The 271,678-nt window shown below is 42.0% G+C and overlaps 3 protein-coding genes across 6 annotated transcripts; 2 read left to right on the forward strand and 1 right to left on the reverse strand.

Moving 5' to 3' along the window:
• Positions 1 to 16,633: 16,633 nt before the first annotated feature.
• Positions 16,634 to 46,803, forward strand: CPEB2 (cytoplasmic polyadenylation element binding protein 2). The gene is given in 8 exon segments (XM_087875399.1): positions 16,634 to 16,747; positions 25,685 to 25,766; positions 26,417 to 26,428; positions 29,905 to 29,982; positions 38,173 to 38,291; positions 38,838 to 38,952; positions 45,566 to 45,736; positions 46,565 to 46,803. Coding segments are annotated over 8 exon segments (930 nt in total).
• Positions 46,804 to 113,755: 66,952 nt separating this feature from the next.
• On the forward strand, positions 113,756 to 232,391 carry C1QTNF7 (C1q and TNF related 7). Of its 3 annotated transcripts, none has more exons than XM_034408873.3 (3): positions 113,756 to 113,991; positions 229,596 to 229,841; positions 230,656 to 232,391. In XM_034408873.3, exons 1-3 carry the CDS (start codon positions 113,925 to 113,927, stop codon positions 231,285 to 231,287), a joined length of 945 nt encoding a protein of 314 aa, XP_034264764.1. In that variant the 5' UTR covers positions 113,756 to 113,924; the 3' UTR covers positions 231,288 to 232,391. The 3 variants fall into 3 exon arrangements, with proteins under 3 accessions (XP_034264764.1, XP_034264765.1, XP_034264766.1); XM_034408874.3 differs by having other exon boundaries at positions 113,790 to 113,991; positions 229,596 to 229,823; XM_034408875.3 differs by lacking the exon at positions 113,756 to 113,991 and adding an exon at positions 198,085 to 198,357.
• A 1,064-nt stretch (positions 232,392 to 233,455) lies between these two features.
• LOC148112664 (uncharacterized) lies at positions 233,456 to 243,053 on the reverse strand. 2 transcript variants are annotated; one of them, XM_087875250.1, is made up of 4 exons: positions 242,773 to 243,053; positions 240,038 to 240,204; positions 235,332 to 235,456; positions 233,456 to 233,931 (listed from the first exon to the last, which is right to left on the reverse strand). In XM_087875250.1, exons 2-4 carry the CDS (start codon positions 240,176 to 240,178, stop codon positions 233,868 to 233,870), a joined length of 330 nt encoding a protein of 109 aa, XP_087731376.1. In that variant the 5' UTR covers positions 240,179 to 240,204; positions 242,773 to 243,053; the 3' UTR covers positions 233,456 to 233,867. The 2 variants fall into 2 exon arrangements, 1 of the variants encoding a protein (XP_087731376.1); XR_015729240.1 differs by lacking the exon at positions 240,038 to 240,204 and having other exon boundaries at positions 242,773 to 243,052.
• Positions 243,054 to 271,678: the final 28,625 nt, after the last annotated feature.

The following is a 271,678-nucleotide window of genomic DNA, read 5'->3' on the forward strand; positions in this document are numbered from 1 at the left end:
AAGGTGACCATTAATCCAATGCCTACTGTCATTACTACACAGACCAAGACTGGTAATGATAAAATACATAAGGTTGACAAAGTGTGCATGGGTAAACCTTTACATTTGGATTGTGCACATATATTACACCTCAGGCTCAGCCATGCCAGCTTCCCGGTTATTAGGAAAATGCAAGATTTTTCTGATGGCCTTAAGATAAAGAATTGTAATACCTATTTGGAATGTGCCATCTGTAAGGCAGCAAAATCAAAAACTGCTGCTATACCTAAGGTCTCTTCCCGACATGCAAGGTACCCTTATCAGCTGGTACACATGGATTTGGTTGATCCTTTTAGACCCTCCCTTGGCAAGGAGTGTTATTTTTTAACGGTAGTTGATGATTACTCTTGTTATGGCCATGTATTTATTTTAAAGTACAAAACTGAAGTCTTTACCAACTTCAAATATCTTTACAACCAGATCCAAATGCAACACAAGGTGTGCATCATTCAGGTGCAAAGCGATAGGGGAACTGAGTTTACATCCAGGACTTTTGAAAAGTGGATGAAGGAGAGAGGTATCCTCCATTTTAAATCATCGCCTCAAACTCCTTTGGAGAATGGCATTGTAGAAAGGAGAAATGGCGTGCTGCAGAATGTCATTAACTGCTTACTTGCAGATCCCGACGTGAGCCAAGTTTTTTGGGCAGAAGCAGTCAAAATGGCTAATTATCTAGTCAACAGGACATGGAGCAGTGCCATTAACCAAACCCCATACTTCCTGGTCCACGGAAGGAAACCTAGCCTCTCACACCTGAGAATTTTTGGTTCCTATGCCTGGGTCCATATTCCCAAGCACCTCAGAAGAGAGGGGGGCAAGGCATCGAGGAGGCTCAGATTTATAGGTTATGCAACCGGCAGCAAGGCCTCTAGATTTGTAGACAAAAATAACCTTGTCATTGTCTCAAGATCAGCTTCCTTTGAGGAGGGGTCAAATTGGTCAAGAATTCATTCCAATGAACCCGGTTATTCCCCTATTAGAAATGACACTGAACTACCAGCACCACCTAAAGAGGATGAACCAACATACTCCAAACTACAGACCAGCGAAGATCCGGATGGTGATGAATCCCTACCTGATTCTGATGATTTGGACAAGCAATCCCTGGGTGACTTCACACCTTCTGCCTCACCAAAATGTCCATATCTTCGCAGCGTCTGGGACAGAGGCCCGCCTCATTTCGATTTGAAAGATGCATCCGGCAGCTCCAATTCTGACACCGATGCTCCGGATGACAGTGATGATGGTGAGTGGCAATTCCCCAGACGGTCAAAACGCTCCAATAAAGGGGTGCCACCCAAAAGGTTGGACATTGGCTGTGTGGCCTCGGTCAACAGCGTTACCATGGCCCCTAAAACATACACAGATGTCCTCCAGCTTCCCAAGGAAGAACAGCGCAGGTGGAGGTTGGCAATGGAGCGAGAAATGGACAGTCTCAAAAAATTGAAAGTCTTCATCCCCATGGAAGTCCCCAAACAGAGGAAGGCAATTGGCACCCGTTGGGTCTACAAGGTCAAGCCAATGCCCAACAACAAACTCCTTTATAAGGCCCGGCTAGTAGCACAAGGCTACACACAGCACTACTTACAGGACTTTGATGAAACCTACTCCCCCACTGTGCGAGCAGAAAGTGTGAGGGCTGCTTTGGTCACTGCAGCAGCACATGGGGAACACATTTTTCAATTCGACGTGCAAACTGCTTATTTACATGCACATCTAAAACAAAAAAAATATTTCAGAGGTGCTCCCGGATTCCAGCCTCAAACAATCAGGCAGAATGTGGTACAAATGCCTGACTACAACACTCAAATCACTGGGTTTCCATCCATCTCCAACCGATAAATGTACCTTCACAAGGGATACCAAAGAGGGGCTGGAGAAAGTCCTAGTGTATGTCAATGACCTTTTATATATAGGGCCTGACAAGGAGGGATGTAATATATTTGCCAGGACCCTACAAAAAAGGTTCACTCTAAAGTCTTTAGGATATGTAGACAAATACCTAGGCGTACAAATCATCACTACACCAAAAGGTTTTGCTCTCTCCCAAAAGGAGAAGATAGAGGAACTTTTGGTGAAATGTAAAATGGAAGATAGCAAGCCAACTGCTATCCCAATGCAGATCGACTATTATGGTTTGGCACACAAGAATAGCCCAGAGTTCCAAAATAATACTCTATTTAGGTCAGTGGTCAGCTCATTATTATATATAAGTAATTGGAGCCGTCCAGACATTGCCCTGGCCATGAACCTGCTATCCAGACAAGTGGAACATCCTACCCAGTTCCACTGGTTGGCCATTAAAAAGCTATTAAGGTATCTCAAGACCACAGCAGATTACGTGCTTCGCTTGGAACCTGAGAATAGAGACAAGGCCCAATTAGAATGCTTTGCGGATGCGGACTGGGCCGGAGATACCAAAACCCATAGGAATACTTCAGGCTTCTTGGTACTGTTAAATGGGGCACCCATCCATTGGCATGTGGGGCAACAGAAATTAGTTTTGTGCTCCACTGCTGAGGTCAAATTTGCATGCCTATCAGAGGCAGGGAATGATCTGATATGGTTTGATGCCTTAATCTCTAGCATCTGGACACCACTGACTTTGCCCATCCAAATTATAGAAGACAACACCGGGGCCATAGGCATTGCCAAAGCCTATGCAGTGGGGAAAAGGTCCAGACATATTGATATCCGTTATCAAAATGTTAGACAACTAGTAGAGTTGGGGTTTATTTCTTTAACACACTGTCAGACCAAACATCAAACAGCTGACATTTTGACAAAACCTCTACCAGCGGATAGGCACAAAGATCTGTGTAGGAACTTATGTCTCACAGGGTAAAATCTGTTGTGCATTGCATTAGTGTGTTTGCATGCCATTGGCTCGCAAGGAGGGGAACTGTCAAGTATTTGCAAGCCATTGGCACATGTGTCATATAGACACCAGTGGAGGCAGAGAGTGTCTCCACCCCTATGTGGAAAGGAGGGGCTTACCCTGAGTATAAAACCCCCTCCAACCTTTTCCACCTCTCTCTCTCTCTCCCTCTCCCCCCCTCTCTCTCTCTCTCTCTCTTCGCATTTGTTCCTCATGAGACTTGATCTCTGATCAGGGTAGTCACACACACTGTGTGCCCCCTATCCTATAATGAATACTGAGACAGCCTTTGTACATAGTTAATATGCTTTATTATATGAATAAATACATTTAAGACATTTATTCATGCATCTGCCTCTGGACTCTTCTATGCTCCTGGGTGTTTCTACGATCCCAATTCCACAAAATACCACGAAAGATTAGAAACCAACGCCAACAATACCAATTTTTAACAACCCAACTGATCAGGTACAAAGTAATGTTTAGATGGCTGACACCAGATGAGATTTTAATTTCATGGCAAGATAAAAAATATAAAGTAGACACACTAGAGAAAGCAAGAGAATTCTATAATCTACATTTCACACAGGAAGAGGAACAGGAAAGCAAAGAAGAAACAGAGAGCAAAAGCCAGGAAGAAGAGCAAATAGGAGAAATAGAGCAAGAAAGAGATATAAGAAAGAGCCAGGAAAAGGAAGAAAAAAGAGAAGGGGAAAAACCAAGAATGCGCATGCATAGGGGCATGTCATACGCACATTTTATTATGGGTGTGGGCACACGCTTGCGCTTTTGGCACACAAGGACAAAAAGGTTAGCCATCACTGATCTATGGTTTCCTGCTTGAGCAGGGGGTTAGACTAGAAGACCTCCAAAATCCCTTCCAACTCTGTTATTCTGTTAAGTATAAAATGTCCAAGGAGCAGAAACATTTCTGTTTTATTCATGTTTGCATTACAAGGATCAAAACACTATCTGTTAACATTAAACTGTCCATTTTATTTTGTTTCCATTACATCTGAAAGCCAAAGCTTTGAAGTATTTCTATGTAATATGACTAATACTAATACTAATGTAAAAATGAAACAATTAATGAAATAACTTCCAAGGCATTTCCATTATTAAATAGAATATATCACTCATAGTACCGTGTTTTCCCCAAAATAACCCCTAGCTTGATTTTTTAAGTGTGTGCCTAATATAAGCCTTACTCCAAAAATAAGCCCTAGTGAGCATTGTCATCAGCTGGGGGGTCGGGGGAGGTGTAACCAGCACCGGAGGCAGCGAGGGAGCAGGGGTTGTTGGTGTCCATGAGCAGCCACAGCCTGCACGGCGCAGGTGAGCTGATTACCTGTCCAAACAGCAGGCAGGGGGGTGGGAGGCAGGTGATCCAGATGCACCATACAGGCTGTGGGAAAGCTGAGAGTTGGTGGGCTGGAGCAGGCAGGCGGCCACAGGAGGCTTGTCTTCATGCAGTGGCACTGGCAGCAGGCAAGGGCATCGGGGGGGGGAGGCAGGTGATCCCGATGCTCCACGCGGGCCGCAGCCAAGCCACGAGACGTGAAGATGAGCCTGCTGCAGCTCACTCCCACCCACTTCATCTCTTGGCTTGCATGTGTCCCATGAGGCATATCTGGATTGCTTGTCTCCCCCGTGCCTCTGCCTCCGCCTGCTGTTGGTGCAACGTGAAGATGAGTCTCCCATGACCGGCCGGCCATTACAGCCAACTGACTCTCAGCTTTCCTGCGGCCTGCGCAGAGCACCTGGATTGCTTGTCAACTCAGGTAATCAACTCACCTGCACTGCACAGGCTGCGCAGCCCCAGAGTGTGCCAACCAAGAGGCTGGAGGGCTGCAGCTGCTGCTGGACAAGATCAACCCCCGCATGCTCACTGCCTTTTGTGCGCATGCTGAGGGATTGGGGTGCCCAGCCAGGCTGATTACCCTGAAATCATGTTTCCCCAAAAAATATAAGTCCGGGTCTTATACCAGGAAACATGGTACATGTAGTTTTATAAAATAAAACAACTGTTTCCTTTGTGTAGCAATGTTACAGAGTGAAGTTATTTGATCTAAACTCAAACCTTGTACATAATTTCCATGAAGACATAAACAATTCTTCAACCTCTTACAACCAATTTGTCCTTTGTTTACATGCAGCAAGGAATTATGGACGAAGGCGAGGTAATTTTCTTCTGTTTGCTATAATACAAGTAATGCCATTTGGGGTTGAAGCAAATAAAATTGACTTTTCAATATTCATTAAAGGGAATCACTTATTATTCACTTGCTCCACTTATTTCACCTTACTTCAGCAAACATGTTTACATTTTTTTATTCTTGATTTTTGTGCTTTATTAAAAGTATTACAAGGAATGGTTTCCAAGAAGGATTCTAAAAGAGATTTTCACTGTCCTCTAAACCAGGGTCCTCAAACTTTTTCAACAGGGGGCCAATTCATGGTCCCTCAGACTGTTGGGGGGCCAGACTGTCTGGGGGGGGCGTGGCTAGGTGGTCATGTGACTTGGTGGGCATGGCTAGGTCATGTGACTAGGTGGACATGGCCAGTCCATTAAACAATGCACACAATTTAAACTTTAATTTGTTTTGCTCCTGGAGGTGTTTTATTTGCTTTTGTTTGCATGTTGCTCTTTTGGTTGACTTTTCTTTTTACTAGATCATTTTTTAAGTTGTTTAGGAGTCTAGTGGTCCACTTTAGGAAACTCAGTTTTACAGCAATTCTCAGCCCCCAGGAGCTTACAATCAACAAGTCTCTCTCTGTGTGTGTCTGTGTGTCTGTGTGCGTCTCTTGTCTGTCTCTCTCTTTCCCTCCCTCCCTCCCTGTCTCTCTCTCTGTCCTGGGGTGGGGAGGAAACCCTGAACTGGTGCTGAGTGGGAATCTGACATCCAGAGCAAAGGCCAGCAGGGAGGTGAGGCAATCCCGCAGTCTCCCCAAAAGTAACACATCTCTTGCAGGGGTGAAATGTAAAAATGTTTGTTACCGGTTCTGTGGGTGTGGCTTGATGGGCATGGCTTGGTGGTCATGTGACCGGATGGCCAACTTGACTTCACTCACTGTTAGAGCCAGGAGCTACACATTTTGAAGTACATTCTGCACTTCTGAAGCCCCCAATGCTTTGAGTTTCCCTCTGCCACCCAAGCAAACATCAGAGCCTTCTCTTGTAGAAGCAGAATTCAGGCACAGAAATGGAAAAGGGAGGGGGATGAATGGGGAGGAAAAGGTGTAATTATCAGAATCCAGGTACAGAAATGGAAAAATGGGCGGGGGGATGGGGAGGAGAAGGTGTAATTATCAGAATCCAGGTACAAAAATGGAAAAATGGGGGGGGGATGGGGAGGAGAAGGCGTAAGAAGAATTTTCCTTAGATCACTGACACTCCCAACAATGAGTTTGGCAGCGATTTAAGGAAACGTTTTCCAGCTCTTCAAGATCGACTTGAAGAGCAAAAGTAGTGGGGGGGGGCAATAGGGGCGTGTGTGTGTGTCCCTCCCCCTGCAAGGACTTAGAGGCAGACACTGCCCCTCTGAGGAAAAGAGGAGGCGGGGAAGACCTGGCTGTCACCTGGGACAGGAGGACTGCGGAGGCACACACACACACACCCCGTCACCCCTACTGCCACTACTTTTACTGTCGGCTTCTCGGCACTCTTCAAGTCAATCTTGAAGAGTTGGAAGACATTTCCTTAGATCACTGATGCTCCGAACAATGAGTTTGGCAGCTTGGAAGGCAGGCAAGCATGGCAGGGTTGCTGGGAAGGGAGTAAGCTGCTAGCTCCCTTCCCCGTAGCCCTGCAATGCTTACCTGCCTTCCACGTGGCCTTCCACTTGCCTGCCTTTGCAAGCTGGCCACGGGAAGGCCGTATGGAAGGCAGGGAAGCATGACAGGACTGGGGGCCGCGGTTCAGTTCGGAGGCATGGTCAGCCAGCAATTGCTACCGGTACAGTGAACTAGTCCCAATCTCCGCTACCAGTCCTCCCGAACCGGTCTGAACTGGTAGCATTTCACCCCTGATCTCTTGTCACTTGAAACTTGAAGACTCAAGGCAGCCCTTACCTCCCGCTGCTCAGGCTCGGAGCTGTAAGCTGCATCCAGAAAGTGGTCTGTGGAGGATGCGCTTGAATCAGCGCTGAGATCAGGACCCTGGGAGGCTGCAGCCGAAGACTGTTACAGATTTCCTTCTACATCGCAGAAGCAGAGATGGGTGGGAGACCTGAGAGCACACACAGCCCCAGCGCAGAGCTCTCTTGAGGGCCATCTGCTTGCCCTCCCCTCCACCTCGGGCCCCACATCCAGCCCGTGACCGGGGACGTGCTACTTCCGGGCTAGTCTGGCCGGTGGGTGGGCAAGCTGAAGACCAGCTGGCAGGTCTACAGGCGGCCTACAAGCTCTGCAGGAAAAGCGACTGACATCCAGGAAGTGAGAGTGAGCTGCTGCTGCTGCTGCTGCCGCTGCCATTCCAGAGGCGAGGGGGGCAGGGTCTCTCCCATTGTGAAGTGCGCAAATTGTACTGTGCAAGGTGCTGCAAGAGCAGTGGGCAGGCCATGGAGGCGGCAACAAATGTACCACCATGAAGGTGGACTGCTGTGCCCCACAAAAGCATGTTCAGGAGCGCTTCCCTCCCATGCACATCAATCCACCAGCTGCCGCCCTGGCTGCTTAGGCCATGGTGGCTTAATGGAAGAGCCAGGGATGGCTCTGATGCCACTGTCCCCTCTCCTCCCTCCCTGCCACCCTGGGCTGCGAGAGGAAGAGAGGCTGGGTGAGACTCAGACACTTTCCGGCTCCCTTTATCTGAAGCATCAACCTTGCGCTCTCCCCTCTCTGCTAGCGGCTGCCCCCTTCTCCCTCTTCATCCTCGCTGCGGGGGAATCCCATGTGAAGAAGGGGGTGGCCACTAGCAAGAGAGGGGAGAGTGTGAGATTAATGCTTCCAGGACAAGTGGAGCAGGAAAGCATCTGGGTCTGGCTCACCCAGCCTCTCTTCCTCTCTCAGCCTTTTCTCTTCCTGCGTGGCCCTCCCAATCTTTGAGACTGCGGCCAGGGTGGTGGTGGGAAGGGAGGGGAACGCGCAGAAGGTGGTGATATCAGAGCCCTCCCTGGCTGTTCCCCAAGGCTGCCCTGGCCTAAATGGGCAATCCCATGTGAAGCTGCCTGGCGATCCCATGTGAAGAAGGGGGCAGCTGCTAGCAGAGAGGGGACAGCACAAAGGTGGTGCTTCTGGGACGAGGAGAGCCGGCAGCAGCTGCTTACTCACCCACCCTCCAGCCAGGATTTAACAGATTAACAGAGTTGGAAGGGACTTTATAGGTCATCTAGTCCAAATCCCCCCCCTCAAGCAGGAGACCCTATACCATCTCTGACAAATGGCAGTCCAATCTTTTCTTGAAAGTCTCAAGTGATGAAGCTCCCATCACCCCTCTGTCAGCTGGCCGCTGCTGCTCACCCATCCACCCTCCAGCCCAGGAGCATGTGACTGTACTGGCAGCATCACCCCTCCACCAGCCAATTCTCCCCCTCCCTCCTGCACCCTTCAGCCATACCTTTACAGCAGCAGTGGTGCGGTGAGCGTTGAACTGTTGAAATGAGAAAAACTGGGAAGTGTGGCTGGATGGTAGAAGATAAGGGCGACGGCTAGCAGAGGAGAGGGGAGATGTTTGTGGTGCAGCCTTTCGTTAGGCGAGGCACCTTCTCCCCAGGGCCACCATCAGCCGGGAAAAGCCAGCCATACCGGGAGTGGCTAGGAGGAGATGGGCGAGGGGCGGGGCTGAATCCCACCACTCTGCAGGCCAGATAGATTCAGTTGGCAGGCCGTATCCAGCTGGTGGGCTGTAGTTTGAGGACCCCTGTTGTTAGATCTGAACACAGCACTCGGAGGCCTGCTGCTTCAAACAAGGCTTTATTAACTCTTCACATAACGAGAACTCTCTGGTCAAAAGAACCAGAACTCCTGCTGACAGGGGCTTAAATAGCGGCTGTCAGATACATTCTAACCAATCCACAACAGATAACTTCCCGCTCCCTCTGTTGCTAACTGCTGAGCCAATCAACACCTTCCCGAGGAGGACAGCCCAAGTGAGGACGTAACCCTGAGGATTTAACACCCCTTCCCACCTGGACCGTGCAGGCATAGTCAGCTAAGTATGCCGGACGGCGGCGGCAACGCCCTGATCTTCTTAGCTCGGGATTGGCTGTGGTGGTGGGCAGAGCCGGAGTCTCGGTCTCGGGATGAGTCATGGCACTCGAGCTGTCAGGACCAGGGCCGGCGGAATCGGCAAGCCTCTCAGGAACCAGAGGCAAGGCAGCAGGCGGAACAGGTGTGCACGGGAACATGATGGGATCTGGCTCGGACGAAGACAGAGGACTGGATGTTATAGGACACCGTTGCGGGGTAGCCCCATCCTCACAAATGTGCTGCCTTAGTTGATTAATGTGGCGTTTCCACACTCTCCCATCAGTGAGTTGGACCCTATAGGAGTAGGGGCCCGTTAGTTGCAAAATCCACCCCGGGAACCATTTCTCCCCTTGATTAACGTTTAAGGCATAAACTAGATCACCCACAACAAAAGACCTAGCGGGGATAGGGAACCCTTTCTGCCCCGATACTGCATACCCAGGATGCAGTCGATCCAGAGTGATCCTGAGCCGCCGGCCCATGAGGAGTTCAGCGGGACTATGTTTGGTGGTATGAGTCGGCGTGGAGTGTTGGGCCAGGAGGTACTGATATATTCTAGTGTGCCAATCGGACCCACCCAAACGGCATAAGGCCTCTTTCGCCGATCTCACAGCCCGTTCTGCCAACCCATTCGCCACAGGATGGGAGGGGGCTGTGCACGTGTGGCGGATCCCCAATCTGGCCAGGAATAGTTGGAAGGGTGCGGCCATGAACTGCGGACCATTGTCGGTGACCACTATGTCTGGCAGCCCATGGGTGGCGAAGAGCCTCTCCAAAATCCTAGTCACAGCCTCTGTGGTGGTGCTAGACATGAGCGCTAGCTCCACCCACTTGGAATAAGCGTCCACCAGTATGAGGAACGTACGGCCCAAGAATGGGCCGGCAAGGTCCAGGTGGACCCTCGCCCACGGGGCTCTGGGGGTCTCCCACTCCAAGACTGGGGCAGATGGCGGGGCCGGTCTAGACTGCTGGCATGTAGAGCACCTAGTGACCCAGTCCTCTATATTCTTATCAAGGCTGGGCCACCAGACGTAGGCCCGGCCCAATGCTTTCATCCGAACCACCCCAGGATGTGCGTCGTGAAGACACGTCAGCACCCCTACTCTTAAGGTGGAAGGGACCACAACCCGATGCCCCCAAAGGAGGCAGCCCGCATGCACAGACAACTCGTGTTGTCTGCGGAAAAATGGTACAAAAACGGGATCCGAGGGCGAATGTGGCCAACCGCGGCGCGCCCAGTCCAGGACCTGTGCCAGGACAGGGTCAGCCAAAGACTGGGATCTAACGTCTTCTGCAGTCACTAACGGGGCTAATTCCCCCACCAAGAATACTGAGGAAGAGGGGGATGGATCTATGACAGGTAACGGGAGGGGGCAACGGCTAAGGGCATCTGCGTGTCCAATATCCTTCCCCGGTTTGTACTGCAGGTGGTAAGTATAGGCGGCCAAAAATTCCAACCACCGCGACATTCGCGGAGATAAGACGAGGGGCATTTGGCGATCTGATGCTAGCAAGCCCAATAAGGGTTTATGGTCAGTGACGAGGGAAAATTGGCGGCCATAGACGTAATCATGGAATCTTTTGATTCCTGCTACCGCCGCCAAGGCCTCCCGATCAATTTGACTGTAATTTCTCTCCGCCGCAGAGAGTAATAAGCGATCGGGGCCTCCACCCCGTTTGGCAGAAGGTGACTCAATACGGCGCCCACCCCGTATGGGGAGGCATCACAGGTCAGTGACAAGGGCAAGTCGGTGTCATACTGCACAAGGACGGTGTCTGAAGAGAGCACGTCCTTGATTGCCTGAAAGGAGGCTGCTGCCTCCTTGGTCCATGCCCAGGGTGTCCTCTTTTCTAAAAGCCGGTGAAGAGGCTCAGCGAGGGAAGCCTTGTGCGGGAGGAATACCACATAAAAATTAAGGAGGCCTAGGAAGGCCTGCAGCTCAGCCTTGGACCTGGGTGCTGGAGCTTCCTTGATGGCAGCTACCTTGGAAGGCGCTGGCCAAATTCCGGCTGCGTCCATGAGGAAACCTAAAAACTCTACCTGTGACACCCCAAAATGGCATTTCTCGGGCTTGAGTTTCAGCCCAGCGTCCCTAAAACGGGAGAGGACGGCCCTAACCTTGGAGATGAGTGACGCCTGATCTGCAGCGGCGATCAGGACGTCATCGAAATAGGGCACAACACCCTGTAGCCCCTGGAGCAGGCGCTCCATGAGGCACTGGAATATGCCCGGAGCCACTGACACCCCGAACTGCAACCGAGTGCACTTAAAGGCTCCCCGGTGGGTCGCTATTGTCTGGGCCAGGGCCGTGTCCTCGTCGACTGGAAGCTGCTGATATGCTTGAGCAAGATCCAGCTTTGCGAAGACACGTCCCTGGCCCAGCGAGTGCAGCAAATGTTGCACCACGGGCACAGGATAATGGTTGGCCTGAAGGGCCCTATTCAGGGTCGCCTTATAATCCACGCAGATCCTTACAGATCCGTCGGGCTTCAATGGAATAACAATTGGGGTCTCCCACTTTGCAAACTCCACCGGCTGTAACACCCCTTGAGCTATTAGTTTGTCTAACTCGTGGTCCACCTTGGCCCGCAAAGCAAATGGCACCCTTCTAGGTTTAAGCCGGACTGGGGCTACCTGTGGGTCTAAAGCGAATGAAATTGGCTGCCCTGTGTATTTACCCAAACGCCCATCAAACACTTCCGTGAACTCGTGGATCAGCTCTGCCGAGATGTCCGCACAGGTGGAATGGATGCCAGTCACCCCGAGATGTAGCACCGCAAACCAGTCCATCCCCAACAGGCTGGGGAGACTGTCTCTCACTATAATCAAGGGAAGAAGACCTGAAAAGGAATCATAAACAACATAGAATGAGTCACAGCCAAGAGTAGGGATTGGGCGGCCTTGGTAGTCTCGCAGCTTGACCGGACATGGCTTCAGGCGTCGCCTGGGATAAGCAGGAATCAGTTTTTTGAGCATGGACCAAGCTATCAAGGAACGAGAAGAACCCATGTCCACCTCCATACGGCAGGGAACGGACTCCAGCAAGACTTCCAGGTAGATTTTGGACCCAGGGGAAGGCGTGGAGGCCTGGCTGACGTTCACGGCATCAACTTTGGCATCCAGAGACACCTCGCCAGCTTTCTCGCTGCGGCCGACCCGCTTCGTCTTCCTGCGCTTGGAGCTGGGCTCCCCTGGAACATCCGGAAATGGGAGCGTTGCCCGGCAAACTCTCGACAAATGGCCACGCTTTCCACAGCGCCGGCAGACAGCTGACTTGAACTTGCAGTCAGCGCGGCTATGCAGACCACTGCAACCCAGACAAGTACCCTGGGTCAGCCTGGCCGGAGCAAGCCCTCCTGACTTCCGCGCAGTTTTGAGGCGGCACACATCCCCTTCCGACGCCTCGGAGTCTTCATCTTCAGAATCCTCATGATGGACCGCCAGTGGAGTTGCAGGTGAGTTGACGCCATCACGGGGGGAAGGGCCAGCGGTTTGCGAGTGTTGAATCTCCGCTGATGACTGAGCAGACATTTCAGCCGCCCTGGCCTCATCTAAAGCGCTGGAGAGGGTCAAGTCAGGACGGGCCAGCAGGCGCCGCTTAAGCTTTAAATCCCTCACGTCACAAACAATCTGGTCAAGAAGCATATCATCTAGGTCACGGAAGTCGCAGTGGACAGCAGCCGCACGAAGAGAAGTAACGTAATCACTTATGGACTCGCCAGCTCTCTGGGACCTTTGATGGAATGCATGGCGGCGGGCGATCTTAGATGGCGTGGGGGAATAATGGTTCTTAAGCTTCAGGAGCAGGGTCTCCCATGGAACAGAATACACCGGCTGCGGTGCGGCTAGGGCACGGGCAGTCACAAAAATCTCGCGGCCACAAGAGCTCAGAAAGTAGCCCCGCTTTCTAGAGCTAGGCAAATCAGCAAGATCGTTTGCCTGGAGAAAACATTCAAAACGCTCTAGATACTCGTCCCAGGATTCAGACCCTGGCTCGAAGGGCGAGAACGGTGGAAGAGCGAAAGCCATACCTTCGTCGCCAGTTGTTAGATCCGAACACAGCACTCGGAGGCCTGCTGCTTCAAACAAGGCTTTATTAACTCTTCACATAACGAGAACTCTCTGGTCAAAAGCCGCTTAAATAGAGGCTGTCAGATACATTCTAACCAATCCACAACAGATAACTTCCTGCTCCCTCTGTTGCCAACTGCTGAGCCAATCAACACCGTCCCGAGGAGGACAGCCCGAGTGAGGACGTAACCCCGAGGACTTAACACCTGCTCTAAACTGTTTTCTTTTATTTACCAGGATTCATATAAAGAGTTTATAGACAGCAAAGCGCTAGTCTGATGTAATAAGGCAATGTTTTTCAACCTTGGTAATTTTAAGATGTGTGGATTTCATCTCCTGTCAGCCTCTATGATGCTTGCTTGCTAACAGCTGTCATAGTAATGGGGAGGGGGGAAGATTGGCATTTGGGTGGGGAACTGAGCTGGAGAGAGATGGCCTGTGTCAATGAATAGGGAGGATTGCTCTCATGTTCTACTGCGCAGCTGAATGGACTTGTTTATACCCAGTCAAGGTCAACCATCCCGGAATACCAGATGGGCAAAAACACCTGAAGATGTGCCCCACATGACACCATATTGATTGGGGATTTGACATTCAGCATGGGTCCTTGGGGGGAGGGATTTGGGGATACTTTCAATATGTAACTTTTGCGCCTTTTGCTTCAGATCTTGCTTTTCTTTCATTGCTATCATTTCAAACTCAGTAAAAGTACCTCTTCTCTACAAATATGGAGTTGGGGGTTTTCTTTGTTGGGTTTTGAATGGAGGCACGCCTGACAACTCCCTGAAATCCCCAGCCAGCATATTGGCTGGGGAATTCTGGGATTTGAAGTCCACACATCTTGAAGTTACCAAGATTAAAAAACACTGTGATAGTGTTTGAATTCAAAGATTTAATTTTTTTCTTTAATGGTTGTTTGACAAGACAGAGGTGCTTCTTAGTCAGATGCCTGAATTATAAAGGTAATCCTCGACTTACAACAGTTCATTTAGTGATCATTCAATGTTACAACACCACTGAAAAAAGTGTCTCATGACCATTGTTCACACTTATGACCGCTGCAGTATCCCCATAGTTACATGATCAAAATTCAGACACTTGACAACTGGCTTATATCTCAAAGTCATGTGATCACCTATTGTGACCTTCTTACAAGCAAACTCAATGGGGAAGCCGGATTCATTTAATAATCATGTTACTAACTTAACAACTGCAGTAAATCACTTAACAGCTATGGCACAAATGGTCATAAAATGGGGCAAAGTTCACTTATCAAATGTTTCACTTAGCAACAAAAATTTTGGGCTCAATTGAGCCCAAAAGTTGAGGACTACCTGTATAGAAAAATAGCTTAACAGGAAGTGAATAGAAGGAAAGAAATCCATAATGGTTGGATTTAGATTCCATTTGTTTAATAATCTGAAAATTTCAAACTGGCTCTTGGGAATTTGTAGATTTATAACTATCATTTTGATTTTTTTTCAAGGTTACATAATTGATGGTAAGGTTATCACATTTCATGATAAGGAGGACCTGAAATATTAAAAACAAAATTTCCTGTATCTAAAGGACTAAGCATAGGTGTGCATGTTTTCAACTTGCCATATTGGCAAGTTGCTGGTGGACTACATCAAAAATTCATAGAACTCTGTTCATTTTCATTTGCAAAATATTTTTTCTCAAGTCCTCCTGAAGCTAAGATGGCAGTTAGCAGAAGTATAATTCTATATCTCTACACTCTACATCCATCTACACTGGATGGATTTCACCCAAGCAGGGGTGAAATCCATCCAGTTCTATCCGGCTCGGGTAAATTGGTAGCGGTGGCTGCAGGAGGCTCTGCCTACCCATGTGGACGTCATCACGTCATTTTTTTGCAACATTTTAAGCCTCTGCATGCGCAGAAGGCTTTGTGTATGTGTAGACGATGGCGTGTGCAAGCAGAGCGAGCACGTGTGCAGTGCGCACACATTGGCGAACCAGTAGGGAAGGTAAGTAAATTTCACCCCTGGACCCAAGTGATGCTGTAACTGCCCTCTCTCAGTGTCTGGAGGCTGTGGGGGCCTGGATGGCAGACAACAAACTTTGACTGAACCCTGGCAAAACTGAATGTCTCTGGGTACACAGGGCCCTGGGATGCAGGACTTCATTATCTTTGACTCTGGATGGGGTGACACTGCCCCAGACAGATTTGGTCCTCAACTTGGGGGTTCACTTGGACTCATGACTCCTGCTTGAGGAGCAGTTGGCAGTTGCAGCTAGGAGAGCATTTGGTTAACTTCATGTTATGCACCAGTTGCAACTTTTCCTGGATCAGAACTCCCTGTGCTCAGTTGTTCAGTCCCTAGTCATCTCACAGTTAGACTGTTGTAATGTGTTCTACATAGGACTACCCTTGAACATTCGGAGGCTAAAGCTGGTGCAGAGTGTGGCAGTGTGGGCGGTTGGGGGCACAGGAATGGCCCCTGTAACACCACTGCTCTTTGAGCTGCATTGGTTGCCAGTCTGCTTCCAGGTGCAATTCAAGGTGTTTAAAGCCCTTCATAGCATGAGTCCAGATTACTTGAGGGACCATCTCACCGCACTGAGATTGCCTTGTCCTACTCATGCTAGCAGAGAAGGCATGCTGTGGGTCCTATCAGCCCAATTATTGCAGATTGTGCGGTCCAGGAGGAGGGCCTTCTCTGTTGTTGCTCCTGCCCTCTGAAACATCTTGCCCCCCGATGTGAGGTTGGCACAAGTGTCCTATCTTTTCATAAGGGCCTAAAGACCTGTCTCTGCCAGTTGACTTGGAAAGACAACACAGTGGAGGTGGTTGATTGAGTAACAACAGATCCCACCATCCCTTCTGTCCCTGCCTATAAATCCTTGATTTCAATCTTGGTTTTAATTTACTCTTATTTTAATGTGGATGTATTTTTATGTCTGTAAACTACCCAGAATTACCTTATGGTAAGATGGGTGGCCAATAAATAAATAAAGGAATAGAAGAAAAAGATTAAGTTTGCAATTATGTCCTGCCTATCAGGTTCCAGAATGGCACTGTGAAATAACACTCCAGACAACCAGGATCCTAGGTGTTGAGGTCTTTATCAGGCACTCCGGCACGTTTCAACAATCACCATTTACAAAGTGAGATATTGTTAGCGCTAATGCGCAATGCTCCCCACCATCTTTTTAAGGACTCCTGTGCTCCACCCATGACCCCACCCCTTGGCCCCACCCCATCACATGCTCAGCTTGCAACTCCTTCCTGGCTAACCCTCATCCATCCTAGCATAGCTAACCCACACCAGTGCTTTAGTTTTCAGGCTTTAGCTCCGTCCGGTTACTCAGCTCCTCAAACCAGCCAAGGCTTGGTCCTACATAGGTGGGTTCTGGATGGCTAGGCCGGTTAGCTGGACACACTCCTAGGTGTTGCCGGGTCAGTAAGTGAGCTCCCCGGTCCCGCCTGAATGGCATCCCCAAACCGCAGTGCAGCTGACATGCAGCTCCCCTACCATGAGGATGGCATCTGGAAGACAAAATCCACAGTTAGGTTGGGTGTGGGGCCCATGTCACCTCCCCTGGTATGATCAGGTATTTCCGGTGGAACCTAGTACATAACTGCTCTGCGTTAATGTCCTGGAAGGGTACCCAGGATGCTTCCGCTAGCAGGTACCCCTTCCATAGTACAAGGTATTGCAGACGGTCCCAGTGCAAATGAGCATCCAGGATTTCTTCCACCTCATAATGATGGTTTCCCCCATCAATAGGGGAGGGGGAGGAGGGGGGTTCCCCATTAATGTGGATGTCCTGAGTGGATGTAGCAGGCTACTGTGGAACACTGGATGTGTCCTCCCCAATAAAGGTAAGAGCTTTAGCCTAACAGCAACAAGGTTTATGATTTTTACTATTGGAAATGGTCCAATGTATTTGGGTGCGAGCTTTTTGGAGGGCACATTCAGATTCAGGTACTTCGTGGATAGGTATACTTTTTGGCCGACATGAAAGGGGGTTTGGGGTCGTCTCTTTTTGTCAGCTTGGGATTTGTATTTTTCCCTCACTTTCTGCAGGGCCTCCCTGACTTTCTCCCATGTACGTTGCATACGTGATACCCATTCCTGTAGCCCTAGATGCTCTGGCTTTTCTTGGGGGCACTCAGGTATAGGTATAAACTCAGTCCCAGTAGCTACCTGGAAAGGGGTGAATCCGGTGCTACTATGGATGACGTTGTTATACGCCACCTCAGCGAAGGGGATCAAGTCCACCCAGTCTGTTTGCTGGTGTTTAATGTGGCACCAGATGTATCACTCCACCATGGCATTGGCTCTTTCAGCTGCTCCATTGGTAGCCCCGAGCTAAGACCCTGAGATGACCCTATCATGGCCAGGAATTTACGCCAAAACGTGGTGGTAAATTGAACCCCCCGGTCAGACACAATCGTTTGTGGTACCCCGTGTAACTGTTAAATATGTGCGATGAAAAGCTTAGCCAATTTCCTGGCTGAAGGCAACCCTGAACCTGAACAAGCCACAAAGTTGATGACCATCCAGATCACCGTGTTTCCCTGACTGGCCGGTAAGTCCACAATGAAGTCCATGGCTATCTCCTCCCATGGCCTAAGAGGAGACGCCATGGGTTGTAGGAGGCCAGCAGGTTTGCCTGGCTGCTTCTTCATTGTGGCACAGGTCACGCAACTGCGCACATATTCTTAGATATCCTTCTTGAGTCTGGGCCACCAGAACTGACGGTTAGTCACATGTAATGTTTTGAGAAAACCAAAGTGGGAGGCCGCTCGGACATCATGACACCATTGCAGCACCTCCATCCGGAGACTTTTAGGCACATAGACCTTGGTTCCTTTCCAGGCCAACCCAGTCCTGTGACTGAGGGTGTTTTGATTGGCCTGGAACCACTCATCCATCAGAAGGGCTTTCTGAACGTCTTTGGTTATCTTGGTTGGATGGGGTTTTGACCGAGCGGTGGCCCCCGCCTGTTATGTTCGACTATCCTCAGGCGGCAAAGCTGGAATTATGGCCTGCACTACCTCCTCACGGTCACTGGTATATTGTGGCATATGGGATAAGGCATCCGCCAGGAAGTTTCTCCTACCAGGGATATATTTCAGCTAAAAGTTAAAGCGCCTGAAATATAACGCCCATCTGACCTGCTTAGGTGAGAGCTTACGTAGGGTTTGGAGAGCCTCCAGATTTTTATGGTCCGTGCAGACCTCGAATGGTAAGCCACCCCCCTCCAAAAGGTGTCTCTGCATCAGCAATACCCACCGAACTGCAACAGCCTCCTTCTCTCATACGGCCCATTTGCGTTCAGTCTCATTCAACTTGTGGGAGATATATGCACATGGTTGCAGCTTTCCCTGCTTGTTGCTTGCAAAAGAACTGCCACCACTGCTATGTCGCTGGTGTCTGCCTGCACCACAAATGGCTTGGTGGAATCCAGATGTTTTAGTATCAGCTCCCTTGCAAACAGCGCTTTCAGGTGTTTGAACGCTTATTGACAAGCCAATGTCTACTGTACCAGGTGACCCAGACATGGTTTTTGGACTAATTGTTTGGTTCTCAAAAGATCCGTTAATGGAAAAGCCACACGAGCAAAGGACGGGATGAACTGATGGTAAAAGTTTGCAAACCCCAAGAAGCTTTGCAGTTGTTTTTGTGTCCTTGGGGCTTGCCAGTCCAAAACGGCCTTTACTTTCATGGGGCCCATCTCTACACCCCTTGGAGAAATGCAGAATCCCAAATAGTCTAACTGCGACTTATGGAACCTGCATTTTGACAATTTGATGTACAGTTTAGCAACTAACGGTTTGCTTAGGACCTGGTGTACTAAGATGACGTGTTCTTCCAGGGTTTTGGTGTAAATCAATATGTCATTCAGGTATATGAGCACACCACTATATAGATGGTCCTGTAAAACTTCATTGATAAATTGCATGAATACAGCGGGTGCTCCTTGTAGGCCGAATGGCATCACCCTGAATTGATAACTTCCCAGCGGGCAGTTGAATGCTGTCTTCCACTCATCGCCAGGCCTAATGTTGTGACCCAGGCCCATGTAGTTAATATTAAATACAAAACAGTTCCAAAAACAAACAGATTTTATTAAAACAGCTGAGAATTAACTCATTCTCAACTTATTCCAAATTAAATGAAAGCAAAATCCTCAAAACACCTTCAGTTTATCTCTGACCTTGGAATAATTAGGCAAACTGCCAAAGGCTTTTCATGGCAACAGTTCAGGAACAGAAGACACTGACAAAGAAATACATTCACACACAAAGCAAATCTCTCAATGGTTGTTTTCTGGTAAAGAGGCCAAGAGCCGTTGCTTGTCTTTTAAGCCTTATAGGAGGGGCCAATCATCTCTTGGCCCTACTCCCGAGTCGTCCTCTCTGCTTTAGCTGCTCCTGCCTTCTGGCAGCTCTTCTCATACATGCACTAGGAAGAGGCTCCTGTTCCTCTGCCTCTCTACTGTCACCCTCTGGAGGCTCCAAAGTCTGCACATCACTCCTCGATGGCCCTGGCCCCTTCTCTGTCTTCGACGCAAAGCCCTCATCTGAACCTTCCCCAGTCTCCAGGACTGCCCCATGTTCTTCCTCAGCCTCATCGCTGTCTGACTCCCCTGCCAGCTCCGCAGGCTACTGGCGGACCACATCACCTAATCTGGACCCTGTAATATGTCTTTCGGAGATCCAACTTTGTAAAGACCCTATCCTCCGCCAAGCGGGCCAGCATATCTTTCATTAATGGAAGGGGATACATATGCTCCACACAGACAGTGTTGATTTCCCTAAAATCAACTCATAGACACAGCCCTCCTCTGGCTGTATAAAGCCCCATTTTAAGTTCTTTTCTATGTATGCCCTCATCTCCGTTAGTTCCTGGGGGGGGGGGTCATCGAATACATTTTTGGTTTTGGTAGGGCTGCCCCTAGTAGGATTTCAATAACGCAATCAGTAGCATGGTGGGGTGGTAAATTGTCACACTCTTGTTCACTACAAACCTCGCTTAGGTCATCATACACCTCAGGGAGCCCGACATGCTCATTAGACAATGGGTGCGGCCTGAATCTACTAGGGCTTTGCACTTGCGCTGGCATCCCGCTGCCAAAACCACCAAAATGAGGAATGGTTTGATGGCTTTCCTTACCATGGGGTCGGCTTCCCCCTCATCATCGCTTCCACTGGTGGTCTCCCCTTCGGTTGGGTTCGTGCTGGTTCAATTGGGAATGGGATGGCTTGTTTGTTGTGCCTCCTTCGCCGGCGTTATCCTTATGCTCTTTCTAGCAGTGCTCTATTTTTTTTTTTATTATTGAAAAAGTTTTCAAATACAAATTTTCCCCCCCTTTTTCCCCCCTCTCCCTCCTCCTCCCTAACCCCCCTCCCCACCCATCCCCCCCTGTGACTTCTTCATAACAAAAAAAAACCTAATTCATAACAGATTACTTACTCCCTCCTCTAGATATTGACCTTTACTTACTAAAAATATTATTAATATTATAACATCCCCCTTTATCCATACATTTCAGAAAAGAGAAAAGAAAGGGAAAAAAAAAAGACATTCTACTATGACATTATAGAATAACTTCTCCACTTTAAAACTATACAATAAGTCCTACTTTAACATTTAATCTTCTATATATATTAGTATAACATTTCAAAGCAGCCTTCCCCATAAAATCTAGTTTAACATTTATTCCACTCTATCCATTTCCTCCACTCCCCTAAATATATCACTTAAAAATCCCTTTTCTTAGACTAATCAATCTACTAACTAGCTTATTCACCCACTATCATGCAAAATTACCATACACAACATTTCTTAATATCTTTGAATCACTGCCCACACTACTTAAAAATATATGTCTATATTTTCCATTATATCTAAATAAAAAAAAAGAAAAGACAATGACTTTAAATTTATAATCCATGTAGTATCTTCTTTGAGGTCTTTCCACTGGATTGGTAGAACCAACATCCATAATCGGGTAACATAGCTTGCTGGTGCAACAGTTTATTCAGGATCTTCAATCATATCTGCCCCCATCAGTAGTAAATATCTTCTTATATGTATAAAAGTAAAAACAACCACCCGAGTGACATTATAATTATATTCCATATAGTAATAATTGTGGGTTTCATCAGGATTATTAATTCCCATCATCGTAGTGGGTAACAACCCGATCTTCTGCATGCCCCAGCATAATTCTCTTGCCTTGTAATTCAAGATAATATAATATGTTTATCAACACAAAAAGAAATTCCAAAATGGATAATTCAAATCCATCAGTTTAAGGCTCGTTTCACGTCCCCAAATTACGGCCATGCAGAGATCTACCACAATCCTCAGGATGATATTAACCAATACGTCGCCTCTTCTGTGTTTACACATAATCATTCATATTTTAAAGTCACTGGCTTCACTGTTGCCTAATTTAGAAATTTCTATTTTTATGCCACCTATTTCTTTTTTTCTTTTCTTTTTGTGGGTTTGGTTTCCATCCTGGTTTCCTTTCTACAAATTGTGTATCATCTGGTCGGTTTTTATTCTGCTTTGTAGATTGGTCTTGTTGGTTTTGTTTTTGTATCTCATGTTTCTTTTTTATCCCTTGTATATCCCCTAATTGGTTTCCATGCTTATCCTTGCCTTGATAAGTCATCACATTAATGTTAGATGCCACTTCTCTCAAATTTGTAGATAGTCCAGCTGGGGTATCCAATAAATCCAAAGGCAATTCATCTGGTACAGTCTCTGTAATTCGATATTTTCCCTTTATTTCCAGCTCCTTCTGCTTATCCTGTATTATACCTGAAGATGTTAAGTTCATTTTCAACCTATTTTGATAAAATTCTTCCGCTCTTTCAACAGTATTTAGCTGATATCTTTCTCCTTGGTATCTAAATATAATACCAACTGGGGCGTCCCACCTGAATGAGATATTTCTCTTTTTTAACCCAATCACCAGAAAACCAAATTTCTTCCTTTCCATCAATATCTTAGGTGGGAGTTCCTTGTAAATCCAAATCTTTCTTCCATACAATTGCAAATTAGAATTGAAGGAATTTTGCACGATATTATTCCTAATTTCTTTGTCTGTAAAATAAATCACCACATCTCTAGGCAATTGCCTTTGCTTGGCAATCCAGGAGTTAATTTGATAAACTCTGTCAATCCTACAAAACACTTCGTCAGGTTGAACCTTTAGAATCCCAGCTAGAAATTCAGAAGATATTTTCCTTAAATCCTCTCTATTATTTTCCTGCAAACCTCTTAATCTTATCGCATATTCTGTGAAATTATATTGTACCATTAAAATCTCTTTTTCAATCTTCTGTTGCAGATTTTCTGCATTACCATACTTTTGATCAGCATCCATTTTAGGTTTTTCTTCTAAGCTATTATCCTGAGTGTTTGTCAAATCATTTTCAATTTTTTGAATTCTATTGTCCAATTTATCTTGAATTTCTTCCATTTTAGACTCTAGTACATTAGTATTTGTGTCCAACTGTATCATAAATTCTGTAAAACCATTAGCCACTTTTGAGAGTTTTTTCTCCAAAAAATCAAACTTAGATTTCACCAATTCTTTAATTTCCTGCTTAAATTTTTCAAGTTGCTGATTCACAATCTCCTCCCTTCTTTCAATCTCCTCTATAAAAAATTCTATTATATTAAAATCAGGTTTCTGAGACTGAAGAGTTAAGACTTGTTCCTTTAAGTTGTTGGTGGGGGAATCCCCCCCCTTCTTGTTTATCTGACTTTATGAGTCTCAGTGCCATGTTTCCGCCCAGGCAGGCTTTATTAAAAAAAAAAAAAAAAGCAAGAAAGACTTCTTTCCAATCAACAACAATATCAGGTCTCCAAGGGAAAAAAAAAGGAGAAAAAGACACAGGAGCGAAGTTTTGTCTACAAATGTAGCCAGTGGTATTTATTCCGCTACATTGTAGTAATAAAAAACGGAAGGACTTTCCCTTTCAGCCTCTCCTCCAGCCGACGCCATTTTAAAAGGCTTTTTTCCCTCTTTCTTTTCCTCCTCTCTCTTAAGTAATTTTTAAAAAAAAAATCAGTAAAATACTTGCAGTTCAGTATTACAGGTCCAGCTCACATTTTCTTTGAGTAGTCTGTTAAATTTGCAGGCTTGCTTTTGACGCCTGGCTCTGCATCAGCAGAGGTCTCCCAAAGCCCGGAGCGGCGGCTGGGGATGCGGGGCATCTCATCCGCTCCGTCCCAAAAGTAAAGGAAAAACTTTTGGGACTCCGCAGAGAGTTCTACCCACCCCTGCCGGCTCTATCTCCGTTTCCTCATGGAAACGGAGTTTTTTCGAGCCGCCATTCCGTTGTGAAGGCGGCTCTGACAGGCGATGGAAGCTGACGATCCCAAAGGAACGTCTGGCAGCGACAAACAGCAAACCGGAAGACCTAGCAGTGCTCTATTGAGGCCCTGGTGTTCCAGTTGATGCTTTAGGACCCATCTCGGAGCAGTCCAACACACAATGACCTGGTTTCATGCACTAGAAACAGATCATTGGGGCTTGTGTGGGGCCAGGTTTCCCTGGTGCGGTTGTGGAAGGCGTAGCTAGCATCGGGTCTGATGGTCATGACATTGGGAGGGGGTGGTCTGGTGGTCTCCGACCCCCTGCAGGCCAATTCGCTCTTGTCCGATCATCTTTCCAGAATTCCACATTGATCTTGGTGGCGGCCTGGACCCATGCCGCAAGTCGGGGTGGTAGACCACGTGTTACACAGGCTTGTGTAATTCAAGCCCAGCCTTGAATTGATGTACCATAAACTGCTCCGGCCAACCCCTCACTTTTCCTGACAACCTTCAGAATTCTTTTATGTATTCGGCCAATGGCCTACCTCATTGTTTGGATGCCAACAGTTCACCTTCAGCTGTTATCCTCAAACCGCTCCTGCATGGCTGAGAGGAACAGGCCTATATCTCCTAGTTCCCCTGGTCGCTATATAAGTCAGTGACCCAGTTGGCTGCCACACCCTCCATAATGGCAGCCACCGCCATTACCATGGCCCACTGGGAAGTATATAGATGGCTGTACTTATCGAGATGGTCAATCACTTGTCCCAAAAATAGGGCTACCCTGTCCGGGCCGCTGTCAAATGAGGCCCACATGACTCGTGAGTCCCATCGTCCCATAGGGCCCAGTCCATGGGCCACCAATGGCCAGGCTGGGAGCAGAGTCTGGTTGTCCTGCCTCAGAGCCCTGTCCTGCCCTCCACGGTGCCCAAACTAGGCCCTTGCGGGTGGAGTGGTGGTCTTGGGTGGCATGTGTTCTCCTGGCCTGTGGGGCTCCCCCCGTCATACCATGGGCTTGGTCCTGCCTCCGGGAAATAGGTCAGGCCCTCTGCTGGGAGGTGGGTACCACGTGCTGGGTGAGGGTCCACACTCCTTCTCCATCCCCTCCAGAGCCTGGGCCGGTTCGAGCGAATAGATGTAAAAAAATGCTTTTAAAAAGTTTTTTTAAAAAAGGTTCCGACGATTGTGCGGCACAGCTGTGATCGTCGGAACTTTTTTTTTACTTTTAAAGTATTTTTTACTACCCGTTTGCTTGAACCAGTAGTTTTTATCACTACCGGTTCACCCGAACCAGAGCGAACCGGTAGCATTTCACCCCTGCAGCAGTATCTCAGACAGTTGGTCCATACAGAGAGTGCTAGGGAGAACTGAGAAGACTATAGGAAGCTCACTTCCCATTATTCAGGATATTGCTTATAAGCGCTATGTGTTTAGAGCTTAAAACATTGTTAGAGATCCCACACACCTACTTCACAATCTATTTCTGTTGCTCCTCTCTGGGAGGAAGTTTCAAAATATCTATAGCAGGACTACTAGATTCTGTAACAGCTTTGTTCCTTATGCCATCCATCTTGTAAACTTGTAGGACTCTTCTTTTTTTTTTGCCATATATATGTATACATTCGAACTAGACTGTGATGTTTCTCTGTGTTATGTATGTGTGTGCATGTATGTGTGTGTGTATGCATAATGATTATCTTTTGAGAGCTGAATGCAATTTTATTTTAATGTATGCTGATCAGTGTACATTTAAAGTGACAACTTTTTGTTCTATTCTAATCTCACTACATGATATAAAATGCTTGAATATTATAATTACAGCTTATTTCTATATTAGTTTATTCTACAGTTTATTTACAGGAGACTTACAGCTCTTTTCTTTTAAGCTCTATAGTCACTTTAGTTTTTAGTCACATACTTTTTACGTTATAGTTAATTATATAGTATCTATATTTTCCCTTTATCCTCATAAAAGACCAAAGATATAGTGTATTGTCTTGTGAGTTATCATTAAGCAAAAACAGTAGAAAAAAATTAGATATTCTTTTCCTTGGCTTGAAAGACACTAAGAGTTGGAAGGGATTGTCCAAGAGAATGACATTTGCTCTTCTCCAGTCTTCTGGGATTTCTGCCCTTCTGGATTCTCAAGGATTCTTCACATAGCCCTCTCGTTCTGGAATAATTTTTCAGAAGATCAAGGTCAAGATAGTCTTCTTGCTGCTAATGTCCAGGGACGCTTTTCTACAGAACCCTTCAGAGCAGAAGGTGTCAGGTAATGGGAGACAACTCTCATGAAGATAATCTGAGCGATGCCTGGTTATAGTTGGATGATGTGGAGCTGTTTATAGGTGCAATTTGTATTAGGTTTATTTAAATTACACAATTGACTACAAAATGCAAATGGTGCATGATATTTTTTATACTATATCCTTTAATATTGTTGAAATGAAGGTCAAATATATGTTGAAATATGTTGAAAAAAGGTTTCAATGAGTGTACTTAATGTATGAAACCAAATACATTCTTCCCATAGCAGTCCCAGAGAGGCCAAACCAGAATGAGACCTATGCTTTTGCAGTTAATTTCTCTTGTGCTTTCATATTTGTTTTTCATTTTAGTGGTGACTTCAATTAGTCTTCTTTTGACAATTTGTGGGCTTTTGGCAGATTTGAGTGAAGACTTCTTTACTTCTTTACCCATAGACTTCATGAAGACTTCTTTACCCATAGAATATTTTACATTTTCCTTCCTTTTCTTTCCCAGGTCGTTCTTCCCTCTTTCCTATAGATGATGGTTTACTAAATGATGGTCATAGTGACCAAGTTGGTGTATTGAATTCACCTACCTGTTATCCTGCACATCAAAATGGAGAATGGATAGAACATTTCTCTCGAAAGGTGTTTGTTGGTGGTCTTCCTCCAGACATTGATGAAGGTGAGTTGCCTGACATATTAAAGGTTAGATAGAACCATCTCAATTATCTGTGGAGGCAAAATAAGTCATTGAGGAGTTGAGATTTCAGAAAGTTTCACTGAACCCTGTCAGTTATACTTCTGAATAAATATGCATAGATTTCAACTGAGAGTTGAGAAAAAAAATCACTTAGCTATATGTGATTTAATAAGCTCTAGTAAACTCTATTGAAATAAAGACTGGATTGTGCAAGAATGTATGTGATACAATGTTGAGAAAAGTACTCATGTTTTTTCTGTTATTGGGTGAAATTTCTAGAATAAAGGCACTGTACTCAGTTGTCATAGTCATTTTAGACGTTTTAGATAATTGCTTTTTAGTAGCTCACCCTCAAATCATTTTTGTGATAAATGGAGGAAGATAAAAATGAGAGATAAATTATCTGAAAAACAAGATATGGTGAAACTGCCCTTTAACAAGCAACACTTGTTAAAGAAAGAAAGTGGAAAGGAGAATCTGGAAAGATTGGAGGACCAGTCACTGACAATTAATTTGCCAGAAAACTTGGCCATTCTCAACAAGATATCATACCCTGTCACTATGGGAAAAATTCTGGAAGTTAAGAAGACGTGTCTTAGTAAGTTTTTAAAAAATTGGTTATTGTTTTCCTGTTTCATTACAATTTTAATAGAATTATTTCTTATAATTGTGCTTTCCTCATGTCACAGGGAAATAGCTTAGCCAAAAGCCCACCTAAACCTTAGAAAAATGATAGTAGTTATCAATCATTTAAAGTTTTCAATCCAGGGCCTGTAAAGGGCTCATATTTGGTTTAAAACAGGATCAGTTAAATTTAAATAAATGTTGTTTATAATAGATTAATATTCTGAATAGCTAGTAGTAACCTATATCTTTTAAGTTAGAGAGACCCACAGAATTTAAAAATGGAACCAGACTGAAACAAGATTGGGGCTATTCAAATTGGGCTTTTCTCTCTTCAACTTTCTAGCTTCCTATTCACAAGCCTCAATATTTTAGCAGAGAAGACATACTCAAGCCCTATAATATGATGTTTTATGCAGTAGAGCAGAAACCACAAACTGCTGGATTGCCTGCAGATTCCCAGATAGCTTTGGATGATGCTCAAGCCAAAAAGTTACAGCTTAAAAGATTGAGTGATATTGAATACCAATCTGAAATCAGCTTAGTCTCTCAGAGCTCTGGAATTCTATTAGATCAGCAAATATCTGGTCCATTCTCATTTCCTCTATGTTGAGGAAATGGTTTTTCAGGGCTAGATACAATGTGGTCACATTGGTGCTTCTATATAGCAGGTACACCATTCTTTTTTTTTTATTGAAAAGTTTTTTAAAAAGTTTACACGTATTTTCCCCCCTCTCCTCCCACCCACTGCCCCAACCCTCCCACCCCCCCCTTGACTTCCCAGAGCAAATACAGGGTATAGCATTTAACAAACATAAAAAAAAAACATAAGCTAACTATCTATAGATTTAGCTCCCTCATGCACTTTAACTCCCCTTGTTCATATCTAAATATAACTATTTATGCCAATTATTGCTTGAAAGTAATCAATCCAACTTCGTTCTTGTCCATTCTTCAATAATAAGCAAGTCTTCTTTCTTCTACAGTTAAACATCAGATCTCCAACCCTTACATACATTAATACCTTAACAAAATATTTTAACCAATCTCAAATAAAATATATTGTAAAAACCTTATTTTTACTTTTTACCCCATAAACTTATATTAATTCTTCTTGAAAATATTCCTTGCTTAGTAGTTTTACATAAACTTATTCATTGTATTCTCTACAAATCCTGTACGTATAATCAAATAACATCTTCACTGTTTAATATCCATATAAAATATTGTCAAAAACCTTCCCTCAACCCTTGCACCATTTATATTTTCCTTATACCCCACAAGTTTATATTTATTCTTCAACAAAGCATTCTTTAATATGGTATTAATGTAATTTAAAACAACATATAAAAGTTTAAGTAATATCCTTCTTCTAACCCATAAACTTATATTGAATGATCTACACTGTCCATAATTTTTACATCCACAATATTTTTCTTTTAACCCATAAACTTATATAAATTCTTCACCAATTCATAACAATTCAACCATAACATTATTTAATGTAACTTTTCAAAACAAATCATGTCCTTAAATATAGGTAAATCATTCATTTTCCCTATAATATAACTTATACAGGTATAATCATTCTTTTTCACTATTACTATCCTCCCCAAAAAAGTGGATTGTAATTTTTCCTTCTCCATTTTTTCTTGACTTTTTTGCGAACCTTTTGCTTCAGTCTTTTTCCTCCGCCTTCTTTTATTTTTATAAGTTCTTGGATTTTTAACTGAAGTTGCTGAACCTTACAATCCTGTTCTCTTCGCAAAGTAATTCCTTTCAGTAAAAACACCTCTTTAACTGCGATTGGGAATCCATTTTTGTAAAAAAGTTGTAAAGTTCCACTTCGAATCTTCCTTCTTATATAAGAAATCCCAACGCCTCCTGACAATTTTCCAGTTGTCTGTGTCAAAGCCTCTGAAGAAATGTCTCTCATTGTTTCCTGGTTGCGCTCCTTCAAGCCTCTCTGCCTTTCCTTCTTAATTTGAAAAACCTCCATTTCATTTTCCAAAGGCACATTAAACTGAGTTATTTCGTCCACCTCCTCCTTCAGCAACTCCTTGTTGTTTGGCAACTGGAACAATACAATATCTTCATTTGTATCTTTGTTTCGAATTTGTGTAAAGCCCTTCTTGAAAAGCCCTTCCATTCTTTCCACAAACGCGGAGGTAAATGATTCTAAAATTTCTTCAAAGAGATCCACAGTCAGTATTTGTGTATTTACTGATGTATGTAATGGTGAGCCTTCATCACTTTCAAAAAAGCCAGCCATTTTTTCCCCCCTAATAAGACTTTCACTTTATACTTTTTCAACAACTAAATCAATTATTCCAGTCCTTAAATGGTACCAGTCTTTTTAAATAAAAGTCCTTTTAAAATAAAATCCTCTTCTTTTAAACAGGGGCTTTCAGCACCACATGATACTTTGTAACTAACTTTCACTTCTCCACGCCCTCGTTAGAATCAAACGCCATCTTACTTTCCCTTTCTCCCATAGAAAATCAGAGGGAAGTGATAGATTCTTCAGAGTTAAAGTTCAGTACTTGCCATTTTAGTTTCTCCTGTATTTGCTCTGCCAGCTTTCAAGTCCAAAATTTTTTTCTTTAAAGTTGAATTGCTGGGGTGGTCACACCGCCTAGTTCTGCTTGAAGCAGAAACGTCCCAGGTCCGGAGCAATGACGGGCTTCCCAGGGAGCTCTTACCCTTTAAGCCCCAGATTTAAAAAGAAACCTGGGGCTTTTGGGGAGCTCTACCCGCCCCGTCGGCTCTCTTTCCCCCCTTCTCCCAGGGGGAAAGTTTTCAAGCCGCTGAACAGCTGATTTTCGCTGTTCTAGCGGCTCTAACGGAGTCCTGGGGCTGGCGTTCACAAGGGAGCGTCTTTCGGCGTCGGCGGAGCCACCGGAAGCCTGCAGGTACACCATTCTTGTACCCCAGTTTACATGGCCTTGCCACTCTGAGGCAATCAAGATCATTGAATATGTTTTCCTTTACTGCCTTGTCTGCCAGGATTTTGGAAATAACAATTCCCTTTAGGCTGAGGAGAATGGATTATTTCTATACCTACTACTTTCTTTCAGACTAAAATTGTGACATTAGCCAATATTTGTCACTATAGCAGTTAAAAATAGGTAACAGTGAACTGCAGATTCAACTTGATAATTCAAGGTCATTGAACCATTTTATTTTTTTTTCCCTTTTCTTTCTCTCTCCTCCTTTTGTATAACTCTACATTATTGCGTAGATAATAAGTAAGCACCATCAATTATTTTAACAGTATTCTAGGTAGAATTTTATTATTTTTTTTAATTTTTTTTAATTTTTTTTAAAATTTATTTATTTAATTAATTTGATTTATATGCCGCCCTTCTCCGGAGACTCAGGGCAGCTTACAATGTGTTAAGCAATAGCCTTCATACTTTTGTATATTTATACAAAGTCAGCTTATTGCCCCCACAAACTGGGTCCTCATTTCACCTACCTTAGAAAGGATGGAAGGCTGAGTCAACCTTGAGCCTTGGAGCGATTCGAACCAGCAGTAAATTGCAGGCAGCTGTGTTAATAACAGGGTGCTTAAACCACTGTACTATCAAGGCTCTTTGTTATACTTCTACATTTTATTGAGCTAAATGTTTTAATATAATATTATTTTAATAGTTTCCTAGACTGTCAATAGCATTGTACTTACTAAACAATTAAGCATTTCTTTCTACCACATTACATATTTTAAATAGCATCTAGTACTCCAGCTCTTACTGGAGGGGGGATTTAATAGAGGGGTTGTCTTTAGACATAATAGCATCCTTCCTGTCAGTCAAGGTCAGGCCAATCCTGCATCTGGAGAAGGAGTGGTCAGAGTGATGTCTCAAGATTGGATGGCTGGTGATTGGAGCATGTGATCATCTGAGGAGTGAGGGGATGGTTTTGGGGGTTTTGATCTACTGAGGGAAAACCCGGACCTCTCAGATTCGGGTTTTCCCAGATGTGCCAGTTTACCTATTCTAGTAAATAGATTGTGTTGTTTTTTAATGTGAACTTCTTGCAAGCAGATTATATCTAACTTTAGTTTTTCTAGTTTACTAAAAGTCCTTTTCCTTTTTATTGCCAAATTCAATCCATTTATGTTAATTGACATTAATTTTATTTCTTCTTCCATAGTTTTACTTATAGATTGGTTTTGTTGTTCTAGTCGCTCTTATCTCTCTTAGTTCTTTTGACTTCCCTCCTTCTCTTTTTGCTATTTCCTCCAGATCTCTTTCATCTTCTTTTTGTTGTATATTTCTCTCTCCTGTAGCTTCCTCTTGGCATCTGTCCTCTCTCTCATCTCTTATTCTCTTCCTCTTGTGGCCCAAAGTAGTGCTCATAGAATTGTTCTGCTTTTTCTATGGAATCCAGCCTATGTCTTTGCTCCCTCCGGTATGCCCTCTGGTATCAGCCATATAAAATTCACTCCATTTTTAATTAGTTGTTTTGTCAGGAATTGGTATCCTTGCCTTACTTCTCTAACTCTTCTCAGAATCTGTTTTAAGACTACTATTTCTTTCCCTTTATATTTTAAAGGATCATCTCTCACTCTTTGTAGAATCTCTGCTTTCATTGCTTTTTTAGTGAATCTCACATGTATCTCTCTGGGAAGCCTTTTTCTTGTTGCATATCTGGTATGAACTCTAAATATTTCATCAATCTCAACAAGAATTTTTTCTTTGGTCACCTCTAAAGTATCTGTCAACAGCTCTGCCAATATCTCTGCTAGATTTTCTCCTTTTTCTTCCTCAATATTCTGAAATCGCAAGTAATAATCAGCCCTGTCCATCTCTAATGATATTGTTCTTTCTTTATTTTTATCTGCCAATGTGAGTCTGTAATCAACTTCTTCCACTCTTTTTTCTGTTTGTTCAGCTTTCTCTTCTACTTTCTGCATGCGTTGTTCATTATTTGCCATCATTTGTTGAATATTCTCTACTTTATCCTCTACTTTCCCTATTCTTTCCTTAAAGTCATCATACAGCGCTTGGATCATAACTTTTAATTCTGCCTGCATCACGTTTGTTTTCTCTTGCTGTAACATAACATCCAAGGACTTCTGACCTGATGGGCTAGATGTTGCGGATGCTGCTGCTGAAGATCATGCAGATGGTGCTTTCCTCATTTTGAACTATTTTAATATTTATAATCCACAAAAAGTAAAGGGTAATCCAAGCAGGGGGGGGAATTAAATAAATAAATAAAAAGTTGTAATCCAAAGGTTATCAATCTTTTAACCCCATTATTGTTGTTGCTTTTCTTCAGGTTCCTCAAACCCTAATCCTTTCTTGCCAAAAAAAGAATGATGATGAGTTGGTAAATTGTAATCCACATAGGCCCACCAAGCCCTAAAATTTAACTACCAGTTATTTTATATCCACAAATAGAGAGTTCACAGAGCAGAAGAAAAATAAGAAAAAGGGAAGTGTTTTGCTGTTGTCAGCTTCTATTTTGCTTTGTCTGTTATGTTTCCATTTGAGTTCCAAGAGCTAAACTTTTAAGAATAGAAAGTCTCGAGGCTTCCGGTTTGCTGCTGGCCGCCGCCAGATGTTCCTTCGGGATCGTCAGCTTCCATTGCCTGTTAGAGCCGCCTTCACAGCGGAATGGCGGCTCGAAAAAACTCCGTTTCCATGAGGAAACGGAGATAGAGCCAGCAGGGGTGGGTAGAACTCTCTGCATAGTCCCAAAAGATTTTCTTTTACTTTTGGGACGGAGCGGATGAGATGCCCCATATCCCCAGCCACTGCTCCGGGCTTTGGGAGACCTCTGCTAATGCAGAGCCAGGCGTCAAAAGCAAGCCTGCGAATTTAACAGATTATTCAAAGAAAATGTGAGCTGGACCTGTAATACTGAATCGCAAGTATTTTACTTATTTTTTTAAAAAAAACTACTTAAGAGAGAAGAGGAAAGGAAAGGGGGGAAAAAAAAAGCTTTTTAAAATGGCGTTTGCCGCGGCTGGAGAAGAGGCTGAAAGGGAAAGTCCTTCCGTTTTCTATTATTACAATGTAGCGGAATAAATACCACTGGCTACATTTGCAGACAAAACTTCGCTCCTGTGTTTTTTTCTCTCTTTTTTCTCCCTGGAGACTTGACATTGTTCTTGATTGGAAAGAAGTCTTTTTTCTTGTTTTTTTTTTCTTTTAACAAAGCTTGCCTGGGCGGAAACATGGCACTGAGACTTATAAAGTCAGACAAACAAGTAGTGGGGGGGGGATTCCCCCACTAACAATTTAAAGGAACAAGTTTTAACTCTCCAGTCTCAGAAACCTGATTTCAATATAATAGAATTTCTCTTGGAGGAGATTGAAAGAAGGGATGAGATTGTGAATCAGCATCTTGAAAAATTTAAGCAGGAAATTAAAGAAATGGTGAAATCTAAGTTTGATTTTTTGGAGCGAAAAATTTTAAAAGCGGTTAATGGTTTTTCAGAATTTATGATACAGTTGGATACAAATATTAATTTACTAGAGTCTAAAATGGAAGAAACTCAAGATAAATTGGATAATAGAATCCAAAAAATTGAAAATGATTTGATAAACACTCAGGATAATAGCTCAGAAGAAAAACCTAAAATGGAGGCTGATCAAAAGTCTGGTAACGTAGAAAATCTGCAACAGAGGATTGAAAAAGAGATTCTAATGGTACAATATAATTTTACAGAATATGCGATAAGACTGAGAGGTTTGCAGGAAAATAACAGAGATGATTTAAGGAAAATATTTTCTGAAATTCTAGCTGGGATTTTAAAGGTTCAACCTGAGGACGTGTTTTGTAGGATTGACAGAGTTTACAGAATAAATTCCTGGATTGCCAAGCAAAGGCAACTGCCTAGAGATGTGGTGATTTATTTTACAGATAAAGAAATTAGGAATAATATTGTGCAAAATTCCTTCAATTCTAATTTGCAATTGTATGGAAGAAAGATTTGGATTTACAAAGAACTCCCACCTAAGATATTAACGGAAAGGAAGAAATTTGGTTTTCTGGTGGCTGAGTTAAAAAAGAGAAATATCCCATTTAGGTGGGACACCCCAGTTGGTATCATATTGAGATATCAAGGAGAAAGATACCAGCTAAATACTGTTGAAAGAGCGGAAGAATTTTATCAAAATAGGTTGAAAATGAACTTAACATCTTCAGGTATAATACAGGATAAGCAGAAGGAGCTGGAAATAAAGGGAAAATATCGAATTACAGAGACTGTACCAGATAAATTGCCTTTGGATTTTTCGGATACCCCAGCTGGATTATCTACAAATTTGAGAGAAGTGGCACCTGACTTTAACGCGATGACTTATCAAGTCAAGGACAAGCATGGAAACCAATTAGGGGATATACAAGGGATAAAAAAGAAACATGAGACACAAAAACAAAACCAACAAGACCAATCTACAAAGCAGAATGAAAACTGATTAGTTGATACACAATCTGTAGAAAGGAAACCAGGATCGAAATCAAACCCACAAAAAGAAAAGAAAAAAAGAAATAGGTTGCATCAAAATAGAAATTTCTAAATCAAGCAACAGTGAAGCCAGTGACTTTAAAAAATGAATGAGTATGTGAAAATATAGAGGAGGCGACGTATTGGTCAATATTATCCTGAGGATAGTGACAGATCTCTGCATTGCCGTAATCTTGGGATGTGAAAAGAGCCTTAAACTGATGGATTTGAATTATCCACTTTGGAATTCCTTTTTTGTGCTGATAAATATATTATAATTATCTTGAATCATAAGGCAAGAGAATTATGCGGGGGCAAGCAGAAGATCAGGTTGTTATCCACTACGATGATGGGAATCAATAATCCTGATGAAAGCCACAATTATTACTATATGGAATATAATTATAATGTCACTCGGGTGGTTGTTTTTACTTTTATACATATAAGAGGATATTTACTACTGATGGGGGCGGATATGATTGAAGATTTTGAATAAACTGTTGCATCAGCAAGCTATGTTACCCTATTATGGATGATGGTCCTAACAATCCAGTGGAAAGACTTTCAAGAAGATATTATATGGACTATAAATTTAAAGTCATTGTCTTTTCTTTTTTATTTAGATATAATGGAATATATATACATATATTTTTAAGTAGCGTGGGCAGTGAATCAAAGATATTAAGAATTGTTGTGTATGGTAATTTTGCAGGACAGTGGGTGAATAAGCTAGGTTGCAGATTGATTAGTTTAAGAAAAGGGATTTTTAAGTGATATATTTAGGGGAGTGGAGGAAATGGATAGAGTGGAATAAATGTTAAATTAGATTTTATGGGGAAGGCCGCTTTGAAATGTTATAGTAATACATACAGAAGATTAAATGTTAAAGTAGGATTTATTGTATAGTTTTAAAGCGGAAGGTGGTTTTGATTTGTTGTAATAATATATAGATATAAGTTTGGGAGAAGAAAAAAAAGGGCAGATTATTGTCAAATTGGGAGTTATAATACTATTATGCTAAATTAGAAGTTATTTTACAATGTTATAGTATAATGTCTTTTTTTTTTCTTTCTTTCTTTCTTGAAATGTATGGATAAAGGGGGATGTTATAATATTAATAATATTTTTAGTAAGTAAAGGTCAGTATTTAGAGGAGGGAGTAAGTAATCTGTTATGAATTAGGTTTTTTGTTACGAAGAAGTCATAGGGGAGGATGGGTGGGGAGGGGGGTTAGGGAGGGGGAGGGGGAGGGGAAAAAAGGGGGAAAAATTTATATTTGAAAACTTTTTCAATAAAAAATAAATTAAAAAAAAGAATAGAAAGTCTCAGTGTTTCACTCTCTATCTCAGTTATTCAGTCTAAGCAACATATAGCACAAGAATTATTTATCTAGCAGTCAGTTCTTATCTTCAGTCTCACAATCTCTCAAGGTTATGTATTTTATATGCTTTTTCCTCTTTCTCCCTTGTACCTCTCAGCTTCCACTTCTGCCTGTAGGTGGCTTCTCCCTTTTTCTTTCTCCTTTTGTATAGTCTGCTCCGGTTCACAATTTATAAAAATAGAATAAAAAAAGAAAATTCTGTATATCCAAATTTTGTAGTATCCAAAAGCTTCTAAATTAATCAGTATTGTATTTGAGGTACCCAGTCAGGCTTCCAAGTTGCAAAGTTTTTCACTCTTTTTTTAAAAAAAGTTCTTTTGCTTGACTTCCCTTTTTAAAAATGGCTCTTAAGCTTTCCTCACCACTTTTCTCAGGAGGTGGAAAAAAGTGGGTATCAGCTTTTCGGAAGCCATATTAGGCCAGAAGCTTCCATGCTGCCACCTTCTCATGTGTGGGAAAGCAGGAGGGGGGATTTAGTAGAGGGGTTGTTGGTAGACATAATAGCATTCTTCCTGTTGGCCAAGGTCAGGGCGATCCGGCATCTGGAGAAGGAGAGGTCGGAGTGCTGAGTCGAGATGGGACGGATGTTGATTGGAGCATGTGATCAACAGAGGAGTGACTGAGGAGTGAGGGGATGGTTTAGGGGGTTTTGATTTACTGAGAGAAAACCTGGGCCTTTCAGATTCGGGTTTTCCCAGATGTGCCAATTTACCTATTCTAGTAAAGAGAACTTTGGAAAATGCTTGCTTCCACATCTTTATTTGGAGTTGGGGTCTTCTGGAATGCTGACAGTGGGACCTTTTGGGTCCCACTTTAACCCAGATGTTTCCCAGGGGACTCTTTCTTCAATTAAAGTTAAAAATTAAAAGTCTCTGTTAGGATATGGTTTGAGCCTAACTAAGTTGTCCAGGCAATATACGTGTACTGTAACTTTAATCTGTAAATGTATTATGTTACTTTAAAGGTATTCATTGTAATGCCGAGTCATGCTGTAATTAGGTAATGACTGGTTGTGAGAGTATTTAAGCAAGGTACTGTAACGTATTCAGTTTGATGATGAAGCTGCTATGATAAACTACCATTGAGAGGAGTTGTTATCTGCTAATCATCGTTTGATGGATCTGCTACCATCGTGGTTTGTGAACCAGAGTGAGTTTGTTATTCTAACCAACTACTGTTTGTTGAGTAAGAAGATATCTGTAACTACTGGACTGATTTACTGGCAAAGACTTGGAATTTGTTTAAAGACTATGAGACTGTTTTTCCACTATAAAGTAAGCTTTTGATAAACCAGTTTGCATAATTCTTATTCATCGCTCTCAGCAATGTTTCCTTGTGCATTTACTCTGCTGGTTGGTAACACAACACCAATATCCTTAACAGTCTCTCACCCAGATTGATCACACTGTCATTCAAGCTTCCATGCTTCTTTTCCATTGGCTGTCACAGCAGTCCGGCACGTAATGGCCATCTTTTCCTCCCCATTGAATTTGAGAGCCTTCTCCGGATCAATCAGGGAGATTGCAGGCTCCCTGAGATCAGCAGAGTGTACTCTCTTTATTCATCACCCCTCCAAGGTGATTTAGGTCCCTCCAGATCTCCCAGCAGCTTGGATTTCGGTGCAATCCCACGGAGCCCCATGAAATGCGTCATATCGCCATGATGTCAGCCATACCCCTCCTAAATAAGGAGAAATTTTCTGACAGTGAGAACAATCAACCAATGGAACAGCATGCCTTCAGAAGTTGTAGGAGCTTCATCACTGGAAGAGACTGGACTGCCATCTGTCAGAAATGGTGCAGGGTCTCCTGTTTGGGCAGGGGGTTAGACTAGATGATCTACAAGGTCCTTCCAACTATGTTTGTTTGAATCTGTCTGTTTGAATTTGAGCCAGATCGAACTACTGGCTGTGAGCAGAGTTAGCTTGTAATACTGCATTCTAACCACTGTGCCTTAAGCTCTTAAGTTATTTATTATCAGTGAGATTGACTTGCATAATTTTAAAATAACAAGTTGGGCCTTGGACTTTCACCTCATATATCAGGACTATATACTCTACTTCACAACACGTTAGAGAAATTTTCCTTTTTAAAAAAGATTTTTAGTAATAAAAAATAACACTAGAAATATGCAAAAATGGGAGCACTTGTAGAAAATGTGTATTGTCTTTGGGTCCTGATCATATTGACAACAGGAGGAAAACATTAACTATATCCTAGGCTTTCTCTTTTCCCTTCCTCCTCCTCCCTTGATATCCAGGTTATGCCTTCCTCCTTTTCCAAGAGGAGAGCGCTGTTCAAGCTCTGATTGATGCTTACCTTGAAGAAGATGGAAAGCTTTATTTGTGTGTTTCCAGCCCTACTATCAAGGATAAGCCTGTAAGTTAAAAAAAAAAAGCTATAGCAGGAATGTCAAACTCACGTCATCATGTCGTCACGTGATGTATCACAACTCCCCCCCCTTTGCTAAAACAGGGGTGAGCATAGCCAGCATGTGATGCATCTGGGCTGTGGGCCGTGAATTTGTCACCCCTGGATTATAGGAAGAGAAACCTGAGTACTTTTTAAAAAGCTTCCAGAACAAGTTGTAATATATCTGAAGACTTTTTCTTAGTGGATGGTGATTCAAACAGCTTAAAATGAAATTTAATTTAATTTAATTTTATCATCAAAAATTTAATGTAATTACTAAAATGAGTGAACACATTTCATTTGCCCCAATGAATAAAATGGGGAGAATTTAAGCAACATTGTTGTGCAAAAAAGGGAGCTAATCCACCAACCATCTTGCCCCCCCCCCAAAAAAATAAAGTTTTTTTCCCCTCTTTTCTCTTTCTATTATGGGTTACTGGCATCTTATATGGATTCAAAATGGCAGTGCCTCATAAATGCATTTACAGTCATGCAACTGCTTTGCTTTAATAGGTTCAGATCCGCCCCTGGAACTTAAGTGATAGTGACTTTGTAATGGATGGTTCACAGCCTTTGGATCCTCGAAAAACCATTTTTGTTGTTGGTGTTCCCAGGCCGTTACGAGCTGGTAAGTGTTAAACCAAAGTGCCACAATCTTCCGGTGTGTTTTTTTAAAACTGGGGCTAGGACTGAGAAGAATCACACTTTACAAATTTCCCCAAATTTGATCAGTGCAGCAGAATAATTGATTGGCTTTAAACCAATTTTGTTGTATACATGATGTACAATGACAATAAAGGCTATACTACTATAAACCAGTGTGTGTATTAATGAAGCCAGTATGGCTAGGTATGACTGAGACAATACAAATGCTATTGTTTATTGAGTTATACAAAAACAGGCCTTTTTCTCTAGAGAGGTACTTTTCTATATGTGTCATCTAATGGTCTTGCTTCCTGTTTTCATTATCCCCTTTAGTCAGTATTAATTAACATTCTTTAGTATCTAAATGTTTTATGGTTGAGTCAACAATTTATTACCCTTGGAAATAATTTGGGGGTGGGGTATCTATCCTAATGCAATTTTCCCAATTCAGTGCCATTTATCCTAAATAAATTTCAGTCCATCTACCAAACAAAACAATGAGAGAACCTTGCAATCCAATAAAGACTTTTCATTGGAAACAAATAACAAATCAACCAGATTCAAAACTACAGGTGGCACGCCATTGCCTAGCTCAGCTCCACTACACATTTGCGTGTGCCACCAGCTGATTTTTGGGTCTCTGGTGCAAGGGCAGGGCACATGTGGGAGATGTCCCCGCATGTGCAGCGGTCTCATGTGCATGCGCGGGGCAGGAGGGGGTCTTGTGCGTATGTCCAGGGGTGGGGGGAGTGCGGAGGGTTGTACGTGCATGAGCAGGGAGCGCAGGGGGGTCGCATGCATATGTGTGGGGGTGGGGGGAGTGTGTGGGTTGCTCATGTGGGGGAGCATGGGGTTGTGCGCACATACGCGGGAGCAGGGCATGCAGGGGGTATTGCATTATGGGTGTGGGCACGCATGCGCGAGACCCCCCTGTGCTCTCCCCAGTTTTGGCACGTGACAGCAAAAAGGTTAGCCACCACTGTACTAGTACAACAAATTGGCAAATGTTGTAGTATGCTAGAATCTTCTGCTTATTCTTTAATAGCAATAGCAATAGCACTTAGACTTATATACCACTTTACAGCCCTCTCTAAGATGTTGCCAATAATCTGGGTCCTCATTTTACCAACCTTGGAAGGATAGAAGACTGAGTCAATCTTGAACCTGGTGAGATTTGAACTGCCAAATTACAGGCAGCCGGTAATAAGCAGAAGTAGCCTGCAGTACTGCATTCTAACCACTGTGCCACCATGGCTCAATTTACCTCTAGCTGCTGGCAGGAGTTCCTAAAGATGTTAGGCACCCTTCACCCTCAAACTAATGGAGGCTGTGAGATCTATCGCACCTCTGCAGGCTTCTGTCCTCTTTGGAAAAGGCTTTTCCATGCACACGGAGGCCTCCAGGTACTTGAGATCTATCACGTCCCTGGAGGCCTTTATGCTCCATACAAAAAACCTTTTCCAAAGAGCACAGAAGCCTGCAAGGGCACGATAGATCTCACATCCCTGGAAACCTCCTTGCTCCACTCAAAAAGGCTTTTCCAAAGCACACAGAAGCCTGAAGGGGTGCGATCATCCATGGAGGACTCTGCTCTTCACAAAAAGCCTTTTCCAAAGTGCACAGAAGCATATATGAGTACAAGATCTAACCAAAACAGCTTCACCAGCATCTGAGTAGATGACTACTTTTCTGCCACATGGCCCTGAGTTCTGCAGATCTTCTAAATATAAGTAAGCAATTGGTGACAGGATGGATGGACTGGCAAAACAGGCCCAGTGCCTGTACAGGCTCAGGGGGGGTGGGGCGTGGAATAGACAGGGGGCATGTTGCAGCATCTCTGCAGTTGGTTATAAGGACAAAACTGCTGTGATGCTGCAACATTCGTAACTTATGTACTTATGACCATCATAAGTACTTTGGGGGGGGGGTGCCATGATTTTGAACCATCACTAAGTGAACTGTCGTAACTCAAGGACTACTTGCAAAGGGGGGGTTAGAAATGTGAAAATAAGGAGATATAGCAATTTCACCAAAATTAATTTGGTTTTGTATTCTCAAAATATAACCAGTGCATAAATTTACTATGTCTAATTAGTACTTAGCAATAGCACTTAGACTTATATAATATTTCATGATGCTTTACAATCCTTTCCAAGCAATTTACAGATTCAGCATATTGTCCCCAACAATCTGGGTCCTCATTTTACCAACCTCAGAAGATGGAGGGCTGAGTCAACCTTGAGCCAGTGAGGATCAAACCCCTGGCAGTCGGCAGAAATAGCCTGCAATACTGTATTCTAACCATTGCGCCCCCACGACTAATTAGTGGATGGTCGTACAATTGCACCTCTGCAATAGGTACAGAGGTTTATACTAAGTGGATGATCACAGACTATTTCCTAGCATTACTTCCTAACAGACAGGAAGCAGCAGGTGAAGCTAAGCAAAATCATATCAGATACCTGTACAATTAGCACAGCCCCCCCCCCCCGCAAGTATGTGTGCTTTCTCCACTTCTCTTCTCTCTATATACAATGACTGCATCTCAAACGATCCATTTGTTAAACTACTAAAGTTTGCAGATGATACAACATTTATTGTTCTCATTCGAGACAATGGTGAATCCATATATAGATGGGAGGTTGAACAACTAGCCTCTTGGTGCGACCAGAACAATCTGGAACTGAACACACTCAAAACCATAGAAATGATGCTAGACTTTAGGAGAAACCCTCCCATACTACCACCTCTTACAATACTAGACAACACAGTATCAACAGTATCAACAATACTTCAAATTTCTAGGTTCTATCATATCTCAAGATCTAAAATACACAGCTAACATCAAAATCGTCATCAAAAAAGCACAAAAAATGTTCTTTCTGTGCCAACTGAGGAAGCTCAAACTGCCCAAGGAACTGCTGATACAGTTCTACATAGGAACTATTGAGACTGTCATCTGCACCTCTATAACTGTCTGGTTTGGTTCTGCAACCCAACAAGACAGAAACAGACTTCAGAGGATAATTAAAACTGCAGTAAAACCAATTACTACCAACCTGCCTTCCATTGAGGACCTGTATACTGCACGAATCAAAAGGAAGGCTCTGAAAATATTTACAGACCCCTCCGGGATATAAGTTGTTTCAACTCCTACCCTCAAAACGACGCTATAGAGCACTGCACACCAAGACAACTAGATACAAGAACAGTTTTTTCCTGAATGCCATCACTCTGCTAAATGGATAACTCCCTTAACACTGTCAGGCTATTCACATTAGGCTGCATTTCTGTTGCTATTGGTCTTCTCATTGTTCCTGTCGCCCATCTCCTCCCACTTGTGACTGCATGACTGTAACTTTGTTGCTTTATTTTGATATTGATTTTTTCCTATAATGATTTGATTGCTTATTGTACCATATGACTGTCACTGGGTGATGTGCCTTGGGATTCTTGACAAGTGTATCTTGTCTTTTTATGTACACTGAGAGCATATGCACCAAAGACAAATTCCTTGTGTGTCCAATTACACTTGGCCAATAAAGAATTCTATTCTATTCTATTCTATTCTATTCTATTCTATTCTATTCTATTCTATTCTATTCTATTCTATTCTATTCTATTCTACTTTAAAACAGTGTTTCTCAATCTCAGCAACTTTAAGATATGTGGACTTCAACTCCCAGAAGTAGAAAATAATTTTTCATTGATCTGCAAAAATACAGTGGCAGATATTTTAGATACAAAAGCTACAACTGTCTTGGCTTGGAAGATTATCAACAATAAAATGCCCATTTTTTCAAGATTTAAGTTTTTATTACAAATTATTACAATAAGAATTGAAAAGACATTGAATGGCAAAGACAAATAACTAATTTAATTTGGTCAAATAAAAGACAGAAGATCAAACTTTATATTCTACAAAATGCAAAAGAATGAGATGGATTAGCAGCATCTAATTTTAAATTATACTCTCTTATTACAGATTGGATTACACCACTGTATAGTTGGATAATATAATATAACATTATAATACTATTATATACTACAATAGGAACAGGATTCCTAGAAAACCTGCAGAAATATCTTTGGTCTAGTACAAATACAAAATCATTTAATTGTACATAGCTTTATTAAAAGTACTGAATGGGACAAATATAAAAAAAGAATAACTCCAGGCTTACTGCCTCTGCCCTCAGTATTAAATATTTACTTTTATGAAGGTGTATATTTAAAAAAACCAGATATTTCAAGAATCTTTCCTTGGAATATCTGAAAAAGCATCATTGATTTTAGTACCTTCAAAATTTTGGTCTATCGAAATTACAAAAACAGTATGGAATACTTAGAAATTTGAAATGATCAAATTTGAAAACAATATCTATTAGGGCAATGAGTTGTAACTGAAATGTGAGTCAGAAACTGAACAAGTCAGATTACATGATAGAAACAAAATTTAAGTAGGACAATTAATATTCAATGAAGGGAACATCACTTGAAATCCGATATTAAATTTGCTCAAAGAAAACATATACTAGATGTTTTTTATCCCGGCGTCCCAGTATAGTCAGCTGGTTCCATCGCTGACTATTGGGGGCGAGACCTTGGCCCCCTCAGAGAGGGCTCGCAACTTGGGCATTCTCCTGGATGCATGGCTGTCTTTGGAAGATCACATGACGGCCGTGGCCAGGGGAGCTTTTTATCGGGTTCGCCTGATGCACTAGTTGTGTCCCTTTCTGGACGGGGATGCCCTGCGCACGGTCACTCATGCCCTCGTCCCGTCCCGTCTGGACTACTGCAACGCTCTCTACATGGAGCTCCCCTTGAAGAGCACTCAGAGGCTCCAACTGGTCCAGAATGCGGCCGCGCGGGTGGTTATGGGTGCGACTCGGCGCACCCACGTAACACTCCTCCTGCGCGAGCTGCACTGGCTCCCGGTGATCTTCCGGGTGCGATTCAAGGTGTTGGTTACCACCTTTAAAGCGCTCCATGGTTTAGGACTGGGGTATATACGAGACCGCCTTCTGCCAGCAACAACCTCCCACCGGCCAATACACTCCCACAGAGAGGGACTCCTCAGGGTGCCATCGGCCAAACAATGCTGACTGGCGATACCCAGGGGGAGAGCCTTCTCTGTGGGGGCACCAGCCCTCTGGAATGAGCTGCCCCTAGAGCTTCGTCTTATCCCCGACCTGCATACTTTTCGCTGCGCCCTTAAGACCCTTCTGTTTCAGCAAGCCGGACTGGCCTAGTATGAATTTTTAAAATGTATGTATGTTTTAATTCACGGCCAAATTTTATATTCGATTTTAAATTGGTTTTAAATTTTATAAATCTATGTGTTTTAATATGGCTGTACACCACCCTGAGTCCTTTGGGAGAAGGGCGGTATAAAAATCTAATAAACTCTTAAACTCTTTTCAATGATATACTGCTTTTGATTGATTTTCAAAATAGATTATGCATATTCAAAAACCTAATGGAAATGTAAAATGTAGTATCATTACATCATTCCATACATAATGGCGATGTCACAAAGCCCAGCAATTCTGCAAGATGATTTATTATACTGTATAATGAAACAAATGTTAAATACTTTTCCTTTGCTGCTAGCTATTTTGCTATTGAGCATCACTGATCCTTATAGTTATACAAAGTATACAGAATTAGCTTTGTGCATGGTAACAGTCAGTGGTGGGTTTCAAAATTGTTTACTACCGGTTCTGTGGGTGTGGCTTTATTATCTATTATAGACTGATAATAGATAGTCTATCCGATAGTCTATCCGATCAGCTGGGATTGACAGAAAGATGGGGGCGGGGCCAGTCAGAATTTTTACTACCGGTTCTCCGAACTACTCAAAATTTCCGCTACCAGTTCTCCAGAACTGGTCAGAACCTGCTGAAACCCACTTCTGGTAACAGTTGCTATGATACTGTATGGTTTCCATTAGAAATAGCACTCAGTTCCTACATTAGAGGACCAGCAAACCAAGCTCTGGGAATACAGATCATTATTTAAAAAGCTTCATACAGTAATTAAAAAATAAATTTGGTACAGTGTTAACTTGGAAACATCTTTTGGGACCAAGGAACTGGAACATGTCTGACACAGCTGTGGAATGAGATGCTCCTTGATAATCTATGTTACTCTCCTCCTGATAGCATTCTGAAAAGTGTTGAAGACCTAACCTAATCAGGATTGAGGCCATTTTAGATCTGTTTCAGGGCAGGATGTTAGTCAGTCTTGTGATCTGTTTTTGTTTGTTGTCTCTTTTATTATCACTTTGTTATTACACTGTATCTTTATTTTTTATTTTTGTATTTTGTTTGGTTTTATTTTATGGTGCTAGTTGGGATTTGCTTGGTGCCTAAATTGAACAAATTAGTTTTCCAAATCCCATACTAGGAGATTCCCTTCTCCTAGTCCTTATTTAATGTTCTATTGGATTCTAACATTGATTATGCATCACATTGCAGATGATATTCTACACTGCATACCAATATTATACTTTATAACTTTTCAAGTAGTTTTTGATTTAAAATACATTTATTTATTTAAAGATTCTTTAGCCAATATGTTTTGTTTCTTTGTAGTGGAATTAGCTATGATAATGGACCGTCTCTATGGTGGAGTGTGTTATGCAGAAATTGATACCGACCCTGAACTAAAATACCCCAAAGGTGCTGGATGAGTGGCTTTTTCCAATCAACAGAGCTACATTGCAGCTATCAGTGCTCGGTTTGTTCAGCTTCAACATGGTGATACGAGTAAGTTTGGAGAGAAGGAATAAGCTTGTTTGCTTTTCACAAGTTACACAACATGATCATTGATAAAATTGACTATTTTATCTATTTTATCAAAACTAATTAGTAGCTGGATGTTGATCATAATCTGTTTCCTAGTAGCTGCACCTAAGTAGAATTCTTGGAGCAACTGTTTAGATGGTAGAGGTGTAATATTGCATATAATTTTAAATAATATAAGAAAGATTTTTTTTCTTGTTTGTGCTCATAATACCTAACTTTACATAGTTTTCTTTTCCTACTTAACCTATTTCTGATTATCAATTGTGGCAATATATTTTCTAAAGCTTTTTTTAGGGAGGCAACAGCTGATTTTGTTTTGTTTCAATATCAGTTGTTTCTGAAACATATTATTAAAATAAAGAGCTGTCACCAAATAGGAATCAAGCCTGGTTGACCACAAGGATAAATTTGCAGTGCTGATCATCTCCAGCAGTAATTTGGAGGTCTTCCAAGGATACATTTTTTTTAATTAGAAGTAGGATTACTGGTTAAAATAGTAGTGATATTTGCTGCCTTGATACCTAAATTCTTTATTTGCAGTTTTGTAATAATTGTGAATTATATTTACCAAAAGAGAAATGACAAAGCAAGATGAATAGGAATTTTTTGTTACTTCTGATAAAAGGTTCAAACCTCATAACAGACTTGTCATTCTATTTTATTCCAGCGTTAGTTACTTTATAATATTATTAAGGAGCATAATCCTGTAGCATTACTTAACTGATATTTCAGAGTCCAAATATTCAGTATTAATGTTTCTTTGCTTTCCTCTTCACGTGTCTGTTTTTTTTAAACAGGTGGAGGTAAAGCCATATGTGTTGGATGACCAGATGTGTGATGAATGCCAGGGTGCACGATGTGGTGGAAAGTTTGCTCCCTTTTTTTGTGCCAATGTTACTTGCCTACAGTATTACTGTGAGTTTTGCTGGGCAAACATCCATTCTCGGGCAGGGCGTGAATTCCATAAGCCATTGGTTAAGGAGGGGGCGGACCGGCCACTGCAGATCCACTTCCACTGGAATTGAAAAGGAAGGAAGGAAGGAAGGAAGGAAGGAAGGAAGGAAGGAAGGAAGGAAGGAAGGAAGGAAGGAAGGAAGGATTCCTTGAAGATGTTGACATGCAAAAGAAATAAGTGCATTCTTCTGCTTCTCACTCCAGCTCTCTTAGATATACATCTTTTTTCAGCAGCCAAAATGCTACAAAGCCTCTTGTTTTTCACCAAAACCCTACATCTCAGGCTTACTAATTTTTTCTGATATTTTCATGTTAAAATAATAATAATAAAATAGTTTTCTTTTAATTTTTCCAACTTATTTTTATATGTAGAATTAATATTAGATGAGAGAATGTTTTTTGCATGGGGCACACTGTTTGCTGCTATAGTTAGTGGGTGAAGCATGCACTTATTTCTAAACATGGGTTTTTAAATTCAAGATCTCTCCCGCAAATTTACCAAAGGTAGCAAAAATAGAGAAGAGGGAATACGGCTGCTACAAAAAGCTTATTTTTTATTATCGTTGCTATTTTCAGTGTATACATCATTTTTTAAAAAAATAGGGTTGGGTTTTTTGCTCTCCATTTTGACTTGCAAGAAATAATACTTCAAGATAATCTGATTTATTAGGTATTTTTAAACATTTATAATCACAAGCTGTATTAGCTTTGCTGCTATATAGGTGTTATATGTTGACAGTTCTATGTTGATTCCGTTGACAGTTGCAAAACAAAATGGCAGCTCAGAGCTGAAACTCCGAGGCTAGGAGGGAGATGTTTTGACATTTTCAAGAGTGTGGGGGTCAATTAACCATCCACAGACCCCCCTCCCAGCAAGCTGAGGTATTTTCGGCTCAATAGAGCTGTGGATGAAGCCCAAGGATAAAACCCGAGCCGAGCCCGAAGATCAGCTGTTTGTCAGTAAAAAGACTGAGGGCGGTGGGGAGGATGTCAACATCAAAACCTGGTTGTCATGACCGGGTCATCCACTGAGTCTAATACAGCTGATGAAATGGTTGGCGAGACAGTGGCAACAGCGACTCCGGATAGGGTGTTGATAATGATGCCTGGGCTAATAGGCGCTGCATGTAGCAACACGGCGGCGATGATGTCTATGGCAAGGGGGGTTACCACAATGGTGAGGGGAATGGCGCTAATGGCAGCGATGGCGACAGCAACACCAGAGGCTGCAAGGAAGCCCTCGTTGTTAATAGAAGAGAGGGCAATGCTGCAAAGGCTATAAATGTTAGGATCCCTTCAACCTCTAGGGATCTGTTGCACTCCTCTTTCTTGAAACTCTGAGGACTTATTAAACTAATTGAACTAAGTAGCCTGAGCAAGGTGATGGATAGGGACTGAGGATTACAAGCTGGAGATGATGACTTACTCTCCCCCTCAACTGTCCCTCTCTCCTTTATCAGATCTAGATCTATTACGACCACTCAGTGTTAACTTACAATCTTAGATCGATCTGCAGCTTTATTTACCACCTATTCCCCCAAGATTACCCTGATTATTTAACCCTAAATACTTTGTCCAGTGGCTCTGCCTTACTTTTTTGATCTAATCCTCGGCCATCGCTGGTATCAGGACTGGAGGAGATACAGACATCGAGAGTCTTGGATTATGGGGAGATAGACCACCTTCTCTTTGTTTGTTTCAAATGGTTTGGTCGCTGTAAGAGGACGACCCTTTGAGACCTCTACCCCCACCTCCTTTGGATGGACTTACTACAACCACAAGACTTCCCATCGTCGTGAGAGGGCGATGATGTTCCGATGTATTGACATTTGTAACATACTGGTCTCCCTTTTACATCTATTTCCTCCCTTATTTTAAATTACCTGTCTTAACCATCTCTAACACTCTTAGAAGAAAATGATCCTTCATCTCCTTCAACTCGCTCCTATCTTTGATGTATTCAACTGCGGAGCTCCTTGCACTGTGAGATTCCGCCCTCTCGCATGTCTGGCCCTCTCAGTTATCAAGGGCCGCCCTTGAGGACGGGTTTTGGAACCCTGAGAGGTGGTTTGCAAAAAACCGACGGCTTTGGGGTTTTTTAGATAAATCTTTAAGTTCTATTTTAAGGGGTTCTGGGAGGGATTGTGGGAATGGATCTGGGGGGATCCATAAATCCACTGAAAGGGATAATGGGTCTGATAATCATGGTGGGGAGGATGGGGACAGAAATCTGACAAGGATGCAGGGGGATGAAGCGATGGGCATTAGTATAGTAAGTGAGAGGGGCAGATATGACAGCTGCAGGGGGCCATATTATGTTTCGGGAGTGCACACTCGATGTTTACGAGCGATTGCTCACTCCGACCCCCAAAGCACTGCTCGTTTCCCGGGTTGTTCAGAGTCTCAGACCCTGGGTCTACGGCTGATGTTATGTAATGCCAGGTCAGTGGTAAATAAAGCCCCCCTCATTCATGATCTTATTTCAGAGGGGGGTGCTGACCTGGCAGGGATTACGGAGACCTGGTTAGGCCAGGAGGGAGGAGTTCCCCTTGTGGAAATGTGCCCGCCAGGTTTCCATGCATTCCATCAGCCAAGGGCTCAGGGAAGGGGTGGGGGAGTGGCAGCAATCTTTAGAGAAAGTCTTTGCCCGAGGGAGGCCACTGTTCCTCAGATAGCCGGATGTGAGTCCCTCCTTGTGAAGTAGGGTCAGGGGATTCAGATGGGCCTACTGATTGCGTACCTGGCTCCCTGCCACGTAACAGCGGTCCTCCCTGAGCTGCTCGACATTATAGCCGGGGTGGCGGTGGAAACCCCCAGACTTATTGTTATGGGGGATTTTAACCTGCCATCTGCTGGTGAGATGTCGGAGACGGTTCGGGAGTTCATGGCTTCCATGACGGCCATGGGCCTGACCCAGGTAGTTCAAGGCCTCACCCACTTGGGGAATCACACTCTGGACTTGATTTTTGTCTCTGATCAGTGGCTGAATGATCTAAGAATAGGGGATATAGACATCAAGCCCTTGTCATGGTCTGATCATTCTCTCCTTCACATGGACTTTCAAGTCACTTCCACCCACCGCAGGGAGACGGAACCAACCAAATGGTTCCATCCCAGGCGCCTGATGGACCCTGAAAGGTTCCTGATGGAGCTTGGGCCATTTCCTGAGACTCTGGCTCACGACACGACTGAGGACCTGGTGGTCGCCTGGGACAGGGCGGCTACTGGGGCCTTGGACCGCGTCGTGCCTTTGCGGCCTCTGACCCGATGCCGATCTCATCTAGCTCCTTGGTTTTCCGAGGAGCTGAGAGAGATGAAGCATCGGAAAAGACGCCTGGAGAGTGATTGGAGGACAAGCCGATCTGAATCTGACCGAACACAGATGAGATCTTATATTAAGACCTACCTAGTGGCGATAAGAATGGCGAAGTCTAGCTACTTCTCCGCTCTTATTGCATCTGCAGAGAACCGCCCAGCTGCGCTGTTTAGGGTGACCCGCTCCCTACTTCAGGTGGGGGTACGGGAAGATCCCTTAAAGGGTCGAGCTGAGGATTTTGTACAATTCCTGCATGATAAAGTCGCTCAGATTTGGGAAGGCCTGGACTCCGATTGGGTAGATCCAGGGGAGGAGACGGGGGCAGGTCTTGAGAGCGTTATCTGGGAAGAGTTTGACTCTGTGGCTCCTGAGGACGTGGACAGGATTCTGGGCAAGCTTAATGCTGCCACATGTTTATTGGACCCGTGTCCCTCCTGGTTGGTACTGGCCTCCCGGGAGGTTACACGAGGCTGGCTCCAGGGGATTATAAATGCTTCTCTGAGTGAGGGTGTCTTTCCCGCCGCCTTGAAAGAGGCGGTTGTGAAGCCCCTCCTCAAGAAGCCTTCCCTGGACCCGGCTATATTATCAAATTATCGTCCAGTCTCCAATCTTCGCTTTGTTGTGAAGGTTGTTGAGAGTGTGGTGGCGCGACAACTACCCCGATACCTGGATGAAGTTGTCTATCTGGATCAGTTCCAGTCGGGCTTCAGGTCACGATACAGCACAGAAACGGCATTGGTCGCATTGGTGGATGATCTCTGGAGGGCTCGGGACAGAGGTTGCTCCTCTATCCTGGTCCTATTAGATCTCTCAGCGGCTTTTGATACCATCGACCATGGTATCTTACTGCACCGGCTGGAGGAGTTAGGAATAGGGGGCACCATGCTTCGGTGGTTCTCCTCCTTCCTCTCTGACCATTCGCAGTTTGTGTTGGCAGAGGGGCAGAGGTCGACCTCGAGGCACCTTATTTGTGGGGTGCCGCAAGGGTCAGTCCTCTCACCCCTTCTATTCAACATTTATGTAAAACCGCTAGGTGAGATCATCCGTGGTTTTGGGGTGAGTGTTCATCAGTATGCTGATGACACACAGCTATACATCTCCACCCCAGACCACCCCAATGATGCCCTTGCTGTGATGTCCCGTTGCCTGGAGGCCGTGCGGATCTGGATGGGGAGAAACAAGCTCAGACTCAACCCCTCCAAGACCGAGTGGCTGTGGCTTCCGGCGTCCCGGTATAGTCAGCTGGTACCATCACTGACAATAGGGGATGAGATCTTGCTCCCCACAGAGCGGGCCCGCAACTTGGGTGTCCTCCTGGATTCATGGTTATCTTTAGAAGATCATTTGACGGCCGTGGCCAGGGGTGCCTTTTATCAGGTTCGCCTGATCCGCCAGTTGCGTCCCTTTCTGGATCGGGACGCCTTGCGCACGGTCACTCATGCCCTAGTTACCTCCCGTATGGACTACTGTAATGCTCTCTACATGGGGCTCCCCTTGAAAAGCACCCGGAGGCTCCAACTGGTCCAGAACGTAGCCGCGCGGGTGATTATGGGCGCAGCTCATTACGCCCATGTAACACCTCTCCTATGCGAGCTGCACTGGCTCCCGGTGGTCTTCCGGGTGCGATTCAAGGTGTTAGTTATCACCTTTAAAGTGCTCCATGGTTTAGGACCTGGGTATCTACGAGACCGTCTTTTGCCACCAATAGCCTCCCACCGACCAGTTCGTTCTCACAGGGAGGGACTACTCAGGGTACCGTCAGTCAAATTATGTCGACTGGCGACTCCCAGGGGGAGGGCCTTCTCTGTGGGGGCTCCAACCCTTTGGAATGAACTGCCCCCGGAGATACGGAATATCCCTGATCTCTGTGCTTTCCGCCGTGCCCTCAAGACCCTGATGTTCCAACAGGCAGGGCTAAACATACAAACATGCGAATGATTTTTTAAATGTTATCTAATTCTGGGTTTTATTTAATTGACCAAACTAAGTAACAATTTTAATTAGCAATTTTATGATGTTTGTGTGTCTATATTTTTCTTGACTGTACACCGCCTTGAGTCCTACGGGAGAAAGGCGGTATAGAAATATAATATAATAAATAAATAAATATGTAATGCCACCTATAAAAACAGGATAAAAACATTTTAAGATATTCTGCATTACCGATTAAAATGCAAGTAACACAATATGGCACAAACTGCCATAGTTTTAGAATATGAAAATTGCATGTTTACTTACCTGTATACAACATATGCATGCACTAGATTTAACAGGAGATAAGTTATTGACAATTTTTAAAGTAAGGCTCTGAAATCTAGATAGCATGAGCACACTGCAACATTTATAACAAAGGACTTGCATGCATTATTGTGACTCTCAAGCTTTTCCCCCCTAAAAGTGTCCTACATGTATACAATATGTAAATTAGTTTTAGATTAGAAAGTGCAGCTATTTTGTGACCAGGTTGGTGGAGGAATTCAATTTTTATAGATTGGATATAATGTTGTAGTTGATGTGGTGTGAGGTTATGTGGAGTAATATAGCATAGACACAGATTTGGTTAAAACATTAGAATATTTTATTATTTATTTCAACCCCATTGATTGTTAAAATGTCCTCTCCAAAACAAAGATGGGGAGCCCACTGCTAACCAGTCACCAAATGGGAAACTACTGAAAAATGAACACTGAAATATGCTGATACCAAGAAAATGCTTTACTAATAAAAATCTAAATAAAGTCAAAATGGAGATGGTATAATATTTCTACAGCTAGTTGCAGAAGGTAAATCTTATCTTGAAGACAATAATGAAACCAGGCTTAAATTCTCTTATACAGTATTTGACCTCAGTATATTGACAATATATTTATCCAAATGATATTACTGTTGTGTGAAGTCCAGTTCATTTACTGACAGTCAAGTTTAGATTTTAATACAGGTGAAGCCATTTCAAGTAATGGTATTGCATGCAAGATTCTGGATGATGTAACCAAGTAAACAAAACATTTTCTTAAAGAATGTCACTAGTAGTCTTTGTGTCCATCTTGGAACATGTCAGTGCAACTACACTTTTTTGTTCCAGTGGAAGAGCTACTGTGCAGTTCAAACACCTGATAGAAGCAAGTTCAGAATTGCAGTCCTTTTTACAGAGAGCAATTAACCAGGGTTATGCTCTTGCCATGTCCTCAGGGACAATCCTTTATCACAGTATAGTTTATTCTTAAAATTGGTTAAAATTTTAAAATTGGTGAGCTCCTTGTACTGCTCAGTATATGTTTCATGTCTAGTACTGTTGTGATTGTAGTTCAGGGTTTTAAAGTTTTAAAGTTGATGCTGTTTTTTTAAAAAAAAACCTTTAACTGATTTATTTATCAATGTATTGTATTTGTTACTTAACCATGATCCTCCAGACTTCTTGGAGTATTTTTTTCTAACCTTAAGCCCTGCTAAACTTTGATCCATTTTTGACATTTGTTATGCACTATTTTTATATCTCTATAAGAGATTTTTTCCAACTAGTCAGCTATTTTGAGGCACAGATTTTTTTTGACAAATGACATCTCCTTTGCTATACCTCAATTTTTGGAATAAAAAAAACAGTTTTGAAGTGTTAATTATTTAAGTATAATTAATTCTGCAAATGTTTTTAACTTTATTTTCATATTTCTTGCTTGAAGTTTAAAACTGAAGCACCTTTATATGTTTTAAATAATGAAATTAATATCGACAAATAGTACACAATTAAAATAATGGAGATGTTTTTCCCTTCTCTACAATATAGCTGTCAAATAGGATGGTGTTATCCTTTATTTGACATGGGTAAACTAATCAAATATCAAGCTATGCTTGTTACTTCATTTCTGGGGCTATTGGTGCTAATTTTACATCTCCTTTTTTTGTCCTTAATCCATGAATTTTGGGTGTAATCCAGTAGAATCCAATAGAAATATTCACCCCTTGTATTAACAAAGCAGTTGATCTATTAGCCTCTTTTCATTTGTCAGAGGAGAGGTGGTATCTACGGATTTTATGCATATCTTCTGCTTATTAAAAGATGGTTGACATAAGAGATGTGCTGCTGGATTGCACCCCTGTTTTCTCTAGTATTCAATGCTGTATTGCTTTTGCTTTATAAATCATATTTATTTTACTATTTTTGTAAAAAAAATGATAATTTTATTGTATTTTAAATTTTTTAAGCTTCTTTACTTTTGATATCCCAGATGTGCATATTGCTTTTTCAAATGTATGATGTGGAAGGAAAAATGCTTTAAAAAGTCCACACTTTTTGTTAAGAAGGAAACATTTAGCATTTATATATTTGTGTATGGAAAACACTTGATCCTTAATTCCATGTTTGCATCTGGTTGCCCAAGGCTTCTCCTCAAAGATGCTACAAAACTTGAATATAACACATTTTGGAAGGCTGACTAACCTCGATTCTGTGTTGTGATGTGCAATACTGTTTCTAATGTTTGTATAAAAAGAATACCCATGTAAACCTTTTTAATGCAAATTTTATTTTTTCATTGCATCTTTTGCAAATTTTATCCACAGTATCATTTTTTACTGTCAGAAAAAGAAAACCCCTTTTGTCATTGCAACTATTTTTTAAAATTCAGAAATCTTTGTACTGATGTAAATGATTATATTTATTTTGGATAGTGTTTTGCTAACAAAGGGATAGACTTTTTTCATGCATATTTCTATTTTGTTGTCATTTTGGGTTTTGTTTCTTTGTTTTGTTTAAAATAGCAAAAGTGCTTGGAATGATTTTTCATATTCTTCTCATTAATATTGTTTTGTATTTTTATGTGGAAATGTATAATTTTATGATGCTAATTGCTAAAGGTTAATTTTATGTTGAATTATTTTTGGAGCTGAAATCTTTGTAATATTAAAAGCAATTAGTTTCTAAATTCAAGTTTCTGTAAAGAATCGCACAAGTGGTTTACAGAGTGTTATAATTATAAATTGTTCTTTGATATGCAAATTAATATCTTCTGTTAAGTTTATTTTGTATTTGTAATGGGGTATTAAAGAAGAAGGAGAAGCAAATTTCCCAGTAGTGTAGAGTGTAGTGTAGAGTTGGAGAGGATGCTCCCTTGGCTGCTCACCTTCAGCTTAAGACCTTTCTGTTCATTTTACTATTACTTCAAGGTGTCTAAATCTGCAGTTTGTTTGTTGTACTGGTAATTTAATTCTGTAATGGAATAGCTGCCAACTATTTATATAATAAGTCATTTTTAAATATTTGTAATATTGTTGACAGACTAATAAACTTAGGTTATTGGCATATTTTTCCTCAGATTTCTATCAATTTGTACCTACATCATCAACAATTAAGAAGCCATTCACTGAAGCGGAGTGCCTTCTACAAGTTTCATTGCCTTCACATGTAAAAAGGTCCTCTCTGCCTTCACATGTAAAAAGGTCCTCTCTTATTCCCCTGTATTAGTTGAAGATCTGGGAAATCTACTTAGTTCATTTAAATGCTTTTTCAATCAATTATTTCCAATTCTTTCAAGACTAAATACCTTTTGAATTCACATTCTGTCACATTCTGCTTTTGTGCTATTCTGCATATAACGTTAGTACGTAGCTGAGGGTAAATCTACATAATTAAATTCTAATATTAATCTAAAGCAGTATTTCTCAATATTAGCCACTTTAAGATATGTGGACTTCAACTCTTAGAATTCCCCAGCCAGCATGCTTACTGGAGAATTCTGGACGTTGAGGTGTACGCATCTCCATGTAGCTAAGGTTAAGAAACACTATTCTAAATGAATATTTGTGTGCCTAAAATAATGAGGGAAACCACTTTATCTCAGCCCATCCTTCCATTATTTTCATAGGGCACTTTAGCTCCAAGCTCAAGTCTTATATAGTCCCAAGAATTTCTGAAAGAAAATAGTGAGAAAGAATCCCAGGTATTGCTATGTCCAGGGATCTACAGTGTTATTAGGTTCCAGCACTCCATTATAGGTAATCTTTGACTTGCGACTGATCACTTTGTGTTACAACAGACCCCACAAAAACTTCTTGCAACCCATTTTCAAAGTTACGGCCACTGCAGGACCCCTGTGGTCTTTCATCTTTATGATTGACCGTAGGCATGCTATAGCAGCCTTCCCCCATCATCCTGCCCCACCAGGTCCCTGCAGGCCTTTGGTCTACTTCCCACATGATTGGATTCCACATCCTTCTCCCCAGCCTCCATTACTGATTATGACCACTTCCTGGATCATGGCAAGCAATCTGCCCTCTTTCCCTAATGTGAGCTCCAGAGCTCTTCAAAAGGTAAGTACATGGGCACCATCTAGACTTTTTTTTAACCACACTCTGTGGACACCAGTATCAGTATCAGCCCATCAAAATGCCTAATTCTTTTGCCAGTTTGTTTTGTTTCAGCTGCTGCAAAGTCAGTCTATAGCAGTATTTCTTAACCTTAACAACTTAACATAAAATACAATGTTCAATATCATGGGTGGCTGGGGAATTCTTAGTTGAAATTCACATATCTTAAAGTTGCTATGGTTGAGAAACACTGGTCATAGTCTTTGAATTGCATTTGAATTTCTCCAAAACAATTCAAAGAAGTGTGATTCACTTGGACTTCTTGTATCAGTGTGAAGATACAATTCAAAGAGGTGATTTAAATGAATCTGTGTCATAGTGCTTCTCTGAAGTTTGCAAAATTCTAGGATTTTACATTGAGCTCTGAATGATTAGGGAGGTGCAGTTACAAAAAGGCTGCGAAGCCACTACTGTACTGTCAGTTGCTGAACTCTGCTTTTCATCTTGTCAACTGTCCAGTTAGCAAATCCAGAAAAAGGAACTCCTGTGACATTATTTTACCAAGAGTATAAAACTACTGAATAAACCACATTGGCACAGAAGAAGAAAACCAGCTTTGGGTTTTCCACTCAAAAGCCAGCATAGTTAATTCCTCCTTTTCCCTACGGGCCACCCACAGTCCAAAATATACATCAATCTCTTCTGTTCATTTTGTTATGGAAAACAGCCAGCCATGCCGGGACATCTGTTTGGTGTATCCTTAAGATGATAGCAATGTCTCACGGAAGCTGATGGATGCTTGAATACCATTCTCACATCCATACATTCCATCCACCCTTTCCCTGTTACTGTCAAGCTGCGAGTGAAGGAAAAATGTAGGTGAAAGTGCGAGTCACATCCCAAGCAGTCCAGCTCTTGAATTGATTTTAAATGAATATTTAAAACCTTGATTTTTTGGTACTGAACTACAGTCTTTAAAGTCTGAAAAGCTAATGATATAATGAATTTAAAGCTTTGAGCAGTGCTGTTGGTAAAGCAAAAGGTAATTATTGAACAATGGAACAAAGCTGTTGTCCTGTTTATATAGATGTCACTCTGAAATGCCCCAAGTTGGGATCACTGCAGCTGCGATGCCCTATTTAGAGCAGCCACAGTTTAAAATTCTGTGTTTTTGGATTCTTGGCTGTGATTGCTTCAGAACCCAACCACTCATTTCCTTGTAAGCACACACTTGCTTTTTTTCCTATCCCCTGCCCATCCATGTACCAGAGAAAGTGAGGAGCAACCAGGTTGGCCTCTCCTCCTACAACTGGTTAGGTGAACAAGCGATAGCCAGAGATAAGAATTTGCATGACTGTAGTAGAATTCCAGTCTTTCTCAACCTCAAGAACTTTAAGATGTGTGAACTTTTAATTCCCAGAATTCCCCAGCCAGCCAACAATGTTCCCTCTTTAGCTATACCTGATCAAGCTGAATCAAATGTAGCTGGCCAATTGTTCAGGAATTAAAGGAACTGCATCTGTACTGGAGTTGTAGGGTTTATTTAAGGGCAAACGGGTGTGTTCCCCATCCTATTCTCACAGATTTTATGTGCCTTTTTAAAACCCTCCATAAACAGCTCCAACTTCAGGAGCAACATTAGACATCTGAAAAATCCAAAGTTTTTGGATGCTATAGGGTTTTACACAAAGATGAGAAATGGCTGGTTTACCCTGCAAAATGTTTGGCAGTGCTCACCTACCCCCCCACCCCCATCTGTAAAATGGAGGTCAGATTATCTCTTATTATCAAACAGACTGTCAGATCCCTATCATGATACTGCCATTCCTTTGGGAAGGTGGGCCTGTATCATTTATTCACTTATTACCCTCTTCCTGTTTTCCTACATATCCTGCAACCCCTTAGTTTATAACTGTAGCTCCAACATCTATCTCCCCTGTGCTTTGATTTACCTTTGGGGAATGTGTAAAGGGGGAGGGCTATCTGCTTTTTCTCAATTCTGAAGCCTCTGGAGAGAAGTGCCTGGGAACACTTCCTTATCTCCTTCCCAGGATGATTGTCTTCACACCATCTTCACACCTGTGGATTGGCTCATTCAACAACGGACTGAGGGGAGGGGTTTCTAACTCCTTTCTCCTAACAGAATTGCCTAAGGGGACCTTAGAGCCTGCTTTGCTTTTGTCTGGCAATCACTTCCTTTCAATAAAAGGTTCCTTTTGAAATTCTTGATTTGGGGAATAGAGGCAGGACCTTACATAAAGCAGGCTCTGCAAAAGTGGTCAACCCAGAGAAGCAAACTTGCTCTACCGAGGGAACCCTGCACACAATATCTGAGCAAAGCGGTGAGCAAGGAGAGGGAGTATGCTGGAGTGAAACCTCCAACATCACCCAGCCAGAAGCCAGCTCCTTCTGCCCCATCGAAGACATCAAAGCCGACTTGGAGATCCCCAGGAAGCCCAGATGGTCGATCGGAGTGGGGAAGAAGGACAACTGGGATGGAGGAACCCGAGGAGTCACCTTCACCCGGGGCAGTTAACTGGGCTGGAAACCTTGTCCGACCAGTAAGAGCCCATTGAAAAACCGGGTGGAGATGACTGCCTCAAGAGAAACGTTGTGCAGTTCATGACGGAGGCTCTTGAAAACCTCAGAACCAGGGGGGAATTGGATCGACACCAGAGAGGGGGCAAGGTGGCAGCAGCAGCCAATGAGGCCGGACCACCGCTCCGGATCCAGAAGCAGCAGCCAAGCAGATGCGGCAGGGGGGAGCAGCAGCCATCCAGGTGAATTCACCCATGCAGCACTAGCCCTGGCCAGCCCAGAGTGCCACAACTGGAGAGGGAGACACCCCACCAGGAGTGAAGTACAATGGCAACCCACAGCAACTGGGGTTTTTCCTGGCACATGTCCTCATGTACATGCAGGAGTATGGGAGGGGTTTGCAGACCCAGGGTGCCTGGGTCCAAGCCATCACTTTGGCCCTGGAAGGGGCAGCTGCCCTTTGGATGGTGACCCTCCACAATGCAGGTGCCCCTGAACCACAGAACTTTGACCGATTCATGATGGCTCTCTGCCACCAATTTGAAGACCTCTTGGCAGACTACAAAACTTGTAATCACATCAGAGCTGTGAAACGGGCACAGGCCAGTAGCTGAATACACTGAAGAGTTCCGAGACCTTGCCTGCAGAGTGGACTGGCTGGAAGACATACTAGTGAGCTGGTTCAAAGATGGCCTGAATGACGACCTCTACCATGCCTGCCTGGCTCGAGGGGCCCCAGACTGCCTGTACAACTGGTACTTCCTGGTCGAACCAGTACCGAGGGGGAAGAGCCTGGAAGATATTCCCACCCAAGGGGAAGTGAGGGCCAAACAAGCCGCAACCCCCACTGACACTGAGATCATCTGCTTGCTTCAAATGCGGGAAGGAGGGGCACCGTGCAGCTGAGTGTCATTCAAAAACTCCTGCTCAAAAACCAGAATGCCTATCCAGAGGAAAGACCGTGAAAACAACTCCCTGAGGAAAAGACAGCACACTGAGAAGTGGAGAGGCCGCAGAGTTTCACTCCCTCACAAAATTGGGGAAAGGAACTCCGGCATCACCTGAGGAGGAACTGGACATGTCCAAGAGCGACCCTGAAGATGACCTGCTGGTAAGCGAACCAATTGAGCCATTCACTCTGCCTCTAAGACTATTCATCCCCGGGTGGGGGGGAAGAGTGAAAATCTCAGCTCTCCTGGACTCATGGTGCACCCATTATTTGATTAGCCCAACCCTGGTGGGAAAATTGGGCATATGCTTGCAGAAGCTAAAAAACCCCATCGTGTCTGCCAGTTGAATGAGTCAGTCTAATGGTGGGTTTCAAAATTTTTTACTACCGGTTCTGTGGGTGTGGCTTGGTGGGCATGGCATGGTTTGGTGGGCAGGGCAGGAGAAGAATAGTGTAAAATCTCCATTCTGGGGGAAGGATACTGCAAAATCTCCATTCCCTCCCCAATCCAGGGGAAGGTTACTACAAAATCCCCATTTCCTCCTGATCAGCTAAGGCTTGGGAGGCAGAGAACAGATGGGGGCAGGGCCAGTCAGAATTTTTACTACCAGTTCTCCAAACTACTCAAAATTTCTGCCACCGGTTCTCCAGAACTGGTCAGAACCTGCTGAAACCCACCTCTGGATCAGCCACGGGGGGGGGGGGGAACCGGCCATTTTTGCCACAGAACCCCTGGACATAGCAATGGGGACTCATGATGAGAGACTCACTTTTATTGTGGCACCCAGAATGGAATGGCCACTAGTCCTGGGACTCACCTGGCTAAGGAAATGGAACCCCAGAGTAACCTGGCAGCAGAGAACCCTAAGGTTCCAATGAGGAGTGACCAGACCAGATGGCTGAAGGGAGGAACTGGGAGGAAATCCAAACAAAGAAACAGCTGTGGACGGGGAAGCCTCACCAATGAACGGCATTCCCAGGGAATATAAGGATTTAGCTGAAGTGTTTGGCAAAGAGTGTTCCGATGAGCTCCGCTCCCCCACCATCCCACAGACTGCGCCATTGAGATCCTCCCAGGTACTAAACTACCAAAGCCCAAGATGTATAGCATGTCCCCCATAGAACTCAAGGAATTGAGGATCTTCATAGATCTTTTTGCAGCAGCAAAAAGAAGGCAGGGAAAACCCCCAAGACTCTTACAAACCATAGCCAAGCCTTCAGCACCCTGGAGAGAGATTGCTATGGATTTTATTGTACAGCTGCCCGAAAGTGGGGGGAAACACTGTCATTTGAGTCATAATTTAATTTAATTAATTAATTTAATTAATTCAATTTATATGCCACCCCTCTCCAAAGACTCAGGGCGGCTGAGACCTGTTTTTCAAGCAGGCCCATTTTATCCCCTGCCAAAGAATCCCCACTGCCAAGGCACTTGCCAAAATGTTCCTACAGCACATTTATCGACTGCATGGGGCCCCCCAAAGAATAATATCTGATCAGTGGGTTCAATTCACTTTGAAGTTCTGAAAAGCTTTTCTGGGCCTCCTAGGTACCAGCCAGGGCCTAAGCTCCTCCCACCACCCAGCCACTAAAGGATCAACAGAATGTTTGAACAGTGTTTAGAACAATATTTGAAATGTTTTATTAATTATCAGCAAGATAACGGACCTCCTGCCTTTTGCAGAAGTGGCATACAATAATTCTGTGCATTCTAGCATGGGTTTCATCCCTTTCCAAGTTGCAACAGGCCAGGATTTCACCCCAATGCCAGAACTACCAGTAGAGGAGCCAACCATGCCCTCCCTTAAAGAGTGGATACAAGAACTGCAAAACACCTGGCCAGTAGTTAGATTGGTCTGAGCAAGGCTAAGGCCACTTTTAAAGCTCAGGCTGACAAAGAATGGAGCAAAGACCTTTTAAAATAGGGGATAAGGTCTACTTCTCCATCAAGTATCTACAATACTTGCAACCCTTCAAAAAATTGGGACATAAGTTCATAGGACCTTCCCCCATAACTAGACTCATTAACCCAGTGACAGTGGAATTACTACTCCCCAAAACACTTAGGAAAGTCCACCCAGTGTTTCACTGCAGCCTGCTGAAGCCAGAAATTACCTCACCCCTAAGGCCACCTGCAGACATTCCTCCAGTCCCGGTCATGATTAAAGGAGAATACCACTTTGAGATTAAGGAAATCCTAGACTAATGAACACACTATGGCTCCGCACAATATCTAGTAGCCTGGAAGCGTTTACTACCCTCCCAGAATGAGTGGGTAGCTAAAAAACATGTTAGGGCCCCTGCATTACTGAAAAGGTTCCACTCGCAGTACCCTGATGAACCCAAATAACTCACTATGTTGTTTCTCTTGTGCTTTCTTTATAGATGGACCCCTCATTTTTCTAGGGGATGAGCATGTCAGATCCCTATCATGGTACTGCCATTCCTGTGGGGAGGGGGGCCTGGATCATTTATTCATTTATTACCCTCTTCCTGTTTTCCTACATATCCTGCAACCCCTTAGTTTATAACTGTAGCTCCGACACCTACCTGCCCTGTGCTTTGATTTATCTTTGGGGAATGTGTAAAGGGGGAGGGCCATCTGTTTTTTCTCAGTTCTGAAGCCTCTGGAGAGAAGTGCCTGGGAACACTCCCTTATCTCCTTTCCACGATGAAGGTTTTCACAACATCTTCACACCTGTGGATTGGCTCATTCAACATCAGACTGAGGGGAGGGGTTTCCTACTCCTTTATCCTAATAGAATTGTCTAAGGCAGCGGTTCTCAACCTGGGGGTTGTGACCCCTTTGGGGGTTGAACGGCCATTTCACAGGGGTCGCCAAAGCCCTCTCTCGCCCCCCCCCCATGCCTTCACTCACCCTCACTGTCAGGTATGCTTCCTTCAGTATCCAGGAAAGAAAACCCCAAACTCAAGCATTTTGAAGAATTTGGTACTTTTACTGAATATGAAAAGATTAACACCCCAGTGAAAAGCTGGAAGTGACCAAAACGCGCGAAATGCATCTACTAAGCTTCTTCCCCCCCTCGTATTTATATTTTCTCAGCCAATCTAAAGGTCTTCCAAAGGTCAGGTGGCAACACGTCTGGCAGCGTCATCCATCAGGAATGTCGAGACAGTTGGTCAGCCATCCCCTACTGAAATCCAGTTTCGATTCCCACGAAGTCCCCTCCTACAAAGACAAACCCCCTCCTGCTCTCTTCCCCCCCTTTGCTCCATACCTAATCCCTCCCCGTTTCTTATGGCAGCTAAAGCAGGAAAGCTGAGGCTGACATTCGGCCCCTCTTGCAGAAGAGACGTTAGTCCTAATTAAAAAGAAAAAGAGAAACAGAAACAGAATATATACAATGATCAAGGTTTATCAGGGTATTTGGCATAGAACTGTTGTACTTTCTTGGGAGCTCGGACATCCCGTTTATTTACCCATTCAGCCTGAGATAGTGGAAAATGTTTCCAGGCAATTAGATATTGGACTTTACCATGGTGTTTTCTAGAGTCCAAGATTTCCTTAACCTCAAAATGTTGCTCCCCTTCTATGAGGATGGGAATTGGAGGGTTGCTATGATCAACCCTTAGGGGAGATGAGTGTTCAGGTTTCAATAAACTAACATGAAATACAGGATGTATCCGTCTCAAGGTTTTTGGTAATTCTAATTCAACTGTCACTGGATTTATCAGTCTAATCACACGAAATGGTCCTACATACTTAGGCCCCAGCTTTTTAGACCTCTGGGTGGTTTGCAAGTATTTGGTAGACAAATAGACTTTATCCCCCACTTTGTAAATGTGAGCTGGGGACCTTTTCTTATCGGCTTGTGCCTTATGAGCTCGGTGTGCCTCATCTAATGCCTTCCGAGTCACTGTCCAGGTGCTCCTTAATTGTTCCATCCAATCTATCAAGGAGGGATTTTGGGGATCATCTTGAGGTAACTCGGGAATGGGTACAAAATCCTGGCCCGATGCAACCTTAAAAGGGGTGAATCCGGTGCTACTATGCACAGAATTGTTATACGCCACTTCTGCAAATGGCAACAAGTCTACCCAATTGTCCTGTTGGTAATTCACGTAACACCTAAGGTATTGTTCGAGCACCCCATTGGTTCTTTCACAAACACCATTTGTCTGAGGGTGGTGACTGGAACTCAACCCCTGTGCGGAGCCTATCAGTCTTAAAAATTCTCTCCAGAAACTGGAAGTAAATTGCACACCCCTATCAGAAATTATTCTTTTCGGAGACCCATGTAGTCGGTAAATCTGCCGAATAAATAATTTTGCGAGGGTTTTTGCTGAAGGGATCTTTGAGCAAGGTATGAAATGTACTTGTTTGGAAAACAAATCAGTTACTACCCAAATGACAGTGCAGCCCTCACTGTCGGGTAAGTCCACAATAAAATCCATAGATATTTCCTTCCATGGGGCGTTCGGTCTAGCCACACTTTGCAGTAATCCAGGGGATTTTCCTGGAGGTCTTTTAGCCGAGGCACATACTGGACAGCTAGCCACATATGCCTGTATGTCCTTTTTTAGTGCAGGCCACCAAAACTGTCTCTTAACAAGATGTAAAGTTTTGACAAACGCAAAGTGTCCTGCGGCTTTGGCATCATGCGCATATTTCAATACGGTTGGTCTTAATGTGGTCGGAACATACAATTTTGATCCAACCCAAGCTAGTCCGTCGCGAAGTGTGCATTCGTTGGAGTGGATTTTAAACCACTCGTCAGCTTTTAGCGCTTCTCGTAACTTTTCGAGTAAATCCCCTGAGAGTTCTGGATCGGTTTTACTCTGCGCTCTGGTAGTGACAGGTGTTGCCAATTGCGTTAAGGGGATCATTGGTTGAACCACTTCCTTCTTTATGCTGTTGTACTGTGGTAATCTGGAAAGTGCGTCCGCCATGAAATTTTTCCCCCCAGGAAGGTAACGTAAAGTGAAATTGAAACGCTTGAAATGTTGGGCCCAGTGTGCCTGTTTGGGTGACAATTTGCGTGGTGTTTTTAATGCTTCTAGATTCTTATGGTCAGTCCACACCTCGAAAGGGTGTTTTGCCCCTTCTAAAAATTGTCTCCATGTTAACAGCGCCCATCTAACTGCAAATGCTTCCTTCTCCCATATGGCCCATCTCCTTTCTGTCTCAGATAGCTTACGGGATGTGTAAGCACAGGGTTGTAATATTCCATTCTCATTCTTTTGCAAGAGTATCGCTCCTACGGCAACGTCGCTAGCATCCGCTTGTACTACAAAAGGTTGTTCTATGTCGGGGTGTTTGAGCACAGGTTCAGCTGCAAACAACCGCTTCAGTTTTTCGAAAGCGGCCTGACAGTCCATAGTCCATTCTAGTGGTTTCGAGGGTTTGGGTTTTATTTCCCCTTTGGTTTTGAGCAAGTTTGTAATTGGCAGTGCGATTTTTGCAAAAGAGGGGATAAATTGTCTATAAAAGTTAGCAAACCCTAAGAAACTCTGTAACTGTTTACGGGTGCGTGGTGCGGCCCATTCCATTACTGCCCGGACCTTTTCCGGGTCCATCTCTATTCCCTCATGCGATATACGATATCCAAGATAGTCGATTTTGTCTTGATGGAATTCACATTTAGAAAGTTTGGCATAGAGTTCAGCTGCTCTGAGTTTATTCAAGACTGTTCGAACCAATCTTATATGGTCGGCCATGTTGTCAGAGTAAATTAGAATATCGTCCAAATAGACCAACACCCCCTTATATAGATGCTCATGCAACACTTCGTTGATCAACTGCATGAATACGGCCGGGGCCCCCTGTAGTCCAAAAGGGAGTACTCTAAATTGGAAACACCCCAGTGGGCAATTAAATGCTGTCTTCCATTCATGTCCCTCTTTTATTCTCACTCGGTAGTATGCCTCTCTTAAATCAAGTTTGGTAAAAAATTTTCCCTTTCCTAAATGGGCCAACATGTCCTTCATAAGTGGGAGGGGATAGACATTTTCCACGCAAATGGCGTTCATGTTTCTATAATCAACAACTAATCTGAAGGATCCATCTTTCTTTTCGCGGAACATTACTGGCGCTGCTACCTTGGGTTTGGCTCGTTCGATAAATCCCCGTTCTAAGTTTTTGTCAATAAAATTCCGCAATTCCTCCAATTCTCGAGGTGTCATGGGGTATATTTTTGGTTTGGGAAGCTTCACCCCTGGGAGTATTTCAATGGTGCAGTCAGTGGCCCTGTGGGGAGGCAGAGTATCAGACGCTTTTTCACTAAACACTTCCTTGAGGTCCCAATATTCCTTCGGAATTTTCTCTTCTCCCTCAATATAATTAATGGCTACTGCGGCCCCTTCTGGTCTTATGTCGTCCCTTAGGGAGGGGCCTTCCTTTTCCGGAGTTGGTTCTGCCGTACGGATGCGCAGGACCCCCATTTTCCAATTTACTCGTGGGTTCCATTTTCGAAGCCAGGGCAGTCCTAGAATTAGGGGCCTTTCCATGCCAGGTGCTACGATAAAGCTGAGCTTTTCTATGTGATTCCCCAACTGTAGTTCAAGGGGTTCGGTCATAAAACTAGCTGGGCCCCCTCCTGCAATCGACCCATCTAATCCACACTGCCTCCCTTTTTCGGGGTCTGGAAGTCGTCACTCCCTGGGGATTCTCCCCCCAGTCCGGCAGTCTCCCCACTCCTTTGGACCATCTAGCTTCCTCCGGTTCCAAACGGAGTTTTTCCAGCCATTCTGCAGTTTCTCTTTCCGACTGGAGGGCGGTTGAAACTGCTGCCCCCATCTTCCCTTCTTCATCACTCCCTCAATCTGACATACTTTGGATTTTCAGTCCCCTCGGGTTTTGTCCGGGATGACTGAGATGACTTCCAGCTTAATGTCAGGTATGCTTCCTTCAGTATCCAGGAAAGAAAACCCCAAACTCAAGCATTTTGAAGAATTTGGTACTTTTACTGAATATGAAAAGATTAACACCCCAGTGAAAAGCTGGAAGTGACCAAAACGCGCGAAATGCATCTACTAAGCTTCTTCCCCCCCCCTCGTGTTTATATTTTCTCAGCCAATCTAAAGGTCTTCCAAAGGTCAGGTGGCAACACGTCTGGCAGCATCATCCATCAGGAATGTCGAGACAGTTGGTCAGCCATCCCCTACTGAAATCCAGTTTCGATTCCCACAAAGTCCCCTCCTACAAAGACAAACCCCCTCCTGCTCTCTTCCCCCCCTTTGCTCCATACCTAATCCCTCCCCGTTTCTTATGGCAGCTAAAGCAGGAAAGCTGAGGCTGACACTCACCCTCTGCCTCTGTTGGATCGCTGGTCGGTCGCCATTCGCTTACCCCGCCCACCCCCAATCTATTGCTGCCTCCTGAGTCCCAGCTGATGGCTAGAGGGAAAAAAAACTGTTTAAATTCTTGCCGCCGGGCTTCAAAGGGCCGCCCTACAACAGATCAGTGTTAAAAGAAAACAAATGAGAAGATCGGTGCCTGCAAAAATAGAAAAAACAGCCTCTTTCAGCTTCAGCAGAGGTTAATTAGCATAAATTGATTAGCTCCCCCCCCCGACTCTCAGCTGATTTGCTCTCAGCTGTTTTGTGCAGGCTTCTTTGCAAGCTCTTGTTTTCCAAGCTGCAAAAGAGTGATGGAGCAATTTTTTCCCCCTAGCTAAAACGAAACTGAAAGGGTCTTTGCTGCAGCGTGACAAAATGAGGTAGGGAGAGAGATTTCTTTTTCTTTTTGCTCACCAAAAAAGGTAGGTGCAAACAATGGGAAATTTAGGGCAAAAAATGAGAGTTCAAGATTTTAAAACACAAAAGAAAAAAAGCTCTATTTAACTAGGGAATTGTAATAATTGAGATACTATTAATTGTATATTGTGTTAAAAGCAGAAATGGTTAAGTTGTGGTTTGGAGGAATATATGGGGGAAATTATTTGGTTTATTATTATTGGATTATTGGTTTATTAATGGATTTGTAAGAAATTGGATTGCATGGAAATAATTGGAATATTCATGTTCATATTGATTAATATACAAAAAAGATAGTTATATAACTAATTGATTTATATTAAAATGTTGAATTTGTATTAAACAACTGTATTACATAATTACATAATTAACCAATGTGAAGATGGATATAAAAATAGAAGGGGTATAATATAGAATAGAAGGGAAAAATTGAATTTGATTAAGATTAGAGATGAGGATGAAGGGTAATATTGTTTTTTTTTAAAAAAAATAGATGAGGAATAAATATGGCAAAAAGGAAATATAGAAATTGTAAATTTAATTGAAATTACTAAACACTGTGCTGGAAGAAATATCCTTCTGGGTTCTGCTCCAAGTGGGGAAAAAGACACTGGAAACATGGAGACTGCTTGGAAAGATGGTTTAATGGTGGACAGGATCACATGGCTTGAGTTCCTGAACAGAAAAGGAGCAGATACAGTAAATCAAGAGTATCTTGATTGGTTGTCAGACTCCCAGGGGGTGGGGGTCTTAGCTAGCCTTGCTGGCTGATGGTTATATGTGCTTCCCAGGTCACGTGTGGTGAGTTTCGGTTGCTAGATGGGGCCCATTGTGTTAGTTTCTGTTTCTATTGTGTTGCAAATGTCCTTTGACAAAGGATTGATTTTCTGTCTCTGGCCCATTAACAAAGGGTGGGGAGCAGGAAGGTGGGAGCTGCTTTGTCTGTAAAATATGCTTCTCCATTTCTCATCCAGGGAAATATAATATTCTGCCTTTTTAATACTTCCCAAAATATTTCATTCTTCTAGGAAAGGGGTGGGTGCTAACCTCCTACAACTGTTTAAATTTGTGAACCGGCCAAATACTCTGTTCAAAGAAAATACATTGTATGTTTGTATGTGTGTTTCTAATTATTGCTATTTATTCATATTTGTTCTCTTTTATTCTTTAAAGTTTAACAATTCATTCTTTATCTTAATATCTTTATATTTGTTTGGGGTTGGCTTTCTTCCCTTTCATCTTTTTTATTGTACAGCAATCTTTCTCCTCAAACCTATCACCTCTGTCTTTTCTTTCCTTCTTACTTTCTCTCCCCCCCTTCTTCTTCTCCCTACTTCCTCTTCCTTTCTCCTTCCCCTCCTCTCTTCCTCCCTCACTTACCCTCACTCCTACTCTAATTTCCCTTCCCTTCCTTCATCCCTCTCTATTGCTGTATCCTTTTATGCATATGGACTACTCAGAGGGCTGAAAAAGTTATTTTTGACTGGTCCTCGCACTTTTGACCAGTCCTTGAACTTACGACTGTCCTCACAATTTACGCTTTTGCCCTATCTTGTCACCATGGTGAAGAGAAGCAGTTGTGAAATGAGTGACACAGTTGTTAAGAATGCTACAATGGGCATAAATGATGACCAGTCATAACTGCGAAGACTGGTCAAAAGTGTGAGGACCTGTCAGAAATCACTTTTTTCAGCCCTCTGGGTAGTCCTTTTGTGCACAGGGACTACTCAGAGGGCTGAAAAAGTTATTTTTGACTGGTCCTCACACTTTTGACCAGTCCTCGAATTTACGACTGTCCTCACATTTTACGTTTTTTGCCCTATCTTATCACCATGTTGAAGAGAAGCAGTTGTGAAATGAGTGACATGGTTGTTAAGAATGCTGCACAGGCATAAATGTGAGGATGGTCATAAGTGTGAGGACCAGTCAAAAGTCCAAGGACCTGTCAGAAATGACTTTTTTCAGCCCGCTGAGTAGTCCCTATACACATAGCCATGGCCACCCGGTCACATGACCTCCAAGCCATGCCCACAAAATAAGCCATGCCCACAGAACCGGTAGTAAAAAAATTTAGAGCCGACCCCTGGTTGGGGGTCACCACAACATGAGGGTATTAAAGGGTCGCGGCATTAGGAAGGTTGAGAACCACTGGTCTAAGGGGATCTTAGAGCCTGCTTCGCTTTTGTCTTGCAATCACTCCCTTTCAATAAAAGGGTAGTTTAAAGACTAAATAAATAATTCTTGGACTGTTGGAGAAAAATCAACTTTCTTAAAAAATAAAATAAGATACTGAAGAAGGAGAAATGAGTGGAATTGCCTCGATGGATGTACTTTATCAAAATATAAAAGACATTATGGACAAAGGATTTAAGGATATTATGGAAAAAATGAAAAACACTATACAAGGGATGACGACTACAAACCGAGACGTCCAGGAAAGCCAAAAGAAGAAATAAAGAAGGAAGAAGACAAGAAGGAGATTATAACGAAAACAATAATGATTGATGAATTAAACCAGAGGGAAAACATATTAAGAGAGTTGGAAGATATGTTTGAAACGGAGGCAGGGGCCTCAGTAAAATTTTTAGAAAATAGGCAGAGGAAGAAGGTAGAGGTGGGAGGAACACTTAGATTGGACATCCAAGAAATAGATATAGATGGAGACTTAAGAGAGGAATGGGGGAGCCAAGTAAAAAAAAAAGCATAGCAATTGAAGTATCGAAGCGGGCAAGAGGCAATGGGTAGATGATTTTTTTTTTCTGTGTTGTTGTTTTGACTTCTACCCCTCTTTCTTTTAAAATATAACAATTAAAGTATAAAGCAGGCAAGTGATGATGGATGGATGATTCCTTTTCTTGGTTGCTGTTTTGAATTGTCTTTCCCTGTCACTTCCTCTCTATTCTTTTTCTTTTTTTCTCTTTTGTAGGCAGATGACATGATTAGAAGTTAGACAGGAAAGAAAAAGCTTTTTAATATAGGGGGATATGATTAAAAGCGATAGAAGTGATAGAAATAAAGGGAATATTAATGTATTACATTGTTATTTGATAAAATGAAAGTAATAATGAGAAATAGGTGGAATAATTGAATAATGATAGACTGTAACCTAATATAGATGCGTATTGTTATGGGAATTTCATAAATTGATTTAATGTAATAATGATGTTTAATCTGATCAGTTTTGTTTCTTTTGGAATGTATGGGGCCCAGGTGCCACACTGTTCACGCATTGATTTGACATTTTTATAAAAAAAATAAAATAAAAAAACTTTTTAAAAAATAAGCCAGCAGTGTGTTGCACCTGTGAAAAAAGCTAATGCAGACGTAGGCTGCATCAACAGAGGATAGTATTAAGATCACGTGAAGTGCTAATATTACTTTATACTGCTCTAATAAGATCACATTTGGAATACTGTGTCCTATTTTGGTCACTACAATACAAACAAGATGTTGAGATTTAGAAAGAGTGCAGAGAAGTGCAACAAAGATGATTAAGGGTCTGGAGGCTAAAACATATGATGAACAGTTGTAGGAACTGGGTATATCTAACCTAACCTATCGAAGAGAAGAAGTAGGGTTTACATGATAGTTGTTTTTTGGTACTCGAGGGACTGTCACAGAGAAGAGGGGGGTCAATCTATTCTCCAAAACATCTGAGGGCAGAAGGAGAAGTAACAGATAGAAACTTATCAAAGAGGGATCCAATCTAGAATTAATTTGAAATTTCCTATCAGTGAAAACAATTAATCAGTGGAATGGCTTGCCCAGAAGTTGTAGGCGCTCTATCAGTGGAGTTTTTAAAGAAGAGATCAGACAGCCATTTGTCTGGAATGGTATAGGGTCTCTTGCCTGAGCAGCAGGTTGGACTAGAAGACCTCCAAGGCAGTGGTGGTATTCAAAAATTGTTCAAAATTGTTCTGTGGGCGTGGCTTGTTTGGTGGGCATGGCTTGGTGATCATGTGACTGGGTGGGCATGGCTTTGTAGTCATGTGATTGTGGGCATGGCTAGGTGGTCACAATCCTAGTTCCCCCTACGAGGATTCCTGCATCCGGACCTTTTGCAATCCTCCAAACGGTCAAAGGAAACCAGATTCCATACAGCTCTGAATCCTTAAGGCAAACCAAATACAAGTGGTCCTCGTTTAGTGGCCGGTTGCTTCGCAAGTATTCAAATTTACGACTGACCTCCCCAGAGCTACTTGACCTGTTTTAGGAGTTTTGATAGCCACGCACACACACACACAAACACACACATATTTATGACCAGTTACAACATCCCACACAGTCATGTCCCTGAAGTTTTCTATGTTTTTTGCCAGTTTCCAACAATTCCTTCTGGTTTCTGGTTAAAAATGCCCATTGGGGGAAATGGACTTGTTTAACAACCACAGTGTTCACTTAATGACCACAAGGTTCACTTGTGGTGTATGCCTAACTCAGGGGTCTGCAACCTTAAGCACTCAAAGAGCTATTTTACTATTTTCTTTTAAACATTTTCTCCCTCTCTCCCTCTCCCTCTCGCTCTCATCTCTCTCCCTCCCTCCCTCTCTCATCTCTTTCTCCCTCTCTCTCTGTCATCTCCTCTCTTTTTCTCTCATTTCTCTCTCATCTCTTTCTCTTTCTTTCTCCCTCTCTCTGTTTCTCATCTCTCCCTCTCTCTCTCTTTCTTTCATCTCTCTCTCATCTCTCTCTCTCTGTGTGTGTGTGTGTGTGTGTATTGTCTCTCTCTTTCCCCCCCTCTTTCTGTGTCAGCATTCCAGAAAACCCCCCAAGTCAAGTAAAAACACTGAAGCAAGCATTTTTCAAAGTTCTATTTACTAGAATAGGTAAACTGGCACATGTGGGAAAACCCGAATCTGAGAGGTCCGGGTTTTCCCTCAGTAAATCAAAACCCCCAAAACCATCCCCTCACTCCTCAGTCAATCACATATTCCAATCACCATCCGTCCCATCTTGAGACAGCACTCTGTCCACTCCTTCTCCAGATGCAGGATCGGCCTGACCTTGACCAACAGGAAGAATGCTATTATGTCTAAAGACAACCCCTTTACCCCTTTATTAAATCCCCCCTCCTACTTTCCCACACATGAGACGGTGGCAGCATGGAAACTTCCAGCCTAATATGGCTTCCAAAGCTGACAAAAATAATCTTAATAGGCAGAAAGAAAAGAACAATCCAGACACCCCCTCTACTAAATCTCCCCTCCTACTTTCCCACACATTAGAAGGTGGCAGCATGGAAGTTTCCGTCCTAATATGGCTTCCAAAGCTGACACTCCGTGTCTCTCGTCTCTCTCTCTCTCTTTCTCTTTCTCTCCCTTTCCCTCTTGTCTCTCTTTCCCTCCCCCTCTTCCTCCTCTCTTTCCCTCCCTCCGTCCCTCCCTCCCGCTCTCTCTCTCTGTCCATGGGGGGGGGAAGGAACCTCTGAACTGGTGCTGGGTGGTGGGAATCTGAAGTCTGGAGGTCAATGAGCCAGGTACTGAAGACTAGATGGGGGCAATCCCACAGTCTCCCCAAAAATAACAGATGTCTTGTCACTTGTGAGTGCTTCTGGTGAGGAGGAGGAGAAGTCCAGTGGAAGGAGGCTTGGCGGGTGTCAGACAGGTGGCGAGCATTTCACGGCTCATAAGGGGGGGGTCGAGCCTCCCTGCTCACAACATCTTCACCTGAGGGCATTGCTGGCAGCCGCTTCCTGTGTCAGGAGGTCTGTGCTCTTCCGGCTGCTGCTCGGCCTCCTCGATGCACGGAGGCAGGAGGCGGCAGTTTCTTTCTCTGCCTGTGAGGTGTGGGTGGTGAGCAGCAGAGCGAGTAAACTAGCGATCTGCTGGCTGCCTATAATCTGCAGTTTACTTATGAGCATGGTGCTCATGAGTAAACTGCAGATTAAAGGCAGCTGGCAGATCACTGATTTACTCTGCTGCTCGCCGCCCGCACCTTGCAGGCAGCGAAAGAAACCACTGCTTTCTGTCTCCGCATATCGAGGAGGCCAAGCAGCAGCAGGAAGCGCACAGACCTCCTGATGCAGGAAGTGACTGCCAGCGATGCCCTCAGGTGAAAATATTGTGAGCGGGGAGGCTCGACCCCCCCCCCCGCTTAGGAGCCTCAGTTTACTCGTGAGTGCCATTGGCCTTTCTCCCTGCCTCTCCTGGCCAATGTTGCTCATGAGTAAACTGCAGCTAGGATCTCCCTTGTGTTTCCCTCGCAGGCCAGGATGGCTGGGGAAAACACATGGAAAGGGCTTCGGTGCCACAATCTCCCACGTGCTTCCCTCATAGGCCACGCTGGCTGGGGGAAACACATGGGAAGGATTCCAGTGCCATGATCTCCCACGCACTCCCCTCCCTTCCCGTGCACATCAGTCCACCCGCTGCTGGTATCACCCCTCCACCAGCTCTCCCTTCCCTTCCCACCCGCAGGCCCGTACCCTTCGGCCTTACATTTGCCAGCAGCAGTGAGCAGAAGTAGGCAGCTAGATTCTGCAAGTAGTGGCTGGCAGGGCGGGGTGGGGTAGGCGGGTAGGGCAAGAGAGCATTGAGCAGGCAGGGTGAGCAAGCAGGGATTGGGTGACCAGTTCGGGGACATGGCCAGCCAGAGGTTGCTACCTGTTCGGGGAACAATGCCAAATTTCCGCTAATGGTTTGCCTGAACCGGTGCAAACCGGCTGAATACCACCTCTGCTCCAAGGTCGCCCTGAGTTTTCGGAGAGGGGAGACATATAAATTGAATTAATTAAATTAAATTAATTAAATTAAGGTCCCTTCCAACTCTTGTTCTATAATTCTGTAAATTTTCTTCCTAGGCTGATCCAGCCATCTAATATTGTACTAATCCAGCTGTCTAATAGTAATATAGTCTTCTGAGTTCTTGAAAGCTTACAGCTTAACAATAGTTTGCAATTATGCCTCTTTCTCTCTCTCTGATGAGATTCCTGACCTCTAACGTGTTAACCGTCATAACCAATGTGGATTGGGTAATTTAAACATTTCTAAATCAAATTCATCCTACCTGTTGTAAGACAAACAGTATCTTAGTGCAAACTTTTGAAAAATTTAGTAAAAAATGTTTTCAAATGTCTGATGGGATGCAAATAGTAGATGGGGGGGGGATTTCCCAGAGAGAAAGGATTAGATTCTTGCACTGTATTCCAAATTCAGATCAAGGCCCGCCCATAGCCATTGTTTCTTCCAAAATATGAGAACAATTCCAAGCCCAGATTTAATTAAAGTTCTTCTTGGCTATCTCACTATATCATCTGCCTTTCTCAGCATGGTTGTCTAGAAATCAATTCATTTCACTCTTTGCAGTAATGTAATTCATTGTCTTCCTCCACATAACAAATCACCACATTGCACTATAAAAATACAGCAATGAAAATTGAAAACTCCTAAATTCAGTAGTATGTGTGTGGGTGTATGAGGAATAGGTCTATCTATCCCAGAGCATGCATTTGCTAGGAACAATTATTAGTAGAAACTATGTCTATTGTGATTCTATTCCTTTACTTCAAAGATCACTTTTCTTGCTTATTGAGAAGCAACTTCTAGAAAATGATATGTTACACAAAACCCATCATTATGTAATGACATAACTTTGTGTTGGAGGAGCATTACTTTGCATTATGGATCCCTGATATTTGTGATGTGCCCTATTGAAAAACATTGGAGTAAAGGTGCTCAACTATGGTACAATTAAAGTTATTTAACCAAAGGTCCGGAATCCCAAAAGCTCATTTTGAAGGAAGATCAGTGAAACCATCTCATGGGTCTCCTTCCTTTGCCTTGTCTCCTGGACAAAGATCTGAGAAGAAAGATTTGAAGAAGTTCTTACAGCTGTTGTTCACAACGTGGCATCCAACCAACCATGCCATGGGAAATTTGTAACTGAAATGTCTAACAGGTTTTTTTCTCCATTATAAAAAACAGAACTAATATGGTGTGCATTCACTCACTATGGGCTCAATCCAAATTGCCCTAAAAGCAACAATTAACTGTAGAGAGTTTTAAAAGGGGCAATGATGGGAAACTAATTACCCCAACATCTGCTAAGAAATAGACTTTGCCAAGCAGGATACTCAAGACATTCCTGACTTTGGCTTGCTGACAATTCTCGTCTGCAGGGTAGAGGAAGGCACACAGCATCAGTTATTCTTGACTGATAATGATAATGACCAACATAGAAGATTTAACTCAGAAGTAGAAATGAAAGAAGATGAGGAATATGATTGTACAATTTGTAGTTCTTGATTTTAAGGGAAACCAAAGTGGAGTGCAATCAAACACATCCCTTGGACTTAAAAAAAAAAAGAATCAGAACTATTTTTTATTAAATTCAAAGCAGTGTTAAATAGGATTTTATGGTAGGAGATGCAATATGCAAATGTACCCCAAATGGGTAGGAAATTATTCTTAACGAAATATTAAAAATACAGTTGCACTGTAACAGCGTTCAGTGCAACAGGGAAGGTAACAGCGTTCCATGCACCTTTGGCCACATAACCATGGAAATTGTCTTAGGACAATGCTGGCTCCCTCGGCCAAGAAACGGAGATGAGCACTATGCCCTAGAGTCGGACAGAACTGACAGGGTCTTTAACTTTTTATTAAATGAATCATATCTGTTGGATTTTGTGAATTACATAGAGCATGCACTTTAATGTATAAATTATGCCAAATTTAAACCAGCAACAGAGTTTTCCAGAATGAAAACAAAATGTGAGGATTTTGCAGATGGGTTCTTTCCCCATTTTCTAAAAAGATTCGTCTAATATTTGTAGTTGTAGGCATATACTTTCATATCTAACAGAGCCAAGGTCCACAGGTACAGGGCATGGTGGCTGCAGTTGCATCAATGCAACAACCCCAGCGCCCCCCATCCCCACCAGAATGGCAGCCCCGAGCCTCCAGGAGAGCCAGGGCTGACATGCAGCCCCCCTACCATGAAGACAGCATCTGGAAAACAAAGGCTACAGTGAGGCAGGTCCTGGATTCCGAGTACTCCTCCATCTGGCTTGGTCGATTTCTTCTGGTAGAACCTAGCGACTAACTGGGCTTCTTTCATGTCCTGACTGGACACCCAGGATGCCTCTGACAGCGGGTAATTCTTCCATAATATGAGGTATTGTAGGCGACCCTGATGCCACTGAGCATCCAATATATCATCTACTTCATAATGTCGTTCCCCCTTCACAATGACAGGGGGCGATGTAGGAGGGCCCCTATTAACTGAAATGTCTGGACTAGATGCGAAAGGGTGCAGTGGGAGCTGTAGTCGTATAGTGACAGGGTTTATGACCTTTTACAATAGGAAAGGTCCAATGTATTTGGGTGCCAGCTTCTTGCAGGGCACCTTCAGTTTGAGGTATTTGGTAGACAGGTAGACCTTTTGGCCTACCTGGAATGAGGGTTGTGGCCTCCTTTTCTTATCTGCCTGGTGTTTATAGCTCTGTGCTGATTTCTGTAAAGCCTCTCTGACTTTTTCCCAGACATTTTACATCCATGTCACCCACCCCTGCAACTCTAGCTCCTCGGGGTTCTGCTGGGGAAACTCAATTATGGAGACGAAGTTGGTTACGGTAGCAACCTGGAAGGGGGTAATGCTGGTACGACTGTGGACTGCATTGTTATACGCCACCTCAGGAAAAGGGAGCAGGCCAGCCCAATCAAACTGTTGGTGCTTAATGTAGCAGCTTAACGTAGCAGCATAAATACTGCTCCACCATTGCATTAGTCTTCTCGGAAGGTCCGTTGGTAGCTGGGTGGAATGCCGAACTAAGCCCCTAAGAGGACCTTACCATGGCCAGGAACTTTCGCCAAAATTTAGCCATGAATTGTACCCCTTGATCGGATACAATTCTCCGCGGTACACCATGGAGGCAATATATATGTGTTATAAACAGTTTTGCCAGCTTCCTGGCTGATGGCAGGCCTGAACATGCCATGAAGTGGGCTTGTTTAGAAAAAAGGTCTATGACCATCCAAATCATGGTATTGCCTTGGCTTTCCGATAAGTCCACAATGAGGTCCATGGCTATCTCCTCCCATGGTTTAACAGGGGACGCCATTGGCTGTAGGAGTGGAGTCTGGGAGGTTTCCCTTGTTGTTTCTTCATAGTGGTACATATTGTGCAATAGTGCAAATAGAATAGAACAGAATAGAATAGAATTCTTTATTGGCCAAGTGTGATTGGACACACAAGGAATTTGTCTTGGTGCACACTCTCTTAGTGTACATAAAAGAAAAGATACGTTCATCAAGAATCATAAGGTACAACACTTAATGATAGACATAGGGAATAAATAAGCAATCAAATCATATTAGGAAACAGTCAATTTAAGTCGTAAGGATACCAGCAACAAGGTTACAGTCATATAGTCATAAGTGGGAGGAGATGGGCGATAGGAACAATGAGAAGATTAATAGTAATGCAGACTTAATAACTAGTTTGATAGTATTGAGGGAATTATTTGTTTAGCAGAGTGATGGCATTTGGGAAAAAACTGTTCTTGTGTCTAGTGTCTAGGTGTTTGTCGTTTTGAGGGTAGGAGTTGAAACAGTTTATGTCCAGGATGTGAGGGGCCTGTAAATATTTTCACAGCCCTCTTTTTGACTCGTGCAGTATACAGGTCTTCAATGGAAGGCAGGTTGGTAGTAATTGTTTTTTCTGCAGTTCTAATTATCCTCTGAAGTCTGTGTCTGTCTTGTTGGGTTGCAGAACCAAACCAGACAGTTATAGAGGTGCAGATGACAGATTCAATAGTTCCTCTGTAGAACTGTATCAGCAGCGGGGTGTGTCCATGGCTGTGGCTTAGAGACATTGTCTTCATCTCTCTGCGGCATATGGAAAATTGAAAGTGGATGAAAATAAAAATAAACAGCATTTTTAAAGTCCGATAACAACTAAATGCGTTATTGAAGAGTTCCTAATTTGGTTGGATTAAGATCGATGTGGTAAGCCACCCTGAACTGCTTTTAATTGAGGCTTTTTTAAAGTGCTTTCCCTTTGGGGAAATAAAAGTGAGCAGAGGGGGTGATGAAATGGTGAAACGATGATTTAAAGAGGTCTGAAAAACAATAAATTTGAACTTAATTGTGAGCTGGATCCACAAAAAACGTCCGCAGGGCAAAGGGCAGCAAATTAAGTTTTATGGCTATGTCTAAATAAGATAAAAATAAGATATATGAGAGCTGCCTGAATGTTGGAGTCGACATAAACGTGGAGAACAGGAACCTTTTTTTTCTTTTTTTTTCTTTTTTTTTTCTTTTTTGGAATAGCCGAATATTTAAATGGCTTGTTTGTGGGATCGTCTGAAAATTTGAAAGCAATTACCCCCTTTTTTGAAGACGCTGTGACAATTGTGGACTAAAAGTTAAAAGTTTTAAAGTAATCTAAAGTACTCTTGCTGTTTGAAGTTCTCAGCGGGCAATATGGCGCTGAGGAGTGTAACTGATCTTGATTAACTTGACTACAGGAATTTCACTGTTTGTATTTTACACTGCCTTTGGTGCAAGAAGCAATTGTAAGCAAGCTTTCAATAATTTGGATTTTTAACTTTTTAAAATTTGGGACTCCCTAATGCTTTATTTGTCGTCTCTGGCTCCTTAAAGTGAAATTAAAATAAACCCAAGTCCTTCTGAAAAGACCCTTCTGAGTATTTGTGGTACAGAACTGATGGTTAAAGATTTTCCTCTTCAACAATTCAACATTGTTTGAATCAGATTTTTTAAATACAAGTTGATGACCCATCAATCTTGAATTGTGAATAAGGTTATAGAAATATTTGGTCAAAAAAATATAGGAGTTATTAAGATGGATCCATCTAGAGATGAATCGGTGCGATCTAAGGTCAAACAGATTTCTCAAGCTAGTATTGACTCAGCTCAAATTGTGTTGTCATTAAACAAATTAAGTGATAAAATTGAAATAATGCATACAGAATTTCAAAAAATACATTTAAAAATGGATGAAGAAAAGAAGGAAAGATCCAATCAGCTGGAACAAATTGTTCAAGAAATTAATGTTAATTTTGCTAAATACACAGCAGAAGTAACAGTGATAAAAGATAATGTAGATCAACTACAAGTGCAAACAAAAAAAATTGATAAGCAAATAACTGAAATTTTTTTAAAAAATGAAAAACAGGATAGAAGAATATGTATTCTGGAAGAAGAAGTTAGGAAGTCCAACATTGTTATAAGAGGCATAGTGGAAGAAAAAGTGGACAATATTAAACAACATGTTTTGAAATGGCTTAATGAACTCGGATCGGATAAAAATTTTATAACTACAGATTTGATAAGTGTCTATCGAATTGGATTTAGAAGACAACGTGAAATAATAAGAAATGTTTTGGTGAGATTTGCAAGTGTTAATGATAAATTACAAGTAATGGCAAAAATTAGAGAAAATGGTGATGCTGTGCTGAAGCTTGAGGGAAAACAGGTCCAAGTCTTTCAAGATATCTCAAGAGAGGAAAGATCGTGGAGATATTATTTGAAGCCAATTACTAAAATATTAAGAGATAGAGGTATTAAGTATAATTGGAGACCACCACAGCGAATGAAGTTTTGCTATAAAAATAGAATGCATATATTTACAATAGAAACGGATGCGGTTCAATACCTCCATGAGCTTGGCTTTTTGGAAAAAGAGGAAGAACAAAGTGAACTAAGATCACAATTACTCAAAATGGGTGGAATTGAAGTATATACATCAACACCAGAGGAAGAAGGAGGGGCGGTCGGAGGTTTAGGTCCAAAACCAAAGAGGAAAAGAAAACCAACGAAAGATATTTCTCCATCCTTGGCGGAGGTACAGAAGAAAAGTCGAGATGTTACTGGTGAAGAAGTGGAAAGGATGATTACATTGGATTCTGAACATAAAAGGGAAGATGAGCCCGAGTGCGGGGATGAAGAACTTGTAGAATTATGCCAATGAAGAGATGACCCGGCTGATGAACGGGGTCCCCTCTCCCCCACTCTTGGAAATGAGGCGTGTCTTAACGAAGACGGTGGGAGATGAAGATTTTATGTGGTTGTGTGTTATGTTAGTTTTTGTTTTATGTTGTTTGCATGTTTTACATTTATTATTATTATTATTATTATTATTATTATTATTATTATTATTATGTTATGTGTTTTTTATATATATTTGTTTGGGTTTTGGGTCACGGAAAGGAAAAAGAGGGAATAGTTAAAATCAAAAATATTAATGGGGGTAATTAAGGTAATGACTTGGAATGTTAAAGGTACTGGGAATCAGATTAAGAGAAGACGTTTAGAATTTAAGATTAAAAGAGATTCTCCTGACATACTTTTTTTGCAAGAAACTCATCAGAAATCTGAGGATACAAACAGGATGTATTTAAAAGGGATGCAGGTTAATGAAAAAGCTTTTGGGTCCTCAAAATCTAGAGGTGTTGCAACATTAATATCAAATAGAGTCCAATTTGAAAAAAACAAAGTAATAGCGGATATTGATGGACGATATTTGATAATAACAGGATGTATTAACGAGGAAAAAGTAACATTAGCTAATTTATATGTATCAAATGTGAATCAAAAAGATTTTTTGAATAAGATTACCGATTTTTGCAAATTGAAAAGGTAGGGAAGGTAATCATTGCTGGTGATTTTAATTTAATTAGAAACCAGATGGATAGTACCAACCCTACCCGCTATGGTGGAATAAGAAAAATGGGGATACTTGATAATTGGATGTTGCAAAATGGTGTAGTAGATGTTTGGAGGGAGATTAAAGGTAATGAAAGAATGTATACTCTTTACTCAAAGGTATTTAATTCATATTCAACAATTGACTATATTTTTGTATCCAAGAATCTGAAGGATAATGTGGATAATATGGATGTTGGAATATTTAAAGACTCTGACCACGCAGAATTGTTACTAGAATTAGATATGTTTCTGGAGAAAAAAGAAAATTGTTGGAGATATGATGAAAAATTGTATAAAAATGAGGAAGATAAGAATCATATTCTTAAGAAATGGGAAGAAAATTGGGATTGGAATGATAATGGGGAGGTCAATTATGGAACAGTTTGGGACACAATGCAAGCAATTTTTAGAGGAGAAAGCATTAAATTATCAAGTAGAAAGTATAAGAATTATAAAGTAAAAATAGAGGAAAAGAAGAAATTGATAAAAGAACTGGAAAATAGATTTTTAGTGACTAAGGATAGGAAATTATGGGAGGAACTTATAAAATTGAAAAATAAACAAATAGCAGAAGATACAGAAATAGTTTAAAAAAATTAAGCTATTTAAAAAGAGAATTTTTTGAATATGGTAATAAAAATTCAAAATTATTAGCAAGAATGGCGAAAGATAAAAAAGAAAAAAGAGAAATAGGTGTCCTAATAGATGAAAAAGGTAAGAGATGTTATAAAAAATTAGAGAAATGTGAAATTGTTAAAAAGTTTTTTCAAGAATTATATCTTAAAAAAGAAATTGATAATTGTAAATTAAAAATTTTTTTAGAAAAATATGATCAGAAGAAAATTGATAATAAATATAAAGAAAAAATGGAAAAGGATATTACCTCTGAGGAAATTAAAGATGTGATTCAGAAGCTAAAACTTGGAAAATCTCCAGGTGAGGATGGGTTACCAGCAGAATTTTATAAAGAGTTTAAAGAAACTTTGATCCCAAAACTACAGAAATTGTATAATAAGATATTACATGGAGGTGATATCCCCATGTCCTGGAATAGAACAATTATATCCTTAATCCCGAAACCAGGTAAAGATTTAGAAAAAATTGAATCCTATCGGTCCATTTCCTTGATTAGCCAAGATGCTAAGATATTCACTGCAATTGTAGCAAATAGATTGAATAATTTTGTAGATAAATATATAAACCAATGATAGAAACCAAATCAAGTAGGTTTTGTTAAAAGGCGTTATATGTGTGATTTAGTTAGAAGAGTATTAAATGTTATTGATATTGCTGAGAATAATGGTGACAAGATAGGTATTCTTGCCTTGGATATTTTTAAAGCCTTTGATTCTATACAATGGGATACTATAAAAGAAATGATTTCTGCATTAGGATTTGGTGATAAATTTATTCATATTATTTCTAAATTGTATCAGAGGGGTACAGCAAGAGTGAAGGTAAATGGTATATTTACACAAGATATAAATTTGGAAGCAGGGACGAGACAGGGTTGTCCCCTGTCTCCAACCCTATTTTTATTAGCAATGGAAATTTTAACAACTTTGATTGAAGAGGATTCAGAATTAATAGGTTATAAAGGCATCAAAGTTAATTTATATGCAGATGACACTCTTGTCATTTTAAATAATATTACAAATGATATAAAAAGAGTTCAAATACATTTGGAAGAATTTGAAGATATGACTGGTTTGAAAGTAAATTGGGCAAAATCAGAATTATTAACGGAAATTGATAGGGAAAACAAAAAAAATTACAAAATCAATTTGGAATTAGGATAAAGGATAATTTAAGATATTTAGGTATTATACTTTCACTTAAAATTAAAAATTTAAAGAAACTAAATTATGACATAGTAATAAAAGAAATTGAAGAGAAAATTGGGAAATATAAAAAACTAAAGTTATCTTGGTTTGGTAGAGTAGCTATATGTAAAATGATGTTACTTCCTAAATTTAACTTTTTATTTGAGATGCTTCCGATTTTTTTAACTGAGAAGGACATTGAAATATATCAAAAAAAAATTAGATAAATTTTGTAATGGGGATAAAAAATCAAGATTGATTAAGAAAATGTGGTATCAGAACCAAAAACAAGGTGGTTTAGGAATTCCAAAATTATTAAACTATTATAGAGCATTTAATATAAGGACAGTAGTAAAAATTTTAAAAGGAGATGTTGAACTTTGGGGTAGTTTGGAAATGAAGGAAATAAAGAAGTTTGGTTACAAATGGTTTTTGGAAAATTTTAAAGATAAGGTTAAAATTTGTAATTATTGGTTAAATAGTCTGACTAAAAATTGGGACAGAGTAGCAAAAAAATTAATACCAGACGTATTGTATTTAGGTAAACTGAAAGAGAATTGCCCAATGAAATTAAATAGTAACAGAGAGAGGATTATAATAGAAGAGAAAGTGGAAACAATTGGTGAATGGTTGAAATTTACAGAAAATGAAATGAGGAAAGAGGAAATTTATGGAAAATTAAACATTAATTGGTTTGAAAGAATTCAAATGAATAAATGGAATAAGAAATGTAAAGAAAGGAATGATGAGAGTAGAAAGGAAACGGAATTTGAAAATTTGACATCTCGAATAATAAAAGATGAAATTGGGCCAAAGGGATTAGTTAGCAAAATTTATAAAATTATTAACTTTGATAATAATTCACAAATGGTAATGAAAGAGAATTGGGTAAAAGAACTGGGTATTGAAATTTTTAATCAAAATTGGAATATGAACTGGGTTAGCAGAATAATGAGGACATTATCAATAAGGATTAAAGAACATAATTATAAAGTTGTTTGGAAGTGGTATTTGACCCCAATAAGACTTTTTCAAATGGATATTAAAGTGGATAAAATGTGTTGGAGATGTAAAGTGGAACTTGGGACATATGTTCATATGTGGTGTAAATGTAATGGGGTTGAACTTTTTTGGTCTAGGATAGAAAATGAAATATTTGAAATGATTAAGAAGAGGGTCAAATTGAAATCGGAAACCATATTATTATTAATATTGAATGAAACAACATTAACAACTGGAGAAAGAGAATTGGTGAGGATTTTGGTTATAATGGGGAGACTTATAATTGCTAGATATTGGAAATTAAATGTTGACTTAAAATTAGAAGAATGGTATAATGAAACATGGAAATTTGCATTAAATGATAAATTGACTTGTGATATTAAAATTAGAAGTGGTATATACAAAGAGAATGTTTTTTGGAACACTTGGCAACCATTTGTGGACTTTGCACTTGGGAGATTGGATGAATTGGCGCCAGTGCCTTATCAAAGAGATTTCTGGAAGAATTGAAGACTTTAATTTCCTAAAATTTCCTTTCCATTTGTATAGCACGTTGGGGGGAAAAAAATTTTCCTTCTTTATTATTGATTTTTGTATTGTCTTTTTTTTTCTGTTATTCTTCAACAATAAAAATACAATAAAATTTTTTTAAAAAAGAACTGTATCAGCAACTCCTTGGGCAGTTTGAGCTTCCTCAGTTGGCACAGAAAGAACATTCTTTGTTGTGCTTTTTTGATGACATTTTTGATGTTAGCTGTCCATTTTAGGTCTTAAGATATGATAGAACCTAGAAATTTTAAGATCTCTACTGTTGATACTGTGTTGTCTAGTATTGTAAGAGGTGGTAGTATGGGAGCGTTTCTCCTAAAGTCTAGCATCATTTCTACAGTTTTGAGTGTGTTCAGTTCCAGATTGTTCTGGTCGCACCACAAGGCTAGTTGTTAAACCTCCCATTGTATATGGATTCATCATTGTCTCGAATGAGACCAACCAGATGTTGTGTCATCTGTGAATTTCAGTAGTTTAACAGATGGATCATTTGAGATGCAGTCATTGGTATATAGAGAGAAGAGAACTGGAGAAAGCACACAGTCTTGTGGGGCCCCTTTGCTAATTGTACAGGTATTTGATGTGATTCTGCTTAGCTTCACCTGCTGCTTCCTGTCTGTTAGGAAGCTTATGATCCACTTAAAAGTGTGTTCAGGTACCGCTAGCTGGTTTAGCTTAGTTAGAAGAATGTCTGGAATGATGGTGTTGAATGCTGAACTAAAGTCTACAAAGAGAACCCTTGCATAGGTCTTTGGAGATTCAAGATGTTGTAGGATGTAGTGCAGAGCCGTATTAACAGCATCATCTGTTGATCATCTGCTCAGTATGCAAATTGCATAGCAGATCCGTGATAGTTTTCAAGTGGGACAGCACTAGCCTTTCAAAGGTTTTCATAACTACAGATGTTAGAGCAACTGGTCTGTAGTCATTTAGTTCCTTGATGATGGGCTTCTTCGGCACTGGGATGATAGTAGAGTATTTGAAGCAAGAAGGAGCATAGCACATCTCTAGCGATTTATTGAAGATATGGGTGAAGATGGGGGCCAATTGGTCAGCACAGACTTTTAAGCAAGAAGGAGTTATCTTGTCTGGGCCTGGAGCTCTTCCTGGCTTTTGTCTGTGAAATAGGTCTTGCACTTCCTTTTCTGTGATCACTAGGGGGTTTGAACCCAATAGGATGGGGTCAGTTGTAGGATGTTTGGCTGTATTTATTTATTTATTTATTTATTTATTTATTTATTTATTATATTTATATACCGCCCTTCTCCCGAAGGACTCAGAGCGGTGAACAGCCAAGATCAAATACATAAATATAAAAGTTAAAAACAATTTAAAACCAGATTAAATACTTTGGCCCACAATTAAAAACTTCCCATTAAAATCTGATTTAAAATTTAAAACTGTTAAAATTAGGCTAGCCTGGCTTGCTGGAATAACAAAGTCTTCAGGGCACGGCGGAAGGTGCACAAGTCCAGGATCCTCCGTACCTCCGGGGGCAGCTCATTCCAGAGTGAAGGAGTCCCCACTGAGAAGGCTCTCCTCCGGGGGGTTGCCAGTTGACATTGTCTGACCAACAGCACCCCGAGGAGCCCCACCCTGTGGGAGCATACTGGCCGGTGGGAGGTTGTCAGTAGCAGAAGGCGGTCCCGTAAGTACCCAGGTTTTAAGCCATGGAGCGCTTTAAAGGTGTTAATCAACACCTTGAATCGCACCCGGAAGACCACTGGGAGCCAGTGCAGCTCACGCAGGAGAGGTGTTACATGGGAGCACCCCGCCGCTCCCATAATCACCCGTGCGGCTACATTTTGGACCAGCTGGAGCCTCCGGATGCTCTTCAAGAGGAGCCCCATGTAGAGAGCCTTGCAGTAGTCTAGTCGGGAAGTGACTAGGGCATGAGTGACCGTGTGCAGGGAGTCCCAATCCAGAAAGTGACGCAACTGGAGAATCAGGTAAACCTGATAAAAAGCCCCCCTGGCCACGGCCATCATATGCTCTTCTAAAGACAGCTGCGCATCCAGGAGGACACCCAAGTTGTGAGCCCTCTCCGTGGGGGCCAATGACTCGTCCCCAATAGCCAGCGATGGCACCAGCTGGTTATATCGGGACGCTGGGAGCCACAGCCACTCAGTCTTGGAGGGATTGAGTCAGAGTCTGTTTCTCCCCATCCAGATCCGCACGGCCTCCAGGCACCGGGACATCATTTCAAGGGCATCATTGGGGTGGTCTGGGGTGGAGATGTACAGCTGAGTGTCATCAGCGTACTGATGGAACTGCACCCCAAAACCATCTTGGTGTGCCTGAGATGGGGTCAGTTGTAGGAGGCTTGGCTGTTGTCGGTGTGTCTGATATGGGGGTTGTGGAGATAGGTAGTTGTAGTTTCCTTTTAAACCTGCAGTAAAACATGTTCAGGTCATCTGCTAGTTGTTGATTTTCTTCAGCTTGGGAAGGAGGTTTGCCATAATGAGTGATATTTTTAAGAGTTTTCCACATGTTTGTTGGTTCATTTGTTGAGAACTGATTCTTTAGCTTTTCAAAGTAGCTTCTTTTTGTTGCTCTGATCTCCCTTGTTAATACATTTCTGGCCTGATTGTACAGCATTTTATCATCTTTTCTGTAGGCTTCCTCTTTGAAATGATGTAGCTGCTTAAGTTTAGCTGTGAACCAATGTTTCTTGTTACTGTATATTTGCAAGTTCCTGGTCGATATACATAGGTGACATATGATGTTACAGTATCTGTATGAGCCTTGGTGGCACAGCAGACTAAAGCACTGTTAAGTAACAGTGCCAATTGCCAACAATTGCCTGCAAATACTGCAAGTTCAAATCTCACCAGGTTCAAGGTTGTCTCAGCCTTCCATCCTTTCGAGGTAGGTAAAATGAGGACCCAGTTTATGGGGGCAATAAGCTGACTTTGTATAAAAAAGAACACCGCTCGGGGGGGGGCAAAAGTCCTACTAAGCAGGTGTATACAAAAGTATGAAGGCTATTGCTTAACACGTTGTAAGCCGCCCTAAGTCTCTAGAAAAGGGCGGCATATAAATCGAACCAATAAATAAATAAATAAATAAATAAATAAATAAATAAATAAATAAATAAATCTGTGAGTTCATCTAAGTCTGCAGAGGTACTTTCAAAAACGTTTCAATCAGTGCAGTCAAGGCAGGCCTGTAGCTTTAACTTTGCCTCCTCGGTCCAGATCCTTACTGATTTAATTGTTGGTTTTGTGGCTTTAAGTCTTTGCCTGTAAGCAGGTACAAGGTGAATCATGCAATGATCAGAATGTCCCACAGCTGCTCGAGGTAAAGACCAATAAGCATCTTTTAGTGTTGTGTAGCAAGAGTCTAAAGTATTCTTGCCTCTATGACCTTCTTAATCTGAGGCCACCAGAATTGTCGATTCATCAGGTGTAACATCTTAAGGAACCCAAAATGCCCAGCTGCCTGGGCATTGTGACAGTGTTGCAACATGTCCAGCCAGAGGGTGCTGGGTACGTAGATCTAGGACCCCTTCCACACTAAATCGTCCCTATGGCTGAGTGTGTTTTGGTTCTCCTGGAACCATTTATCAGCTGGAAGTGCTGCCTGAATGGCCCTGGTTATGTCCTGGTTAAGCCCCACCTGGGCTTTCGGTTGGGCAGTGCCTGTTGCTTGTTGTGCTGCTCCTATCTGGGGTTGTAATGTTGGTATTATGGCTTGTACTATCTCTTCCCGGTTGCTAGCATACTGCAGTTTTTGAGAGACCCACCAGGTATGTACTGTATTTTAGCTGGAAATTAAAGGTTCAGAAATACAACGCCCATCGGACTTGCTTGGGTGATAGCCGTCGTGGGGTTTGGAGGGCTTCCAGGTTCTTATGGTCCATCCAGCCCTCAAATGGTACCCCTCCTTCCAGCAGCTGTCTCCACATCAGTAAGGCCCACCGAATCGCAAATGCCTCCTTTTCCCATATAGCCCATTTGTGTTCGGTGTCGTTCAGCTTGTGTGATGTGTATGCACATGGTTGCAGACTCCCCCTCTCGTTGGCCTGCCACATTGCTGGCATCAGCCTGCACTACAAATGGCTTGGTGGGATCTGGATGTTTTAACACCAATTCCCTGGCAAACAATGTTTTCAAGTCTTCAAAAGCTTGCTGACAGGCTAAAGTCCACTGCACAGGGTGACCCAGGCATGGCTTCCCAACCAGCTGTTTGGTCCATAGGAGATCTGTTAACAGGAGACCCACACAGGTGAACGATGGGATGAACTGGTGATAAAAATTCGCAGACCTCAAGAAACTTAGCAACTGTTTGCATGTCTTCGGGTCCTGCCAGTCCAAACAGCTTTTACCTTTGTGGGGTCTATCTCTACACCCTCTGGGGGGATCCAAAACCCAGATAGTCCAACTGCAATTTGTGGAACACACATTTGGACAATTTGACATATAGCTTGGCTGCTAGCAGCTTGCTGAGGACCTGATACACCAATTCGACATGTTCCTCTAGGGTCTTATTGTATATTAAGATGTCATTCAGGTAGATGAGCACCCCTTTATACAGGTGGTCGTGCAGGACTTCATTAATAAGCTGCATAAACACAGTTGGGGCTCCTTGCAAACCGAAGGGCATGACCCTAAATTGGTAATTCTCTAGTGGGCAATTGAAGGCCATTTTCCACTCATCGCCAGCCTTAATTCTAACCCTATAATATGCCTTCCAGAGATCTAACTTCATAAAGACGCGATCCTCCGCTAAGCAGGCCAGCATGTCCTTCATCAATGGGAGGGTGTACATGTGCTCCACACGTAATGCATTGATTCCCTGAAAATCAACGCAGAGGCGTAAATTGCCATCTTTCTTTTCCACTTTGCCTTCCATCACTGCAGCCACTGCCATCACCATGGCCCATTGAGACATATGCAAATGACCATACCTATCAAGGTGATTAATCACCTGGCCCAGGAACAGGGCCATCTTATCCGGACTACTGTCAAAGGATGCCTGCATAGCTGGCGGGTCCCAATGTCCCAGTGGCCCCTGCCCCATGACCCGCTGCAGGCCAGGTAGGGGTTGGTGATTGGTTCTCATATCCCAGGGTCTAGCCGCCTCTCCTCTCTCTCCATACAGGAACCTTGTGGCTAGTGTGGTGTCTGTTGTTGGTCTCTACTGGCCTGATCTGTCCTGGGCCATCATACTTCAGGCCCGAGCCAGCCACCCTAAAGCAGTTGAGCCCCTCCGTTGGGTTGTGAGGCCCACGAGTCAGATGGGGTTTCACATCCCTCCTCCAGCCACTTCCAGGGTCTGGCTCCTTGAACCCAGTGGCCCTGAACATCTCTCACAGCACCTCCATGGTCTGGCTCCCCACAGTGGTGGAGTAACTCCATTCATCCTCTGATATGTGCCTCTCCTGCCACTGGGCGAAATGGCTCCTAGAGGGGGTGAGCATGGGAGAGGCCAGCAAATGGGCCTCATATCACACCACTCCCCCATACCCCCTGCCCTTGACAGCATACCCTGGGCAGCCTCAGCCATCTCCTGGTCCACTAGCGGAGAGAGCTTTGGTGCTAGACGTTCCATGGACCAAATGTCCGGTCCCACTGACAGAACTGGCAGGTCTTCCAGAGTAGCAAGCTCCGCTGGCTCCACAGACTCTACCAAGTCTGTGGCCTCCAGATCCGGCTGCATCCTCTCAGTCATGTTAGCAGAAGTGAGCTCTGATTTACTGTCAGGTTCCGGTAGGGCGTGAGAGAAAGAAATGCCAAACAACTCAGTTCCTTGTTTGTAGTGCTTTTATCTTCCGTGCTCCAGCACGATCCAAACATCACCCAGTGCTGACAAAGTGAGATGGTAAATAAGGCCCCCCTCATTCACGATCTTATTCAGGAGGGGGAGCGGACCTGGCAGGTATTACGGAGACCTGGTTGGGACCGGAGGGAGGGGTCCCTCTGGTCGAGATGTGCCCACCGGGCTTCAGAGCATTTCATCAGCCGAGGGCCCACGGGAGGGGCAGGGGGGTGGCAGTTATTATTAAAGAAGGTCTTGGTCCAAGGGAGACCACTGTGCCGCAGATTGCCAGATGTGAATCCCTCTTTGTGAGATGGGGTCATGGGGTTCAGATGGGCTTGTTGCTTACGTACCTGGCTCCCTGCCACGTGGCAATGGCCCTGCCTGAGCTACTCGACATGATAGCCACGGTGGCAGTTGATACACCCAGGCTTATGGTCATGGGTGATTTCAACTTGCCGTCCGTTGGTGAAACATCTGAGATGGCTCGGGAGTTCATGGCTTCCATGATGGCCATGGACCTGACCCAGTTAGTTCATGGCCCCACTCACGCAGGGGACACACTCTGGACTTCATTTTTGTCTCTGGCCAGTGGTTGAGTGGTCTTATTATAGGGGATATAGACATGGAACCCTTGTCATGGTCAGATCACTCGCTCCTTCGCCTGGACCTTCGAACCGCTACACCCCGCCGCAGGGAGGCGGAGCCAATAAGATGGGTCCGCCCCAGGTGCCTGATGGATCCTGATAGGTTCCAGATGGAGCTTGGACCATTTCCTGAGGATCTGGCACATGACTTGGCCGAGGACCTGGTGGCTGCCTGGTTGTGCCTTTGCGGCCTCTGACCTGGTGCCGATCCCTTGTGGCTCCTTGGTTTACCGAGGAGCTGAGGGAGATGAAGCGCTGGAAAAGACACCTGGAGAGCGGTTGGAGGGCCAGTCTCGCTGAATCTGACCAAACACTGGTAAGGTCGCATATTAAGACCTACCTAGTGGCGATAAAAGCAGCAAAGTTTAATTACTTTTCTGCTCTTATTGCGTCATCAGAGAATTGTCCGGCCGCCCTGTTTAGGGTGACCCACTCCCTGCTTCATCCGGGAGCGCAGGAGGACCCCCTGGAAGGCAGGGTCGAGGATTTCGTACAATATCTGTATGACAAAATTGCTCAGATCTGGGGGGATTTGGACTCTGACTGGGTAGATTCAGGCAGGGTGACGAGGAATAGTCTTGAGAACATTATCTGGGAAGAGTTTGACTCTGTGTCCCCTGATGACGTGGACAGGATTCTGGGGAGACTTAGTGCGGCCACATGTTTACTGGATCCGTGTCCCTCCTGGTTAGTCCTGGCTTCCCGGGAGGTTACACGAGGCTGGCTCCAGGGAATTATCAACGCTTTGTTGAGTGAGGGTCACTTCCCCACGGCCTTGAAAGAGGCGGTGGTGAGGCCTCTCCTCAAGAAGCCTTCCCTGGACCCGGCAGTAATAGCCAACTATCGTCCTGTCTCCAACCTTCGCTTTGTGGCGAAGGTTGTTGAGAGTGTGGTCGCACAACAGTTTCCGCAGTACCTGGAGGAAACATCTTATCTAGATCCATTCCAGTCGGGTTTCAGGCCCGGGCACAGCATGGAAACGGCATTGGTCGCATTGGTAGATGATCTCTGGAGGGCTCAGGACAGAGGTTGCTCCTCTGTCCTGGCCCTGTTAGACCTTTCAGTGGCTTTTGATACCATCAACCATGGTATCATGCTGCACCGGTTGGAAGAGTTGGGGATGGGGGGCACCGTGTTATGGTGGTTCTCCTCCTTTCTCTCTGGCCGGTCGCAGTTTGTGTTGGCAGGGGGGCAGAGGTCGACCTCGAGGCCTGTCATATGTGGAGTGCCTCAGGGGTCGGTCTTCTCACCCCTCCTGTTCAACATTTATGTGAAGCCGCTGGGTGAGCTCATCCGTGGCTTTGGGGTGAAGTACCATCAGTACGCTGACGACACCCAGCTGTACATCTCCACCCCAGGCCACCCCAATGATGCCCTTGAAGTGATGTCCCGGTGCCTGGAGGCTGTGTGGATCTGGATGGGGAGAAACAGGCTCAAGCTCAACCCTTCCAAGACTGAGTGGCTGTGGTTCCCAGCATCCCGATATAGTCAGTTGACTCCATCGCTGACTATTGGGGGCGAGTCTTTGGCCCCCTCGGAGAGGGCTCGCAATCTGGGAATCCTCCTGGATATGCAGCTTTCCTTGGAGGAACATCTGACAGCTGTAGCCAGGGGGACTTTTTGTTAGGTTCGCCTGATCCGCCAGTTGCAGCCCTTTCTTGATCGGGATTCCCTGTGCACAGTCACTCACACCCTCGTCACCTCTCGCCTGGACTACTGCAATGCTCTCTACATGGGGCTCCCCTTGAAGGGCACCCGGAGGCTCCAACTGGTCCAGAATGCGGCCGCGTGGGTAGTTACGGGAGCTGCATGGCGCTCCCATACAACACCTCTCCTGCGTGAGCTGCACTGGCTCCCAGTGGTCTTCCGGGTGCATTTCAAGGTGTTGGTTATCACCTTTAAAGCGCTCCATGGCATAGGACCTAGATATCTTCGAGACCGCCTGCTGCTACCGACGCCTCCCATCGACCTGTGCGCTCCCACAGAGAGGGCCTCCTCGGGGTGCCATCAGCCAAACAATGTAGGCTGGTGACCCCCAGGGGGAGGGCCTTCTCTGTGGAGGCACCTACCTTCTGGAACCAGCTGCCCCCAGAGATAAGGAGAATTCAAGACCTCGGTGCCTTCCGCTCTGCCCTAAATATTTGACCTCTACAGGGAGGAGTCACAAAATATGGGTGTGTCTGGCTGAAGAGGCCTAAAAAGGCCGAAATAGTGCTATCCCAGTCTCCCATAAGTCACAGAAGAAACAACATAAAATTTCTGACAGGTCTGAAAGTGATGAATAGAGATTTCATCCCACCATGGCCATTTTAACATCTTTCAACATAGGAAAAAACCCTGATTGCAAAAATATCGCACATTTATACCTATGAATCAAAAGAAATAAATATTTGACCTCTACAGGGAGGAGTCACAAAATATGGGTGTGTCTGGCTGAAGAGGCCTAAAAAGGCCGAAATAGTGCTATCCCAGTCTCCCATAAGTCACAGAAGAAACAACATAAAATTTCTGTCAGGTCTGAAAGTGATGAATAGAGATTTCATCCCACCATGGCCATTTTAACATCTTTCAACATAGGAAAAAACCCTGATTGCATATATATATATATATATATCTTTTTAATTGTATTTTAATGTTTGTAGTTTATGTTTTTACTTTGGCTGTACACCGCCCTGAGTCCTCAGGGAGAAGGGCGGTATATAAATTCGATATAAAATAAAATAAATAAATAAATAAAGTCAGGGCTAATCGCCCAGTGCTCTCCACCACCTTTTTGAATATTCCTGCCAGCTCCACCCCCAATCCACACACGCCTCCCAACTATCGCAGCTGCTCCTTGTCCAATGCTGGCTAGTCCTGCCCATTGCGCAGGCACTTGTGCTGCCTTTCAGCTGTGCAAGATGGTGCAGCCTGCCCAGTGCACAGGTGCTAGCTCTGATCATCAGCTATTTCTGGCTTCTGACTCTCAGATGAACATGCCACCAGGCTTTAGTGGTAGCAGCAGCAGCGGCAGCAGTGACTACTCCGGTGCCAGTAAGCATTCTGATTGAAGCAGCAACAGAGCTGAGGTCCACAGGTACAGGGCATGGTGGGCACAGCTCAGCCATCCAGTCAGTTCTCCGTGCAATGACGCCGGTGTTGCCCGTCCCCACCAGAATGGTAGCCCTGAGCCACCAGGTGCACCAGGACTGACACCCTTTTCCCCATTTCTCCACAGTATTTCTGGCCGGCATTGGCCTCCCTCTTCTTCTCTATCCTATGGTCCCATCCAGTCTAACCTCTGTTAGCAACAAGGCCTAGATATATCTCTTGATATTATTGAGTAGTTATTTCTTTGGCCCTTGGAAAAAGAATTCTTATTATCTTTCCAGAAGGTGAACTGTAATAGATGGAGTACTGCTGAACACTATACCCTACATGACAATCACAGCTATTATTTTGCACCTCACACTGTTGAACATCTCAATGAAGCTTCCAGCAGAAGAGAAATTAAGACTTCCCCACACATCTTATGCTTATGGTCTTGAGGAACTTCTCAAGGACCAAATTTGGATAGGACATCTCCTGGCACACAGGTACTCTGTCAGCTTCTGGAATGATACTCTTTACAGTGTGACTATAAAAGCAAATGCTGAAGATGTTTCTTCTTAACATATGGGATCCATTGATTGTGATGCCATTTGTGGAAGGATATGGATCCTTTCTGGGCACAGGTTGAAAGAAAGTGGTTCTGGTGAGGGTCAGTCTTTCCCATCTAGAATTTTTACCTCAGATATCTTGAGAGTTTCCAAACAAAGGTGGCAAGTGCACCAATTAATTGATTGTATGCCTCTATAACAATGGAAACTGAAATAAAAAAAAACAACTGTGCGTATGTTAGAAGTGTGACTGTACAGTAAACACATTCTTGTTGGTATTCTGAGAATCTCCATGTTACTCTAAGAGATTTATAGTTCTCTGTCTACTGCTGCCTCAAGAGCATGAGGGTAACCATGCTTGATTCAAACTGGCCTAAGAATTTCACTATTTAGAGCCGCCTTCACAGCGGAATGGTGGCTCGAAAAAACTCTGTTTCCATGAGGAAACGGAGATAGAGCCGGCAGGGGTGGGTAGAACTCTCTGCATAGTCCCAAAAGTTTTTCTTTTACTTTTGGGACGGAACAGATGAGATGCCCCATATCCCCAGCCGCTGCTCCGGGCTTTGGGAGACCTCTGCTAATGCAGAGCCAGGCATCAAAAGCAAGCCTGCGAATTTAACAGATTATTCAAAGAAAATGTGAGCTGGACCTGTAATACTGAATCGCAAGTATTTTACTTATTTTTCAAAAAAACTACTTAAGAGAGAAGAGGAAAGGAAAGGGGGGAAAAAAAAGCTTTTTAAAATGGCATCTGCCGCGGCTGGAGAAGAGGCTGAAAGGGAAAGTTCTTCCGTTTTCTATTATTACAATGTAGCGGAATAAATACCACTGGCTACATTTGCAGACAAAACTTCGCTCCTGTGTTTTTTTTCTCTCTTTTTTCTCCCTGGAGACTTGACATTGTTCTTGATTGGAAAGAAGTCTTTTTTCTTGTTTTTTTTTTCTTTTAACAAAGCTTGCCTGGGCGGAAACATGGCACTGAGACTTATAAAGTCAGACAAACAAGTAGTGGGGGGGGGATTCCCCCACTAACAATTTAAAGGAACAAGTTTTAACTCTCCAGTCTCAGAAACCTGATTTCAATATAATAGAATTTCTCTTGGAGGAGATTGAAAGAAGGGATGAGATTGTGAATCAGCATCTTGAAAAATTTAAGCAGGAAATTAAAGAAATGGTGAAATCTAAGTTTGATTTTTTGGAGCAAAAAATTTTAAAAGTGGTTAATGGTTTTTCAGAATTTATGATACAGTTGGATACAAATATTAATTTACTAGAGTCTAAAATGGAAGAAACTCAAGATAAATTGGACAATAGAATCCAAAAAATTGAAAATGATTTGATAAACACTCAGGATAATAGCTCAGAAGAAAAACCTAAAATGGAGGCTGATCAAAAGTCTGGTAACGTAGAAAATCTGCAACAGAGGATTGAAAGAGAAGTTCTAATGGTACAATATAATTTTACAGAATATGCGATAAGACTGAGAGGTTTGCAGGAAAATAACAGAGATGGTTTAAGGAAAATATTTTCTGAAATTCTAGCTGGGATTTTAAAGGTTCAACCTGAGGACGTGTTTTGTAGGATTGACAGAGTTTACAGAATAAATTCCTGGATTGCCAAGCAAAGGCAACTGCCTAGAGATGTGGTGATTTATTTTACAGATAAAGAAATTAGGAATAATATTGTGCAAAATTCCTTCAATTCTAATTTGCAATTGTATGGAAGAAAGATTTGGATTTACAAAGAACTCCCACCTAAGATATTAACGGAAAGGAAGAAATTTGGTTTTCTGGTGGCTGAGTTAAAAAAGAGAAATATCCCATTTAGGTGGGACGCCCCAGTTGGTATCATATTGAGATATCAAGGAGAAAGATACCAGCTAAATACTGTTGAAAGAGCGGAAGAATTTTATCAAAATAGGTTGAAAATGAACTTAACATCTTCAGGTATAATACAGGATAAGCAGAAGGAGCTGGAAATAAAGGGAAAATATCGAATTACAGAGACTGTACCAGATAAATTGCCTTTGGATTTTTCGGATACCCCAGCTGGATTATCTACAAATTTGAGAGAAGTGGCATCTGACTTTAACGTGATGACTTATCAAGTCAAGGACAAGCATGGAAACCAATTAGGGGATATACAAGGGATAAAAAAGAAACATGAGACACAAAAACAAAACCAACAAGACCAATCTACAAAGCAGAATGAAAACCGATTAGTTGATACACAATCTGTAGAAAGGAAACCAGGATCGAAATCAAACCCACAAAAAGAAAAGAAAAAAAAGAAATAGGTTGCATCAAAATAGAAATTTCTAAATCAAGCAACAGTGAAGCCAGTGACTCTAAAAAATGAATGAGTATGTGAAAATATAGAGGAGGCGACGTATTGGTCAATATTATCCTGAGGATAGTGACAGATCTCTGCATTGCCGTAATCTTGGGATGTGAAAAGAGCCTTAAACTGATGGATTTGAATTATCCACTTTGGAATTCCTTTTTTGTGCTGATAAATATATTATAATTATCTTGAATCATAAGGCAAGAGAATTATGCGGGGGCAAGCAGAAGATCAGGTTGTTACCCACTACGATGATGGGAATCAATAATCCTGATGAAAGCCACAATTATTACTATATGGAATATAATTATAATGTCACTCGGGTGGTTGTTTTTACTTTTATACATATAAGAGGATATTTACTACTGATGGGGGCGGATATGATTGAAGATTTTGAATAAACTGTTGCATCAGCAAGCTATGTTACCCTATTATGGATGATGGTCCTAACAATCCAGTGGAAAGACTTTCAAGAAGATATTATATGGACTATAAATTTAAAGTCATTGTCTTTTCTTTTTTATTTAGATATAATGGAATATATATACATATATTTTTAAGTAGCGTGGGCAGTGAATCAAAGATATTAAGAATTGTTGTGTATGGTAATTTTGCAGGACAGTGGGTGAATAAGCTAGGTTGCAGATTGATTAGTTTAAGAAAAGGGATTTTTAAGTGATATATTTAGGGGAGTGGAGGAAATGGATAGAGTGGAATAAATGTTAAATTAGATTTTATGGGGAAGGCCGCTTTGAAATGTTATAGTAATACATACAGAAGATTAAATGTTAAAGTAGGATTTATTGTATAGTTTTAAAGCGGAAGGTGGTTTTGATTTGTTGTAATATAAGTTTGGGAGAAGAAAAAAAAGGGCAGATTATTGCCAAATTGGGAGTTATAATACTATTATGCTAAATTAGAAGTTATTTTACAATGTTATAGTATAATGTCTTTTTTTTTTCTTTCTTTCTTGAAATGTATGGATAAAGGGGGATGTTATAATATTAATAATATTTTTAGTAAGTAAAGGTCAGTATTTAGAGGAGGGAGTAAGTAATCTGTTATGAATTAGGTTTTTTGTTACGAAGAAGTCACAGGGGGGATGGGTGGGGAGGGGGGGTTAGGGAGGGGGAGGGGAAAAAAGGGGGGAAATTTGTATTTGAAAACTTTTTCAATAAAAAAAAAAAAGAATTTCACTATTAAAATTAAATTTCCCAGCTCAGTCAAATATTAGATTTGAGAAAGAGATGTTGAATCATATTCTCCTAACAAAGAGAATAAGGAAAACCACTTGCTTCCATAATTCTCTCTTTGGCCCAAGACAGATTTAAATTTATAGCTTGCAATACCTATGAATCCTCTTCTAGATAATGCAGAATTCCACTATTAGAATTTCCCTGCTCAGTCAAACATGAGATTTGAAAAAGAGTTGTTGAGTCTGAGGCTGTGGAGAAGGTACAGACTATCCATATAAAGGGACAAGTGAGGATTGGCTTAAGACTGTAGTAGGCAGTTTCCATCCCAGGAATCCTGAGTGCATAGCTGCAACATAAAGCAGAACTACAAATACTTGGCAGAGGTTCTCAAAAGCCATCTGGAATTCACAATTTGAATAGGGAAGACATCTTCACTTATAATTAAGCCACAAAGGAAGGATGAACTACAGAAATGGTATAATTGGATCCTTTTAAAAGTAAAAGAAAATGGTGGAACTCCCCCCCCCCCGAATAATTCCTTGAACTAAAGCTGGAGAAGGTGGGCAATCCATTCCCTCAGCTCTATTAAACCTATTCCTATTTACTTATGAGCAATGATAATGCAAAATCCCCATTCCCAACTCACCCTAGAGCAAGGGTGCCTCCTGCACCACCCTGGAAGTCAAACGGGCTCAGGGGGGCCACGATGGCCTCCTGCACCACCCTGGAAGCAAAAATGGGCATGGGGGGCATGCGACCCCCACACCCTGTTTTGGGCCCGGACAGCCTCCTGCACCAACTTAGAAGTCCAAATGGGGCACGTAGGGGGACTCCTGGGAGGGATGGGGTGGGGCGGGGCGGAGCCAGCCACAGGTAGGATCAGCCAGTTCTCCGAACTGTGCAAAAAGTTAACAACCGGTTTGCTCGAACCGGTGTGAACTGGCTGAATCCCACCTCTGCTTACAGGCAAACAAAAAAGATATCAAGCTGGAGAAATAACAAACACTCCAGAAGATAGGCTTGGTACAAAAGGGTCTTGACAGACTTGAACATTGAGCCTTATCTAACAAAATAAAATTCAATGGTGAGAAAAGTAATGTTCTACATTTAGGCAAGAAAAACCAAACGCATTAATAGAATAGGTGGTACCTGGCTCAATAGCCATAACTGTGAGAAGGATCTAGGAGTCCTAGTAGACAATCACTTAAGTATGAATCAGCAATGTCCTGCAGCTGCCTAAACAGCCAATGCAGTCATGGACTGCACTAACAGAGGAACAGAATCAACATCATGGGACGTCTTAATACCACTTTACAATGCCTTGGTAAGTGCATCCAGTTTTGGAATACTGCATCCAGTTTTGGTCATCACAATGTAAAAAAGATGCTGAGACTCTAGAAAGAGTGCAGAGAAGAGCAACAAAGATGATTAGGGGATTGGAGGCTAAAACATATAAAGAATGGTTTCTGGAATTGGTTATGTCTAGTTTAATGAAAAGAAGGCTATTTGTGACATAATAGCAGCAGTGGTGTGTTTCACTTATCTTTGCTACCCGTTCGCTCATGTATGTGCATGTGCAGAGCGTATTTGATGATGTTTGGGAGGGTGGGCGGAGCCTCCCGCCACCACTGCTACCGGTTCACCCGAACCGGGGCAAACTGGTAGCAACCCATCACTGGATAGCAGTGTTCCAATTGTGAGAAACCGACAAATAGCCTTTTGGACTACCAGAGTCCATAGGTCTCAGAAGGAAAGCAGGCCCTAAAAAAGCTACATGAACCAATGTATTAGATAGAAAGATTTCAAAGTGTATCAGAATTATTTGTAATCCTGCTGAGCTGTTGCTGAGAAATGTGGTTTTGCAAAGTACGTAGATTTGACATATATTTGGAATCAGAACGTTGAAATTGTGAGAAATAGGGAACTGAAAGTAGCCGATGGATAGAGGTTTGAGATGTACATGGGTGTTTGCAGAGAGTAACAGTCAATAAGAATGTAAGAAAGAACAGGGAAGTGGAACTATGGAATGCATATGTCAGTAAAAAAGAAGGTATAAGAAATGTGACTTGAGATGAGAATGGTGTCCTTTGCCCAATAGCAGGCCATTGGACCCCATTGCAATAGTTTAATAATGTACGTTTTGTTGTGGAATTGCACTGCTATGTTGGCTATTCATGTTCTAAATTGCTCATGAAATAAACCTCTGAATCTTAAAGTAAGATTTATTGCTTGTGATTTTCTCTTTGGCTTTTTTATTGGGGTCTTTTTTTTTTTTTTAATTGAAAAAGTTTTTCAAATACAAGTTTTTCCCCCTTTTCCTCCCTTCTTCCCTAACCCCCCCTCACCACCCATCCCCCCCTGTGACTTCTTCTTCACAACAATAAGCTAATTCATAATTAATTACATAATATTTTACCATGCCCTTACTCACTCCTCAAAGTACTGACCCTTAGCAAAGTATTCTTATAACTCCGCTTTTCTCCGCTTTTCACAATCTACCCTTTTTCTCCTCCCCCAAACTTGTAAAATATTATTATTATTACAACAACATAACCTTTACTTTTATATATATTATATATATTAATTTAACATTTCAAAGCAGCCTTCTCCAAATTTAACATTTGTTCAGTTCTATCCAATTCTTCCACTCCCCAAAATATATGTCTTAAAAACCCTTTTTCTTAAACTAATCAATCACTAAACTAGCCTATTTCAACCCAGTTTCCTGCAAGATTACCATGCACTACAATTCTAAATATAATCCACTGCCCACTCTACTAAAATATACATATGTCTATATATACATTCCATTTTATAAAAAAAGACAATAACTTTAAATTTATAATTCATTTAGTATCTTCTTTGATGTCTTTCCACTAGATTGTTAAATCCATCATCCATAATAGGGTAACATAGCATCCTGGTGCAACAGTTTATTCAAAATCTTCAGTCATCTTCTGCCCCCATCAATAATAAATATCCTCATGTATATATAAAAATAAAAACAACCACCCGAGTGACATTATAATTATATTCCATATAGTTGTAATTGTGGTTTTCATCAGGATTATAAATCCCCATCATCTTTGTGGGTAACAGCCAGATCTTCTGCATGCCCCAACATGACTCTCTTGCCTTGTAACTCAAAATAGATATAATATATTTATCGGTAAAAGAAATCCAAAATAGATAGTTCAAATCCAACAATGTAAGGCTCTTTCCACATCCCAAAATCACGGCATTGCAGAGATCTGCCACTTTCCTCAAGATAGTATTAAACAATAATTCGCCTCCAATATCTTTTCACATGTTCATTTATTTTTTTAAAATCCCTGGCTTCACTGTTGCTTGATTTAGAAACTACTATTTCTACGAAATCTGTTTCTTTTCTTTTTCTTTTGCGGGTTGCATTTCCATCCAGATTTCCTTCCTACAAGTTGTGTATCAGCTGATCGGTTGTCATTCTGCTTTGTAAATTGATCTTGTTGGTTTTGTTTTATTATCCCATATGTCTTTTCCTTCACTTGTATATCAACTGGTTGATTTACGCACTTGTTTGTAAGTTGATAGTTAATCACATTAGAATCAGATGACACTGCTCTCAAATTTATAGACAGTCCAGCTGGGGTATCCAAGGAGTCCAAAGACAGTTTATCTACCACAGCCTCTGTAATTTGATGTTTTCCCTTTATTTCCAACTCCTTTTGCTTGTCCTGTGTTATGCCTAAAGATGTTAAATTTATTTTTAAAAATTTTTGATAAAATTCTTCCGCTTTTTCAACAGTATCCAGTTGGTATCTTACTCCTTGGTGTCTCAATATTAAACCAACTGGGACATCCCACCTAAATAAAATATTCCTTTTTTTTAACTCATTCACTAGAAAACCAAATTTCTTCCTCTCCATTAACATCTTGGGCGGGAGTTCCTTAAAAATCCAAATCTTTCTTCCACGAAATTGCAAAGCAGAATCATAAGAATTCTGGACAATATTATTTCTAATTTCTTTGTCTGTAAAATAAATCACCACATCTCTAGGCAATTGCCTTTGTTTTGCCAACCAGGAGTTTATTCTATAAATTCTATCAATCCTGCAAAACACTTCATCAGGTTGAACCTTTAAAATCCCAGCCAGAATTTCAGAAGATATCTTCCTTAAATCATCTCTGTCATCTTCCTGCAAACCTCTCAGTCTAATTGCATATTCTGTAAAATTGTATTGGATCATTAAAATTTCTCTTTCAATCCTCTGTTGTACATTTTCTTCAATAACAGTCTTTTGATCAGCCTCCATTTTAAGTTTGTCTTCTGAACTATTATCCTGAATGTTTGCCAAATCCTTTTTAATTTTTTGGATCTTGTCATCCAAATTCTCCTCAGTTTCTTTCATTTTAGAGTTAGTATTTGCTTCCAACTGAGTCATAAAGTCTGCTAAGCCATTAGCTACTTTTAAAATCTTTCGATCCAGAAAACCAAACTTAGATTTCACCAATTCACCAATTTCTTTGATTTCCAACTTAAATTTTTCAAGTTGCTGATTCACAATCTCATCCCTTCTTACAATCTCCTCAAGAAGAAATTCTATTATATTAAAGTCAGGTTTCTGTGACTGGAGAGTTAAAACTTGTTGATGTAATTTATTAATGGGGGAATCCCCCCCCCCCACTGCCTGTTTGTCTAGTTTTATAAGTCTCAGTGCCATTTTTCCACGCAGACAAAATTTACTGGAAAAGAGAGAAAAAAAAAACTTTTTTCCAACCAAGATCAATATCAGATCCTCAAAGAGAAAGAAAAAAAAAAAAGAAAAAAAAAACCAAAATGAGAGTGAGATTTTGCCTTCAGTTACAGCCAAAAGTATTCATTCCGCTACTTTGTAATTAAAAACGGAAGGAGTTTCCCTTTCAGCCTCTCTTCAAGCCGCAGCAGCAATCGCCATTTTTTAAAAAAACTTTTTTTCCCTTCACTTCACTTCTTAGGCAAAATAGAATAAAAAGAATACTTGCACTTCAGGATCAGAGGTCCAGCTCATATCTTCTTTAATTAATTTATTTGACAGATTTACAGGCTTGCTTTTGCCCCCTAGCTCTGCGTGTAGCAGAGGTTTCCCAGAGCCCGGAGCATCGGCTGGGGATACGGGGAGTCTCTTCCGCTCCCTCCCAAAAGTAAATAAAAAACTTTTGGGATTAGGCAGAGGACTCTACCCACCCCAGCCGGCTCTATCTCCGTTTCCTAATGGAAACGGAGTTTTTTCGAGCCGCCATTCCGCTGAAAAAGGCGGCTCTTACAGGCAGTGGGTTCGACAATCCCGAAGGAGTGCCCAGCGGGGACAAGCAGCAAACCGGAAGTCGCTTTATTGGGGTCTTTTGATAACACAATATTTGATGGGTTGCCACGAGGAAGACGGGGGTCAATCTATTCTCCAAAGCACCTGAAGACAGACAAGAAGTAATGGATGGAAACTAATCAAGGAGAGAAACAACCAGGGATGAAATCTACTTACCTTCCCTACCGGTTCGGAAGTGCATGCGCCACGTGTCAGACCCTCTGCGCATGCGCAAATCCTTCTGCGCATGCGCAGAGGGTAAAAAACAGATTACCTCAAGGCAGGTGGGCGCAGCTTCGTGCTGCCATCGCTACCGGTTCTCTGAATCACCTGCTGCCATCGCTACCGGTTCAGCTGAACCAGTCCAAACCGGTAGCATTTCACCCATGGAATACTGTATTTTTTGGAGTATAAGATGCACCTTTTTCCCCCCTAAAAGGAGGTGAAAATTTAGGTGTATCTTATACACCGAATGTAGCCTCGCCCACCCACTGGCCCCCACCCTTTGGCCTCTGCCTCACAGCAGTTACCTCCTTGCAAGCAAACAGCAAGAAAAAGCAGCTCCTTTCAGCTTCAGCACAGCTTAATTAGCACAAGTTGATTGGATCAGCCTCCTGACTCTCAGCTGATTTGCTCTCAGCTGTTTTGTGCAGGGCTCCACTGCTTGCTGCAAAGAGGTAAATTGCTGGAGCAGATTTTTTTTCCCCTTGTGCTAATCAAGCTATGCTGAAAATGAAAATGAAAGTAAAGCAGGCTGTTTGCTGTTTGCTGCAACGAGGCAAAATTGCTCAGAGGCAGAGGCAGAGGGAAATTTCTTTTTCTTCTTTTCCTCACCAAAAAAGGTAGGTGTGTCTTATACTCCGGTGCGTCTTATATTCCGAAAAATACGGTATAACTAAGGAGAATTTCCTCACAGTTAAAATAATTAATCAGTGGAATGAGTTGCCTCCAGAAGTTGTGGGTGCTCCAATACTGAAGATTTTTAAAATGAGATTTGACAACCATTTGTCTGAAATGATATAGAGTTTCCTGCTTGAGCAGGAAGTTGGACTAGAAGACCTCCAAGGAGACTGCTGTGCTATAATCCTGACAGAGACATGGTTAAAGTCATCTATTCCAGACAATGCCATCAGTATGATGGGCTTTTCAACATTTTGGCTGGACAGGAGCTGTGCTTTGCGTGGAAAATCCTATGTATTTATATTAATGAGAGATGGTGTACTAATGCTAAGATAGTCTCCAGCCAGTGCTCTTCTGATGTCAAGTGTTTGACTGTTAAATGTAGACCCTTTTATTTGCCAAGAGAATTTACTGTTATTCTAATCATAGCTCTGTATATTCCCCACATTGCTAACAAGAATGAAGCCCTGAGTGCTCTCTAGAACTTTGTTCTAAATGTTAATAAAACAAAGTAGCTCATTGTAGATTTTAGAATGAGCCGACATAGTCATATTCCACTCAGTATCAAGGATGTAGCTGTGGTCAACAGTATTAAATATTTGGGGGTGCAGATAACTAACAACCTGAATTGGTCTCTCCACATGTCATCCTTAGTGATGGGTGCAAACCAGCCTCTGTATTTCCTGTATTGGATGAGGAGAACATATCTTTCTCCTTCTGTCCTGGCCACTTTTTACAGAGGCACGATTGAGAGTGTTTTAACAAACTGCATCACTATTTGGTTGGACTAGACTATGTTGTTTCTCTGTGTCATATAATATATGTGAATATGTAGGTATATGCATAATTTTGTATTTATTTATATATTTATTTATTTTGTCATATTTATGTAGTACATATTGGAGATGGTGACCTTTTGAGAGCTATATGCAACAAAAATTTTATTTTAATGTATGCCAATTAGTGTACATTTAAAGTGACAATAAAGATAGTCTAAAAGTTTTCTAAGTCCTTTCCAACTTTGTTATTCTGTTGTTCAATCAGTTTTGACTTCCTGGCTGCTGACCATCTGAATTTCTTATGCTACTTCATAACTTGACCCCTTGAAAATGGGTTATCAAATTTTGGGGGAACCTTTACCTTTACCTTTACCCTTAGGATGAAGAGGATCCCCTTTGTATTAAAAGCTGTATATCTCAATTTGGTTACATACAATATGGAAGTGGAGGGAAGTTTCATAAAAAATCTGTAGAACGGATTTGAGAAGACCTGTCCAACTAATTCAACCAGCAGTGCTATGATCCAGAAGGAGTGAAGTTAACTCTCCCATCCAATTGGTTACTCTGTTCTCAATTGAAATGATCCAATAGAAGTGATTACTACTTCACTATTAAATTTTAAAGCAACAAAACTTTGGACAGCAATCAATTGCTGTGTTTTCCCAAAAATAAGCCCCAGTTTTATTTTCTTTCGGGCTTGAAAATAAGTACTAAAATAAGATGATTGCCTGGGGGAGAAATATTAGAACAACAATCCAGTTTGATGCATGGCAAAATGTATGGAACAAAACTATGAAACTGACCCTTTCTTCCCCGTTCAAAGAAAACTTTTATAAGATGATCTACCGTTGGTATCTCCCCCCCCCCGCCAGAATCGCTAAGATGTTCCCAGGATCCTCTGATAGATGTTGGAAATGTGGATCAGCCAAGGGTACTTTCTTCCATCAGTGATGGATTTGTCCATCAACTAGATTCTATTGGGGGAAAATACAGCAGTGGCTGCTGGAAATAACAGGTGTGAGCTTTTCCCTTCACCCAGACCTCTACTAACTCGGAATAAGACCAGACCACATTGACAACAAGGATTGGTATATATTTGTCCATGTCTCAACAGCGGCGAGAATGGCTTTTGCTCAACTGTGGAAAGATGCAGATATGCCCCCTAACCATCTGATAATAAATAAGATTCTTTGATGTGCTGAGATGGACAGGTTAACGTATATCTTAAAAGATAAGAAAGACTCAATATATAATAGAAGTTGGGACAGATGCTTTGTCTGGCTTAAAAAAAGGTTAAACCTAGGAGATAGGTGATAAGATCGTCTTATTAGATTAAATAGATACTTAATAGGCTATATAATTCTTTATAATTTTGAAAAAAACAGGCCAATTGTTTTGTAGATAGTTAAAAGAACTTGATTGTATTGAAATGTTTGGTTAGGATGATATTAGTTAATATTAATTGGAGAGTGAGCTTAACTCTCGGTTAGTCATGTTTGTTGTTTCTTGTGTTTGTTAGTTTTGTGTTTATGTGTTCCTACATTTCATTTCTTATATTGTTTTCCAATCATTATTATGTGTTAATTTTACTGTAAATATTTAATAAAGATTTTTTTTTTTTTAAAAGTACTCCAGCTTATTTTCAGGGAGGACTTATTTTTTTTAAGTGCAGGAGGCAGTGAGTACAGGGGCTGAGAGGCTTGGGTGCACAGCTACCGCTGGCCCTGCCTTCCCCATCCCACTGTCTGCTTGCCCATGGCTGCAACGGGTGAAGCTCTTGGCATGCCTCAGCCTCCTTGGCGCAGTGCAAATACCATTAATTCCGAGCATGGAGACAGAGGCAGGGGGAGTGTTATGTATGTATCTATTTTGTGCGGGAAATTCAAATGCTCTGTGAATTGTGATTGGTTAACGGTTGCCCCTGAAAAGTATATAAAGAGGGCTGTTGCCTGTGTTCCTTTGCTGAAGTCTCACCCTGAATTAAAGAGCTGTTGTCACTAACCTGCTTGTGCCTCTCGTTATTCCCGCGCTACAACATTGGCGACGAACACAAGAAGCAAATCAAAAAGAGCTCTGAGTTTCAGCCAGGGTGACAAGCAAACACGGAGACACGGCAATGTCTGCCTACGTTCCGCCAAAACCCTTCGATCCGATGCGAGAGAAGTGGGGATCGTATCTGACCAGGTTCGAGTGTTCCCTGGAAGCAAGCGAGATGCAAGGGCTCTCCGCGAACTGAAAAAGAGCCCTATTCTTAAGCCACTGCGGGCCTGACGTATTCGAGATGGCCGAATCCCTCTGCAAGCCAACCCCAGTCCAGACGGTCCCCTGGGACGTTCTTCAAGCAAACCTGAGAGCCCACTATGATCCAGTTCCTTCAAAATTTCTACAGCGCTACGAGCTCCGGCAACGTGTACAAAGAGAAGGAGAACCGGTCAGTGCATATGTGGCCGCCCTTCGAAAAGCTGCAACGCATTGCGACTATCAAGATCTAGATGATGCGCTACTCGAGCAATTGATTTGTGGTATTAGAGACACTCGCTTACAGAGGCGCCTTCTGGCGAAGCCAGATCTAACGTTAGCCGGCGCGCTCGATGAAGCCAGAGCACACGAAGCATCCACGAAGGCTTCTGAGGTGCTACAACGGCCACTGCCAAGCAAAGATGGCCCCAAAACAGCCCCCGTTCACAGAGAGGAGGTGCGAACCAGCACGGAGGAAGAGTCAGATGAAGACGTTTTCCACACGGAAAAAAAAAAAAGCGAGCAAAGCCGCTGCCACGAGAACTGTCCTAGCTGTGGCGGGGATCATGAGAGACAATCCTGCAAATACAGAGACGCCATTTGCAGGCGTTGTGAGAAGAACGGCCACCTAGCACGAGTTTGTAGAGCTCAATTTCCGCATAGTCGCAAGCCACGTGACTACCGTGACCAACCAGAACTGGCACGTTCAAAACAGCCAACCAGAGATGACGGCACGAGAAAACAGCGCGAGATTCAAAAGCGGGAGACCTACAGCACGAGAATCGGCCAAGCCAGCACGACTGACGAAGAGAAAGTCTACATGAAAGTAGAAATCGAAGGGAGACCATGCAAAATGGAAATCGACACCGGGTCTACCCTGTCCATCATGTCCTGGACTACACTCAAGGCGCTCCTGCCAAAGATCCAGAAAACCCAGCTGTCACGACAAAGAGTTCGCCTCCTTGACTACCAAGGAAACCCAGTTCCTGTGGAAGGTGTGGGCACATTCCGGGTCACCTACGTCGAGTTCCAGAAAGAGTTTCCCCTGGCCATCGTCAGCAAGCCACTACCAAGTCTCCTGGGCATGGCGTGGTTTTGAGCCCTCAGCATGGGTTTCACGGGGATCCACAGCATCGGCGGGCCATCACTCAAAGAAAACCTCCTTCACGAATTTCGGGACGTTTTTGAGGAGACACTAGGTAAGTACGTGGGGACCCCTATTTCCTTTAATTTAGACCCCCAACATGGCCCAAATCAGACTAAAAGCAAGACGGGTTCCATTTGCTTTAAAGCCCAAAATTGACGCTGAGCTCAACAAGCTAATCAGACAGGGGGTGTTAGTTCCCGTAGATCACGCTAAGTGGGAAACTCCAATAGTCACGCCAGTAAAATCAGACGGATCAATTAGAATCTGTGCTGACTATAAATGTACAATCAACAAGGCGTTGCAACAGAGCGCCTATCCCGTTCCGATCGTCCACCATCTACTACACTCCCTGGGGCCTGGCAAGCTATTCGCCAAATTAGACTTTGCGCAGGCGTACCAGCAGCTGCCAGTAGATGACGCTACGGCAGAATCACAGACCATAGTAACTCACAGAGGTGCGTTTAAATGCACTAGACTATAGTTTGGGGTTAGCATCGCCCCAGGGCTCTTCCAGAGTACCATGGAGCGCCTTCTACAAGGCCTCCCAGGAGTCGTCCCCTATTTCGACGACGTCTTCATTAGTGGCCAGAACGAGGCACAGCTTGGGGATAGGGTTAGACAAGTCCTAACCAGGTTCAGAGAAGTGGGACTTAAACTTAAAAAGTCCAAATGCAAGGACATTTTGCACCAGCTGAAGCCTCCGAGTGGCCCTCAAGGGCAGCCCCATGTAGAGAGCATTGCAGTAGTCAATCCGTGAGGTGACCAGCACATGAGTAACTGTGCGTAGGGCATCTCGGTCCAAGTAGGGACGCAACTGGTGCACCAGACGTATCTGGGCAAATGCCCCCCTGGTCATGGTCGTTATCTGGTCTTCTAAACTCAACCGTGAATCCAGAAGGACGCCCAAGTTGCGCAACCTGTCTACAGGGGGCAAAACTTCACCCCCTATAGTCAGCGATGGTACCTCTCCCCTGAACCAAGATGCCGGTACCCACAGCCACTCGGTCTTGGCCGGATTGAGTTGCAATCTGTTTCTACCCATCCAGACCTGTACCGCTTCCAGGCACTGGGCCATCACGTCGAGGGCATCACTGGGTTGGTTTGGGGTGGAAATATAAAACTGAGTATCATCAGCGTACTGATGATACCTCACCCCGAAACCACGGATGATCTCCCCTAGCGGTTTCATATAGATGTTGAACAGGAGGGGCGAGAGAACTGATCCCTGAGGCACCCCACAAGTAAGGGGCCTCAATGTCGATCTAATGGGTTAGAGGCGCCCATTGCATATTACTCTCCCACTTTGTCTAGTGCAGAAAGAAATTACAGCCAGCTGGACAGGGAGGCATTAGCGGCTGTAGCTGGGGTCAAAAAATTTCACGAGTACTTGTTTGGCCAGACTTTTGAACTTATTACAGACCATCAGCCTCTTTTGGGACTTTTGGCTGGTGACAAACCGACCCCAGCTGCACTCTCCCCCCGGATGACTAGATGGTCCATTTTCCTGGCTGCCTATTCATACAAACTGCTCCACCGACCGGGCCAAACCCTGGGCCATGCTGACGCCCTCAGCCGATGCCCCTTGCCCGAAATATTAGAAAACCCAACTCCAGAAGCCCCGGTACTACTAATTGATGTTGTGTCCCTGGGCCCCATTTCTTCTGGCGAAGTGGCGAAGGCTTCTGCCAAAGACTCTGTATTGAGCACTTTAATGGGCTGGGTAATGTGGGGTTGGCCTACCAAGATGGACAGTGGGGATTTTCAATTGTATTTTAATAAGAAAAATGAACTGTCAATGTTGGGGGGTTGCTTACTGTGGGGAGACAGGGTGGTCATTCCTTCTCGGTTAAGACATAGAGTTTTGGAAATGCTGCATGAAGGCCACCCTGGTATTGTTTGAATGAAAGGCCTAGCTCGAAGCTATGTGTGGTGGCCACATCTCGACCAAGACGTCACTGAGTGGGTGGGGAAGTGCAGGCCCTGCCAGGAGTCCCGCCCGGATCCCCCTATAGCTCCCGTTAGGGAATGGGAAAAAACAAATGGGCCATGGGGGAGGATCCATATTGATTTCACAGGCCCGTTCCATGGCCAGAATTTCCTCATAATAGTAGATGCCTTTTCTAAGTGGCTAGAGATCGCTTTGATGCCCTCGACAACTTCTGAGGCCGTAATTAAAGTCCTCAGGAAACTTTTTGCAACTCATGGATTGCCAGACACTCTGGTTTCGGATAATGGGTCCCAATTCACAGCAACCCAATTGGAGGGATATCTGGCCGAGTTAGGCATACGACACGCATTATCTGCTCCTTTTCATCCAGCTTCGAATGGCCTTGCAGAGAGATTTGTACGAACAGCCAAGGAAGCTCTGTCCCGGCTCGATGAAGGAGATTGGCAAGCTAGGATAGATCAATTCTTAGCAGTACAACATGCAACCCCGTGCCCTTCCACGGGGCACAGCCCAGCCGAGCTATTAATGGGCTGAAAGCTCAGGTGCATTCTTGATCGTTTACACCCCAATTACTCCTCAGATAATTACAAGGGGGAAGGGGGAGGATTAAGACAATTCCAAATCGGAACCCCGGTATTCGCCAGAAACTATGGCAACAGCCCACTGTGGATTGAGGGAATTATCGTAGGAATCACCGGTCCAAAATCATACACGGTAGATGTAGGGCATGGTAAAATTTGGAGAAGACACATAGACCAATTGCGTAAACATTTGCATTACCAAAACTCCAACACGGTAAATCCTAACTTCCAAAGTTTCCCTGAAACAGCTATCTCAAGCCCGAGTAAGCCGGAATACTTATCAGGCAAGCCAGAGTTCCAGCGCCGCCCCAGCAAGTCGACACTCCCAGCCGGGGATAACCACGCCTCTGGAGAAATCCAGGAGGTTCTATTAGCGGAGCCAGGAGAGATGGGAGGTCCCTCTGACTGGCTCGACGCCTCTCCAGCAACTGAACTGCGCAGGTCAACCAGAGTAAAGACACGCCCTGGTCACCTGCGTGATTTTGTATGTAAATATGTAAATAGATAGGATAAGTGCCTTCTGGGAGTGGAGGGGTGTTATGTATGTATCTATTTTGTGCGGGAAATTCAAATACTCTGTGAATTGTGATTGGTTAACGGTTGCCCCTGAAATAAATAATGGTCTCACCCTGAATTAAAGAGCTGTTGTCACTAGCCTGCTTGTGCCTCTCGTTATTCCCACGCTACAACAGGGAAGAAGACAGGCAATCTGGACATGCTGTGTGGCTGTCTGACTCATGGGAGGTTCTCAGGAGGCTTGCGCAGCAGGCAGGGGCTGCAGAGGCAGGCATGGGGGATGGGGGAGGCAGGCAATCCTGGCGCCCCATGTGGGTGCCTGTCAGAACAGAAATTTGCTCCATTCCCAAGCACCTGATAGGTGACCAAATACTTTTCGCTCAGATGGAGAAATGATAGAGACTCAAAACTTAGCGTGCTTGCAAAGGGGATGGTTTGAAATGGAACAATTAGGTCCATTTCAAAGCATCCCCTTTGCCGGCAAACAAAGCTTAATTACCAAGAGCCTTGGTAGTACAGTGGTCTAAAACACCCTGATATTAACACAGCTGCCTGCAATTACTGCAGGTTCGAATCTTACCAGGCTCAAGGTTGACTCAGCCTTCCATCCTTTCTAAGGTAGGTTAAATGAGGACCCAGTTTGTGGGGGCAATAAGCTCAGATGGAGAAATGATAGAGACTCAAAACTTAGCGTGCTTGCAAAGGGGATGGTTTGAAATGGAACAATTAGGTCCATTTCAAAGCATCCCCTTTGCCGGCAAACAAAGCTTAATTACCAAGAGCCTTGGTAGTACAGTGGTCTAAAACACCCTGATATTAACACAGCTGCCTGCAATTACTGCAGGTTCGAATCTTACCAGGCTCAAGGTTGACTCAGCCTTCCATCCTTTCTAAGGTAGGTTAAATGAGGACCCAGTTTGTGGGGGCAATAAGCTGACTTTGTATAAATACACAAAAGTATGAAGGCTATTGCTTAACACATTGTAAGCCACCCTGAGTCTCCGGAGAAGGGCGGCATATAAATCAAATTAAAAAAAAAAATCCCTCTGGGCAAAAAGTGTGCAGCAGAGCCAGGCGGAGGCAGAGGCAATCCCAACATGCCGCCAATTTTGTCCCACCATCTCTCAGCTTTCCTACAGCTACACCAAACAGGCACCCACATGGGGTGTCGAGATCGCCTTCCTCCCCCATGCCTCTGCCTGCTGCCTGTGCTGCCGCACAAGCCTCCCGCAATCCTCCCGTGAGTCATGCAGCTGTGCAGCACATTCGGATTGCCTGTCTTCTCCTCCCCGCCTCTGCCTTCATGCTCAGAATTAACTGTATTTCTGCTGTGCCAAGGGGCCAGTGGGCTGCAGCTGCAGCCGGACACAGTTGGCCCCTGTGTGCTCACCACTGGCCATCCCAATCCCCTGGGCTTATTTTTGGGGTAGAGCTTATAGTAGGCCCACTCCCAAAAATCAGGCTAGGACTTGTTTTCGGGGTGGGTTTTATTTTCAGGAAAACACAGTAGTGGCCCTAGCTGAACTGCACTCACAGGTTCTGTTCTTGTCCCCCCAGTTTACTTCCGCCATAATGCCTCTTTTGGTCAGAATCTATAAGAGTTTCTCTTCTTTTATGTTTTTCTTTTCACATAAGACAATTTAAACCAGCAGTTAACAACCTTTCCAGCTTTGCGGACCAGCAGGGGAGAGGAGAAGGGATGGTTTCGTGCAAATGGTGGGTGAGCGCACACATGCACACAGCTCTATTTGTGCAAATATAAATGGAGCTGTGTGTGGCGTTTGTCCATTACTCATGCAAGTAGAGCTGCACATGTGCACATGCACTTGTGCACTGCTTCCACAACCTGGTACTGAATACTGGGGGTTGGGGACTGATTTAAACAATATGCACAGATATTGTCCTGCTTTATTGCCTAGAATACATTACATTCTCTTAGATTTGCAATATAATTATATTTTATGTGCTCAGAAAAAAAGATCCCATGGACTTCAGTGAGATTTACTTCCTGATATGCTGCAATTTTAAAGTGTATTTAACCATTTCTTTAGTTTGGAAACCAAGAGAATTTTCTGCCCCTTTTGCTGTGTGTGTGGATTTCTTCTGAAAGCTTTATAGCAACGTTGACAGTTGCTTTAAATTAGAGTCTTTGGCTGCAGTTCAAGACAAAGGGTGGGAGTTCATTTAGCTAAAAAAGACAGTTACACAACTTGGAAACTGAGCCTGGAGGAGGCCATTATTTGTAAGATACTGCTTGTTTTTGGAAGGATTTGCATGAACTTGGCACATCTTTATTTGCTAAGTCTTTTAAAAGTATGTTGCAACTCCGAAGGAAATATATGGTTTTCCTGGAAAATTTGAGTTCAGTGGCTCCAAAGCAAGGTAAGAGGCTGGTGACTTTCTTGTGAAGCTCTTTGAAAAGCAGCTAATGGGAAATGCAAAATGAAATGGACCTTGAATACAGGTTTGTGCAAAAAAGAGCTGCTTTAGCAACCCAGTGAATCCCACAGAGATTTATATGTTAAATGTCCAAAATGTAATTCCAAGCAAAGCCGAGGTTTGTTAATTATTCAGTTGTATGAATAGCACATTTATAATTGTCTGTTTCTTTCAAATTTATGACTGTCATGTTCCAGTTCAGCAAATCTGGAATGCTTGCTTGTGTATAATGCAAATATTTTGCTAAGTATGCAAATGATTACCGGTAAGTGAGAAGAGAAAGATTAAATATTTCTATTAATTTCCATTTCAAATTTAAATTGTTTTCTAGCTAGGATACAAAATAACAAAATTTTAGACAAAGACTAAATGAAATTTAAGGCAACTTAGCTTATACTTTGAAAGTAGATAAGCAATCCTGACTCGTGCAACCTTTATAGATTTAGAAAATATTCATTGTTTCTCTTTTCTGGAAATAAACTGGCACTGTGTGATTAATTAAATCCAGTATTTCCAAATTCACTTAAAAAGGTTGCAAAGCACAGATATTCTTTCTTGATTCTTCTCTGTCTAATTTGTTGGGGGGCTATTTTGGTGCTGTCTGTAGACATTTTCATTATGAGTTGAATCTGATACTACTGTATTGTTTTAAAAATTAGTTAAATGACTGCGGAAAAGTTCATAAACTCCTTTGTCATGCTGGCTCAGTGCCGATTTAGGAAAGGGGCTAACATAACTGGGAGAGAGTTGATATATGTGCCTGTGCACCGAGATTGGAATTAAAAGTGATGGGAAAGGAAAGAAGAGCTGGTAATAGGGTATGATTGGTAACTCCTCATCCAATTTTCTGTGATTACTTTATTTAAGACTAGAAAAACAAATCAGACATTAGAGGAAGAAAAATGCCTAGTGAGGGTGCAATGCAATGGTGGGATTCAAATAATTTAACAACTGGTTCTTTGGCCTAATGACTGGCTGGGTGGGCGTGGCTGGTGGTCATGTGACTGGGTGGCCATGGCTAACTCAACATCATTTTTTTGCCCTAATGACCGATTTAAGTATAAAAAAAGATATATGAAAAGGTAGTTTATTATTTCATGCATTTAATACTTAAATAAGAACAATAAAAGAGGTACACAAAACTAGATTTTGTTACAAGGAAGAGTTTTAAAATATTAATGAAAAACTATTAGATAATACCTGACAAAAAACAATAAAACAGTTATGTAAGGTATTTCCAAATTGCTTTTTTTTAACATGTCAAGTTTTTTATTAGTTTTTTTCCCCTAACACCCCCCCCCACATGTTTTATGAAACAGAGTATTGACCATATCATATCATATACAACATGTCATATCCAAATATATTTTACTTAGTTACAATTTCTGCCAAAGTGTTTTTTTTTCCATATTTTTTAATATGGAAAAATCTTTTTTAAGATTTTAATCAAATCTTAATATTTCTATTCTTGTTTCTATAAACAGTATCTTCTTTCACCTTCAAATTTTATTTTCTCCATTTTTAATCATATATATTCTCTTTTAATGTTTAATAATTCATTCTTTATTCTAGTATATTTAAACATGTTCGGGGATGCCTTTCTTCCATTTCATCTTTTTTGGTTTACAGAGATCTTTCTTTCTTTCTTTTCCTCTCCCTCCCTTCTTTTATCCTTCCTATCTTCTTCTTCCCTCCTCTCCTACTCCTTCTCTACTTCCCTTCCTTTCTCCCCTTCCTCCTTTCTTCCCCCATCCAACCTTCTCTCCTACTCTTATTTCCCCTTCCTTTCTTCCTCTCCTCTTCCCTTTCTTCTATTCCTCTCTCTCCTTCTCCCTTCCTTCAATCTCCCTACTCCTTCTCCCATCTCTCTCTATTGCTGTATTCATTTTCAATTCAGTATTTTTTCTATGGTGTCCAGGCATCCCCAATTTTCTCTCCATTTATTGAATATACTCCTCAAGATTCCCATCATGTTTTTTAATTCTTAACAATGTATTTCAACTTATTCCATTTTTACTTTAAAATCTTTCAACTTAATTAACCTTCCACCTCTTATTTTCTTTAATTCCTAATTTCTTATTCCCACTTCAATGATTATTTTTTCTCTTTTCCTAATATTTCAATTACTTTCAGTTATTTTTACATATAAACCATTCCGTATCTCCTGGTCAATTTATATTAAACAATATACTCCTTTTTTTTACTTCTTACATACTGTTGTGGATTTAATAAGACCAACACAATTTTTGGGTTAATCAGAGACAATTTGTATATTGCACAATAGGTTCAAAGCTCTGTACATGAAGCGTTGAACAAAAAACAGAAATTAGGTACAATGGTTTTATACCCTTCTAGACAAAGGATTCTGTTAACTCAGCAGTTTATGTGATCATATACATTTGTCATTTTTAATTGACACTTCCTAATTACTGTTTCATTTTATTCTTTGCCAACAGTTATAATTCCTTTTGTAGATTACTGAAGCATAGACTCAAATCATCTTCTGATGATAGACAACTTTTAACTCATGTGGATCCCCTTGACCTAACCAACCTTTAAGCTGTATGTCATTAGAATGTTCCTTTCTTTTGACAGCTTAGAGGCCTCCTAGAGGTACCAAAAGGATTTTGGCTGAGTTTGTACTTTTTCCAACCGGATGCATTGCTTTTTAGAATAGAGTGAATAGAAAGTTATCCAGTGGTCATCTATCAGAGTCCGTTTCATTTACATTATTCCCCCCTCTGAAAGTTTTTCAATGCAGAAACTTTCACTATTCTCATATAAGTTTAACTTCTGAGTATACAAGGTTCCAATAAACAAATCTATCATATATAGGGTCTAACAAAATATAATTAATAAAAGTAAAGGATAGGTAGTTCTTGATTGTTTTTACTCTCTTGATTCTTGGGGAGATTCTCTCCTTCTTTCTACAGGTTCCATTTCCTCATATGGGTCTGGCTCAGAATCTTTATGTTCTTCCACAGGATAGGGACCAAGTTGATTAAGAAAATGTTCTGTCAAAGCCAGTTCCTTTTCAATTTGTATCTCCTCTTACTGCTCTTATTGATAGATGTTTCAGCATAGGGATTGCACAAGGAATAAAATCTAGGCCTGCCACAGCCATATTAATCCACCTGGATCCAGGCAACCAAGAAAACCACATGTCAGTTGTTTATAACCTCTGACTTATCTTGGAAGCCCTATCCTGCAATTCCTTGGCAATTTCTCTGACCATCCCTGATTTATTACATGTTCCTGTCCAGTTTGTTGGTAAACACAAATATGCATCCTTTCCACATAAGAAGATTTATGGAAAAGGCATGCACTCAGTAGTTCCTTGCATTAGTCCAGACCCCTAAGTCCCTGCCACAAACATTCCTGCCAGTGGTTGCAATGGGACTTCCAGTGAGGGGTCCTTCTGTTTATCTCTGAGAATTGGTCCTTCAAAAACATATCGAGAGGTAGTATTTCCAGGTGGAAAAAGGATACACAAACCTGATTTGGACTTTAAGTTGAACCAGAGCGGAAATCCTGGAGGTTGAAATGGTCTTGGACAGATTCCATCCACCCCACTTTCCCTTCTTAAAGTTTATTTCTGGTAGCCTTTGTTCTAACCCAGAGTTGTGGTTTGACAGGAACAGCATGATAAGATGCAGAGCTAGCAGATAAACATAAGCAGCATTTCTGACCTAGGGTAGGGTCATACTGTTTAACAAGATCTTGACTTTATTCCAAAATCCGTGATATATAGTCTCCTCTATGCAATTGTTGTAGAGGCCCTTATCTATTCCCCCCTCAGCTGGGAATGTCAATAGTGCAACTTTAGGTGGTGGAGTTGACTTAGGTCTAAAGTAAGAACCCCGTGCATAGACAATGCGTTTTTGGCAGTAGCGAACTTGACCTAAGTGTCTCTACTTGGGGAATCAATGTTCATGTTATGTTCACTTGAGAGTCCTAGTGCGAATAATGTCCAAAGCCATAAACAAATCATAATCAACTATGGTGTGAAGCTCACTACGTCAGGGAAAGGGTTAGTGGTGTGTGTGGTTTGGGAAACAGGAGTAGCAATAAAAATCCTAGGTCTACCACAAAACCGTTCCTTATATATGTAAAACAAGAGTATTAGTAAGGCTAGAAAAGCAACTACCCACAAAACCCATACCCAAACTCCCTCTAACATTAGTATGTGTAAGAAAGTGTTATATTACAGCTAATAAAATGTACATGTACAATGTGAAGGCAGTTGTCCTCTTTACAAATCTTCCGCCGTGCGCTGGGAATCAGCTTCCAGAGTGATTCAGCAAGGCTGATGATCACCACCGTGCTTAGAGAGTTCGTTCCCGGTAGAACTCAGCAGGGTGTATTCTTCTTAAACTTCCGCGCCAATGGCCTGTCAGTTTTTTGTTACCTGGTATCAGTCTCATCCAGTGGATCCAGGATCGTCCTCCTAAGATCTTAAAAGCACAATTACAAAACCAATACATCTGGGAGAGTGCGCAAAGGAATCTGAGCAGTTGTAGTCCTCTTCAGTTGGGAAACAGCATAGGCAACCACTCAATCCTAAGAAAGAAAAAAATACAAAAATAGTCCAGATGATGAAGAACTCTATTCCCACTGGTGGCTGCCTACCAGTCCCTTGGATCCTTTGGATCATCAACTTCAATGGATCTCCTTGATGAGATTCCACCTTTCACTCCTTTGGGGCTGGCACAGGCCCGTTCACTTGGGGTCTAACTTCCGTCCAGCTCGGATCAACATCCAATCATCGTGGTGGAATTTGTGGACTGGAAACTTCAAAGGTGGTGTTTGGGGTAATAGTCCTTGTTTCCTAAAACTTTAAAATATCTGGACAGTTTATACACATATTGTTTCAATACTTTGTCTCTGGTTTCCAGGGAATTAATGCATATGCTTCCTGTAGTGAAAACTACTCCAAAGAATAGTTCATATGATGATAATCTGTCTAGGTTGGGTAAAACTCTTGACACCACTGTTGCTGTAGCATTACTGCAGAGAAAAGCTGCAACCCACCCTGTGAGGTGGTCCACTATGTCTAATAAATATTTTACACTCCCCACTTTTGGTAATTCTGTAAAATCCACATGAATACATTGAAATGGTCTTAAAGCTGGTGGTACCTCTTACCCATCTGTTGTTTTCTGACAGCATGTTCATTCACCTTTTTACAAACCAAACATTTATTTATAATTTATGTTACTAAAGAATATATCCCAATACAACCATAGCTTAGTTTAAAAGTTCATCTACAATAGCTTGAATTCCCCAATGACTCCACCCATATTTTGCCAAATGATCTCCAGAGACTAAGGGTTACAATGCGTTAAGCAATAGCCGTCATAAAGTCAGCTTATTGCCCCCCACAAACTGGGTCCTCAATTCACCTACCTTAGAAAGGATGGAAGGCTGAGTCAACCTTGAGCCTGGTGAGATTCAAATTTACAGTAATTGCAGACAGCTGGTGTTAAATTACAATGCATTTGTCTACTGAGCTATCCAAGCTCCCTGTCCATAGAGCTTAATTTAATGAATACAATTCAAAGGTTTTCGAGGCAATTTGTCTCCAGGGGGTGTCCCTCCAAATCAGGTCTTATTTTTGTATGTAAACCAATTATTTCAACACCATAATGTTCTCATCCAAGGTGATTCATTGATCTGGTGTTGGTTAAGAACTGTGCTTGATTCAAATTGTGATCTGTAGTTAAAATCAAACCTGTGTGCTGCATTAAAATTGTTTCATTTTTGTTTAGAATCTTAAATCAGATAACCACCACTGAAGGATAGTTCTGACTTGATGTGGGGTGCTTACAATGAGGGCTCCCCCAAAGGTCAATTTCCTACTTTCTGAGCCAACACCCCTTGTGCAATTCAATTTGTGTGTGTGTGTGTGTGTGTGTGTGTGTGTGTGTGTGTGTGTGTTTACAAAGAGATTGAATGGCTTTTCCAAATTTGGTAAACTTAATACAGGAGCCTTGGTTAAAGCTTGTTACAAATTTTCAAGGCTTCCTCTTTCATGTCCCTCCCATTTCAAACTCCAAGGTCCAGATTCAATTAATTTTGCATAGAATTATCTTAATTCTTGCTTGTTTATAGATGGAGGCGGAGACGCCACCCCTCCTTTCTATCAGGAGTGATTTTTTTTTTATTATTCTTTTTTACTACTCCTGTTGGGGGGGGAGTCTTTCCCTTTAAGGATTGCTGAAAGGCAGAGCTTTCCCTTCCTGAATTCAAAACTCCTGGAATCAGTTTATTGTTCCTAGTAAGGCAAGCAAGAAACAAACACATCTTTTATTCTTCCTTTGTTGTGGAAAATAAGGTGGTCTCAGCTTCTTAATGGCCCATTGGTAAAGGTGGGGGCTGAACTCTGCCTGAGTTTCTGCTTATTTTCTTTAGGGGAATTTCCCTGCTCTTTTAATATTGAGCTTCTCAAATCTTCCAACACTCCCTTCACTGATTAAGTGTATTCAAATGCTTTGTTCACTTAATCTGATCTCTGTCAACTAAAAACACCACTTCTCTTCTACTTCTTAGCACTTCCACATTTCTTTCTTCCAACCTCCATAACTTTCCAAAAACACATCACATACCTTGTCCCTTCCATCAATTCTACTTTCTCTAACTCCTTCTTCTTACAAATCATTCAATTCTCCTACTGCTGTCAGCACAAGTCTGTGTAGACAAACTTCTGGCTCCCACTAAACTTCCTCTCTTACTATATATTGTAATTTCTAACTCATCTCTGTAACAATTCCCAAAAGGGCAGTAACTTGTGCTACTAGCAAGCAAACAAACAAACAACAATGCTATATGATGGAGCACCTAAGCATTCAAAATGCACACAGACATAAGGACATTAAAATAAAACAAACAATCTAAATAAGGTACTTTAGATCAATACTCTGAAATATATTTGGATCAAACTTTAGCTTCAATTCTCTGCCTTTAGTAAAATGCAAGTCAGATTAAAAAATCTTTCAAAATCATTTCTTTTATATAGGTTTAAGTAAGCGTTTTAACCTCAAAAATTTCCAGAAAAAAATAAAAAAATAAAAAAAAATAAAAATGTATTCAGAGCAGAAAGGAGAATGTATCTGCATAGCTTTCATATGTTAATGAAAGAGGCTTCGCAGAAAGAGGAGGAGGGGTGGGGGGGTGAGAGAAAGGAGAAAAAAAAGTTAAAAGGAACAAGGGAGGGGGGAGGTGAATACAGGAAAAAAATGTTTAAAGTACAGAGAATTCTCATCTTCTTTCACCTCTCATCATTCTTTCAACAAAACAAAACAACCCTCTGCATTTCTTTAATTTCTCACCTTATCAACACACAGGCATTCACATTTGTACTGCAATCAGACTTCTTGTTTAATTTCACATACAAAAAATCCCACTTCATGCAAACCAACCATTACAATCATCTCAAACATCTCCCACAGCCTCAAGCAGAAATCTACTCACTTTGCTGGCCAGCCACACGTATCACAATCAATTCAATCCCATTCAATTTTACACACTATCATTATATATATACATATATATATTTAACAGAAACCACACCAAATTGATCAAGTCAAATTATCTGTTTTCCCATTTAGACAGGCTTTACCTTTTTACTGCCTGCTAAACCCCGAGTGGGAAGAACAGTAAACAATGTCTTCTTTATTCTTAGTTCTTTCAGAGTTCTCTGGCTGTTTAAGAAAGTCAGTTTATCAGAAAATTTATAACACTGCAATTAGTTCTTCTCTTACCACACATAAGATTACACACAATACTTAGTTCCTTAATTCCAATACTTAAATACTTAATTCCAGAGACTTCAGGACGACACCTGGTCTCCCAGGGGGTTGATCAGGCCCCACTCTTCTACCCCTTAAAGGGTAGGCACCTCTAAACAGAGAGACTTTAATTCTCTGATTTATACTTACCTGTTTTCTTTTCCTCTTTCTTTCTTTCTTTCTTTCTTTCTTTCTTTCTTTCTTTCTTTCTTTCTTTCTTTCTTTTTTAATGTATTTATGTTGAGTCTCTGTGTCTGATTAACCTTCAAGGATTCTTGACTGGCCTGTTTTCGTCAGGGGGTTTACGGCACCTCCTCACTGAATCTCAGTGGACTTCAAAGGAGTCCTAATGGCTGGCCAGTGGATTTTCCTTGTGGAGGCGTCGGTTCTCGCCGAGGCAGGCTGTCTGGTAGAACAAAAGTTCTCTGCTATTACCCATCTGGGAGGGTGCCATAAATGTTGTGGATTTAATAAGACCAATACAACTTTTGGGTTAATCAGAGACAATTTGTATATTGCGCAATAGGTTCAGAGCTCTGTACATGAAGCGTTGAACAAAAAACAGAAATTAGGTACAATGGTTTTATACCCTTTATACCCTTCTAGACAAAGGATTCTGTTAACTCAGCAGTTTATGTGATCATATACATTTGTCATTTTTAATTGACACTTCCTAATTACTGTTTCATTTTATTCTTTGCCAACAGTTATAATTCCTTTTGTAGATTACTGAAGCATAGACTCAAATCATCTTCTGATGATAGACAACTTTTAACTCATGTGGATCCCCTTGACCTAACCAACCTTTAAGCTGTATGTCATTAGAATGTTCCTTTCTTTTGACAGCTTAGAGGCCTCCTAGAGCAGTGGTTCTCAACCTTCCTAATGCCGTGACCCTTTAATACAGCTCCTCATGTTGTGGTGACCCCCAACCATAAAATTATTTTCGGTGCTACTTCATAACTGTAATTTTGCTACTGTTATGAATCGTAATGTAAATATCTGATATGCAGGATGTATTTTTATTGTTACAAATTGAACATAATTAAAGCATAGTGATTAATCACAAAAACAATCTGTAATTATATATTGTGAAATATTTATTTCTAATTACAAATAAATGAAATTTTGTCTTGAAGCATGATGTAGTATGGATAACAGTTTTAATACAACAACAGTAAACTACATTGGTACATTTTGTAACAGTATGCATAAAAAGCCAACATCAGTGCGAAGGTTGAGATTGCTTTTTTCTCACCAGATCAGAAATTCTCGGGGCAGTCTTTGCAAGAGCACAATGAAGATCATCTTCCACAACAAGTCTACTTCTGTATTTAGACTTGATAACCAACAAGCTAGAAAACCCTATTTCACAAAGATATGTTGTTGGAAATGGAAGAAGAAGGCACAACACAGTCTCAGACAGAACAGGATATGATTGCAAACACTTGATCCAGAATTTTGTAACTGGCATTGTAGTGAAATCAGTTCTCGCTGCATAGTTGTTAATAAGTTCAATGAACTCCTCTTGTGCTGTCTCAGGAACATCTTCAACTTTGACTGTGAATGGGCTTCTGGTAAGTGCAAATGGGGTGTCAGGTAGATTTGGAAAGTATGATGAAACTTCGTCTTCAAGCATGTGCAAGTGTTCTTTCACAGAAATTATCATCGTAATCTTTTTGTCTGGTTCAATGTCATGTTCCTCAAAGAAAGCAGATAAGGTAGGCAACATGTAAATTTTATTTTCATCCAATTTTTTTTGCCAAAGCTGAAGTTTCATTTGGAATGCTCAGATCTTTTCAGACAAATCGAGGCATGTTGCATCTGGTCCTTGCAGTGATAAATTTAATTCATTCAAGATGGCAAAGATAGCAACCAAGTAGCTATTTTCTGCAGTTCACTTTTATCACTGAAAAATGCTTCGAACTGCGGTCTTGCTTTCTGATTAAAAAACATTTTGAGTTCATCACGAAGCTCAAAAACACATTTTAAAACTTTTCCTCTCGACAACCATCTCACTTCAGTGTGAAATAGCAGAGCATCCAACTCATTGCACAGTTGCGAAAACAGCCAACTATTTAAAGAGCTCACCTTTACAAAATTGACAGAACTTATGACACTTTTCATTACTTCTTGTAACTCCTGTGGCAGCGTCTTCATTGCTAATATTTGCCAATGAATCATACAGTGAGTTCTGATGATTTTTGGTGACTCATTCAGTACCAAACGTTGAAATCCAGATCGACATCCTAGCATAGCTGGAGCACCATCTGTGCAAACACCACAAACCTTTTCCCAAGAGATCTTATGCTCTTTCAGATATGAACCAACTGTGCCAAATACATCACGTGCAGTAGTTGTTGTTTCAAGAGGTTTGCAAAAAAGAAACTCATCTTTAAAGTTGCCATCATTAATATACCTCACGCAAACCAGTAACTGTGAACAGTTTGCAACGTCTGTAGATTCATCAAGCTGGATACTAAATATTGGAAGTGGAGCAGATTTAATTTCCTGGATTACTTGATCAAGAATATCAGCAGACATGTCATCTATTCTTCTGCAGACAGTGTCGTTAGATAAGGAAATTGGACTCTATTTCTTAAGAAATTCATCTCTGATCATAACTCGAACAATGTCTTTGGCCGCTGGCAACAGTAAATCCTTAGCAATGGTGTGAGGTTTCATAGTTCTGGCGATTCTGTGTGCCACCAAACATGAAGCTTCAACAGCTGCTACGTTTTGTTTGTAGTACTTGCCACCAGTGTCAAGTCTAGCTTTCTTGAGTCCATCAGCTTTGCTTCTAAAATAGTTGGTATCCTTGCCAGCAAAGCTCGGATGTTTGCTATCAAACATAGCATGGGGTTTTATTTTGTTTGGCTTCATAGATTCGGCTGATAGAACTTCACAACAAATAACATATTGCGGTTTCTCAATTCCTGCTGTAATTATTGAGGTAAACTCATACTGTAAAAAATCCTCACTATATTTTCTTTTCTTAACTTCTCTACATGTTCCATTGTCATGGGATGGTTTGCTAAGGAAAATAATATTTAACAATAGCTTTAATAATGCAAAAGTTGATACATGGCATAGTTCTTCCCTAACTTGCACATGACTGTTAGAACCAGGAAAGATCATGGATTGAGTACAATGTGAAACTCACTTAACAATGCTCTTGCTTAGCAACCAAAATGTTGGGCTCAATTCTGGTCATAAATCAAGGACTTTCTCTCCCTCCCTCTCTCTCTTTCTCTTTTTTTGTCTCTTTTTCTTTCATTCTTTCTTTTTTCTCTCTCTCCCTTCTTTTTTTAGCTCTTTCTCTCTCTCTCTCTCTCTCCCTTCCTTTCCTGCTTTCTCTCCTGCACCCAAAACAGGAGCTTCAGGCTGGGGCAGGCAGAGGCAGGGATTGAAATGGGAGCTTCAGGGGGAACTCCCCGAAACTTCTCCAGCTTTTGCCGCTGCAGGCATTGGTGGTGCGGTGGCAGCAGGGAATCCCTGAACGTACTCACCAAAAGATTTTCGGTGAGGCTTTTGCTGCTGTAGGCATTGGTGGCGCGATAGTAGCAGGGAATTCCTGAACTCACTCACCAAAAGATTTTCGGGGCGGCTTTTGCCACTGCAGGCATTGGCAGCATGGTGGTGGCAGGGAATCCCTGAACTCACTCACCAAAAGATTTTCGGTGTGGCTTTTGCTGCTGCAGGCATTGGCGGCGCGGTGGCGATAGGGAATCCCTGAACTCCCTCACCCAAAACTTCTCCTGCGCAGCTTTTGCCACTGCAGGCATCGGCGGCATGGTGGCAACAGGGAATCCCTGAACTCACTCACCAAAAGATTTTCAGTGCGGCTTTTACTGCTGCAGGCATTGGCGGTGTGGTGGCAGCAGGGAATCCCTGAACTCACTCACCAAAAGATTTTTGGTGCGGCTTTTGCCGCTGCAGGCATTGGCGGCACGGTGGTGGCAGGGAATCCCTGAATTCACTCACCAAAAGATTTTCGGTGTGGCTTTTGCCGCTGCAGGCATTGGCAGCGCGGTGGCGGTAGGGAATCCCTGAACTCACTCACCCAAAACTTCTTCTGCGCGGCTTTTGCCGCTGCAGGTATCGGCGGCATGGTGGCAGCAGGGAATCCCTGAACTCACTCACCCAAAACTTTTTCGGTGCGGCTTTTGCTGCTGCAGGCATTGGCGGCACGGTGGCGGCAGGGAATCCCTGAACTCACTCACCCAAACTTTTTCTTTTGGGCTCTTGCAACTGCAGGTATTGGCGGCGGTGGCGGCAGCAGCAGCAGGGAGTCCCTGAACTCCCCAGGACTTTTCCTGCACTAGAATCTTTTCTAGTCACGTGTGCACACATCCACACGCACGCATGCACGCAACCTCTCTCCGCTCTCTTTGCTAAAGCATGGGGCACCGTGTTGCACGCTGGGATACACAGCCCTCCAACAGAGGCAGAGGGTGTGGGTGAGTGAAGGTGTGGGGGGGTGAGAGAGGGCTTTGGCGACCCCTGTGAAATGGCCGTTTGACCCCCAAAGGGGTCGCGACCCCCAGGTTGAGAACCGCTGCTCTAGATCTTTATTGAGCTGCCTCCTGGAATACGGCTGATTCCGGACCTCCAGACCTTCCGTAAAGCCCTGAAGACGTTTTTATTTCATCAAGCCGGCCTAGCCTAAATGGTTTTTTAATTGGGATTTTAAATTTTATGGATTTGGGGTTTTAAATTTGGGTAGCCAATGATTTAATTCTTTTAATTATCTTAACTTTTGCATTTGTATGTTTTTTAATTTTGGCTGTTCACCACCCTGAGTCCCTTCTGGGAGAAGGGCGGTATACAAATTAAATTAATAAATAAATTTACCACCATCATTTTTTGGTCCATCTGTTTTAGTTTTTTTTCTGTTTGATTAGTTTTCATTTCCACCAACTTAAATTTTTGTTCCTTCCTTTTATCACCTTTTGAATTGAACCAACTTTATTGTCCAAATTCTGCATATCGGTTTTCAGCTCTCCATCATTTTTTGTCATCATCTCCTGGAGTTTCACCATGGTTTCCTGTATCATTGAAAGGGTAGAGTGCATCGTTTGGGAAGTCAGGCTAGAACTTGATTTTTTCATGGATAGCATCCCTTCTATTGATCTGAACAATCAAACCTAATTGTTACATCGTATGTTGTGATTAATACCCTGATTAATATGATTTAATTTTTACTTGTTTTAAATTCTATTTCTATTTCTATTGTCCTAAATTATCTTCCTAATACTCTATAGCTATAAATCAACAGAAAAGTGTACAGAAGTCACTAAGTATATTTCCTCTATATTCAACCAATTAAATTGATTTAATTGATTAAACTAAATTAACTATAATAGATAGATATAATTTCCAATAAATATTAATGATAAATAATGCTGTTTTAGATAAAATACCTTCAATCCAATTGCCTATTGGAACCTTAGGCTTAATTTGTTGCCTTTAAAACATATCATTTTGACCAGGAATGCATTAGCATTTGTATACAATAGTAAGGCCACACTTGGAATACTGCATACAATTTTGGTCACCATGATACAAAAAAGTTGTTGAGATTCTAAAAAGAGTACAGAGAAGAGCAACAAAGATGATTAGAGACTGGAGGCTAAAACATATGATGAATGGTTGCAGGAACTGGTTATGTCTAGTCTAACAAAGAGGAGGAATATCTTCCAATATTTGAGGGGCTGTCACAGAGGAGAGGGGGTTGACCTATTCTCCAAAGCACTTGAGGGCAAGGCAAGAAGTAACAGATGGAAACTTATCAAAGAGAAAGCTAACCTAAAATAAAGGAGAAATTTTCTGACAGACAGGACAATTTATCAGTGGAATGACCTGCCTTCATAAGTTGTAGCTGCTCCATCACTGGAGGTTTTTAAGAAGAGACTGTACACCCATTTGTTTGGAATGATATAGGGCCGTGATGGCGAACCTATGGCACACATGCCACAGGTGGCACGCGGAGCTGTATCAGTGGGCATGCGAGCTCTGCCAGCTGATTTTCGGGCCTTCTGGGCGGTCCACCGGAAGTTTGCAAACGGGCCATTTCCGGCCTCCAAAGAGCATCCGGGGGGTGGGGAAGGCTGTTTTCACCCTCCTCAGGGTCCCAGAAAGGCTCTGGAGCCTGCGAAGGGCAAAAAACAGGCCTACCGGCCCCACCATGCCATCGGGTGCCAAAAGCAGGGGGAGCACGGGGGGTTGTGTATGGGTGTTGGCACACATACGCGTGACCACCCCGCACTTCCCCCACTTTTGGCACATGATGGCAAAAAGGTTAGCCATCACTGATATAGGGTCTTCTGCTTGAGCAAGGGGATTGGACTAGAAGACCTCCAAGGTCCCTTCCAACTGTTACTTTGTAATTCTGTATATTTTAGTTGTTGCAAAAACAGTTTGAGTCTGTTTTTATAGATTCTACAGTAACAATGATAAAGAATTTTATTAAAATCCTGAAAGTAGCATAACTGAAATCAATAATTTAAGTAACATGGTTTACAGAAAGAAAATAGTTTATTTTTGAACATTAGGAGAAAATGGGCACAATTATGTATTTCAACTTTTATGATGTAATAGTCTTGGAGCTTTGGGGAATTGTTTGTATCAAGATTATTTCATTAAAGGTTAAATATGATTTTGGCTGGATTGTATCCATTTTATTTTATTTTATTTCCTGGAATCCAAGACTTGGAAAAGGTTTTTGAACCCATCAACCCAGTCCTCCTGCTCAATGCAGGAATGTGAATCAGAACAGCTGTTCAACTTCTGCTTGAATGTATCCAAGGAAAGGAGAACCTACCACCTCACTGAGGAAGGGGTTTCACTGTTGGGCTGCCCCAGTGGTGGGTTCCTCCCAGTTTGGTCCGGTTCGGCTGAGCCGGTAGCGGTGATGATATGACATCACCGAACCGGTTCTCCCCCCTGCCCTCCCACCCACATTATTCTTACCTTTGATTTGGTCCCACCCCCAATCTATTGCTGCCTCCTGAGTCCCAGCTGATGACTAGAGGGAAAAAAACTGTTTAAACTCTTGCCGCGGGGCTTCAAAGGGCCATCCTAGAGCTGATCAGTGTTAAAAGCAAACAAATGAGTCGGGTCGTAAGTGCGAGGACTGGTCGTAAGTGCGAGGACCTTCCAGAAATGACTCTGACCAGCTAGCCACGCCCACCTAGTCACATGACCTCCAAGCCACACCCACAAAATAAGCCACGCCCACAGAACCGGTAGTAAAATAATTTAGAACCCACCCCTGGGCTGCCCTCTTGCTAGAAAGTTTCCCTCCCCCTAATACTCACTCATAATCTCCTATCTTGTATTTCAAATACATTGTTTGTATCTTGCTGTCTGGAGTGATTTCACAACCACTTCTTGTTGATTTAGGTTGGTGTTTCTCCTTTTTGTGTCCATGAAGCTGAAGTTTGGTTTTCTGTGAAAATGAGAATATCAATCCAAGCATTTGGTTTCCAATGTTGCAATGGCCTGGCACTTGTCTGCCTAACCTTTTCTATTAATACAAAGTAAACTTTCTGTGCCACATTCCAGGTAAACCAAGTTCATTCCAAAGTGGGTATTACCATTCCCTTCACACAGCCTTAAGATATCTAACTACTAGAACAAATTGGAGCTGCCAAACCTAATAGTTGGGATGTGACAGGCAGCATAAACAAACAGCAGAATAACAGAAAGTGCTGTGCTCAACTGTCTCAAATGTCAGCTCTGAGAAGTATTTTACTTATTAACAAGTTTCTGGCCATGGAAGAAGCAGTAGTAAATCAATGGTGAGGAGTGGGAAAGGAAATAATCACTGAAAATGAAAACCCACTAAGGATAAATCAATCAAATGGTCAAAACTCTTTTTTATGGCATGTGCATCTCTATACTTCACCTAGCACCACTCCAGCAGAAAAGGAATGTTTGTGTGTGAACAGGAGTGCATTTGGAATATTTCAGGTGCTTCATTTATTTGGTTAGAGACCCATAGACACTGCACTAAAAGCAGATGAAAATCTTGGATAAACATAAGCAAAGACCTACCTAGTCCATAATTCTATGGTGAGATTCTAGAGGATGCCCATAGCAGATGCAGAGGATCTCTCAGGCACTTCTACCCAACTTCTTGGCTGTAAAATTATAGAACAACCAATTATTAATTTGCTATTGCTAATCAGAACTTCAAATCAGAAACTGATGTACTTTTTCTGGATTGCCAAATGGCATGGGCAGCTGTATGATTCTTCTATACAACCAGCCATTCCATTGCCAAATTCTTCTGAATCCAGTTTGAAACACCTCTAAGAGAAGGAAAAAGAAAAATATTTTGTAGGATGTCCTGGGGCAGATTTCCCAAGTGGGATGAATCATCTAAAAGCATGATTATTCCAGTCAATCTGAGGCAGGTTCCTTAGAGCTTTAGAGTTTCTGAAAAACTATCACTATAGGCTCAAACCTGGCAAAAGCAAGGAGAGAGGAAGAGGGAGAGAAGAACAGGGAAATGACCTCTGGTTGTAGGGTCTTATCCTCAGAGAAGAGATTTATTTATTTATTTATTTATTTATTGGTTCAATTTATATGCCGCCCTTCTCCGGAGACTCAGGGCGGCTTACAATGCATTAAGCAATAGCCTTCATACTTTTGTATATAACTGCCTAGTAGGGCTTTCGGCCCCCCCTAAGCGGTGTTCTTTTTTATACAAAGTCAGCTTATTGCCCCCATAAACTGGGTCCTCATTTTGCCTACCTCGAAAGGATGGAAGGCTGAGTCAACCTTGAGCCTGGTGAGATTTGAACTTGCAGTAATTGCAGGCAACTGGTGCTACTTAACAGCACTTTAGTCTGCTGCGCCACCAAGGGATGAACTTCTTAAGAGTACTGCAGAGATTTTTTTATTATTATTATTTCTCAACTTTTTCTGGCCCAGCTTGGGTTGTCATTGATTTAAACATAAATGATCTTTCATGTGGAAAAACTGTCCTCCAGTGTTCTTGCTGTCTTGAGTTTATTTCTCAATTCATTTTTTTTCCATTCAGAATAGAGCTGGAAGGAACCTTGAAGGTCTTTTAGTCCAACCCTCCTGCTCCAGCAGGAGACCCTATTCTATATCAGGCAAGTGGTTGTCCAGTCTCTTTTTAAAAACCTCCAATGATGAAGCACCTACAATTTCTGAAGGCAAACTGTTCCACTGGTTAATTGTTCTCACTGTTAAAAAATTTATCCTTAATTCCAGGTTGCTTCTCTCCTTGTTTAGTTTCCATCCATTGTTTCTTGTCTTTCCCCCTCTGGTTCTTTGGAAAATAATTTGAACCCCCTCTTCTTTGTGGCAGCCCCTCAAATATTAGAGTGCTGCTATCATGTCACCCAGTGGTGAAATGTAAAATTTGTTACTACTGGTTCTGTGGGCATAGCTTGGTGGGGGGGATAATGTGACTGGGTGGGCGTGGCCAACTTTTTTTTTTTTACTTTTAAAAGTATTTTTTCTACAACCTTAAGAAGTTGCTGGAAATGCTAAGTATTATCAAGGAAAGGGAAAAAAATCCATTTTCCTTGCCTCTATTGTTAACAGCTCTTATATATTGTATATATTGTACATATTTATAATTTATAATTTAGAAATATATATTGAATCTATATAAATTGGAAAAATTGGAAGGTGAAAGGTGAATGAATTATAACAGAGACTGACTGACTGAAAACATTGTAAAGTAAGAAAGAAAATTGTTAGAATAATAACTAAGCAGTGTTGAATGATCAGTAATTAATGATAGCGTGTTTAAAGTGTGGATAATTTATTGCATAGAAGTAAAAAAGGTTGAAAAATTTGAAGGAACAGAGGAAGGAAAATTAACAATTGAAAATTATGTGTTAGCCTGGGAAAGCCTCTCACGAGCATTAAAAATGTCAACAACATTTACTATAATGAAAACAGATAAAAAGCCACTTGTAAACCCCACAGTAACGGTGGCATCACCACTACAATAGAAAACATTAGATAGTATGGTGGGAAAAGAAAAGGAAAAAGAAAAACTGAAATTGACTTTAAGTACGATGCAAAGTATGTTTTCAATGATTCAGGAAACACTATTAAAAACACAGGAAAAAATAGCAGAGAATCATGAAGAAATGAGAACATTCCACACAGAGATTAAAAATTAAATTGGAGAAGTTAGGAGGATATTAAAAATATGAATGATAAAATTGGAGACATTCAACAATCAATAACAGAAAATGAACAAAGAATTAGAAAAGCAGAAACAAAAATAGATCAAGTAGAGACAAAAGTAGAGGTAATGGAACTGAAAACTTCTCAATTAAATAAGGAACTGTCTGATTCATTAGTGATGCTCAAGATGGAGAAAGCCTCATATTTCCTCCATTTTCAAAACATACCAGAAGAAAAAGATGAAGACTTGGGCGAAAAAATGGCAGAGATAATGGCGGAAATAATATAAAAAGATAAATTGGAAATAAAAGGACAATTGGATGAAATTTACCATATACATACAAATTATATAAGAAGGCACCGATTGGCAAGGGAAGTACACGTCAGATTTTCCAAACAATCAATTAGAGACGAAGTTTATAGGAAATCTAGGGAAGGGATGTTGACATATAAAGGAAAAGAAATTACAGTGCTAAAACAAATACCCCGAAGAATCAGGAACCAGCATCAACAATATCAGTTCCTAACAAACCAGTTGAACAAATACAAAATAACCTTTAGATGGTTAACTCTGGAAGGGATTTTGGCCACCTGGGAAGACAAAAAATATAAAATAGACACGCTAGAAAAAGCACGGGAATTCTACAATGTGCATTTTAATCAGGAAGACGAACAGGAAAGCAAAGAAGAAATAGAAAGTAGTAGTCAGGAAGAAGAGCAAACAGAAGTGATGCAAGAAAAGGAAGTAAGGACAAGCCAAGAGAAAGAGAGGGAGGAAAGAGAGGGTGCAAGAACGAAATCACGGATGGAAACAAGACATACTAAAAAACAATTACATTAGGCAATGGATGAGGCAATGAAACTTTTCTCTGTAAATATAAATGGCTTGAATGCACCAAAGAAAAGATCTCAAATTTTTACAAAACTATGAAAAATAGGAGCAGATGTGACGTGTCTACAGGAAGTACACATTAAAAAAGAATACCAAAAAATTTTAGAAAATTCAAAACTAGGGAAATTATATGTATCCCTGATTCAAAAAAAGAAAAGAGGAATAGCGGTTTATGTTAAAGATAGGATTCAATCGAAATTAATATATGCAGATGAAGAGGGTAGAACGGTGATGGTCGAGTTAGTACTGGAAAACAAGAAAATGTTATTGGTAGTAATATATGCCCCTAATCAAAATCAACAGGATTTTTTTAAGGGATTACACAATAAAATGGTAGAATAGGAGTACAAAGATACTTGTTTAATTGGAGATTACAATGTGATAGCAGATGTGAAAAAAGATTATAAAACAAGTAAAAAGAATAAGAAAAAAAAAGAAATACTCCCAAAAGAATTTTTTGATATGGCCATGGAAATAAATTTGAGAGATGTTTGGAGGGAAACCCATGAGGATCAGAATCAGTTTACCTTTTACTCTCATCCCCATCAATCCTGGTCCAGGATTGACATGGCATGGATGACTGCAAATATTAGAAATGGGGTTGAAAAAATAGAGATAGAAGTAAATCAATGGGCAGACCATAACTCAATTCTGGTAAATTGGAAAGGAGAAAAAAGATTTAGGAGGTGGACAATGAATCAAAGAATGTTAGATGTTAGAAAAGAAACTAGAATTATTCTTTAAAATAAATAAAAAAGAGAACACTTCCTTACAGAATACTTGGGATACAGCAAAAGCATATATAAGGGGCCTGACCATAGCATATATAGGGAAAAAGGATAAAGAAAAGAAACAACAGTTAGATAAACTGTATCAAGAATTAAAAAATATAGAACATAAACTTCAACAATATCCTCATAGTAAAAAAATAAAAGAAGAATGGAAAGCAATTAAACATAACTTAAACTTGATAAACCAAAAAGAACTAGCTCAGAAAATAAAAATGCTAAACAGAATTACGTTGAGTTCACAAACAAAACTGGGAGATGGCTGGCCTACAGATTGAAAAAAGATAAAGATAAAAGGATGATACACCAACTTAGAGATGCAAATGGAGAAATCCAATACAGCAGGAAAGCGAAAAAAGAAATTATCCAGACATTCTATGCAAATTTATATAAACAGGGAGAAGTAGAAGATGAAAAGATAAAACAATATATAAAAAGATCAGATATTCCAGTAAATACAGACGAACAAAGAGAAATGTTAAATAGGCCAATAACAAAGATGGAATTGGAAGCCGCACTGAAAAAACAAAAAAATAATAAAACTCTGGGGCCAGACAGCATACCTGTGGAATTATATAAAATTGCACAAGAAACATTAGGAGAGATCATGCTGGAGCTATACAATGAGGCCTTAGAGAAGACAAAAATCCCGCTAACCTGGACGGAAGCTATAATTACAATCATACCTAAAGACGATGCTGATCACCAATTAATCCAAAACTATAGACCAATATCTCTAATGAACACAGATTATAAAGTATTTGCAATAATTATAGCGGAAAGAATAAAAAAAGTACTGAATAATTATATTCATATGGATCAAAATGGATTTCTGCCGGGCCATCAAATTAAGAACAACATGAGAGTAATAATAAATGCACTTGAATACTATGAAGCACATCCAGAAAAACAAGCTTCACTGGTTTTTCTTGATGCCCAAAAAGCATTCGACAACTTAAATTGGAAATTTTTAAAAGGGCAATTAGAGAGCAGGCAATTCGGAACAAACTTCAAAAAAATTATAGGAGAAATATATACTAAACAAACAGCAAAAGTAATTTTGAATGATGACATGACCGATCAATTTGATATAACAAAAGGGGTTAGACAAGGCTGTCCACTTTCTCCGCTATTGTATATTTTAACATTGGAAATTTTGCTAATAAAAATTAGGGAAGACCAAGAAATTAAAGGGCTAAAAATAAGACGAGAGGAGTGCAAGGTTCAGGCTTTGGCTGATGACCTTGTATTTATAGCAGAAGAGCCATTAGAAGTAGTACCAAGGCTGTTCAAGAAAATAGAAGAATTTGGAGAGGTGGCCGGCCTAAAAATAAATAGGAATAAATCAAAACTAATATTAAAAAACCTTACGAAGACTCAAGAGACAGAATTGGAGAACAAGATACAAATCCAAGCAACGATGAAAATAAAATACTTAGGGATCTGGCTGTCACCAAAAACTTCATCAATAAGAGAAAACAATTATGATAAATTAATGATACAGATAAAAAAAGATTTGGATAACTGGAAAAATCTACAGATCTCTTTAATGGGAAGAATCTCCACTATTAAAATGAATACTTTACCAAAGCTGCTATATTTGTTCCAGGTTGTGCCAATAAAGTTAGACAAAAAATTCTTTGAAACTTTAAATAAGATGATTTCTAAATTCATATGCTTAATAGATTAATAGATTGTATAAAATATTCTCCAAGTTGCATCCTTTCTGTTAATTTCAATAGAAAATGCCAATTCAATCTATCAAAGGCTTTCTCCGCATCCAAAAATACTAGCACTGCGGGGACCTGGTTGTTCCTCCCCAAATACTCTAGTAAATTAACAATTTGCCTCACATTACTTTTCATTTGTCTACCATTTATAAAACCAGTTTGATCATAATGAATCATTTGTTGCATAACTGTCATTAATCTATTTGCTAATATTTTAGCAAAAATCTTATAATCTGTATTTAAAAGTGAAATCGGCCTGTGGTTTTTTGGATCTGTATGATCTTGACCCTCTTTTGGGATCAAAGAAATAAAAGCTGTCTTCCAAGTTGGAGGTACCTCTCCTCCCTGTTGTATATTGTTAAATAGTTCCTTCAGGGGTTCCACCATTTCGTCCTGTAAACTCTTATAATAAACAGCTGTCAAACCATCCGTCCCAGGAGCTTTACCACTTTCAATTGCTTAATTGCAAATAAAATTTCCTCGGAAGTTATCAATTGGTTTAAACTATCCCTCTGCTCTTTTGAAGTTATATAAATATTCTCTTTCTGCAAATATCTATCTATATCTGTCTCTTGAATTTTATCACCAGTATACAGCCTTGAGTAAAACTCAAAGAAAGATTTTTTAATCAAATCTTGCTCATAAACCTCTTTGCCTTTGTCTATAGTCCTTGATTTCTGCTTTTTCCTTAACAAATATGCTAACCACCTGCCTGGTTTATTAGCATTACAAAAAGTATTATGTTTAGCATATTGTAAGTTAGTTGCCACTTGATCTGCTATTAACATGTTAAATTGACCTTTCAGTAAATTAATTGCCTCTTTAATTTTCTTATCTGTTGGATTAGCTATTAAAGCTCGTTCCTGTTTTCTAATCTCTTCTTCTAATTCTTTTCTTTTTTCCCCCTGTTTCTTTCTATATTTATTATTCAGATATATCAAACTATCTTGCATATATGCTTTACTTGCATCCCATACCATTTCCATAGATGTACCCTTTTGCATATTCATAACAAAAAATTCTTTCATAAATTTTTTACACTCTTTTACATTTTCTTCATATCTAAACAGGTTATCATTTAACCTCCAGGACCTCCTAGGCTCTTTTCCATACTCCAGTTCCAACCAGACTGGACTATGGTCTGTCAATGTTCTTGAACAAATCTTCATATTCTTCACCCTAGAAAAAAGGTCATTAGTAATTAGTATAAAATCAATCCTTGAAAAGGATTGATGTCTGGATTCTGAGGGCGACGTCAGCAAGTTTGGAGCTAGAGAACAGGGCTCCCGTTCTTGAAACTTCAAAATTCCAATCTAGGAAGCCGTTTCAGGCACTATTGATCTTGGAGAGATCAATAGAAAAAGGAGGAAATTCCAAGAACCTCGGGAGGAAAAACAATCAACCCGAAGGTTCAGGAAAAGCCACCTAATTCCAGACGGGAAAAAACCAGCCTTCGCGGCTGGCCTGAAACGCTGAAATCGCATAGGAGGAAGAGAAAATCAAACCAAAAGATCGCAACTATATCCAATTTAAAATAGAAAGTGGATTGAGACAATAAGAGGAGTAATTGAAGTATTGCGATAAAAAGAAGCAGAGAGTGGAAAACAGAAAATTGGAGACTCCAGAAAATGGCGGAATAGCAGCCAGAGAAAGTGACAACAAAAGACGACAAAGGCGGAAGAAGATTTGACAGGCAGTGACTGCATGAGGGACTTCAAAGAGATTTACGTGGCGGCAATTGACCAAGTTTCAGATTTGAATTCAACGGAGAATGAGGGTTATTTTTTTGAACTTGATCAGAGAACCATAGTAAACTAGATGGAAATATCCAGTAACTAAATAACAAGAAGACGGCAAAACAGTGAGAGAGAGAGTGAAAGTGAAGGAGGCCTTTGAAATCGGGAGAGCGAGCGAGAGCGGCACCACAGTGTGACAAGTGAAGAAGCGGTTGTTTAAGAAAGAAATTGAGAAGACAGTAAAAAAAACTAACTAACTGACAAAGGCAAATAGAATATTTCAAAGTGCTTTAAAGTGCTGAACTTTGGATAGTTGAATCTTTAGCTATTGGATATGTCTAGAGAGACAGATATTAAAAACCATAATAAAAAATATTTGAACACAAGAACTTTACACACAAGAGTGAAAGAGAATTGTATATTAAATTCAAAATAATCATATATATATATATACATACATCTGATTAATTCTTGTAAAATAGTATAATCATTAATTAATACTTTTTGATTGTGAGGCACATGATTAATTGATATCTAATCTATTATATGGATAATTAATTAAGAAATAATTAGAAACAAACAATTTAAGTTAGTAATATTGAATTTGATAGTTTTAACTTGATAGATATATAAGATTGATTGATTGATTTGATTAATATATAAGAGGAAAATAGAATTGTATATTAAGTGTAAATTAATCTTATAATCTGAGAGACATTAATGACTTTACAATACAAGAAACCTACCACAAGAACTTTTTGCATGTAAGAGTGGAAAAGAATTACATAGTAATTGCTGAACAACTTTATATTTATGCTTGATTAATACTTTTAGTAAGTGCAAACTCTGATTAACTTTTTTGTGATTGTGTAACTCTGAATAATTGATATTTACTTAATTAAGGATCATTTAGGAATTAATTAAAATTAATAGATTTTTAAGAGAACAGTAATACCTGAATAATTTAAGTAAAATAAGACTAAATATTTAATCTTTATTTACATATTTACACCAGTAATATTTGATGTGATAGATTTGACTTAACAGATTGATTATTTTATTCTATTATCTATATTAAGATTTAATGAGGTGTTAAAACCCTAAGTTTTTCCCCTTATCTCCTCTACTTTATCCTTCCTATTTCCTCATTAGAATATACAAGAATATATAAGTTATATCGATATATTTAAATATTTAACTATTCATTAGGGTGTTAAATGCTGAGAATACATATAGAAACTACAGATTAATTAATTTTGGAAGATTTATATGATATAGGCTCTAGACACTATTATTGATTATTGACAAAAATACTACCACAAGTAACAAAATTGAAAAACAAAAAGACTGCTTAATTGTATGAAACTCATGTTAAAAAGAATTAACATGACAAGCACTGGTATAACCACCATAACTAAAACAACCAAAAAAATAATGCCAACCCAGTCATCCTCTACGGCTTCTCCAGCTCAACAGAGATCTATAGACACAATGTTAGGAATGGAAAAAGACAAGACAGCTTCCATTTCCAGCATGCATAATATCCAATTAGCCCTGGCAATGATACAGGAAATGATGAGTAAGACCCAGGAAACGATTGCCAACAACCATGAGGAAACAAGACAAAATCATGATGATCTGAAATCTGATGTGGGAAAGATAAATGACAATATACAGAAAATAGACAACAAGATAGAAAAGATCCAATAAAATATTGTCAAGAATGAACAAAAGATCCAAAAGACGGAAATTAAAATGGAACAGAAGATAAAAAAAGTAGAAATGCTGGAACATCAACAGCTGTCAAGCAGCCGAGAGATGGAAGACTCACTTACATTTCTGGAAATGGAAAAAGCATCATTTTATTTAAGGTTCCAGAATATAACGGAGACCAAAGAGGAAGACCTGGGAGAGATTTTGACAGAGATACTCGCAGAAGCATTGCAGAGAGATAAAAACGATATAAGAAGGGATATCGACGAAATCTACAGGGTGCATACTAATTATGCTCGTAGGAACAAACTCCCAAAAGAGGTACATGTCCGATTTATGAAGAAAACAATAAAAGAAGAGATATACAGAAAAATGAGGGAGAAGGCGATGTACCACAAAGGGAAAGAAATAATTACACTAAAGCAAATCCCGAGACGTGTGAGAGACCAAAGGAAAAACTACAGCTTCCTCACATCACAACTAAACAAGCATAAAGTGATGTTTTGTTGGCTACTACCAGATGGCATTTTGATCTCATGGCAAGATAAGAAAGTGAGGATAGACAACCTAGAGGGAGCCCAAAATTTTTTTGATCAGTATTTTGTCATGGAAGAAGAGCAAGAAACCAGAGAGGAGTCGGAAAATAAGAGCCAGGAAGAACAACCTATAGAAGGAACGGAAGAGGAACAAAAGGGAAGAGAGAAACTGGAAAGAGAAAAATTGGAGAGAGAAGGAGCAAGGGGAAAAACACAACGAATAACAAGGAACAGAAGCAAACAAAAGACAACTAATAAATAAGAAGGAAGATGGAACAGGAAATAAAATGATTTCAATAAATATAAACGGATTGAATGCCCCAATTAAAAGAACATGAACATTTGCTAAACTATATAAACTGGAGATGGATATAATTAGTTTACAAGAAGTTCACATCAAAACAAGTCATCAAAAAATATTAGAAAACACAAGACTAGGAAACCTTTATACTTCACTATCAGATCAAAAAAAAGAGGTATTGCGGTTTACATTAAGAAGCATCTAAAAACAAAACATATTTATGCAGATGATGAGGGAAGAATCCTAATGATTGAAATACACACAGAGTCTAAAATGATATTATTGATTTCGATCTATGCACCAAATGAAAACCAATGGGCCTTCTATAAAAAGGTACACAATAAAGTAAAAGATTTGGATTATGAAAACATTTGCCTTGTAGGTGAGTTTAATGCAATTTTAGATACTGAAAAAGATTACAGGAGCACCAAGAAAAATAAAATTAGGAAAAAAAACCTGCCAGACACTTATATGGAAATGGCGCAAGAGCTATGCCTACAAGATGCATGGAGAGAAATAAATAAGGAAAAAAATCAGTATATGTTTTATTTTAATCCACATTTATCTTGGTCCAGGATAGACATGGCCTGGCTGACAACAGACCTTAGAAAAGATTTGGAAGAAATAGAAATATCAACAAACATATGGGCGGATCATAGCCCGCTAAAAATAATTTGGAAAGGATATCGAAAGAAAAAGAGATGGATGATGAATGTCGAAATCTTAAAAGAGAAAGATTATATACAAATGATAGAAAAAGAAATGAAAATTTTCTTTGAGATTAATTGTAAAGAGCAAACCTCTCTCCAAAATCTGTGGGACACGGCGAAAGCTTACATAAGAAGTCTGACAATAGCATATTCGGCGAAGAAAAATAAAGATAAACAGCAGAAAAGAGATAAATTGTTCAAAGAACTTAAGGAACATGAATACAAACTACAAAATGAACCACAAAACAAAAAAGTCAAGGAAAAAATAGGTTTGATAAAACATGAAATAAATCTGATCACACAAATAGAAATAGTTAGGAAAATTAAATTAGTGAAACAAAACTATTTCGAACATGCTAACAAGACAGGCCGACGGTTGGCATATAAATTGAAGAAAGAAAAGGAAAAACAGACCATACATCAATTACAAGACAACACTGAGATACAATACAGGAATATGGACAAAAAGAATATAGCAAAAGCATTTTTCCAAAAATTATATGAACAGGAAGAACCCTCGGAAAAAGACATTAGACAATATCTAAGAAAAGTTGAGATTAAAGAATTAACAGAGACACATAGAGACCTATTGGATAGGCCAATTTCAATGATAGAACTTATTGCGGCGAGGAATAAACAGAAAATAAATAAAACTCCGGGACTGGACGGAATACCAGCAGAGTTCTATAAGAACTGCCAGCATTCAATAGATGAAATCCTGCTTGAAGTATTTAATGATGTAATTATGGAAGCCAAAATTCCAAACTCTTGGACAGAGGCTATCATTACGCTAATACCTAAAGAAGAAGCAGATCGCACACAGATTCAAAATTATAGACCAATATCTTTGCTGAATGTAGATTACAAATTATTTACATCAATCATCACAGAAAGAATCAAGAAAATAATTAAAGATTATATACACCCAGACCAAAATGGCTTTATCCCAAAGAGACAGTTAAAAAATAACATGAGACTAATAATCGACGTATTAGAATATTATGAATTGAACATAGGTAAACAAGCGGCCTTAATTTTTCTAGATGCCCAGAAGGCATTTGACAATCTTAATTGGAAATTTCTCACTCTACAATTGGAAGCCATGAAATTTGGGGATAAATTCATAAATATGATAAAAAGAATATACTCCTGCCAGACAGCGAAAATAACAATTAACGGTGACTTAACAGAACAATTCCCAATATTAAAAGGGGTGAGGCAGGGATGTCCCCTGTCCCCCCTATTATTTATACAAGCCCTGGAAACCCTCCTAAAAGAAATCAGAAGAGATAATGAAATAAAAGGCCTAAAGATCAAACGTGAAGAGTACAAACTCCAAGCTTTTGCTGATGATATTGTATTCATTACAGAACAACCAATAACAACTGGCACCAAGTTACTAGACAAGATAGAGAAATATGGGAGAGTAGCTGGGCTCAAAATTAATAAACAGAAAACAAAAATATTGACTAAGAACCTTACCAATCAACAAGAAAAACAATTAGAAGAGAAATTAGGTATACAAATGACAAAAAGAGTAAAATACCTAGGGATATGGCTGACCAATAAAAATTCATCAATTAGAGAAGATAATTATGATAAATTAACAAAACAAATTAAGAAAGACTTAGAAATTTGGAAAAAGTTACAGCTATCTCTTTTGGGAAGGATCGCCTCCATTAAAATGAATGTGTTGCCTCGAATACTATTCTTGTTCCAAGTGATTCCAATAAAACCGGGGAAGAACTTCTTCAAGGACTTTAATAAACTAATTGCAGACTACATATGGCAAGGGAAGAAGGCAAGAATTAAACTAAAATATCTACAGGACTCAAGAGAGAGAGGAGGATTGGCATTGCCCGATTGGGAAATATATTACAAACCATCAGCATTAATTTGGATCAAGGAGTGGATGGAACTCAAAAACCATAGACTATTGAATTTGGAAGGATTCAATCTTCAGCGAGGATGGCATGCCTTCATATGGGAGGGCACAGACAAAAGGCATGAATATTTTCAGAGACATACAATCAGACACGCATTATACCAAACATGGCAGAGTATTAAAAAGGCACATTATTACAAAATCCTGGAGTGTTGTCAATGATGGAAGCCCAGATCTATCCATGGACTATAACAAAACGAAAACTTATAAAGATCTGCTAAACAACCGAGGGGAACTAAGAACGAGGCAAGAACTAAAAGAGATGGGTACAGACATTGACTGGTGGCCGTATACACAAATAAAATCAAGATACAATAAAGATTCGGCTCAATTTGAATTCCAAAAAGGTCAAACCGAATTAGATAAAATTTTGCAAGGGACACAGGACAAACTCATCAAAAAAATTTACAATTACTTACGAGGATATAAATTAGAAGAAGAGGTAGTGAAAGAAAATATGATAACATGGGCAAAAAATTTTGGTTATAGTATTCAATTAGACAAATGGGAAAAACTATGGAAAATAAATTATAAATTGACAATGTCTGTACCCTATAAAGAAAATCTCTATAAAATGTTTTATAGGTGGCACTTGCCACCAGCCAGATTGGCAAGAATGTTCCCCAGCATGCCATCAACATGTTGGAAATGCAACCACCACAAAGGCACCTATTACCATATGTGGTGGACCTGCCCAATGGCAAAACAATATTGGCAAAGGATCAAAATACAAATAGAGGAAATAACACACAAAAAGATAGAACTAAGACCAGAAAGCTTCTTACTAGGCATAGTGAATGGATACTACGAAAAAGAAACAACATATTTAATTATACATATGATAACAGCAGCACGAATACTATACGCGCAACACTGGAAGAGTAGTGATATACCAACACCAGATAAAGTAATCAATAAAATTATGGAATGTGCGGAATTAGATAGACTCACAAAGGAATTACAAAATAGGGAAGAACATGACTTTTACTTAGTATGGGAAAAGTGGTATAGTTGGTTGAAAGATAGGAAAGAGATGAAGCAACAGGAAGTAAACAAAATGATCAAATATAGTATGATGGAAACAAAGAACAGACATAGGTCAACAAAGATCAATAGTAGATAGACAAAAGGGAATGACCAAATAAGGAAGAGTCAAAATACAAAGAGAAATGTATATTACAGTTGCGACAAACTGGACATGTATTGAAATGGATGTTTATATGTTTTTATGTTTTGTACGTTTCATTGTTCTGTTTAGTTTGTACTTATAAATAAAAATTGGGAAAAAAAAGAAAAGAATTAATGTCTATCCGAAAAGAAAGTAAAATCTTTTTCTTCTGGGTTTCTTTCACGCCAAATATCCCTCAACTCCCAGTCGTCCATCATCTCCAAAAACGATTTGGGCAATCTTGCTCTTGTTAAAACATTTTGCTTAGGTCCCTTCTTGTCCTTTTTTACATCCAAAACACCATTCCAGTCACCCAGTAGGATACAAGTTTTATACCCCCATTGTGTCAACTTTGAATGTAGAAAATTATAAAAATTTTCCTGTTGTTGGTTTGGGGCATATACTCCAATTACAAGTAATTTTTCTCCTTTTATTAAAAGTTCAATCGCTAAAAATCTTCCTTGATCATCTGCTTCAATTAATTTGGCAATTAAGTCTCTTTTCAAATATATGACTATACCGTTTTTCTTCTCTAGTGCTGCTGCTACATAATGTGTACCTAGTCTTGTATTTGTCAAATATTTTTGATCTTGTATCCTAATATGAGTCTCTTGTAAACATATTACATCATTCTTAAATTGTTTAAGATAGTGAAATATTTTCCTCTTCTTCTGTGGAGAACTCAGACCATTGACATTCCAGATTAAAAATCTAGTTCCCATCTCTGAGCCTCTGAAGCATCTGGAGCATTTTCTGATCGTCTTGCCTCATTTGACCTTTAGGTCTAGCTCCTCCCACTGCTTCTGTTTTGGTAGTTTCTTGAGTTGCCATCTGAAGTTGTTGCTGTCTTAATTCTTCCTTGCGTTTAGCTGTTGCTGCTCTAGTCTGTCTTTGATCCTTTGGTTCTTCTTGTATATCAATTAAATCCAGATCTTGAACAGCAATCTGGATTTGTAGCAAATCATCTTGACTTGTCGAAGCTCCCCCCTGGACTACTGTCATCAGCTCTTCTCTCTCTCCTTCCATTACTTCCTTCTTTCTTTTTCCTTCTGGTGATTTTGATGTCCCAGCCTTTAACACATTGGCATAGAAATCTCTTGCTTTCCATATTGTGTTAAGCTGATATCTCTCTCCCAAATAGGTCACCACTAGGCTGGCTGGCACTTCCCATCTATACTGTATTTGGCGTTTTTTTTCAGTTCATCCACCAGAAAGGCGTAATCCCTTCTAGCTCTCAACATTTTGGGAGGGATTTCTTTCATTGTCATCACCTCCTGGCCTTCCACCTGAAGCTTGTTATTAAAGGTAGCCTGTAAAATTTCATTGCGTAGTCTCCTTGTGGTAAAATATATTACAATGTTTCTTGGTAAATGTTTCTGTCTGGCCACCCACGAATTGACACGATATATCTTGTCAATCTGCCAGCCTTACTCCACTTTCGTCCCCCCCAACATCTGTGCCAATGCCTCTGACATCATTTCTTTCAAATTCTCTTGTTTGTTCTCCTTCACCCCTCTTATTCTTAAAGCAAATTCCATATCTCTGTATTGAATAATTGTTACATCAGCTTCAGCTCTTTCAATTTTATTCTGAGTATCTCCTAATTTATTATCCAAAATTTCCATAGATTGTTTAATTTCTTCAACTTTATCCTCCAATATTTCAATGTTACCTGCCAGACCTTTAAATGCCAGTAATATATCTTCCCTAATTTGCTGATTCTGAATTGAAATCTCCTCTGAAACAGCCTGCATTTTTTCATTAGTTTCATTAATTTTTTCATTAATCACAGTGGTAAGTTTGTTCTGTGTGGCTTTTAGGGCTTCTTGTATCATTTCAAACATTAAAGTCTGTGGATCTGTTGGGGGGGGGCAGAGGCTTGCATTCTAGAAGTGTGAGCTGGGGAGCTCCCAGCGCTCCCAGTTCCTTTAATAGGAACAGTCTTTACAGGTTTTGAGGCCATTTACAGTTTGGATTAATCTTTATATTTTAATCAGAAGCCAAAAGGAAAAGTTCATCAAAGTCAAAAGTTTTCCGCGGTCTTAAATTGATGTCTTAAAATCCTCCTTCTCTCATTACAAAAGTTCTTTCAGACAAAAGGCTGCCAGCGAAATGAAATTTCCCTTTAACTTTCACTTTCCACGCCCTTTCGAGCCTCAATTGCCATTTTGTTGCAAATTTACTAAATTGTTACTTCCGAAGAAGGCAATAAACATTGGAGTTAAGTTTGAATACTTGCAGTCTGACTTCTTCTGGCTTGTTCTGCCTGCAGCAATTTAGGATGTTGGAAATCCCCTCATTTGTTATTGGCAGAATTGGTCGCGGCTTCTTGCTCCGCTAGTTAGCAGAGGTGTCCCAGGTCCAGAGCAGATTGACAGGCTTCTAGGGAGCTCTCGCCCTTCGCGCCCCTGAATTTCTCCTAGGGCACTTGGGGGGCTCTACCTCTGCCTGTCAGCTCTCCTCTCTCCCCTTTGCCCGGGGAGAAGGTTTCCAAGCCACCAGACAGCTGTTTTTCTGCTGTTCTGACGGCTTTTACGGTGCCGGGGATCGGGCGCTCACGGAGGAGCGTCTATGAGGCACGCAGAGCCAACCGGAAGTCACCCCCCAAGGCGTCTCCTGACCCACTGAGATACCTCATGCTTCCTCCCCTGGGGTACCCACAATTGCTCCCCCTCCATCCTGCCACGCGAAGTCACTTACCTTGTGAAGTTCTAGCAAGCCTCTCCAGCCTCTCTGCCATAGTTTCTTTGTCTCCTTGCAGTCTCGGTGTGAAAAGCATTTGCAAGCTGATGAGATATAGGGGCAGTGAAATCACATTGCTTTGAGCCTTCCATTGGCTTTCATATGCTGTTTGCACCGAGACTGGAAACTTCTGGGAGCTGTGATCTCACGTGAGATCTCGCATTACAGTACTTTCACAGAGAACAGAGGACTGCATGAGATTGTGGCAAAAGGCTTTAGAAACGGAGAGGCCTTCCTGTGTGGAGAACTGGTTGGAGGGTGGAATAGGCAGGGTGAATATTACAGTACCTCTGTGGTTGTTCACACGGCAATGTGAATGACTGCCATGGTGTTGCAACATTCATAACTTCAGTACTGTGTCATAAGTACTGTGGGGGGGGTTATGCCATAACTTTGAATAGTCATTATGTGAACTGTCGTAACTCGAGGATTACCTGCATTAGATTTTTTGACTGCTATTGCATACGGTTGGCTCATATTTAAGTGATTGTCCACTAGGATTCCAAGGTCCCTCTCACAGTTACCATTTTTGAGCCAGGTTTTACCTAATCTCTACTTGTACCTTTGGTTTTTCCTAGGTGTAAAACCTTGCTTTTCTCCACATTAAATTTCATGTTGTTGGATAGTGCCCATTGTTCAAGTCTGTCAAGATCTGTTTGGAGCCTGAGTTTGTCTTTTGAGGTGTTGGCTATTTCTGTCAGTTTAGTGTCATCTGCAAATTTGATGAGTTCCCTTTCTATTCCCTCATCTATGTCATTTCTGAAGTTATTGAAGAGTACTGGGCCTAAAACGGAAGCCTGTGGTACCCCACTGCTTCCTTCCTTTCATGTAGATGTAGTACCATTAAAGACTACTTGTTGAATAAGGTTTGTCGACCAGTTACAAATCTATCTGGTGGTAATGCTGTCTATCCCACATTTTTTTAGTTTACCAAGAAGTAGGTTGTGGTCTACTTTGTCTAATGCCTTGCTGAAGTCTAAGTATACTATGTCCACAGCATTTCTCTGATCTACTAATTTAGTCACTTTGTCAAAGAATGAAATAAGATTGGTTTGGCATGATCTGTTTTTAACAAACACATTCTAACTACTAGTTATAAATTTATTTGTTTCTAGATATCTGCAGATTTGTTGTTTGGTTATCTTTTCAAGTATTTTCCCAAGTATTGATGGCCAAGTTGCTAGCACAGCTTCTTTATGGGACCTTGCTCAGACCATCAGCTTCATGTTTTACATCATTAGAAATAGTTCAATTCAAATCCAAATTCATTAGATCAATTCTCCAGATGCTGCGTTGTGTCTCAAATGCACTTCTGCGCCTGGAGACAGGATTGACAAAAGTCAAAGCAAGAATCTGTATAGCGTCCTTAAATCTCTGGCTAAAGCTTAACTTCTTTCCACAAGGTCTTGCTCCATTAATCCTCCAAGACAAATTCTCTTCATCATGGATCAAGGCTGTTGAGGCCAACCTTACCAAACAAGGCTTCTTCCCAGCTTTAATACTCAAGATGGACTATGATCTAGCAAGACAAACCTTGCGACAAAGGGTGGAGGACATCGAGAGGCAGGCGGGCTTAGGGAAAGCTCCACTGTTTCTGGCTCTAGATGCCATTAGATGAGTTGTTGCTCCTGCCAGCTATCTTAGTCAGTTGGAGTCAGCAAACCACAGGACAGCATTTGCACTCGCATGGTGCCATGCACTTCCATTGGCAGTCCTGTCCGGCAAGTATAAAAGGATACCATTCTATTGCTAGAATGTGTCTCAAATGCACTTCTGCGCCTGGAGACAAGATTGACAAAAGTCAAAGCAAGAATCTGTATAGCATCCTTAAATCTCTGGCTAAAGCTTAACTTCTTTCCACAAGGTCTTGCTCCATTAATCCTCCGAGACAAATTCTCTTCATCATGGATCAAGGCTGTTGAGGCCAACCTTACCAAACAAGGTTTCTCCCCAGCTTTAATACTCAAGGTGGACTATGATCTAGCAAGACAAACCTTGCGACAAAGGGTGGAGGACATCGAGAGGCAGGCAGGCTTAGGGAAAGCTCCGCTGTTTCTGGCTCTAGATGCCATTAGATGAGTTGTTGCTCCTGCCAGCTATCTTAGTCAGTTGGAATCAGCAAACCACAGGACAGCATTTGCACTCGCATGGTGCCATGCACTTCCATTGGCAGTCCTGTCCGGCAAGTATAAAAGGATACCATTCTATTGCTATTGGTCTTCTCATCATTCCTGTCACCCATCTCCTCCCACTTGTGACTGCATGACTGTAACTTTGTTGCTTATATCCTTACGATTTATATTGATGTTGTTTCCTAGTATGATTTGATTGCTTTTTGTACCATATGACTGTCATTGGGTGTTGTGCCTTGTGATTCTCAATGAGTGTATCTTGTCTTTTTATGTACACTGAGAGCATATGCACCAAAGACAAATTCCATGTGTGTCCAATCACACTTGGCCAATAAAGAATTCTATTCTATTCTATTCTATTCTATTCTATTCTATTCTATTCTATTCTATTCTATTCTATTCTATTCTATTCTATTCTATTCTATTTGATTCGATTCACTGAAAGACTCTGTCCCTGCGGCTCAGGAGAGGTGGAGACTGTGGGTCACATGCTCCTTAGATGTTCCTTTTATACGGAGATTAGGAAAAAACATATTCTGCCAATAACTGCTAGGTATCCTGGCCGTTCCGACACTACCTGCTTAAGGATGAACAGTCCATAACTATAGTGCAGGTGGTTAGATTCTGCGCAGCAGCACTGGGGATTCATCACAAACACCACCAAAGCGACAATTGTGGCAAAGCCTTTGCACTGCTTAGTCATTTCCCTTTTAGCATTGAATCTACAATGGGCCATACAGTTTAGGGATTAGTCAGACCATGTATAGTCAGAACCGGTAGTGGAAATTTTGAGTAGTTCGGAGAACCGGTAGTAAAAATTCTGACTGGCCCCATCCCCATCTTTCTCTAACTCCCGAGTCCCAGCTGATCAGGAGGAAATGGGGATTTTGCAGTAACCTTCCCCTGGATTGGGGAGGGAATGGAGATTTTACAGTATCCTTCCCACGGAGTGGGGTGGGAATGGAGATTTTACAGTATCCTTCCTCTGCCATGCCCACCAAGCTATGCCCACCAAGCCATGCCACACCCACCAAACCACACCCACAGAACCGATAGTAAAAAATTTTGAAACCCACCACTAATACAATGGTTCTAAGATAACATCTGACAGCTCCTTCTGAACTCTGGGATGACATGATCTGACATGTCCCAGTGATTTATATTCATCAAGATCAGACAGGTGTTCTCTTACTGTTTTCTTGCTTATTTTAATTATTATTCCTAGTCTGTCTTTTACAGTAATGCTTTTGGTAGGTGAGCTGCTTGCTGCAGAAGTTGTCTTCCAGGTGATATCAGGGTAGCTAAAATCTTCCATTACTTCTGTGGTATGTTCCCTACATATATTTGTTAATAGATAGCAACAAATTCATCTATTTCTTATGCTTGGTTGGGTAGCCTGTGGTATATGTCTATAGCAATGTCATTCTTTTTTCCTTTGATATTGACCCACATGGATTCTAGGAGGTTTTCATCCTTGGTTTTGTGCATTTGGGTAAAGGTGTATAATGAAACTCCACCTCCTTTTTGAATAGGTTTATTCTTCCATCAGTACATTCCAGTCATGAGTTTCATCCCACGAAGTTTTGGTAATGGCAACTATATCATAATTGTCTGCATGTACTAGTACTTCAAGTTCACCGTGTTTTTTTTCTCTAAACTTTGAGTGTAGATGTATAGGTATTAGTCTTGAGTATGTTTCTTATATGTTCTACTTTGTAATTGGGATTTCCATTGTTTCCATTACTCTTTACTTCATTATGTCTTTCTTTTTTTATTTCTTCTTTCTCTTTACTCCCTACTTCCTTATGTGATTGGTTATCTAGTGGTTTTTGCTTGGAATTAGGTTCTAAAGGTCATGAAGATTGCCCCCTTCCCCCCTCAATTTTAGTTTTAGGCCCTTTTCACAAGATGAGCCAGTTCTTTTCTGAATATATTCTTTTCCAGTTCTGATTTTCTAATCAGAAAATATTTTCTTTTTTTTAAGACAAACAAACATTTAGTACATCATTCATTTCTTCCATGTGACATTTCAGTGTTATCTTCAAAGATTTCTTCTCTTCTCTATCTCTTCCATCTTCAATCTTACTAAGTCCATTACAAAGATTTTCCATTAGTATAATGTCAAGTATTTGCAAGCCATTGGCACATGTGTCATATAGATGCCAGTGGACGCAGAGAGTGTCTCCACCCCTATGTGGAAAGGAGGGGCTTACCCTGAGTATAAAACCCCCTCCAACCTTTTCCACCTTGCGCTCTCTCTCCCCCCCCCTCTCTCTCTTTTCACGTTTGTTCCTCATGAGACTTGATCTCTGATCAGGGTAGTCACACACACTGTGTGCTCCCTATCCTATAATGAATACTGAGACAGCCTTTATACATAGTTAATATGCTTTATTATATGAATAAATACATTTAAGACATTTATTCATGCATCTGCCTCTGAACTCTTCTATGCTCCTGGGTGTTTCTACGATCCCAATTCCACAGAATTGGTAGCAGAGGGAATGGTAGCAGAACTCCACTCCAGGAGCTGTTGAAAAGGCAAGATGCCCTCCAAAATAACCTGTGAGAGAAGCTCCCCTGTTGTGACCAGAGGCCTTCAACGGAGGAGAACTTCACATCAGCCCCAGTCTGAATCGCCAATGGAAAACAGAGATCCCAGGGGCTGAGCCAAGCAATGCGGGAGAAGGCTTCTTCAGCACTGACTACAAGGGGGCAGAAGGACAAGATGGAACCCTGGAGAGGCAAGTGGCTGAGATGTCAGAAGAGGAGTGCTGAGCAGCGCTCGCCTCCCTCCTGAAGACAAGGGCAGCAGCCAGAAAGAGGCCTGAGAAGGCAGCACCAAAGATGCCTGCCATCCCGGTAAGGACTCCCCTGCCTGATCTCTCCAAGATGGCGCCTGCCGCCAGAGAGACTCTCCCCTCACACAGTTTCCCACCAAACAAAATGGCCACCAGCTCCCTTCTGGAGCCAACTTCCCCCAAGATGGTGGCTCCCCTGGGCACTTTGCCAGAACCACAAGCCAGGCCTACCCAGCTCTACAGTCCAGGCCTACAACGCCAGCCAGTCAGTTCAGCACTCCAGCGGCCCAGAGGACCATTCCGAACCTACAAGCCCCTTGTCAGGCCATGCCTACCATGGCAAGCATCAAAGAAGCTATAGAGACCGAACGCCGATGGACGCTCCTTCGAGAGCTCCAACCCCGTGATTCTGTTAGCTGCTAGAACAGCGAAAATCTGCTGTCTAGCAGCTTAAAACTCTCCCCCGACCCCCGAGCAGGGGAAGAAGGGGGAGAGAAGAGCAGAAGGGTCTGGGTAGAGCTCCCCTAGACCCCCAGGTTTTTCTTTTTAAGCCTGGGGTTTGCAGGGTGAGAGCTCCCTGAAAGCCCTTCAGTTGCTCCGGATCTGGGACGAGTCTGCTTTATGCAGACCAAGGCATTCATGACCACACCAGCAAGCAATTTTAAGGATTAGAAAAATTTTGACCATGGATGCTGGCAGAGCAAACTCAGGAGAACAAAAAAAATTCAAGTATTTTGAAACTCCGTTTAAAAGGAGAAGAAATGGCGCCTGAGGGCATGGAGACGAGGGCTGGAAGATTACTGCTGGGTAAATCAGCAAACTCACAAGCTGTGACTGTAAAGGGCTTTCAAGAACTTTTAAACTTCTTTACTTCTGCTCTTTTGGAATCAATTGATAGAATCTTTCAAAAATATAATTTGCAGCACAACAGGGATTTGCTGGTCGGGAAAGAGGCAGAAATTATCCATCCTAATGTGATTTTGGAAGACAAAGAAGTCGTCAGGTTTAAGATGGAGGGTGACATAGGCGAAACAAAGGACTTGGCAGAGGTTTCCATACAACTAATTGAAAAGCAACAAGTAGACTCTTTACTGCAAACTGATAAATCTTATCGTGACAATTTTTGGTTCTACAGACAAAGGAATGGATTGATCGACTATACAAGCAAGAAGAGTCGATATGGGGGTTTCAAACCAAAGGAAATAAATCTAAGAAGGGAACGAGCTTTAAAGATTTTAAAGATACATCAACCTCAAATTAAAATTCAAAAACTCTCCAAAATAAAAGCAGAGGGGAAGAAGAAGGACTGGAAAAAATATAGAAAGAAAGGAATGAAGAATGTTTTATTGATGTATTAAGATTTTAAAATGTTTGAATCTTGAGAATAAAAGCAGGAGGAAAAAAGGAAGAAGAGTAAAATGGTTAATTAAAATTTAATGGATAGCTTCCTGAAGGTTGTGAATTTATATTCTGAGAAACGAAGTAAGAATATTTTATTGATGTATTAAGAGAATTTTAGAACGTTTAATATGAGATTTTAGTATTTTAAATGTTGAAAAAGAATGGTGTTTGAGGGTTTGAATGAAATTTATCAGTGTTTATTAATGTTTCTAAAACTCTAAAAGTTATTGGATTACATGCTAAGAAAAAGGCTTTTATACTTAGGAAGAAAGAATTTAATTTAATTGATTTTTAGAATTTATAAAAGGAAGGTTGATGAATAATTGGTAAAAAGGGAGTTAAAGTGTGTGAGGGACTTTTGAATCTTGCAGTAAGTTAGAATATTTTAGCATATGTTTGTTAAATGTTATACCCTGTTTTTGCTCTGGGAAATCGGGGGTGGGGGTGGGGAGGGGGGGTTGAAGGTTGGGTTAGGATATAAAACAGAGAGACAGATAAATGTATTAACAGATAAATAAATGTGAGGGAAATGCTACATTAAATGAAATGAAACGATGTACTTAGACGATACAATGAATGATTGATTATATATTGTATATTTGTTTGTTCATAAAATAAAAAACATTTTTCTTAAAAAAAAAAATAAAAAAAAATAAAAAGAAGCTATAGAGACCCTGGTCGCTGCTCTGGAAATTAGGGAGCAACCACCCACCAGCCACCCCAAGGTCCCAGACCCACCTCATCTGATGTGCCTCCAGTCTCCTGAAAGATCTCCAGGCCTTCTTCCAGCTCTTCCAAGGTTTCCCTGCCACACAGCTGATTTTCGGGCCTATGCTGAGGCTTCAGCCAGGCCTGACTTCAGAACCCAGAGACGGAGATCAGAGCCCCAACAAGAAAAGGTTTTGGAGCATGCTCCATTTCCTGCACGTGCCCAGTTGCTTCAAACTACAGAAAGACTACAAGAAGGAGCCAGACCTAAGTAATCGATCCCAGGCTTAGGGATCCCAATGCCATTCACAACAGGCTCTTTTCAGCCCTTTGAACAACTCCCCATGCAGTTTAATGGTAATAGTTTTGTAACTTTGCCAAATAATTTTGAAAAATTACATTTAAGTGGTCAGAATTTTAAAAAATGGTGTAAAGAGATTCAGATAATTCTCTTAAGAGAAAATACCCTGGACATGATCAAAAGACCACCTCGTATACCTTGGAGCCCTGAAATCGAGTTCCTGCATAAAAGAGCTTACACAACCCTGTTAAATTCTATAGACACAGCTCTGTATGCCAGTCTTTCAGATGGTCTCACAGCTCAGGAAGTTTGGACTGCCCTATATAATTTGTTCCATAGTGACAATATGGCTGCAACCAGCAGATTGTCAAGAATTTTTCACAATTATAAACTCAAACCTGGTGTCAAGATGGGGAAACATTTGGCAATGCTTAAAGACATGAGGAATGAGCTTATACAGAGGGGGGAGCCTGTTCCTGAATCCACTTTAATTAGTATAATGTTGAACTCCCTAGACAAATCCTGGAGTCCCTTCATTATTTCTCTAGAAGGGGTTTCTAGGGAACAAAGAAATATAGAATACTTTTCTGGCCGCTTTATTGAGGAAGATTTAAGGCGCAGAGATGAGGAACAACAAGAAATGAAGGAGGCATACCACAGGCCTAGGCCTCAGAGGAGGCGCCAGGACACAAGTGAAAGGATTAATACCCTTCCCACCTGCTTTGACTGTGGCATGCAAGATCACTTTAAAAGGGAGTGCCCTCACTCTAGGGCCAACACGGCTGGACCTAAGCATAATAAAAATAAAAGAGATTGTGGAAGAGGGGGAGGTGGTCATAAAGGATACCAATTCTGTAGTGTCACAGGTGACAATCCCACCTCCAAGGTATAGGATGCTGAGGGGCAGTGGCTTCTTGATTCAGGTGCATCAATGCATATAGCTAACAAGAAGCAACGATTTAAGATTTTACCCCCACTCAAGTCCTCAGTAAAAGTTGCCACTGGGGACAAGGCAGAGGTAACTGGGGAAGGCGTGATCAATGTGCCTGGTATAGGAGATGTTACTGGGGCACTGTATGTTCCCTCAATCAAGGACAACCTTTTAAGTATTTTAAAATTGACTGAGGATAAAAATGTAAAACTGGTATTTGAGAACGGTGGAGGTTATATTTTCGAAAGTGGGGACGTTGTTGGCGATATTGTAAAAATCAACAATTTGCCTTATTTTCCCCCAAAAGCAAAGGTCAAAAGGCACAAGACACAAGACACCTAATAAGAGGTCACAGGGGGCTAGCACCCAGATAGAGCAGAAAGCTCCTGTGCCAGCCCTCAGGTTCTCCAAACTCAAGGATGCTGGACCTAATCCCAATGAAGCTCCTAAACCGGCTCCTAGGACATCCAAAGCCATTAAGGCTGAGCCCATTAAGATCAGAACTCCTCAGCCAACACTGAGAAAGTCTAAGGTGACCATTAATCCAGTGCCTACTGTCATTACTGCACAGACCAAGACTGGTAATGATAAGATACATAAGGTTGACAAAGTGTGCATGGGTAAACCTTTACATTTGGATTGTGCACATATATTACACCGCAGGCTCGGCCATGCCAGCTTCCCGGTTATTAGGATAATGCAAGATTTTTCCGATGGCCTTAAGATAAAGAATTGTAATACCTATTTGGAATGTGCCATCTGTAAAGCAGCAAAATCAAAAACTGCTGCTATACCTAAGGTCTCTTCCCAACCCTTATCAGCTGGTACACATGGATTTGGTTGGTCCTTTTACACCCTCCCTTGGCAAAGGGCTTATTTTTTAACGGTAGTTGATGATTACTCTCGTTATGGCCATGTATTTATTTTAAAGGACAAAACTGAAGTCTTTACCAACTTCAAATATCTTTACAACCAGATCCAAACGCAACACAAGGTGTGCATTGCTCAGGTGCAGAGCGATAGGGGAACTGAGTTTACATCCAGGACTTTTGAAAAGTGGATGAAGGAGAGAGGTATCCTCCATTTTAAATTATCGCCTCAAACTCCTTCGGAGAATGGCATTGTAGAAAGGAGAAATGGCGTGCTGCAGAATGTCATTAACTGCTTACTTGCAGATCCCGACGTGAGCCAAGTTTTTTGGGCAGAAGCAGTCAAAATGGCTAATTATCTAGTCAACAGGACATGGAGCAGTGCCATTAACCAAACCCCATACTTCCTGGTCCACGGAAGGAAACCTAGCCTCTCACACCTGAGAATTTTTGGTTCCTATGCCTGGGTCCATATTCCCAAGCACCTCAGAAGAAAGGGGGGCAAGGCATCAAGGAGGCTCAGATTTATAGGTTATGCAACCGGCAGCAAGGCCTCTAGATTTGTAGACAAAAATAACCTTGTCATTGTCTCAAGATCAGCTTCCTTTGAGGAGGGGTCAAATTGGTCAAGAATTCATTCCAATGAACCCGGTTATTCCCCTATTAGAAATGACACTGAACTACCAGCACCACCTAAAGAGGATGAACCAACATACTCCAAACTACAGACCAGCGAAGATCCGGATGGTGATGAATCCCTACCTGATTCTGATGATTTGGACAAGCAATCCCTGGGTGACTTCACACCTTCTGCCTTACCAAAACATCCATATCTTCGCAGCGCCTGGGACAGAGGCCCACCTCATTTCGATTGGAAAGATGCATCCAGCAGCTCCAATTCTGACACCGATGCTCTGGATGACAGTGATGATGGTGAGTGGCAATTCCCCAGACGGTCAAAACGCTCCAATAAAGGGGTGCCACCCAAAAGGTTGGACATTGGCTGTGTGGCCTCGGTCAACAATGTTACCATGGCCCCTAAAACATACACAGATGTCCTCCAGCTTCCCGAGGAAGAACAGCGCAGGTGGAGGGTGGCAATGGAGCAAGAAATTGAAAGTCTTCATCCCCATGGAAGTCCCCAAACAGAGGAAGGCAATTGGCACCTGTTGGGTCTACAAGGTGAAGCCAATGCCCAACAACAAACTCCTTTATAAGGCCCGGCTAGTAGCACACGGCTACGCACAGTGCTACTTACAGGACTTTGATGAAACCTACTCCCCCACCATGAGAGCAGAAAGTGTGAGGGCTGCTTTGGTCACTGCAGCAGCACACGGGGAACACATTTTTCAATTTGACGTGCAAACTGCTTATTTACACACACATCTAAAAAAAAATTTACATCAGAGGTGCTCCCGGATTCCAGCAGCAGGAAGGCCACACCTGGCTTCTGAAGAAAAGTTTGTACAGCCTCAAACAATCAGGCAGAATGTGGTACAAATGCCTGACTACAACACTCAAATCACTGGGTTTCCATCCATCTCCAGCTGATAAATGTACCTTCACAAGGGATACCAAAGGGGGGCTGGAGAAAGTCCTAGTGTATGTCAATGACCTTTTATATATAGGGCCTGACAAGGGGGGATGTAATATATTTGCCAGGACCCTACAAAAAAGGTTCACTCTAAAGTCTTTAGGATATGTGGACAAGTACCTAGGCATACAAATCATCACTACACCAAAAGGTTTTGCTCTCTCCCAAAAGGAGAAGATAGAGGAATTTTTGGTGAAATGTAAAATGGAAGATAGCAAGCCAACTGCTATCCCAATGCAGACCGACTATTATGTTTTGGCACACAAGGATAGCCCAGAGTTCCAAAATAATACTCTATTTAGGTCAGGGGTCGGCTCATTATTATATATAAGTAATTGGAGCCATCCAGACATTGCCTTGGCCGTGAACCTGCTATCCAGACAAGTGGAACATCCTACCCAGTTCCACTGGTTGGCCATTAAAAAGCTATTAAGGTATCTCAAGACCACAGCAGATTACGTGCTTCGCTTGGAACCTGAGAATAGAGACAAGGCCCAATTAGAATGCTTCGCGGATGCAGACTGGGCCGGAGATACCAAAACCCGTAGGAGTACTTCGGGCTTCTTGGTACTGTTAAATGGGGCACCCATCCATTGGCATGTGGGGCAACAGAAATTTGTTTCGTGCTCCACTGCTGAGGCCAAATTTGCATGCCTATCAGAGGCAGGGAATGATTTGATATGGTTTGATGCTTTAATATTTAGCATTTGGACACCACCGACTTTGCCCATCCAAATTATAGAAGACAACACCGGGGCCATAGGCATTGCCAAAGCCTATGCGGTGGGGAAAAGGTCCAGACATATTGATATCTGTTATCAAAATGTTAGACAACTAGTAGAGAGGGGGTTTATATTTTTAACACACTGTCAGACCAAACATCAAACAGCTGACATTTTCACAAAACCTCTACCAGCAGATAGGCACAACGATCTGTGTAGGAAGTTATGTCTCACAGGGTAAAATCTGTTGTGCATTGCATTAGTGTGTTTGCATGCCATTGGCTCGCAAGGAGGGGAACTGTCAAGTATTTGCAAGCCATTGGCACATGTGTCATATAGACGCCGGTGGAGGCAGAGAGTGTCTCCACCCCTATGTGGAAAGGAGGGGCTTACCCTAAGTATAAAACCCCCTCCAACCTTTTCCACCTCTCTCTCTCTCTCTCTCTCCCTCTCTCTCTCTCCCTCCCTCCCTCCCTCCCTCTCTCTCTCTCTCTCTCTCTCTCTCTCTCTCTCTCTCTCTCTCTCTCTCTTTCTCTCTTTTCACGTTTGTTCCTCATGAGACTTGATCTCTGATCAGGGTAGTCACACACACTGTGTGCCCCCTATCCTATAATGAATACTGAGACAGCCTTTGTACATAGTTAATATGCTTTATTATATGAATAAATACATTTAAGACATTTATTCATGCATCTGCCTCTGAACTCTTCTATGCTCCTGGGTGTTTCTACGATCCCAATTCCACATATAATATTCTAATTACAACAATTATTTTTTCCTCAATCTCTTTTAAAACGTATTTATATCTCTTTTCTAACCAATAGTATAATTTATTCCATATCTTAAAATATTCTGAATCCTCTCTTTCCTTTATCATCATAGTTGATATGTTTATTTAATCTATCCATTTCTGCACAATCTAAATTTTTTTTAATTACTTCTCCCTCCAATGGTATATTCTCTGCTTTCCAATTTTGTGCATAAACAATCCTTGCTGCTGTTATTATATGTATAATCAAATTAATTTTCTCTGGTAAGATACCCAATAGGAATAGTTCTGGTTTTAAGTCTATATGTTGTTGTCTTTAAACATTTTTGCCAGTTTCTCAGGGGGCATATGCCATCTACACTATAAAATATTTTGTATTGATCTTCCTTGTATGCAGTGGACATTGTTAATTTATAATTTCTTTCTCGTAATTATTGCCATTTATCCAATTCAACTGAATATCCAAAAGTTTTTGCCCAGGCTACCATTGTTTCTTTTACTTGTTCTTCCTCTAGTTCTATATTTAATAAAAAATTATAGCATTATTTATTTATTTATTTATTATTTTATTTATTTTAAATTTATATACCGCCCTTCTCCCTGAGGACTCAGGGCGGTGTACAGCCAGAATTAAAAAACATAAAATACAAATATTAAAAAACAATTAATATATATATATAAATTTGGCCCAAAATTAAAAATACAAACCAATTAAAACATTTAAAATTTCTTCTTAAGCCAGCCCGGCTTGCTGGAAAAAGTGGGTTTTAAGGGCGTGGCGGAAAGCACTAAGGTCTTGGATTCTCCTTATCTCTGGGGGCAACTGATTCCAGAGGGTAGGTGCCCCCACAGAGAAGGCCCTCCCCCTGGGGATCACCAGCCTACATTGATTGGCTGATGGCACCCTGAGGAGGCCCTCTCTGTGGGAGTGCACGGGACAATGGGAGGTCATCGGTAGCAGCAGGCGGTCTCGAAGATAGCTAGGCCCGATGCCATGGAGCGCTTTAAAGGTGATAACCAGCACCTTGAAGCGCACCCGGAAGACCACTGGGAGCCAGTGCAGCTCGTGCAGGAGCGGTGTTACATGGGAGCGTCATGCTGCTCCCATCACTACCCGCGCTGCTGCATTCTGGACCAGTTGGAGCCTCTGGGTGCTCTTCAAGGGGAGCCCCATGTAGAGAGCGTTGCAGTAGTCAAGGCGAGAGGTGACGAGGGCATGAGTGATTAATTAATTTATCCTCTGTTCCCATGAGTATCTTATCCAGCTCAGTCTTGTTTAAATTATAATCCAAATCTCTAATCCACCCGATGGTTGAATTAGAAAAAAAAGCAAAAATTAGAGCAAAAATCCCGATCAACCACCTCCCTTCAGAAATTGAAAATTCCCAGACTTCCGGTTTGCTGCTTGTTCCCGCTGGACGCTCCTCTGGGATCGTCGAACCCACTGCCTGTAAGAGCCGCCTTTTTCAGCGGAATGGCGGCTCGAAAAAACTCCATTTCCATTAGGAAACGGAGATAGAGCCGGCTGGGGTGGGTAGAGTCCTCTGCCTAATCCCAAAAGTTTTTTATTTACTTTTGGGAGGGAGCGGAAGAGACTCCCCGTATCCCCAGCCGATGCTCTGGGAAATCTCTGCTACACGCAGAGCTAGGGGGCAAAAGCAAGCCTGTAAATCTGTCAAATAAATTAATTAAAGAAGATATGAGCTGGACCTCTGATCCTGAAGCGCAAGTATTCTTTTTATTCTATTTTGCCTAAGAAGTGAAGTGAAGGGAAAAAAGTTTTTTTTTAAAATGGCGATTGCTGCTGTGGCTTGAAGAGAGGCTGAAAGGGAAACTCCTTCCGTTTTCAATTACAAAGTAGCGGAATGAATACTTTTGGCTGTAACTGAAGGCAAAATCTCACTCTCACTTCTGTTTTTTTTTTCTTTTTTTTTTTTTTCTCTTTGAGGATCTGATATTGATCTTGGTTGGAAAAAAAGTTTTTTTTTCTCTCTTTTCCAGTAAATTTTGTCTGCGTGGAAAAATGGCACTGAGACTTATAAAACTAGACAAACAGGCAGTGGGGGGGGGGATTCCCCCATTAATAAATTACATCAACAAGTTTTAACTCTCCAGTCTCAGAAACCTGACTTTAATATAATAGAATTTCTTCTTGAGGAGATTGTAAGAAGGGATGAGATTGTGAATCAGCAACTTGAAAAATTTAAGTTGGAAATCAAAGAAATTGGTGAATTGGTGAAATCTAAGGTTGGCTTTTTGGATCGAAAGATTTTAAAAGTAGCTAATGGCTTAGCAGACTTTATGACTCAGTTGGAAGCAAATACTAACTCTAAAATGAAAGAAACTGAGGAGAATTTGGATGACAAGATCCAAAAAATTAAAAAGGATTTGGCAAACATTCAGGATAATAGTTCAGAAGACAAACTTAAAATGGAGGCTGATCAAAAGACTGTTAATGAAGAAAATATACAACAGAGGATTGAAAGAGAAGTTTTAATGATCCAATACAATTTTACAGAATATGCAATTAGACTGAGAGGTTTGCAGGAAGATGACAGAGATTTAAGGAAGATATCTTCTGAAATTCTGGCTGGGATTTTAAAGGTTCAACCTGATGAAGTGTTTTGCAGGATTGACAGAATTTATAGAATAAACTCCTGGTTGGCAAAACAAAGGCAATTGCCTAGAGATGTGGTGATTTATTTTACAGACAAAGAAATTAGAAATAATATTGTCCAGAATTCTTATGATTCTGCTTTGCAATTTCGTGGAAGGAAGATCTGGATTTTTAAGGAACTCCCGCCCAAGATGTTAATGGAGAGGAAGAAATTTGGTTTTCTAGTGAATGAGTTAAAAAAAAGGAATATTCTATTTAGGTGGGACGTCCCAGTTGGTTTAATATTGAGACACCAAGGAGTAAGATACCAACTGAATACTGTCGAAAAAGCGGAAGAATTTTATCAAAAAATTTTAAAAATAAATCTAACATCTTTAGGCATAACACAGGACAAGCAAAAGGAGTTGGAAATAAAGGGAAAACATCAAATTACAGAGGCTGTGGTAGATAAACTGTCTTTGGACTCCTTGGATACCCCAGCTGGACTGTCTATAAATTTGAGAGCAGTGTCATCTGATTCTAATGCGATGAACTATCAACTTACAGACAAGTGCGTAAATCACCCAGTTGATATACAAGTGATGGAAAAGACATATGAGATAATAAAACAAAACCAACAAGATCAATTTACAAAGCAGAATGACAACCGATCAGTTGATACACAACTTGTAGGAAGGAAATCTGGATGGAAATGCAACCCGCAAAAGAAAAAGAAAAGAAACAGATCTCGTAGAAATAGTAGTTTCTAAACCAAGCAACAGTGAAGCCAGGGATTTAAAAAAAAAAATAAATGAATATGTGAAAAGATATTGGAGGCGAATTATCGTTTAATACTATCTTGAGGAAAGTGGCAGATCTCTGCAATGCCGTGATTTTGGGATGTGGAAAGAGCCTTACATTGTTGGATTTGAACTATCTATTTTGGATTTCTTTTACCGATAAATATATTATATCTATTTTGAGTTACAAGGCAAGAGAGTCATGCTGGGGCATGCAGAAGATCTGGCTGTTACCCACTAAGATGATGGGGATTTATAATCCTGATGAAAACCACAATTACAACTATATGGAATATAATTATAATGTCACTCGGGTGGTTGTTTTTACTTTTATATATACATGAGGATATTCATTATTGATGGGGGCAGAAGATGACTGAAGATTTTGAATAAACTGTTGCACCAGGATGCTATGTTACCCTATTATGGATGACGGATTTAACAATCTAGTGGAAAGACATCAAAGAAGATACTAAATGAATTATAAATTTAAAGTTATTGTCTTTTCTCTTTTTATAAAATGGAATGTATATATAGACATATGTATATTTCAGCAGAGTGGGCAGTGGATTATATTTAGAATTGTAGTGCATGGTAATCTTGCAGGAAACTGGGTTGAAATAGGCTAGTTTAGTGATTGATTAGTTTAAGAAAAAGGATTTTTAAGTCATATATTTTGGGGAGTGGAAGAATTGGATAGAACTGAATAAATTTGGAGAAGGCTGCTTTGAAATGTTAAATTAATATATATAAAAGTTATGTTGTTGTAATAATAATAATATTTTATAAGTTTGGGGGAGGAGAAAAAGGGTAGATTGTGAAAAGCGGAGAAAAGCGGAGTTATAAGAATACTATGCTAAGGGTCAGTACTTTGAGGAGTGAGTAAGGGCATGGTAAAATATTATGTAATTAATTATGAATTAGCTTATTGTTGTGAAGAAGAAGTCACAGGGGGGGATGGGTGGTGAGGGCGGGTTGGGGAAGAAGGGAGGAAAAGGGGGAAAAACTTGTATTTGAAAAACTTTTTCAATAAAAAAAAAAAGAAATTGAAAATTCCCAATCTCCCCTATAAAAATTTAAAAGTGAAATGTAAAAAAAAGAAAAGAAAAGAAAGAAAAGAAAAAAAGAAAAAGACCACAAAAAAAAAATTAATCCGTTTATTCAGAGGGCACAGATTCAAAAGTGTAAAAGGCAAAAAAAAAAATAATAAGAAAAAAGAGATCCAAAGATCCAATAGAAAGTAACCAAAAGAAAAAAGAAAGTCTTTCTTCTGACTCTTCAAGTCATAATCCACGATTTTTGTTTAAAATCCAATTCTATTAAGTTCAGTAAAAAAGCATCTGAATAAAAAAAAAAAGCCAAATCAAAGACACAAGCTTTTCTCTATCCACCAACAAGTCTCAAAACAAGGTACTTCAAAGAATTTGTAAAAAAAAGAGAATTCAAACTAGTCTCCCAGGAAAAAAGGAAGAGTTATCTAAGATCAAAGCCATAATAAAGAGAAAAAGGAAAAAAAAAGAAAAAAATTCAAAAAGAAATTCAGGGTCTAATCTTTTCTCCTCCACAGCTGTTCAATTATCTTTCAGCCAAAATGTCAAGGTCAGTAATTTATTAAAGTTTCTTCAGTGTATTTTTTCTTTTTCTTTCATCACTAGATGGCACTGCAGGTCAACTTTTAACATTAAGACAGCACTTTCCCTTCTTTAAGGTTTGTTGATTCAAAATAATTATGACGATCATCCCCATTCTATAATAGTTCATTCAAATAGGATGGAAGATGGAAATCTTCAATTTGGTTCAATTCATTTTCCCAATTCTTATTATCAATTTTTTAAAAAGGTTTAAGATTCCCCAAGTTCTCTTTTTCTTTTTTTCCCCAATAGTAAAATAGAACAAGCTTCTGGTTTCACTTTCCTCGCCGCGAAAATATTGGATGTGGGAGTGGATTTCACTCACTCTCACTCCTCTCCTTCAGCTAGTCTTTTCCACCTGTAAATGTTTCAGTTGGATTTGAAGAGAAACCTTTAGTACAAAAAACTCAAAGCACTCTCACCTTCCTGTCACATGCCATCTTTCTTCATCCACTTTCGTTGTAGCCGCCCCAGCTTTTTAGCGACATCTAGGTCGCTTTCTGCCTTGTCCGGAAAGGGTACCAGGGAGTTTGCGGGCTCCCTGTGTTGACCGATACATGCTCCTCTTGTCGTCCCTACAAGATGACTTAGGTCCCTGGGGACCCTCAGACAGCGGAGATATCAATGGGTCTTTGAGAGCTTCAAAGAGCCTGTCTTTCTGCCGTGACATTGGCCACGCCTCCTTCTGAAAATATTTTCACACATGCAATTCAAACACCTATTCACTTGCAGAATTATAATTCAGAACTACTTACCCTTTCACTACATAAATTAGTCTCAAGTTATCCAAATTAGGAAGAGTTAGAGAAAGATGTACCATATTTTTCAGAGTATAAGACAGTTTCAGAGGCTGAAAAAAAAGCAAGGCACAGAGGTCACAACCAACGAACCTGTTGCTAAAGTTCACCTCTGGGAACAGATGATTGGGGGTATTCTGGGAGGCTGATCCACCCCCAATCAGCTTTTTTTCTTCTTTTCCTCCCCAAAAACTAAAGTGTGTTTTATACTCCGTTGCGTTTTATAGTCCGGAAAATACGGTAGTTTTTTGCCAAAAGCAGAAAAATGTTTTTTTCTTTTTTGAATGTGATATATTGGAATGAATATCACAATGTGAGTTATTTTAAGAGGGACTCATCCTCTTTTTAAGTTCAACATTTTTCAAAACAATATTGCACCCGTTAAGAAGAATATCAGCTGTCTTTCCATAAAGCAGATATGGACACAAGTTGACATTGGCCTGAGTAGTTGCTTCAAAGTAGACCATGTAAGGTCCCCATGATTCTGCTGCTTCCAAAGTCTGGGTGAGCTGTTCAGGTTTTTGCTTTTAGGCCTTCGGGGATTCTTTTGGACCAAGAAGAAATTCCTCAAATGAGCAATTCAATACAGTGATGAGAGTAAGGAGGTTTATTAAAAATAAAAATATGTAGTTTCCTACATGGTGGGATTATGCAATTTGAAGAAAACCTGACCATAGAGATTGGAAACACATGCAAATAGGCAAAGAGTCAATTAAATGAGCAAAAAAGTTGCAGTCACCAGTTGGACACCCAACCTTCCCTAATGCAACACATTGCTCAGATTAGACTGAACACAGGTAGTCCTCATTTTACAATCATCTGTTTACAATCATCATTGAGTCTGGCAATTACAGTCATAAGTTGTGATGATTGTAAAATCATCATGTGACTGACCTGATTTTTACAATCTTTTTTTGTAGTGGTTGTTAAGCAAATGCAGCAGTCGTTAAGTGAATGTGGTGTTTGTTAAGCAACCCAATTGTTAAGCAACCCTATGTGCCAGTTTTTGCTGGAAACTTGAACACTGTCTGCTATATGCCAGTTTTTGCTGGAAACTTGAAGTAAACAGTGGTTTCCAGCAAAAGCATTATTAATTGGAGTAACGGGACTGTGGAATAGTACAAATGGCTGCAAATGCAGTCCAGTTGCCAAGTGCCCCAAATGCACTCACCTTACTGTTAGGCGGGGAGTGGCATCAGAACTGCAGAACTAGGTTATTAGTACTGGCCTGTCACAACTTCAAACAGTCACTAAGCAACTAGTCACAAGTTGAGGATTACCTTTAGTGCAATCAGGCCTTCAATCCATTGAATGAAAGGAACAATATACTTATCTTTCCAATGCCTGATTGCACTTTCCAACTATGAACAAATTCTCAAGTCTACAGATGCATTTCCAAGTCCAAACAATCGCAACTTGCATTTGTGCAGTCAAACTGTCATGGCCATCACTTTCACTTTTTGGTCCACAACCAGAGGAGAATCCTGACAGTCAAGTGTTTAATAAATACATTATGGCATTCTTATTAGCAAGTGTTGGAAGAGAAATCTGGTCCAGTTTAAAGCTGGGAGAAAGGTGCTAGAAATAAAATGGAGGCTGCCTGGCTGCAAGGAAAGAAGGTTTATTTGGATTCCAGAAATTTAATTGATAGAAGCATGTTTCTGGGGTGGCTAACCCCTTGGTTTAGGAATGGATGGATGGATTTTTTTAAAAAAAGTTTTTCATTTTTTTTTTCAAACATATCATTGTGAGAACAATGTGGCACCTGAGTGTCTTACATTTTAGCACAAATAAAACAATATTCTTCATTTTTAGTACAGTTGCCAATCCTATATAGTTTTAGTAATAGTACACATATTTTGTTGAATTATAATCTTTCATTATTTGATTATTCAATATTTCAGTATGTCATCTTTATGTCAATCTCCATATTCTAAATGTCACTCCTTTTACTACAAATAAAATATTAATAATCATATTTGTTGTATTTAACAGACTTTTTTAAAAAAATAATTTTTATTGAGTATTTTACATTTTAAAACCAAACACACAATAGCAAAAGAAATCAAGAGACAAAAACAAAAAACAAAAACACAAGTATACCAGACATTAAAATACAATACTAACAACAGATATATACAATTTTACAACTTTCTGCATCGACTTTTGTCTTAACTCTTAGCTTTTATCCTCCCGCTCCTTCTCTTTATTTTTAAATATTCATAATTAACTGTTTTGTTAGCAGGATCATTATTTACATTTATATCCAGTATGTTCTAATTTCACTTTATATTCTTATTTCTTAATTTGATTTCTATTTTCCAACCATGTTTAAAACCTATTCCACACTTTATAATAATCCGAGTCTTCTCTTTCTTTGATCTCCATCGTTAATTTATCCATTTCGGCTCATTCGAGGATTTTCTTTATTATTGTTTCTTCCGATGGTGTATTGGTCGACTTCCACATTTGCACTAGAGTAATTCTGGCCATCGTTAGAATATGCAATATAATATAATAGAGACTTTTTTCCATTTTTCTATCAATTCCTAGGAGGAACATCTCTGGTTTAAAATCTATCTTTTGGAGTGTAATCTCTTCCAACCACCCTTTAATTTTATACCAAAATTTCCTCACCTTAGGGCACATCCACCACATGGGGTAGTACGTCCCTAGTTTGTGACCACATCTCCAACATTGGGGTGATAAATTGAGGTACATTTTTGCCAGTCTCGCTGGTGCTAAATGCCACCTATAAAACATTTTATAGCTGTTTTCTTTGTATGATACTGCCATGGTCAATTTGTAATTTTTCTCCCACAATTTTTCCCATTTATCCAATTCTATGTTATGTCCAAAATTCCTAGCCCAACTTATCATCATTTCCTTTACTGTTTCTTCTTCCAATTTGTATCCTAATAAGTAATTATAGATATTTGTAATCATTTTTCTTCCCGATCCTAATGTTAATTTATCTAATTCCGATTGTTTCCTGTTTATGCCAAATTGTTCCTTATCTTTTTTAAATCTAGTTTTAATTTGTAAATATGGTCACCATTCCAAATTTATTCCTTGTTTTTTCAAATCTTGTATTGATTTTAATTCTCCTTTTGTGTCTAATAAATCTGCGTATCTTACCATTTTATCTAGGTCTGTGGTATTTGGATGTATCATTGCTTCCATTGTAGACAACCAAACTGGGACTTTCATATAATGATTCTTTTTAATCTTTTTCCATACTTTCAGTAGTGCATCCCTTACCTTATGACATTGAAAATAAGTGTGTGATTTATTTTTCCCATTCCATAAAAAGCCATGCCAACTGAGTTGAAGGTCATGGCCTTCTATCATTAATATCTGCTTATTTTTAAGATGTATCCAATCTTTGAGCCATGTTAGGGATGCCGCTTGATAGTAAAGTTCCCATTCTGGTAAACCAAAACCTCCTTTTTTCCTACTATCTTGCAATAATTTGAATTTAATGTGCGGTTTTTTCCCTGACCATATGAATTTTGATGTCAATTTATTCAGTTGTTCAAAAAAAAAATTCCCTAATGTTATTGACACTGTTTGGAATAAGTATAGTAACTTGGGCAATATGTTCATTTTGATCGTTGAAATTCTACCAATTAATGATTTTGGTAATTTAGTCCAGTTATCCAAATCTTTTTGTATTTGTAATAGGAGTGTATCGTAATTGTCCCTCTTTAAGGTAGTACACTTTTCTGATAGCCAAATTCCCAAATATTTAATTTTCTTTGTTCTCGAGATTCCTAGTTCCTCTTCTAGTTGTTCACTCTGTCTGTTGTTTAAATTCTTAGTCAATATTTTAGTTTTGTCTTTATTCATTTTAAATCCTGCTACTGCACCAAATTGGTTTATATCTTGTAGTAAAATAAGTCCAGATTCTAAAGGTTCCTCAATAATAAATACCAGATCATCTGCGAATGCTTGAACCTTATATTCTTGTGACTTAATTTTTAATCCCTTTATTTCCGAATTATCTCTAATTTGGGACATTAATGTCTCCACAGACAGAATGAACAACAGAGGAGACAGTGGGCAACCCAGTCTTACTCCTTTAGTTATTTCAAAACTTTGTTTGTTCCCCATTGATTATTATCTTTGCCCTTTGTATAGTGTATATGACTCTAATCGTGTCTATAAATTTTTCTCCAAAATTCATTCTTATTAATTGGTTTATCATAAAGTCCCAGTTTAAATTGTCAAAAGCTTTTTGTGCATCCAAGAAAACCACAGCTACCTGTTTTTCGGGGTGAGCTTCTTAGTATTCTAATGCATTGATGATAATTCTTATATTATTTTTTATAAATCTGTTGGGTAGGAATCCATTTTTTTTAAAATTTGATTTATATGCCGCCCTTCTCCGGAGACTCAGCGCGGCTTACAATGTGCTAAGCAATAGCCTTCATCCTTTTGTATATTTATACAAAGTCAGCTTATTGCCCCCACAACTGGGTCCTCAATTTACCTACCTTAGAAAGGATGGAAGGCTGAGTCAACCTTGAGCCTGGCGAGATTCGAACCTGCAGTAATTGCAGGCAGCAGGTCTTAGTAACAGGGTGCTTTAGACCACTATACTACCAAGGCTCCTGGGTAGGGATCCATTTTGGTCTGAATGTATGATTTCGTTCAATATATTTTTAATTCTATCTGCTATTATGGCCATAAATATTTTATAATCAGCATTTAGCAATGAGACTGGCCGATAATTCTTTTTTTTTCTTTTTCTCATTAAAAGTTTTTTATTTTATAAACAAACAGACAAACAATACATAATCAATCATTCAATATATCTTCTGAATACATCTTTTGTATCTTTTTTTTACTCCTCCAATATTTATCATATCTTAATATCATCATTTCCTTTATTATGACATTTCCCCCACATTTCTTATTTCTCTATTAATACATTTATCTATCTTTTTGTTTTATTAAAAATTAAACAACAATTTTATACCCAACCACCTTCAACCCCCCTCCCCCACCCCCAACTTCCCAGAGCAAAAACAGGATGTAACATTAAACAAGCATAAGCTAAAATATACTAACTTACTACAAGATTCAAAACTCCCTCACACTCTTTAACTCCTCTTTTAAAAATTATTCATCAGCCTCCCCTTTTAAAATTCTAAATTAAACATTTTAAAACTTTCTTTAAAGCATATCTTTTTAAAAGAAAAGAAAAAATATATATTATTTTAAGTTAAACCTTTTAAAATCTCTTAATACCTTTAATAAGACATTCTTCAAGATATAAGTTTCAAAACTTTTTTTTAAAAGGCTATCCATATAATCTTAAAAATACTAGTAATCCATTGAGTTAAATTATTTCTAACTCTTGAGTTCATTCTTCAAAATATCAATTTCAAAACTTTCAGAAAGTTATCAATTAAGTTTAAAGTTAAGCATTTTAATACCTCGATAATTTTTTTTAAAAAGCTATCCATTTTTAATTAAACATTTTTACTTAAACTTAAAAAATACTAATTTCAGTAAACTTTTCAAATTTATTATTAAAATCTTCCCCCCAAAAAAGTAATCTTCAATTCTTCCTTTCTTTCTATATTTTTTCCAGTCCTTCTTCTTCAATAGTACTTTCTTCTTCAACATTGCTCCTCCCCCTGCTTTTGTTTTTGAAAATTTTTGAATATAGATTTGAGGCTGATGCATCTTTGGAAATTGTTCTCTTCTAAAAGTTATCTCCTTCAATTTGAAACCTCCATTTCGACTCTTCCTGCTTATATAATCAGTCACTTCCTTCCTTGAAAATTGATTCTGTCTATAAAGCCAAAAATTGTCACGATAAAGTTTATCAGTCTGCAGGAAAGAGTCTATTTGCTGCTTTTCAGTTAACTGCATAGAAGATTCTGCCAAAACCTCTGTTTTCAGTGTGCTAACTTCCATCGTGATCCTGACAGCCTCTTTTTCCTGCTCCAAAGTTGAAATAGCTTGATTTTCTTCCTCTTTTCCAGCCAGCAAATCATTGTTGTTCTCCAGATTATAATTTTGAATAGTCCTTTCAATTGATTCTAATATAACAGAAGTATAAAAATTTAAGAGTTCTTGTAAAACCTTTACAGTCACAACTTGTGAATTTGCTGGCTCATATAGTAAAGATCCTCCATCCTTGATGTCAGCCATATTTCAATTTCCACTTTAAATTTATTCAGCTATCAGGTCAATAAATCCAATAATTTTCCACACAATTTAGAAGTATAAAGTAGTTGGGGTCAGTACCATAGTCTTTTTCATTCCACTAGCACTTTAAATCTTTTTCTTGCCGTGTAATTCAGTAGCTTTTACAATGTTGCCGCTTTAACGATCACTTTCACTAATAAGTTTCGTTTTAACGCCCTTAAGCACCATCTTTTTTCTTTTTCTTTTAAACGGAGTTAAAGTTTAGTACTTGCATTTTCTGTTCTCCTGATTTTGCTCTGCCAGCATCCAGGTTCAAATTTTCTCATAATCCTTAAAATTGCTCTGCTGGTGTGGTCGTGACCCCTTGTTGCAGGGAGCTCTCACCCTGCAAACCCCAGACTTAAAACAAAAAAAAGCCTGGGGGTCTAGGGGAACTCTACCCAGACCCTTCTGCTCTTCTCTCCCCCTTTTTCCCTGGGGGAGAGTTTCGAGCCGCTAGAGCAGCTGATTTTCGCTGTTCTAGCGGCAAATGGAATCACGGGGCTGGAGCTCCTAAAGGAGCATCCATTCGGGGAACACAGAGCCACTGGAAGTCCGAGACTGGCCAATAATTCTGTATCTTCTGTTGTTCTTGGGGATGAGAGTTATTGATGATTCCCTTCAGGATTCTGGTATCTTAGCCTTTTTCAGTACTTCATTAAATGTTTCTAATAGCAGTTGTTCTAACGACTCTTGAAATGTTTTATAAAATTCAGTGGGAATTCCATCTGGGCCTGGAGTCTTATTATTTTTTTGCTTTTGAATTGCTCTTTGTATCTCCAGTTTTGTTATTTCGTCATTTAATATTTCTTTAGTTATATCTGGTATTCTGAGAAGATTCCTTTTTTGAAGGTATCTTTGAATATTCTCTTCAATTTTTTCTGAACTGTATAGTTTTTGAAAATAGTTAACTGCTATACTTTTCTTTTTATCTTTCTGTAGATGCACCATTCCATCCCCATCCTCTAATTATTTTATTAATTTCTTTTCCTTTCCTTTTTTTAATTTATAAGCCAACCATCTTCCGGGCTTATTGGCATTTTCAAAGTAATTTTGTTTAGTTGCTCTAATTTTTTGTGCTACTTCTTCTTGGGTTATTAATTGTAATTTGCGTTTAATTAACTCTTTTTCTATTTTAATTTCTTGGTTTTGAGGTTCTTTCTGTAATTTAGATTCTGCTTTTTCTAATTTTCCTTGGAGCTCTGTCACTTGTTTCTTTTTATTTCTATTTTTCCTTATTGTGTATGCTATCAATAAACCTCTTATATAAGCTTTTGTTGTATCCCATAAGTTTTGAGTTGTAGTTTCTTAATTCCAATTTTCTTTTAAAAACAGGCCTAATTCTTTTTTTGAGTATTGAATAAAATTCTTCTCTTTCACTATTTATTTATTTTATTTATTTATTTATGTAATTTATATGCCGCCTTTCTCCTGAAGGACTCAGGGCAGCTTACAAAGAAAACATTCAACAAATTCGAAAATTACATAAAAATTAAAAACCAATTAAAAATTAATTAAAATTATTTCAATGTAAAAATCCCCCAACGGATCAGCCCATTTGATGAAAGAGCCACGTCTTCAGTTCACGGCGGAAGGAGAGGAGGTCAGGGGCTGTCCTAAGCCCGGTGGGCAACCCGTTCCAGAGGGTTGGCGCTCCCACAGAGAATGCCTTCCCCCTGGGGGCCGCCAGCTGACATTGTCTGGCTGACAGCACCCTGAGGAGGCCCGCTCTGTGGGAGCACACAGGACGATGGGAGGATGGCAGGAGATGATCCTGCAAGTACCCCGGCCCTAAGCCATGTAGGGCTTTATAGGTGAGCACCAGCACCTTGAAACGGACCCGAAGGACCACCAGCAGCCAGTGCAGCTCGTGCAGGAGAGGTGTCACACAGGAGTAACGAGAAGCCCCCGTAACAACCTGCGCGGCCGCATTCTGGACTAGCTGTAGCCTCCGGGTGCATCCCAAGGGCAGCCCCATGTATAGGGCGTTACAGTAGTCCAACCAAGAAGTAACAAGCGTGTGGGTGACCATGGCAAGGGCATCCCAGTCTAGGAAAGGGCGCAACTGGTGCACCAGGTGTACTTGTGCGAAGGCCCCCCTGGTCACGGCTGTCAGATGATCTTCTAAAGATAGCCATGAATCCAGGAGGACACCCAGATTGCGAACCCTTTCTGAGGGAGTGAGTACCTCCCCTCCTATCACAAGTGATGGGACCACTAGATCACGAGATGTCGGTATCCCACAGCCACTCAGTCTTGGATGGGTTGAGTCTGAGTCTGTTTCTTCCCATCCAGGCCCGCACTGCTTCCAGGCAGTGGGACATCATGGAAAGGGAATCCCCAGGGTGGTCCGGGGTGGAGATATAAAGCTGAGTGTCATCAGCATATTGATGGTACTTCACCCCAAAACCACGAATGATCTCACCCACCCTTATATAGATGTTAAAGAGCAGGGGGGAGAGAACCGACCCCTGAGGCACCCCACATGTGAGGGGCCTCGGGGAGGATCTCTGTCCCCCTGTCCATACAAACTGCGAGCAGCCCGAGAGGTAGGAGGAGAACCACCATAAAATGGTGCTTCCTACCCCCAACCCCCCGAGTCGCTGCAGTAGGATACCATGGTCGATGGTATCAAAAGCCGCTGAGAGGTCAAGAAGGACCAGAATGGAGGAGCAACCCCCATCCCGGGCCCGCCAGAGATCATTCACTAGGGCGACCAATGCCGTTTCCATGCTATAACCGTGCCTGAAACCCGATTGGTACGGGTCCAGGTAGTCAGTTTCCTCCAGGAACTGAGGGAGCTGCTGTGCCACCACGGACTCAACAACCTTCGCTATAAAGCGAAGATTGGAGACTAGACAATAGTTGTTAAGGGAGTCTGGATCCAGGGTGGGCTTCTTAAGGAGGGGTCGAACCACCGCCTCTTGAAGTGTGACGGGGAAGACCCCTTCCTTTAATGAAGCATTGACAACCACTTGAATCCAGCCTCCAGTCACCTCTCTGGCTGCAGAAACAAGCCAAGAGGGACAAGGGTCCAATAAACACATGGAGGCACCCAGCCGACCCATAATCCTGTCCACTTCATCCACCGAAACAGGCTCAAACTCAACCCAGATGTTACCTTCAAGACAAGCCCTTGTCTCCTCAATAGACTCTGCCCAGTCAGAGTCCAACTCAGTCCGGATCTGAGCGATTTTATCTTGCAGAAACTGTACAAAATCCTCAGCTCTGCCCTGCAAGGGGTCCTCCCTCGCTCCATGATTGAGAAGAGAGCGGGTCATTCTAAACAGGGCTGCTGGGCGGTTTTCTGCAGATGCAATGAGAGCGATGAAATAATGACATTTCGCCGCTTCCATCACCACAAGATAAGACCTAATATGGGTTCTTAACTGTGTTCGGTCAGATTCGGTCCGGGAGGATCTCCAACCGCCCTCCAAGCATCTTTTCCGAACTATCCTTTGGTTCATGGTCCATCTCCCTCTCCTCCTGACTTTTCCTTTCCAACTAATTTTTAATGGATTGTGGTCTGCCTAGGAGTTGGCTTCAATTTCTATTTCCGCAATGTCTTTCCCTGTTTCTGGGTCCATCCACACCATATCTATCCTTAAACATGATTTTTGGGGATTAGAAAAGAAGGTATATTGCTTTGTTTGTGGGTTAATTTCTTTCCATGTATCTTTTAAATTAAATTCCTGGGCCAATTCAAAAAATGCTGGTGGTAATATTTTCCTTTCATGCTTTTTCTTTTTTCCAGTTTTGTAGTCTTTTTTAGGGTCTGCCACCGCATTGAAGTCACCTATTATGCATAGGTTATCTACTTCTAATTCTATTAGTTTTCTGTGTAATTTATTATAATATTCTCTCTGATGTATGTTGGGTACATAAATGACTACAAGTAATATTCTTTTTTGTTTTATTGAGATTTCAATCATTAATGTCCTTCCCTCATTATCTGCATACATTTGTTTGGGATTTAACCTTTTCTTTATATAAATTGCTATTCTCGCCGATGCTTCTTGTTGCTTCTCACTATTCTGCTTCCTCATTTTCCATTCGGGTCGCCATGTCTCTGACAGCCGGTCTCTTCCACGCTGGATTCAGGGGGTTCCACCCTCCTTGGTGGAGGATTGTCTTTCACTCCACCACCTCTGGGCTATCCCCTTTCGTTTGTTGTCCTCTTCAAGGTTCAGCGTTGCCATTATCGGCTTCCAGACATGGAAAATCAGGCAGGAGAAGTGGAGATCCCAATTCCTTGCACCACACCAGCATGACGTTGTTGTATTTAACAGACTTATATACTGTAGTTCTAATAGTAATGCACACATTTATATTAAATTATAATCTTCCATTGTTTATCCCCTTTCTAATTTTTAATTATGCCACTATTATATTTAAAAATGTTCCCTTTCTAACCACATTTTAATACAAATAAAATAATATTCATCATACATAAGTATGACAAACATATATATAATTCTGATAATACACATATTTTTGTTGAATTATAATCTTTCATTATTAAATTGGTCAATATTTCAGTATGTTATTTTTTGCCAATCCAATTCTAAATATCATTCCTTTTACTACGAATAGAATGTTAGTGATCATATTTGTTACATTTAACAAACTTATATAGTTCTACTAATAATACACATATTTATGTTAAATCATAATCTTCCATTGTTTAATTATTTAATATTACAATGTTATTTTTATGCCCATCACAATATTATTCAAACATATTCAGTATTACCATCATTGAAATTCTAAGTTCCTTCTTGTTATTACTTCACCCCATATATATATATATGTAAAAATATATATTCCATTAATCCCCCTTTCTCTAATTTCCAACTCTATTTTAACTTATGTCACTATTGTTTTTTTTAAAAAATGTTCCCTTTTTTATCCATCATCTCTCACCCACTTTTAAGCTTTAATTATTCATTTCTTAGCTTGTCTCCCATATTCCTCTCTTGGATCTTTATCTCTATCTCCTTCCACTTTTTGGCCAAGCCTCTTAAACATTTCTCCCTTCTCTACCCTGTTCCATTGTCTAATTTTCAAGTTGTCTACTCTTGCCCCTATCTCTCTTCCAAAAAAGTCTTCCTGCAGTTCTATTTCCTGTTTAACTTCCCTTAAAATACTCTCCCCTTGGTTTATTTCATCAATCATTATTATTTTTATCTCCTTCTTGTCATTTCTTTTTTATTTGTTGTTTTGTCTGTTCTATTTTTTCAGCTGCTCTTTCAGTTAGCTCCTCCTCTTCCTGGGTGTCCTGGTTTCTCCTTGTCCTTTGTGTCATATTTTCCAGCTCTTCATCTATGCTCTGCATTTTGTTCATAATTTCCTCACATCTTCTTGTCAAGGTGTCTTTAATACTCTGAATTATCGGCACAATTTCCTCCCAAATTCCACTCATGTCTTGTTTCTATTTATTTTGTTACTTTTGTCCAATAATCCAACAACCTTATATTCAAACCTAAAGTCACTTCTCAAAATATTCAGTGTCCAGTGTCCAAGAGTCTTTATACCCCAAAATTAATCTGCCTGTTTCTCTAGGTATTCCAAAAGTGAAACTTTCATAAATCCCTCTGCCAGTTCAGTCTTGTGTTGAAACCTTCAGGGATCATTTTAATAATAAAGTTTTTCTTATTCTCACATTTAGATCTCCAATAGCCAGGTCTTCCCAAGGTTTTGGGAATATGTTGTACCTTCCTTTGACAGCAAGTAGCACTCTTAAATCAGATTTCAGCCATTTTTATCCAATTTTACTGGAATACTCCAAAATATAAATATAAATATAGTTATAGCTTTTTATGTAAATAGCTCCAGCATTTCAAAATGCCTATCCAAAACTGACGCCTATCCAATTTGAAAATCCAATTTTCTGTCTTTTTAACAAATTTTCTGTTTTCTTCCCTTTAATTCTTTTGCCTTCTGTTTTAAGATTTTACTCAAGATGTTAAGTCACAGCTACTTTAAAAATAATTATGAGTCTCTCTTTTCCTGGATATTCTTTTGGGGTTACACTTTAAATAAAAAGGATTCTTCTCACCCAGTTCCAGACACTATTCACCAATTCCACTTCAGCACTCTTCTTAGGTGTTAAACTGTCTCTGGCTTTGTGGCAGCCATCTTAGGCTGCCTCTTCTCCCTGCTATGGCATAGAGGGAAGAAAAGCCCTGGCGTTCAGCAGGAGAGCTGTGATCTCTCTTGTGACCTCACAAGGCACCCTCCTTAGCTTCACTGCCTCTAAAAGGTGGCTTTTGGCTCCTTTTGGAACCCACAAACAAGGAGAAGCCAGAACAGGAACAGGGAGCTCCATTCCCTGCGACTGGTAGAGCCATGACATCACTTCCGGTCTGGATGGATGGATTTTTATAGGGTTCTGAGATGCTGCAGGGGATTGTGCAATGTAGTGAGCCTTGTGCCTTTTGCTATTCTAATGGTGGTGGGTTAATCCTATTATGTCCTAGAGGTCATGCCCTGTTCTTAGAATTTGGGTGGGGGAATATAAATTCTTAATCCCATCAACTGGAACTGAATAGATTGACCCAGTCTTATCCATCTCTAAAAACTTCAGACATATGCTGGAGACTGTTTTGTTATGCAGGAAGACTGGAGTTGCTTTCCGCATTTAAGAATGTGTTTCTCCATTTCTCCTTTGGGGAAATATAATATTCTGCCTCTTAAAATACTTCATTCTCTGTGTGTGGAGTGCTTCAGGGGTGAAATGCTCCCGGTTCTGACCGGATTGCCCGATCTGGTAGCGATGGTGGGTGGTGGTTAGGAGAACTGGTAGCAAAAATCCCTGCCTCCCCCCACCATGCCCAGCTGAGCCACACAATCATCAGAGGCTTTTTTTTTTAACTTTTAAAAGCATTTTTTCTACAACCTCTTCCGATGAAAAAATGCTTTTAAAAGTTAAAAAAAAAAAGCCTCTGATGATCGCGCGGCTCAGCTGGGATCATCAGAGGCTTTTCAAAGCATTTTTTTCTGTAACCTCTTGGCCGAAGAGGTGGTAAAAAAAATGCTTTGAAAAGTCTCTGACGATCCCAGCTGAGTTCCCTGATCGGTAGAGAGATATTTTTTAAAATGTCTCTCTGACGATCCCAGCTAAGTTGCCTGATTGGCAGAGAGGCATTTTTTAAAGAGCCTCTCTGACGATCCCAGCTGAGTTCCTGATCGGCAGAGAGGCTTTTCAAAGCATTAGAAAAAATGCTTTGAAAAGTTAAAAAAAAAAAGTTGGCCACACCCACCCAGTCACATTAACCTCCCCATCAAGCCACGCCCACAGAACTGGTAGTAACAAATTTTACATTTAACCCCTGGGGTGCTTCCTACAACTGCCATAATAACACACACACTTTTATTGTCACAAGATTAAGAATTGATTAAATTGTTAATGCAAAGGGGAAGGCATCATAGCAGAAAAGGCAGTCGCTCCCAAAAGGAGAGCTTTCAACTCATGAAGGTCGAGCAGCCAGGGCAAACATTCTGTTAAGTAGAAAAGAAATTTATCCAATATTCGATGCCAATTCTTTTTAGATGTTTGATGTCATTTTCTGTGAGCTTTCAGTCAGGTTTGAAGCAAGCACCTGTCCCAAAATTCCTAGCAGCCATGATTGTGCCTTAATAAATAATCAAAGGCTGCCCATTTCCAAGGTTTGTTTCCTGAACCTGCCTTAGCTCTTAGTTTAGTGCATCCAGGGTTTGTGAGGTCAAATTGAGATTAGCCAGTGTGCAAGCCCAGGCTATTAATATTTTTGAAATTGCACACAGAAAGCCCTGGGGCTCCTACTAATGAGACCACCAGTGCAACATATTTTGCCTTACTGGGCAGCATCATTTATGAGTCACAATCAGAGCTTGGGGTTTTGGAGATCTTTTTTCTGCTACCTGTTCAGTAAGGGCATATGGATTGTTAATTGCCTGAGCGGGACATGGCCCCATGGAATTGGCAGGAAGATGCATAGGCCTTAGTGCCACAGAGCAAGACCCAGCCTAGGGGAAGTTTTATATAGAAGTAGGTGAAGGGGATAGCCTCAATGTGGTTTTGAATGGTGTGGATGTGCAGTAACTCCTGTAAGACGGGTAGTACAAACATCCTTGACAATTTTCCTTTCCTCCAGATAGATGTCTGAGGACTTGCTGTGCCAACCACTCCCAAATGCCATCCCTCTATGAATTCATTTAACTGATTATAATGTAGATGAGACAAGAAAGAAAACCTTACAATGAGTCCCCCCCCCCTATTGTCTTTCCAGTTGTTTTCTGAGACTTTGAAGAGAGTCTTTAGTCTCCACTTGTCCATCTCAGGGTCCTCTCTTTCAAGTCTGCTGGGTGGTGTTGGGCTTGGCTTGGTGCTAAGGTTGGTCAGTCAGGCTTGAGAAAATCTGTTCCACTCTGGTTGCAGTGATGACTTTCTGGTAGATGACTGGATCCAAACCCAATTCCCTTATTCAAATGGATGGAGGATCTCCTCTGGAGGCAGCGTTTGGGTCAGTATGCTCTACTTCCAAAGGTTGCAGAGTTGTCTGGAATGGTCTGAAAGATATGAGAACAAGACCACCTTCCCCCTTTGTGGGTGACCCTCCCAGAAGAGGCATTGCTGGTCTGACATAGGACTAGAGAACAGGATAAGAGATGGAGAGGTGGAGTGGGGTAAATAGCTTGCAGACAGGGGTTGAAAATACATTAATACTACAGTTGTTAAAGAAACAGATAACCCAGTCACAATAAAATGGGGATACCATAGATGAGAAAAAGGAGAAGCTGGATTCTGGTAATAAGGCAAAAGATGTCTGGTGATGGAAGAGAACAAGAAAAGACAAAGGGTTGTCATCTCTGAAACTGAACAAATGCAACATAAATTTTGTAAAGCACATATTAAAGAGGACTTAAGGACCGACAGTTGAAAGTTCAAAATAATTTTGTTATTGCTGAAAGTTCCAAATAATTTTGTAAGCCTAGTATTTTAGTGTGTACAATTTGTGAGGGGTATGGAGGATCTACCTTTAACATTTGTTTTACAATAGATCACATTATTTTAGAGATTTCTAATATGTTCCAGGCTTAGTTACATAGTAATTTTACTGACTACTGATAGGATTAAAAAAGTAAATAAGAAAAGGATATTTCTACATTAGTAAAGTTGAGATGCTCCTGTGGATGGACGCATCTCAGGAAAAGGATAGACAGATAAAACCCATTTAGAATACATACAGAAAATGCTCAAATAAAACAAGCAAATGAACAAAACTTTTCTTCTAAATGAGCTTAAACATTCCTTCCTGACAAACTTGGGATGTCTTTAATGTGACAGAGAGGAAAGAAAAAAAGGGAACACTGTTCTCCTCACTCTGTTTTGCTGGCCAGGCAAATGTTTTAACATTTTTTTTCCCTAACAGAATTTAGAATTCTTTTCTCTAGGGATTAGAGACAGTTTAACAGTTACATTTACACACACACTGTTAATTCTCACTGTAAATCAGTATTAACTTAAATTAGAAAGGCAAAAAATCTTGACAAACATTGTCAGGTGTGCTTCCTTCAAAGTCCAGGAAAGAATAAACCAAACTCCATTATTTATAGAGTAATGTACTTTTACTAGAAAATGAAGTGAACGCGACCAAGGAAAGCTGAAACTAAAGCAATAGGCACGAAAATTGCATATAGAAAGCATCCCCTCCCACTGTCCATCGTCAATCATCCAATCCAAAGGTCTTCCAGAGGTCAGGTGGAAGCATGTCTGGCATCATCATCAATCAGGAACGCGATGACGGTTAACGCGATAGACACTTCAGAAATTTGGTTTCGTTTCTTCGAAAAACCCTCCAGCACGCTTCCCCCCCAGGCCCCCTAGCTCTCCCCTCCCCATTTCTTCTGGCAGCCAAAGCAGTAAAGGCGGAGGCTGACATTCGGCCCCTCCGCAGAAAAGACATTAGTCCTAAACAGGGAAAAGAAAAGGGGAAAATTGCAACACAGACATTAAGGTTTATCAGGATATTCGGTATGAAACAACTGTACTTTCTTTGGTGCCCGGACATCACGTTTATTCACCCACTCAGCTTGAGACAAAGGAAAATGTTTCCAGGCCACCAAATATTGCACTTTACCATGGTGCTTCCTAGAGTCTAAAATTTCTTTGAATTCAAAATGTTGTTCCCCTTCTATCAGTATGGGGACCGGAGGGGAATCTTGGTCCGGTCGTAAAGGGGACGAGTGTTCTGGTTTCAACAAGCTAACGTGAAACACAGGGTGGATTCGTCTCAAAGTTTTTGGCAACTCCAATTCGACTGTTACTGGATTAATAAATCTAGTGATCAGGAAAGGACCCACATACTTGGGTCCAAGCTTTTTTGATTCCTGGGAAGTCTGTAAGTATTTGGTGGAAAGACAAACCCTGTCACCCACTTTATACACATTTGCCATTTTTTATCAGCTTGAGTCTTATGCGCTCAGTGTGCCTCATCTAGAGCTTTTCGAGTTACTGCCCAAGTGCTCCTTAGCTGTTCAATCCACTCAATCAAAGATGGGTTTTGTGGGTTGTCTTCTGGTAGCTCGGGGATCGGCACAAATTCCTGACCAGATGCTACCTTAAATGGAGTGAATCTGGTGCTGCTATGTATGGAGTTATTGTATGCCACCTCCGCAAATGGCAATAGGCCCACCCAGTTGTCTTGTTGGTAATTTACATAACATCTCAGGTACTGTTCTAACATGGCATTGGTTCTCTCACAAGCCCCATTGGTCTGGGGGTGGTGGGCGGAGCTTAGACCCTGGGCGGAGCCTATCAACCTTAAAAACTCCTTCCAAAAGTTGGAAGTAAATTGTACACCCCTGTCCGAAATTATACGTTTTGGAGCTCCATGTAATCAGTAAACATGACGAATAAACAGTTTTGCAAGAGTTTTAGCTGAAGGGATTTTAGAGCAGGGGATGACGTGCACTTGTTTGGAAAACAGATCCGTTACTGCCCAAATGACCATGCACCCTTCACTCTCAGGTAGGTCAACAATAAAATCCATGGATATCTCCTTCCAAGGGGCATCCAGCCTTGCCACACTCTGCAGTAAACCGGGTGGCTTCCCCGGAGGTCTCTTAGCTGAGGCACACACCAGACAACTAGCCACATATGCCTCTATGTCCTTTCTGAGTGCAGGCCACCAGAATTGTCTTTAATTGTCTTTTAGAGTTTTAACAAATCCAAAGTGTCCCACCGCCTTGGCATAATGAGCGTACTGTAATACTGTTACTCTTAAACTGTCAGGAACATACAATTTTGCCCCAATCCAAGCTAGACCATCACGGAGTGCACATTCATTTGAATGGGTTTTAAACCATTCATCAGTTTTCAGGGCTTCTTGTAGTTTCTGAAGAAGCTCGCCCGAAAGGGCTGGATCGGCCTTCGCCTGAGCTCTGGTAGTCATTGGTGCTGCTAGTTGTGTCGAAGGGATGATGGGTCGAACCACTTCTTTCTTGGTACTGTTGTATTGAGGCAATCTGGAGAGTGCATCCACCATGAAGTTCTTTCCACCAGGAAGGTAGCATAGAGTGAAATTGAAGCGATTGAAGTGCTGGGCCCAACGAGCTTGCTTTGGTGACAGTTTGCGCGGTGTTTTCAACGCCTCCAGATTTTTATGATCAGGCCAAACTTCAAAAGGATGCTTTGCTCCTTCCAGAAATTGTCTCCATGTTAGCAATGCCCATCGCACTGCAAAAGCCTCTTTTTCCCATATGGCCCATCTCCTTTCAGTTTCTGACAATTTTTGGGACGTGTAAACACAGGGTTGTAATTCCCCTTCTGCGTTCTTTTGCAGAAGTACTGCTCCCACAGCCACGTTGCTCGCGTCAGCCTGTACTACAAAAGGCTCTTCCATGTCTGGATGTTTGAGAACTGGTTCAGCAGCAAACAACCATTTCAACTTTTTGAATGCGGCTTGACAGTCCATGGTCCATTCAAGGGGCCGTGAGGGCCATGGTTTTACTTCACCTTTAGTTTTCAGAAGATTTGTTATTGGCAGCGCGATTTTGGCAAACGAGGGCATAAACTGTCTATAAAAGTTAGCAAATCCCAGGAAACTCTGTAGTTGTTTGCGGGTGCCTGGCGCAGCCCATTCTAATACTGCCCAAACCTTTCCAGGGTCCATCTCTATTCCCTCATGCGATATGCGATATTCAAGATAGTCAATTTTGCTTTGGTGGAACTCACATTTAGAAAGTTTGGCATACAGTTCAGCAGCCCTGAGTTTTTTCAGGACAGTTCGCACCAATTTCACATGGTCATCCATGTTATCAGAGTAGATAAGAATGTCATCCAAGTAGACCAGCACCCCCTTATACAGGTGCTCATGCAACACTTCGTTAATCAATTGCATAAACACAGCAGGGGCTCCCTGTAAGCCAAACGGGAGCCCTCTAAACTGGAAACATCCCAGTGGGCAATTAAATGCTGTTTTCCATTCATCCCCCTCTTTAATTCTCACTCGGTAGTATGCCTCTCGTAAATCAAGTTTGGTGAAGACTTTTCCCTTTCCTAAGTACGCTAATATGTCTTTCATGAGCGGCAGGGGGTAAACGTTTTCCACGCAAATAGCGTTGAGATTTCTGTAATCAACTACCAGGTGAAAGGAGCCACCTTTCTTTTTCCGGAACAATACCAGCCACCCTGGGTCTGGCTGGTTGGATGAATCCCTGTTTTAGATTTTTATCAATGAAGTTTTGCAATTCCCCTAATTCTCGAGGGGTCATGGGGTAGATTTTTGGCTTAGGGAGCTTCACTCCGGGGAGTATTTCAATGGTACAGTCCGTAGCTCTGTGGGGAGGCAGTACATCCGAGGCCTTTTCACTAAAAACTTCACGGAGATCCCAATACTCCTTTGGAATCTTCTCCTCCCCCTCAATGTGGCCTACTGCCACTTCCGCCCTTTCGGGTCCTATACCATCCTCTGGGGGGGTGGTTTCCCTCTCTAGTCTCGGTTTTCCAGTGCGAATATGCAAGATTCTTCCAGTTAATCCGCGGGTTCCATCTACGGAGCCAGGGCAGTCCAAGTATGAGGGGTCGTTCCATGCCAGGGGCCACAATAAATCTGAGACTCTCTACGTGATCTCCCAACTGCATTTCAATGGGTTCGGTCACAAAGCTGGCTGGGCCCCCTCCTGCAATCGATCCGTCCAACTGACAGAACGCAATGGGCCTTTTTAACGTTTTAGTCTCAAGCCCATCTTCTCCACCACCTTCGGGCTGATTATGCACCTGGTGCACCCAGAGTCTAATAGGGCTAACATCTGCGCCTATGTCCCTGTGGATGGCACCCTTATTTCTACGGGGATCAGCGTGGGGTCCTCTGTGTGACTCACCAGATCGTCGGAGTTGGAATCCATCCCGCTGTCGTCGGTGGTGGTTGCATTTTTCCAACCATTCGGCAGCCTCTTTCTCTGCTTGAAGTGAAGTCATCGTAGAACCCGATGCTCCCATCTGGTCTTCTTCACCCTCCTGATCCGACATAATCTGGATTTCAGTCCCCTTGGTGGTTATCCGGGATGACTGGAGTGAGTTTCAGCTTAATGTCAGGTGTGCTTCCTTCAAAGTCCAGGAAAGAATAAACCAAACTCTATTATTTATAGAGTAATGTACTTTTACTAGAAAATGAAGTGAACGCAACCAAGGAAAAGCTGAAACTAAAGCAATAGGCGTGAAAATTGCATATAGAAAGCATCCCCTCCCACTGTCCATCGTCAATCATCCAATCCAAAGGTCTTCCAGAGATCAGGCGGAAGCACGTCTGGCATTGTCATCAATCAGGAACACGATGACGGTTGACCCGATAGCCACTTCAGAGATTCGATTTCGTTTCTTCGAAAAACCCTCCAGCACGCTTCCCCCCCGGCCCCCTAGCTCTCCCCTCCCCGTTTCTTCTGGCAGCCAAAGCAGTAAAGGCGGAGGCTGACATTCATATTAATTGCATAGAGGGAAGAAAGAACCCCAATGTTACTATGTATTTTTTTTCTTTTAAGTACCTTTATTTAGCCAAATTGGTTTTCCAGCTTCATCCCTGAGCAAAACCCATTCTTTGCACAGTTTCCTTGCTTGTCTCTTTGTCACACCAGCCAGGATGGCAGCTTCTCATCCCAGGCATCAAGAAGTCTCCTAGAGGGGATCCTAACCTGATTTTCAAACTAGAATTTCCCATGTCTCCCTATTTCCAATATAGGGATTCAATTCAGTGATGGAATTCAAATTTTACTACCGGTTCTGTGGGTGTGGTGGCTTGTGGGTGTGGTGTGGCTTGGTGGGTGTGGCTTGGTGGGCATGGCAGGGGAAGGATACTGCAAAATCTCCATTCCCATCCCACTCCAGGGGAAGGATACTGCAAAATCCCCATTCCCTCCCCACTCCTTGGGGAAGGATATTGCAAAATCTCTATTTCTATCCCACTCTGGGGCCAGCCAGAGGTGGTATTTGCCAGTTCTCCGAACTACTCAAAATTTCTGCTACCGGTTCTCCAGAACCTGTCAGAACCTGCTGAATTTCACCTCTGATTCAATTGGCTCTGCTGGGTCCTTTGGCAACTAAGTCTTCTAATGAGCTTTTGCTCTCGCTAACAGTTTTTGGACCAAAAAATTGGGGGGGGGAGGTCCAGGAGGACTCTGATTCCCTGTCAGAGTAAGGGCACATCATTCCTAGGGAACACCCAGCTCTGGTTTTCGGACCAAAAAGGGGTCCAGGAGAACCTCTGCTTCACTTGGCAGTGAGTATGGGCACCTTTTTCCATAGCCAAACCAAACTTATTTAATTTTTTTTTTAATTTGATTTATATGCCGCCCTTCTCCGAAGACTCAGGGCGGCTTACAATGTGCTCAGCAATAGCCTTCATCCTTTTGTATATTTATACAAAGTCAGCTTATTGCCCCCACAAACTGGGTCCTCATTTCACCTACCTTAGAAAGGACGGAAGGCTGAGTCAACCTTGAGCCTTGGCGAGATTTGAACCCTGCAGTAATTGCAGGCAGCTGGTCTTAATAAGCTTAATAACAGGGTGCCTTAAATCCCTGTACTACCAAGGCTCTTTGATAATTCTTTGATAAAATTACTAAATTAGTAGGCCAGAGAAATTACTAGACCATACTATGTTGTGAACATAGTATACTTAGACATCAATACCTGGGAAGATTCTGGAAAAGATAATCAAGAAACAGATCCTGGAAAAGATAATCAAGATCTGTGAACAACTAGAAGCAAATAGAGTTATAACTAGTAGCCAGCATGGGTTTCTTAAAAACAGATCATGTCAAACCAATCTTATTTTATTCTTTGACAAAGTGATTAAATTAGTAGAACAGAGAAATGCTATGGACATAGTATACTTAGATTTCAGTAAGGCATTCGACAAAGTGGACCACAACTTATTTCTTGGTAAACTAGAAAAATGTGGAGTAGACAATATCACCACCAGATGGATTTGTAGCTGGCTGACAAACTATACAAAACAAGTAGTCCTTAATGATACTACATCCACACGGAGAGAAGTAAGCAGCAGAGTACAGGGGTAAAATGCTCCTGGTTCAGACCGGATCACCTGATCCAGTAGCGATGGAGGCAGGTGGTTCCGAGAACTGGTAGCAAAAATCCCTGCCTGCCCCCCATGCCCAGCTGAGCCACACGATCATCAGAGTCTTTTTTTTTTACTTTTAAAAGCTGAAAAAATGCTTTTAAAAGTAAAAAACAAAGCCTCTGATGATCATGCAACTCAGAGGCTTTTTTCCTTTTAAATGCCTCTGATGATCAGGCAACTTAGTTTGGATCGTCAGAGGCATTTAAAAGAAAAAAAGCCTCTGCTGATCAGGCAACTCAGCTTGGATCGTCAGAGGCATTTTCTTTTAAATCCCTCTGTTGTTCCAAGTTGAGTTGCCTGATCAGCAGAGGCTTTTTTTCTTTTAAATGCCTCTGACAATCCAAGCTGAGTTGCCTGATCATCAGAGGCATTTAAAAGAAAAAAAGCCTCTGCTGATGAGGCAACTCAGCTGGGATCATCAGAGCCTTTTGAAAGCATTTTTTTATAACCTCTTTGCCGAAGAGGTTGTAGAAAAAAATGGTTTTAAAAGTAAAAAAAAAAAATTGGTCACACCCACACCCAGTCACATTACCCCCCCCCCCCCCACACACACACACACAAGCCATGCCCACAGAACTGGTAGTAACAAATTTTAGATTTCACCATTGGTGGGATACTACAAAGCTCCATCTTAGGCCCAGTACACTTCAACATCTTCATACATGACTTAGATGAGGGAATAGAAGGAGAACTCACCAAATTTGCAGACGACACTAAACTGGCAGGAATAGCCAAAACCCCTGAAGACAAGCTCAGGATCCAAAAAGATCTTGACAAACTTGAACAATGGGTCCTATCCAACAAAATGAATTTTAATGTGGAGAAAAGTTTTACATTTAGGCAGGAAAAATCAAAGGTATAAGTACAGATTAGGCAAGACCTAGCTCAAAAATAGTAACTGTGAGAGGGACCTTGGAGTCCTAGTGGATGATCACTTGAATATGAGCCAGCAGTGTGCAGCAGCCGCTAAAAAAGTTAATATAATCCTTGGTTGTATAAACAGAGGCATAGAATCAAGGGTACATGAAGTATTAGTACCATTTTATAAAACCCTAATAAGACCACACATGGAATACTGCAACCAATTTTGGTCTCCATACTACAAAAAAGATGTTGAGACTTTGGAAAAAGTTCAGAGAAGACAACTAAGATGATCAAAGGCCTGGAGACTAAAACGTATCATGAACGGCTGCAGGATTTGGGTTTGGCTAGTCTAAGGAAAAGAAGAATTAGTGGTAATATGATAACAGTATTCATCAGGGGCTGCTATAAAGAATAGGGATTCAAATTATTCTACAAAGCACCAGAGGGCAGGACAAGAAAAAATGGTTGGAAACTAATCAAAGAGAGATGCAACCTGAAATTAAGGAGAAACTTCCTAACAGTGAGGACAATTAACCAGTGGAATAACTTGCCTTCAGAAATTGTGGGCACTCCATCACTGGAGGTCTTTAAGAAAAAATGGTTGGAAACTAATCAAAGAGAGATGCAACCTGAAATTAAGGAGAAACTTCCTAACAGTGAGGACAATTAACCAGTGGAATAATTTGCCTTCAGAAATTGTGGGCACTCCATCACTGGAGACTAGACAGAGGAAGATTGGAGAAATTAAAAGAGAGAGAAGCCCAGCTGCACCCAAGTGGCCTGAGAGAAGCCCAGCTGCACCCAAGAGACTGGAGACCCATTGAAATGAGGCGAGCAGAGAGACAAACCAACTGCAGGCAGCAAAGCCAACCAGTGAAGAATAACGAGGTGAGCCTCTGAGCCGCTGCAAAGCAGGGAGGAAAAACAGCTTTGGGGCAGAGAGGCTAGACGACTGAGGCCAGTGCAATGACCGGCGAGCCAGCTAAAGATGTGAGCCAGTGAGAGAGCAAAGCAGGGAAGAGGAGAAGAGAGGCAAACTTGCTGGGGACCATCCAGGCAGTCCTGTTTGCTGGTGGAAGCAGCATCCCCAGCGCGATGGACAGCAAACGGGAGCTATGTGGCTCCAGAGCAAAAAGCAGCAGCAGAGCAGCAGGGAGGAGAGAGAGCCAGCAGCATGGGGCAATGCATGAGCAGAGCCTGAGAGCACCACAGAGAGCAACAGGGAAACCAACAGTGGTCCTGAGTGGAGGGCTGAATGGAGCAGACCAGACAGCAGAGCTGAGCTGACTGGAAAGCTGCACGGCAGGCAGAGAGAGCTGACCAGAGCAAGGATGAGGCTGAAAAGATCGGAGCCCCGAAGGGAGCTGGCAGAGAAAACAACAAGAGCAGCAAACGAGGGAAGTGAAGGCAACAAATTAAGCCTGAGGTTCCAATAGGCAGGGAGGGAAGACCCCGGTAGAGAACAAAAATAAATACAGGACAGAAAATAAAAGATAAATAATTAGACAAATAATAAAGACAAGAGTGGAAAATTAGAAATCAAGGAAGAATAGGATTAATAAAGACCAATCAATTAAATAAGGCAAATCTTAAATAATAAGATAGGGGGAACTGGAGCTCAAAAACTTTTTAAAAAATATAGGGAGGAAAAGGATAAATAAAACTAACATAACAGTAAGTTAAATTAAAACTGAGCAACCGATTTCTTCCCTTAGTTGAAAGTACTCAGACCTACAATCTCCCCCTCAAAGAAAATATGCAAACACTTAGAAAAGAGACATCATCCAATATCCCTAAAAAAGTCACACCAACAAACTCACCTGGGATAAACAGAAAAGCACCCCAGACCGCACCCCCTATAAAAGGAAGGCAAGTGTTGATGATAGGAGATTCTATTCTCAAAGGAACAGAACCAGCCATCTGCTGACTGGACATACAATCTAGGGAGATATGTTGTCTCCCTGGAGCAAAAATCAAGGATGTGGCTGAGAACCTAACCAAAATAATAAAACCCACAGATTACTACCCTTTTCTACTACTACATGTAGGGACAAATGACACAAAGGACTTGAAAACAATATTGAGATTATGAGCAGCTAGGCAAGAAAGTCAAGGTGCCCAAGTAGCTTTTTAAGCTGTACTGCCAATGAAAGGACAACATCCAGTAAGCAAACAAAGAAATATAGAAGTGAACCACTGGCTAAAGGGTTGGTGTCGCCAAAAAAACTTTGGATTGCTGGACCATGGTCTGTACTATCTCCATAATGAGCTTTTGGCAAGGGATGGACTGCACTTCACAAAGACTGGGAAGAATGTTTTCAGAAAATGACTGGCTCAAGTTAACAGGAGGGCTTTAAACTAAAATTGAGGTGGGAGGGTGACCAATCTTTAGGATCTCCAGAACCTAATTCCAAGCAAAAACCCCTAGAAAGTAAGTCAAATAATGAAGTAAGGAGGGATAGGAAGGAAGACAAACTCAAACACCAAATAGGAGACAAAGGAAGCATATCCAGAGTCAGACATAAAGATCTCAAGTGCCTATATACAAATGCACTAAGTCTGGGGAACAAAAAGGTGAACTTGAACTTTTAATACATGGAAGGTAGATATGATATATAATAATAGAAACCTGGTGGGATAAAACCCATGACTGGAACATACTGATAGAAGGATACAAACTGTTCAAAAAACCCAGACCCCTGTCTGACCTAGGCTTCCTGAGTCATTAAAACACACAAGTAGTCCCAAAAACCTCTTTTATTGCAACAGCTGTGAATTCTGTTCATTCACAGATGAGCCCTAATTAGTTGTAAAGAGTCCTTCAGGAGAAATCCTTCGGGATAATCACCCACCTTTATCTCCCTTGACACGCTGCCAAATTGGCAAAGCAACATGGAATCCAGAATCAAACAGAGCTTCAGGCTTTAAGCTGAATAGAATGAACAAACGTTGCTTCCTGCAAAGGCCCCCGTGCCTTTGCTCCTCTTTTAAGTCTTATGGGAGGGGCCAATCATCTCCCAGCCCTACTCCTGAGTTGTCCCTTTTGATTTAGCTGTTCTTGCCTTCTGGCAGCTCTGCGCATGTGCGCACTGGAACAGGCTCCCCCTGTTTCTTTGCCTCGCTGAGGTCCGACTCTGGAGGCTCCGGAGGCAGCACGTACCTCCCAGATGGCCCTTTCTCTGCCTCCGATGCAGAGCCCTCGTCAGAGCCTTCCCCAGACTCCAGGACTGGCCCATATTCCTCCCCAGCCTCCTCACTGTCAGACTCTGCTGCCAGCTCCACAGGCTGCTGGCGGACCACAACAACCCCATAAAAGAGGAGGTGGAGTTGCACTATATGTAAAGGACCACTATATTGCTACAGAAATGCATGAAATCAAAGACAAAAACCTCCTAGAATTCATATGGGTCAATATAAAAGAAAAAAAATGACATGGCCATAGTGTATACTGTAGGCCCCCCAATCAAGCAGATAAAATAGATGTCCCTTTTGCTAACCAAATACTGTATATGTAGGAAACACACTACAATAGTAATGGGGAACTTCAGTTACCCTGAAATCAATTGGAAGATTAATTCTGCACCAAGTTAGAAATCAAATAAGTTCCTAACCAACCTAGCTGACAACTTTGTTGTCCAAAAGGTAGAGGAGGAAACTAGAGGGATAGCTATACTAGACTTAATTCTTACAAACAGAGAAGAAATGATAGAGGGAGTTGAAACTGCAGGAACCTTGGGTGAGAGTGACCATGTCATACTAGAATTCAACATAAGACAAACACAAGCAATAGAACATAACGATACCAGAGTCTTAGATTTTAAAAGAGTTGATTTTAATAAACTCAGAGGGAACTTGGGAAAGATTCCTTGGATGAAAATGCTAAAGGTGAAAACAACTCAAGAATCTTGGGAAACTCTGAAAAATATGATCATAAAAGCCCATAACAGCACAATATCACTGAGAAAGAAAAACAAGAAATCCAAGAAGAAACCAGCATGGCTGCACAAAGTGTCAACTCGCGAAGCATTCCTGACCTGCTCTCGAGTTGCCATAGGCAGGGGAATGGGGAACCAAGCCTCACAGCTGCACTGTGGGAATTGCACTTCAGTCAAAACAAAAGCACATTCCAGCCATCTCTATGTCAAGGCCATCTCCATGGTGACACACAGTGGCCGGAGGGAGGGACTTCAACAATCCGCAAAATTGCTTCATTGGGGAATGTGACAGATGACACACTTGGGGGGAGGGGGGAACAGGGTCAGAGCCGGGGCGTGAATTAAATGAGGTCAGAGTTGGCTTCACTTGGAATATGCTGACATGAAGCTCCTAATAAATAACTGGATTTCTTTTGAAGATTGGCTTGAGGCTCATGATTTAATTAGGGCATCGGTCGGAACCCTGACAGCAAGCCAACTTTCTCAAAACTAATCAAACGACTGGGACTACTGAGCCCTGGGCTCTCCAGTTGCTCCCCGACCCTGCTCCACGGGGTGCGTGTAGAGAAACTCAGACTACCATGGCAGAGGGCAGACTATCTGAAGAGAGCCTGCTCCAGGCGACCCAGAAAGAGGCAGAACTTGCCTCTACCCAGGGATTTCCAGGACCCAGCAGCCCAATTGGAACCAGAGTGCAGCCCTCCCTGACCATCAAAGCTGAGACATCCACTTCAGTGTCCAAAATGAAAAGGGATGAGTATTGGTGGGAAAAAAATCCCTAAAGCAGCTGAGGTTGAGTTCCTCCACCCTAGCGGCCAAGGCTGGGGAAAACCCCTGAGCAAGCTAGGAAGTGTGGAATGGATGTGGAACTGGGAACAGGCCAGGCTCCCAAAAACTCTGAAGGAACCCTTGGGGAAATCCAAAGAGCAGCTGAGGGAAGAATTTGACCAAGCAACCCTTCATGATGGGGGCCATTGTGCTGCCCAAGAGGGGGGTTGCAAAGGGGGGTTCTCTTTGAAGTGAGGAAATGCAGATGGGAACAGAAGAGCCTGGTGGTGCAGCAGACTAATAGCCTGTTATTATCATCCAGCTGCCTGCAATTACTCCTAGTTTGAATCTCCCCAGGCTCAAGGTTGACTCAGCCTTCCATCCTTTCTAAGGTAGGTAAATTGAGGACCCAGTTTGTGGGGGCAATAAGCTGACTTTGTATAAATATACAAAAGTATGAAGGCTATTGCTTAATGCATTGTAAGCCACCCTGAGTCTCTGGAGAAGGGCGGCATATAAATCAAATTTTTAAAAAAACCATAGCCCCCCTTCACCCACCAGAAGGAGAATGAGCTCAAACCACCCAGGGCAGGCAGCCCCTCCCCTCTCTACAAACTAGAGCAGAGGAAGACCGCCAAACACACCAAGTGCAGGCATACAGGGGCCAACAGAGGAGCAGTGCTGAATGAGCCACCCCGATTCAGGGGGAAATTCGATGGGGACTCAGATCAGCTGGTTCTATTCCTTGACTTGTCTGGGGTCCACCTAGAGCACTACGAACACCTCTACCCATCCCACAGAGCCATGGTGAATACCATTGCCGAGGGGCTAGAGGGAGAAGCAAGGGAATGGCTAGCAGCCCTCCAAAAGGGGAGAGCCCCCCAGCTGCAAGACATCAATGACTTCCTACAAGAGCTAGAAGCCAGATTTGAGGAGGTGGAGGAGGATCTGTACGTGGAGGATGAGCTCTGAAACATAAAGCAGAGAGGGCAACCCATTAACGAATACATCCATGAGTTCAGGAGAGTCATGGAGAACCTTTGCCGGAGCAGGTATTGGTTCATTTTTTCAGAACAAGCCTGGATAAGCAAATTGCCCAAGTAACTGCCTATTGGGACATCCTGAACCGACTCTCTGAGTGGTTCTGAGTAGCCATAAAAGTTGATGGCAGATTGCGTACCAATAACATGAGAAAGCAACTGGACACCAAAGAGAGAGGTCAACCAGACCAGAGACCATCTGGCCAATGGGAGGCCCCAGCACCACAGCCGGTCCCGAGACCAAGTTTTCCACGAAGCCAGCTGAAATGCTACAGATGCGGAGGGATAGATCACATTGCATTGGCATGTGTGACCCCAGCTCTGAAACCCAAGCCAGAGCCACCACCCAGGGCACGACTGGAACGAGGCCCCAAGTATGCTGCCGACATGTCCTAAAAAATCCTCCAGGCCATAGAAGTCCCTTCGCACCCAGCCAAAGGGGTGGGGAACCAGCTAACGACAACCAATCACCGGATCCCTATGTCCCTAGGACAAAGGCAAAAATGATCCAATGGTGAGTGAACCGATCCACCTCTTCATCTTCCCAATACACCTCACAGCCCCAAAAACAGGAACCCAGGGTACTTTTCATGCCCTAATAGACTCAGGCTGCACTAGATGCTTGATTAACCTAACCACGGCCCTGAAACTGGGGATTAGAGAGAAAAGACTGGCTCACCCAATCAGGTTCGAACAAGTCGATGGGTCCCTATTGGGGGAAGCCTACACTACCCACCTGACCAAACCAGTGAAGCTAGAGCTAGCAAAACACTGGGAGGCAATTCAATTCATAATAGTCCCCAAAATGACAGATGCGATCATACTGGGGCTCTCCTGGCTAGACAAGTGGGGCCCGACCATCTGGTGGCAAGGGGGCAACCAGAGGCTGAGGATAGCAAGAGGACACCAACCCTCTCCACACCAGCAAACAGAAGTATCATCCACGCAGGAAACCCTCCCAAAGGCCCCACCAGAACAACTGGCAGCCACCTCTGACAAAACCCCAGAGACTGAACAAATCCCCAGAGAATATCAGGGGATTATCACCCAGAGAATATCAGAATATCACCTCATGGAAGTGTTCAGCAAGGCCAAGTGCAACGTCCTACCTCCCCACCACGAGACAGACTGTGCCATCAAAATCATCCCTGGGGCCAAAACTACCCAAACCCAAACTGTATGCCATGATGCCCCGGGAAATGCAAGAAATGCATGAATTTCTAGGACCAGGGGAGACATGATATGTTTCAATATTTGAGGGGCTGCCACAGAGAGGAAGGGATCAAGCTGTTTTCCAAGGCATCTGAAGGCCAGACAAGGAATAATGGATGGAAACTGATCAAGGAGGGATTCAACCTAGAAATAATGAGAATTTTTCTGACAGTGAAAACAATCAACCAATGGAACAGCTTTGGAAGTTGTGGGAGCTTCATCCTGGAGGCTTTCAAGAAGAGATTGTACTGGATCGGAAGCATCGCAGCGAGACTAGCTGGAAAATAGCAGGCTCTGACGAGCCTCGTGAAAATCCAGCCAGACAAACTGCTGTTGGGGGGTCTTCGGACCGGAACCGTCTTGTAGGGACGTGAAGAAGGAGAGGTGTCTCGGACAACCAAGAGGAACAGGCAAGTTCCTTGAAGGGTCGGAGGCAGGGCCGGATTTAGATGAAAAGAGGCCCTAGGCTATTCCACTTATGAGGCCCTTTCACCTATAGTGAAAGTGTAATTTTAATTTTGCTAACAATTTGAATGTAGGCCCCTCTTGATCTTGAGGCCCCCTCTTGATCTTGAGGCCCTAGGCTGAAGCCTAGTTAGCCTATAGGAAAATCCAGCCCTGGTCGGAGGCAAGCTCTTTGAACCAGCGGCGGGGGTGGCAGCCAGTGGTGGGTTGCCCCCAGTTCGCACCAGTTCTATAGAACCGGTAGCAAGCTCCGCCCACTGACCTTGATGTCATGAAAAGGCTTCTGTGCATGCGCAGAAGAGCGTGCGTGCGGCCCTGTTGCAAACCAGTAGTAAAGGTAAGTAGAACCCACCCCTGGTGGCAGCCATTATGACCACTCTGAAGCTGGGGCAACTGGACTAAGATTTGTGCAGGAGTGGTGTTTGAATGGTACCGGGTGAGTGATTGGCTAACTCACAGGTAAAAGGAACTTTTTAAAAAAATCTTAAAAGTGGTCCCGGCGTGGAAATAAGCAGCTAATTGTCATTTGGGAATTTTAATGGAGGGAGAAGAACAAAGAGGAAGTTAAAGTACTAAAGCCCAAAAAGAAAAACTTCTATCTGGAGAATTTGGAGAAACTTAAAAAAGTAAAAAGAAAAGAAACCAAAGAGAAAGTATTTTTTATGTGGATTTAAAAGGGTTTTTTGACAAATGTGATACTTTGTTGCTTTGGGAATTGTGGATTGGAGAGAGACATCTGCTGGTGGAAGGAAATTACTACAACTACAACAATTGTTTTGAAAATTGAAACTTTAATGGCCTTGATGACTGTGAGAAAATTTAAGGAGTATTTGTTTCTTTTGGAACTGTTGGGTCTCGACTTTGAAAGGAGGTGAAAAGCAACAAAACTTTAAACTGGAGTGGATTAGAAAAATACTTGAACTGAATATTATTTTGAATTAAAAACTTTTTTTTTTTTTTTGAAAAGACAACATGGAGCAGGGGGAATATGAGGAATTAATAGAGATGCTTAAAAATATGTGTGAAGCATTTAGGGGTAATAAAAAAGCAGAAGCCTGGCTAGAAGAAAATAAAAAAAAGGATAACAAAAATAAAAATGAGAAGCAAGAATGCAAGGTTGAAGAGAAAAATATTGAAGATGAAAAGTTAAATGATTATATTGGGATTAATGGTGGGGAAAAAAGAAGGGACAGCAGGAAATATTTTCTAAAAAAAGAAGCAAGCAAAGGGGAGAAAAGGAAAAGGAAAGAGATTAGGTTAAAAAAAAAGCTAAATAATTATATTGGGATTAACAGTGAAAAAAAGAGAATGGAGAGGGGGAAATATTTTCCAAAAAAGAAACAGTCAAAGGTAAGAGAAAGAAATGGGAATAGACTAGATAAAAACTTGGGGCAAATTATGGGAGTAAAAGACTTAAAAGTAAGAGAAAGGATTCAGGAGAAAAGATATAATAAATATAAAAATAATAAAAGAAGAAGACAACGACAAGAGATTGGGATAAAGGGAGAAAAACATTAAGAAGTGGAATTCTGGAGGGACCAAGAGAAAATGGGTAAAAGGGGAAGAACAGAGGAAAGGAGGAAGGGAAATAAGGTATATATTTATAGATTTAAGAGAATTGCATTAACATCAGTAATTGTGAATGTAATAAATAAAAATGATGATATATATTGTGTATGAAAATATCTGAAATTATGAGATAAACATGAAAAGTAAAAAAGTGTGATTTCAATGTAAAAATAGAATAAGATGAAGTACATTGTTTATAGTAAAAAATGTGATGTAAAAAATAAAAATGATGATGTATATTGTTTAGTAAAAAACAAATAGATGAAATATGAAGTGATAATATGGTCCATTTATGAAAGAATAGAAATTAAATGAAGTGTTTTAAGTGATGAAATAAGATAATTAATAATGTTACAATAAGAAATCAGGAATTAAGGATGGGAAGTGATATTGTTTAAGTTAAAGGGGTTCAATATAAAAATTGAATAGAATGAAGTATGTTGTTTATATGGAGAAATAAGATAATTAATTGAAGTAATGTAAAGAATTAGTATGTGAAGGGCGGATGGTAATATTGTTTATACAGTATGTTTTAAGAAGAGATTACAATAAAATAAAAAAGTAGAGAAAAAAGAATATTATGGCAGAAATTGAAATAAGTAAATTGTATTTGGAAAAACCAAAAAAGAAGATTGGAATAGATTATAAAATATATATAATTATGTTATAAATTGTATAAGATTAGACCCAGTCAATACTCAGTTCATAAAATATGTATGTAAAAGGAAAATTTCTAATAAAATTTGTTTTTTTAAAAAAAGAAGAGGAGATTGGACTGCCATTTGTCAGAAATGGTGTAGGGTCTCCTGCTTGGGTGGGAGGGTGGACCAGATGACCTACGAGGTCCCTTCCAACTCTGTTAATCTGTAAACTGTAATCAGTCAGTTAACTGAAATAGTATAGGTTCTCATGCTTGAGCAGGGGGTTGGACTAGAAGATCTCCAAGGTTGGTTCCTTCTCTTCTCTTCTCTTCTCTTCCCTTCCCTTCTCTTCTCTTCTCTTCTCTTCTCTTCTCTTCTCTTCTCTTCTCTTCTCTTCTCTTCTCTTCTCTATGATTCTGATTTGACTACCGAAAATAGGCTTAATTGTTGATGCAGGATCCAATCTGGGTTGATCACCAAGACCAGAGGTTTTGTCTTCCAAGTTTTCAGATTTCTGCAGGAGCCCATCTTCGGGGAATCTCTCTCTAGCATATTTTGTGCTCTTTTGTGTGTAGTATTTATAGTACCTGTTGTAAGTGGCAAGTATTTAGAAGATGAGGGCTGAGCAGCACAAGCAAATGACAGCTAATGACTTAAAGAACCAGCCATCAATACACCCCAATCAACATCTAAAATTTCATGCTACTTATAAAAGCAGAGAAAATTGGGCCTGGCTAATTTTTAATTGTGAAATTGACAAGTGATGGAAAGTGACTGGAATAATAAGACTGGTTTGTAAAATCAAACAGAAAACAGGCAGGTTGGTACAGTAAATATGCAGATAAGGATATTTGCAGGTAAGGACAGCTTACCTTCTGGGTTGGTAGTGATTAAAGAGAATGGTGAGTAGGAAATATTTATTAATTTTTAACTTTAACGTGCAGAAAGATTGATTCAGACCTGTGCATGCTGCAGGTAGAATACTGGAGTGTAAAAGAACTTTTTATGGCAGTGATGAGCACTCCTGATTGTGCTGTTTGTCACCAAAACCATAAGGCCTTTCTAGCAGTCATGCTCACCTTATAGACAGAAGTGTGTATGCGTCGCTATATTCAAATCTCTGTTGAGAAGCAATTGCATTTTTGAAGACCAGAGAGGTAGAACTTATCCATGCTTACATTCAATATGATCTCTCCTTGTCTTCATAATTCACCTACTTTGTTCAACTAAATTCCAGATTAAGTTAGATGATTCCCAAATGCTCTACATTCTCAGTTAGGGACACCCAATCTTCCTCTGGGACAGAGTTTCTCTTGTGTCTACGATTCACATGGTAAATGCCACAGTGTTATACTGCAATGGCTTGTTCATGTATTATTGCAGAACTATTCATTCAGCACTGATCCAAGGTATAATATTTGGGGGGAGTGGGCAATGTAACTGAGAGAATCTCTCCTTTAGACCAAGGCAGCCAGAGAGGCTGTGTTCCTCAAGGAGGCTGCCTTATCTAGTCTGCATTCTTCTGCCATTAGGGTGTACCAGTGATCAAATATGTGAGAATTTCAAAAAGGGGAACCAGGAAATTATTTATCAAGTTTTAGTATTACAGTAATGTTGGTGCCAAAGTTTGAGGGGGGAGAGGGAGCAGGCTCAACCGAACACAACATCTGCAGACATTGTCGAGGCTCCAGCTGTTCAGAACTCTTTCAAGCCATGTAAGTAAAAAAAGAACTTTTATTTATTTAAATCTTATTTTCCCTTTATTCTTCCACACCCTGAAAACTTTCATTTTCCAAAGACATTATTCATTTGCTTTCTTGATAATGTCTGCCCATGGTAGATAGGAGAGTGTTTTCCATGTGAATTTAGTGATTTGCTATCCTGTTCCTTAGCCAGACATTTCTTTTCAATGCACTGAATTTTTCACTCCGTATTTCACCTTGCAGGGGGGAAAAAAGGATTGTTTTCTCATATGTACCATTTCTTTGCAGACGGTGATGCTGTCAGGAAAGTAGAAATTAGTATGGCATATATCAGACTTTCTCTCTTTTTTTTTCTTTTTTTTTCTTTTTTTCTTTTTTTTCTTTTCTCTTTTCTTTCTTTTCCTTTTCTATCTTTCCTTTCTTTTTTCTTTCTTTTTCTTTCTTTCTCTTTCTTTCTTTCCCTCTCGATCTTGTCTCTCTCGCTCTTTTTCCAATAACTATATTTAAAACAAATATAATATTTTCAACAATAGAGAAGGCAGCTTGATAACAATATTGCTCCTACAGTAAAAAGGTACAGCTGTTTCTTTTTTTTTTTACATAACTGTACTGAGATGGAATTCAGAAAATCCAAAAATTCTGTCATATTTGCTCTGTTAAGTTACATATTTGTTAGACAATCAGGGTTTTTCCTTGTTTGTGACAGCCAGTTTTCTTCACAATTTAATTAAACTAGTCAGATAGGATCTAATCCACATGGAATTTATTGAATATGTGAGGTTAAATTGATATGAGAAATTAAGCCCATAACATTATTTCAGATGTAGAAGCACCAGTGGTGGAATTCAAGATTTCATGTTTTGTTAGGTTCAATGTGATGACTCTTTCAACAGCCCTTGGGCATTTTCCTCCTATATGCTCCCAGAAACCTCTTACTTACATAAGCAGGAGACCTTTACCAGAGACTCTACTTAGAATCACACTCTACTTTGGATACTTGATTTGGAACTGATATAGTCAGTTGCTTGATTTTTTATCAGGGAGTTAATTTCTTTGATTATAAATAGAAGAAAAGAAGGATATGTAGAAGGATATTAATATTGTGATTATATACACAGATATATTTTGCTCTTTGTTCATCATAACTTGCTTTTCTGGAATGTGCAGAAGGTTATAGTCCTGAGCTTCCTTTTAGATACCAAAAAAAATTGATTCCTGCTAGTCCTTTGTCATGGGACCTAAAATGTTCTAATGATGTATGATCCACCTCATTCAGTCTGATTTTCCTTTTCACCATTTACAAAATAGAGGTATAAATTTCTGAAGAATAAACTTTAAAATTTTTGAAACTTTGACATTACCACTCTATTTAAGTAGGCAAAAATCTGTATTTTAATGTTTGAGTTAGGGAGGAGGAGGGGGAGGAGGAGCTGCTGCTCACCATTATTTCTAATAAGTTTCGTTGATCCATTACAGATGTACATTTAACAGAATAAAGCTCTTAGGTATTCTCCTTATCTCTTTGATCAAACAGATGTCCTTTGGTCTGCAGATGCTAGTTTCTTTTCATTTCTTCTTAATCCACCAATACTCTGCTCATATATTTTGTCCGTGGAGGAATGTGCTGGGTAGTATTGTCTAAATTTCTTCTACCAAAAGAGGATTTCCTCTGACTGGAATATGTCATTTCCTGGCTACAGAGCTAATAAACCATATATCTCATCCTGTGATGGCCAGTTTTTTCTTCATACTTCTTACATGTTTTTCAGTTGGACTATAAGCTTTAATGTTTTATGACAACTATGCAAAAGAATGCTTATTAGAGCTGTATAAATTCAGGGTCAATCTGGAATTCATTCCCTAATTTTACTGTACTGAGAGAAAAATAGTGAGCCTCCAAACTGAACAGCCCATAACTGGAATTTGGGGTATGATCTTGTTGCCTATGTAACATTTTATTTTATTTTCATTTATTTAAACAATGTTTATAGTTGCTCATCTCACAGCAGTGACTCATACAAGGTTGAAACACTTTAATCTACAGTAAACCCCACTCTCTTCCTCCCAGCCTAAATCCATGCCAGGCTCTCCAACAACCAACTGAAACAACCTCCTCATTGCATTATTCATTGTTAACTTCACTGTACATATGTAATAATGTGAATGCAGTTAAAAGAAACAGACACTCGGCTAAGTGAGACAAAATGCTAGAAAGAAGGCTATTTCAATGTGTCTCCTATTACAAAAAAATAAAAATAAAAATATAGCACTATCTTACAATGTTCTCTAAATTTACAGTTATCCATTATTTTTTTTTGCCTTGTCCACATATATAGCTCCAAGCAACAATTGCCACAAAGTCCATCTGTTGTGTCACCACACACAGAAATATGAAGAAGCATACTGTCAGGGTTCCAAGTAACACCCCCAACCAATGAAGTCTCCAAGGCCAACAGTTCCTCAAAGTTCCATTTTAGTAGAGATGTCATATTGGCACATCTGGGAAAGCCCAAATCTGAAAGCTCCTGGGTTTTTCCCACCCAAGGGAAAGTCGAAGTTCCTACCCCTGCACCCACATGTCCATCACATGGTCCAATCAATCCACCATCCCAACTGGGGATGCCTCCCAGTCACGCTGTGCAGGTTGCAGGTGCAGGTGCAGGTGCAGGCTGAATGTCCTTGACTCTCAGAGAAAAGAATGTTGTTATGGCTAAATACTTTTACCAACTCCATAAAAACCACCTCCCAGTTTCCCACAGACTAAGTGTGGCAACCCTGAAGATCCAAAAGAAAAGATGGCCTCCAGACCCCGCCCCCCTCAACTGATGATCATGTCCTGGAACAAGAGGAATGTAGGTGGTTAATTCAGTAAGTCCCTAACCACCTCTCCCCCCACCCCGGAGGATCCTTTGGTTTATCAGGGAATTTATCATGGAATTACTTTACTAATCAGCAATATTGCTGAGCACATTGTAAGCCTCCCTGAGTCTTCGGAGAAGGGCGGCATATAAATCAAATTAAAAAAAAAAATCTATCTGCCTTTACATCCCAGCTCTTAACCTAGGTAGCCTCAGACAAAAGGTGTCCTTTCCAATGAACTAAATATTGTAATCAACCCCTGTGTAATCTAAAGTCTAAAATCCTCTTAACCTCGTAATGGGTCTCCCCTTGCACCACTATGGGCTTGGGTGCTAGTCGGGCCTGTGGTCTCAATCTTGAACTAACTGCTGGCTTCAGCAGGCTGCAGTGAAAGACTAGATGCACTTTTCCTAGTATGCATGGGAAGTTAAGCTGAACTGTCACTGGCCCTAAGAATTTATGTCCAAGTTTCTTGCTGGGTAATTTCAATTTAATGTATTTGGTTGATAGGTAAACTCGATCCCCCATACGGAAACAACTCCATCCATTTGGCTAGAGTCATGGAGGAGGGTGGCTCTCTCGGCAGCTCGGGTATGGGAACAAAGTCCATGCTGCTGGTGATCTGAAAGGGGGTTAATCCAGTGCTACTATCCACGGCGTTGTTGTAAGCCACTTCTGCGAACGGCAGCAGATCCACCCAGTTTTCCTGTTGGTAATCCACATAAGATCTTATGTATTGTTCATCATTGTGTTCATACATTCTATGGCTCCGTTTGTGCTCTGATGAAAAGCAGTCCGACAGATTTCAGGAACTACCTCCAGAACTTAGTGGTGAACTGGACGCCCTGGTCTGATATCACCCGGCAGAGCACTCTGTGTAGCCAATAAATCTGCTTGATGAACATTTTAGCCAGTTTTTTGGCTGAGGGTAATCTCAAGCAAGCAGTGAAACAAGCTTGCTTAGAAAATAAATCGATTACCATCCAAATGATTGTACTCCCCCACTCTCTGGGAGTTCGACTATAAAGTCCATGGTGATCTCCTCCCATGGTCGGCTGGGGTTAGCCACTTGTTGGAGGACTCCTGGTGTCATCTTCATGGAGACACAGGTGGCACAACTCCTTACATAGTCCTCCATGTCAGATTTCATCTTCAGCCACCAGAACTGTTGTCGGGCCAGGTGAAGAGTTTTTAGGAAGCTGAAATGGCCGCCCAGCCATGAATCGTGGCTGCTTACACTTAGGAAGCTTCACATAGAGCTTTGTGGCCAGGAGTTTTTTCAATACCTTGCCGCACTAGCTTTACGTGCTCTTCCAGCATCTCACTGAAAATGAGAATGTTGTCTAGCTTGGTGAACACCTTACTAGGACCCCTTTATACAGATGCTCATGCAGGACTTCATTTATTAGCTGCATGAAAACTGTGGGGGCTCCCTAGAGCCCAAATGGCATGACCTTAAATTGGAAGCTGCCCAGGGGGCAGTTGAATGTGGTTTTCCATTCATCTCCTTCTCAAATTTATTTATTTATTTATTTTATTTTATGCAACTTATATGCCACCCTATCTCCGAGGACTCAGGGCGGCTCACAACAGTAAAATGCATAATTCCTATTAAAACGATATAGAATTAAAACCCAGTTTAAAACAGTTTAAAATTCATTAACCCCCCCACCCCCATCAGTCCAGGCTACGGAACAACCAGGTCTTCAACTCGCGGCAGAACGAGCGAAGGTCAGGGGCCATCTGGAGCTCCAACAGAAGTTGGTTCCAGAGGGTGGGTGCACCCACAGAGAAAGCTCTATCTGTGGGATAGAGATTGGGGATTGTTGCTGGCTGCAGTGGATCCAACAGGTATCCCGGGCCTAGGCCATGAAGGGCTTTATAGGTGATAACCAGCACCTTGAACCTCACCTGAAGGGCAACCGGTAACCAATGCAAGCTGCGCAGGAGGGGTGTAACATGGGAGTGTCAGGACGCTCCCATCACAACCTGCGCGGCCGCATTTTGCACCAGCTAAAGCCTTTGAGTGGTCTTCAAGGGCAGCCCTAGGTAGAGAGTGTTGCAGTAGTCAAGACAGGAAGTGACCAGCACATGAGTAACAGTGCGTAGGGCATCTTGGTCCAAGTAAGAGCGCAACTGTCACAGAAGGCGAACCTGGGCAAATGCCCCCCTGGTCACGGTCGTCACATGGTCTTCCAGAGACAACCATGAATCCAGGAGGACTCCCAGGTTGCGGGCCCTATCCACAGGGGGTAACACCTCACCCCCGATGGTCAACGATGGAACATCTTGATCGGAACAAGATGCCGGTACCCACAGCCACTCAGTCTTGGCAGGGTTGAGTCGAAGCCTGTTCCTCCCCATCCAGGTCCGTACCACTTCTAGGCAGTGGGACATCACGTCGAGGGCATCACTGGGCTGGTTTGGGGTGGATATAAAAAGCTGGGTATCATCAGCGTACCCCAAAACCACGGATGATCTTCCCAAGCAGCTTCATATAGCTGTTGAACAGGAGAGGTGAGAGAACTGACCCCTGGGGCACCCCACAAGTGAGGGGCCTCATAGCCGACCTCTGCCCCCCTGCCAACACTGCTTGTGTACGGCCCGAGAGATAGGAGGAGAACCATTGTAGAACAGTGCCTCCCACTCCCAACCCCTCGAGCCGTCGCAGCAAGATACCATGGTCGATGGTATCAAACGCCACCGAAAGATCCAAGAGGACCAGAACAGAGGAATGTCCCCTGCCCCGAGCCCTCCAAAGATCATCCACCAGTGCGACCAATGCCGTCTCCATGCTGTACCCTGGCCTGAAACACGATTGGTATGGATCCAGGTAGTCTGTATCCTCCAGGGCCAATGGGAGCTGCCGTGCCACCACGCTCTCAACAACCTTCGCTACAAAGCGAAGGTTGGAGACTGGACGAAAGTTATCCAATATAGTTGGATCCAAGGCAGGTTTCTTGAGGAGGGGTCTCACCACCACCTCTTTCAGGGTGGCAGGAAAGATCCCCTCATCCAAGGATGCCATTATTACTGCCTGGATCAAATCGCATGTCACCTCACGGGCCGCATAAGCTAGCCAGGAGGGACACGGGTCCAGTACACACGTGGTGGCACTCAACCTTCCCAGGATCCTGTCCACTTCCTCAGGAGTGACAGGATCAAACTCTTCCCAAATCACAAGACCAGCTGCCTCCTCACTGTCAGACCCTGCCCAGTCAGAGTCCAAGCCATCCCGAATCCGAGCGATCTTATCCAGAAGATGCTGACTAAACTCATCGGCACGTCCCTGCAAAGGGTCGTCCCCCACCCTCCAATTTAGGAGGGAGCAGGACACCCTGAACAGGGCGGCCGGGCAATTATCTGCAGACACGATGAGGGCGGAGAAGTATGCTCACTTCGCCGCCTCCATCACCACCAGATAGGATCGTGTACACGATCTCAACTGGGAATGGTCGGATTCGGAACGGCTAGCTCTCCAACCGCTCTCTAGGCCTCTCCTACGACGCTTCATCTCCCGGAGCTCCTCCATAAACCAAGGGGCCAATCGGAATCTGCATCGAGTCAGAGGCCGCAAAGGCACAACACGGTCAAGTGCCCCAGAGGCCGCCTTTTCCCAGGCATCCACCAGAGCCTCGACCGGGGCATGGGAGAGAGAGAGAGGTATTGTCCCAAGCTCCGTCTGGAACCTCTCCGGGTCCATCAGGCGCCTGGGACGGAACCAGATGGTTGGTCCCGCATCCCAGCGGGGGGGGAGTTGGCATTCAGGAAGCCTAGCCACAGGAGATGATGATCGGTCCATGACAGGGGATGGGTAACTGGTACTCCCCCACCGAAGTCATCCTGCCACTGTTCCGAGATAAAAACAAGATCGAGGGGGTGCCCCCCCTCATGAGTTGGGCCCTGAATTATCTGGGTCAGGACCATGGCTGCCATGGAAGCCATGAACTCCCGGGCCGCCCCCGATGCTCCACACAGGGATGGCAGATTAAAGTCCCCCAAAACAATAAATTCAGGGAACTCAACCACCAACCCCGAGAGAGCATCGAGCAGCCCGGGCAGGGCCGTTGATACGCAGCTGGGAGATAGGTACGCAATCAACAGGCCCAACTGCCCTTGCGACCCCATCTCATAAGGAAAGACTCACACTCGTCTATCTGAGGAAAAGTGACCTCCTGTGGGCCAAGGGATTCCCTAATAACAATCGCCACCCCCCCACCCCTACCCTGGGCCCTCGGCTGGTGTAGCACCCGAAAACCTGGTGGGCAAAGTTCAGTCAGAGGGACCCCTCCCTCTGAGCCCAACCAGGTTTCCATAATGCAAGCCAGGTCTGTGTTCTCCTCCTCAATCAACTCGCAGATGAGGGGAGCTTTGTTAACCACAGACCTGGCATTAAAATAAACCAGCCTAATCCCAGGGACCCTCTCTCTCAAACCCCCAGGGAGTCAGACAGAACCAAAAGGGTCAGAGCGCACCACCGCTCGAAGATAGCGGGGGCGCACTCCCAAGAAGCGATATGGCCCTCTGTTCATCCACCTGCCACCATTCCCAATCGCAACCGGGATCAAAGTCCCCACCTTCTCCCTTGGGGTGCCATCGGGCCCCGTTCCCACTCCAGCCCCACCGCGTTCCTCTCCTGGCCTGGACTGACATTGGCCCGAAGGAGCCCCCCCCAACTCCCAACCAGAAATTGCAACCCTCTCCCCTTCCTAGTCCTCTTAAAAATTTACATTAAAAATTATATAAAACCCCTTTAGTAAAACCCTTAAAGTTCTTATGGTTCTTATGCCACCTCTCGGGATCCCAGAACCCATCCTTAAGGCAGTTCTTAGCAAGGCCAGTCGGCCACACCCAGGAATGGGGGGCATTCCTGAGGGCATACAGTTCAGCACTTGTATAAGTTTGAAACGCCTTCATCAGCCATGGAAATTGATATGGCAACGGCGAATGGGTAACAGTCGATGTCAAAATAGATGTAAGGCCAAAAACACAATCCAGCTATCCGGAACAGCCACTCCCAATGCTCTTTCACAGCATTCAGGATGTGCAATGTTCACAATGTTCACAACTCTTGCCTCCCTCTCACCAGGGCAAGGGCCATGTAACACGCTGGGTGGACCCCAGGGCCAGCGCCCTCAGTCCTCGGTGTTCTCTCACAGCAGCGTGGGCCGGGCAACTAAACAAGTCCTCTGAGCCGCCCTCTCACGGCAGCGGACGTTGACATCTCAGGGTAATGGCCATTTTGGGCTGCTGGGGGAGTCCAGGGCCATCGATGAAAACACCAAATCCATGCAGCCACAGCAGCAAAAGTCCGGGAGAAAGGGTGGCAGAGGTCCCAGCATCAAGCATAATTCCCTGGTGCCATAATCCCCCCAACCCCGCCATGGACTGCAGGTGGGTAAATAGGCAAAAGGTAGATAGCAGGCCTCCAAAAGCACCAACCAGGGCAGCGTATCAGGGGGGAATCAGCAACCACGAGCCAAATGGCTCAACAGAAAACGCCCCCCCCCTCGCGGTGGACCCAGCCACACCAGAGGCCCCCACCACGGTCCACATCGTCCACATCGTCGGGGTAGCAGCAACAGTGAGACCAGCTGGTTTCTTGATGTTCCTGGCTGTCAGCATCCCCACTGACGCCCACCAACACAACAGTATAGCAGTCCAGCAGGGGTAAGGTCTGAAGCTCCGAGGCTTCGAGGCTCTGAAAACAAACCTCTTTCCTTGTTCCTCGTTCCTCCAGGTGATCTGCGGCAAAAAACGCCGCCCCCGCTAATCGCTGATTGCTGAGTCCCCGGTATCTCTCCGTGCTCCTAACCCCCAGTGTGGAGCCTCTGCGGTCTGTTGGGGTCTGCAACATCTACAAATGCTCCCCTTGCAGTCCGTATAGGGGGGGAACAAAAACACACCCGAGACCCCATAATTTTGCCGAGCCTCTCCATCATGAGCGGAGGCTCAGCAAGCAGCGGCCATTTTAGAACTGGAAGAAAATAAAATTCATATTTTATAATAGGCTCCTCTCAAGTCTAGCTTGGTGAACACATTACCCTTTGCTAGGGGGAGGGAGTAGGTGTTTTCCATGCAAATGGGGTTAATTCCACAGAATTCAATGCAAAGCCTCATCCCCCCTGTCTTTTTCCTCTTTGAATAACATGTGGCTGCCACTTTGGATTTTGCGGGCTAAATGAACCCCCTAGCCAAATTCACGTCAATGTATTTTCTCAATTCGACCATTTCTTTTGGGGTCATGGAGTACATCTTTAGCTTTGGCAGCTTGGCTCTCAGCACGAATTCAATTGCGCAGTCTGTTGAGGGTTGGGGGATGATTTTATTACATTAATTTATTTGATTTTTTATTAGTTTACTGTTTTTAATGTGGTTTTTATATTCTGTAAGCCACCTTGAGTTGCCATGGATGAATAGCCAGCAATATAAATTAAATAAATAAATAAATAAATAAATAAATAAATAAATAAATAAATAAATAAATAAATAGTTGCAGTCCTGCTCGCTAAAGGCATCCGCCAAATCCCGATATTCCTTGGGCACCTGGAGGCAGCCGGGGAGGCCATCTGAGGCGGCAGCAATGTTTTCCCACCAGCTGGGGTTGCCAGGGGCTTTTCCTTGTTGACAATTGTCTGGCAGGATTAGTGGCAGTGGTCCAATGCCTATTTTTAGCTTTTGGTACCCATCTTCCCACGTGATGATCAGGCCCCATTTCTCTAGCCAGTTTATCCTGGATAGGTTTCCAGTGTGGGTGGATCTCCAAGTTTATTGCCATGGCTATATTGTACCAGTCCTGTATATGGTCCAGAACTTCCCTGATGCTGCAAGCTTGCCTGAGATCCTGGTCTAGGGCCTCCTTGAAGTGGTAGATGAGGAGACATTCAGGGCAGTCTCTCAGTTTCCCTGCCAATCTCCAGAAATCCCAGACAAAGTCTTTTGGGGGTCGGCCTGCTTGCTTCAGGGCTTTGATCTGGGCTTATGCCTCTTGCCTATGGGCCGTGTCTTCAAAATGGGTTCTGAGCAGTTGAACGAACTCGTCAGCATCTTCCAGCTCCTGGGCTCCTTCATCATGTAGCTGGGCTGCATCCCCCTCATACATGCCATCAACAATGGCCGATATTATGTCTCAATCAGTCTGATATTGGTCCCCATAACGGTCAATGTGGGACCAAATCTAATTGAAGAAATAAGCCAGTTTCCACAGGAATCCATCAAACGTCACTCTGAACCATGGGGGAGGAGCGGATGGCTGGGCCGGTTGCAGGGCCAGTGCTGGTGGTGGGGCTGGAGCTGGCATCTACTGGTACTGCACCTACCCCTGGCCGGGGGGGGGTATCTGGTCGGCAGGGGGCAATCTCAGGACTGGCTGATGAAGGGGGGTGTGTTGGGTCTTGGCAGCCCCAAAGTCTCTCCCTGCAGTCCTGGGCTGGAGTGCCCTAGTGGGCCCTGCTGCGGTGCCATGCCAATTCCAACTGTCATCTCAGTAGACCGGGCCCAATTGGGGAGGCTAAGGCATGATCTGCTTTGCTTTGAGTGGAATGAAGCTGATGCTCTGCTCTGGACGGTTACGGCTCCTGGGCCTGGGAAGGTGAAGGTGGGCTGAGCCAGTGCAGGGAGGCTGTGTGATGCTGCCCATGCTGAGTTGGTTGAACTGCTCCAGGAGGCCCGCTAGTGACTGGCTCCGCATCAGTGGTGGGAGAACCTACTCCCAGGAGTTGCTGGGCTCAGGAAGTCTCACTGGCCTCCACTCAAAGGCCTGGGCTTGCTCGTTCTCAGCCGTGGTTCCTGCAGTGCTGCCCCAATCACCAATTATTGGGGCAGGGTGGCTCCCACAGCTACACCCCATAAGGAAGGATCTGACTGAGCGACCTGCCTAGGCACTGGCTCTTTGGGCCAGGCACCCGGTCAGCACTCAGCCTCAGTGGCTTACGCCATATTTTTATGTTGTTATGGCTAAATACTTCTACCAACTACCAACAGACTAAGTGTGGCAACCCTGAAGATCCAAAAGAAAAGATGGCTTCCAGGGCTGACACATACATTCACACACACAGGAGAGAAGCAGTGGTAAGTCTCTCCATTGAGAATGTGTGTTTGCAGAGGTTTCCAAAGACTTCAAAATGGTGCCAATTGGCCAATCATATTTAGGAAGGAGTTTTAATTGTAGGCATGGTTTTGCCTAATTAACACTGATGTACCACAGAATAAATTGAAGCTACAGGACTAGAATTCATTCTAGTTCCATAATGGCGAACCTATGGCACGCGTGCCACAGGTGGCATGTAGCGCCCTCTCTGTAAGCACACGAGCCATCACCCCAGTTCAGCTCCGCTGCGCATGCACATGTGCCTCCCGCCGCCAGCTGGTCATCAGGTATCTGCTGTGCATGCGTGGGTTGCAGGGTGCATTGGGGGTGTGCGCATGCCTGGAGGTGAGGTGCATGCGCAGGAGTGAGGTGCATGCATGGGGGCCTCAATGCATTTGGAGCGTTTGGGTGTGCACGTGCGTATGTGGTGCATGCATGCTTTTGGCTCTCTGTCCGGAAAAGGTTAGCCATTGCTGTCCTAGTTCATATCGGACCAAAGCATTTGTTTGTTAGGATTTGTAAAAATAATTTTAAACAGACTCCCTAATAAGTCAATTGACTCATTGAAGTACCGGGTGAAATTCAACTGCCAGACATAAAAAAAAGGGGGGGGGAGAAAGGAGCTGTTTTTCAGTAAATCCTCTAAAGAATGCTGAAAGCTGGAGCAAATTATAGGACTTCTGGCTGATGTTGTGGCAGGATCAGTCATGGAGAGGGGGTCTCCTTTCTCCCAGGCTGAGTTCTTCTCATTGGTGGGCTCCGAAAGGAGCCAAAGCCACCCTGTAGGAGTGGCGAAGCAAAGAGGGGCACCCTGTGAGGTCGCAGAGAGCCACATTTCTCCTGCCTGGCCTGGGGCTTTCTTTTCCCTCTCAGCCACGATGAGGAGAAGAGGCAGCCCAAATATGGCTGCCATGAAGCTGGGACAGCCAAGAAACAGCTAAGACCATTGCTGAAGCGGAATTAAGAAACAGCTAAGATTATAGGAGTTAGTGAACAGTGTATGGAACTGGGTGAGAGAATTCCTTTTTACTCAAAATCTAACCTAAAAAGGGAAAATCCAGAAAAACTATTTGCTCAGAGCTACTTGTTAAGCAGTGAGTGTGCATTTTGAGAAAAATACTAGATTGGAAAGAAAAGATCAAGGGAAGTAAAACAAAAAACTTTTAAAAATACAGGAAATTGGACTTTGAAATTGGGAAGGCATTGTTTCAGGAAGGCATTTTAAAATGCTGGAATTATTTACTTAAAAAGTTAACTCTGCTTTTATAAATTGAATTAAAATCAAATTGGATTGAAACTGAGGCGAGGTGGTGCAGTGGTTCAGGTGCAGTACTGCAGCTACTTCAGCTGACTGCTAGTTCAGCAGATCAGCGGATCAAATCTCACCGGCTCAAGGTTGACTCAGCCTTCCATCCTTCCGAGGTGGGTAAAATGAGGACCCAGATTATTGGGGGCAATATGCTATTTAGTATACTGTCTTTGGTGTAAGCCACCCAGAGTCCTGGGAGAGTGGGCGGCATAGAAATATGAATAATAAATAAATAATAATAATAAAATAAAATAAATAAAACTGGTTGGTCTCGCAATAACATTGAAATTTAAACTGAGAACACCACCTGCTGATGAAAGGAAATACAACATATATTTACAAGCCTGGCAAGATTTTGGATATGGAATAAACAATACTTATTTGGAGGATTGTGAAGATACTTACTGAGTTATAAGCATCTACTTTACTGGAGATTTAAATGTGAGAACAAGGAATGTCTAATTAAATGACCCCTGAATGTTATGATATATGATTGAATTTATAAAGATGATTTAAAGAGATCTTGAACAACTCCCTGGACTACTTAAAGGGGACTGAAGGATTAATTTCAGGTTTGAATACACGGTTCCTGGACTACCGGATAAGAGCGGGACTTATTAAAATAAAATGAGATGCTTCATCAGAGGAAAAATGAATGGAACTTTGGAAGATATGTCATCAATGTATCAAAGCATAGAGAACATTATGGTAAGAAATCACAAGGAGATAAAGGAAATAATGCATGGCATAGAGGGAAAGCTGGACAATATAATACAAGGAACAATGAGTAAAGATCAAGATAGCCAGGAAAGGGAGGAGTCAACAGAAAGAATGGAGGAAAAAACAGAACAGACGAACCAGCAAATAAAAGAAGATAAGGAGACAACAATAAAAAAAAAAAAAGACTGATGATACAAAACAAGGGGGAAATACTTTAAGAGTTTTAAAAAGAGGCTTGGAGATGCAGGAAGGTATTTTTGAAAAGGAGACAGGGATATGGGTAGTTACTTTGAAAACTAGACAGTGGAAGAGGGGAGAGATGGGACGAATATTCAGATTGAATAGTCAGGATGTAGATGCAGACAGAAACAAAGATTTAAGAGAGGAATATGGGATGCAAGTCAAAAAACAAATAAGAATTAAAATATTAATGCGGGCAAGAGATGATGGTTAGAAAGGAAATGTCTTTTAATATAATGGTGGCATGACTAAAAGCTAGAATAGAGAGAGAAATAAGAAAATTGGGAAACATTATATACACTTTTATATAATAAAATGAAAGCAATAACAAGGCGAGAAAATTAGAGATTGAATGGTGTTATTAGTATATATGTTTAAATAATATTGTGATTGGCATTGGAATAATATACTGAAACATCAAATAATTAAATAATGGAAAAGCAAAACTTAACATAAATATGTGCATTTGTATTAGAATTGCATTAGCTTGATGAATGTAATGAATATGATTAATATTATTATTGTTTTTTATTAAAGTGAAAGCGAATAAGAATTAAAGTATTAATCTGGATGGGGTAAAAAGAAAATGTCTTTTTTTTAATATAATGGTGGCATGATTAAAAATTAGAATGGAGATAGAAATAAGAGAGGGGAGATTATTAATATACACATTTTTATATAATCAGATAAAAGCAATAATTAGAGGGAAGATTAGACATTGAATAATGGAATCATCATGTAAGTGTAAACAATATTGTGATTGGCATTAGAACAATATATTTAAACATTGAATAATTAAAAAATAAAGGAGTATAACTTAATACAAATATATGTATTAATATTAGAATTACATAAGTTTGATGACATAACAAATGTGATTAATGTTATTATTCTTATTTGCACCAAAATGTGTGATATCCAGGTGCCATACTGTCCATTCATTGATGTGTATATGTAAAATAAAATAAAAAAACAGGTCCAAAAAGGCAAAGATGCATTTTACAGATAACTCCTTTCAGGGCATGGTCCTCCAATAAAACTGAAGAAACACTGCCTTGCAGAGAAACACATTGCCCAGATTGTCAGCAAATACGGCAACCAAAATTCTATTGACTATTTACATGGCATAGCACACAATTGTCAAATAGATTAATGAAAGCTTGTTTATGCTGTAATCTGGTTTCTTTTTCTCCCCTATTACTTCTTCAGTGGTGAAGTGAACCTTTGGCCATGCACAGAGTGCTTCCCCTTTGCGCGCTTATGAGTGGGCAAATACCTGCCTCCCACCTGAAGCACAGCTATTTTCTATGGGAAAGGAAGGCTGTAGCCCCTTCACTCTTTCTTGGTTGTTGAAGCGAACCTCTGTGCATGCACAGAGTGCTTCCCCATATTGTTATCCTAGGTGGGCAAATACCTGCCTCTCCTCTGAAGCACAGCCAGTGGTTTTAGGGGAAAGGAAGGGTCTCTCTCTCTCTCTCTCTCTCTCTCTCTCTCTCTCTCTCTCTCTCTCTCTCTCTCTCTCTCTCTCTCACACACACACACACACACACACACACACACACACACACACCACACACACACACACACTTTTTGTTTTAATGACTTTGAGTCTGTATTGACTCCTGATGAATACCAGGAATAGTCTCTGTAGTATTCTGGGCAAGTTGTTTCAGAAGTGGTTGTGCAAGAGCTTCATCCCTGCCTGCCCTGGCCTTCCTGTGCTTCTCCTCGCACCTGCTCCTGTTGCCCCCTGGGTAAACTTAAACTACAAACTTATAAATCATAGTCTTCAAACTATTTGCCAGGGGGAAAAAGCTCAACATGGAAAGAGCAACTCCAGCTTCACAAATTTCCAACCTGAAATTATAATGCTACCAAACTGTTGACTTACTTAATAATATGAACAACTATAATTATTTTTACTGAACAATAAAAGGCAAGTGTGATCTGAAATCTTATAAATGGCAAGAAGGTTGACTATTCTTTTTTTGTTTATTTGTTTAATTTAACATATAAGACAGACATTATCCAGAGGGTGTGCTCAAATAAATCAAGATGGTAGCCATGATGCTCTGCCTTTATATTAAAGAAAGAGCTTTATTAAAGATTGAGATTTGTGACTTTCATCTTTACTTAATTTTGCCACATCCTGCCTGTGAATACCTTTGATCAAGGTGCAGAATTAGAGGTGGTATTCACGCGAACCGATAGCAAAAATTTGGCCTGGGTCACCGAAATGGTAGCGACCACTGGCTGGCCACACCCCTGAACCTGTCGGCTGGTGCCACTCACTCGCCCTTGGTGCCACTCGCTCACCCCTGAACCTGTCGCCTGGTGCCACTCACTCGCCCTGCCCACCCGCTTGATGCTCGCTTACCCTGCCCTCCTGCTCAACGCTTGCTCAACACTCGCTCGCCCCGTCCATCGCAGCCCTATATATGTTGTCTTCGCTTTGCCACGTGGCCCAGCTATGGGCCTTGCCAGTCGCCTCCATGCCTCGCCATCTCTGTTCAGTTCACCAAAGGTAAGTAAGGATGCTACCCACTCACCTTTCGCCTTGGGTTGGGGGTTGGGGCCCCAGGGATGCACCATTCTTTGAGGTCTCAGAGCCACTGCCCGCCTTGGCTAGGTCGGGGAATGTGCCATTCCCTGGCTCCAGCCTTGCCCCGGAGCCGCTTCCCACTCACCGCCCGCTCTCCCTTCGCCAGTCACATGCGTCACCCCATTTCCCTTCCTCCAGCGGCCCCAGCCCTAGCCCCACATCCTCCCCCACTACCACCTCTTTCTTCTTCTGTTTACCTTCTTCCTGTGGCAGCTGGTCCAGACTCTGGAAGTCAAGCTGACCTCTGTAGTTTTCGGTGGCCTCCAACCAGCTGCCGCAGCCAGCTGCCGCAGCTCGCAAAGAAGCGGTAGCTGGCTGGAGGCTGCCAAAAACTACCGGAGGTCACCAAAAAAGCCACTGCCATCACCACTCTGTTCTTTGCACCAGCTGCACACGCACATCCCATTACCTGCTGTGCTGGAAGGATTTGCCCGGGCAAGTCCGAGCAGAGTGAAGCAGCTGTCAACTTGCAAAGCTTTCAAGTTGCCATGAGCAGGAGGGAGGGAGAACTGATAGAGCTGATTGATTTCCCTAACTGAAGTTACATTCCATACATGCTTCCTAACCGCAATCAGAAGGAGGGTGTTGGATTTTGCAGCCGGCCAAAGTGGTTAATTGGAGAATGTGATTTATGACATGGCCAGGAAGGAGGGGAGAGACAGGGTCATAGGGGAACGTAAATCTACGTGGGATTAGTTCTAACTGCATCTGAATATTGCTGAAATGGTGCTCCTAATAAATGACTGTATTTCTTTTGAAGTTTGGCTCATGGCTCATGAATTAATTAGGGCATCTTTCAGAAACTTCACAGACAGTTAGAATACTTTTAAAATCTATCAAGATTACCAGGTTTCCTGAATCCTGGTCTCTCCAATCGCTCCCCGATGTTTGGGGTTCTGGGAGGGAAAATCAGGCAACCATGGCCGAAGACGGGCTATCTGAAGAGAGCCTAATTGCAGCCAGAGTGCAGCCTCCCTCGGACATCAAAGCTGAGATGCCTGCTCCAGCAGCGGAAGCAAGAAAAGATGAGTATTGGTGGGAATTAATCCCTAAAGCAGCCGAGGTCAAGCTCTCCCACCCCAATGCCCGGAAAAAGGGGAAGCCCCTGAGCGAGCTGGGAAAAGTGGAGTGGAGGTTGGACTGGAACAAGCCAGGCTCCCAAAGCCCCTGGGGAGTTCCAGAGAGCAGCCAAGGGAGGAATTTGACCAGACCACCCTTCCCGATGAGGGGCCGTCGTGCAGGCCAAAGGAGAGGGGAGGAGCAATGGATCCCTGTGAAGTGAGGAGAAGCAGACAGGAGCACAGCCCCCCTTCTCCACCCATCAGAAGGAAGCTGCAACCAATGTCTTTTCCACGCAGCAGGCAGGCTGCCCAAGGCAGACAAACCCCTCTCTCCCTCCAAACTAGAGCTAAGGAAGAGGGCCAGCTACATCAAATGCAAGCATACAGAGGCCAACAGGGGGAGAGAGGAGCAGTGCTGAATGAACTGCCCCAGTTCAGAGGAAAGTTTGATGGGGACTCAGACCAGCTAGCTCTATTCCTTGACTCAGCTGAGATCCACCTAGAATGTTATGGAAACCTCTACCCACCCCCCAGAACCATGGTGAATACCATCGCAGAGGGGCTAGAGGGAGAAGCAAGGGAATGGCTAGCAGCCCTCCACAAGAGGAGAGCCCCCCAACTGCAAGACGTAGATGACTTCTTACGACTGCTAGAGGCCAGATTCGAGGAGGCAGAGGAAGATCTGTATGCAGAGGATGAGCTCAGCTATCTAAAGCAGAGGGGCCGTCCCATTAAAGAGCACATCCCTGAATTTAGGAGAGTCATTTGGAGGCTACCCCCTTTGCCAGAGCGGTTGCTAGTGCACTTTTTCAGAAAGCCTGGACAATCAAATTGCCCAGGTAACCGCTTACCTGGACATCCCAAACCAGCTCTCTGAGTGGTTCCAAGTAGCAATAAAAGTCGACAGTGGATTGCATGCCAACAACATGAGAGAGCAACCAGGCTCAAAAGAGAGGGGGCAACCCGACCTGAAACCGCCCAGCCAATGGGGAACCACAGCACCACGGCAGACCCCGAAACCAGCCCTCCCTCAAAGTCTGCTGAAGTGCTACAGATGTGGGGGGAAGGGCCATACGGCATCTATGTGCACAACCCCAGCTCCAAGGCCTAGGCCAGAGCCACCACCCAGGGCACAGCTGGAACGAGGCCCCAAATGAGCCACCAACATGTCCCGGAGGGCCCTCCAGGCTGAAGAGGTCCCTTCCCACCCAGCCGAAGGAGGGGGAACACCAGGCAATAATGACCAGCTGCCAGAATCCTATGATAGCGAGGTCAAGGGTAAAAATGACCCAATGGTGAGGGGACCAGTCCACCCTTTCATTTTCCCAATACGCCTCACAGCCCCAAAAACAGGGACCCAGGGGGCCTTTCAAGCCCTGATAGACTCAGCTGCACTAGATGCTTGATCAACCTAACCACAGTTCTGAAACTGGGGATCAGAGCAAAAAGACTGACCCACCCAATCCGGTTTGAATAGGTTGATGGGTCCCTAATGGGGGGAGTCTATGCCACTCACCTAACCGAACCAGTGAGGCTAGAGCTAGCAGATCACTGGGAAGTAATTCGATTCGTAATAGGCCCCAAAATGACAGATCCAATCATACTGGGACTCTCCTGGCTAGACAAGTGGGGACCGACCATCTGGTGGCAAAGGGGTACCCGCAGACTGAGAATAGCAAGGGGGCCCCAACCCCTCCCACACCAGCGAGCAGAAATACCATCCATGCAGGGAACCTTCCAAAAGGTTCACACCAGAACAACTGGCAGCCACATCCGACAAAATCCCAGAGACCGAACAGATCTCAAGGGAATTTCAGCTACAAAGCTTCCTAGGGTTCGCGAACTTCTACAGGTAATTCATCCCCTCCTTTGCGAAGATTGCCAAACCCATGACAGACCTCCTAAAGACAGGGAGCCCAGGAACAAAACCCCGCCCAGGACAACCTCTACAGTGGGACCTAACCTGCCAAGAGGCATTTGAAACACTAAAAGAAATGTTTACGAAGGAACCGGTGCTGAAGCATCCTGACCCCGAACAACCCTTCGTCATCCAAGCAGATGCCAGCGACGTGGCAGTTGGAGCAGTACTACTCCAAAAAAATAGTCAAGGAAATCTACAACCCTGTGCCTACACCTCCCGCAAGCTCACAGATACAGAGAGACAATGGGCAGCATGGGAAAAGGAGGCATTCGCGGTGAGATGGGCACTGCTGGCGACACCTGCTGGAAGGGGCCAGAAACCGTTCGAAGTCTGGACTGACCACAAAAACCTGGAGGCCCTCAGGACCCCGCAAAAACTATCACCCAAACAAGTCCGTTGGGCTCAATACTTCATCCGTTTCGACTTTGTGCTAAAGCACATTCCAGGAGGAAGAAACTTTCTAGACGATGCCCTCTCCCGCATGCCCCAGTACAAATGTGAGCGGGAGCAGGTAGTGGACACCATCATTCCCCTTACCCAAATAGCAGGCCAAGTAACCACCAGACGACAATGCCGCGACCGGCACGACCAACCAACAAGCAATCTAACGGCAAAACTCAAAACTGAACTGCTGGCAGACCCCTGGTTCCGAGACAATCAACACATCCTGACAAAAAGGGATGACCTTGCATGGAAGGGGACAAAGCTCTATGTCCCGGAATCCCTACGCACCCTGATCCTCCAGAGGAGCCATGACGTTAAACCAGCAGGCCACTTCGGATTCCTAAAGACTTTACACTTAGCACGGAGGCAGTTCTGGTGGCCCAGCATAAAGAAAGATGTGGACAGTTATGTGAAAAGTTGCACCATCTGCACCATGATGAAGAAGCGACCAGGAAAACCTCCCGGACTGCTACAATCAGTAGTAGAGCCTACAAGACCATGGGAGGAGATTGCAATGGACTTTATAGTGGAGTTGCCGAAAAGTGGGGGAAACACGGTGATCTGGACTGTAATAGATTTATTTTCCAAACAGGCACACTTCATACCCTGCAGTGGACTACCCTCAGCCCACCAGTTGGTCAAACTGTTCTTGAAACACATCTACCGCCTCCATGGAGTACCAAGAAGAATTATCTCTGACAGAGGGGTCCAGTTCACGGCTAAGTTCTGGAGGGAGTTCCTACGGTCCATTGGGTCATCCCAGGGACTTAGCTCAGCCTTTCATCTGAGCACCAATGGGGGGAGCAGAGAGACTGAATGCCATGGTAGAGCAGTACCTGAGGTGCTATGTGAACTATCAGCAGTCCAATTGGGTGGACCTCCTGTCTTTCACTGAGGTCGCGTATAATAATGCTGTTCACAGTAGCATGGGGCTAACCCCGTTCAAAGTACTGAGCGGCATGGACTTTGTCCCAATGCCTGAGTACCCAAGGGAGCCCCCCTCCTCAGTCAGCTTGACCGATTGGATGGCGACACTGAAAGCAACCTGGGAGAATGTCAAGAAAGCGCTAGGAGTACTTCCGGTGGCTCCGCAGCATCGGCGGTCGCTCCTTTTGGAGCGCTAGCCCCGTGATTTCGTTAAGCCGCTAGAACAGCAAAAATCAGCTGTCTAGCAGCTTGGAAACTTTCCCCTTGGGAAAAGAGGGGAAAGAGAGCAGTCGGGTGCGGGTAGAACTCCCCAAGAGCTCCAGGAACAATCCTGGAGCTCGAAGGGTGAGAGCTCCCCAGGAACCTGGTAGAGCTCCGAATCCGGGACGTGTCTGCTTTATGCAGAACAAGACGCCGTGACCATCCCTGCAAGCAACTTCTTAACAACATTTGGATTAAAAGCAGGCAGAGCAAAGACAGGAGACATTATAACTGCAAGTACCAAACTTTAACTCCAGCTGAATATTGTTTCTTTCTGGGTCTGATGAGAACGGGAAAAAGTTGAAAGAAAATGGTGCTGGCTTGTTAAGGGCGTGGAAAGTGAAAGTTAAAGAAGAAAGTGCTTATTAACTTGTTAAAGCTGTCAGCCTCGTTTAAATCTAATGGACATTGTTTTAAAGAATTAAGACTGGGACTAAAAGAATAAAGTATTGACTTACTAATAAGCCATATTATTGGTTAAAGATCAAGATTAAAATATTTACTGACTTACTGGGCTGGTCGTTGAAAATTACAATTTCGGAATGGCTTCAAAGCAGACAAAAACAGGCATTCCAAAAAGTGCTGGAAGTTCTCCTGCTCAAACCTCTAAATTGCAGTCTTTGTTGGCCCCAGTGGATACACAAGCACAAGCACAAATGCAAACACAAGTATTGACACTGGAGGCTCTCCAAGGTGCCTTAAAGGTACAAGCCTCTGAATTGCAAGAAAAAATCACATCTGCATTTAAAGATGTCTCTGAGGAAATGGCAGCAATTAAGGACCTAATCCAATCCCATAATCAAGAAATAAGAGAAGACATTGTGGAAGCATTTCAGGGTTTGGTGGGTCATGTTACATCATTGGAGGAAAAGGTTGAAGAAATTCATTAATCTAATGTGAATTTGGAGGTTAAAGTGGATGAAGCTCAAATCAAGATTGACAAGACAGAGGCAGAACTTATAATGACACAATATAGGGCGATGGAATTTGCTTTGAGGGTAAGAGGCTTGAAAGAAAATAATCAGGAAAATTTGAAAGAGATTTTTGCAGAAGCTCTTGCACAGTTAACTGGAGAGTCCAAAACAGAGTGTGACTGGCAAATTGATAAAATGTATTGTGTTAACTCATGGATTGCCAGGCAAAGACAACTACCAAGAGATATTGTGATCTACTTTGTTACCAGGAAGATAAGAAATGGGATCTTACAAGCTTCTTACAAAAACAAACTACAAGTGGCAGGACAGGAGGTTGCAGTATTCAAGGAAATTCCCCCTAAAATGTTGAGAGCTAAAAAAGACTATGCATTTCTAGTGGATGAATTGAGAAATCATCAGATACAGTATAGATTGGAGGTTCCAGCCGGACTAGTGGTGAATTATTCAGGAGAACGATATGGTCTCAATACAATTTGGAAGGCAAGAGATTTTTATGTTAATGTACTAAAGGCTGGATACCCACCATCTCCAGGAGCCAGAAAAAGGAAAGAAGCAGTAGACGCTAGAAAGGAAGGCCTGCAAGCACAAGCCCGGGGGCGGGGGGGCTTGGAGTACCCAAGAAGAATTAGTGCAACTTTCGGGGGCTGTGCAAACCTTGGAGCTATTTGAAAAAACAGAAGAAGCCCAAGAACAAAGACAAACACAAGCAGCAACTAAACGAAAGGAACAAGAATTAAAGATGCAACAAACCCAGATAACAACCCAAGGAAGTACAAACATAAATACAGAAGCTGTGGGAGGGGCAAGACCGAAGAAGAAATTCCAGGAGGATTTCCAGTCGGTGCTCAAAAGGCTTCAGAGGGACAAAGATGGCAACTAGATTTTTAACTTAGAATGTCAATGGCTTAAACTCACCGCAAAAAAGGAAGAAAATATTTCACTATTTGAAACAATTTAAAAATGATGTAATTTGTTTGCAAGAAACACATATTAAGGCAAATGACCAAAAATATTTGATAAATGCGAGACTGGGAACACAATTTGTGGCATCAGCTCCAGAGAAGAAAAATGGTATAGTTATATATCTAAAGAAAGACTTAATGGCTAAATTAATTGAAGCAGACCTGCAAGGTAGATACATTGCAATTGAATTACTAATTGAAGGAAAGAAAGTACTTTTAGTGGGAGTATATGCACCCAATCAACAACAAGACAAATTTTACAAGTTGCTACATACAAAATTGATAAACTGGGACTATAAATCTTGTATAATGTTAGGTGACTGGAATGGAGTATTGGATACTAGAATGGACAAGAAGAGACTTTTGCGAAATATTCAAATGCAAGCAAGATTGCCTAAATCCTTTTTTGACATGATGGAGGATATGGAGCTGAGAGACATTTGGTGTGAACGGAATTTTAAAGAACAAGACTTTACATTTTTTTCAGATAGGCACCAATCTTTTTCTAGAATTGATTTTATATTAATTACAAATGATTTCCTTTCTAGGGTGAAGAAGACGAAGATATGTCCAAGAACTCTAACATAATCCGGTGTGGATGGAATTGGAACATGGAGGGAAGGGGGGGATAAATATGTAAACTTTTTAAAACTTTCCAATAATAAAAAAAAGAAAGTGCTAGCTCAAGCGGCACAAACCTATAAGAAACAGGCAGACAAACACCGAGCTTCCCAAAGGCCATTTCAATTGGGGGAGAAAGTTTACCTCTCCACAAAATATTTGAGGTTAAAGCTCCCTAGCAAGAAATTGGGGCCAAAGTTTATGGGACCATTCCCCATAGTAAAGATAATCAACCCGGTCACGGTGCAATTGAAGTTGCCCCAACTGCTAGGGAAGATACACCCGGTATTCCATAGTAGCCTCTTAAAACCTGTGGTTGGATCGACCCTGAGGCCACTACCTCATGAGCCCCCAGACCCCGTGGTCATAGGGGGCCAGACCCATTATGAGGTACAGCAAATCCTCAATTCGAGGTGGCACAGGAGACAACTCCAATATTTAATCAAGTGGGTTACCCCTTATCAGAGGCATCTTGGGTAAAGAGTCAAAGCATCCAGGCTGATCGCCTTATAGCCAAATTTCATGCAGAAAATCCAAACAAGCCAGGTGGGGGGGTTACATCCCTAAACTCTACATCTGTACTCAAATTGTTTTGCTTTGCCCAGGTCACCCTCAGGAAGTGAGGGGAGCCAAATGTCAACTTGCAAAGCTTTCAAGTTGCCATGAGCAGGAGGGAGGGAGAACTGATAGAGCTGATTGATTTCCCTAACTGAAGTTACATTCCATACATGCTTCCTAACCGCAATCAGAAGGAGGGTGTTGGATTTCGCAGCTGGCCAAAGTGGTTAATTGGAGAATGTGATTTATGATATGGCCAGGGAGGAGGGGAGAGACAGGGTCATAGGGGTACGTAAATCTACGTGGGATTAGTTCTAACTTCATCCGAATATTGCCGAAATGGTGCTCCTAATAAATGACTGTATTTCTTTTGAAGTTTGGCTCATGGCTCATGAATTAATTAGGGCATCTTTCGGAAACTTCACAGCAGCAGGCAATGGGATACACATGCACAGCCGGTGTGAAGAACAGGACGGCAATGGCTTTTTCGGTGACCTCTGGTAATTTTTGGCAGCCTCCAGCCAGCCGCCACAGCTGCAAAGCAGCTCTCAAAGAGACGGCGGCTGGCTGGAGGCTGCCAAAAACTACTGGAAGTCAGCTTGCTTTCCGGAGTCTGGACCAGCCGCTGTGGGAGGAAGATAAGCAGCCTAAAGAAAGAGGCCGTGGTGGGGGAGGAAGCAGGGCTAGGGCCGGGGCCGCTGAAGGAAGGGAAATGGGGTGACATGTGCAACTGGTGAAGGCAGGGTGGGGCGGCATGCAGGAGGAGGCCTTTGACAGATTAGCCAGGCCTGGGCAGAAAATAGGTAGATAGGTAGAAATTCAATTTTGTTTCCTACCTTTTTCTGTGGGCGTGGCTTGGTGGGGGGGGGTCATATGACTGAGTGTGCATGAGCATGAGTGACATCAAGTTGGCCACACCCACTCAGTCACATGACTGCCCCCACCTAGCCACACCCATAGAACAGGTTGGAAAAAACTTTGAATCCCACCACTGTGCAGAATTTCTATTATTTATTTCAGTGTTTCAGTATGAATATAATGATATTTTGTACCCTTGATGCTAAACCCTGGGACAATTCATAGCAAGAAAAAACCTTTATCATATGACATCTACTGGGCTTCCTGTATACCATGCTCATGATTTCAAGGAGAAGGTCCTGGATTTTGATTGAAAATGAGAAGTGGAAAAAAATAGATCCAGGAAATTACAGACCAAATCAGCCTGACACTTGGGAAAATCCTGGAAAACATAATCAAGCAACAGATCTGTGAACATTAGAAGCAAGCAAAGTTATAATTAGAAGCCAACATGTTTTGTCAATAACAGATCATCCCAAAGAAATCGTATTTCATTCTATGACAAAGTGGACTAGCTAAATGCTTAGCAGACATAGTATTCTTGGATTTTATTTGACAAAAAAAATCATAACCTATTTCTTGATAAGTTAGAAAAATGGGATAAACAGCATCACCACCAGATTGAGTGCTGACAACCTGCACTCAGCATGTAGACCTTAATGGAATTATATCTACATGGAGGGAAGTAAGCAGTGGGGTACCCCAAGGTTCTATCTTAGGCCCAGTACTCTTCAATATCTTCATAAATGATTTAGATGAGGGGATAAAAGGGGAACTCTTCAAATTTGCAGATGACATGAAGTTGGCAAGAATAGCCAACACCCCAGAAGTTAATCTCAAGATCCAGAAGGATTTTGACAGATTTGAACATTGGGCCCTATCTAACAAAATGAAATTCAATGTAGATAAAAGTACCATTTTACACTTAGGCAAGAAAAGCCAAATACACAGGTTTAGAATAGGTGAATCTTGGATCAATAGCAGTAATTGTGATAGAGATCTAAGGAGTCCTGGTGGACAACTTAAATACTAGCAATGTGCTGCACCCACCGAAAAAGCAAATGCGGTCCTAGGCTGCATTAACAGAGGGATAGAATCAAGATCATGTGAAGTGTTAGTATCACTTTACAATGCCTTCATAAGCCACACTTGGAATATTGCATCTAGTTTTGGTCACCACAATATAAAAAAAAATGTTGAGAGTCTTGAGACTCTAGAAAGAGTGCAGAGAAGAAATGCTGGAGTAGTATGGGATCTCCTGGGCAAGGGGTTGCAGTAGAAGACCTCCAAGGTCCCTTCCAACTGAATTATTCTATGTTCTGTGTTCTACATTACTTCACAGGTCAAAGGGTTGCATTTCCTGTGCCTTTGTCAAAACTAAGACCCACTGAAAGTCTGGTTTGATTTATTCCTCTTGTGGCTTTCTATCTGTTGTCTAAGATGAAGCCTTAAATTATTGCAATTGGATTGTTGGCAGATTATGTTGGTTCAATTAATGTGTATCCTTGTATAACATTTGGCACAGGGATGAATAATCACTTTAGTGCCATTTGATAGAATGAAAAGAAATGAAAACAATCCAACAATATAGCATCAAGAAAACCAGGCACACAGTCAATGAGGCTTTGGCAAACTTATAAATTGTTCTGCCAAGATAAAACTGAAAGTGCACTGCACAACCACAGAAGATACTTCAGAGAAGGCAAGCAGAGGCTAGAGGGTTGGTTGGACTTTGTGTTTCAAGACAGCACAGTATAAATTAAGAGTAGGCAGCAATATTCCAGGAAGAAGGACATTTGTCTCGATTTGCAGCAGGCAAATTATTTCAGGTTGGAATAGAATACAGCAGATGACAATGGATCCATCTTGTCCAATATCCTATTTTTTTTATTGAAAAAGTTTTCAAATACAACATTTCCCCCCCTTTTTCCCCCTCCCCCTCCCCCTCCCTAACCCCCCCTCCCCACCCGTCCCCCCCTCCCCACCCGTCCCCCCCTGTGACTTCTTCATAACAAAAAACCTAATTCATAACAGATTACTTACCCCTCCTCTAAATACTGACCTTTACTTACTAAAAATATTATTAATATTATAACATCCCCCTTTATCCATACATTTCAAGAAAGGAATAAAAAAAAAAGACATTATACTATAACATTGTATAATAACTTCTAATTTAGCAAAATAGTATTATAACTCCCAATTTGGCAATAATCTACCCTTTTTCTCCTCTCCCAAGCTTGTATCTATATATTGTTACAACAATTCAAAACCACCTTCCACTTTAAAACTATACAATAAATCCTACTTTAACATTTGATCTATATATATTACTATAGCATTTCAAAGCGGCCCTCCCCGTAAAACCTAATTTAACATTTATTCCACTCTATCCATTCCCTCCACTCCCCTAAACATATCACTTAAAAATCCCTTTTCTTAAACTAATCAGTCTGCAAACTAGCTTATTCACCCACTGTCCTGCAAAATTATCATACACAACAATTCTTAATATCTTTAATTCATTGCCCACTCTACTTAAAAGTATATGTATATATATTCCATTATATCTAAGTAAAAAAGAAAAGACAATAACTTTAAATTTATAATCCATATGATATCTTCTTTAAAGTCTTTCCACTGGATTATTAAAACCATCATCCATAATAGGGTAACATAGCTTGCTGATGCAACAGTATATTCAAAATCTTCAATCATATCTACCCCCATCAGTAGTAAATATCCTCTTATATATATGAAAGTAAAAACAACCACCCGAGTGACATTATAGTTATATTCCATGTAGTAATAATTGTGGCTTTCATCAGGATTATTAATTCCCATCATCGTAGTGGGTAACAACCAGATCTTCTGCATGCCCCAGTATGACTCTTTTGCCTTATAATTCAAGATAATTATAATATAGTTATCAGCACGAAAAGGAGTTCCAAAGTAGATAATTAAAATCCATCAGTTTAAGGCTCTTTTCACATCCCAAAATTACGGCAATGCAGAGGCCTGTCACCATCCTCAGGATAATATTGACCAGTACGTCGCCTCCTCTATATTTTCACATACTCATTCATTTTTAAAGTCACTGGCTTCACTGTTGCTTGATTTAGAAATTTCTATTTTGATGCAACCTATTTCTTTTTTTCTTTTCTTTTTGCGGGTTTGATTTCGATCCTGGTTTCCTTTCTACGGATTGTGTATCAACTAGTCGGTTTTGATTCTGCTCTGTAGATTGATCTTGTTGGTTTTGTTTTTGTGTCTCATCTTTCTTTTTTGCCCCTTGTATATCCCCTAATTGGTTTCCGTGCTTGTCCTTGACTTGATAGGTCATCACATTAAAGTCAGATGCCACTTCTCTCAGATTTGTAAATAATCCAGCTGGGGTATCCAAAAAATCCAAAGGCGGTTTATCTGGTACAGTCTCTGTAGCTCGATATTTTCCCTTTATTTCCAACTCCTTCTGCTTATCCTGTATTATACCTGAAGACGTTAAGTTCATTTTCAATCTGTTTTGATAAAATTCTAACGCTCTTTCAACAGTATTTAACTGGTATCTTTCTCCTTGATATCTCAATATGATACCAACTGGAGCGTCCCACCTGAATAGGATATTTCTCTTTTTTAACTCAGTCACCAGAAAAGCAAATTTCTTCCTTTCCATTAATATCTTAGGTGGGAGTTCTTTGTAAATCCAAATCTTTCTTCCATGCAGTTGCAAATTAGAATTGAAGGAATTTTGCACAATATTATTCCTAATTTCTTTGTCTGTAAAATAAATCACTACATCTCTAGGCAATTGCCTTTGCTTGGCAATCCAGGAATTTATTCTGTAAACTCTGTCAATCCTACAAAACACTTCCTCGGGTTGAACCTTTAAAATCCCAGCTAGAAATTCAGAAGATATTTTCCTTAAATCATCTCTGTTATCTTCCTGCAAACCTCTCAGTCTTATCGCATATTCTGTGAAATTATATTGTACCATTAAAAGCTCTCTTTCAATCCTCTGTTGCAGATTTTCTACATTACCAGACTTTTGATCAGCCTCCATTTTAGGTTTTTCTTCTGAGCTATTATCCTGAGTGTTTATCAAATCATTTTCAATTTTTTGAGTTCTATTGTCCAATTTATCTTGAATTTCTTCCATTTTAGACTCTAGTAAATTAGTATTTGTAGCCAACTGTATCATAAATTCTGACAAACCATTAGCCACTTTTAAGATTTTTTGCTCCAAAAAATCAAACTTAGATTTCACCAATTCTTTAATTTCCTGCTTAAATTTTTCAAGATGCTGATTCACAATCTCATCCCTTCTTACAATCTCCTCTAAAAGAAATTCTATTATATTAAAATCAGGTTTCTGAGATTGAAGAGTTAAAACTTGTTCTTTTAAGTCGTTAGTGGGGGAATCCCCCCCCCACTACTTGTTTGTTTGACTTTATAAGTTTCAGTGCCATATTTCCGCCCAAGCAAGCTTTGTTAAAAAAAAAAAAAAAAACAAGAAAAAAGACTTCTTTCCAATCAATAACAATGTCAAGTCTCCAGGGAAAAAAAAGAGAGAAAAAGACACAGGAGCGAAGTTTTGTCTACAAATGTAGCCAGTGGTGTTTATTCCGCTACATTGTATTAATAGAAAACGGAAGGACTTTTCCTTTCAGCCTCTTCTCCAGCCGCGACAGACGCCATTTTAAAAGGCTTTTTTTCTCCCCCTTTCCTTTCCTCTTTTCTCTTAAATAATTTTTTTAAAAGATAAGTAAAATACTTGCGATTCAATATTACAGGTCCAGCTCACATTTTCTTTGAGTAATCTGTTAAATTCGCAGGCTTGCTCTTCACGCCTGGCTCTGCATTAGCAGAGGTCTCCCAAAGCCCGGAGCAGCGGCTGGGGATATAGGGCATCTCATCCGCTCCGTCCCAAAAGTAAAAAAAAAACTTTTGGGACTCTGCAGAGAGTTCTACCCACCCCTTCCGGCTCTATCTCCGTTTCCTCATGGAAACGGAGTTTTTTCGAGCCGCCATTCCGCTGTGAAGGCGGCTCTAACAGGCAAAGGAAGCTGACGATCCCAAAGGAACGTCTAGCGGCAGCCAGCAGCAAACCGGAAGCCCTCCAATATCCTATTTTGTTTCTGTGCTGCAGAAACAAAATTCTTAATTCTTCTATTCTTGGATCACTCCACAACTTGAAGATTTCTTCAATTTTTACAGAGATTAACAGCAACTAATTTAGCTATTACTTTATTTCGTGATTGTTCAGTTACAACAGAGATGAAAAAGTATTTTTATGACCAATCTCATATTTACAACCTTTGTAGGTTCATAAAGCAAAGGAAAGCTGAAGTAAGATCATCAGCATAACTGTAGTTTCACTTAGTAACCACTACAATTAATGACCAGGTTGCAGCCAATCCCTGTTTTAGTCCCTGAATAAGGACTTCCTGTACAATAAAACTAAGAGGGGTGCTCTGGAGGGAATAATTATTCTTTGGTCGTTGCATTTCATTCATTTTCCACGTAAATTAGGTCTCAGTGAATTGGATTAATGGCACAACTTTATAAAACACAGCATTAAGTGTACAGTAAGACCAGTTTCAATGCTGCAGACACCTTGCTCATAGATCAAACATTTTTGGTTTCTGACCTCTTTAACTTTCATGTTTCTCAGTCTCCTAAGTCTTCACCAGGGGCTCTCTGCACCATTGCCACTTTGCATAATTCACACAAAAGTCATCGCACTGGCCCTGTGCTTTTAACATCCCTAAGTCATATCCATGAAACCCAAAAGATTTTCACATGAGATCTCAGAAGATCACAGAGATTAAGTTCTAAGCCTACATACTTTAAAGTATTTACAGCAATAAAAATTAATAGTTCTTAAACAAAAATACCCAAGGGTATGGGAACCAATAAAAAGGCATTAAACTGAAAAGTATAAAATGTATGACAGGGAAAAATAGGTTCCAAACTCATCTTAGGAATTAATAACTTTGGGTTCACAATTCTAAATTACACCAATGTACTACATCCTGACATTTACTTTCAAATTTACATTTTTGAGAAATGTTCAGGTTTTTTTCAGGTTCAGCATTTGTTGAAGTATTGGATATTTACAGCCCTGAATATATTTATTTATTCCCTTTTATTTGAAAGATCATATGGAAATGATCTTTACATATCATTTCCATATGAGATCTATAGAATATTACAACCAACAGCAATGACTGCCCTCAGCTACTTTTTTTTCTACAAATTGCTGGAGGGATGTAATAGTTTCAAGAATGGATGTTTAATGTAAGTTTATAAATAATTTTTTTTATGTGAAAAGTACTTTTAAAAAAAACTTTAGACTATTATAAAAAGTATGTTGCTCAAGTTGATGGCTAAAATTGTATTCTAGGCAAATTTCATACAACTGTATATAATTAGTTTTAAAAATATTTTATACAGTTATATTACCCTACAGATATTATATATTGCTTAAGAATTATTTTCTTCGCTCTGCAGAAGTTGTGGGAAAGATGTGACAGTGAAATCTTGGAGATTAATTTACTAAACAAAAACAATTTAAGATTAATTTAAGATATATGTGGAAAACTCTACTTTTGCCAAGTGATTATGGGTGGCCACTGAGTGGTAAAAAAAAACAAAAAACCAAGATGATAATCATGAGAGTTTGATTAAGCTCTGCTCTTTTTATGCCCATTGCAACATGTGGTACATTTATAAAACAATTGGAGCTTTGATTATACTCTCATAGCTTCCATATTAACTTTTTAACATGTCTAGTGGGAAAGATTATGCTGTATATAAATCTTAACACTTAATTTAAATAAGATGGGTTTTACTATTCTCACATCAGCATTCTTCTTTTTTCCAGTGCCAGAGATGTTTGTGCTGCTCTGTATAACAGGTTTTGCCTTCTATATCAATGGCCAACCACTCCACAACCAGTTTAAAGGAGAAAACTACTCCACAAAATATGTTTGTAGCATACCTGGGTTACCTGGCCCCCCAGGCCCTCCTGGAAACCACGGCTCACCTGGATCACATGGCCGGGTTGGGATCCCAGGACGAGATGGACGAGAAGGCAAAAAGGGAGAAAAGGGTGAGAAAGGAAATGCAGGTACTGAATATTCAAACCTTTTTAAAAACCTTATCAAAACAGACTTTAGTCCAAATAAGACCTTCAGTTTTTCTAAACCTTGAACTGCTGAGCAGTAAGACTATCTACAGTTGGTGCAGCCAAGTGGCTACAAAATAATACATAATTATAATGTAATACATAATTACATTAATACATAATCATGACAGCCCTGTTGACATGCCTCCTTTTAGAGGTGTGGTATTACTACTCATGATCTCCAAAGAAAAGTGTACTTGTAATCCACCACACTTGAACGCTATCAAATTCATTTTAAATCGTGACAAGCTCTTTATTCTCAAAGTGAACACCCCTTTCACAATATGGGCATAATATTGACCTTGACAGAATAACTGGTGGTAAAAGTAGTGGATATGAGGATTTGTATGCTTCTAATGATGAAGTTCCTATTTATATTTTCAGCCAGCCAGAAAATGGATTCTTTTTATTTATTAAAATCAGGGGTAAAATGCTACAGGTTCGCTACGGTTCAGGCGAACTGGTAGTAAAAAAAAGCTACTGGTTCAATCGAACTGGTAGTTAAAAAAAGCTACAATCCGACGATCACCTGTGCCATGCAGTTTAGCTTTGCTAGAGAGCAGGATTTCCTGCTTTCTAGCAAAGCTAAACTGTGCGTCACAGCTGATTCCCCCCCCCTCGCTGTTCTACTTACCTTCCCAAGTCTCCTTTTGGCGCGTACTGAGCATGGCATTCCCTGCCAAAGAGAATTATTATCTTGTGTTTAATAATACCGTATAACCTAATGGTATAGTTACAATGGTTTCCTTTCTCTTAGGTGTAAGAGGAAAGATGGGTCCTGCAGGACAAACTGGAGACAAAGGAGACCAAGGGCAGCCTGGCAAAAGAGGGCCTACGGGATTAGTAGGAGGTAAAGGTGACATGGGACCTCTTGGTCCAGCAGGACCAAAAGGGGAGAAAGGAGAAAGAGGAAAAACAGGTTCACCGGGAATCTGTAAATGTGGGCAAATCATACTGAGATCAGCTTTCTCTGTTGGTATAACTACAAGTTACCCAGAGGAAAGATTGCCAATCATATTTAACAAAGTCCTTTTTAATGAAGGGGGACATTATAATCCTTCAACAGGAAAGTTCATCTGTGCCATCCCAGGGATTTATTATTTCTCCTATGACATTACACTAGCAAATAAACACCTTGCCATTGGTCTAGTTCATAATGGAAAATTCAGGATAAAGACATTTGATGCTAACACAGGAAACCATGACGTGGCATCTGGGTCAACTGTGATTTACCTTCAGCCTGAGGATGAGGTGTGGCTTGAAATCTTCTACACTGACCAAAATGGTCTTTTTTCTGATCCCACATGGGCAGACAGTCTGTTTTCAGGATTTCTCTTATATGTAGATACAGACTACCTTGATGCTCTGTCAGATGAAGATGACCTGTGATGGAGATGGCTACATACTTCTAAATGAATAAAAAGCAATGGACAGAATCTGCCCTTCCCTCTTAATAACGGTGATGCCTTTGTCTGGAATTTTGTTTTGTTGTCAAATGCCCCAAAGTAAAAGACTTATTTTCAAATAATAGAAACTTTAATGATTGTCTGCTTCTTTTTAGAATCCAAGAAATAAAAAAACAGGTTTAATAGTATTTAAATACAATTAAACATAATATTTTAGACAATAGATATTGAGTAATGACATGGTTCTTGTGAATGACAGGAGTTAGTTGAGTAGTTGAATAATGATTATTATGAAAACATAGATATCAGTAGTAAATATTTTATTTTTTAAAAAGAGGTACGTCTGGGGTAATAAGACATGCTATTACAATTACTTTTTTGAATGATTTCACCCCAATCATAATAGAGAAAAATGAATAGATCAATTTCTGTAGACTTTTAAGTCAAACCATTAATTAATCCAATTCTGTATTAGCAATTCTAGAGTTGGTTAATACTTCTGGAGACTTCCATATTTCTTCTCCCCTCCATGATAACTACATTCTTTGTGGGAAAGAATTTTTACTAGTTAATTGTTCTGTTAGGAAATTTCTCCTTAGTTATAGGTTGCTTCTCTCTTAGATTAATTTCCAACTGTTGTTTCTTGTCTTGTCTTCTGGCACTTTGGAAAATAGGTTGACCCCCTTTTCTTTGTAGCAGCCCCTCAAATTGAATTGAATTGAAATTGAATTGAAACTGAACTCCCACCTCACCCCGCTCTGTGATTCTCATTAATTCCTCATGCTGCTGCTCAAAAAGCGAATTAGAATCAATGATGTACTTCTTTTGGGGATTTGATCCATTTAGCACCTTATTTTACCTTAAAGACTTTTTTTGAATAAATTCTTAGATAATCAACATTTCCCTTGCAATGAAATACAATTCCCTTCCCCCATAACTACTTTTAAAAATTAAGAAGTAGATTTTTCTTTCTCAAGAGCTATATTAAAATCTATGTAATTTTTCTCTGAAAATGAAATGTTGCCTTCCTAAACATCATCGTTCTGAACGATCGAAATCTTTATAATAAATCATCATCATCATCTCACTTCATTATTTGCTTTTCTTGGCTAATTACAAGTCAATATTCTCATTTGTTTCTAATTATTTTTCTTGTTACCCTGTACTTATATTGTGTAATTATGTTGCAATATAATTAGTATTTAATCTAGATTTCACTCTAAGTAAAAATACCATTTAGCTTTGCTCTATTTTAAATATTACTATTTAATATATTTAACTATTTTATATTAAACTATTTAATGTTTATTTATTTATATATTTAAATATAAATATTTAATATTTATTTAAATCTTACTAAAGTAATTAAAAATGTGATGTTTTCTTTCAATATACTTTTGACTGGATCATCACGGAAAAACAATTTTATTGCCATATACCATACAATTATTCTTGCACTGGAAGTTCAAATAAGCAGACTGGTGTTAGATGCAGCCCTGATGTGCCCACCTGTGGACAATTAAAATTTGCTTTTATGAGAGATTTCCTTGAAAATAATCCAGAAGCAAATACAGAGCACCCTAGCTAGATTGTTCTTGGCTCAGCAATCTTGAGGCGCGCGCACTCACATTTTCGGTGCTGGGCGAACCGGTTGGTAAATCCCACCTCTACATACAACCAATTTATTATCTCCTGTTCAGGAGATCTAGATAGGAGAGGTACTGAGGGAATTATATGTGTAAAGAAATATCCACTCTCTTGAGGCCTTTGGCATCTCCTTATTTTGTGAGGCATTTATGTGACCTAAGTTACAAAGGAAAAAAAAAGGTCCATATTGGAGAACAGCAATTTGAAGCAGAAAACTTTCTACACTCAAAGAATCTGTTCCATGCTGGCTTCTTTTTGAGAAGCTTTTGTATGTCCACAAGTCATAACTTGCTCTACATATTCATTGGTAGTCAAATTAACAAAGCAAGTCCTACTACCCTTTCTTCTTTTTAGTAAATTTCTGAATTTCCGAAAACTTCTTTGTAAATTCTTTGCAACAAGAGGTGGCATTGCTGAGTGCAAATGTACTCCGACTCATTCTCAATGCTTTGAAACATTTTTAACATGTTCACTTTGATATAATTGAATAAGTAGACAAAATCATTTAAGTAGACAAAACCACCTTTATTATTTTTACAACATTGCAAACATTGGCAACATACCTTCCTCCTGCAATTTTCTGCACAACAACCCATGAGTTGGGCAAAGAGAGAATGCCTAGCCCAAAAGCACCCAGCTGGTTTTTGTGGCTAAGGTGTGACTAGAATTCACAGTCTCCTGGTTTCTAGTTTAGTGGCTTATGCACTAGGCCAAACTGGCTCTCATCAATATTTAATATTACTACTATTAAACAAATACAAGGAAGTTGCTTGTGTAACTCTGCATTGTTTATACTAGTATTTAACAGAATAATGAAGTTGAAAGGGACCTTGGAGGTTTTCTAGTTCAATCAACTGCTCAAGCAGGAATGTTGTCTCCAATTCAGGTCTGAGCCTGGTGCTGAGGCCAATGAAGGCTACCAGACACGAGGTGTAGGTTTTGATTTCCTTTTTATTGGAGCGTTCCAGGGAAAATGGGTCCTGGAAAAAGTGCCAAGAACCAAGAACAAAGGATTAAGAAAGCTTTATACATTTTCACCAAAGTAGAAGGCGGGACAAAATGGGATAATAAGAAATATCAACTAATAAACATTTTAGTAATGATCTAACAATTTGTTGTTGTTTTTTTGAACAAGTTTTATTAAAATAATTTTTCTTTCACATACCTATTTTATGAACAGAGTATTTACCGGGTTACAGCTTATACAATTTATAACATAGTTATATATTGATTTTTATAATCTATTCCAATCTTTTTTTTGTTTTTTCCAAATACAATTTACATATCTCAATTTCTGCCATAATATTCTTTTTCCCTACTTTTTTATCTTCTTAATCTTTTCTTAATATGTAATATATGAACAATATCACCATCCGCCCTACAAATCCTAATTTCTTAGCATTACTTGAATTAATTATCTTATTCATCCATTTGTAAAGTATGTTTTTCAAAATCCCCATCACACTTTTTGACTATAAACGATGTATTTCATCTTATTTAATTCTTACATTGAAACCCTTTAACTTAATTGACCTTCCACATCAGTGATTTTGGGTTTCAAAATATTTTTACTACCAGTTCTGTGGGTGTGGCTTGGTGGGCGTGGCATGGCTTGGTGGGTGTGGCTTGATGGGCGTGGCAGGGGAAGGATACTGTAAAATCTCCATTCCAGGAGAAGGATACTGTAAAATCTCCATTCCCTCCCCAATCCAGGGGAAGGTTACTGCAAAATCCCCATTTCCTACTGATCAGCTGGGACTTGGGAGGCAGAGAATAGATGAGGGCGGAGCCAGTCAGAATTTTTACTACCAGTTCTCCAAACTACTCAAAATTTCCACTACCGGTTCTCCAGAACTGGTCAGAACCTGCTGAAACCCACCTCTGTTCCACATTTTATCTTAATCTCTTCTTAGTACATAATAAGCAATATCACCATTTGCCCTTAATTGCTGATTTCTTATTATAGCATCAATTAATTATTTTATTTCATCATTTACAACATATTATTTCAAAATCCCCATCACACTTTTTTATATTTCAATTTTGTCTCCTGATTTCAGTTATTTTCATAATAGAACCAAATTACCACTTCATATTTCATCTGCTGTTCCATTTTACAATACACAATATACATCATCATATTTACTTCTTGCTTTAACAATTACTAATGTTAACACAGTTCCGCACACAGCGCATTTAAAAACTAGCAGTTCGAGCGAACCGGTAGTTAGCTACTGGTTCGGTGAAACTGATAGTTAAAAAAAGCTACGATCCTACGATCACTTGTGCCACGCAGTTTAGCTTTGCTAGAAAGCAGGATTTCTAGCAAAGCTGAACTGCGCGCCACAGCTGATTCCCCCCCCCCCGCTGTTCTACTTACCTTCCCAAGCCTCCTTTTGGTGCGTACTGCAAGCATTTCACCCCTGGTCCCCAGGTCTTTACAAGCACCCAGTCTCTAAGCTGAAATGGATGAATTGGATGATCTAAACTTGGGTACTGGTTTTCCTGCAGATAACAGGAAAGAAAATTCATAACCCCAGCAAGTTCTTACATATTGGTACAAGGTCAGTTTGCCCACTTGTAGGATGGACCCCTCCTCTGCCTTTAGGGAGGGATGTGGTAGCCCAAAAAGAGGCTCAAGCTTGTTCGCTTTCGAGGTGCAATGTGAAGCCTTAACAATGTGAGTAGCAAAGTTTGCAGCCAGGACAGGTGAGCCTCCTAACACAGCTGTTAGCTAGCTGTTGCTTTAGTAAATCATTACATTTTTCTGCATAGGACTACTTGCCAGGTGGTAGACTGAGTAAAGCTTCCAAGTGATGTTTAATTGTTCACATAAACCTTAGCTGTGAAATGTGAGTCACAATAAAATGATACGCTATTTGACAGACCAAACATAGGAATAATTTTTTCCAGTACAAATTTTACTACTTCATGCCCGTTATTAGTCCTACAAGCAAAAGCTTCAGGCCACCCTGTGAAGGTATACAGCAGAAGTGGGTTCCACTTACCTTTGCTACCAGTTCGGAACTGTGAGTGTGCGCTTGCTTTGCTCGCACGTGGCACTTCTGCGCATGCGCATAGTGTCCTTGATGACATCTGGGCGGATGGGCAGAGCCTCCCACCGCCGCCACTACCAGTTCTCTTGAACTGGGGTGAACCGGTAAAAACCCACCATTGGTACACAGTAGTACCAAAACATACTTAAAACCTTACTTTCTAGGTAATTCAGTGAAGTCTATTTCTCAAATGGCCCCTGGGTAGTTGCCTTTAAGTTGGACTCCTAGGGGTGGGCGCCTGGCCACTTTTGGATTATTTCTGGCACAGATTAGGCAAACTGCTACAGCTTGGGATGTAGTGGAATAGAGGCCCTTGCCTACTACAAAGCATGTCACAAAGTCTTCCAGGGCTTTTACCTCCTCCCCCACCCACCACCACAATGTGATAAAATACATGCTTTGGAGTATATTTGATAGAAAAAGGTCTGCCCTCTACCCTCCACTACCCATCATTTCCCTCCCTGCCCCCAACTGATGTGGCCCATGTCCTGCCCTTAGATGTTTAAGAGGGTGGAGAAGTGGGTATGGAGAAATTGGAATTAGGAAGATTGTTAATTCTGAGTGTCGTATGGCGACTTTCTTAGCAGCTCTATCTGCAGCCCAATTCCCTTTTGTGTCTTAGAATGCCCCTTGCTATTTGTTTTGGTTGCCAAAATGCCTCCAATAATTTTAAAATTTGTAGGCCATATTTAACAGTTGATTCTTTTGCATTTAATAATCCTCTTTCCTTCCATAAGGCTCCATGGGCATGCAAAACTCCAAAGGCATATTTGCTGTTACTATTTGTCCTGCAGCCAGCTGCAAGGCTCTAGTTAAAGTGACCAGTTCAGTCAGTTGGGCAGAAATGTTACTGGTAATGGGTTGGCTTCTACAACTTCCCATGGTGTGACCACTGCATATCCTGCCTTTCTCTGGTCTTCTACCATAAAGCTACTATCATTCATAGTCAGCATTTGGGATAGACTGATCACTAAGATCGGGTCTATGGCATAGACTGAATCCACCACGTGTACACAATCATGATGGAATTCAGTATCCACCTAAAACAAGAATGTAGTTGGTTTGAGTGTTTTTCATATCTCTAATTATATCACTGGAGAGTCAAGCAAGGTCTCATATTCTGCTTGGCAGCCCCCCATCATCTAAAATGCTCTCTTTACTTCCATAATCTCTTGAACCCCATTTGGAACTTTTCCTATGAGATAAAATGTTAAGTGTGTTAGTGGCAGTTATGCCCTTACCTGGACCAATAATCCCTTCTCATGGTCACTCATGTCCTAGTCACCTCCCATCTTGACTATTGCAACACACTCTACATGGGGCTCACCCTGAAGAGCATCTGGAAGCTTCAGTTGGTACAAAATGCAGCAGCCTGAATAGTTTTGTGCAGATCTCCATGTGCACATGTTTCAACTCTGTTGTGGGAACTGCATTGGTTGCCAATTTGCTTCTGGGTGCAATTCAAGGTGCTGGTTGTCACTTTAAAGCCCTTCATGGCTTGGATCCAGGTTATCTGAGGGAACCAACTCTTGCCGGTCACATCTACCTGACCCACTAGAGCAGGAAGGCAAGGAATGTTGCAGGTCCCATCCCCTAGGGAGATACTACATCTGGCCGGACCCAGAAGAAAGGCCTTCTCCATAGTGGCTCCCTCTCTCTGGAACATCATTCCCCCAGAGATTAGATTGGCCCCCACTCTAACACTCTTCCGGAAGGCGCTGAAAGCATAGTTCTGCCAGCAGGCCTGAGGAACCCACAGCGTTATGGAGCCCATTAAATGGCTGGTATAAATATGTGTTGTTGCCATGATGGGGGTCAAGCCACCTTGAGTCACCATGGATGAATAGGCGGCAATATAATTTTTCTAAAAGAAACAAACAAACAAACAAACAAACAAATAATGCTGTTAACCTTTGAGCTTCTTCAACTAGCAGGGTTGTTTCTGCCACTGCTCACAAGTCATCCCAATGCCACCCCATCTATCTGCTTACTGAAATATGCTACAGGTCTTTGCCATGAGCCTAATTTCTGGGTGAGAACTCCTATTGCAATGCCTTTCCATGTGTACAAAGAGAGCAAAAGATCTGTTGGGGTCTGAAAACCCTAGTGCCAATAATCCCATAAACACACTCTTTATTTGTTTGTTGGCATTATCTAATCCATTCAAATATTTCCCTGTCCCCCTCTTTCACAGCTTCATAAAGGGGCTTTACAATTAATCAAAAATTAAGAATCCAAATTCTACAAAAAACCCGAAAACCAGCCATCCCAAGAATCCTCTTGTTTTCTGTTAACAGGGGGCTTTAATAGATAGATTGCTTCCTCCTTGGGGCTAACAGTCTCTGCTGTCCTGCAGAGATGCCATACCAGGGGTGGGTTCTACTTACCTTTACTACTGGTTCGCAACAGGACTGGCTCCTGTATCTATTAACATCTTATGTTTAGATCCTCCAATTTGGACTTCCACTTGGGGTTTGGAGGTTGGGGGAGCAATAGCTCCTTGCCCCTGGCCTCTTCACTCTTCTTCTGCTTGCATGGCTATAGCCACCAGGCATCCACTCTTCCAATATCCTTCCTTTCTGCATATAGCACACTTGTTGGGTCCCAAGCAGTGATGGGATTCAAAATAATTTAACAACCGGTTCTCTTCCCTAATGACAGGCTGGGTAGGCATGGCTGGGTGGGCATGTGACTGGGTGGGCATGGCCAACTCAACGTCACTTACATGGGTTGTGTCTGTATGGGCCAGGCGAGGTTGGGGAGGGAATCCAGGGGTCTCTAGTGGGTAGGGCAGGGGGGAAGGAGGAAAGAAAGAGGGAAAGCACTGCCAGCCAGGCACTGAAGCACTGCCACTGCCGTCACAGTGAGACAGAGAGAGAGAGAGCAAGAGAGTGATCCAACCTCTGTTTGTGTGTGCGCATGTGTGTGTGTGCGTGCGTGCATGCCTGAATGCATGAGAGAGAGAAAGAGCGCACAACGTCACCAGTCCTGATATAACTCTCCGAGATTGGACTGGGTCACTCTCACACACATAGAGGTTGGATCAGATCTCTCTTTCTGGCTCATCCTCTCTCTTTCTCTCTCTTCAGTGACAGTGGCGGCAATGCCTTCTCCTCAGCCTCTCCAGCACTAATGAGAGACGCAGCTCTACTGCCCAGAGGAGGCAAAGCCTCTCATTTTGTACACACCATCCGCTGCCACTGGATATGCACTTATGGGTGGCATAGCAGATCATGCTGGGTTTGAAAGTTCTGCCACTAGCCCAGCAGCCCGGCCCAAGCCACGATTTTTTTAAAAAAAATATTTTCCTTATGGGGGGCTACCAAAATGGGAAGTGTGCCTCTGCCTGTGTAACTAGGGGGAGACTCTCTGTCCCAGAAAAACCAATGGCTCGAAAGCAGCTCCTCTGCCACCCCCCTCATTCCTCCACTGACGTTTGGGTGGAAAATGCCTGGAATGCAATAAAGCATACTCACTCACTTCCTGCTGACAGGCTGGCTAATGGGGTGAGAGAAGAGGCGGAGAAGCAGGAGGGGAGCCAAGTGGATAGTAGCCATCCGAAAGAAGGGGGCTGAGGGAAAGTGCATGTGCTATGGCATGCTGCAAATGCCCCTCACTCACTCACTCACTCTACCTTTCCAATCTAGTTTGATGCAGGCGAAAGCTCACGATTGCCCTTTGCAAGCCTGCTGCTGGTGAAGCTAGGCACCAGTGAGGGCTGGCTTTTTGCCTAGGTTTGTCCAGCTGTCTGGTGGAAAACATCATCTTCCACAGGTCCCTGTCCATATTCCCCCCGACAGCTGGACAAATCTAGGCAAAAAGCTAGTCCTCTCCGCTTCTCTCACCTCCACAGGTTCAGGCGGACAGTCAGGAGGCTGGAGTGGGGAAAAGCCTGAGCACACGGAGAACCAGTGGCTTCCAGCCACTTTCCTTGCCCAGCTGCAGCTCGTGCCACTGTGTGTTGTGGTGTCCTTCCATGCCCCAAAGTCAAGCCCACCCACCCGCCAAGTGTGCACCGGCGTTCGCTCACCTGGCTGTCATGATCATGTTGATTTGATAGGCCGCTGCTAAGGTGCCAGGGCCTTTCTGCCACTGGCCGCCAGCCTGCTGTGGCTGCAGGCTCCTGCTCCCAGCCACTCTCTGGACCACTGCAGCTCCGGGAGGTCACCATGGCACCACTTCAACTGCTTCCCTGTGCTGGGAGAGCATGGGGCCAGGTGCGTGAGCAAGGGAGCCATCCAGGAGGGCCTCACTTTCCACAGCATCACACGGCTCTCCCAGTGAGGTAGGAAAGGGAAAGAGAGGCCACCTGGCCAGGGAGAAAGAGTACGAAGCCTCTCTGGGCTTAGCCAGTGCCACAGTCTACCATGCAGGCCAGCAGCCAATGACTCCGTGGGCCTCTCTCTCTCCTCCTTCTATCACCTTTCCTCAGCTTCAACTCAAACCCATAGAGGATGGCAGGGCGGCTCCTGGACTGTGGGGTGGACTGTGGCACCGGTTGAGCCCAGAGACACAGAGAGAGAGAGGATGAATGGGCGACTGGGCATGTGGTTGACAGGTGGCTTCCAGCACTGGAGAGGGCAGGGAAGGGAAGTGGCCAGGCTGCCACTGCCTTTCATTGGGGTGTGTGGAACAAGATGGGGTTTCTCTTGCCATCTCTCCTCCAGCCCTCGCTGCGCATGGCAGGGTTTCCTACCCCTCACTTAGCCACCTGCCCCCTTTATGGTGGCAGGTGGGGAGGGGTGGGGTGGAAGAGGAAGGATATTCTTGGCTTCCAGGCTGACTGGCTGCTTCCTGGCAGCTCTTTCTCTGCCTTTCAGCATTGGCCATCAAAGACATGGTTTTTGTGGGCAGATGAGCTGCTGCCTGCCCCACCCAGCACCATCCAGATTTCCAGCTCTGTCGCCTTTCTCACCATCATGTGCAGGGAAACAAAAGTTTGTTTGACTAAAAAATGTTCTATCAAACAAATCAAACTTCTTGCAAAAAAAAAAAATCTCACGAAGTTGAAATTGATTGAGTGAACTTTTTTTTTAGCCCCACAAACTTGTTTTCCTGCACACTACGGCGAGAAATGTGATGGAGAAATGCAACAGAGCTGGAAATTAGGTAGGCAAAGAAATGCTTAGGGGAAGCAAGAGCATCTGGGCAGTGGTGGGTGGGGCAAGCTCCGCGGAGCTGCACTGCAATGGAAAAACGGGCAATGGAGTGGCCAGTGCAAGGGAAGGAGGAGCTGCTTTCCCTCTTTCCCTGTTCCTCCTCCTTCCCTCGTGCTGGCTGCTCCATTTCCCAGCGTCCAGGATCCACTTAGATAGCAAGGGTGAGGGGAATAATTTGCCTGGCCAAACTAACCCCGCAGTCTCCCCTACATTGGGCCCAGCTTCAATCGTGCTGCCAACTTAATTCCTTACCCCTCTCATTTTTGCCCGCAGACTGACCAACACCCCTTGCACACAGCTCCATGGGGAGGGGGAATCCCTCCCTCCACTTCCCCCCAATTTTTTGTCTTCTCACATGAACTCTTGGGAGCATGAACTCCTTGTCTCTATGGTAACCTCTCCTCATTCCTCGGAAACCTCACCTCTTAAAGGAGCCACATCTAGAAGGCTGAAAGAGCTGCAAAACCAATGTGCAGACAAGCACCCTCGGAAACAGCCTTTTGGCAAAGGGTGGTGTTCAGGTGGAAAAGCCAGCCACATGAGGAGTGACTGGGCCTGGGAGGAGAGGAGCGAGGGTGGGGAACGGGGCCAGCCAATGATGGGATCAGCTAGTTTGCCGAACTGCAGATACAGTTAACAACCAGTTCTAGTGAACCAGTGTGAACTGGCTGAATCCCACCACTGGTCCCAAGGGGACTTTTCCTCTTCTATGCGCATACCACTTTGGATTCCCTGAACTTCTCCTCCTCGCCGTCCTCTTCTGGATTGTAGTCTCCTTCTTCCCCCCTTTTCCTGCCTAAGGACATCTGCTAGGAAGATAGCATTTTGGTAGCCTTCTGGATTTGTTTCTTATTTTCTTCTTGCTCAATTAAGACTTCTTTTGTCTATTAATGCAAATATCTCTACTGCCTTCTTGCCCCCTCTTCCAAGTTGAAATACTTGCCTACTTCTTCCCACTGCCTTATTGTAAATTTTTTTGTAAGTAGATTCCACTCACTGGAAGATAGATACCCCAGCTGATTTTCTAACTTGCATTGCAGTGAGCAGAACAGATGTATGCAGACCAAAAACAGTGCAAGCCTAAATTGCAGATGACACATTTACCACGCCTTTCTCAAGCAAGAGCTCAATGTTTTAACTAAGCAGAAGAAGAAAAAATGGTTAAAAGGAGCAGAAAAACTGCTCCACCTTCCTTTTCCTGCTTCTCTCTCTTTTTCAAGGCAGAAAGTCAAGTAAAAAAAGAAAAGTAATGAAAGAGAAAGAGATGGCAGGAAAAACAAATGTTTAAAAGACAACACAAAAATCTCACCCCCCTTTTTTCTATTCAGCATTCTTTTAACAAAATAGTTGTCTCTTTCTCTCTCCCCTTCTTCAAGTATATCACATTCATTTTTCCATGAATTTCTCTCCCACATCTTCCATGGGACCTTTCTCATTTCTTTCCCCCATTTTCTTGCAAATACTTGCTATTGCCCTTCCACTTATTTCACAATAAAAAATCTTCAACTGTTTCTTTATAAGAAAAGGAATCAAAATAATTAATCCCTTTCACTGTCTGGAGGTAGAGAGTCAACACACACAGGCATTTACACATTAGCATACTTACTGTCAGGCCTGCCTCCATTCAAAACTCAAGAAAGAAAATGCCCAACTCCATTGATTTAGAGAAAGAGGTATTTTTAGTAAGTTTGAAGTGATAGCAGCGAAAGCAAGGCAAGAACTGATTCAAAATGCATGAAAGTTACAGATTGAAAGTCACCCCAAATCCCTCCCCACAGGGTCCAGCACTGACAGTCCAATCAAGGTCCAATATGATGTGGAAAAGCCCATCTTCAGGTATTTCTCCCATCTGGAGTCTCAGGACAATTGGCCTTGATGGGAGTGTAAACTCCTCCCTTCAGCAATGCCGTATTTCATGAGTGCAAACCTCCCTTTCATTTCTCATGGGACTACAGCAGCTCACTTCCCCATCCCAAATATCCGAGGCCCCCCTTCCTGTTACTATGGCAGCTGATAGCAAGCATGCTGAAGAAACCCATGCTGGAGACCCGGCTGACACACATTTATCCTCCATTCAAACTGCTTACAAAAAAAAATTCCATACACAAATATTCCCTTTCATACTTTCTCCAGGCAAACCAATCATCATTATTTTAGGGAGCTTTTCACAAGCCAATGAGCTCAATTTTTCCAAATCCTTTTTAAAACAACAACAACAACACAATAACAGCAACAACAACAACAATAATAATAATGCCTTTTTGTTTATTGTTATTAGTGGGTCTTACTCCTCTCCCAAGTCTTGGAAATGATGCAACTGTCAGGTTCTCAAGTGATGAAACCCATTCAAAAAAGAAATATGCAAAGTCCATCTTCCAAAACATTTTTTTTTTATTTAAGTAGACATCAAATTGGCAAAGTCTGTTGTAATTCTGGATCTGACACAAACCGGAATTACACCATATAATATTGCAAATTAGAAACATCCCACAGAAGTCACATTCCCCAATGAAAGCAAAATCAACATTGCCCAGTCTCTTCAAACTCCACCTCCAGCTCTCAGCAAGGACAGCCTCTGTTACCATGGGAAAGAATGTCACCTAGCTAAAACAATCCTCACTATTTATTCCCTCCTCCCAACCTTAAGAATATGGCAAGCCTGAAAAAATATCCTTACATATGCAGAGAGAGAGAAAAGGAATAAATGAATTTAATATAGAGCTAACTAAAATGGCTACACATATGTCAACTTTTGGGTTCAACAGCTGCCCCCCCCCTCAATTGAAAAGAAACTCCTGCAATGACATAGAATACATAAAATGCAATTTGGTTGCATATAAACTAACCTCCCCTGCCACCCGCAAGATCCCCTTTGGGTTTATGTGGATACTTTTCATGGAACTTCTGAACTAGTCTATCAGCATTGACTTTCCAGCTTTTTACCCAGGTGGCTTCCGAGATAGGGTATCCCTTCCAATGATTAAATATTGTAATTGCCCCCTGTAAATTCTAGAATCCAATATTCTTTTAACTTCATAACGCTCATGTCTAGCGATGATTAAAGGCGTTGGAGCCGTGCAGTCTGCTGGCCACAATGAGGAAGTAATAAACGGCTTTAACAAGCTACTGTGGAAAACCGGATGCACTTTTCCTAACAACCGAGGAAGTCTAAGTTGCACAGTTACTGGATTTATTACTTTGATTATTTAAAAAGGCCCTAAGAATTTTGGACTCAGTTTTCTAGAAGGCAACTGTAACTTTAAATATTTAGTTGACAGATAATCTTTATCTCCTACTTTGAAATGAGGTTGCTGCAAACAGTGTTTGTCAGCTTGCTTCTTGTGAATTTCTGCAGCTGCAACAGAGAGCTGTATATTCTGATGATGAATGCAGTAAATGCAATAAATGCAGCACTGTGCTTGAGCCAGAAGCTGAACCCCAGATCCTCTGCAACACACTTCAGAGTATGTGTATCAGCACTCCAGGCCAAGCAGCAATGCTCACCTCAATGGAAAAGACAACCTACATGAAACAAGCCAAAGATGCTACTCAGCACTGCTATAGGCTAACAGCAGACCCCCCCACACATACCCAAGGTACTTAAGTCTGCAAATTATCCTACAGGATCAGCTTTCATGCCAGAGCAGCATAGAAAGGACCAGCTGAAACCAGAGACTCCTAAAAGGTATGACTACACAACACCTTTTTACCACAGCAATGCACAATCAGCTAATCAAGCCACCATAGACCTGGCCAAGTTCCTTGCACAACGTGAGCTAGTCACACTTGAAAAGTTTAATGATTGTCCTGAAAGCTATAGAGCCTGGTGATCTCCCTTCCAAAATGCCATCAGAGGCTTAGATTTGTCATCTAATGAGGAGATAGATTTAATAATTAAATGGCTTGGAATTGAATCTGCTGAACATGCAAAATGAATCAGGACAATAAATATAAACTATCCCAAAACAGGCCTTAAAACAGACTTGATCAGTGCTTGATCAGGGGTGGGTTCTACTTACCTTTATTACCGGTTCGCAACGGGATCGCATGTGCGCCCTCGCTTCACTCGCGCGCATGCCTATTACAACATCCAGGGCGGTGGGCAGAGCCTCCCACCGGTTTTACTACTGGTTCTTGCAAATTGGTCCAAACCGGGGGCAACCCACCACTGCCACCTGTGTCTCTTTGGGTAGCTTCCCTTTTGGCAACTCTGTCACCCCTCGACTGGATGCCTTTTTGCTGTCAGTTTCCCATTTCAAAGCTGGATTCCTCTTATCCCCTGGGATGTCTCCTGTCCAGTCTTTGCCTTTAGTTGCCTTTTACTTAGGGCTGGATCTCAGGCGGATTCCCCTTATCCCCTGGGACATCTCTTCTCCGGTCCTTATCTTTTCCCCAAATTTTGCCTCCAAGGATTTTACTGGGGCTGGATATTCATTTTAGACAGTGGCTCATTGCATTCAATCAATCCAGTCTACACATCGGTGAGACACATGGATCTCTGCAATGTCCCTTGCTTTTCAGGGTACTCATTCACTGTCATGAGCCCTGAGTGTGGCTGACAATGCCTGCCCGCCCCCCCCCCCATTGCCCAGCTGAGCCATACAATCATCAGAGACTTTTTTTTATTTTTAAAAGCATTTTTTCTACAACCTCTGACTGAAAAAAATGCTTTTAAAAGTAAAAAAAAAAAGCCTCTGATGCTCGCGTGGCTCAGCTGGGATCGTCAGAGGATTTAAAAGCATTTTTTTACAACCTCTTCAGCCGAAGAGGTTGTAGAAAAAATGGTTTTAAAAGTTAAAAAAAAAAAGTTGGCCATGCCTACTCAGTCATATTACCCCCACCACCAAGCCACGCCCACAGAACCAGTAGTAACAAATTTTACATTTCACCACTGCCCTCCTCCATTGGTCATTGGTGTCTTCCAATTGAATCCAGGTATGGAATCACAGGATGAACCTACAAATTGTTGTCCCCAATTTGGATGTGAGTCTGGTGCTAAGGTCAATGATGTCAGCGTTCCAGAAACAACCCCTTTCCAATTAAAAACTCTGAAGCAAGAATTTCTCAAAGTTCTTTTTAATTGAGTAGGTATACTGACACATCTGGGAAAACCTGAATCTGAGAGTTCCGGTTTTTCCCTCAGTAAATCAAAACACCCAAAACCATCCCCTCAATCATCAGTCGGTCACATGCTCCAATCACCATTCATCCCATCTCAAGACATCACTCCAACCACTCCTTCTTCAGATGCAGGATCGCCCTGACCTTGACCGAAAGGAAGAATGCTATTTTGTCTAAAACCAATCCCTCTATGAAAATCCCCCCTTCTACTTTCCCACACAGGAGAAGGTGGAAGCATGGAAGCTTCCGGCCTAATATGGCTTCCAAAGCTGACAGGTGTCCCCTGTCAGAAAAAAAAACAAACCCTGAAAAATAAAATAGATAAAACACAAAAGAAGGGGTTAACTTGTACTTAAAACCACTTAATCCCTTCTCCCCCCCTCCAGGAGGACCCCTTAGTTTCCCAGGAAATTTATCATGAAACTTTTAATAGTTTTAATAGTCTGTCAGCATTCACATCCCAACTTTCCACCCAAGTAGCTTCAGACAAGGGGTACCCTTTCCATTGTACCAAATACTGCAACTTACCCCTATATAGTCTAGAGTCAAAGATCTTCTTAACTTCATAATGAGTCTCCCCTTGTGGGGGAGCAACTGGTAAGAGCCTTAAATTAGATCCTATTATTGGTTTCAATAAGCTACTATGAAACACTGGGTGCACTTTCTCTAATAAGCAAGGGAGGCTAAGTTGGACAGTCACTGGGCTAATCACTTTCACTATAGGGAAGGGACCTATGAATCTGGGTCCAAATTTCTTGCTGGGTAACCTCAATCTTAGGTATTTGGTTGACAAATACACCTTATCTCCTATTTGGAAAGGTGGTTGGAGGGACCGGCATTTGTATATTTTTCCGCTGCTTCAGCTAAAGCTTTCTTAGTATTCTCCCAACCATTTTGCAATGAGGTTATCCATTCCGTTAGGGACATAGATGTGCGTGGCTCTCTAGGCAACTAAGACATTAGCACAAAATCCATGCCGATAGTTATTTAAAAAGGACTCAATCCTGTTCTACTGTGTACTGCATTATTATAAGCAACTTCTGTGAACGGTCATAACTCCGCCCAGTTCTCTTGTTGATAATTTACATAACATCTAATGTATTGTTCCACCATTGCGTTCAATTTTTCAGCAGATCCATTAGTTGATGGGTGGAAAGCTGAGTTAAGCCCCTGGGATGACCCAATGGATCTTAGGAACTCCTTCTAGAACTTAGCAGTAAATTGGACCCCTCGATCTGATATTATTCTCCTTGGAACCCCATGTAGTCTGTTGATATGCTTCATGAAAAGTTTTGCCAGCTTCTTGGCCGAGGGTAGTCCTTTGCAGGCAGTGAAGTGTGCTTGTTTGGAGAATAAATCAATGACAGTCCAAATCATCTTATTTCCTCCGCTCTCAGGGAGCTCAACTATAAAGTCATTGCAATCTCCTCCCAGGGTTTTGTGCATTCGGCCATGGTCTGGAGAAGCACAGGGGGCTTCCCTGGTCTGGACTTCATGGTGGCACAGCTGGCACATCTTCTAACATAGTCCTCTATGTTGGCAACCAGAATTGTCTTATAGTCAAATGGAGGGTTTTTAAAAATCCAAAGTGGCCTCCTAAGTGAGAATCATGACTACACTTTAGCACCAGGAGTCGCATGCAGCTGGGCATGTAAATCTTACTTCCCATCCAAACCAATCCCTCCCTTAAGGTTAAGTCTGTTTTCCTCAAACCAGGCATTGTTTGAGAGTGCTGCTTTTAGTTCTGCTGTCAACTTGTCTTCCTGGAGGTCGGAACCACGGTGTATTTGTGCTCTAGTGCATGCTTGGGCGGCTGGTTGGGTTTCAGAGATCATGGCATGTACTACCTCTTCCTGTCGGCTGTCAAACTGGGGCTTCTGAGACAAAGCATCAGCTAATAGGTTTTTCCCTCCCAGAATGTATTTCAGGTTGAAGTTAAAGCATTTAAAATATTGAGCCCAGCAAACTTGCTTGGGGGAAAGCTTCTGAGGGGTTTTTAACGCCTTGAGGTCTTTGTGGTCAGTCCACACTTTGAAAGGCTCCTTAACCCCCTCTAGGAAGTGTCTCCAGGCATGGGTAGGTTCTACTTACCTTTACTACCAGTTTGCAATGGGATCGTGTGCACGCGCTTGCTTCACTTGTGAACCCGCCTTGCTTCTGCGCATACGCAGATCTCTGATGACAACATCTGGGGTGGTGGGCCTCCCATCAGTTTTACTACTGGTTCTTGTGAACTGGTCCGAACTGGGGGCAACCCACCACTGTCTCCAGGATAAGAGAGCCCATCGCACCGCAAAAGCCTCCTCCTCCCACACCACTCATCTGCGTTCAGTGTGTTAATTTTTTTGATACGTAAGCACAAGGCATTAGTTTGTTTTGAGCGTTTCTTTGCAGTAGAATAGCCGCTACTGCCACGTCACTAGTGTCAGCTTGGACTATAAATGGTTTATTAGGGTCAGGGTGCTGGAGGATCAACTCCACTGTGAAGAGATGTTTTAATTGTTCAAAGGATTTTTGACAGTCCATTGTCCAAGCTAGGGGTTGGGTAGGTTTTGGCTTGGTCAGAGACGGACCATTTTTTAGTAGTTCTGTCAAGAGGAGTGCAACTTCCACAAAGGAAGGGATGAATTGCCTGTAAAAATTTGCAAACCCCAGGAAGTTTTGAAGTTGCTTACGTGTTCGTGGGGGCTGCCAGTCTAGCACTGCCTTCACCTTCCCCGGGTCCATTTCAATTCCCTGATTCGACACCTGGTAGCCCAGATAGTCCAAGAACTCCTTATGGAACTCACATTTTGACAGCTTTGCATAAAGTTTGGCTGCTAGGAGTTTTTTCAGCACTTGCCTGACTAATTTGACATGCTCTTCCATACTTTCGCTGAATATAAGAATGTCGTTCAGGTAAACAAGGACCCCTTATACTGGTGCTCATGCAGAACTTCATTGATCAGTTGCATGAAGACTGCGGGGGTCCCTTGAAGTCCAAAAGGCATGACCCGGAATTGAAAACTGCCCAGGGTGCAGTTAAAAGCAGTCTTCAATTTGTCTCCCTCCTTTATGTGAACCCAGTAGTAGGCTTCCCTTAGATCTAGTTTGGTGAAAATCTTGCCTTTTGACAAGTAGTTCAGCAAGTCTTTCATTAGTGGTAGGGGGTAGGTATTTTCTATGCAAATGCAGTTCATGCCCCAAAAGTCAACACATAATCTCAAGACCCCATCTTTCTTCTCATTAAACAATATGGGGGCGGCCACCCTGGATTTTGCTGGCTTGATGAACCCTCTGGCTAAGTTGGTGTCAATGTACTTCCTCACCTTGGTCAGTTCAGCAGGCATCATGGAGTACATCCTGGGCTTTGGTAACGTGGCTCCTGGTTCTAGTTCAATGGCACAATCCGTGGCTTGATGAGGGGGGAGGATGTTACACTCCTCCTCGCTAAATGCTTCAGCTAAGTCTGTATATACCTGAGGAATCTGGGGTTAGCCTGGAGGCCTGTCTGAAACAGCGGATGCTGTTTCTGGTGGCTGGCCTTTATGGGTTGGTAGTTTCTTGGGGGAAGGGACAGGGGGCAATGGCCCAAGGCCAATTATGATTTTACGGTATCCATCTTCCCATTTAATGGTGGGAGCCCATTTGTCCAACCAAGCAAGGCCCAATATGACCGATTCTGACATCTTTTGTGCTACTATGAAACATATAAGGTCATAGTGTCTTCCAATTTCTAATCTAACCAGTTCAGTGATTTGGGTGGCTGGGACTTCTCCAATTAATGTCCCATTCACCTGTTCAAACTTAATTGGGCACTTTAAGGCTTGTGTTTTTATCCCTAATTGGTCAAAAATTGGAAGTCCAATTAAACATCTGGTGCAGCCTGTATCTATTATTGCAGGTGCTTCTCCTTGCTCCCCCATTTCTGGCACTTTAATTGAGTCTTTAGTCTTACTTTAATTGAAAAGGGGGAGATGGGTGAACTCACCATCAGGTCGTCTTCCCTGATAGCCTCATCAGGAGGGGCTTCTTTGTCGGAGGTTCCTCGCTCTCTTCGGTGGGGAGGGGAACCTCTACGGCTTGTCTGGCAAATCAACTTGTATCTGGGGTCTTCCTTGGAGCCTTTCTGCCTTGGGCAGCTGTGACCAGGCATTGTTGTGGAACTGGTGCAGAGGCCAGGCACTCAGAAACTCAATGTCCTATTTGTCCACATCGATAGCATTTAATCACCCCTGCCGGCTGAAGGAGGGAGACTTCAGCAGGCTTTGAAAGGGGCCATCTAGCTAAAGTTCTCCGAGGATGCTTCTCTGCTGGGGTTTTGCGATGGGGGTGAATTTCTCTGTCCAGAGCTTTGGACATGATATACCAGTTGTGCAGTTGCTCAGGCACCCCTCAGACTCCACAGGCTGTCCTGACTTCCTGATCAATGGCTTCTTTAAGATAGTGTAGGAGTATGCAGTCTGGCCAATGCCCCAGGTTCCCTGCGACCCATCTAAAGTCCCATGCTAAGTGTTTTATGGGTCGATTACCTTGCTTCATCACCTTTATTGTGGCTTCATTTTCATTGATTCGGTCTGGGTCTTCAAATCTGGCCTGGAGCAGTGCAACAAACCCATTGGCATCATTCAGTTCAGCAGCTCCCTCATTGTGCAGCTGAGCTATTTATTCAGAAGCCTCCCCTTCATTCGTCCCATCAGAAATCGCTGATACTAAGTCTCAATTTGCTTTGTATTGGTCTCCATACTGATCTATATAAGCACAGACCCTGCTGAGTAAGTAAGGCAGTTTGATAGGCGTACCATCAAATGTTGCTCTGAAGCGGGGTGGCATTTGCCTCACAGGTGGTGGGCAGCTAAACTGGAATCTGCAGTGGAGCTGCTGCTGGTTCCTGGATGGCAGCCTGCTGAGGGAAAGAGGCTGATGGCTGAGCTGCTTGTTGGGCTGCAGAGAGGGGGGGGACTCCAGCTGGCTGCTGGATTAGCCCCCCCCCCCCCCGCCGGCAGTGCTGGGATCATTGGGGCATATTGGAGCCATGGGGATCCCTGGAAAATTGGAGCAGATGTTGCTGGAGGCCACTGGCACTTGACCCAACCCTGGCCAGGATAGAATCCCCAGCCAGGGGGATACATTCAGCAGGAGGTAGCACAAAGGCAGGGTGGCGAGGGGGGCCAGCAGGGGGGGTTGGCATTCCCCATCCTGGCTATGTCTGATGTCTCCCAGCTACTGGATGGCCATGCTGCTCTGAACCGCTTCTCCTGTCATCCCTGGCCAGGTAGAATGGTGCCTGCACCCCACTAATTTCTCCGCCAGTTCCTGGAGCGGGGAAGGTGAACGTAGATTGCATTAAGCTCCAGCTCACTTGACTTCTGGGTTAGCTCCACGGCGCCATGGATGGTCTTTTTAGACCGCCGCCCCCGCGATCCCGTTGAGCCATTCTGACAGTGCTAATCAGCTGTCAAACAGCTTGAAAATCTCCCCTTCGGGAAAAGAAGGGGAGGAGAGCAGGTGGGTGAGGGTAGAGCTCCCCGAAAACCCCTGGATTAATTCCAGGGGTTAGGAGAGCGAGAGCTCCCCATTCAGCCCACTGAAGCTCCGGATCCGGGGGGACTCTGTTTTTTAAAGAGCTAGGTGTCACGTCCAATTTCTGCTGTCAAACAGAAGATTAAATGATTTCAAAAAAGCAGGCGGAACGAAAGCAGGAGGACAAGCTTTTTGCAAGTATAATGCTTAACTCCGGGGATACAATGTTTCTAATTGGATTTTCTGAGCTGGAAGTAAAGATGGTGTTTTTTTGTTGTGATTTTAAAAGTGAAAGCTAGAAAGGAAAGTGTCTGCTAATAGACTCGTGCTCAGAGACTGGCTTTAAATTGCTGGATTAGATTTTAAAGAGCTGTTTGGGAAAAGATTATCTCGTTTGGTGATTTATAAAGAAATTGCTGAAAGTTGCTCAAGAGGATGGCTGTGACTTTATGACTTTATGGTTGTGGGAAGAAAGAAAATCTTTTTAAAATAAAATGGCTTCCAAGAAAGGAGATTTTGAAAGTGCTGGAAGCTATTTGGAGGTGTCAGAAATGAAACAGTTGTCTGATTTACAGAACTACAAGGATTTTGATGCAGAATTTACAGAATTTATAAAAGAAGCCATGAATAATCATACTGCAGCTATAAGTAATCAAATAGCAATTCTCAAAGGGATAACAACAGAAATGATTGAGGAGACAAAAGCAAGTACGGAGTTTTCTCAAAAAGGGGACAATCTTTGCAGTTACATCAACCTCAAATTAAAATTAAAAACCTCCTCAAAATAGAAGTAGGAGGGATGCAGAAAGACTGGAAAAAATATAAAAAGAAAGCAAGAATGGAAGATTAACCTTTCTTTTTGGTTTTGCAGTTGTTCTATTCATGGTTAAAAATGATTATGTTTTAGGTGTTATAACTACTGAGGGGGGAAAAGTATAAATTTAAATATTGATTTTTAAATATGATGCATTAATGGTTAATTAAAATGATTAACATTAAAAAATGTAGAAACTTAAATAATGATAATGGCTAAAAATGATTATGTTTTAGGAGTTAAAAGTTGGAGAGAGGAAAAAAGACTGAGGGGGTAAATGTACAGATTATAATTAATTAAGGTTTATTTTTTGTTTTAAGATTTTTAAAATATTTGAGAGTAAGAATGTAAGATTAATCTTTTTTGATTTTCTAGTTTATGTATTAATGGTTAATTAAAACGTTGATGTTTATGTTTTAAAATTTTAAAAGTTGGAGGGAGGAACAACGAAGGGGGAAAATGTAACTATTGAATATTTAAGGCTTATTTTTTGTTATAAGATTTCAAAATATCTGAATTTTGAGAAAAGTAGGAGGGGGAAAAATGTTTTTGTAAATGAATTGAATACCTTATTGATATATTAAGAGAATTTTTAAGGTTTGAATGCTTAATATTTGTTAATGGTTTTGAAACTCTTAGAGTTATTGGATTATTTGCTACTTTGAGTCTATAAAAAGGGAGGTTGATGAAATTGTAAAAGGGGAGTTAAGGGGTCTTGGGAGCTATTAAATATTGCAGTTAGCTAGTTTATTTTAGCGAATGTTTGGTGAAATCTATGCCCTGTTTTTGTTCTGGGAAGTCGGGGGTGGGGGGTGGTGAGGAGGGGTTGAAGATTGAGTTTAGAGATGGATTATGGATTAAAAAAAAAATTTTCTTTTTTTTTTTTGATGATAGTTCGAATGATTGCTTATATTGTATACTTGTTTGATCATAAAATAAAAACTTTTCTTTAAAAAAAAAAAAAAAAGCTCCAGCTCACTTGAGGAGTTTGAGAGGGGGGTGCATAACTTCCCACTTCCATCTGTTCAAACCATTCAGGGAGCCCGGTTAACAATTGGCTTCGAGACGGAGGCCACAGGTTCCAGTACCGGGAATCTCCGGATCCCAAAACTGTCCCCCCCTCTCCACTCTGACTCATGGGGTGACTTCATTGGGCTGGGAGCAGCATGATATCCAGGCAGTCTCTCCTCTGGTCCCCTTTCTGGAGTTGGATCAGACTGGCAACTTTTCCAGGAATCTGTCTCCTTGGGCCAAGTGCCCAGCCTTCACGTTGCCTCTGCAGCTTCAACGGCTTGCACCATTTCCTCAGAGGGAGCATACAGGGTCTTGCTGAATCCTTCAGTATTCGTCCCAATTAAAAACTCTGAAGCAAGCATTTCTCAAAGTTTTTTTTTTAATTGAGTAGGTATACTGGCACATCTGGGAAAACCCGAATCTGAGAGTTTCCCCTCAGTAAACCAAAACCCCGCAAAACAATCCCCTCAATCATCAGTTGATCAAGGAAACCAGAAGTTGGCGTCATGGTGAAATGGACGGGTGATTCTGGGGGTCCAGGATCCCTACTGATAGCCCCACTGCAGGACGGTCCATCCCGGACCCCACGGTCTAGTTTTGACTGGGGTAGTAGAGCGCATATCCTGTCAATCCAGGGACACCGCAAAGTCCCTGGTTGATCCAGGAAAGCTCTTTTACTGGCAGTGGGGTAGCAGCCATTGCGGCTGCCGAGGCTGGGACAGCTCCAGGAAGAAGAATGACAGTAAATCGATGTGGTGAGAGAGCTTCTTTTTTTAATACAAAGAACACCCTGAGAGATAAGTGTTGTGGCTCTGTCCTCCGAGCCTATCTTATCAGAGGAAGAAGGCTCCGAACATGAAGGAGAGGAGATGGCCAGGCCTCCCTCTCCAGGACCCTCCTCTCTGGCAATGCCTCAGGTGTCTCCCGAAGGAGAAGAGATTGGCCAGGAGCCAGATGTTTCCGAGCCATCAGATAGTGACGAAGAAACATTGTGGTTGGACCCACGCCGGCGTCGGAGAGATAAGCGTGCGCAGCAGAAAAGGAGGCGTGCCAGAGATTAAGTGAGTCACTGGACCACACCCCACAGGCTATAAAAGGGAGTGTGGTGGCCATTCGGACTCTGTGACAGACAAAGCTAATCTCTGGCGAGGCACTTTGCACCTTCGGACACAACGCTTATTTGCTGTGGATTTAATTACAAACTGGATTATTCAAACTGTGTGTATTTTTGTCTGTGATATTGGAGTAAAAGTTCTTGGCAGGCAGCCACAGAGTTGCTGCCAAGTTCCTTATCACTGACGGTGAGTGTTTGAAGAGTTTATTTAACCCTCGGCTGGCTGGTTGGGTGTGTGCGTGGTACAGCGGCAGAACAATAAGGGACTTGGAGAGTAAGAGTTAGAGAAATTAAGTGGCGAATTTAATTTGGAATGGCTTTTTTTTGTGTACACGATTATTCAATTGAGGATTTTAAAACTAGTTTTTTTTTTACTTCTGACCGGGACTGGAAGGAAAGAGAAGAGATTAATATTGGCAATTTCTTTTTTTGAGCCCTGCCTTTTTAAAATGACTGTTTGATTTGGGTTTGATTTTTTGTGATTGAAGCCTTTCCTATTTCTTTCTTTCTTTTTTCTTTTTCTTTTTTTTTTGTAATGTTTTATTAATTTTTCTTAAAGAAGGTCTGGATTTTAAAGTGCAGGAAAGTTAGGAGAGTGTGTAGTGCTGCCATCTGCTGGAAAAGAAAAAAAAGAGAAACTTTGTTGCTATGTTTATACAAGCAATAAACTGAGAGACACATTGAAGACATAATAAAGGGTCTCTGAACTTCTAGACTGATACGTGGGTAAAGGGAACATCTGAGGAAGTGGAAATATCTGTATTGTTTACACAGATGTTCCTGCTGGATTTATTTGAAGTAGGAGTCTTAAAAAACTATAGAAGGAATCCTTTTGGTTTTCTTCTTTGGGGCAGTTACTTTATTTATTTATTTATTTTTTGTTGGTGGCTAAGAGATAACTCTCTGTATGCTTTCCAGGTACAAATGTGTTTGAAAGACCTTCTTCTTTTTTTTTCCTTTTCTTTCTTTCTTTCTTTTCTTTCTTTTCTTTTTCTTTTCTTCTTCTTTTTTTTTTTTTGAGATTTTTATATAACTGAATTGGATTAAGGCACCCAAGAGCCTGAAGATTTATTGTTGATTTTTGAATTTGGATTTTTATATTATTTTATTTTTTTATGTTTTTTTCTTTTTCTTTTCCTTTGATTTTGGCTGGCTTGTCTCTTTTTCTTTTTCCCTTTTTTCTTTGTTTTTCTTTAGCTTTGTCTTCTTCCTTTTATTGGACTCACATCTAATGGATTAGGGTTTGGAAGAACCTGAATAGTTGTTTGTTTTTCTCCTTTTTCCTTTTTATATTAGGCATTTTCCTTTTTCTTCTCCCGTTTTTGGCTTTGGCCTTGGCTGATCACTGAATAAAATGAGCAGAAAAGTTGCGACAGTGGGAGTTGCTGCATCCATGCCTTCTTCATCACCATCGGGAGGACAACGCACCATCCAGGCAATGATTCAGCAAGAGAAAGACAAAGACACATTGATACAGACGATACTTCAAACAGTTCAAAGGATGGAACAGCAACTACTTAGAACAGATGAAAAGAATGGAACAATTATTTAAAACAGATGAAAAAGTGGTCAGCATTCAGCAAACAATGACAAAATATGAAGAAAGATTGCAAAAATTGGAGAAAAAGGATGATCAAAAAGAGGAGAAAATGAAAGATATAGATAATAGACTGGGAGAGGTTGAACAAGAGAGGAGTGGCTTAATCGGATGGGAAATGGATAAAGCAGAATTCTACCTTAGATTTCAAAATGTGGAGGAAGAAAAAGGAGAAAATTTGGCTGATATTATGATTGGGATATTGGCTGACGCATTAGAAATTACCAAGAGCTTTCTATGAAGACATTTTAAAAGACAAGGAAGTGGAAATGGAAATGGAAACTCAAACTACAGTAGTGCCATTAAAATTCACAGAAGAGGAATTAGCAATGATAGAATCAATAGAAGGTGCAGTAGGTGGAATTGTGGAACACAAGGAACAATGTGAAGTAAGATCAACTAGAGCAACAAAACCTACATATAAAGTATGAAGATAGAAGGAACAAAATTAATTTCAATAAATATAAATGGACTTAATTTGGGAGTGAAAAGGAGAAAGGTATTCCATAAATTAGAGAAATTAAAATTTGATATAATCTGTCTACAAGAAGTTTATATTAAAAAGCAACACGAACAATTATTGATACAACCCAAACTTGGGAAAACTTTTTTATCATTGTCACAAAGTAAAAAGAGAGGAGTTGTTTTATATATTAGGAATTCAATATTGGCGGAGCAAATATATACAGATCCAGAAGGAAGAATTTTGATGGTGGAAATAATTGATAATAGTATGAAAATTCTTTTGGTAGCATATATGTACCAAACAGCAATCAAAGTGATTTTTATCGAAAGCTACATATGAAAATAATTGAGATGGAGTATGACAATATATGCATGATAGGGGATTTTAATGGAATAGTAAATGAAAACTTGGATTATAAAACACTTAAAACAGTGAGACACAATAGAAAGACACTATCAAAATCTTTTTTTAATATGACAGAGGAAATGAACTTGAAAGATGTATGGAGAGATAGAAATGTGAAAAATAGACAATATACTTTCTATTCCGATAGACATTCATCTTGGTCTAGACTTGATATGGACACAACAATGGACCTGACTTTGAAAATAGAATACGTGAAACAAACTTATGGGCTGACCAAAATCCTGTGATTGTTTCTTTGAAAGGTCGAGAAAGAAAACCCAGATGGACTCTAAATAATACAATCTTAAAAGAGAAAGACTTCATACCGAAAATGGAGAGAGAGCTGGCTTTTTTCTTCAAAGAGAACAAGAAAGAGGACACTTCGGCACAATATCTTTGGGATACAATGAAGGCCTATGCTAGAGGTCTAATAATAGACTATACAAGGAAAAGAAATGTGAAGAAAAGACAAGCTTTTAAACTATTAACTGATGAACATAAGAGATTTGAAAAGGAACTCCAGAAAGGTCCATGTAAGAAAGAAGTTAAAATGAAAATGGATATAATAAAGCACAAAATGGACCTACTGGAGAAGAAAGAATTAGCCCAAAAAATAAGAAGTGCTAAACAGAATTACTTTGAAAATGCGAATAAACCAGGAAGATGGCTAGCATATAAATTGAAAAAAGAAAGAGAAGAAAGAAAAATAACACAACTAATAAGATGAACAAGGACAAAGTAAATTTGGAAATAAAGAGATGGCAAAAATAATACAAGAATATTATAGGCAACTTTACAAGACAGAGATGATAGAGAAAGAAAAAGTGGCAAGGTATTTACAAGATGCAAAACTACATAGGATTCTCAAAGAGATTGAAGAGATGTTGGAGGGGAGTATCACGATGATGGAATTAACAGAAGCAATTAAGAAACAGAAGAATGGAAAGGCACCAGGGCCTGATGGCTTACCTGTTGAATATTATAGGACATTACAAGAATCTCTAAGTCTCCCATGTTATGAATGAAGTGATGATTAAGAAGAAGATACCCAAATCATGGACTCAGGCATATATTACATTGATTCATAAGGAAGATACAGACCCACAACAAATCAAAAACTATAGGCCTATATCCCTGCTAAATTCAGACTATAAAATTTTTGCTTCAATACTGGCAGAAAGACTCAAGAGATATTTGAACAACTTTATACATAGAGATCAAAATGGATTCCTCCCAAAAAGACAAATTAGAGATAATATAAGAATAATTCTGGATGCTTTAGCACATCCTGAAAAGCAGATGGCTTTGGTATTTTTAGACACACAAAAAGCTTTTGACAATGTAAACTGGTGATTCATGATACTCCAAATGGAAAAGGTGGGCTTTGCTAGGAAATTCATCCAGGCAATCGAAGCCATATATTTTAAACAGATGGCAAAAGTAATGATAAATGGAGAATTGACTGGTCCTATTGAGATAGAAAAAGGTACTAGACAAGGATGCCTGCTATCCCCACTATTGTTTATATTGACTCTAGAAGTTTTAAATAGACATATTAGAGATGAAAAAGAGATAAAAGGCATGAAAATTAAAAAAGAAGAATATAAACTACAAGCCTTCACAGACGATCTGGTTTTTATCATTGAAGAACCATTAACAACAATAAATAAATTGATAGAAACTATTGGAGAATTTGGGAAAGTAGCTGGATTGAAAATCAATAAAGAAAAAATGAAGATAATGACTAGAAATACAATATGTTGAAAAAGCAAAAAGAGGAATTGATGGAGACCTCAAAAATGCAGGTTACAAATAAAGTAAAATATTTGGGGATATATTTAACACCAAGATGTAGTGCACTTAAAGAAAATAATTATAATAAGCTTAAACAACAGATAGGCCAAGATTTGGTGAAATGGGGAAATTTGCAGTTATCTTTGGTAGGATCTCAACTATCAAGATGAATAGTCTGCCTAGAATTTTGTACCTATTTCAGACAATTCCAATCAAGTTGGGTAAGGAATTTTTTGTAGATTTAAATAAAATGATATTGAAATATATTTGGCAGGGAAAAAAGGTGAGAATAAAATTAAAGTTGTTACAAGATGCTAAAGTTAGGGGTGGTTTTAGTTTGCCTAATTTTGAATTGTATTACCAAGCTGCAAGTTTAATGTGGATTAAAGAATGGATAACTTTGAGAAACACCAGATTATTGAATTTGGAGGGATATGATTTGTTGATGGGGTGACATGCCTTTTTATGGTATAAAGGAACAAAAATACAAGGATATTTTAGAAGACACCAGATACTTGAAGCTTTATGGTTGAATTGAGAGAAGGTAAAAAAATATCATTATTTGAACATTCCAGTCTGGGTATCTACAATTGAAGCTTTTTCATATCCAGTAATATTTAAAAGGGAACAAATTATTTGAATTATTGGATGAAAAGGGTGAATTTAAATTAAAGCAGGATCTAGAAGATCAGGGATGTAAGATGGACTGGTTTCATATATGCAAATATTTTTTAGATATCGAGAAGATCTCAAACAAGAAGGTTTTTATAGCGTTTTGACTAATTTAGATAAGATTTTAATGGACTCTGATGATCATGTAATTAAAAAGTTGTATGGATATTTGTTAGAGGTAAAACTGGAAGAAGAACAAGTTAAAGAATCAATGATAACATGGGGAGAAATTTTTAGTTATGCTATTGATTTAGAGAAATGGCAAAAATTATGGTCACATAATTATAAAAGGGGCGTTGGTCCTACCTGATACGCCCCTTCTCGTTGAGTGGAGACAGCAGCCAGACGTGGGTTGTGCTCATTGGTCAGAGGTTGGACTGAGCCTGTAAAATCTTCTTAAATCCTTCCCCTGTTGCTAAGGCACCCAGTTTTTTTGTCGAAGGAGAAGGAAACTGTCAGCCTCAGCTTCCCTGCTTTAGCTGCCATAAGAAACGGGGAGGGATTAGGTATGGAGCAAAGGGGGGGAAGAGAGCAGGAGGGGGTTTGTCTTTGTAGGAGGAGACTTTGTGGGAATCGAAACTGGATTTCAGAAGGGGATGGCTGACCAACTGTCTCGACATTCCTGATGGATGACGCTGCCAGACGTGTTGCCACCTGACCTTTGGAAGACCTTTAGATTGGCTGAGAAAATATAAACACGAGGGGGGAAGAAGCTTAGTAGATGCATTTCGCGCGTTTTGGTCACTTCCAGCTTTTCACTGGGGTGTTAATCTTTTCATATTCAGTAAAAGTACCAAATTCTTCAAAATGCTTGAGTTTGGGGTTTTCTTTCCTGGATACTGAAGGAAGCATACCTGACATTAAGCTGGAAGTCACCTCAGTCATCCCGGACAAAACCCGAGGGGACTGAAAATCCAAAGTATGTCAGATCGAGGGAGTGATGAAGAAGGGAAGATGGGGGCAGCGAGTTCAACCGCCCTCCAGTCGGAAAGAGAAACTGCAGAATGGCTGGAAAAACTCCGTTTGGAACTGGAGGAAGCTAGATGGTCCAAAGGAGTGGGGAGACTGCCGGACTGGGGGGAGAATCCCCGGGGAGTGACGACTTCCAGACCCCGAAAAAGGGAGGCAGTGTGGATGCAACAGCAGAAGGAACGTCTCATGATAGAACAAGCCTTGCAGCTTATCCGTGATGTGGAAGAAAGCAGAAAAAACCGTGAGTCTTTTGAAACTCCTGTGGAGAAGGGGGAAGCAGACCCCAGGGGGGAGGCCGAAGAGACAGCCTGCGGGGGAGAGGAAGAGTTTGAGGAGGGAACATCCCAGGCTTCGGCAGCTCGAGGAAGAGATGCAGCCGGCCAGAGAACCCCAGCCCTGCAGCCCCCCCCCCCCCCCCGCAGACATAAAAAGCCAAAAATCCCCCCCCTTCCTGGGAAGTTTGATGGAAATCCTAAGACCTTGGGATTTTTCCTGACCCAAGTGTGGAACCACATGCAGGATTGGGGGGAGGACTACGAAACGGATGTGGCTAAAGTCAGAAGCGTTGCGAATGCCCTAGAGGGAGTGGCGGCTGAGTGGATGGTAGTTCTCCACAATAACAACTCCCTCCTGCTGAGAAATTACAACCAGTTCATGAGGGCCCTTAGAAGACGTTTTGAAGACCATTTAGCTGAACGAAAGGCGAGACTCAGAATGAAGAGCATTCAGCAGGGTCGGAGGCCGGTGGCAGAGTATATCCAAGAGTTTCGTGAACTGGCACCTTATATGACAGGCTGGTCAGAAATGGCGCTTTTGGAGAGTTTCAAGGATGGATTGAATGATGAGATATATCGAGATTGCAGGAGCATGGGGGTCCCCGATGATTTGGATAGATGGTACATAGTAGCTGAGGATGTGGAGATCGAGCTGAAACGGAGCGAACTCCGAGGAAGGCGGATGGGGGACCAGTCATCCTCTTTCTACCGTAAGGGGGCGGCCAAGATGACTGGCGGGAAGACCGAATTCAAACCCAAGTCAAAGCCCTTCACCTGTTTCAAATGTGGGAAGGAGGGTCACCGGGCGGCCGAATGCTTCTCCAAACCACCGCCAAAAGCCACCGGGGCCAGCCAAAAGAAAAGCGATAAAATACCCGCCAAAACCCGCGGCACCGCCCTGAAAGGAGAAGTCGTTGAGTTCACTCCCCGGGACCAGCGGGAGTTGGGAACTCCGACCAACGATGACGACAGCGAGACGGACTCCGACTCGGACACCGATGAACGGGTGAGTCACACGGAAGAACCCTTACTCATCCCCGTAGAAGTAAGGGTGCCCTCCACAGGAACTCACACGCAATTGTTAGCCCTGTTGGACTCGGGGTGCACTAGGTGCATAATTAGCCCCAAAGTAGTGGAGAAAATGGGACTGAGACTGAAAACTTTAAAAAGACCCATTGCATTTTGTCAATTAGATGGGTCGATTGCAGGAGGGGGCCCAGCTAGTTTTATGACCGAACCCCTTGAACTACAGTTGGGGAATCATATAGAAAAGCTCAGCTTTATCGTAGCACCTGGCATGGAAAGGCCCCTAATTCTAGGACTGCCCTGGCTTCGTAAATGGAACCCACGAGTAAATTGGAAAACGGGGGTCCTGCGCATCCGTACGGCAGAACCACCTCCGGAAAAGGAAGGCCCCTCCCTAAGGGACGACATAAGACCAGAAGGGGCCGCAGTAGCCATTAACTATATTGAGGGAGAAGAGAAAATTCCGAAGGAATATTGGGACCTCAAGGAAGTGTTTAGTGAAAAAGCGTCTGATACTCTGCCTCCCCACAGGGCCACTGACTACACCATTGAAATACTCCCAGGGGTGAAGCTTCCCAAACCAAAAATATACCCCATGACACCTCGAGAATTGGAGGAATTACGGAATTTTATTGACAAAAACTTAGAACGGGGATTTATCGAACGAGCCAAACCCAAGGTAGCAGCGCCAGTAATGTTCCGCGAAAAGAAAGATGGATCCTTCAGATTAGTTGTTGATTATAGAAACATGAACGCCATTTGCGTGGAAAATGTCTATCCCCTCCCACTGATGAAGGACATGTTGGCCCATTTAGGAAAGGGAAAATTTTTTACCAAACTTGATTTAAGAGAGGCATACTACCGAGTGATAATAAAAGAGGGAGATGAATGGAAGACAGCATTTAATTGCCCACTGGGGTGTTTCCAATTTAGAGTACTCCCTTTTGGACTACAGGGGGCCCCGGCCGTATTCATGCAGTTGATCAACGAAGTGTTGCATGAGCATCTATATAAGGGGGTGTTGGTCTATTTGGACGATATTCTAATTTATTCTGACAACATGGCCGACCATATAAGATTGGTTCGAGCGGTCTTGAATAAACTCAGAGCAGCTGAACTCTATGCCAAAACTTTCTAAATGTGAATTCCATCAAGACAAAATCGACTATCTTGGATATCGTATATCGCATGAGGGAATAGAGATGGACCCGGAAAAGGTCCGGGCAGTAATGGAATGGGCCACACCACGCACCCGTAAACAGTTACAGAGTTTCTTAGGGTTTGCTAACTTTTATAGACAATTTATCCCCTCTTTCGCAAAAATCGCACTGCCAATTACAAACTTGCTCAAAACCAAAGGGGAAATAAAACCCAAACCCTCGAAACCACTAGAATGGACTATGGACTGTCAGGCCGCTTTCGAAAAACTGAAACGGTTGTTTGCAGCTGAACCTGTGCTCAAACACCCCGACATAGAACAACCTTTTGTAGTACAAGCGGATGCTAGCGACGTTGCCGTAGGACCGATACTCTTGCAAAAGAATGAGAATGGAATATTACAACCCTGTGCTTACACATGCCGTAAGCTATCTGAGACAGAAAGGAGATGGGCCATATGGGAGAAGGAAGCGTTTGCAGTTAGATGGGCGCTGTTAACATGGAGACAATTTTTAGAAGGGGCAAAACACCCTTTCGAGGTGTGGACTGACCATAAGAATCTAGAAGCATTAAAAACACCACGCAAATTGTCACCCAAACAGGCACGCTGGGCCCAACATTTCAAGCGTTTCAATTTCACTTTACGTTACCTTCCTGGGGGGAAAAATTTCATGGCGGACGCACTTTCCAGATTACCACAGTACAACAGCATAAAGAAGGAACTGGTTCAACCAATGATCCCCTTAACGCAATTGGCAACACCTGTCACTACCAGAGCGCAGAGTAAAACCGATCCAGAACTCTCAGGGGATTTACTCGAAAAGTTACGAGAAGCGCTAAAAGCTGACGAGTGGTTTAAAATCCACTTGAATGAATGCACACTTCGTGACGGACTATCTTGGGTTGGATCAAAATTGTATGTTCCGACCACATTAAGACCAACCGTATTGAAATATGCGCATGATGCCAAAGCCGCAGGACACTTTGTGTTTGTCAAAACTTTACATCTTGTTAAGAGACAGTTTTGGTGGCCTGCACTAAAAAAGGACATACAGGCATATGTGGCTAGCTGTCCAGTATGTGCCTCGGCTAAAAGACCTCCAGGGAAATCCCCTGGATTACTGCAAAGTGTGGCTAGACCGAACGCCCCATGGAAGGAAATATCTATGGATTTTATTGTGGACTTACCCGACAGTGAGGGCTGCACTGTCATTTGGGTAGTAACTGATTTGTTTTCCAAACAAGTACATTTCATACCTTGCTCAAAGATCCCTTCAGCAAAAACCCTCGCAAAATTATTTATTCGGCAGATTTACCGACTACATGGGTCTCCGAAAAGAATAATTTCTGATAGGGGTGTGCAATTTACTTCCAGTTTCTGGAGAGAATTTTTAAGATTGATAGGCTCCGCACAGGGGTTGAGTTCCAGTCACCACCCTCAGACAAATGGTGCTTGTGAAAGAACCAATGGGGTGCTCGAACAATACCTTAGGTGTTACGTGAATTACCAACAGGACAATTGGGTAGACTTGTTGCCATTTGTAGAAGTGGCGTATAACAATTCTGTGCATAGTAGCACCGGATTCACCCCTTTTAAGGTTGCATCGGGCCAGGATTTTGTACCCATTCCCGAGTTACCTCAAGATGATCCCCAAAATCCCTCCTTGATAGATTGGATGGAACAATTAAGGAGCACCTGGACAGTGACTTGGAAGGCATTAGATGAGGCACACCGAGCTCATAAGGCACAAGCCGATAAGAAAAGGTCCCCAGCTCACATTTACAAAGTGGGGGATAAAGTCTATTTGTCTACCAAATACTTACAAACCACCCAGAGGTCTAAAAAGCTGGGGCCTAAGTATGTAGGACCATTTCGTGTGATTAGACTGATAAATCCAGTGACAGTTGAATTAGAATTACCAAAAACCTTGAGACGGATACATCCTGTATTTCATGTTAGTTTATTGAAACCTGAACACTCATCTCCCCTAAGGGTTGATCATAGCAACCCTCCAATTCCCATCCTCATAGAAGGGGAGCAACATTTTGAGGTTAAGGAAATCTTGGACTCTAGAAAACACCATGGTAAAGTCCAATATCTAATTGCCTGGAAACATTTTCCACTATCTCAGGCTGAATGGGTAAATAAACGGGATGTCCGAGCTCCCAAGAAAGTACAACAGTTCTATGCCAAATACCCTGATAAACCTTGATCATTGTATATATTCTGTTTCTCTTTCTCTTTTTCCTTTTAATTAGGACTAACGTCTCTTCTGCAAGAGGGGCCGAATGTCAGCCTCAGCTTCCCTGCTTTAGCTGCCATAAGAAACGGGGAGGGATTAGGTATGGAGCAAAGTGGGGGAAGAGAGCAGGAGGGGGTTTGTCTTTGTAGGAGGAGACTTCGTGGGAATCGAAACTGGATTTCAGAAGGGAATGGCTGACCAACTGTCTCGACATTCCTGATGGATGACGCTGCCAGACGTGTTGCCACCTGACCTTTGCAAGACCTTAAGATTGGCTGAGAAAATATAAACACGAGGGGGGGAAGAAGCTTAGTAGATGCATTTCGCGCGTTTTGGTCACTTCCAGCTTTTCACTGGGGTGTTAATCTTTTCATATTCAGTAAAAGTACCAAATTCTTCAAAATGCTTGAGTTTGAGGTTTTCTTTCCTGGATACTGAAGGAAGCATACCTGACAGAAACAGACTCGGTGTGTGGAAAGAAAAACCATAAAAAAACAGTAAACAACCATGCAATAAGACAATGATATGAATGACCAGACTGAAAGGACCAGGGTGGGGCTGGCTGCTGTCTGCACTCAACGAGAAGGGGCGTATCAGGTAGAACCAACGCCCCTTCTCCCTTGAGGGTGGAGACAGCAGCCAGACGTGGGACATACCAAAGATCACTGTCCCATTTCACGGGCGGGGACAGTCTGGGCAGAATACCCCTCCCGAGTGACAACACCCTGAAACACACGCCTCCCAAAATCCGCCTCCGCCGAGGCAAACTTATCTAACTTATAATGTCTAATAAAGGGCGAAGGAGACGTCCAAGTTGCCGCCCTGCAGATCTCATCCAAAGAAGCCTTCGAGGTCCAAGCCGCCGTGGTCGCAGCACTTCTGGTAGAATGGGCTGTGACAGAAGCAGGAGGAGGTAACGACCGGAGTTCGTATGCTGTTGTAATCGTCGAACGGACCCACCGCCCCACCATGGAGGAAGTTACTCTTTGACCTAAGGAAGATGGTAGAAAGGAAACAAACAGTGATTCTGTCCGCCGAATATCAGCTGTCCTCCGGAGGTAGAGGGTCAGAGCCCGGTGGACATCCAACATGTGTAAACGGCTCTCCACCGGATCAGAAGGAGAAGGATAGAAATCTGGCAAGACTAGTTCCTGCAAACGATGAAATGGAGAGTTAATCTTAGTCACAAATGTCGGATCCAATCTAAGGACCACTTGATCTTCATGAAAAAACACACAAATCATTTTTAATGGACAATGCTGCTAGTTCTGAAATTCGACGTGCCGACGTAATAGCAACCAAAAAGGCCACCTTGCCAGACAATAAACGCAAGCTGACCGAATCAAGAGGCTCGTATGGTGACCCCATAAGGGAGTCCAGCACAAGAGGAAGATCCCAAGAGGGATACCGATGTAGAACAGGTGGGCAGAGATTAGTTGCACCTCGGAGGAAACGTCGAATCAGAGGTCGCTGAGATAATGAGTGTATTGAATTATACGTTAAGATGGAAGAAATTGCCGCCACCTGTCTCCTGAGGGTATTGGGAGACAGACCTTTGTCCAATCCCGACTGAAGGAATCGAAGAACTTGCAAGACGGAAGCTTGAAGTGGAGAAAAACCTTGGGATGAACACCACGAGGAAAAAGCTTTCCAAGTAGCCGAATAAATCCGTTCTGTCGATGCTCGCCTGGAGGCCTGGATGGTATGGATCACGTCAGAGGGGATGTGGTCCCGCTGCATATCTGCCCACTCAACCGCCAAGCGGTCAGCTGAAGCCACTGAGGCTCCGGATGTACAATCGTCCCTTGGCTGAGACAATCCGGGGAACATGGAATCTTCCAAGGAGGAGACACTGACAGATGCATGAGGTCTGCAAACCATGACCTCCTCGGCCAATGTGGCGCCACCAGAATGATCTCCGCCTGCTCCAGCAGTAGCTTCCAAATCACCCTTGGAATGAGGGGAATTGGAGGGAAGGCGTACAGCAGACCTTGCGGCCAAGGGGAGCACAAGGCATCCACAGCTTCCGCTTGATGGGAAGGGAAACGGGAGAAGAAACGAGGCAACTGGTTGTTCTGAGGTGAAGCAAACAGGTCTATCTGCGGGCTCCCAAAATGAGCTGCTATCCTCCGGAATAGGAGTGGGTGAAGGCTCCATTCTCCGTGGTCCAAATGCTGGCGACTCAGCCAGTCTGCTGTCACATTCGAGACACCTGATATATGGTCCGCTTTCAAGGAGGCAAGATGCCTCTCTGCCCAAAGACCTAGTCTCTGCTTCCCGCATCAACAAGATCGACCTGGTACCGCCCTGGCGATTGATGTGAGCCTTGGCCGAGGTGTTGTCGGTCAAAATCAGCACGTGTTCGCCTGACAGCAGATGTTGAAAGGCCCGAAGAGCCAGGTAAATTGCCCTCAGCTCTAACCAATTGATGCTGCGGGCCCCTTCCACAGGGGACCAGGTCCCTTGTGCGAAGTGAGTCCCGCAGTGAGCCCCCCAGCTGGATTTGCTGGCGTCGGAGGTCACCGTTACCCGCTGGGGTTCTAGGAACAGACAGCCCTTGGAGAGCGCAGGAGTTGTCCACCAGCGAAGGGATGACCGCACTCCCCGTGGAACTGTCACTTTGATCAAGGAGGATCCCTTGCCCGCTTTCTGAAAAGGTAAAAGGAACCATTGAAGGTCTCTAAAATGTAATCTGGCCCATGGGACAATGGAGATGGCCGAGACCATCTTCCCTAGTAGTCTGGAAAGAAACAGAGGGGAAACCCTCCTCTCCCCCATGAGCTTAGCTACCATGGATTTCAAGGCCACCTGTCTGTCTGGGGAAAGGAAAACTCTACCTTGTGACGAGTCAATAATAGCCCCCAAATGGAGAATCCTAGTTGAGGGTGTTAGGTGGCTCTTCTCTAGGTTAACAGAGAAGCCGTGTGATGCCAGTGTCTGAATCGTGAGACAAAGATCCGACATGGCCTGCTGATGAGAAGATGACATAATAAGGATATCATCCAGATAGCACTGGAGACGAATGGCTTGAAGCCTGAGATGGGCCGCTAAGGCCGCCAAAATCTTGGTGAAACTACGGGGTGCGGAGGAAACACCGAAGGGTAATGCCCTGTATTGGTAGTGGGCCCCAGCATAGTAAAAATGAAGGAATCGCCTATGAGAAGGGCGAATGGGGATATGGAGGTAGGCCTCCGTGAGATCTATTGAACAGAGGAGATCGCCCCTCCGTACGCCGGCCAGAATTGAAGACAAAGATTGCATTTTGAACCTTCTATAGACCACAAAACGGTTCAATTGTTTAAGGTCCAGAATCGGTCTCCACCCCCCCGATGACTTAGGGACTAGGAAGATCCTAGAATAGAACCCCTGTCCCACCTGGTCGCGAGGAACCCGCTGAATAGCCCTAATGGCCAACAGATGGTTTACCGCCGAGTCCATGCGGGCTCGCCGATCGGCCAAGTGGGAAAGAGGACATCGGATAAAAGACATAGGAGGGATGGAAATAAATTCAATGGCCAGTCCAGACGAAATGGAGGCCCGGACCCAGCAATCTGAAGTAGTACCCTCCCAAGCATTGGCGAAGAGGCCCAATCGTCCGCCAATGGGAGGATCCCCTGTACTACTAACACCGACGATGGATGGAACGACCCCCTCCCCCTTGAAAGGGCCGCCGGGGACCAAAGTTCTTCCCCCTAGCTGGTCTCTCCTGAAAATTCCTCTGCCTAAAATTTAAAGACCCAGGATAGAAATTACCCGTGTTTCTGTGGGGACCCATTCCCCCTTCCGATGGACGGAATTGAGGACGAGGAGGGTAAGGAAAAACCCGAGGTTCCCCCCTACGGAAAACAGCTGGCAAGACTTTTCTTTTATCTTTGGTCTCTACAAGAAACTTGTCCAGGTGCTCGCCAAACAGTTTTGATCCTGAAAAAGGCACTGAAGTCAGGCGCCATTTATGCCTCGCATCAGCTTGCCAATGGCGAAGCCACACTAAACGGCGGGCCGCAATGGAAGAGGCCAGAGACTTTGCTGTGAATCGAGTGGCATGCAAGGTGGCATCTGCAGAAAACTGTACCGCAGCAATGATTTTATTCAAGTCCTGTTTCAATCTGGGGTCCTCAGAAGACATCTTTTCCTGTAATTGTTTAAGCCACAGGATAGTTGTCCGATTAAAAAATGATGCGGTGGATGCAGATTTAATAGCCCAAGCCGCACCTAGGTGGGCCCTCTGAAGAACCTGTTCTGCTCTACGCTCCTCAGGGCGAAGACCCTCCTCTGGATTACCAGGAATGGCAGAAGAAGAGAGCAATGCAGCAACAGGAGCGTCAACTGAGGGAACCTGAAGCAGTGACTCCAGGTCCGAAGACACAATGAAGTTTCTTTTGTCAGTGGAAGTTAGCACCGGGACCGAGGAGGGAGCAGACCACTGCTTCTGGATGACCTCCAGGAAAAGCGGAGGCGTAGGAATGGCTGTCACAGCCTTAGGTTGCTCGGCAAACAGGGGATTCAAAGAACCCGCAGATGGAGGAGGCTCTGGCAGCGAAGAGGGACCCAGTTGAGCTGTATTTACCGCCTTAAACAGCAATGATTTAAAAAGAGACTGGGGAAAAAGGCCCGTGAATGCTGGTTGATCAGGGGGCAATCCCTCATCCTCCGAGAGCTCTGGCTCCTGGGGTTCCATGTTCACATCTTTGGAGTGATCACTGACCCCAGAAACAGACGGCGAATCTGAGCCTGCTAGGGAAATGGCATCATCCATATCAAACCCAGTCAGAGATTCCACCTGTTCTAAAGGGACCGAGCGAGTGGGAGCAGGTCCCGGAGTCGGATTGAAATGGGTAGACAACGACTGATGTACAGCAATGGAAATCATTCGTTGAATGTCTTCCGGCTGCCAATTCACCGGAGGTGGACCTGGAGCCGGGCCGGCCTCCGAAGAGGCCCGGACCGGAGCAGAAGTGACAGAAGGATGGATCATTGGGGAGAAGGGAGCACTAGACCCCACCGCAGAACGAACCCCCGCCAAGGGAGCTGATCCCCAAACTTCTGCTGAATCTACGGACATTGGAAAGTCCTGCAAGGATCTTTGATCCGGAGTCAACGAAACTTCTCGCCTCAAGTCCTCAGAAGGCTCTCTGGCTGACCCACATATTGGGGCTTCATTAATACTTTGCCTTTTTGACACCTCAATGGGAGGTTTTCCATGGGCCTTAAGCCCCTTGGAAGAGAGTGAGGGTCGCCTGGTGGAAGCAGGGGTTCGCACCCCGTTGTCTGGGGCCTGAATCTGGCTTTCACGCAAGGAAGCTTCCGATTGTTCGCGGACTGTGGCCTTACGGCCATGCCTAGATTTGGATTGAGCCTTAGGCATGACTAATAAAAACAAACAAACAACCACCAGATAGGTCAAAGAGGGGAATTAAGATCCCACTGAGAACAGGCAAATCACCAGGTCAGCAAATAGGACTAGAGAGGGCAGTAATGCCTACAGAGCCAGGCAGAAAGGAACCCCTTTATAATGGCCAAAGGAAAAAAAAAATTCCAAACACAGAGAGCTCTACTGCCGAGGGAGAGGCTTGGTAGGCCTGCAGACTCCACCCTCCTCTCAAAATGGCAGCCCAACAAAATGACAGGAAGAGTACAAACTCTCCTGCTACAAAATGGCGCCCCAGAGGACGACTGTTAGAGCGCAAGGCTCCTCAGCAAGGTAATTTGCTGTGCTTCAAACTGCTGGAAGAGGAGCCGGCGAGGAGACTCTAAAGCGGCAGAGGGGAAGCTAAGGTATGCAAACAGCCCCTTTTAAGTGAAGCCGACAAGCGGCTAAGACCGGGAGCGCGCTGCTCCGCTCAAATTATCAGTGCCAAACAGCTGAGCTAATGAGACAGCCGCCGCAACTCCAGATCGCCAGATTAGAGCCCTCAGAAAAACCCTGTGGTATGCAGGGGCTTCGGGGAGAGGGAGAATAGCGAGAGCCGACAAGCGGCTAAATTGGGGCAGCGTGAAAACTCCACAATATTAAATGCAGTCGCAGGACTGTCAAGGCCAATAGGGAGGGGGGCGCGAGGCTCCACAGGCAATAAACGCCAGGAAAATGCAGGTAATCAATGATAATAGGGCAAGAAAATGCCCCTACCCCCCCCCCAACAGGGGAAGCTGAAAGCTCCACCAGAATATTACTAACCCTCTTAGTGATGTTGATCTCAGCTGAGAGAAGAAACAAATCAGCAGCTCACAAGAAGCTGCTGAAATTCAGGTTCACTGAAAAAAATTCAACAGGCTAGAGAATAGTCAATAGACAAACCAAAGTCAAAACACAGAGAATCAATCAGATAGAAATATAACCCT

This window comes from Pantherophis guttatus, chromosome 8 (assembly GCF_059756535.1).
Source record: "Pantherophis guttatus breed Tessera chromosome 8, ASM5975653v1, whole genome shotgun sequence".
Lineage (NCBI taxonomy): Eukaryota > Metazoa > Chordata > Lepidosauria > Squamata > Colubridae > Pantherophis > Pantherophis guttatus.

Bases quoted from the DNA above. Each gene is read 5' to 3' on its own strand.
- C1QTNF7 (XM_034408873.3), top strand. From the start codon at position 113,925: ATGTTGCAACTCCGAAGGAAATATATGGTTTTCCTGGAAAATTTGAGT. The intron at 113,992-229,595 runs GTAAGAGGCTGG...TCTTTTTTCCAG, and splicing joins TTCAGTGGCTCCAAAGCAAG to TGCCAGAGATGTTTGTGCTG. The intron at 229,842-230,655 runs GTACTGAATATT...CCTTTCTCTTAG, and splicing joins GGGTGAGAAAGGAAATGCAG to GTGTAAGAGGAAAGATGGGT.
- LOC148112664 (XM_087875250.1), bottom strand. From the start codon at position 240,178: ATGGTGACCTCCCGGAGCTGCAGTGGTCCAGAGAGTGGCTGGGAGCAG. The intron at 235,457-240,037 runs GTGAGCGAACGC...TGTTATCTGCAG, and splicing joins AACATGATCATGACAGCCAG to GAAAACCAGTACCCAAGTTT. The intron at 233,932-235,331 runs GTAAGTAGAACA...CACTTTTTCCAG, and splicing joins CCAAAAGGAGGCTTGGGAAG to GACCCATTTTCCCTGGAACG.